The sequence below is a fragment of the Trichosurus vulpecula genome, chromosome 3, assembly GCF_011100635.1.
Source record: "Trichosurus vulpecula isolate mTriVul1 chromosome 3, mTriVul1.pri, whole genome shotgun sequence".
Taxonomy (NCBI): Eukaryota; Metazoa; Chordata; class Mammalia; order Diprotodontia; family Phalangeridae; genus Trichosurus; species Trichosurus vulpecula.
This window is the reverse complement of record NC_050575.1, coordinates 323120872-323409229: the sequence shown is the minus strand read 5'-3', so window position 1 is coordinate 323409229 and position 288358 is coordinate 323120872. Positions and strand designations below refer to the sequence as shown.

Below are 288358 nucleotides of genomic sequence, written 5' to 3'. Positions count from 1 at the left end.
AAGAAATTCTTCCTTGTTTATTGGCCTTAATTTCCACCACCAACAAAATTTGATCCTATTCCTCTTTTTCTGGAGAGAGAAAAGTTCTGATCACTTTCCATGATAATAACACTTTATTTGCTTGGAGACTGTTGGTATGCTGCCCCTCAGCTCTCACTGTTAGGTAATTTCGCCTGTTGAAAGGTGACATCCTAATTGCTCAGCTCTCTTTGGAACCTGTATGTGTTATGCTTAATGTTTAATTTTGAGCTAAAATCAGATATCCTGCACAGTGGTTTCATGTTTACTATAAACAGAAAGCAAATATACTATTATATTATCATGTTTCCAAATTATCGATTTTTTTAATTCTTCCTGATGATTGACCTTACAAATTATATTGTTCATACTTCGTGTGTGGTTTTTCTTTACACTAAATCTTACAGAGCCCCTGTAGCTAATGTCCAGGGTTAATCACCCAATGGCCAAAATTTGCTTGAATTCAAAGCCATGTCAATGAAGTAGTTGACCCTTCAATGGAGGAACCTAATGAGTACAATTTCAAAAGACCATAATCTTGCCGCTTAAAAAATAGCAAATAAGAAAATTCTTCTATAGTGTAGCCTTACTGGACTATAAGATTGAGAGACAGAGAGGACTTTAGAGGTTAGCTAGTCCAATTTCTTAATCTTACAGAAAAAAAAAACTAAAGACCAGAGTTAACAAGAAGCATTTATTAAGCACTTACTGTGTGCCAGACAGTCTTAAGTGCTAGAAATAAAAATAAAAGCAGAAAGACAGTCCTTATCTTCAAGAAACAGAAAGTAGAGCTTGAGCTGAATTTTGAAAGAAACTAGGAATTCAAAGAAGAGAGGCAGAAGGATGAATTCTAGGCCTGGGGAACAGCCGATGCAACAATGAGGAAATGAGTGTCATGAGTGAGGAAGAGCAAGAGGGTCATTTCGGCCGGTCCATAGGGGAGAGTAACACAGGAAAGTGCTGGAAAGGGAGGATGGGACCAGGTAATAAAAAGCTTTAAACGTAACAGGAAGCCATCGGAGCTTATCTGGGAGTGGAGCATAGTCATATCTACATTTGAGCAAATTCACTTTGATGATAGTGATTCGAGAGAAACTTGAGGGAAGGAGATCAATTAGAAATTTATTGAAATAATTCAGGTGAGGAATCATGAAGACTTGGAGTGTAGCTATGCGAGTAGAGTAAATGGGTCATAGTCAAGGGATGTTGTGGAGTAGAAGGGTTAATGTTTAGGAAGTAATTGCATATGTCAGGTGAATGAGAGTAAGGAGGAATTTTTGAACCTGGGAGACTGGAAGGATGGTGGTTACCCTCAATAGAAATAGGAAAGTTCACAGCTGAGGTGGTCTGAGAGGTGGGAGGGGGAAGTCAACTATCCAGTAGGCAGTAGGTGAGGCTAGAATGGAGATCAGGAGAAATTTATATGCACGTGTGAATACGTGTGTGTGTGTGTGTGTATAGATATAGACATATAGATGTGTATGTGTGTGTATCAAGATCTGGAAGTCATTTTCATAGAGACAAGAATTCAACCCAAGGGAGTGGATGAGGTCACCAAATAAGAAGGCAAAGAGAGAAAAGAGAAGGGGGCCCAGGACAGAACCTGGAGAACACCCAGAGACAGTGAGAGTCATGGATGAAGACAGGACAAAAGAGACCTAAAGTAGTCAGAAGGTAGGAAGAGAACCAATAGGCGATCCAGCATCGAGGGGATTATCTGTGTGACCATTTGCTAACCAGACTTGGGTAACTATATGTAATATTGGATTTAGAAATTATCCAGGTTACCAAATGTTTACTATGCACTTCTGTGTGAGCTGTTATAAAGACTATAGTTAGCCTATGATACATACATATTCACACACATACATATAATATATATATGTGTGTATATATACATATGTGTGGGTATACATATATAATATACATACAGGGCTATGCGTAATATGCATGTATATTAATAGGTCTTTAGGATTGATAATCCTACAAAAATATTTCACACAAAAGATAGAGCACTAGGCCTGGAGTCGAGAAAACTTGGGTTCAAATCCGGCCTCAGACCCTTACTAGCTGTGTGACCCTAAGCAGGTCACTTAACCTTTGCTCGCTTCAGTTTCCTCGTCTGTAAAATGGGTATAATAATAGCACCCACCTCCCAGGGTTGTTGTGAGGATAAAATGAGACGATAATTATCAAGGGCTTAGCACAGCTCCTGGCACATAGTAAGCACGATGTCAATGTTAGCGATCATCATTATTGTTGTTGTGGCTACTTACTAATCTTACCCCCAATAACTAGCTATGACTACACTTCTCTTTGGGCCTCAGTTTCTACATCGGTTAAATGAGGCTAATCTATGATTTCCAAGCGTCATTCTATCTCCTGGACTCCTATAGCTTCTCCTCAAAACCATTCTTTTCCATCATTACTCATCTCAGTAGGTTGAGTTCATTCATGAGGACACCGGCGTTGGGTAATTATGTTAGATCTAATCCAGAGTACAGTGAACAAAAGGATGGATCTCGAGTCAGAAGAACTTGTTTTGAATGCTGTCACTTACTTATTCCTTTGTGGCCTGGACCAAGTCCCAGCCTCTCAGATTCCTCAGCTTCTTCAAGTCGGATCGCACAGCCTCTCAGATTCCTTCTAGCTCTAAAGCTATGGTTCTCTATCTTCTTTTCGGTTGCACCTTATCTGTGATGGTTCTTCAATACTGCTCACTCAGTCTCGTGACATAGCGAAATAACACTTGTAACCATCGTTGGTTCCATTAAAGTAACAGGAAAAGATAAATAATTGTTGGCCTTCAAAAGGAGAGGAGAACCCTTGCCTACTCCTACAAGGCCTCCTCCCTAAAGAAGAAATGGGTGACTGGGGTTTTTTTAATGGTTTGTTGTTGTTGTCGTTGTTCAGATTGGGTAGAAAATGTCTGGAGAAACATTATGGAAGAAGTTGGGAGGCTAGAGAAAGACGAAAGGCTATTGGTTGAATAGAGGCGTCTGAAGGGACTGGGATAAAGTTAGGAAACCTCCGGCCTGGGGAAACTGGGATTGCAACAAACCATATTGTATTTATCTGTAGGCTGGAGCTTTTTTTGTGCTTGGTGCTAAGGGAGAGGACCTGGTTGTAAACTGATGAAGCTTTGCTGACCTCCTTGCTTTTCCTCCCACATGATCCTCCATCTCCTTTTCTCTTGTTGTTCAGTTGTGTCCGACTCTGCCTGATCCCATTTGCAGGTTTTCTTGGCAACGACACTAGAGGGGTTTGCCATTTCCTCCACTAGCTCATTTTACAGATGAAGACACTAAAGCAGACAGGGTTAAGTGACTTGCCCAGGGCCACACAGCTACTGTCCAAACCCAGATTTGAACTCAGAAAGATGAGTCTTCTTGACTCCAGGCCTGGCACTCCACCCACTGCACCACCTAGCTTCCCCTACTCCTTTTCACTGGCTAGGCTTTATTTAAAGAATACTATCCCTCCTCACCTCTACTTCCTAGCTTCCTTCTAGACTTGGCCCAAATTCCCACCCCGGTGCCTTGACTCTGAGATTACCTTCATTTGCACTGTATATATCTTGCATATACATAATTGTTTACATGTTGTCTCCTCCATTAGAAAGTGAGCTCTGGGAGGGCTGTGATAGTTTTTACTTTTCCCTGTATATTACACACAACATAGTGCCTGGAACATAGTAAGCATTTCATGAAAGTTTATTGACTCACTACATAAAACTTGAGTTTCAGATTGTACCAAGGGAAATGCCTGTGAGATGAAAAAAGGGGTGTAAATTTAATTCCTTGCTCCCCTTCTTCAACTCTTCACTCCCTTTCCTCTGCCAAAAGATGGGCATATTAATTTCTTCCCCTCCATTTGAGTGGTTTCGCCATATCAATAAAGGGGACAGAAGTTAGATAGGATCAGAAGCAAGCACAGATTGCTAGAACTCTGGTTCTTCTTTCCCAGGTATTTTCTCAAATGCATTTAAGGATCTGTGGACTCACTGGAGTGAGTAGGAGTAGATTATGAGACCTCTAAAATTTAGATGGTTTTTGAGAATTGTTATGCTCCATAATGTGCTCATGCTGCCATCAGTCAAGTGATGAGCTCAGAGAGGCTGGTACTCAGGCAGTAGACCCCTTTCCTAGCTTGAGAGGACTTGACAAACCTTGTGTACCAATAAGTAGCATCCATAGCCTTCAAGACCCCAGAATCACCTCTATGCCATGATGAGACATCACAGTAGGTATTCACTTCACAAAAATGGGGACTAGGTCTTAAGCAAAACATAACCCAAAAAACCTATACCCAACTGACAATCATAAAAAAGCTTGGCCAATTAAAATATTGCAGGTGGAGTTTTCTGCATCTTTGCAATGGAGAGCTGAATGGACAGATTCTGGTGAATTCCAACCTTCATTAGCCTCAATTAATCCTTAGGTTTTGGTGAACACCCAAGGACAGTTTCCAAAACCAACTGAGGTCATATAGGTAGACATGAAAGAAATTGGGTTTTGAACAGGGCAGATGGATATTTGGGGTTTTCTGTCTCAATTCTGTATGATCTGGAAAGAACCTTAGAGGCCAATCTCTTCATTTTCCAGGTAGGGAAACTGAGACTCACAAAGGTTAATTGACTTGCCCAGGACTGGTGCAAAGTGAACAAAACCAGAAGAACATTGTACACAGTAACAGTAATATTGTAACAATAATCAAATGCGGAAGACTTAGCTCCTCTAACCAATACAATGACCCAAGACAATTCCAAAGGATCTATGATGAAAAATGCTGTCTACCTCTAAGAGGACTGATTAACTGAGTGCAAATTAAATCATATTTTTTCCACTTTGTTCCTTGCTTTTTACCTTTTTGCAACATGGCTAATATGGAAATGTTTTGCATGCCTCCATATGTATAATTGATTTCATATTGCTTGCCTTCTCAGTGGGTTGGAGGGAGGGAGAGAATTTTGAACTCAACATTTTTTTAAATGAATGTTAAAAATAAATAAATTACAAATAAAAAATAAAGATGAGAAAGATGAGGCTCAAAAAAAACCCCACAGGACTTTTCTATGCATAAAATATTTAAAAAATGTTTGTTGACTGAAAAGAAAATTGACTTGCCTAGGGTCATACAGTCTTTCATCATGTAAATAAAGCCAGAAGTGTAAGCAAATCACAAATAATCCAAGTCAACATGTACTTTAGCCAGATAAAGGAAATTTCTACTTGAACTATTTGGACAAGGGCCTCAGACATTCATGTCACTGACTAGGAGGACATGACCGGAGTGATGCCATTTCTACAGATAACCTCATAGCCATTTTGCATATTGCCAGCCAAGAGAAGCAATTGACAAAATTTATGAACTAAAATGGAAGTTGGTCCAAAAATTGGAGGAATGATCCTGCAAAATATAAATTCAAGGAGAAGTGTGTGTGTATATACATGTTTAAATAAGTATGAAACTACCTAACCAATTGTGGCATTTTTGACAGACATCACATTTTGTGTGTCAAACCTGGGTGCCAAATTCAAATCCTTTGTGGTTTATCTTAGCTGTTACAGGCCCCTGGAAATCAAAAGTGTTTTGTTCTAGGATAATTCTTGTTCTTTGCTATTTCCCATCTAAAGCACTTTAATAATCCATGTCACTCAAGTCTGTTTTCTCTAGCAATTAAAACATGGCAATCTTTTTCTTGTGATTTTTGCTCATTAGTCAGGGTTCCCAAATGATTGCTAAATCAGAATCTTGATCTGTTTCCACCCAGTAACCCAGAGAAGTTTCCATGAAACTAAAACAACTAAGAAACACTTCATACTACTTGACAGCAATAAAATAAAAACAGACAATAAAAGGACCATAAACCAGAAAATGAGAATAGAAATGTCAAACATAACGAGCTAAGAAACTTAAGTGTAATTAGGTCTCCCAAGCACTACATAGTCCTGTTCACATTCCTTTTCAGTAAGAGGAAGCCAACAGATATACCTCCTGGAATTACCAAGAGACATGTACAAGAGGATCCAAGCATGTCAGATTTTGCACCCACACACTCCCCCCACCCCCACCTTTCTGAGCCTGTTCCATTGGCCTATTGGGAATAATTCCCAAATGTCTTCCCTTCATGCTACAAAAATTGGAAGAATTCTCTTCCCATTAGGATCTTATTAAGAGTTTCCTTCTTAAAATAACAACCCACTATTTCTCACTCAGTGTGGACTTTTGTTCATTCACAGGTCAGTGTGATTGAGGAGAAGAGAGGCAACATGGATAAAAGGTGATGAAATGAGAAGTACTTACCGAAATGTTAAAAGGTCCCCAAGGTCACAAGCATAGCATATCTTTTCAAGCTGTGAATTCTCCCTGGGAATGTGCTTGTTAATATTGTCTTATAGTGGAGATTGTTTGAAATCACACTTCCTTGCCTGAATAATTTAGTTCTAGTACTTCATATAACAAAAAAGAATAAAATGTTCAAAACTGAAGTAAAGTTGTGTCAAGCAGTTGTTGTTCACAATTAGTTTGGTATTATACTTTGTCTAATAATTGATTATGATAACCAGTGTTTTTTAAATAATTAAACTGTATCTAAAAGAACATTATTCAAATATTGATAGACTTAGTTCTTCTCAGCAATGCAAGGACTTAAAACAACTACAAAAGACTCATGATTGAAAATGCCATCCTCATTCACAGAAATATGGAGTCTAAATGGAGATCAAAGCATACTGTTGGCTCTTTTTTTTGTTTAGTTTAGTTTTGGTCTGTTTCATCTTTCTCATGGTTCCTCCCATTTGTTCTGATTCTTCTATACAACATGACTAATGTGAAAAAATGTTTAATAAGAAGGTATATGTAGAGCCTATAACAGATTGCACTGTCTTGGGGAGGGGAGGAAGAAATGGAGGCAGAGAAATTTTAAAACTTATGGAAGTGAATGTTGAAAACTAAAAATAAATAAATTTATAAAAAGAACTTCAAATAATTAATTAGTATCTAAAAGAACCTGAAAAACTTCCAATCTCCTACTTAACTGGATAAACACTGATTCCATACATTTTATTATCTGTGGATGCATACCTCATGAGTTAGAAAGCAAGCTAAGGGAAAAAAACTATATTAGAGTCCCTTGAAATTATATAACATTGTGTGTTGTATGCAGAACCATAACTAGCTATGATTATGCCTCCAGCAAGTTCAGTGAAAGGTGGGAGTGGCAGGTATAAGAAATGGGTATAGCTAGACCAGTTGGAGATGGACTCTACAGTACCTTCCAGCTTTATAGCTATGAACCAATGATCCCATCCCCCACAGCCAGACAGTATGGACCTTAATCCCACAGGATTGGCAGGGTAGGAGGCATCAATAGAACCCTGGGGATGGTATTTGGAGGGGGTGATGTTGTCATGACATTCAATTAGAAAGGATACCCACCCCAACGATAGTGAAATTAAGTCCTTTTGCTCCTTGCTTAGGGAAAGGGGTGGAGGAGATTGGTTCTAATTGTATACATGTATGCCACAATGTTCCAAATGAAAAGAATCGTACCTCTGACATCTAAGCGTAGACTTCAGATATAAACAGTATATATGTAATATAGAAATAGGATAAACCTGAAAAAGATTAACAGACACTATAGACAAATGTGTATATTGAGGGTAAAGTCCACAGTGGGGAAGACAAGTTAACACATTCATTAACCATAAGGTTTTGTGCACAGTTTTTGGTAAACTCTAAAAATGCACTTGTTTGAAATTGGAGACTTCTCCATTGTTCTCATTAATTTATGTTCATGAACAGATTTTATGTCCATCATATGCTTACATCTTAAAGGGAAAAATATAAATGTTTAAATATGCTGATACTAATAATCAAAACGTGAGTCCAGTAACCTATTTTTTCACTACAGAACTTTAGACATAAATTCACTAACTTAGGAATGTTTTTTTCCCTACTAGGGGCATTGGCCTGTTTTGGTTGAGTTGTTTCTCATAAGCTATTAGAACTATATTTTATGTAGGTCCCCTTTTCCTATGACCCATATTCAAAAATGACTCTCCTATTGACTGAATATTCAAATATTAACACACCATATTATCATGCTAGCATATTGTAATTAAATAGATTATATAATTGATTCAAATATTGACATAGTGTGTTAACATATTAACATATTCTAAGTACAGTATACTTAATATATTACGGTGCCATGCATCTTACTTTAAGCGAACCTGATATTTGAACATCCTGACTTAAATCAGAGGATTATTCTTCACTTTGAAAACAATTATTTGCTTTATAAAAAAGAACGGCCAAAAATTCTTTAAAATGATAAACCACTTAAGATCATAGGATTTAGAGCTCAAAGGTGACCATCTAGTACAACCCCCTCATTTTACAGATGAAGAAACTGAGTCCCAAAACAATTAAACTGACTTGTCCAAAGTCACACAGGTAAGTAGCTTGGTCAGAATTTGAGTTCAGGTCCAGTGTGTTCTCAATCTGCCAAGTTTATCCTAACAAAATACACATCTCTATCACAGATGACCAGCCCAGCTGAGTTTAGAAAAGCTTGTCACCAAACTGGCTGCTGGGTGATGATTTCCAGCCATGCTAACTCTTAGGAACACCTACTTAAGTTGCAGAAAGGGTGTGATTTACATTGGCGGAGGAAATGCTCACAGTAACAAAGTCACATATCCTTGAATTAAGGCGTCACTGAACTGCGATTGGTAAACCAGAAGTAAGCAGCTGGAGCAACAATTGTGCAGGTACCATAATATCCACTTTGCCTAAACCTCTAATCCAGTGTAGGTCACACAGCTGAGAATATGAATGTCATTTATAAACATTATTGTTGCTCTTCAGTCCTGTCAGAAGTGTCAAGACTCTTTGTGACCCCATTTGAGGTTTTCTTGGCAAAGATACTGGAGTTGTTTACCATTTCCTTCTTCGGCTCATTTTTACAGATGAGGAAACTGAGGCAAACAGGGTTTAAAAGTGACTTTATTTACAGGTAATTCTCCCATCCCACTTGGTTATTCTATAAGGAGAAACTAACATGGCAAAGCTGACACGAAAATACGGATGTATCCAAGGTTACTCAGGCAGTGGGCAGAGGCAAGCTGGAAAACTCTGAAGGCCGCCTTCAGTTTGTATTAGGTCACACATGCTCCCTTGGTTATTAGTGTAAAACACCCTGGTGATTCACACAGTGGAATGTTTGAGCCAAGGATGTCACCTAAAATATAGCATGGAGATATGGCTTTATCAGGGAATTACATAATCTGCCTAACGTATCAAAGTAGTAAAGGAATTTGGTGCTTAAAAAAAAGACACCACCACCTTCTGAATGGTTCCCCCTCTTGCTGAAGAGGGCTCCAGGCAGCTTCCTTAGCTCTGCAGGTGACAGATTAAACCAGCATTAGTGAAATTCTCAAATAGGTCGATACTGTGTCTGGTTCAGTTTTGTAGAAGAATGCAGCAGAGGACCCTAAATGTTAACTCTTATGATGTTGTTCCTGTCAGTTACACCACATCCCTAGCTCCATAACATCTGTGGGAAAAGGTCCAATTTGGTGCGAAAGCTGTGTATGAAAACCTCTAGCTAGATTTGCTCGTGTTCTAGGTCTGGAATGGGTGGGGTTGCGGGGTGGGGAGGGCTCGATGGGAGGAGCGGAGCCGGTGGGTTGCAAAGACTCCTCTTTCCCGACCTTTTTGACACCTTCCTTAGAAAATATGATGGCTCAGCGCCGTTCCCCCAACTTTGCAGTTTTGGAGTCCTTTATTAGGCCAATCTAAATGTGGATGGAGTCCAGAATGGGGGGAGGTCCGAATCCCTCTTTTACTTAGGTGACCTTGGCAAGTCACCTCTCTGGGGGTTTCCGCTTTTATTTAAATGAGGCAGTTGAAGTAAAAGACCTCGAAATTTCTTTCAACTCTTCAGCACCACGTGGGGTCGGCTCCTAAGGCAATCGACGTGCACAAGCATTTATTAAGTGGTTACTAAGTGCCAGTCATAGTGCTAAGCAAATGGAATAAGAAGGCAAAAAAAAGTAAGACAAAAACAAACCAACCACTAAGCCCCTGCCCTCGGGGAGCTCACATGGGGGGGGGGGGGGCGCAGGGGCTTTTTGAAACAAAAAGCTGCAGATTCCAAAGGCTTGATCTACACAAAAGGTACGTGCTCTTTATAAGTGCTAAGGCAAAGTGGGGATCAGGAGGGTACCCATTCTCTGGCAAATCCCCTTCCACTGCTTCACAGCAGCGTCCCACCCTCCGCCCCATCCCACACACATGCCCCCCTCTCGGGGGCGGGGGTCCCTAAAACACGTGCCCCTTGAACAGAGGGCATAGGGTTTTCTATGGGCCACGGGAGGTCTCCACCTCGGGTGACCAGACAGGCAGATAGCATTCAGACCTTCCAGCTCTTTCATTCCTTATCTCCTCCCCCACTCCGTCTTCCACATACACACCTACTCGCACACATACAAGCGTCTGGGAGCAGGAAAGGAGACCCACTCCCCCGCCATCCACACACGAACGCGCACACCCTCGAGGCCATCCCAGCTTCCTGCCTGCCCTCCACCGTCCAATAGCCTCGGGGCAGGGCAAGCAGAACAAGCCGCGACAGCCCTAGCCAGGGTCCCCGCCCTGTTCCCGGTTCCTTCGCCTGGGTAATCCATCGGGCCCGGGGCTGGGCCTTTATATGCCTCCCGCAGCCCGCCCGGCGCGGCGGCTTTCTTTTCCTCCTTCCGTCCTCCTGCAATAGCACCATTAGCTGCAACAGCAGCAAAAGCAGCAGCAGCAGCAGAGCAAAAGCAGCAGGAGCTGCTCCCGGGCACTGCAAAAAAAAGAAAAAAAGGGAGGGGGCGAGCCGCAGCCTGCCAGCACCGCTCCCCATCCTAGCCCTCCTCTTCCTCCCCCCTCCTTTCTATCCCTTTCCCCCGGTCCTGTCTTGCCAGGTCAGCGCCAAGTGTGTGAGTGTGTGCGAGTGTTTGTGAGTTGCGCGTGTCTGGGTGTGAGTGCGCGCGCGCGCGCCCGCTGGCCAGCGCTGCGCCCGCAGGAGCCCCAGCTGTGCGCGCCGGAGCCCGGCTCCGAACCTGGGTCTCCCCCTCCCCCAGGCCGCGGAACCCGGGTATTCCCCCTTCCCCCACCCCTCCCCTTCCCCCCGGGCCCCCCGGCTCCCGCGGCTGTGCAACAAGATGGCGGGATCGGTGGCCGAGAGAGACTCGGTGGTGGTGAGTGTGGCAGGGCGCACGGGAGGGAGGGTAAGTTGGGCCCCCTGCCCGACCCCGGACGCCCAGCTGCTGGGGCCGGAGCCGCGGGGACGGCCCCCGCTGCAGCGATTTGCTGGAGGTGGAAGGGAGGGGGTGGTGGTGGTTTAATTTGCAACTCCCCCCTGCCCCTTTTTGGAGGAAGTCCCTGGATCCCGAATACCTGTTAGCGGGAGCTGCATGCAGACAGCCCGCAGGAGCGCGGCCGGGATCGAGGGCACAGCAGGGAGGGAGCGGGGAGCCCGGGGTGGACCTGGCCTGGAAATGATCAGGCGGAGACTAGAGGTGGGGGAGACAGATGCCAGCTCCCCGCCGCCGCCGCCGCCGCCCCTGCCCCCTTGCTTCCCCTCCCAGCGGCCAGGTGCTAGGTGGGAGCCGATGGGCGTTAGGGAGAGTGTGCGCGCACGTGCACGGTGGGTTTCACCCACACGTCCGACGATTCCCCCTTTTTCTATGGGTCGGGCCACCGGGGCCTGCCTGCGGGAAGTTGAGAGTTTTTGCTCCAGGTAGAGGAGAGCCACGTCCCCAGTCTGGGCAAGGTTTGAGGTTAGACCAGGGCCTCTCCGGCTCCTCTGCAGGCGAAGGTTTCGCCCTGTCAAGTCCGGGAGCATTTGAGCTGGACTAGTGAAACCTTAGATCTGAGCTGGATCTTTGGACCTTAAAATTGAGTTGGTTCTGTGGGACTTTGGATTTGCGTTGGATCCTACTGGAAACATTCAGAGCCTGCTTCAAGGACATCCTCCTCCCTCCCCTTCTTTTTAAATCTATAAGGGATGAAAGAAGAGACAGAATCCCAAAGTCCAGCTGTAGAGGCTATGTCCAGCCCAGGATTGTAGTTCCTTGTCTGTCCCTCCCCTGATTCTCCCTTCACCTCCCACCAAAGGCTTCTGAAAGTCAATCTCTTGTGTTTCTATTTTTAGAAACTAGAGGATGGGCATTTAAACAACTCCTTGGGATCTCCGGTCCAAACAGATGTGTACTTTCCAAGACTGGTAAATAATTTTGTTTTTGTTTTTTCTTTTTTGGCCTGCTTCCTTCTTCCCATAGTTCTATATGGACCAGGTTCTTGAGCCTTAAGGAATAGGCTCTTCCTCAGATAGGCCACCAACCCTCTGTTATCTTTTTGCTGTTTCCAGATAGTACCGTTTTGTGGGCATATTAAAGGTGGGATGAGGCCAGGCAAGAAGATCTTAGTGATGGGGATTGTAGACCTCAACCCTGAGAGGTAAGGCTTAATTGCTGTCATACATAATTAGTTTGGTTTGGCTGAACTGTTTTTCTTTTTTCCTGCTTTTATAAATTTTGTTGTAAAGATAGGGGAGGGACACACCTTGTGTTCAGAAATAAAGGTGATGGTTTAAAAAAAGATCAATAAACATAAGATTTTTTAAATCATAAGAATCACTGTCCTTATCAGGGAATGTTAATGGGAGTGCCTAGCAGAGAAATAAAACTCTTCTCTCCCTTCCAACTTTGTGGTTTGGTGCTTCTCTTGCTTCTGGATACATTTCCTGGCCAAGGAAATGCCAAGAAAGTACCATGTTCCCATGAAAAGAATTTGTGTGAATCCCATCCATCATTTCTGCAGACAGCTATTTTTATCAGGAATTATAAATATAGACACACATTTTCCCTTTGACCCATAGAGGGGGTTAGGATCCTTTCATCAGTCTTTTATGTGTTATGTGAAGCCAGGACATGACTTAAAGAACCCACCACCACCAAAATCCAGCGAAAGCCAAATTCTTTGAGTTAGTGTTCCCTTGATCAATCTCTGGGGATGTTTCTGGTTACTGAGGGTTTTAGCTGTGTTGGATTAGGGTATATAGAAGAGGTCCTTTGGAGGGCTGGGGAAAGAGGGAGACACCCTCTTCAGGGGGAACAACAGTAGCATGGATAATTAATTGAAAATCTATACATCATCCAAAATCCTAACTTTAATCCCTCTTCCCTTCAGTGAATTTTTCTTTCCCTATCTTTGCTGGCAAGTAGCACAGTTGACTTAGAAAACTTAAGAACCTGAATAATCTAGAAAGGATGTCGAGTTCTTCGATTCTATATTAGATAAGGTTGATTGTGTTGGTCTTTCAGTTTTGAGATCAGTTTGACGTGTGGGGACTCCAAAGATCCTCCTGCAGATGTGGCCATTGAACTGAAAGCAGTATTTACAGATAAGCAGCTGCTCAGAAATTCATGTATATCGGGAGAAAGAGGCGAAGAACAATCAGCAATTCCTTATTTTCCTTTCATCCCAGACCAGCCGTTTAGGGTGAGTCCAAAGAACAGCGTACCACCGACTACGTGGGGGTTTGGTGGGTGGAGAAACATCCAAGCTGCGGAAATTTTCTGCACATTCAGGAAATAGGCCGTCTAAGAGTTGTAAATATTTAAAATTTTGGATATTAAATTTTAAATATTTAAAGGGTTAAGTGTTGTACATTAATGCTTACAATAGCAGTCACTATTGCTGTTTGTGGAATAAATTGTAGGTGCCCGTGAACCACAGAAATTAATGTAGAGAGTATTAAGAATAGATTCTTTTGCATACGCCCATCCCCGCTGCCCTCCTCCCCATCAGACCTAGCACTGTGCTAAGCACAGTGACCCTTTGAATTACTCCTCAAGGATTGAATATTTCAGTCAGCAAATAACAATTTACTTTCTTGTGTATTTCCACTTTTCTTCAGGAATTATGATTATCATTTAACTAGTCTATTCATTGCTGCCTTTTCCCTACTGTTTATGCCCCTGGGACTGGACAGGAGAGTGCAGGTGACACAGCCCTTCCCCCACCCACTGTTGTGGTTTAAAATATGGGAAGCGAGTGATAAAAAGTTTTGTGATGCCTCTTGTTAGCTTATGGCCCACAATTGGCAGCTGTGGTTTAAAGGCTCTGTGTCACATGTACATTAATTATACAAAACTCTCGTTGACCTGTTAGGGGCTGTCCCCTTGTATGGGCAGTGAGCTGGTGCAGTGGTTAGCACCCTGAACCTGGAGTCAGGATGTCTCGATTTCAAATCCAGCCTCAGACACTCATCGTGTGACCCTGGGCAAGTCTCTTAACTGCCGCCTGCCTCGGTCTCCTCGTCTTTAAAATGGGAATAACGACACCTACTTCCCAGTATGTGAGGATCACGTGAGATAATCTTTGCAACATGTTTTGCAAACTTTAAAATGCTATATATAAATGCTAGCTATTATGATCATTATTATAACCTCATTCTGAATAAAATGGTGGTGCCATTAATCTGCCGCTCCTCATCCTTGTCTAGAAAATGCTGTGCATGAGATTTATGAGGAAATAATTACCTCTTTTCATCTAAAAAATAGAGGCAAAAAACAGTGTAGTGGACAGAGTTGTACTTGAAATCAAGAAGGCCTGGGCTCAGATCCCACTTTTGACATTTGGCAGTGTGACCGGGTACAAGTCACTTCACCTCTCTTGAGCTCTGTTCCCTCATCTATAAAATGGAGATAATAAATCCCCGTAGTGCCCACCGTACCAGATTGTGTTGTGAGCCTCCAAATGAGATGATGTGAGAGAAGACTTTTGCGAACTTGAAACTGTAGAAATGACAGTCGTTACTATTACAAATGGAGAAAGTGAGAGATAGGCCTGCCCAGCATTGTACCCATTCACCTGCCATATGTGGGATTGTGGCTAGCATGAGGGATCCCAGAATGTGGACTCTGGATGGGAGTAACTAAAGCTCCTTGACCAACATTTTAAAATAGCTCAACAATAAATTGAACTAGAATTAGGGCCTTCTATGTTAATATGACCTCAATAATCATCTTAATTAGATGTGACTAATGTCATGTGTGGAGTCTTTCCTTACGTGGTGAACACCTATCTCTTAATAAACACATACCAAGAGACCATTAATTATACCCTGTGGTAAATTGCTTAAGGTACAGTTAAGAAAGAGAGAATGAAGGCTTATGGTTCTCAGTATGGAAGCAGGATGTTTGTTTGACAAAGGCCCTGATGATAATGTATGTAAGGTACTTTGCAAACCTTAAAAGTGTGATATAAATGTCAACTATTCTTATTATAATACTTATTATTATACGTTGGTCCAGTAGGAATTGACATGTCAACTTTTGGCAAAGTAATAGAATTGTTTTACTTCAGGAGGAAGCTCCCAATGAAATTAGTGGTAGAAGTTTGGTAGGTAATCAGTGGTGGCAGTAAATACCATGTCACCCTCCTGCCAAAGGCATCATTATTTCCTGGGTGTCAGGTATTTGGAGGCAGAAGCAATCATAAGTCTGTAAAATGTGCCTACTGCCTTCTTAGAAATTACAGTCATGTGTTAGGCCCGAAACATTGAAATTACGTACTTAATTCACCATTTTGTTTTCCCCCCAGGTGGAAATTCTTTGTGAACACCCACGATTTAGAGTATTTGTGGATGGACACCAACTTTTTGATTTTTACCATCGAATTGAAACATTGTCCTCAATTGACACAATAAAGATCAATGGAGACCTCCAGATCACTAAACTTGGCTGACCTCGGTGCCCAGATCATCATCCCTATTCCAAATAGGAGCAGATGCCACCCTCGATTGTCTGGAAGAGCATTCCTACCAGGATATGGAGACTTAACAAAAACAAAACAAACATAAACAAACAAACAAAAAGACAAGCTTTCCAGTCTCTTCTGTGTGTGCAGTTTAAACCCAAAATGAGGACTTGAACCGGGGTTTACCCTCATGAAGAAAGCTTTTGGGTAACAGACACTGAACCATTGTCCTGGAGCAAAGTAATACATTTATGCTGGGTTTTGTTCCTATCAAACTAGAATGGGTGTGGGGTCGTTTGGGGTTTGGGGCTTAATTGGCAGCAATGTGTTCATCTCTCCTTTGCAGAAAGGAGGTCTGCAAACAAAAGTGCTAAAATAACAATAATTTTAAACACGGTACACAGAAAAGTTTTCTTTTGTGCAACCAGTTTCTGCACTGAAATAGAGTCATGTAGCACAACCAATAACATTTTAGTCAGGGTATTTACCTAGAATGTAGGTGGTTCCAGTTTTTTGCACAGCATAATATTAATACAGTTTTTAAAGCTTTCTTGGTAGTTTATTTATTTATACTCAGTGTATGTATTAGAAAAATAAGCAATGTTATCGAGTACATACAGAGAACAGCAAGTCATGAAGTTTTGAATGTACAAATGACTTAGATCCATAGGATAAAGTAAACTTTTATCATTTTTGAAACACATATACAATCGTTGGAATAATTGAGTTCTGGTGGTGTCCTTTACACCCCTAAAATCAAGCTTCTTTGGATTAGTTGCTATAAATGCTTTGGGGGGGAGTAGGGAGAGCTTTGCAGTAATTTAAGTAAAATTATTTCCCATGCTATCGGTCATTACATGTAACTACATTTACACTGATTTTGCTCCTTTCTTTGAATTGACATGATACATAATATGGCTTCCCTAAGGGTAAATTCCCATGTTTTCTTGGAATTTATAACATGGTTCATGATATAATTGTTCGGTTAATTGAAAATTCTTATGAAGTGATTGCAAAGACAATATTTTTTAAAATGTACTTTACAGGGACTTTCAACTTATTATGAAGAGGGTGTTTGTGCCATGATAGATAGCAAAGTAAGAATATGAAGAGAACTTTCTGGATTTTGAAATCAGGAGAATAATGTTTATGCTGTACCATTCACAGCTGCCGAATTTCAGAATTCAGAACCTAGTCCTCCTTTCATATGTCACTCTTAGTGATTTCCCTAACCAGTGCTTCCCCTGCTTTGGCTCACTGTTACAGACTGACAAAATCGATTATCTTCTGTCTCTATTGATCCATGCAGGGAGGAAAGAGTAGCGCTGAGGCTGGATCCCAACTAAGTAATGTTATTTCAGAGGGTTAACTCTCATGTTGTTGAGCTTTTGAGTGTGGACAGTTTTAGGCTCACCAGAATTTTGATACTGCATGCTGGCTGAGCTGATAAATGGGTGCAGTTTCTCTGGGGAGATGTAGAAGGTCCTGTAACTATCCATGGGATGGAGGGTTTAAGGACTGGACTCTGAGCTCTACCCTCTGAGGCTGTGCTGGTGGCATTGTTTAGAGCTTCAGCATTAGTAAGGGTCCCACAGAGAGCGGAGCGTGGCACGGGAAGAGAGACTGAGGACTTCATTTTGACTCCCAGCTCTTCTCTCTGTGTGACCTCAGATACTTCTCTGGCCATAATGAGAGGGTGTCGGATCATATAGATGATGGTCTCTATGGTCCCTTCCAGTTCTAAAACCTAATGGTCCTAAGAGTGGCTGTGGGGGTGGGGGTAAGGGTAGGGGAGGTGTATTTATATATAGTTCAGATTTTGTTGATAGGATAATTGAGTCTTGTTATGGTCATGTTTGCTTTTTAGTTATTTTACACAACATGCAGACAAATGGAAATGACCAGGTCTTTTCCACATGTCAAAAGAAGGTAGACGGTGTTTCAGTACCAAAGTATAATCTTTTTTAAAAAAAAAAAAGGAAAGAAAACCAAAATCATGAGACTTGAAGATTCTTCCCTATCTCAGAAACTGTTTAACACAGTCTCACTGTGTTATGTAAGATTCATTATTCCCTCGGATCCACTTTGCTCCGAAGAGTTCTATGTACTAGTTTGGCTATACTGCTTTTGATCAACTTTTCTCACCTTGGAGAATTGTAAACCTCCCATATTCTGAAGAGAGTTTGTAGCTATTTATAGCATAACTGGGCTTTGCTCATCATTAAATGATAACCTTTAGAAGGTAGCCCACCAGCTACATAATTCAGCAGAAAATAGAGGGCACTTGAGTGTAACTGGCTGGAAATGACTCAATTCTGCCTACTTATCCCTGAACCAATTAATGGGTCTTTAGACGGCTTAGCAGCAAAGGTACAGTGTTAACCCTTTCATCTCAACTCAGAGAGGGCCTTGAGAGCCCATAATAAGCCTTTTCAGGAATGCATTTTAACTGAGAGAGCTTGATTCCAGTGCTGCTAAATTGTAAGGTGAATAATCCTGTGGTTTTAATCATTTTTTAGCTGCAACTTGAAAATAATTTTCACCTCTCATACTTCTGTGAGGTCTAAGGTGTGAAATGAAGATGAGAAGGTAACAATTTAAAATCACAAGAAAATGTTTTGTTATGTAGGCAGCTACTAAATACCAGAGCCCTCATTTCCCAACATGATTTAAATCATTCAAAGACATGATTTAAATCATTCCAAATATCAGAATTAGACTATTGAAAGATAAAGTAAGCTCTCCTAGGGATCCTTAGCCGCCTTTGTGTCATGGATGCCTTTGGCAGTCTAGTGAAGCCTAGGGACCCCTTCTCAGAATAATTTTTAATGGCATAAAGTAAAAAGTATTACAAAAGAGACTGGTTATATTGAAATACAGTTATCAAAGTATTTTTAAAAACAAGTTGACAAGTCACTAAGTCAAAAAACCCCTGCTTTAGACAATCTGTTGTTTCCTTCCTACAGCATTGTGTCCATAAAATGGAATCAAATTTGGTGTCCGCTCTTTGAGTTATCTAAGGAACTTATCTTTTAAGATTTTGTTTTAGAATGTATCCAGTGAAGCTGACCCTCATATACAACTCCTTATAATAAAGGTTCCCTCATAAAATTGATATAATGATTTTCATTTTGTTCAATTCCCCCCAAAAAAGAGGGAAGGAGAAATGTTGCCTTGACAGAAACAGCCTTGACATTCTTAAACATTCATATAGAGATAATATTCCAATAAGAGATTTTCAAAGAAACACTTTCTTATTTTCTGCGTGGTGTAAAATGTTGCTAAATGTGTTATCTTATGTCACTGCTGAAAATTATTTGCACTAAAATAAAAGAGCATTTTGTACAAAGTATTTTTCACATCTTCTAATTTACCTTAAGTACCAAGTATAGTAAACCGTATTCCATACTTCTCTTTCTGAAACCCCAACCCGTAGCCAGCTGATAGTGATTTAGCTGTGTCAGCAAACCAGTCAAAGGCTGGTAAGGGGAGAAAAATAGATTAAAGGGAGTTTGGTTTTGTTTTAAATTTAAATTTGTTTTGGTTTTGTTTTAAATGATGGAGGATCTCTATCACTCATGGGCATGGCCAACACTGACTAGTTACATTGGGGTGAAGAATGAGAGAGGAAATATAGAGAAAGAGATAGAGGAAATAATTGCATGCACATTGCAGATGTTTGAGAAATATTTGAGTGAATGAATGTGATCCTAGATGTGCCTATGCTGTTTTGAGATTGTATTTCTTAAATTTCTTTTCATTCTTTTTAAAGCATGCATCTGGGAATCGGGAGAGGGGCAAAAAGAAAAAAAATCCCTGGAGGGTCACATATAGACTATAAGCTTTGGCTTTTCATTGCATAGTATCTGGTAAAGCAACATTTGGTACTTAGGACTTTGACAAGCTTCAATCAACTCAACAGTGATTAAGCACCAGCTGTATATGTGCACATAATAGGGACTTAAAATGATTGCCATGCATATAGTGAATATATAAGAGGTGTGAAATAAATTAAGCCACACTGAAGCATCTGGGGCCAGGCTTATCTCTCAAGTGGTGAAATATCTCAAAGAGGTCCAAAGCCAAAGGAGCTAGCTTACTAATCCTGCTTGGTAACTTTCTGTATGAGTCAGTGCCAATTTTAAATGCAACTCGGACTCTTAATCTGGGAGAGAGTCCTGAGGGAAAAGATGCTGGGTGTCAAACACAAGTGTGCTTCTCTCCAATTAGGAAAGTTCCTTCGGACAATATTCCACTAAGACGTGACCATATTGACTTCACTTCCCAACCCCCCAAGGCTAAAATAGTAGAGGGCCATGTCCCTTCAGATGACTCTAAATACAGCCAGGGAATTGAATTGTAAAGTAATATGGGGCTGTGATACTGCTATGACTGATTTTTGTATCTGCCTATAAACATGATGTTTCAATATCCATCAAGGTGAGTCAAGGCCATTGACACGGTTGTTATCACCTTCTCGTTTGCCCCTCTAAAATATAGAACAAAAGAGAAAACAGTTGATTTACAAATATGAGTTTTATAAAATCCACAAGGCTTGGGATGTTTTTTGGAAGGTAATTTTGATTTATACCAAAAAACGAAGGCAATGAGCCACACTATTATAAAGAAAAAGTAGGTGGGGATAAGGGTGGGTGGGTAGGGGAGTGTCTGTTACAGGGTTGGCAATTATAATTACTCGTTTGAAAAAATAAGGACTAGGTTATGTTTCTAGCTACTTGCTGGAGGGATATGCATATATGTTGAGGTTTGGGAAACGTGCTGAAAAACATTTAAAAAGCAAAGGAAAACTGCATAAATTAATACATAACATATTAGTCCTAAATTTAAAACACCCTTCCATAAGAAAAATATAATTGAACTAAAATGTGCTCCTTTGTATCCTGTATGTCAAGATACAGTTGCCTCAAGTGAGATTCATTCTTAATTACTTTAATTTCATAATGTTTTACCCCTAAAATATTGTTTAAAAAAATAGAGAACTCCCATTCAAAAGAAACAATTAAAATGGGTGTATCCAAGATGCCCAACGATGCCCAACCCAAATGGAAGGGGGGGGTGATCCATAGACGCTTTCCCTTGCTTTGATACACCCTACATCTCTTAGAAAAATATGGGATTATGTGAACAAACAGCCAAGGTAAGAAGGGATCATTGTTTATTTGATGTAGTAAAAATAAGCTGTACCCACATAATAGACTCTTAGGGCTAACAGCCTTTTCCTAGACTTTTTGGATATTGTAGGATATTTTGACCTACAAGTCTTTCATGAGTAATAATGAAATATTCTAATAACCCCCGCACCTCCCTTTATGTGACAGTGTTCACGGAACACTATACATCTTATGCCATAACTAATTCTATGATGTTAAAACAAAATACAACATAGCTTACTCATTCTGATCAAATAGGAAACAATAGGAAATATAGTTGGCTAAGGAGGATGAGGAGTGGGAATCAGGAATGGGAAGGTCTGTTCCACCAATCCTATGCCAGTCATAATTTGCTGTACCTATTTGGGCAGGTCATCCAGTCTCTCTGCTCCAGTCTGTCTTCCTACCTAGAAGATGGAAGTCATAGGGTCCCATGATTCTTGTTAATGACATGAGATGACAAGGCAGTGTATGAATACAAGATAATGTTTATTAAAGGTGAATCCAGGGTCAATATAAATGTGAAATGAATTTCTATACTAATCCTCTATGATTTTTATAATGAAAACTATTAAAAGTGTGCTTCCTTAAGTCTGAATATTTTAAATTATTATAGTCTGCTTATAAGTATGCAACCCAGAATATTGAAGCATAACTAGTATGAGAAGTGTATTAGATGCCTTTCAGGAATTTTGGAAGAATATACTCAGTATTTTTTAGTCTTTTCATGAGAAGCTATAGCCTTCTCCTAATGCAATAATAATGATTTGCAGATTGAGCACAAGGGATTATTTTTTATTATTATTTTTAAAATGAACCAAGGGTGTGCATTAGAGGATTTGAGAATATGGGAATCCTAAACCATAAGTCTATTTTTCTGTGTTGTGCCACTTTGGGAAAGACCTTTAAATAAAAAATGAATGTGAAACACGTATATATATGAAGTGGTGTAATTTGTTGCCTTTTGGTTCTAAATAATCCTTCCCCAAATTTCTTTCATGTTTCAGTCAATAGGAATGGACCCCAGGATCCAGATGCTTCAGGTGAGCTTAGAACTAGCTACTCAAGTGGGTGACTCTTCCAGCCAATGACAAGCCTAATAGTGGAGTCATGTATGGTTATTACTTTCATGCTTTTATTTGTACATTCTAACATCGTTTGCATCTAGGTCCTGAGAGGCATGGAGGCCTAGTGGATCAGGAAGACCTGAGTTTATATCCTACCCTCTGTCATTTACTCCCACCCACCCACCTTCCTCATTGCAAAAAAATCCTGTGGTTAACTAGAGTTATGACTTGGCATCACCTTATAATTGACACCCTCCATCTTAGGGAGATAATAGATTGTCTCTTGGTAGAGGTTTCGAAACAAAAGCTAGATATAAAGACTAGAGGACCACTTGTTGGGGACATTATAGATGGGAATTTTGTTCAGGTATTACCTGGACCAGGTAGTGCCTGAGGTCCCTTCCAACACAGGGAGTTATATATGTCTCTAGATTATTCTGTGATAAAATCAACCTATCTGGTTGGTTATTGATTACAGGAGTAATCAGCCTGTTAGATTGAAAGGTAAAAATTCCATTGTTTACGTAATTAGGAATCATTCATTTCATGTCAATGTCAAGATGGTTTTTGTCTAGTCAACCATTAAAAAATCTGTTTACCTCTCAATCCTTCTCAATCCAGTTTGAGGCTTCCAGTCTCTAGGCCTTTGCTAGCACTGTTACCTATCATTGGAATGTCTTTTCTTCTCTTAGTTTGTTGAATTCCTACCCAAACGTTTCTTTGTTTGTTTGCTTATTTATTTTGACACTGGGTCCCCCTACCTCTCCCAGGCTGGAAATACAGTGCTGCATCACAGGCCCAACCCCACTACTGATTAGCATGAGGTCTTTGATCTGCTTTGTTTCTAACCTGGGCCTATCACCCCTGGCTGGGCAACCTAACCCTGGCCTCATGGTATTCATGCAGGACACTCGACTGGCTTCCTGATAAACTCAATGGATCCATCAGCCTCAGCATTGGCATGGGGATTACAGACCTGAGCCACCACCGCTGGCTACACCCAAACGTTAAGGCCAAATTAACAGGACACCTCCTCTATCAAGCCATCCTTGCTCATCCTACCTCCTATTGGCAATAAACTTCCCCATAAGACCTCACATCATACTTATTATTGTGACTCTCTCTGTCATATTGCACACTACAGATATTTGTATTTGCATCAGATAGCTCCATGAGATTATAAATCCAACTAAGGGCAAGGGACTATGTCTTATCTCCATTTCTATATCCCAACTAGTGTCTCTCACATATTTGTAGAATGAATTCATAAAGTCATTCTTGACTGGTAATATTAATGGGTTTCTGAGCCTCAAACAAATGGAGAGAGAGAAACAGAGAGAGAACCTACTATACACAAGGCTGTGTGCTAAGTCCTGGTGGGATACAAAAAGCTAAAAAAAAAATGTTACCTGTGCTGAAGGAGTTTACAACATAGTTAGAAAGATAAGGCAAACACGGTTTTTAAAAATTATAATATGTCTTCCTATAATGCACCTGATAAATGATATAATTCAACTTAATTGAATTATATTGAAGCATTTGTTTCTACCACACGCAAAACGCTATAGATGCTGGGAATTCAAAAATGAAAAAATAACATAGTCTATGTCCTCAAAGGTGCCCACTAGGGGGCATACTACCCTCTTTTTAATTAAATTAATTGTATTAATTTAATTTAATTAATAACATGTGAGGCAGGTAGGTATTATAGTGGATAGTGCCCCTTCCCAGGAGGCAGGGAGAACTGACTTTAAATTTTACTTCGAACAGTAGTAGCAGTTGAGTGATTAACCTGAGTAAGTCATATAACTTCTAGTTTCCTCATCTGTAAAATTAGGATAATCATAGGACCTGCCTCACAGGGTTGTTTGTTAGGATCAAATGAGATGATATTTGTAAATCAATTTGAAGCAGGGTATAAATACTAGCTGCTATTACTACTACTACTGCTGCTGCTGCTACTGCTACTCAATATTGCTTACTGTTACTACTACTACTACTACTACACAGGTCTGGGGTATACTACTACTGGGGCATATGGGGTGTTCAAGGAGGATAGGCACCTCCGGTGTGAGGGCCGCCACGCCCTTTTCAGGGCTACTCATCTACCTTTGGTATCTACCTGCTACTCACTTCTTACCTGTGGCTCCAAGAAGCTGTAGCATGAGCAGCAGCCACAACCTGGTAAATCATCTCAGCAGATGGGCTGAACCAGGTTGAGGGTAACCAACAGTCCTCAAGCCCATTGGTGAGTTAGGGGCATGTCTACCCTGGCAGGAAGGGCAGATAGGAACAATTTGTTCCAATGACCATGAAGGTGGCCGAAGCAGGTGAAGAAGCCAAGGTCATCCTGACTTTTGTCCTCCCACTGGACATGACTCTGGAGGAGATAGTGAGGCTGGTGACTTTGTGCAAATTCTGCCTCACTTAAATTCAATTCACACTGAAGTCAAGACATCACCCCATGATGTCATTCATCCTCTTGAAAAATGAAGGACCACTACTACTACTACCACCACCAACTACTACTACTCTTACTAAAACAACACGAGGTATAGTGATATTGGCCAAAGCGAGGGATCTGAAAGATTCTCTCAGAAGATTTGATGAGAGGGAGGACACGTTCAGCTGGAGACAGGGGAAGAAAGAAGATCAAGACAGACTTCATGGAGGGTATTGTTGGGTCATTGCAGGTATGTCTGACTCTTCGTGACTCCATTTGGGATTTTCTTGCCAAAAATACTGGAGTGGTTTGTCATTTCCTTCTCCAGCTCATTTTACAGGTGAGGAAACTGAGACAAAGGGGGTTAAGGGACTTGTCTAGGGTCACACAGTTAGTAAGTGTCTGAGGCTGGATTTGAACTCAGGAAGATGAATCTTCCTGACTCTAGGCCCAGTACCACCCAGCTGCCCCCCTCATGGAGGAGTCTAGAAAGGAAGGATTTCAGCAAATGTAAACGAGCTTGTACAAGATGATAGTCTATAGAAAAGAACAGAGATGGAAAACAATAAGATTGGATGAGAAAACCGATAGTAGTCACCATAGTCATAGATTTATCGCCAGAAGAGGTCTTAGAGACCTGCTCATTTTACAGACTGTAACTTGCACAAGATCATACAGAATACCCTAAGTATAGGAATCAGGATTTGAATCCAAGTACTCTAACCCTCTTTCTTTTTATTTTATTTTTTCCCAATTACATGTTAAAAACAATTTTTTAACATTTGGGGTTTTTTTTTTAAGTTTCAAGTTCCAAACTCTACCCTTCTTTCCCTTCCCTCCCCCCTCCCTGAGATGGTAAGCAATCAGATGTTAAACCATTGATTAGATTGTAGTGTTAGTGAAGGGGACCTATCTTGGCTTAATTTAAGGAAAAATTACTGAATAATTCATGCTATCCTGAAAGGGAGTAGGCTATTGTTAAAGAGGGTAGAGCGTTCTCCAGTCACTAGGGACTGTCAAGCAAAGGATACACAACCAAGGGCTTGTCAGGTATGTTGTAGAAGGAGTGCTTTTCAGAAACGTCTCAGACTAGTTGACCTCTGCTTTGTGTTCCAAAGAATGCATTATATGATTCGGGAGTCATCCAAGGCTGGAAAGGTGGTTTAGAGCTAGACTGTGTGGGGCCTTAAATGTCAGACTAAAGAATTCATATTTTATCCTTGAGAGGTTTTTGAGTGAGGAAGTGTCGAAGTCAGACCTGTTTATTAAAAGATCATTTTGGTGACTATATAAACGGATATACTGGAAAGGGAAGGAAGAAAATAGGAGCAGGGAGACCAGTTGAAAGATGATAATTCAGACAAGAGGTCATCAGGACCAGACCTAGGGTGGTGGCAGTGAGAGTCAAGAAAAGGGGACAGATAATAATAGTTAACATTTACATAGCACTTTAAGGTTTGCAGAGCACTTTCCATATACAACCTTGTGAGGTAGGTGCTATTATCATCATCCCTAATTTACAGATGAGGAAACTGAGGCAGACAGAGGTTAAGTGACTCATCCAGGGTCGCACAGCTAAGAAGTGGCTAAAGGGAGGATTTAAACTCAGGTCCAGCCTGACTCCCAGACCAGCACTTTATCTACATCACTAACCTAGCAGTTAGAGAGTGTGTAGAGGTAGAATTAACAAGACTTTGCAACTAATTTGGATATGGGGAATGAAGAAGAGGAAAGCATCAAAAACAATCCTGAGATCTTTAAACCTGGATGACTGAGAAGAAGGTGGTGCCATGAACAGAAAGAGGGAAATTTAGAGGAGGGTCAGGTTTAAGAAGGAAGAGGATAGATTCCATTTTGAACATCAATTTATCACTAAGCTCTGGTTTAGCACCTACTACATGCCAGCCACTGGGATACAGAAATAAGAAATGAGACAACCTATCCCCAGAGACCTGACATTTTATCAAGGGAAATAACAAGGACATGCATACATATTTATAGAATAGTACAAGGGAGTTAAAATACTAAGATATTAGGAAGGGAGAGCACTAGCAGCTGGGGAGGGGGAGTAAGAAAAGGGTTCATGTAGGTGGTTCTTAGGCTTGCTGCTGTTTGTCCTTAGTTCTCAAAGAGGACCATAACATCAGGGAGGTGATGCCGTGACGTGCAAGTGAATTAGATTTACATGAGGGAGGGCTGTGCAAAGTTGGCAGCCTCACTTTCTCCTCCAGCACCATCTGGGTCCTGTGGCCAGATAGGGATCAGGACAACTATAGGTGGCCCAGAATGCAATGGAGGACCTTGACCTTTTCAAGCTAAGGTCTTTAACAGGTCTCAGTTTGATTGAGGCAGTGCCCGTTCAGTGATTTAGGCTTAATAAAATGAGGCAAAGAATGGCCTCTTTAAAAAAAAATAGATCTGGGAGGGGAAGACCCCTAGAGTTTCTGGCCAAAACAGAAACAATGGTTATTTACATTGATTCTGAGCCAAGCAGGGCCCTAACAGTGACCCAGGAAGGCTTGGTCTGGGACCAGAATGATTTGGGGTTAAGGCTGGTTGTTAAGAGGAAAAAAAAAGAAAAGAGGAATTCTATGGGACAGTGGTAAGGAGGGGATGCAATGTAGGAATGAGGGGAAAGTTGATGCAAAGACACAGAGAAAGGAGTGCCATGCATGAGCCAGGGACTGGCTGGACTAGAGAAGGGGATGTGGAAGAAAAACTCAGTATTCTTCTCCTTTGGCACCAATCTGTCAGCCACAAATTTATTAGTTATCTATCTGAGCATGGTTGTTTAGGGAGAAGATGAGATCAAAAGGGACAGAGTTTCTGCTACTAACTGAAAATCTTTCTGACCAAGCTATTTATCCTTATAAATAAGAATGTTCAGAAACAAGACAAAATTCTAAGAGTACAGAATGTAATTGTAGGGGTTGATTCGCCAAGTAGAACTAAAGACAGGTTAATGCTGGGAATTCTTAGAGATGATCTATCTCCCTGGAAAACAGAAAACTTGGGTTTAATTCCTGGCTTTACAAGCTGTGTGACCTTCAGCTAAGTCATTTCAATTCTCATAGATTCATATACTGTCAGACTTGGAAGGGACCTACCTTAGAACTCATCTTGTCTCAATTCTACAAATGTCTCTGTTTCTTCATCACTAAAATGAGGGTAATTACCTACCTCTTAGGGTTGTTGTATGGATTAGATGAGACAATTTAAAGCACTACATAAAGGCCAACTATTGTTCACACATTGCTTTAGATTTCCCTTTAACTTAAAAAAAATACTTCTGAGAAAAGCCATAACAGGAACTTTCCTTATTTGTTGTCATTGTTCAGTAAAGCTTTTTTTAAGAAAGAGATTGGCATGGTAGACTTCCCTGAGGATGTACATCGCTGATTAAGGATGAGATTAAGTAGCAATATCAGGTCAAAGTGGATCCGGGCTACTGTTTATAGTGATGTTTTTAGAAGTCTAACTGGTACTTTGGATTATTGTCTCAAATTTAATGAAACCTTGTAGCTGAGTATGTTGTAGCTTGACAATAGTCACTGAGAAAGTATGTGAAACAGAAGGAGGGGGTAAAAAGAAAAACAAAAATTAAAAAAAAGAAACCAAGAAATAGAAGGAAAGGAAATATGTCCTACTGCTACATGATTGCATTATAGATGACACGACCTTATCATCAAGTTCTGCAAATAATCAACCCCCCTGCTACTATGCACAAAAAAGATCACAGAAAGAGAAAAATGATCCATATATACAAAAAATATTTATAACAGCTCTTTTTGTGGTGGCAAAGAATTGGAAACTGGGGGAATGCACATTGGTTGTGATGATGCCTTCTGGCTCTGAGCCTATTAGCTGAAAGTATATATCTATATCTATATCTATATCTATATCTATATCTATATATATATATATATATATATTCTGATATATATATATATATATATATATATATATATATATTCTGAAGTGAGATTTTGCTTTGGGGCTCACTCATGGGAAGAATGTTCACCTGATGTCTTTGTGATTTGGCCAGATGAGACTCTGTGTAGCCATTGTTAAGTATCCCGCCCACCCCCACCCCGGCACCAGCTTTATGAACCCACATGTTGGTGCTCCCTGTCTGGTGATCATGTACCTGTTACTTTGTTTAGACAGTTGGAGCTCTGTTTATTGGATCTCTGTGCTAATTTCTCTCTGCTTGTATTTTCTCCATGTTCAGGGTGCTGACCTTTCCCCTGAACTAGTCAATGACTTTTACCTTCCTTACTTACATATCTTTAATTAAAATAAGATTATGAACCCCTTTGAAGCTGTCCTTCCTTTGGAAAAACAGATCAAAGACCTTGTGCTGGCAGGCCATCCTGGGTGTGCTAAGGTGCTTGCTAATACAGAAAGTCACTGGAAGGGTGAGTAATGCCATTGGGGAGTAGAATGGCATGCTTTTCTTATAGTAATAATAGTAATTATTTGATTATGGGCAGCTAGGTGGCATAGTAGATAGAGCATCAGGCCTGGAGTCAGAAAGACCTGAGTTCAAGTCCAGCTTCAGCACTAGCTCTACAACCCTGGGCAAGTCACTTCACCCTGTTTGCCTCAGTTTCCTCATCTGTAAAATGAGCTGGAGAAGGAAATGGCAAACCACTCCAGTACCTTTGCCAAGTAAACCCCAAATGGGGTCATGAAGAGTCAGACACAACTGAAATGATTAACAACAACATTTGATTATAATTTAAGAACTGGAAAGCAGAGAATGGGGAGAGGGAAGTGGAAAGGAATCAGAAGGCACCCACCCATGAGGGGGCTAGTGAGCAAAGCAAAATATAGCTAGAACCTTGTGAGGCATTCCTTAATCAGGATCATGGGGCTCCAGGGCTGGAGACATGAAAGGAGTAAGTCTTCTAGGTGAGAACAATGATTGGCATTTTTTTTCTTTTTCTTTTCTTTTGCTGACATGGTTATATAACAAAAGCAGGAATGTTGAACAAAATTTAAGAGAATTTTTCTAACTCTAAGTCTGGTAGCGGATAGAAGAAGAAAATTCAATCTCAGCAAGAGAGAAAAAATTCAAAGAATATCCACCTGAGACATTAGCACAGTAGAAGGAGGCAGAAGACCTGAATTCAAACCCTGGGCCTTCTATTTACTGAAGATATACCCCTGGGTAAGTCACAATCTCTCTGAGCTTTGTTTTTTATCTTCTATAAAATAAGAAGTTTTGACTTTTTGTTGTTGGTGTCCAGTCACTCGGTTGTGTCCAACTCTTCATGACCCCATTTAGGGTTTTCTTGGCAAAGAGATACTAGAGTGGTTTGCCATTGCCTTCTCCAGCTCATTTACAGATGAGGAAACTGAGGCAAACAGGGTTAAGTGACTTGCCCAGGGTCACACAGCTAGTGTCTGAAGATAGATTTGAACTCAGGTCTTCCTGACTCCAGGCCTGGCCCCCTATCTACTATGCCACCAAGATTAGGTGATTTGCCCAGGATCACACAACTAGAAAGTATCTGAAGCCAGATTTGAACTCAGGACGATGAGTCTTCCTGACTCTAGCTCTGGCACTTTACCCACTGTACCACCTAGCTGTAGATAGGTAGCTCGTTGGATAGACCCCTGGTCCTGGAGTCAGGAAGACCTTGACCCTGGAAAAGTCACCTAACTTCTGCTGCCTCAGTTTACTCAACTGTAAAATGGAGATCAGGATTGCTGTGAAAATCAAATGACATAATATTTGTTAAGTGCTTAGCGCTGTGCCTAGCATGTGGTTGGTGCTATAAAAATGCTTTACTCTTCCTTCCTACAAAGCATCCTCTTCTTGCAATTCCATGACAAGCCTGTTTTACAACTTCATAGGAAACTGATTTTTAAAGATATTAGGGCCTTTAGAGATCATGTAGTCTAGCTCACCCCCAACTCTATTATAGATATTACAGATATAGATATTATTGGTGTAAATATTATTATAAATAAGAAAATGGAGGTCTAGAGAGATGAACCTGGGCATATTTTAGAAGAGCATCCAGTAGGTTACTTTACTCCTCTGGCCCAGTTCACACTTGTGTAGTTAGTGTCTCCCCAGCGTTTTACCAAATGCTTCACTACATCTGCTTTGTGACATCCGGCAAGGTCACCTCAAAGGAGTGCGGACAGCACTGAAGAAACAGCGGCTTACAAAGAGGCTGATAGATGGGGCAATAACGCAGTCGTGGGATCCTGTATTCTGGCCATGCTTAAGTCATTGCCAAGGTGAACTGAGTAGCTGGGAGCTGTCTCAGCTGTTTCTGCCGAAAAAGACTGGAGAACCAGACCAACCTACCAGGGGTTATAGAGATTAATGAGTGGTGAACAAGATGTCTCTGACAGGGCATCATTTTCCCCAATAAGACACTCTGGTGCACTTAACAACTACAGCCAGATGTGAAAATAACCATTTAGGTCTAAACAAGCTGGATCATCTGTAATTTTTGAGAGTTCTGAAAGTCACTAATTATTTCTTTTCTTTTTTGTTAGAAGATTTTCCTTGCTGGACAGGAAAACTTTCAAACTCTTGTTGATTTTAATTGGCTTTGTGTCTGCTGTTTGTCCTATTGCTTCATACACTGTGCTATTTTTGCTTTGTTTAGGTGCACATTTTAATTTATGAACCCTACAACTAACAAGATTGTCTCTTCATTCCACCTGGATTTGTGGCTCCCTTCAATTCACCTCACCCTCGAGAACTCTGGGCGGAGCCAAGATGGCAGCTGGAAAGCAGGGACTTGCATGAGCTCCCTGCCAGGTCGCTCAAAAAACCTACAAAAATGGCTCTCAACAAATTCTCAACAAATTCTAGAACCCACAAAAATAGCAGAGGAAAGCAGGGCTCCAGCCCAGGACAGCCTCGATGGTCTCTGGGTAAGGTCTATCACACTGGGAGCTGGGAGCAGAGTGGAGCAGAGTCCAGCATGGGCAATGGCAGGACCAACCAGACCGGGAGCCAGGCATAGCAGGCCCTAGTGCCCTGAATCAGTGAGCTGTGGCAGTTACCAGACTTCTCAACCACAAACACCAAAGACAACAGAGAAGGTTAGTGGGAAAAGCTGCTGGAGACAGAGTGATAGGAGTTCCCGGTTCAGCCACCACCCCAGGAGCAGCGGGGGTGGTGCAGCTACAGAACTACAGCTGCAGTTGCCTCCAGCCCCAGGCCCACGGTGGGAGGAATTAAGTGGTGGATCAGAGCAGGAGTGCAGAGCCTGCTTAAGATGTGAGTCAGGTCCAGGTTGGTGGTTCTTGGGGAAGGAAGAGTGCTGGGGTGGCAGAGCTGGCTGCACAGAAATAGCTCTGAAATCAACAGCGCATCCCCTCAAGCTTGGAACAAAGTACTCTTTACTTAACAAGCAGTCTTACCCCAACAAAAAACTCAAGTCAAGTAAGTTGGCTGGGAACATGGCCAGGTAGCGAAAATGGACTCAGATTCAGTCTCAGACTTTGGAATCTTTCTTTGGTGACAAAGAAGACCAAAACGTACAATCAGAAGAAGTCAACAAAGTCAAAGAGCCTACATCAAAAGCCTCCAAGAAAAACATGAACTGGTCTCAGGCCATGAAAGAACTCAAAAAGGATTTGGAAAAGCAAGTTAGAGAAGTAGAGGAAAAATTGGGAAGACAAATAAGAAGCATGCGAGAAAATCATGAAAAACAAGTCAATGACTTGCTAAAGGAGAACCCAAAAAATACTGAAGAAAATAGCACCTTAAAAAATAGACTAACTCAAATGGCAAAAGAGCTCCAAAAAGTCAATGAAGAGAAGGATGCCTTGAAAGGAAGAATTGGCCAAATGGGAAAGGAGGTCCAAAAGACCACTGAAGAAAACACTACCTTAAAAATTAGATTGGAGCAAGTGGAAGCTAGTGACTTTATGAGAAATCAAGATATTATAAAACAGAACCAAGGGAATGAAAAAGTGGAAAACAATGTGAAATATCTCATTGGAAAAACCACTGACCTGGAAAATAGATCCAGGAGAGATAATTTAAAAATTATTGGACTACCTGAAAGCCATGATCCAAAAAAGAGCCTAGATATCATCTTTCAAGAAATTATCAAGGAGAACTGCCCTGATATTCTAGAGCCAGAGGGTAAAATAGAAATTGAAAGAATCCACCGATCGCTTCCTCAAATAGATCCCAAAAAGAAAACTCCTGGGAATATTATCGCCAAATTCCAGATTTCCCAGATCAAGGAGAAAATACTGCAAGCAGCTAGAAAGAAACCATTTGAGTATTGTGGAAGCACAATCAGAATAACACAAGATCTACATTAAGGGATTGAAGGGCATGGAATATGATATTCTGGAGGTCAATGGAGCTAGGATTAAAACCAAGAATCACCTACCCAGCAAAACTGAGTATCATGCTCCAAGGCAAAATATGGATTTTCAATAAAATAGAGGACTTTCAAGCTTTCTCAGTGAAAAGACCAGAGCTGAATAGAAAATTTGACTTTCAAACACAAGAATCAAGAGAAGCATGAAAAGGTAAACAAGAAAGAGAAATCATAAGGGACTTACCAAAGTTGAACTGTTTTGTTTACATTCCTACATGGAAAGATGATGTGTATAATTTATGAGACCTCAGTATTAGGGTAGCTGAAGGGAATATGCATATATGTGTGTGTATGTGTGTGTGTGTATATATATATACATATGTATATGTGTGTATGTATGTATATATGTATGTGTGTATATATTATATATTATATGTGTATATATATATATATTACATATATATTAGAGAGAGACAGAGACAGAGACAGAGAGACAGGGAGACAGAGAGACAGAGGGCACAGGGTGAGTTGAATATGAAGGGATGATATCTAAAAAAATAAAATCAAATTAAGGGATGAGGATGAGAGAGGAATATATTGAGAGAGGGAGAAAGGGAGAGATAGAATGGGGTAAATTATCTCGCATAAAAGTGGCAAGAAAAAGCAGTTCTGTAGAAAGGGAAGAGGGGGCAGGTGAAGGGGAATGAGTGAATCTTGCTCTCATCAGATTTGACCTGAGGAGGGAATACCATACACACTCAATTGGGTATTTTACCCCACAGGAAAGAAGGAGGAAGAAGATAAAAAAGGGGGGATGATAGAAGGGAGGGCAGATAGGAGGAAGAGGTAATCAAAAACAAACACTTTTGAAAAGGGACAGGATCAAGGGAGAAAATTGGATAAAGTGGGTTAGATTAGGAAGGAGCAAAATATAGTTAGTCTTTCACAACATGAGTATTGTAGAAGGGTTTTACATAATCATAAGCATGTGGCCTATGTTGAATTGCTTGCCTTCTTAGGGAGGGTGTGTGGGGAGGGAAGAGGGGAGAGAATTTGGAACTCAGAGTTTTAAAAACAGTTGTTCAAAAACAAAAAATAAAAGTTTTTGCATGCAACTAGGAAATAAGATACACAGGCAATGGGGTGTAGAAATTTATCTTGCCCTACAAGAAAGGCAGGGAAAAGGGGATGGGAGGGGAGTGGGGTGACAGAAGGGAGGGCTGACTGGGGAATGGGGCAACCAGAATATACGCCATCTTGGAGTGGGTAGGAGGGTAGAAATGGGGAGAAAATTCGTAATTCAAACTCTTGTGAAAATCAATGCTGAAAACTAAATATATTAAATAAATTAAATAAATAAATTTTAAAAAAAAGAAAAAATATTCACCTCACTCTCCTCTATATTTACCCCAAAGATCACACTTCTTTTTCATTGTTGGGGACCTTAGCTCTAGAGTCAGAGCAGAAATATAATAAATATAAATTCACCTTCTTTCTAGACCTCCACTAACATCCTCCTCTGATACCTCATCATGTTGTGGAGGCCACCTTGGGTTCTCAAAAGGCAGTACCAATGGAACACAACTTCTGGAATGTTCTACCAAGTTAGAAAGTCTTTGAGCAAGGGCCAGAGAGAGGCTAACTGAGAGAGGCTCATCACCATGTTGACTACAAGACGCCTGATTTTTATCACTACAGAAACTCTCGAATGCCATGTACTAAGTCACAGAAGACTTATGAATGAAAGCAGTGTACCCATGTAGGAAATGATGAATCCTTGAAGTAATGAGGTATTCTTTTCAGAACCTGTCCCTCTGTGCTAGGACAAGGAATCTTTACTCTTTTCCAGTCCCGAGATGATTACGTAGTGCTCTATATCAGTAATTATAAGACCCCAAATGAAAATGAAATCTGATAAACATTTTATCACATGAGTGATAATAGAGCAGCCCTCTGGGGCCCCAAAACAAGGAGTGTGCCTTCGCTGCATTCACTACGAGCATGACGCTTGATTTGGGAACAAAATTTGCATCATCCTTGGTCTCTAGCACAATGTCCTCCCCTGAATAGGCTCTTTAAAAAAGAGGTTGGTTGAATTGAACTAAATTGAGTAGGCAGGGATAAGCCTACATAAAAGAGAATGGGAATTCCATTACATTTGGGTAATCTGGGGGCACTATAGAATTCCAGTCCCCATGCATCCCCTTGAGCAGCCTGCCATGGGCCTAGAACTCTCCCCTCACATCATCCAATAGACTGATCCCAATCCTTTGTATTAAACATCATCTCTAGAAAGTCCCTGTTAAAATGTAAATGTGCTGTTTGGAAAGCTGCAATGTTAGCAGAAAATAGGGCACTGCAGGAATAAAGAACAGGGTAGGAAGGCTTTGTAGTATAGCCCACCCCAACTCTGCGCCTGAGTCTCTTGACTTCTTTCTCTACCATACCCCAGCTACATTCTCACCTGGGAAGATGCCCTGTTCCTATAGCCTTCTCATTCTGAAAAATTCCTCTTCCTTGAGGCCCTTTCCTCTGATTGATCAGAATCTCCTGGAACCTCCATTTTATTAAACTACTTAGGCCAGCCATGTTTGACCCTTCACTTCTCTCCCAGCTCCACTCCTGATTCTCTGGCTTTTTTTCTTCATCCATACCCCAACGCAGGTACCTTCTCCCCTCCACCCCTGTCAACTTCACTTTATAAATTCTTATATATTCTTTTTATATATTATCTTTCCCCCTCAGAATGTAAGCTCCTTGAGAGCAGGGGCTGCTTTAGCTTCGGTGCTAGCACAGTGCCTAGCACATAGGCCGATGTAGGATCCTGAAAAACCAATGAGCATGAGATGACTAGGTAATAGGGAGGAGCAGGGGGGCATCAGAGTGGGATATAAGGGCACTGAATAAGAATGAAAGGGTCATTTTAGGGGAGAGGACTTGAGATGTGGGTCAAAGGGAGGAGGAACTAGAGATGTAAGTTGATGTTGGTTTAGAGGGAAGTCTCTAATGATGAAACTCCAGGAACCTGTCCTTGGCCCTGTGATGTTCAACATCATTATTAATGATTTGGATAAAGATTCAGAAGGTATACTTGTCAGATTTGCAGATGACACGAAGCTGGGAGGGATAGTTAACGTATCAGATGTCAGAGTCAGGATTCAAAAAGATCTTGATAGGCCAGTTATAAGATGAATCCAATTAGATGAAAATCAATAGAGACAAATGTACAGTTCTACAACTGGGTGAAAAAATGACTTACGTCTGTGAGAAACATGGTTTTGGGGAATCACTGGACTTCCTAGGCAGGGCCAAAGTCCTGAGGAAGAACCCCATGATAATCCCTAGGGAAGGCTGTGCAGACCACAGGACTCCCAGAGGAAGACCAAGTGGTAGCCCCCCTTTATCTGTGAGGATCACAGGGCTTCCTAGGGGTCAGACCCTAAGGAGGACCCAAGTGATAGCCCCTTAGAATGGTGGGGAGATCACAAGGTTCCTGAGACAGGGCCGGAAGACCCAAGTGATGGCCCCTTAAGAAGGCTGTGCAGACCGCAGGGTTCCCCAGGGAAATCCCAAGTGGTAGCCCTCTTAACACTGCAGTGGGGATCACAGGACTCCCCAAGGCAGGGTCAGGAAGTTAGCCCGAGACATGCTTCCGCAGCTCATTGCTTTCCTGGTAGCATAACCTTAGGAAGATCCATGTGATTTGCCCATTCTCACCCAAAGAACTCAAGACCAGAGCGGGCAGAGGAAGACATTTATTACACTCCTCGAGAAAGCGGGTACAATGCTCACTGGGAACACTCACACCAATACAGCAGCAGGAGTGGGGGTAACCATAACCTCCACTCCTGTTTGAGTTATGGTTAGTTTACATTCTTTACTTTTTACATAGTTTTCCTAAGTTATACAGTTTATATAGGTAGGATAATAAAGATACAGAAGCAGAAGTGAAGTTAATTAGATCTTCCTTGTCTGAGTTAGGATTAATCTACATCCTTTATTTCCCCTACCTTCCCTCTTTAACATATGCAAATTATGCAAATCAGTAGGCCTGGATCCTTGACCAAGACCAAACCCTTGAACTGACATGATAAGCTTGAACTGGTTCAACCAGTTTGGCCTCTCTAGTTTCCCTGACACCAGGATGGCCATTGACTTGACAAATAAGTGTTAACTCATCTATATGGATAGCTTCTGTGGGAGCAAAACCAAATACCATACTATGTTTTCTTACAAGACTAAGATGGGAAAGACATTGCTAGACAACAGTAGTATGAAAAAGATAGCAGTTTTACTAGGCTACAAGTTCCCAACATCAGTCAACAGTGTGACATCATGGTAGCCAATAAGGGCTGCATTAAGACTATCCAGAAGATGTGGTCCCACTTTATTCTCCCCTGATCAGAATGCATCTGGGAACCTGCTTACTTTTGAACATCTCATGTTAGGAACAACATTGGCAAACCAGAGAGCATCCACCAGAGGACAACCTCTACAGTACAGAGCCTAAGGACCATATTACACAAAGATGATAAATGGGGGAGAGAAGATGTTGGAAAAGTATAATGACTTTCTTCAAATATTTAAAAGGATGTCCTGTAGAATACAGATTAGATTTTTCAGCTTTCCTCCCCCATGCTCTTCCAGAAGGCAGAACTAGAAGCAATAGGTAGTCACTGGGGAGAGAGACAGAGACAGAGACAGAGGCAGAGATGAGGGGAGGAGAGGAGAGGGGAAGGGAGGGGAGAAAGGGGGGAAGGGGAGGGAGGAAAGGGGAAGGAAGGGGAGGGAAGGGAAGCTGTCCATTCAAGAGAGAAAGCTAATAAAAAAACAAGGAGATGAGGGATGGTATCATGTAGTAGAAACAGTAAGTATGTTTAGATTGTAGAGTGTACAGAGGGGAGAATTCAAGCAAATTTTAAAGATAAGAAGGTATCAGGTTGTGAAGAACTTCTAATGCCAAGAAGAGGAATTTATATTTGATCTTGGAGGTAATAGACAGCCAGAGGAATTTAATGAGCCAGGGTGGGGGCAGAGGAGGTCGACTTGGTCAAACCCACACTTTAGGAAAATTGCTTTGGCAGCTGAGGATGGATCGTGTGAAAGAAGAATAGGCAGGGAGACCGATGAGAAGACTATTATAACAGCCCATGTAAGACATGATAAGCATCCAACCTACAGTCATGTCCATGTAAGTGGAGAGAAGAAGAGATGCATATGAGAGATGCTGTAGGAAAAGAAATTACAAAGTTTGTTAACTATTTGGATCTGTTGGGTTATTGAAAGATGAGGCAAAAATGACACAGGTTTCAAACCAGGGTGCATGGAAGGATGGTGCCCTTGACAGTAATAAGAAAGTTCAGGAAGGAAAGGAATGGGGTGGGAATAAAGATAATGATTTCTCTTTTGAACATGTTGAGTTTAAAATATCTATAGGATACCTAGTTCTTAACGTCCAACAAGCAATTCAAGATGTGGGAGTGGAGCTCAGCAAAGAGACCAGGGCTGGACAAATAGATCTGTTAATTGTCTGCATAGAGATGAAAATTAAATTCATGGGAGCTGATGAGATCACCAAGTAAGACAGTACAGAGAGAAAAGAGGGCCCTGAATATATTCTTCAGAGGAGACCCACAATTGGTGTGTACAACATAAATAAAGATGCAACTAAAGAGACTGAGGAGTGGCTAGAGAGGTAAGAGAAGAATCAAGAGATAACATGAAAACCTAGAAAAGACAGTATATAGGGAAAGAGGGTGATTAACGGTGTCAAAGGATGAAGAAAGGTCGAGGATGGATGAGAACTAAGGAAAAACCATTGAGTATGCCAATTAAGAAATCATTAGCACTTTGGAGAGAGCAGTTCCAGTTGAATAAATTAGATCAGAAACCAGATTGCACAAGAATGAGAGGAAAGGAAGTAGAGGCATTGGGTATAGGTGGATCTCTTAAGAAGTTTAGCCTTGAAGGAAAGGAAAAATAGAGGACAATAGCTAGTGGGAATGGCAGGACATAGTGATGACATTTTAAAGAATAGGCAAGTCATGAGCATGTTGGCATGCATCATGGAGGTACCCAGTAGATAGGAAGAGATAACAAATTAGAAAGTGGGGGGCAGTCTTTTGGAGAAGTCAGGAGGAGGTGGAATCCACAGTACATGCAGAAGGATTGGCCTTGGCAATCAGGAGACTCACTTCATCACCAGAAACTAGGATGGAGGGAGATAATATAGGACAATGTCAGAGGGAGGTGACATGAGGATGGGATAAAAAGTTGCTCTCATTGCTGAATGTCCTCAACTATTTCAGAGAAGTATGTCCTCAGCAGAGAGGAATTGTGGGAAGAAATGGTATGGGATGCTTGAGGAGAGAAGAAAAACTTTGGAATAGCTGCTGTGGTTAGTGTGATAGGAAATCAATTAGAGAGAAATATCCTTGTTGTAGTGAAGGCCCAGTAAAGATTAGCCAGCATAAATTTATTATAGCTACAGTTGGTAAGTGAAAAGGAAAGAAGGGAAGAAGTGAGGAAGGAAGGAGAGAGAAAGAGAGAAGGGAAGGGAAGGGAAGGGAAGGGAAGGGAAGGGAAGGGAAGGGAAGGGAAGGGAAGGGAAGGGAAGGGAAGGGAAGGGAAGGGAAGGGAAGGCAAGGGAAGGCAAGGGAAGGCAAGGGAAGGCAAGGGAAGGCAAGGGAAGGCAAGGGAAGGGAAGGCAAGGGAAGGGAAGATAGGAGAGAAGAGGATGAGTATGTATAAACGGGTATCAAGCCAACCAGAATGATTCCATGGGGCCCTGGATACCTGGAAAGACGACACTGAAGAAGGAGGTCAACACTCAGAGCACAGAACAGACAGCATTCCAGGCATGGAAGACAGCCAGAGAAAATGCCTGGAGCCAAGAAATAGAGTGTCTTGTTGTGGGAACAGCAAGAAGGACACTGACTCTAGATCAAAGCTCTGTTCAGAAATATGAAGGTGAAGAAATAGGAATCTTGACACAAAAGAAGAGGGATCTGGGGTATGAAAAGAGATGAAATCATTTCAGTTTAGTCAGATACCCCCCCTCAAAGATAATAAGCACTTCCAAGCTGGGAAAAAGGAAGATTCAGATGAGACAGGCTGCTGTTTATCTTCAAATAATCTGCTTTAATTATGGCAGGGTTGTTTTTTTTTCAGGCAAACAGTGATGCTTCCAGCAGACACTATGTTGAAATTAAGTGGACAGATTTATCACTCAAGGTACCCAAGAGTGAAAGAGTTAGACATAGGTAATCAATAAGACTTATCTCGGCCAATAGTGGTCTACAGCAAATATAACAAACAGGAAGTTGCCCAAATGGATGATTCACTATGTGGGTCATGATTACTCTCTTCCTGGAAGACAGTAGTTTTTATGCATCTATAAGTATAAGGAGAAAATATATATACATATATATACCTGAGGTAGCTAGATGACATAGTAGACAGAACTGTGGGCCTGGTATTGGAAAACTTGAGTTCAAATCCAGCCTCAGACATTTACTAGCTATGTGACCCCAAGCAAGTCACTAAACTGCCCTAGTTTACTCAACTGTAAATGGGGACAGTAATAGTACCTACCTCACAGAATTGTTGTGAGGACACATTGAGAGAGAAAATCTGTGAAGCATCTGGCACGTAGTGAGAACTTAATAGATGCTTTTTCCTTTTCCCCCAAAGATGGGTTAAAAAATTATACTAGTCATCTAGTTTGGAATGAATTTCCAAAAGAGATTAGTAAGACATATAAAAAACTGAAATGAAAGAAAATTGGGAAAGGTACCCTGGGTTAACGAAGGAGATGTATTTAGTGCAGCATGATCTTGATGAACCCGTTCTGGCTCTGTGTTGTGACCACCTCCTTTCCAAGGTGTTCACTAACCTACAAACAGGCCCAGAGAGACCAAATGACGGCAAGTAACAATTTTTCCTCAAAAAATTAACTTGTCCCATCTTACTATCTCTACCTACCACCCTTCCCTCCCACATTGAGCAAACAGATGAGTTGGTTAAAAAAATAATAAAACAAAAGAACAAATCCAAATGTCTCAATAGAGATCTATATCTACACACTCTGGCAAAATAAATCCCCGCATTAGCTTGTTGGAATGTAATTGTCTTCCTGAATTTTAAATAAATTACCTCTCTGTGATGAGGTAAATAGCATGTTCCATTTTTGTTCTTTTAGACTAGTGGATTATTACAGTGTTGATAAGAGTTCTAGAGTCTCTCAAAGTAGTTTTCCTCTGTGATGCTATCATTATGTGAATTATTCCCTTATTCCTTCTTGCTTGGCTCTGTATCAATTCACAAAGGTCTTCCTAGGTTCCTTTAAAATTGTTCATTTCTTCATTTCTTTTTGGTTGTAGTTGTTTTTTGAGACTAGCTAATGGTATGCAGGTAGTAATAGAGCTAGGTAGTAGGTAGTAGTGGCAGCCAGGTAGGGCAGTGGATAGCGCTGGGCCTGGAGTAAAGAAGACCTGAGTTCAAATGTGGCCTCAGCTATGTGACCCTGGGCAAGTCACTTAACCCTGTTTGCCTCAGGTTCCTCATCCGTAAAATGAGCTGGAGAAGGAAATGGCAAACCCTCCAGTATCTTTGCCAAGAAAACCCCAAATGGGGTCACAAAGAGTCAGACATAACTGAAAAACAACTTAAAAAAAACAGCAAAAGTGGTACACTAATGAATATTTAACAATCAGCTCTCCTGGAAAAAAATGTATGCAGTACACACTTTTGAGTTTCATTTCCATTTTTAGCATTTTCTTCATTACTTTTTAAAGTCTAGACAACCAACAAAACAATAAATGAATCCCTGCAATGAGCAGGTACGAGCTAGCTCCAACACACTCCTGGGATTTTATTGTTGTTGACTCTTTATGACCCCATTTGGGGTTTTCTTGGCAAAGATAACTGTAGTGGTCTGCCATTTCCTTCTCCAGCACATTTTATAGATGAGGAAACTGAGGCATACAGGGTTAGGTAACTTGCCCAGGGTCACACAACTATAAAGTGTCTGAGGCTTGATTTGAACTCCAGAAGATGAGTCTTCCTGACTTCAGGACCAGCACTTTATCCCCTGTGCCACCTAGCTACCCTATAATAATAGCTAACATTTATATATTACTTATTTTGTGCTAGGCATTGTGCTTAACATTTTACTAATATCTCATTTGATCTTCACAATAACCCTGGGAATAGGGGCTACTATCATCCTCATTTTACAGATGAAGAAGCTGAGGCAAACTTTATTTGTCTGATAGTCTTACTCTACATCCCAAATAGTAAATTTTCATAAAACTACTTGCCTGGAAAAAACATGTGGCCCCACTTAAAACTGTTTCTCATTACCTGGAGGCTGAGAATCCCATAATAAGCAAAACTATTCAATTAAGGTGGTGTTCAGACTCACCCCTTGGTTTAGTTCAGACTTGTGGAATTAGATTATGTTCCTTCAGGTATAACATCATCTGAACTCCAGCTTCCAAAGCTGCTGGTTCCTGGGAAGAACATTCTGAAAACATTTTTCTCCTTTTGAAAGAGCGCTTTGACTGTGAATGCTGGGAACTTAAGCATTCCCTTTCTCGCCTACCTTTCTTGAGACACAATTCACCAGCAGCAATTGGCAAGCCGTCAGTAGAGTTACTTAGAAGACTCAGAAATGTTTCCCAACAGGCTTAAGATACACCTGCTAGTAGTTTCTTTCTAGAAGCAATAAAATGCTCGTTCCAATTATTCATGGTGGCTCATGTGGCCTTTTTCACTCAGGCACTCACTCACCCTGCGGTCTTTTTAAAAGTATCTGACAGGGTAATACAGTACACTTCTTTTTTTAATCATGCATTTGAGATTACTTAAGGTATTTCCATGTCTGAAGGAAAGGAAATGGACAAGATCAGTGGTTCTCAAATTTGTCCGGTTCAGGGAAAACTTGGTGAAGGTAAAATCCTCTCAGATCACCTGTGTTCCCATGACTTGCCATTACAAATAAAAACTTTGAGAGAACAGGTGGGAACACTGGACCTGCTGTTGCTATAACACCCGTGAGGAATGCCTGGTTTTCCTTAAATATCAAATGTTAATCATTAATTCATGCTGGAAACAAAAATATAAAGTGGAAGTGTGGTGGAAAGATCCCTGGGGCATCACGTAAAGCGATCTGGGTCTGCCACTAACTTTCCTACATGTGACTTTAAGCAAGTCTTTTAATTTCTTTGTGCCTGTAAAATATCTCACTGACCTATGTCACCAGATTGCTATTAAGCTCAAATGAGAGCATGTACACAAAAGCACTGTGGAAAAACAAAAAGGGCTAAACAAATACAGGGCAAAACTCATTAATATCTTTATGAAGAAAAGAGAGGAATTTAACTGACCAACAGAACTATGATGGGCCAGCAGATATCCCCAGAGCAGACTTTGAAACTCTTTGTTCTAGAGAATTTCTAGAGCAGAATTCTAACAGCATTCCAAGGCACACACAGGCTGTAAAATGTTACAAAGGAGAAGTTACACAGGAGATGTGGGGTAAAGGTTGTCATCAGATATCTGATCATATATGTATATGACCAAAAAGAAATGACGGACCAGTCATGTAGCAAGAGTGAGAGAGAAAAATTGGATAGGACATGTACTCTACTGATATTCCCATAAAATCAAGAGAATGCCAAGAAGGTCTCCCAGCACAGGGAATGGACTCCCTGTGACAAACTTGTGGCAGGACATGGACGAGAATCACACAGGATGGGCAACCATGGATGGATTACAATCTGCATCTTTGGATTGTAGGAAGGAGTGCCCATACTGATGAAATGATTCCTATCCATGTGAGGAATGGAGCATTAGAGATCCAGGACACAGAAGGCTGCTGGGATTCTGGCAGCAGATGGGAAAGAAATTGGGAGAGAGGGAGAAGGAGAAGGAGAGGGAGGGGAGGGGACGAGGGCAGGGGAGGGCAAGAGGGACGGGGAGAGGGAGAGAGAGAGAGAGGGAAGGAAGGAGGGAGAGAGGAAGAGGGAGAGGGAGAGGGAGAGAGAGAAAGAAGGGGGTATTTAAGGGTTTTGGTTTTTTATTTGTTTTTGAGGGTTTTTTCTAAGAATATTGGAGCTAAACATCTTATCATTCAAGATAAAAGTCTTATCATTCAAGCTAAAAGGTCCTATCATTCAATCTCTTCATTTTTACAGAGGCAGACACTGACACTTAGAAAGATGAGGCACCTTGGGCCTGAGTCACAGACCTGAGAAACTGAAGAACCAAGACTTGACCTCCTGACTTCTAGTCTAGCACCCTTCTGGAACTTATTTCACATTTTTTAATTTGTATGAAGGTCTGACACATGCTGGCTATGACAATGGAAAAAAAATGAGAACTTCTCAGTGCCCCAGACAATTCAGTTTTCTTACCAAGAGTTCCCTGTCCCAAGGAAATCAAAGACCAAACCAGAAAAGGGAACATATTATTTCTGAATATAATTTCTTTCTTTTAACTATCTCCAAATCATATGCCGGTCTTCACCCTGGGTATTGTATTGGTTCCCAAGTGAACCAAGGATACCTTCAAAACCCAAACTGCATAAATGTTATGTCAGGCAAAGAGATCAGGAAAAGTTTTAGTAAACAACAATCTTTCTCAATTGTCTGTAGCTCAAGCTTCATTCTCAACTGCCCATGCTAATTGCAGCCCTACTCAATCTACTAAAATAGTTAACTTACCTACCTTGACAGCACAGAGTTCAAATCTGGCCTGAACTTTCTAGCTGTGTGACTTAAGTGGGCAAGTCACTTAACCTCTGTTTCCACAACTGTAAAATAGGGAAAATAATACTTACTTACCCCACAGGGTCGTTGTAAGGATCAAATGAGATAGTATTTGTAAAGCATATAGCACAGTGCCTGGCACACAGTAGGTATTTAATAAACAATTATTTCCTTTCTTCCTTCCTTTCTTCCTTTCTTTTTCTTCCTTCCTTCCTTCCTTTTCTTCCCTCCTTTTCTTTCCTCTCTCCCTCCTTTCCTTCTTTCCTTACTTCTCCCTTCCTTTTTCTCTCTCCCTCCTTCCTCTCCTTCTCTTCCGCTTCCTTCTGTCTCTCTTCCCTTTCTCCCTCCCTCTCTCCTTTCCTTCTTTTCTTCCTTCCTCCCTCCCTCTCTCCCTTCCTTCCTTCTTTCCTTCCTTCCTTCCTTCTTTCCATGAACAAACTGTATGTTCTCTATGGAATCCTATGTCTCTATGGGGCACAGAAAGAAAACAGACCCCCAAGCAGGACACAGACAACATAGCCTTGTCCAACAGCACCAGTACAAGAGGCTAGTAAACAGCTGTTTAGGGTGAACATGCTGAGGGACTGTGGGGTGAGGCAGAGATGAGACATTTTTTTAATATATTTTATCAACACACACATCTTAATTCTAGAAAATTCTGTTCTTCATAGTGTATGGGTGTTTATTTTGTGGTTTCCAATTGCATGTGTTACACAGAAAAAACTCAAAGACTCTAATGTACAGTAACGTAAAGAGGTAGAGGGTGGGCTGTGTCATTTTTTTAACCTAGAGCCCCCAAGTATCTTGTCTAGGCTCTTCTGCCCAAGCCTTGGGTTTGGACCCTAAGCCACAGGCAGGACATATGACCTCATACATTAGGAAGATGCAGAGTAGGCCCCTGGCCCACTTCAAGGAAGATGGCTGGACACAGAGACTCCATGAGAGATCACTGTCAAAGGCTTGATATAAAGATACTGAGAGAACTTAACAATGTGGGGGTGAGGGGAGGCAATAACTGATTTTCTAGAACCTTCTTACTGGTTACTTCTCTTAGGAGCACAGCAGCTGTCTGAGCAGCCTGGCTGGTTCTCAGGGCCATCCAGGTTCTGGTGGCAAAGAATATAAGTTGCTTGAGAGCAGGGATAGTTTTGTTCTTTGGGCAGCTCTTATATCTTGGTTTGGAGATAAATGTGTTTGAAGATAAAAACCCAAGGGAGATTCACTCCTTTCTCTGGTCCCCACCCTCGGAATTCAGGTGTTATTGGCATGGTCTGAATCTTCCCTTCTCCCTCCCATCAGGCATGATCTACTTTTTAGTCACTGTTCTCAACTCCACCCCTGAAGAGAAATTTCTCAGTGTATGAGCAGAGGAAGGGAGAAAGCAATGGAGGAGACAGTGTTGATCTGACTACCCTGCCTTCTGCCAGACAGCAAAAACCCCTGACCCAGCTTTACCCACCTTGGGACATTTATTAAAATTTTTGTGGTTGTTACAAGTTTGTTTTGGTAGTGTCTGACTTATCATGATCTTATTTGGGATTTTCTTGGCAAAGATACTAGAGTGGTTTAACATTTCCTTCTCCAGCTCATTTTACAGATGAAAAAGCTGAGGCTACCACCATTAAGTTACTTGCCCAGGGTCACAGAGCTAGAAAGTGTCTCAAGCCAGATTTGAACTAAAGAAGATGAGTCTTCCTGATTCCAGGCCCAGCACTCTATCTACTCTGCCACCTAGCTGCCTTTATTAAAATTAATAAATCAGAATTTTTCTTTCTTTCATATTCTGCCTGAGCCCCCTAATCATTACCCAGATTTTGTCAATGATTCACTTCAGCCTGTTTATTGATTAGTCACTATTTCTTCTTTTTTGCAATTTCCTATTCACAAATAATGAAAAGAACAAATTAAAAGAAGTCATGATCAATCCTATATCATCTGGAGTAATCCAGCATTAAAGCGGTAATTAAATTAAATTAAGAATTTAAAGAACAGAAAACTTTGGATTAGACATCTGCCTTCTCAGACAAAAAGGGAGGGGGAATGGTAGAGGGAGGGGAAGGGAATAAGCATTTATTAAGTACCTACTATTTGCCAGGAAGTGTGTTGAGCACTTTATAAATATATGGAGGAAATATCACCGTACTGCATGAATTCTCAGTGTGGGAAGTTCACCACCAACCAGACATGTGCCTTCCTCTAGCTTCAACTGTCCCATCTGGCCTCAGTGAATAAAGGTGACAAGCAGCCCCAGTGGAGCCCAGTCTCATTTAACATGAGCCATGGCTGGTAGCCCTTCTTATTACTCTATATTTCCACTGTTCCATCTCCTTACTCCTTGCTCTTGCTAGAACCTCTCCCAGCCAATATCTTGACTGGCCTGTTTCCACCCAAGTTTATGAGTCTAAGCCATGGAGCTACATTGGCATTGGCAGAACCTGTGGCCAGGACAGCCTGACCCATCCAACTCCAATCTAGCATCACTCTTATGCAGTGGAGAAATCTTGTCCAAAACTCCATGCTTCTTTACTTCTGATTACATACTCAAGTAAATGCTCATTTACTTCTCATTCCTGAAGCTCCTCACCATTGTTCAATAGATCTTCTTCAGGAAAAAGCCAAATATTGTTTCTTTGAAATTCACACTCCCTCTTCCATCCATACATCATGCCAAGCCAAAAGGTTTTGTTCCTTCTATCAAGATGTGACCCTTTAATATACAATTCTCCATGCCCTAGAGGACCTACAAGGTTAACTTCAAATTTCTATCTCCAGTATAGTAGGCTCAAGAAAATGCTTGTGGATTGATTGTCACTGTCATTATCATACCAATGTCTTGAACAGTTACATGCCATTAATAGCTGGAAAATGTTTTACTTAAAAAAATAAACACACTGTGGCCAGGATAAGAAACAACATAAAAAGGAATGAGAGATACTATTAAAATCCCCATGAAGTCTATCTCCAACCTTATTATCTTAATATTTGCTTTTGGGGCAAACTAGGTGGCTCAGTGGATAGAGTGCCAGACCAGAAGTCAGGAAGACCTGAGTTCAAACCCAGCCTCAACTACTAACTGTGTGATCCTGGGCAAGTCACTTAACTCCAGTTGCCTCCAGAAACAATATTTGCTTTCTGTGATTTTTTAAAAGACATCGAACTGTTTCCTTATCCATGAAATGAGGAGTTTGGACAAAATAATCTCTAGTGATTAGCACATAGTAAATAATAAATGTTTGTTAACTTGCCTGCTGTTGACTCCAAGGCCTTGTATGACTCCTCATTCTCCCTTACCCCCCATATATGATATTTCTCAAGTCCAAACTCTTCTTTCCACACGTATAGCTAACACCTTAATTCAAATCCTCATCAGTCTCTCACCTGGATTATTGAAACAGCTTCCTCATTGGTCTCTGTCTCAAGTCTCTCATCACTCCAGTTTAGTCTACACACAGCAGCCAGAGTAATTTTCCTTAAGTGCAGATCTGACTATGCGACTTCCCTACTCAATCAATTCCACTATTTTCTTATTGCCTCAAGTATAAAATATAAATTGTTTAGCTTTTAAAGTCCCTTTCAAGCCTGCAAACCAACTTTTCAGCCTCATTGTACATCATTCCTTCTCCCACATCCTATGATCCAAACTGGCTTCCTCTTTCTCCTTCACACTCAACCTCCCATCTCTGATCCTTTGCTCTGGCCATTCCACGTTCCTGGAATGCACTTCTTCTTTACCTCAGCCGCAAAGAATCCCTCTCTTCCTTTAAGATAAATGAAGCACCATTTTCTGAATAAAGCCTTTCCTGATCTCTCCAACTGCTAGTGTACCCAAATTACTTTGTATTTAACTACTGTGATGAGAAATTTGTATATATTTGAATTTGTTCTTTCTTTATTTATGCATTACACATTAGGCACCTAGGTGGTACAGTGGATTGTGTACTGGCTTCGGAGTCAGGAAGACCTGAGTTCAAATCTAGTCTCAGATACTTCCTAGTTTAGAGACCCTGGGCAAGTCACTTAACCTCTGTTTGCCTCAGTTCTCTCGAATGGGAAATGGTGGTGATGACTTGAAAAGTGCTTAACACAGTGCCGGGCACATAGTGGGCACTACATATGTGTATTTTCTTCCCCTTCTGTATGTACATGCTGTCTGCCCCGCTAGAATGCAAACTTCTTGGGAGTGGGTATTGGTTCATTCTCTGTTCTTATAGCCCCAGGGCCTAGCACAGTGTGCAACACAGAGTAGATGACTAATAAACACTTGTGATTGATTCTCAAAGGCTAAGCCAGCAGAACACAAGCTCTAATAGGCTCTTTCAAGCTGAAAAGACTTTTGGCTGTCAATGGATGGTACATTTCAGCCTGGCTAAGTCCATAGAGACTCATCACCAGGGGAGTCCCAGAAAGATGAATCTTTCAACTGTCTCATGATGAGCAGCCTATTAAGGCACAGAGGAGATGCAATCTGCACTTGTTACCCAAATTAACCTCAAAGATCCTATGAAGGAGGATGCTGTTTGAATCCAGAAAGGAATATTGCTGTGGTGTAGGAAATGATGAGCTGGGTGATTTAGAAAAACATGGAAAGACTTGGACTTATGAAGGAAGATGCATCCCACCTTCAGAGAAATGATGATGGGAGGAAATAAGTATGGTCTTACACACATGTTTATGAGTGTATATGTGTATACATGTCCATGTTTATAGATATCTATGTATATATATCCACGCTTAATTGTATCTTTTGGGGGGGGAGATAAAGTAAAAAGTACACAGCAGAGAACAAAAGAAAACCAACAAGAAGAAAAGAAAAGCTGGGTACCTTTGAAAACAATGTGTAGTATTTATTATATAGGTTTTCTTGAAATGGAAATTTATTGTTTTATAATGAATCCTCTCTTAAGGTCTGCTGTGTACATGCAATTTTTTTTCTTTTCTCATTTTGTATTTAAGTTTAAAATTTTTTGAAATTTACCAAAAAAAAAGACACCTCAGAGAGAAAAATAATCTGCACTTGTGAAGGAATCACCCAGACCAATAAAGTCATAGATCTTGAAATACTGGTTATAAAGATGAATATTAAACCCCTTAAGGATGAAATTCTTCTCATTTAATCTTTTAATATTAACATTTTATATTTTGTAGTAAACCTTTCTCTTCTAAATGTTTACTTTGTAATTTTAGTGAAATTCCTTGAATTTTATGTATACATTTTATACATATATAAATTTTATATATAACATAAATTTTATAACTAAAATTATATATGAATTTGCCTTATTACCACTTGCCTTGGACATGTCATTTAAGCTTATCACTTCATTAGAGTTTCATGGCTTCTTCCTTCCTAACCTTTTACTTTCTCCTCTCCTTTTCATTGGTTTCATTTTTCCTTCTATATAAAGTTTACAGGAGCTGAAAAGTCTGTTTAATGTAAGCTCACAGGATTATACATTTAGAGCCAGAAGACATCTTGTCTAACACCCCCATTTTATATATTTATTTATCCATTCATTCATTTATTTCAGATGGACTTTGCTCTAAGTTTTATGTAGTTCTATGAAATTCCAAGGATGTCCCCTCAGCCATGCTATAAGGTATGAGGCAGCTAGGTGGTATAGCAGTAAGCTTGAACTCTGGGAGACCTGAGTTCAAAGTCCAACTCTGATACTTACTAGCGTATGATTCTGGGCAAATCTGCTTAAGCTCTTTCTTTCTCAGTGTTTTCAACTGTAAAATGGGTGCGATAACAGCACCTACTTCCCAAGGTTGTTGTGAGGATTATGTGAGATAATATTTGTAAAGCATTTAGCACAGTACCTGGCACACAGTAGATGCTTAATAAAGGATTGTTTCTTTACCACCCACATATATGTACATATATTTGTGTGTGCACATGTGTGTATATATGCATGCAACATGTGTTTATATACATACATGTAGTAGAAAGGGAAAAATAATTTATTATTTATATGTTACATATAATATAGACACACGCACAAACATGTAGTAGGTAGGTGTGCATATATACATATTTGTGTGTATATATTACATATATACTCCATGTTATATGGGTATGTATGTGTATCTTTTCAGACATATATATTTATACTTATACATTATATGTACATGTGTGTGTATATATATATATTGATCCTGAAAGTCTTTTTATCTATTGTGAATTTAACAAACACAAAAAATTTCAACCCAACTTGAGAATTAAAGTTTAAAAATCAACTCAAGTGAATAAATCACAAAAATGTTTCATTTTTTCATTCAACAAACATTTATTAAGTGCCTACTGTGTGTAGAGTTGGGGTGTATGGGGTGTTCAGGAAGGAGTAGAACCTCTGATGTGAGGGCTTGCCAAGCCCTTTTCAGGGCTTATCTACCTTTGGTGTCCCCAACTCTCACCTGTGGCTCCAAGAAGCTACAGCATGTACAGGGGCCAACCATCTTGGCAGATGGACAAAACCAGGTTGAGGGTAACCAACAGGCCTCAAACCTATTGGTGAGTTAGGAGGTGTCTACCGCAAGTATGTGAAGCTTCCCCGGTGGAACAGGCAGATGTGAAGAATTTGGTCCAACATCCCATGAAGCCTGCCAAAGCAGGAGCTGTGGAATGCTTGAAGGTTGGTCAGACATAGGAGATGCAAAGGTCATTCACTGCATCTGAAACCATCGCCAGTCATCTCGACTTTTGTCCTGCTACTGGATTTCAGTGATTCTGGAAGAGAGAGAGAGGCTGACAACTTTGTGCAACTCTGCCTCACTTAAGTCCAACTTACACGCAAGTCAAAAGACATTGCACATACCCTTTTATACAGACTATTTGTGCCCACCCTGTGGTAGAGCCTTCAGAGCTTGTAGCGGTCTGATGAGACACAGTTGGACACACTGTACATTGACCCCAACATTGTGCTGTCATTTTGGGCCTCTTCAAGTATGAAGGATAACAAAGCCTACTGTGTGCAGAATACTGTGATAGCCATATGGCCCTTAACTTCCTCCTCTTCTAGGATCTATCTGTCCTAGTTTGAGCTAAAGAGAGAGATTCTTATCATGGTCTACTTCCAAATAGATAAAAGATGACAAGGTGTCAGTAATTATAATATTAGGAATCTCTTTACAGGTGGTTAAATGATCTTGAAAGGTCCCTTCTAATTCTAAAATTCTACAGTTCTGTATTGCCCCAGTTGTTGTGTTTGTCCTTCACTCTCAAAGAGGACCATGACATCAGGGAAATGATGACATGACTTGGAGGTGACTTTGATTTGAGTGAGGGAGGGCTGTGCAAGGTCACCAGCCTTACTTTCTCCTCCAGAGCCAACTGGGTCCAGTGGACTGATATTCACCAGGAAGACTGGAGATGGCCCAGGATGCAATGGGAGAACCTGGCCCTTTCAGGCTAAGGTCTTTTCAGGTTCTCACTTTGAGTGAGGTAACACCCATTCAGTGAATAGGCCTCTTTAAGAAGTTAATCAAGGGATGTCCCCTTTGACTCAAACTCAAAAAAAAAAAAATCAAACTGGATGGGAAACGCCCTCAGACTTCCTGGCCAAAAGGGAAACAGTTACTGACAACTAGGTGGCACAGTGGATAGAACTGGAGTCAGGAGGACCTGAGTTCAAATCCAGCCTCAGACATTACCCCAGTACCTTTTTCTGCAACACCCTCATTTATAGGCAAAGAAACCAAAGGCCAGAGAGTCTGTCATGTTTCCAAGACCACAAGTCAGATTTCAAAGAAAGCTGATCTCCCCGCCCCACCCCCACAACCACTCCCACAAATACTAGCACACCTGGGCACCTGGGTTGGGAAAACATGCTCTTCTTACAAGCCCAGCCTGTTGGTTTTTACCTAAGTTCTTGCCCCATTCTCGCACATGCCTGAAGGGACCTTCTGGGATTTTCAGACAGGAGAAGTCCTCCAGTCTCAGGTCTCACGGCTTCTGCGGTGAGGTTCAGTATATAAATCTAAGTCAGCTTGTCAACACTTCTCTCCCCATGCTGCAATTATTTAAACAGATCCATTAAAGAGGAGGGTGTTCACTCCCAGATGAAAAGAGTTGGGCCTGGAAGGTTTGTGCTCAGATCCCCAGGGCCACACCTGAAAGGGCACTTCTGGAATCTGAAACTTGTGAAGACTTAGCTTTTAGTACCTAGTCCTTTTCTCAAATATTGTTCTTTCTTAATATTACCACCAAAAGGACTCAGCACCACTATCTTTGACATCAGAGATGGAAATGACAATCATTGGGCCAATATCCAGAACAGGTGGAAAAAGTAGTTGCTAAGTGAAATGATTCAGGGATATAGAGAAGGTCCTCCCTTTGCCACCCAAAAGAGCCTCACCCATTAACTCACAAAGCTTAACCCTTAACATAGGATAAAATCTTTCATTCTACAATAGAAATAAGGCTCCTGAGAAAGATGTGGAAGTGGTTTAGATTTACACTGGGGTATAAACAAATGACTGATAACAGATCTTTTCCTGAGAGTAGCAGGGATGATGAAATGGTTATCATTTGGTTGTTTTGAGTCACATCCCACTCTTGGGGACCTCATTTGGGGTTTTCTCTGCAAAGATACTGGAATGGTTTGCCATTTCCTTCTCCAGCTCATTTGACAGATGACGAAACTGAGGTAACCAGGGTTAAGTGACTTGCCCAGGGTCACACAGCTAGTCAGTGTCTGAGGCTGGATTTGAACTCAGGTCTTCCTGACTCCCGGTCTGGCACTCTATCCACTGTGCCACCTAGCTGCCAGTAGGGATGATAGATGAGGGAATAAGAGGATTCTGTCCATCTGAAAATGATATATAGGGAGATAGGGTAAGAAAAAGACATATCTAAAAAGGAAAACAGCAAGAAAAGGGGCTTCAAAATGTGAGGAAGACAGTAGGAGAAACTGCTTCCAAGGATTGTACCTGCTCTTCCCAAGATGTGCCAGTTCAATGACTATGCTAAAACTTCAAAGATTTTACTAATAAAATGGGTGTGAGGGAGAGTAGAAACATACAATTATTTCCCATGGTCTGATTGACTAAAGCTGCAGAATTCTGGACACAAGTTACTAAAACAAATAGGAATTTAGGCATTTAAGAAGACGCTTATCGGAATGCCTTCTATGCTTTGAAGAGAGAGACCCATCATCAAGTGGTAATTTATATAAACAAAGATTTCCCCAGAATATAATTTTCAAGCCAATTTAAATCTTTCCTGTTTACTATAGAAATCAATTCCTTCTTCTGGAAAAATAAAAACCTTGAGTTAATGAAGTAAATTTAAAAAGAAAGAATGGAACACCCAGCAGTGATTGCTGCTATGGAGACAAAAAACTCAAGAAAATGCTATCACAGAATTCATTCACCAGGTTGGTGACCTCTTTGAACTTGGCTTTGGAGGTTTGGGGAAAGAAGAAGCTGGTAGAGATAGATGTTTCCTCCATATTGAGAAACAAGAGAAAGCACGGGGGCCTTTCCCGGTGTTACAGGGCACACCCTAGCATGGGGCAACTTTCCCCCTACTTTGTGGTCCCTGTGGGCAGTCAGAGCAGGACAGAATGATCAGATTTGTGAGGTACCAGAGGAAATGTGGAGCCCTTTCCCATCTCTACTCTAGGTGAAGGAGAAGGTCTAACTCATCTGATTTCTGTCTCTTAACAGGGTGTGCCCTACTGCCATTTTCCTATCCATATAAACTGTTCCCTCTCCACGGCTCATTGCAGTTTGACTGCTATCACTTTCTTCCCCTGGATAAAGGGAAAACTTGCTGGCCACTAATCCTTGTCTGGTGTGACTAATGCCTGGCTCAAGCAGAGATTCAGCAAAAGTTGGTGATCCTTTCAGAAAGACAAGAGACACATCCCAGCTTGAGAGTGGGCTGGGGATGGGGAGCTGTGGAGGGAAGGGAGAGAGCTGATATTGATTCCATCTGAATTTTTTATATTGCTAGAGAGACACACGATGATCATATCCTTGGGCAAGCACAGATTCTCCATAAAAAGGAGAACCTATAAACAGGCATACCTTATAATAGCTAGCATTTATATAGCATTTTAAGGTTTGCAAAACAACTTACAAAGGTTATATTCTTGCAACAATCCTGGGAGGTAGATGTTACTATGATCTCCATTTACAGATGAGGAAACTGAGGCAAGAAGAGGCTAAGTGACTTGCCCAGGATCACAAAGCTACCAAGTGTCTGAGGCAGAATTTGAACTCAGGCATTTCTTTCTGCTTCTATATGTACAATGCCACCTAGCTACCTCTATGATTTTATACATATACTCCTAGACCTACCAATATAATTTACATATATGTTATATATTATATATTATATATAATATGTTTTATACATAATATATTGTCATTATTATATTATGTTGTTATATATAAAATATATAAAATTATGTTAATAGGTGCTATCATAATAATTATATTGTAATATAACATGGGCAGCGAGGTGGCACAATGGATAGAGTACCAGCCTGAAGTCAGGGAGATGAGTCTTCCTGAGTTCAAATCTGATCTCAGACACTTATTAGCTGTGACCCTGGGCATGTCACTTAACCCCTGTTCGCCTCAGTTTCCTCATTTGTAAAATGAGCTGGAAAAGGAAATGGCAAACCAGTCGTATACTTGCCAAGAAAACCCCAAATGGGTCACAAAGAGTCAGAAACGACTAAAACAACTGAACAAGTACTGATCTCTGGAACACCCTACCAGAGACCTCCTGCTGAAGTGACATTGAGTCATCAATGATTACTCTGAATACAGCCATGAGACCAATTTAGAACACATTTAATTACATTACTATCTAGTCCATCTCTTTCTTTTCCATGGGAATAGTGTGATATTTTATCAAATGTAATTTTAATTGGTATGGGAAATTCTAGGTGAGGAAATTCCTTCTACTAATGCAGGTTGGACACTTCTTTTTGACTTAGAATCTTAAGGAGTTTCCGAGGGTACTGAGACGTTAAGTGATTTCTGCCAGGGTCACACAGCCAATATGTGTCTGATGTGGGACTTGAACCCAGATGTTACCAGTTTCAGAGCTATATCTCTAGCCACCAAGCCACACGGTCTCAAATGCTTTGCTAAACCAATTTTAGTAAACCTATCCCCCCCTCAAAAAAACTGAAATTAATGTGAGAAGAGGTGTCCTGCTGAGATTTTAGCAAAAGCTGAAGGTCTGGAAAAGCCAAAAGTAAGAGACATTTAAATGTAAAGGGGGAAGGATGCAAAATAGACAGCACCCATGACAGAAATGTTCTGAGGCTTGAACAGCTCAATCACTCACCCAATCCCCACCCTCAGTGACAGACTGGATCCTCAGAGAGGCAGCTGCAACAACTATCATGGTCCCAGAGGTAATACTGTGGGTGCCTATCCTCCTAAAACTAACTAACTTGCAGGCCCCTCTGCTCTTCCAGACAGGAGTTTGGGGAGATAGTCTCTCCTAAGTCACAGCCCTTCCAGGCTCGAAGGCTCTTTTACTCAGTAAGACGCTCAATCTTCCTTACAGTGAGTGATAAATTCCAATCCAATAAGTTCTGCCTCCCATAATCCTTTGGGGATTTTAGGCCCATAAGTGGCCAGGACCAAGGTTTGAGAGGGGGCAGGTTCATTGTTTCATTGATCTTTTCAAATGCAATTGACCTATTTGAGCCAGACCTTATCCCTATTTGATAAACTAGGAAAAGAGAGAGACAGGCTAGACAATATATAGCTTAATGTATTCTAAATTGGTCCCATGGCTGGACTCAAGGAATAATTATTGATGATGACGCATTGTCAATGTAGAGTACTCCAGGGATTGTATTTATTGTTATTGTTCAACTGTGTCCGACTCTTCATGACCCCATTTGGGGTTTTCTTGGAAAAGATGCTGGAGTGGTTTGCCATTTCCTTCTCCAGCTCATTTTACAGATGAGGAAACTGAGGCAGAGTTAAGTGATTTGCCCAGAGTCACACAGCTAGTAAGTGTCTGAGGCCAAATTTGAACTCGTCTTCCTTACTCCAGGCTCTAGGATCTATCCACCCAACCACTTAGATGCCCCATTCAAGCCTTACACCTCTCCCTCCATGGGTGGGTGAGGTCTCTAGTTTTCATCTGAAGGCCTTCTATTCTGTATTTCAGTGACCCTGTCCTTTAGTCCCTCAAAACCTTCTGCTTTCGCTGGTCTCACAAGAGCACCCTCCCCACCCCGTCACTCCCCACCCCATATCAGGATAGTCTGATATGATCTGTTCTTGCTAAAGGCAGCTTGGCTCTCTGTAGTCACTGCTTCCTTTTCTGGATATTCATTAACCGTCTTTTTAATTATCTGTTCTAAAATATTCCCCAGGAATCAAAGCCAAGCTCTATGATTTGTAGCTTGAGGGCTCTATTCTCTTTTCCTTTTTGAAAACTGGGTCAACATTTGCCTTCTCCAATCCTTCAGTATGTCTCCCATCCAAGATAGCTGGGTAGTGTGAACAGCATTCACCACCAGGGGTGGCCTAGTTCCCTCACTCCTTCCCTGACCATGCCCCCATCCCAGAGCCCAACTAGGATGGTCAAGAAGAAGGAAGAGTCCCCACCACTAGAGGCACCTTCCCCTCCTGGCCTTCCCTTTGTGTCCAGACTGTTTTGCCTGTCAGAGGGTCTGAAGGAGATAGAAGTCAACAGCTCTGTTCCTTTTAGTACAGTGAGAGCCACAAGACTTTCCTTAACATCTACCCTGCCATCCGCTCCTAAAATCCTCCAGGCCATGCTGTCTGTCCTGCTTCTCCATTCTGCAGTTCTCAGCACTATAATCTTAAATTCTTAAGTAATATAAAGACCTTTCCATCTACCGCATCCCTGACCCTATAGTACTTCTAAGCCTTCATATTCGGTATGTCCTCCACTTAGAGTGTGAGCTCCTGGAGAGCAATGTCTTAATTAACATAGTGCTTAGTGTGATCAAGCACTGTCTTAATTAGCAAAAGCACTAAGAGCATATGGAAGATTATGTGTGTGCTGTTTTGCCTATGTAAGTTATGCGTGTCCACACAGGTCTCATTAGATGTGGCCTACAGAAAGGTGTGAATAGATATTTCTAAAGTGTCCTCCCTCCACCCTTCTCCAAGGGAGAATTTGATTCCTGCCAAGAAAAGAGCCAAAGATTGGGGCCAAAGACTGACCACTCTGCTCTCCTTAAAGAGAGGGAGTATCTGACTAAAATTGAATCTATCTACCCCCTTAATTATGGTTAGTCTACAGGAAGTCATTTTTAGCTTCAAACTGAGCTCCTGATCACTATTCCTTAATGGGGACACTGCCCCGCCCTGTATACAAGGCGTTCACCAAATGCCAATTCCACAATAAAGACACGTAGCAAATAGCAAATAGACCCATTTATCCAAGCTGAGAACTCACCAAATGCCAATTCCACAATAAAGACACGTAGCAAATAGCAAATAGACCCATTTATCCAAGCTGAGAACAAACAGAAATCAGAAAAAAAAATTTAGATGAGACTATCTATTAGAAAATACACAGAACAAATAGACTCTCTGTTAGAAACATATTTACATTGTCTAGGAATAAACAATACTCGTTGGGAAGCCAGGAACGTTTTAATTATAGTTTACATTTATTCCTCCTGAATAAATAGGTACATCTCCTGAACAGAGTATAGGAGAAAATACAAAGGACTCAAATGGACATCAGTCCTTTTATTGACCTTCACCTCAAATCTCCCGCCAGGCTCTTCATTGGCCAGATGCAAACCCCTGACTGTCTATGTCATACCCTCCTCAAATAGCTTGTTTAAGCATGCATCTAACCTTTCACTTGACAGACCAGAGGCCTGGTTTCTGCTAAAACTGGAGGGGGCGGGGGGGGAGGGGGGGGAAGAGGAATACTTTTAACTCTGTGGAAACAAAACTGCTCCCTGATTCTTACATCTCCCATTTGGAGCAAGAACTCTCAGCTCCACCGAGAAAGAGGGTCGCAGATCTCACTCAAGGGGAAGTAACGCAAAATCTCTGGTATAATAAGCTGAGGATAGGAATGTGGTCAAGGTGCCAGCTTCTCTATATGTTGGCTATATGAGAGTTCTCTATATGAGAGTCTTTCTCTCTCTTCTCTCCCTTTCTCCCTTTCTTCGGGGACTTGAATTAAGTCTGGAATTAAATGTCTTTTCTCTTGAAGGTGGAAGCCAGAAGAACAGGATTTCAGCTGTACCAGGTGATTTGAATTAATTAATAAAATAGGATTGAACCTAAAAGTATATCATGCATACTTTTTTATTTGTAGAGCCAGTTGCCAAACATATACCATCATGCCTCTGGATAGTAGAACCAAAGACCATGATAATAATGAAGACTAGGTTTAAGAATAGACAGAAAGACAACCAAAAGGGATAGATATGATCAAAAAGGAATTTCAGTGTTCAAGATCATGGAGGTGGCAGAGCTATAGATAATGGTGAGAGCTAAGATATGGCAACCCAGGGAATTGGTGGAGGTGGAATGAGGACACATAGGGTCATGGGAGTCATGGAGGTTGATGAACCTGGAGGCCAGAGTATTCAAAGGAACATCCATATGAAGTCTCCAAGGATGAATATAGGGGTAAAGATAGAGAAAAAGCCAAACACTGAAAAAGGAGGAATAGTAGATAGTGCAGTCACTAACCAGGTTGCAGGTGTAGGAAAGGTAGAGACAAGAACTGAAGAGATTTTAGGGTTTGCCTGGATATGGATGAAAACAGAAGAAAGGAAGTTTTCAGCTCAAGAGATGGTGACTCTGAATCAGAGGAATTAGGGAAGCAGGAGGTGGCCAAAAGCCTGGGGAAGTGTCAGTGTTTTAGATTACTTAATTGTTAGGGGGTGGGAGAAAGAGTCAATGGAAATGCTGGACTGGAATGATGTGAAGGAGGACAATAGCAATAACATCTGGGAGTAGCATATGTCATTGAAGAAGACCAAGCATCCTGCAACAGTAACAATGAGGCTTTTTAATTTCTTCATTAGGAATGACCATTACCCTCTGTAAGTATGATGAAGAACAGTGGAATAGGATTCAAATTTCTTCAGATGTTAATGGTAGCCGGAAGGACACTTCAGAAAAGGAAAGCTTTAATCATAGGCTTATTCTTTTGTGGAAGACCCTTCTCTTGTCCTGAAGATAGATCCAGTCAAGGTCACATTGATAAGATTGCAGAAGCATTTAATAATTTTAACTGAATACTTTTTAATCTGTCTTCAAAGAGCCACGAGTTTTTTCCTTTATCAATTAATCGGCAAGCATTTATTAAAGACCTACTTTGTGTCTGGTGGGGGAAGCTAGGTGGCACAGCAGATAGAACACTAGGCCTGGAGCCAGGAAGTCGTTGGTGTTTTTGTTCGGGTGTTTTTCAGTCTCATCCAAGTCCTCATGACCCCATTTAGGGTTTTCGTGGCAAAAATACTAGAGTGGTTTGCCATTTCCTTCTCCAGCTCATTTTACAGACAAAGAACCGAGGCAAATAGGGGTTAAGTGACTTTCCCAGGGTCACATAGGAGTTCAAAATCAGGAAGATGTAAGTTCAAACCTGGCCTCAGATACATACTAGCTGTGTGACCCTGGGCAAGTCACTTAACCTCTATTTGCCTCAGTTCCTCATCTATAAATGGGGATATGCTAGAGAAGGAAATGGCCAACCACTCCAGTATCTTTGCCAAGAAAATCCTATGGACAAGTCCATGGGGTCTCAAAGAGCTGGACACAACCGAACAACAACAGCAGCGACATGTGTCTGGTATGATGTTAATCCCTGGGGACACAAAGACAATGATAAAAGTCCTTTCCTATGTTGTAACAGATATCCCATTCTTTAACTTTTGGGCTTTTTTTCTTTTTTTGTCAAAGTAAAGGTGTGAAGAGATGTTACCTGAAGGGAAACTGGAGGACTATTCCCTAACCTCAAGCCCAAAGCAGGGTTCTGCAACCTAACTTATTGTCTTAGTTCCTTTCTCTCCTTATGAAATTCTCAAACATCTTCAGAGCAAAATTATTTTAATTCTCCTAAAAAGAATATATGTAATACAACACTTTTGAGGGAGGAAGGAGAGTGGAAGATGGATTAAGGAATCAAAGAAACAATGAATAATGAATGAACAGATGATTCCAAAAAAGACTGGGAAGCAGTGGCCAGAAGATAAATGAATGTATTAATTTAGCCACTGGGAAGCATTCTTGCCCAGTTACTAAGACAATGAAGTGGATAGAGCACGGGACCTCAATTCAGGAAGACCTGAGTTCAAATACAGCCTCCAACATTGCTAGCTGTATAACTCTGGGTAAATCTCTTACTATTCTCTCCTCCTCAGTTTCTTCATCAGTAAAATGAGGTTAATAATAGCACCTACCTCCCAGGGCTATTGTGAGAATAAAATGAGATAACTATTTGTGAAGCACTTTACAGACCTTAAAATTCTAGATAAATAGTAGAAAGTATTACTTGATCCTTTTCAGAGACAAGAACCCAGGTACTGATAATCCCATGCTCACCATGTTCCTCCCAACATTAGAGGGCACTCAAGGAGAAAAGCATTTTTCTTTCCTATGATTCTCAGAAAGCAGGTTCCACTAGCTTCCAGGTCCACCCTTTTCCAGGTGGCAGCTGCTCTGCTCATTAGTCTAGAAGCTATGGTCACTATTATCCTATTAGAATCTTGGATCTAGCCCCAATCCACTAGGAAACTTCATCCTCTTCACTGGTTTGCTATATTTCCATGAACCTTAGCATGGCACAAAGAAGTTGACCACTAACATAGTTTGACTATATATAGCCTTTACTCATGACCAAAGAGGTAAAAGGAATACTCACTCGCGCTCTCTCTCTCTCTCCCCTTTTCTCTCTCTCTCCCCCCTTTCTCTCTCTCTCCTTTTTTTCTCTCTCCCTCTTTCATTCTCTCTTCTCTCTTTCTCATTCTCTCTCTTCTCTCTCTCCATATGTATGTATACATATATGTATATATATACATATATATGTAATATAGATAGATATAAACAATTACCATGAGAACTAAACATGTGCCTCAGGCCATCTTCAGCCACTCAAGAGGCATGCCCCAATCCAGAAGATTCCAGGCACAATACACCTGTCTAGACCTAACTCTTCCACTCTTCCAACTCTAGACCCAACAGATCCCATACACATGCCAAATGTGGTATTTAGCAAATGTCTCTAAAACTTTCCTTTTCACAGCCTCCAAGAGGGTCACAGTCGTGGCAGTTAAGGAACTGAAGCAGATACAGAACATCTGGCACCTGGGAGATCCCAGACCATCGCCACTGCAATCCCTTTAATTCTTTGTCTGGCAAGTCTTTGACCTCACAGCTGCAGAGTAATGGGACTAGTTCTAGAAATACCAGTGTTTTCTTACAGCTGGACCTTTCCTTAAATAACTTAATTAATTCCTCTTCAGCAATCTCACCCCCAGGCAAGGAGCACAGGTGAGATTCACAGAACAGCAATTTCGATGCATACTTCCTCACCACACAACCTGGACCATCTAATCCACCCATCTAATCTTTCATTCAAAATTTTTTTATTGAATGTCTTCTATGGGCAAGGTATAGGACTAGATACAAGAAGAGATACAAACACAAATAATATGTATGCCCTTAATCTAAGGGTGCTTGCACTTAAGGGTGGGCAACTAGTAGGGATGATAAATCATGTACACATAAATATAATACAAATCAGAATATGATGAGTGAATGTGAATACAAAGCGCTATGAGAGTCATTAAAGAAGAGATCACTTCCAACTTTCAGGAGTGGCAGAACTGGAAGGAGAAGGCCTCCTAGAGAGGATGTGGGATTTAAGCCAGACTTAGAAGAATGGGTAGAATGTCATCAAGTACAGCTATAGAGGTGGGCATTTCCTCTTAGAAATGAGTGGAAGGGGTTAACTCAAGCTGACTGCTGACTCTTGCTTGTAGAAGGAATGGGGAGAGCAGCTGCTAGGCACTTCTCAAAAGCAGTGGGCAAGGGCTCCAGCAACCAAGCTAAGTACTTTCTTTGGTACCTAGGTGATAGGTTGCCAACATCTGTTTCATGAGCTACGAGTCAGTGATTTACCCTGGAGGTTGTCTTTCATAAGACTTCAGTTATTTTTCAGTCATGTCCAACTCTTCATGACCCCTTTTGGGGTTTTCTTAGCAAAGATACTGGTTTGTTACTTCCTTCTCTAGCTTATTTTACAGATGGGGAAACTAAGGGAGGTAAACAGGATTAACTGACTTACCCAGGGTCACACAGCTGGTAAGTGTCTGAGGTCAGATTTGAACTCAGGAAGATGAGTCTTCCTCACTCCAGGCCCAGCCCTCTATGCACTATGCCACCTAGCTACCCCACATTCATTAGAATATGATTTTCTATTTAGGGGCTGTCAAATATTCGAGAGGCATGATTGACAAGTAGTTCATGATTAAGCCTGGTTAAATTACTTGCCCAAGGTAACAGTAAATGGTAGACCTGGGAGCGAGGGAGGAAGGAAGGAAGGAAGGAAAGAAGGGAGGGGGGAGGGAGGGAGAGAGAGGGAGGAAAAGCATTTTCCAACACTTACTACGTGCAAAGCACTGTTCAAAGTTCTATGGATACAAACAGAAATCCAAGACTGTCCTTTCTCTCAGGGAGTTCTCATTTTGGGAGATTTCAGCTGTAAGTCAGATGGAAAAGTATAATGGTCTTTAGAATATAGGGTCAAAGCAGATGATAATGCAGATTATTTAATGGCACTTCTGTTGATAACACCATATCCATTTCTGATGTTGAACCATTTGATAGTGCCAAAGACTGTGATGATGAGAACCTTCTTTCCTGGGTCTTCAACCTGTGGCTGCTGAGGAGGTGGAGGATGCAGCACCTGCAGAGGTAGTTGATGGATCTCATCTTCCCAAGCATTGCTCCCTGGACAATGGCTTCAAGGCCACAGCTAGTAGCAGGATTGGAAGTTGAGGGGAGGGACCCTGCTGTTTCTGGGGCTCTTGGGTTTACCTTCCCATCAGTAGCAGTTGGTGGTAGTGAAAGAGAGGGCAGGCCCCTTCACCATAATAGTTGTTCCCCTCAATTATGGCGGTGGTGGCTAGACTAAGCAAGATTAGTGGGTCTGAGGATGTGAAACATTTCCCGGTTCCCCCAGCTGACTATCATAACCACCTGGCAGTCATCTTATATAGATTATGTATATATTTATCTTAAATAGAGGCTAGAGGAAACCTCTGCTGTGACTCACAGGCACTGAGGGTATTTACCCTCAGTATTTACCCTTCTCAACCCTATACCCAGCCATACGTTAATGTACTGGGTTCATTGCTAGGGAAGCTTGGTCTCTACTGAGGGAAAAGGGCTACTCTCTTTGTTACTCATTGACATCACCCCCACCCCAGGTACTCTGAAGACAATTCTATTTTTAGCCTTATCTAAGCTTTCTCCAAAGGGAGAATCCATTTTTTTAAAAAAGGTACCCAATGTACACAAAGGAATCAGCAATGAGGCAGGTAGTTATTCCTACAAAGAAAGAGGAATGCTAAACATACAAGAATCACCACACTGATAGAGTAATTTAAACAGAATTCAGAAACTCAACTTATATCCAATCTGCTGGAAGACTAGTAGTAAGACTTATCAAGATGTTGTTGTTTAGTCATTTCAGTCATGTCTGACTCTTCATGGCCACATTTGGGGTCTTCTTGGCAAAGATACTGGAGTGGTTTGCCATTTCCTTCTCCAGCTCATTTTATAAATGAGGAAACGGAAACAAACAGGGTTAAGTGACTTGCCCAGGCTCACACAGCTAGTAAGTGTCCAAGGCCGGATTTGAACTCAGGTCTTCCTCCCTCCGGGCCTGGCACTCTATCCACTGTGCCACAAGACATAATATAGTTCAGCAATTCTGCTAATTATCCATTTCACCTTTGCCCTGGCCTTTGTCCAATCAAATAGCAACCTTGGTCTTCTTTATGGTGGCTCCTTTCTGAGGCCGATTCATCCCTTGGTGCCAGTGCATTCCTGCTTAGGCACTTAGGCACTCCCTCCTTGGGCAATAATTGTACTTCCTGATCCAGGTGCTCAGCCTCCACTGCCGTTAATCGGTACAACGGCAAGCCTCAGGTCCTTGGTGTTCTCACAAGAGCCGGTGCCAAAGGTAAGAAGAAACAAGAAGGAATTGTCCCTTGTGGCCAAAGAGCAGCAGTACTGTAACAAGGCCCAGACTCAGAGTCAGCAGAGAGACGGCTTTGAATTCTAGCTCTGACATTCACTAGCTCTACAACGTGGGCAAATCGTTTTACTTTGTGGAATCTCCATTTCCTCATCTGTAAAAGAAGGAGACTAATACTTCCACTGACTCCCTCAGGAGACTATTATTATTTTTTCAAAGTACTCTGTAAGCTTTAAAGTGCTACCAAATGCAAATTGTTAATGTAATGTAAGTGATCCCTACTAAGATTATTTGCTGTTATCATAATTTAAATTTACATTTAAAGACAACAGAAAGAAGACAAAGATTGTAAAGTCTAAGACCTTTGAATCAGAGCTATACATCACTGCCCTCACATCAAGCCATTGTTGAAAACAAGAAGGATGTTATACATTAGAAATGGATTCCAAGTGGGTTTTCTTGAAGTCATGTCCCTCTAAACCAAAGCAATTAATTAAAAACTCTCATATTCCTTCTTAGGAGGACCTTTTATGGGGCAGAAACTGTGGTCTTTAAAGGATTCTTTGAAGATCAAGAAATATGGATCCCTTGACCCTCTTTGGAGCAGAAATTAATTATGAAGGAATGCCCTATAAATTCACCCTGCTAAATTTCAGTCATGACTCAGACAACCTAGAACGGTATCCCTAAGACATCACATTCCTATGATTTCTTTTGTTCATCTGGTTGTGTCTTTATGGATATTTAGCAAAGGAATCAAATAGGCAGCAGTTAGAAGTGGTCATTTCTCCCCAACTGGTATGGCTTGGCATCTTGTCACAAACAGCCCAGGCTATGGTTTTCTGAATCTGGAGAAAAAGGTCCAGGGATGCTGTCTTTGGTCCTGCTACCTCCCAATGGCATTGTTTGCCACATAAATCTTCTTTCTTATAAGAAGGCAAATAGTCCATTGTGAATAGGTGGTGCTCCACCCTTAGTTATATAAATAACGTTTGGTTTAGTATGGAAATAATGTGACTGACTGGTAGCAGAAAGAAGGAATTCCTTTCCAGATTTTATTAAGCTTATACTTGTTGGTAATCAAAATAATGAAAGAACAACAGAATAAATCACCGAAATCTTTAAAATTAAATTGGTCATTTCTCTCAGAGAAGGCAAGCCAGCTGTATTTGGATTATGACTGACTATGACACATCAATGTACTCATTTATGGAAGCTAATATTTTCATATCTGCCTTTGTCTGATGGAGCCTGAACATATACATTGTACCCTAACCCCACAATAAATTTTTCAAGGACATTGAATCAGATCTGATCCTGAGTGGGCCCAACTTTAGAGCCAGTCCCCTTGAAACTGGTAGACACCTATATTGTTGAATGAAAAGGACTACCCCTCTACTCGAGTCTTTGAAAAACAAAAGTTAGGAGGAGAGGGAGGAAGGCCAGTCTAAGACAAGAGAACAGGGAAGGAGAAGTATTATAGAAAAGAGAGAGTTTGAATTTTGATCTCTTTGGGAGCTCTTTCATAAACCAAAAACCGTGACTACTTTATCTGTCAGACGGCATATCCTTTGACTGCTTTGTAAACTATAATAACTGGTAGTTAATGTCATATGAAGGAAACACGATTCTTCCAGTTTCCCAGGTTTATATTCTCTGAGTCATTGCTCTTTCTCCTTCACCCTATTTATCAAATCAGATGCCAAATCTTGCCATTTTTTCCCTATGACAACTCTAGAATCCAACCCTTTTTCTTTATCCACACAGCCACCGCCTTAGTTCAGGTCCTCATCTCCTCATCTCCTCTTGCTTTTATTATTCAATCTCCCTGCCTCCAGTCTCTCACCACTCTGGCCCATCTTATACAATGCTGCCTAAGTCACTTTCTATAAGCACAGATGTGACCGTGTCACTCCCTTATTCAACCAACTCCACTGGTTTTGTATTGCCGCTAGGATAAAATAGTAACTCCTCGTTAGCTTTTAAAGTCTTCCATAACCCTGACCCAACTGATCTTTCCAGCCTCATTGCTTGCACATCACTGTCAAAACAACTTTGGAAGACTTAAGAACTCTGATTGACACGATGACCAACCACTATTTCAGAAAGGAAGACCTGAGTTCAAGCTCAAAGCCTTCAATCTTCATTTTTCTTTGGTGTACATTAAGAATTATGAGGCAGCTCATTAGAGGGCAGCAAAGTGGGTCAGTGGTTAGAGCACTGGGTTGGAGTCAGGAAGACTTCAAATCTGACCTCAGAACCCGGACAAGTCACTCACTTCTGTTTGCCTTAATCCACTGGAGAAGAAAATGGCAAACCTCTCCAGTATCTTTGCCAAGAAAACCCTATGGTGTATGGTCCATGGGGCCATGAAGAGTTGGACACAACTGAACAATAAGCACTATGAATTGACTCCGAATGATATCTAGATATCCTTGGGGAACGATTCTATGAGATGGAGAAGCTGTTTAATATGTTTTTCAATGGAACCCTCTAACTTAATGTCAGCCGTATACATCAAATGATTAATAGCATTTTGGAGGATGACTACTTCTTTGACTCAGGAAGCCACAGTCAATTTTATTTAGGAGCAGCAATAATGGGTTTAAAGGGGCACAAAAACATAAGAGACTGAAACTATTTCCAAAAAAAATGCCACACCTACAGTTGTTCTTGATGTTATGGCATTGGTAGAATGTTTAACATAAGGAACAATTCTCCGCATGGACATCAAACGCTCTAGGGTTATCATTCAAGTTGGGTTGTTTTATATACCTGCAAATGACAAATAAACCTTGAATGTAGAACAGGGTCAAGGACTGTGATAATCAACGAGAGCCATAAAATTGGTCCATGTTTCCTGTGTAGCTTGTTCAGTAATGACAGACCTGATAATGAGTTACTCTTTATGCCCCTAGAACTTCTAGGAAACTTTTTTTTATTCTTAGTCAGTATGTTTTCTTATAAATGTTTATGGATGTTTTATCGTCCTGCCAGTTGTAAATGCTCTGTGTGAAGTACATAAATGCACTTTTTTAAAAGTCCCTGGTATACAGTAAGTGCTTAATATATACTTATTGACTGATAAACATGCACTTGGCCTGTTTTTGGTGGGTTCACTAATGTTCTCATCTCTCAGTAGTAAATAGATAAAAGCCTTCTATTAAGAAAGGCAAGTTCACCTTTGCATCTGAGAGGAAAATAGTGAAGTGCTTTCTGAGTAATTCATGCACCAGGGTGAAGCATTTGGATCAATAATTGTGGCTCTCATTCAACCTCAATGCTTTCCTGTTTTGTAAAAAAGCTAGTTTCAGTCATCTACCTTGATGTAGCTGTCCTGTTCTTCATGATGTTAATGGTGCCCACTCTTCCTCTTTGTCATTTCATCTCCAACTTGGGTATTTATTGTGTTGGATTTGGTGCAACCATAGAGTTAATAAGCAATTTTCTAATTCCTCCATCTCCAAGGATTGTCTCTATCTCTCTCTCATGTCTTTGTTTCTCAAATCTGTCTGGTAAAGTTTTTAATTGATTTCAATTGTTTATTTTGTTTTTTGCACTAATTTGACTCCTTGTGTTGTCTTAAAGTTTTTAACTTTTGCTTCTAATTATTGATTAAGGGAATCTAGAATTTCTAATATACCTTTGTCTTCTAGATTCTGTGTCCACATTTCTTTTTGTGGTCTTCAATTGGATGATTATGGGATCAAGTTTTCTACTAGACATACTTGCTAGATATGACTATGACCTTCCAATGCCTTTCTGAAGATTTTCATTAGCTCTTTGCAAGTGGTTCTGCCACGGTGGTCTTATTCCTTGATGGCTTCATCTTTCCTCCTACAGTTTTACCATGGCAGTGGCTACCACATATACTGCTGCATACAGGCTCTGAAATGCTTATTATACTTTTTTCCAAATATCATGGGAAAATATGTTTGTTCATGATGCTGATAACTAATACCAACTTTTAAAGATTGATATAGTTGTCTTGTAAGTTAGACTGTCAAACTCAAAAGGGTCTTTCAAAATTCCCATCTAAGTAGGCCCACCTCCTCCTCAAAATCATTTGAAATGTTTCAAGGCTGTCTATGTAATTTTTTCAATGTTTTATAACATTTATGAAGTTTGCATTAAGTGAAGATTTCAACAACCTCAGGCTTTCCAACCTTTCCCTTTTTGGATTTTAATAGCTCCTAAATTTCAGCTTTCATTTCCTCTATTCAGAGATTATGGATCATTGCCTCGAATTTGTCTGTAATACAATGTTGTATGAATTGGAGTTCTGTCATGTTAAAAAAAAAAGTAATACAAAGCCCTTACTTGTAACTAGTAAGATCTATTTCTAATTCTGTAAAAACAATCATCTCTTCAGGCAATCACATGCACTCATGGTTTTCCCACTTTAGTGACATCTATACCAAAACATTTAGTGACATCTATACCAAAACATTTCTAGCAGGTAGGGTCATTGGTATTTCTCAGTTGTTCCCATGTATACTGACTTCATGTAACACAGGAACATGGACCACCACTTGCACTGGTATCCTCCTCATCAACACAATCATCACAATGGCTTCTACCATAGCTAGCTTGAAACCCTATGCTTCCTGATCTATTTCTTTGATTTTTAGAAGTCACACCACACTGACCTATTCTATTCTAATCATTCTAATTCCATTCTATCTATGCTATTCTAATCAACGATATTGCCAGAGCCCAACTGGCCAGTATTTCAGAGCTCCTACCAAGCCTGCTACAGTATCAGACTCAGAGCACACAAAGACCCTGCTGTCCACCACCCAGGCTGTCACTCTCCTCCTTTATCATTCCCTCATACTAGCTTTGTACCCATACTAGCTTTGAAGAGATTATTGAGGATTACTTTTATCTCATCTTTTTGATGAATCACAGCATCACAGATTTAGAGAGAAAAGGGACGTTTGAGGCCATTAAGCCCGGCCTCTTTATTTTACAGATAAATAAAATGAAGATCGGAAAGGAAATGTGGAAAGGTCATACAAATAGGAAACAGCACTGTTGGGATTTGAACTCAGCTCTTTGACTCCAAAGCCAGGAAGTACTCTTTCTCCTCTTTCCAAAATAGTCAAAGGATGTCACTTATGATGTTTATGATAATGATCTTATCCATCTCATCTTTTTTTTAATGAGGTTCAGATAGAAAGCTTCTGAGAAAAGTCTGTCCTTGCTAATTCTTTTATATTTAATCTTCTGTGGGCTATTGTGCAGGTGAATTAAATGGCTGTTTCATTGGAACATATGCTCATCATCTGAAGACTCATTGAACACATCCTCGGGACACATTAGAGAACTCCAGCAGGGGAAAAGATGATAGAGGTACCTTGTCTTGCTCCCCGGTAGTTTTATTGTCTTGTTTTAGGTTTATATGTTTTGAAAGCTTTTCATTCTACAAAGTCAGAATACTTGAAAGTTCCATGTAGTGACATTTATTTAAAACATTGCTCTTAAATTTTTTGGATCTATATTATGACCAAGTAATTATGGGAAAAGTTCTATTCGTAATGATGCTTTGGCTCCAGTATGGTTTGTTGGTTGAATTCTTGTGGATATTTTGGGGTTTGTATTTATAGTATGTTGTTGGCTTGTTATTATTGTTGTTCAATTGTGTCTGACTCTTCATGACCACATTTTGGGTTTTTATTGGCAGAGATACGGGAGTAGTTTGCCATTTCCTTCGCAAGCTCATTTTATAGTTGAGGAAACCGAGGCAAACAGGGTTAAGTGACTTGCCCAGGGTCACACAGCTACTAAGCGTCTGAGGCCAGATTTGTCATCTATGAGTTTATAAAGGGTAGTGAGCTTTGGGTAGATGATTTTAGCCACATGATTACTATTATTACCATGCCAAAGACAATGAGACAAAAGAAGCTGACCCTTCTCTTTGGGGGTAGCATTCCCTCAAGTTTGAACCTGGTCCACAGGTGTGAGTCCTTTGCTGAGAAAGGCCCCTTAGTGGAGAGAGAGAGGATTCAGTGCCTCAGTATAAGCTGCTAATGTTGCAAATGCAAAACAGGACATATGAGGAAATGCTCAAAGACTCAAGGGTATGTAGGCTGAGAAAAGATATCTGCAGAGAAAAGGTTGCTTAAAGGCCCATGAACATTTATGGGGATGGTGACTAGCTAACATGCATCATTCTTTTAAAAGAACACAATAAGCCATCTCTATGCCATGTTGCCTGCATTCTGGTCATCTTCCTTGTCACCCTCTCCCTGGAACCCCAGGCTCTGCCTCTGGAGGCCAGGCTCTGCTAGGTGAGCTTTCACTTCTTGTCTAGAACCAGGCCTCTATACAACTTCCCAGCCACCTCTGCAGCTCACAGCTGAGCTTATCCAATCCCCACCTCTGCTTTCTAGCTCCCTTTTGCGATTTTTGGCTTCCACATTAGAATGTTAGCTCCCTGAGAGCCAGACTTGCTTGCTTGTATTTGTGTCTCCAGAACATAATGTCTGGCATATAATAGATACTTTACCTATCTATCAATAAAACGAAATAGGTTTAAATTATAGTCTGACAGATATAGATTATCTGGGAGGAAGTGTTTTCTGACTAGGGGAGTTAAATATTAGAATGGTAAACCTCTGGAAACTGTCAAAGATCTAGAAGTCTTTGCAAACAGAGCAGATTTTCTTTAGCAGGGGAGTAATATAGGTGTGTCCCAAAGTTCCTCACTTCCATAGTTTAATGAGTCTATCATATAATGATCCATGCTCCCTCTGCTGGTTCATCCAGGCTCTATCCCTGTCCTTTTTCTCTAATTTTCCTTATGCCTTTATTTTCCTCCTTTAAGGCTTCCAGGATCCATGATTTCATCTGCATAGGTATTGCCTCTGCCAATTCTGATCAAAACCCCTCCATGCTTCCATAGACAATTTGGTGAATTGCTATGGCCAAAAATGTTTATTGCCTGGTAGCCAATCTTCTGACATAATTAGAAAATCCCTAGGTTGGGAGGGACCTCAGCAGCCAGACCAACCTCTACCAGAACAAGACTCTCCACCTACATATAGTCATTAAGCCACTGTATGAAGACCTTTGGATGGGAGAGTCGGGGGAAGAAGAGGGAATACCTCTCGAATGAGCACATTTCACTTAAGGCAATAGCTCTAATTATTCTCCTCAAACCTAAATTTGCTTCTTTACAACTTCTGACCATATCCCAAAGCACCTACTATGTGCAAAGCACTGGTACTGACAAGTTGGGGTGTGGAATACAACACCCTGACTGGAGCATGACCCCTGGCCCTTCCAAAGGGGACACTGCAGCACACCTGGCCCGTGGTCTAGTGTAGACACACCTGTTGAAATAGATATGTATGCATGATGATTTGAGAAGGTTGGAGAAAGCACTAACAACTAAGGTGATCAGAAAAGTCTGATCCTGTAAGAGATGAGCACATGAGCTGAGCCTTAAGGGAAGCTGGGGTCCTAAGAAACTGAGAAAATGTTGAAAGACAACCTATGCAAAGGGGCACAGGCAGGAGGTAGAGGGCTAAGTTTGTGGAACAGCAGATAGGTCAGGTCAGTCTTGCTGGAACACGGATTTTGTGAAGGGGAGTAATGCGCAGCAAGCCTGGAAAGTAGCCTGGAGTTAAATTATTGTTGAGTCTTTTCAGCCATGCCTGACTCATTTGGGGTTTTCCTGGCAAAGATACTGAAGTGGTTTGCCATTTCCTTCTCCAGTTCATTTTATATATAGGAAACTGGTTGAAGTGACTTGTCCAGGGACACACAGCTAGTAAGTGTCTAAAGCTGAATTTGAACTCAGGTCCTCCTGACCCCAGGGCCAGCACTCTATTGCACCACCTAGTTGCCCTCTAGAATTTGATTCTAAAGTTTCAGATGCATTGCTCTTAGCTCTGCTATCAGAGGTCCAAGTAAAATCATTCTTCCACATGACAGCCCTTCAAATATTTGAAGACCACATTCATGTACCTCTTAAGTCTTTTCTTCTCTAGGCTAAACATCTTTAGTTCTTGCAATTGATCCATAAAGCAGGAATTAGAGGCCTTTCTCCACCCTGGTTGTCCTCATCTGGTTGTTCTTCAGCTTATCCATATCCTTTCCAAAGCAGTATACTCCAGATGTCTGATCAGGGCAGAATACATCAGAATCATAACCTTCCTCGTCCTGGACACTGTGGCTTCCAAGTACAGTCTAAGACTGAACTCATCAAGTGTTTTCATAGTAATGGTTTCATTTGAGTCTCACAACAATCCTGTAACCTAGACAGAACAGGCGACATTATCCTCATTAAAATGAGGAAACTGAGTCTGAGAGGTTAAGTGATTTGTCTAAGATCACACAACTAGTAAGCAGCATCATCAGGACTCAAATCCAGGACTGCGAGTCCAGAGCACTTTCAAATCAGGACCTTCACTATCCTGCCTATGTAAAGGGGCTTTACTTCACTCATACCCAGACACCTACAGTGGAGGAACCCATGTAGGAGAAGCCATGGAAAAGACAGTTTCTGGGAAAAGACATTCTGCATTCCCCTACCATGCGGGTGGGAACAGCTCTTTCCATTGACTGTGTAGCTGGAACAGGCTGCATCTTTATAACGACCACTCTGGAACAGTTTCTCTCTTTCCTTTAATGCCCAAGGGGGTCATGGTCCTATTTGCCTGCAGCATGGGCACCATGAACTGAACTGAGACTCCTTTTCTAGTCTTGTGGCCCTGAGAAATAGGTTTGGGGTTTTACTCTGGTCTGGTTTGTTTGTTCTTTTTGGCTCTGGGTGCATGAGAGAAAGTCTCCACCAGACTCAGATGAGCCAAGGCACCTTTGGAGGCAGTATTCCAGGTTGGATGTTGCTTCCAGGCCAGCAAGGAAGCCCTGAGAAACCAAGGAGCCTGGGAACTGAGCCTAAGACTGCTCTGGACATGGAACTTGGTGGGACTGTGTTACACAGGAAATGAGCTAAGGTGTGAACCTGATCCTGATCAAGGACAGCCAGGTGGTATTGACATAGCTCTGGACCTGGAGTCAGGAAGACTTGAGTTCAAATCAGGCCTCGGTACCACATCCCTCCTGTCAGATTGGCTAACACGATAAAACAGGAAAATGATCAATTCTGGAGAGGATGTGGGAAAATTGGAACATTGTTACATTGATAGTGGAGTTGTGAACTGATCCAGCCATGCTGGAGAGCAATTTGGAACTATGCCCAAAGGGCTATATAAATGTTCACACCCTTTGACCCAGCAATACCACTTCTAGGGCTATATCCCAAAGAGGTCATGCAAGTGGGAAAGGAGCCACTAAATACAAAAATATTTATAGCAGCTCTTTTTGTGGTGGCAAAGAATTGGAAATCAAGGGGATGCCCATCAACTGGGGAATGGCTAAACAAATTGTGGTATATGAATGTAATGGAATACTATTGTGCTATAAGACATGAGGAGCAGACAGACTTCATTATAACCTGGAATGACTTATATGTCATGAGTGAGGAAAGCAGGACTGAGATCATTATACACGATTACAGACACACGGTATCTGTAAGGACTAACTTTTATAGACCTGACTCATCTCATCAATGCAGGGTTCAAAGACAGCTCCAAAAGACTCGTGACGGAAAAAAGCTATGCACATCCAGATAAAGCATTATGGAGTCTGAATGCATGTTGAAGCAAAATTTTTGTTCTCTTTTTTCCCCTTCTTTTTTGATTTCGGTTCTTCTTTCTCATGATTCATTCCATTGGTTATAACTCTTCATTACAACTGGACTATTATGTAAATAAGTTCAATGTGAAGGTATATGTAGAACTTACGTTGGATTACATGCCGTCTTGGGGGGTTGGGAGGAGTGGGAGGGAGAGAAAATGTGAAACCCAAAAACTTAGCGAACTGAGTTTTGTAAACTAAAAATAAAAAATAAATTTATTTTTTTAAAAAATCAGGCCTTGGACATATTCTATCTGGGAAAGCCATTTACCCTCTGTCTGTCCATTTCCTCAACTGTAAATTCGGGATAATAACTTACAGGTTGTTGTGAGGATCACATGAAATAATATTTGTAAAGCACTTAAGAAAATCCCTGGCACATAGCAAAAGCTTTATAAATGTTTATTTTCTCTTCCCTGATTCCCTCTCCCTTTTCTGCAGACTGAGATGGCATAGGAGAGATTATGCTTCAATGTGTTGGCAAGGAGGTAGGCTGTATATTTGTTCTTATTATACTTTGGAAATAAATATTTCTTTGTAAAAGCTAATCTGGTTAAATGGGACTGGGGCACAGTGGACCCCTTAAAATTGAGGGAACTCTATTAGTATGGGCTGGTGCCAACGGCAAAGAAACTGGATGCCCCCAAACTCCCTTAAGGTACCCGGAAACCTTGGGGGAGGGGTGAAATGTAACTTATCTGTCCTTCGGGCAGTCAGAACCAGAGTGATCACTGTTACATATAGAGTAAAAGGGCTGGAGGGATCCTTAAAGAGTAGAAGTTAAAGACAATGAGAAGTGAGTACCAGCTACACTCTTCTAGCTTCCAAAAACAGTCATCAGAGTTCCCATTTGCCCAAAACTCATTTCATCTTCTCCCTCTCTTTCTTATTGTTGTTGTCCTTCCTTCGTCCTCCAATAGGACCAATGACATCATGAGGGTGATGTCTTGAGCTGTGTGAGAATTGGATAAAAGTGAGGCAGAGCTTCTCAAAGTCATCAGCCTCACTCTCTGCTCCAGAGTCATTGACGTCCAGCGGCAAGACAAAGGTCAAGGCAACTGGTGATGGCTCAGGATGCAGTCAGTGGGTCCTCTTTTTCTTATATTATATCCTATAGCAGAACACTAGCCTTGTTCCTGTCAAGCCCTGCAGTTGTGGATATGTACCAATGGTCCAACGATTTTTTTAAAAATCCATGGAAGAACTGAATTTCAGGGGTGGTCCTCAAATCATTCTGATTCTTTTGAAATATAGATGATGTCTGGACTTCTGTCTGCCTAGCTCTGACCCTAACTTCTGAGGCTGGCCTGGCCTCTGGGGATAATAGTGAAAAGTGCTGTTTGAGGGGGGCGGCATTCCTATTTTGGTGACTTTGTTGGACTGACATTTAGAGACGGTGCTCAACTAATAGGTTGTGATCATCCCAAAGGATGATCAGTCATTTGCCTGAGAGCCTATGGGATAATCGCTACTTTTTGCTCTTGTGGATGGGAGCACTGGGCCTGGTATCAAGAAGCCCTGAGTTCAAATATGGCCTCAGACATACTAATCAGCTGTGTGACCCTGGGTAAGTCACTGGAGTTGTTTGCTTCGGTTTCTTCCAATGTAGAATGGAGATAATGAAAGCACCTACTTCCCAAGGTTGTTGGGAGGATTAAATGAGATGATATTTGTAAGACATTTAACATGCAGCCGCTATATAAATACTAATTCACCTCCCTCATTTCCCTTTGGTGGAGGCAGGGTTGGGAGTCGGGAAACAGAAGGAAATAGCAGTGGTCACCTCAGTGGGCTGCCCAAATGGTGGGCTGATGTCATGAGAATTAGCGTAGTCAGTTCTGGATTGATCATCTGAGACTGTCTCTGCTCACCTCTCCTAATCAGACCTCTCAAATTCTCTGAGGCCAGAAGAATTCATCATTTTTAGGCTCTCCAGAGCATGAACTCCTATTTGCCCATCATCCTGATATCTTCTCTTGTTTCCATATATCTTCCAGGGTAGAGAACCTTATAACATATTTGTGGATGTGGTGCTCAAGTTGCCTGTACAACCAAAGCTTTTTTCCCCCTTTTCTATCTGGGATAAATGTTATGCTCTATTCTGATTTAATCTTAATTTTTCTGCTTCCTGCTCAAAGCTCAGACCCCAAAGAAATACAGTAGCTAGAAAGAATAGCCAAGGAATGAAAGGATAAAAGCAAATTTGGGGTAATCAGTTTTGATGCCGTTTACCTCCCCCTGATATTTACAAGTAGAACTATATGACTTCAAATTTATAAGAAAAAAAGAAAAGCAGCCTTATTAATATTAATTTCCTTATGAATCAACATCAAAGGAAAGTGTTTGGGTCCCAATGGGCAGATTACGCTTTGAAGACACAGCTTTCACTCTCAAAGTATAGAAAATGATTGGCTGGGAAGAGAACATTGCTAGCATTCTGTGAAGAGAAAATGCTAATGAGTCACTAAATCTATGGCGAGTCTGTCAGTATTTCCTGGCTTATTATAGCCACTGTCATGAAACCAGCGGTACCTTTATCTCTCACCTTCAGAACATGCATACTTTATTCCATAGGCCCTCTCCTAGGGCAGTAGAATGCAGGCCAGAGTTTGCACTGGCGTTAAAATTAGGTGAGTCTAGGAAACATGAAAGGTTATGCATACTCCCTTTATAAAACTGGAGATAGTCATTAAACTGAGAGGTATTCATCAAATGCTGTGGCTAAATTTATAAAAAGAGCCCTATGGGGGAAAACCAACACTGGTAAAGGATGACCCTCATCTTCACACCTTCAAATGGAAGCTAAAGTTCCCCCAGCTTCTTGCAATGGAGAATGAATACAGGGCTGCTTCAAGGGGTATGATTCATTGCACTGTTTAATGGCTGAGTTTTTTAGGGTGGAAGAAAGAACTTGCTTTATCTCGAAGTTGTAAAAATCTGCTAAAATAACCAGATTTCAGACATGTAAATGAAGGACACAGATGGAAGCTTATGAATCTCATATTGGTGGTGTGGGTGTGAATTTCCCCTGGTTGCTAATCAGAGGGATTCAGAGACCCAGGGGTCAGGGATGAGGGAACAGAAGGGAGCACCACATTTAGGAAGGCTCTGTAGTGTTTGGGGGCTTGTTGCAACGGAGGCATTTATAATTTTTAAGCAGCAGCAGCAGAAGGATCTTACCATCTATGCAAATTGTGGGTTACCCAGCTAGGTGGCACAGTGGGTAGAGTGCTGGACCTAGAATCGGGAAGACCTAAAATCAAATCTTTCCTCAGACACTTACTAGTTGTGTGACCCTGGGCAAGTCACTTAATCTCTGTTTCCTCAACTGTAAAATGGGGGTAATGATAGCATAAACCTCACAGGGCTGTTGTGAGGATCATATTGTGAGATAATATTTGTAAATGTACTTGCCACAGCCTGGCACATAACTAAATGCTTATTCCTCCTCATGCCCCTTACCCAAGTACAATGGAGGGAAGTATGGTGGGTATACATAGGCTGCAGCATATTACTAATGACTTATTGCAAGAAGTGGCATAAAAAGATAGCATCCAACAAACACCTGAGTAAACAAGGAGGTTGGTCAGCCATGTAGTAAGAACGAAGGATAACCGATGTGCAACCCAAGTACTACACTGGTGTCCATATAATGTTAGAAAACCTAGAGACTGGCCTTCAGCACATCGAGTACACACTTATGAAGGACTTGTGGAAGAGTATGGTCAAGGATAAGAAGGCACAGATGGGTTGCCATCTGCACCAATGAAGGAAATATCCACAACAATAAAATCATGGATCTCCTTAAGAGGGTAATGATGTGGGGTAGGTAGGATCATTATAAACCTGAAGTGGTTAACAGTAGTGCGAGAGATGGAGACTACTCCTGTCAATCAGTCAATTAATCTATAAGTGCCTGCTATGTTTCAGGCACTAGGGTAGAACTAGAGATACTAGAGAGATTTTCAGTAGGAAATGAGCTTACATTGTGCTAGGAAGATAACATGTTGGGAGAGAATTAAATACAGAATAAATTTTTTAAAAGTGGATTGATGAGTACTAAAAACTGGGAGAATCAAGAAAGGCCTACTGAAGGAAGCAATAGTTGATTTGAGCCTTGAAAGGGACTAGTTGTTCCATAAGGAAGAAGGAAAACATAGGAGTCATGTATGGAGTGTATAGAGTGTCATGTATGGGGAAGAGTAAGTAGCGTAGTTTGGCTGAAGTATGAGTATAGTAATGTATAATTAGCCTGGAAAGATAGACCAGTGCTGTAAAGGGCTTGTAATGCTGAGCAGAAGACTGCATTTTCTCCTAAAGGCAATGGAGAGTCACTGAAGCTTCTCAAACTGTGACAAGGACAGGCCTTTTAAATATCAATTTTGTAGCCATGTAGGCATGCAAGGAGACCAATTAGGAGGAAACTATAATAGTCCAGGTGAGAGGTGATGGAGGCCTGGACTAAAGTGGTTCTGGTGGGGCAGCTACATGGCTCAGAGAGTAGAACACCAGCCCTGGAGTCAGGAGGACCTGAATTCAAATCCGGCCTCAGACACTTACTAGTTGTGTGACCTTGGGCAAGTCACTTAACCCCAATTGCCCTGCCTTCCCCCTCCAAAAAAAATTAAAATAAAATAAAGTGGTTATGGTGTGAGTGGAGATGCAAGAGGTGCTGAAGAAATAGAATCTACAAAACTTGACAACTAATTGAACATGGAGAATAAATGAGTGAAGAGTCGGGGATGAGTTTAGATTGTGAATCTGGGTGACTAGAAGAATGGCAGTGGCCTTGACAGAAATAAGGAAGTCAAGAGGAAAGGTGTGTTTAGGGAGAAAAGTAATCAGTTCTTGGTTGAATATGCTGAGTTCACTGGACAACAGGAAGTTGATATTCTTCATAGGAGAGCAAGTAGCTGCTCTTGATGAATTCACTTGGCCAAGATTAAATTCCATCCTTAAGTAATGAAAAAAAAAAAGTGGCAGATAGCATTAGGAAGTCAGTGATGTTTGAAAGAGTGTGGAGAATGGGAGATCTACCCAAAAAAAGTAGAGAAGGATAAAGAAGAGAGAATGTTGTTCTGGTTTTCAAAAAAAGGAGAGAGAAGAGTTTGCAAGCCATAAACCAGTAAGTTCAAATGACTTCAGTTCCTGGAGTTTTTTTTTAAGATCATTAAAGAAATGCTGCAGATGATACCATGTTGGGAGGGATAGCTAGCACACTGAATGACAAAGGTAGAATCCAAAAATATCTTCACAGGATATACTGCATTGGGTTGAATCTAGTAAGATAAAATGCAGGAAGGACAAATGTGGAGTTATATACTGGAATAAAAAATCAACGGGAGACAACAGTGACTGAAAAAGATCTGGGGGTTTTAGTGGACTATGTAGTCAATATGAGTCCACATTCTGAAATGGCAGCCAAAAAAGCTAAAGCTGCATTGTAAGAGGCACAGATCCCTGGAATAAGGAAATTATATTCCCTCTATATTCTACCATCATCATCAAGCCTCTAGAACATTGGGATCAGTTCTGGGTACCATAGTTTAAGAAGTCCTTGATAAACTAAAACACTTCCTGAAGAGGACAACCAAGATGATATAGGTCCTTGAATCCATGCCATATGGGTATGTAATGAAAGACCTGGGAAAAGGGGCAACCAAGTGGCGCACCAGTCCTGGAGTCAAGAGGACCTCAGTTCAAATCCAGCCTCAGAGGGAAAGGAAAGGGAAGGGAAGGGAAAGGAAGGGAAAGGAAGGGAAGGGAAGGGAAGGGAAGGGAAGGGAAGGGAAGGGAAGGGAAGGGAAGGGAAGGGAAGGGAAGGGAAGGGAAGGGAAGGGAAGGGAAGGGAAGGGAAGGGAAGGGAAGGGAAGGGAAGGGAAGGGAAGGGAAGGGAAGGGAAGGGAAGGGAAGGGAAGGGAAGGGAAGGGAAGGGAAGGGAAGGAAAGGCAAGGAAAGGGAAGGCAAGGAAAGGAAAGGAAAGAGAAATGGGAATGTTCAGCATGGAGAATGCAAGATTCATTAGAAACATGATACTTGTCTCCAAGTATGTGAAGGGCTGTCATGTAGACAATGGAATCGATTTATTCTGTTTGACCCAAAGGACAGAACCAGGAAAATGGGTAGAAATTATAAAGAAGCAAATTTAAGCTTGAGGTCAGGAAGCATTTCCTAGCAATGAGAATTGTCCAAAGCTGAAAGGGTTATATTAGGAAGGAGGAGTTACCCCCAAAATGTAGGCCTTCAGGCTAGATGGTCACTTATTGGGTAGGTTATGGTGGGAATTCGTTTTGAAGTATGGCAGCTTACATTCCTATCAACTCCAAAATTCTGTGATCCTGAGGAGCCTCTAGGATATTCAGATGAAGAAGTCTAACAGGCAACTGGAGATTTAGAACTGGAACTCTGAGGAGAGATGAGGACTTCATATACATGATTATTGAATCCATGGGAACTTGATGAAATCATCAAGCAAAAGAGTAAAGAGAAGAAAGACTAGGGCAGAGCCCTGGGCCATGCTCATGCATAACAACTGGTGCATGGACAAAGAACCTGCAAAGAAGACCCAGAAGAATAAGTCCAACAGGTAGAAAGACAACCTTCAAAGAGCAATGTCATGAAAAGCCAAGGAAGAGTATTCAAAAGGAGGAAGTGAACAATGTGAAACACTCAATAGAGGTCAAGAAGGATAAAGGCCAAAACAAAGGTGAGGGTTTAGCAATAGAGAAATCAGCGACCTTGGACAGAGCAATTGCTGTCATGTGCTGTGGCTAGAACTCTGGTTGCAAGAGGCTAGGAGGCGTGTGGGTGGTGTGAAAGTGCACTAAGGCTCTATTGATAGAGCTGTGAACTGCCCTGGCCATTCTGGTTGTTGATCAGTTTCAGGTGTGTCCAAACTTGAACTCCTATTTGGGATTTTCTTGGCAAAGATGCTGGAGTGCTTTGCCATTGCCTTCTCCAGCTTATTTTACAGATAAGGAAACTGAGGCAAACAGGGTTAAATGACTTGCCCAGTGACACACAGGTAGAAAGTAAGCGTCTGAGGCCAGATTTGAACTTGGGAAGATGAATCTTCCCGATTCCAGGACCTGAATTCTATCCACTGCTACCCCAGTCATTCTGGAACTATACTCAAAAAGTCACTAAACTGAGTTTACCTTTTGATCCAATGATATGCCTTTACTAGGCACAGACCCCAAAGAAGTAAAAAACAGAGGGGAAGGGATGCATATTTACAAAATTATTCACAACAAGCTTTTGAGGGGTACCAAAGCATTGGAAACAAACACCTGGAGAATGATCAAACAAATTCTGGCATATAAATATAATGGAATATTATTGCACTGAAATGGCAAATATGATGAATTCAGAGAAAAACGGGAACATTAGTATGAACTGAGCAGAACCAGGAAAACAATTTATACAATGATTGAAATAAGGTAAAGGAAAACAAATTTTAAAGGTTTCAGAACTCTGATTAATGTAGCGACTAATTAAGACTTCAGAAGACAGATAATGAAGCATCCCTCCTACCTCTTGTCAGAAAGATATTACACTAAGAGGGCAGAATAAAACATATAGTTTCACAGACAATGTGTTGATTTGTTTTGCTTGATTTATATGTATTTTGTTACAAGGAAGGATTTCTCTTTGGGGGTGGGATGAAGTTAATGGAGAATGACAAAGATGCCAAAAAAAAAGAAAGAAAATATCAACATTTTAAAATATATAGAACAGAGCAGAAGGAAGTTCAAAGGGAGACACAGACAAGCAGGACAGTTTGTTACTACAGTGTTAAATTTAACATACAATTTTAAAATCTATACATAACAGAAGTTCACAGTTTCACATAGAATTTTATTTTCTGTCCTTTTGGCTGTTTTGAGTTCTGAAGTATTATATTTCTTTGTGCACATCTTCTTTCCTTTATATAACATCCTTGAGGACAGAGACTGCATCCTTAGCAGGTGCTGCTTAATAATACATGATTTTTTAATTGAATTGCTTGGCCAGCTGCTGTCTGGACACTTCCAACTGGATGACCTGCAAATACAACCAAAGCTCATTCTCTTCTCCCCTAAGTCCACTCATCTTCCTCCAAACTTCTATATTTCCTTCACAGAAGGAAAATAGTTCATAACCTCAGAGTCCTTCTTAACACTCCTTCATACCCCATTCAATTACTTTACCAGTTTTATCCATTTTAACTCTATATCTTTCCCATATGTTTCCTCACCACTGGTACAACCATCCCCCCAGTTCAGACCCTCACCTCTTTTTCACCAGGACTATTGTAATAACTCCCTAACTGATTTTCCTGCTTCTGGTCTTGTAGTAGGAGGGCCGAGTTTATAATCTCAAAGAGGATCATAAACATGTCTGAAACGTTCGGAACCGCCGGATATAAGAAATTCTCAAAGTAGAAGGCAGAAGAATCAAAACATTTATTTAGGCTCCACAGTAACCAACCCATGAACCAGCAACCCCATTTTGATATATTGATCAAAAGCTTCCAGGCCCAATAAGTACGCCTTGAAAGAGTAACCAGGAGGCTACAGAGAAGCATGATTGCGTAAAGCAAAATCATGTTTCCCCCTCGATGGTAATAAGATTACCCACTGGCCTGAAGTCTTTGTTCAGCTTCCTCCCGTAGGTCAGCTCTGCTACTGGCAGCTCCTGCTTCAGCTGTGTCTGTGTCTGTGGCTGTAACTGACGTAACTGTCGTAACTGCCTCTGTAACTGTCGTTGTAACTGTCGCTGGCTCCAACCGGAAAAGGAAGAGAGAGCTCTTCAAGCTGTCCTCTCCCCTCTTATAGGGTTTTTGACATCATCAAGCTCCGCCTGAATGACCAGGGCTGATTGGTTCTTGAGTTGGCCCCTCCCCCTAGGGTAGAGGTTAACACCTCCCCTCAGCCAGCCCCATGACTCATCACACAGGAAGTTGTCTGCTTCCCGGCATGCTCCCCGGGCCTCCTGCCCCGGAAGAGCAAGCCACAGTGTCCAGAGGCTCAATGAGGTAAGCTGAGTCATTCAAAGAAAACAAAGGCCATTCTGGCTACACTCCACCCCTTGTTATAGGATACATAATCTAATCAGCCATGTATCCTAGAACATACATTGTGATCCAATTACAAAGGAAACTAAAACATATCATTCATTATAAAGCAAAACATATCATTTGGTGACATTCCTAAATATTGGTTTACGATTCAAATGTGATCCACCCCTAGGTCCCAGCAAGATAATCTCTTCAATCAATCATCCCCAAAATAATTATTAATAATTCAAATGTCCACCCCTAAATCCTTGTATCCATTACATAGGATCAATAATATCATAACAATAAAACAACACAGCAAGGATAACACAAAATAAGTAAACAGAACACTATCACAAAAAAGGACATCAACAGAATTTCAATTTATTTACAAAATATCAAAAGTTAATCATCTACACATTAACCTCCTTCTTGCCACTTTACACATGCACTAATTTGGAAAAAATAAAACTTTTTTTAAAAAAAGGAAAAATGTTCACTGGGTGGGAATGAGCAATGCTTTACCCTTTGTCAACAAGTCAGAGCACTGCAGCTTTTCTGAAGGAACAAGAGAGTGGAGCCTGGACACCTGGGTGCACATCGGGAAAGCTGAGCCGGGATGACGAAGGAGAAGGGGCCAGGTAGGGCCTCGTGTAGTGTTGAAAAAACCCGACCACCCAATCCAGTCAGTGGGAAGGAGGGGCAAGCATAGGGGCAGCAGGGGAGCCACTGGGCCAACTGGCCAAAATGATTTTGTACACCAGGGGAGGGGACGACAGCAGAGTCTTTCAAAGCAGAAACAGGACGGATGGAGGAGTGGCTGGTCTCAGTAGCTGAGGGTCGAGTCGTCCCATTCTAACTGCTGCTGTCTATTCACGTTCTGCTGATCCTCCTCGGGCTCCCCCTCTTCTTCCTCACTGCTTTCTGACTCTGCGCTAGTGATGTCATCTTCTTCCTCACCATCCTCACTCTCCTCCTCTTCCTCTTCCTCCTCTTCCTCTTCACTGCTGTGCTGGTCCTCATAGGTCTCCATGGGGTTCACCGTAATGGTCAAGGCAGAGTCATCCCAATCCATCTCGTTCTCCTTCCCGGTGTCCTGGTCCCGCATGGTTCGCTGGTGGGCAGCCCGGATCCGGAACACTCCCAGGATGATCATGAAGACCAGGAAGCTGACACACACCACGATCACGACAGTTGCTGTACTGGGAACAACTGAAAATGGGTGGGGACTAGCTAGATTGTGGCCGGACAGGTCGACAAACGAGTGATGCACAGGATGGACAAACTGAGGCTGGGCCGCGATGTGGTTAGCGTGTTCCACTGGGTCGGCCGTATGAATGACGCTCACCTCTACTTTAAATTCATTGCTGACATAGCGCCCGTTCAGTTCGGAGCACACCAGCTTAAACTTCCTGTCCAGCACAGACGTGGAGGCATGCCAGTTTCGGTAACGCACCAGATGCAGCACCTCCTCATAGCTGGCCATGGTGTCCACACCTGTAATGACGACGCCCAGGTTGGAGCTGCTCATCTCAATGCCCTTCTGCTGCAAGCGGGCCATATCCACCTCCAGACTTTCCTGATCTGGATTTAGCTCCTCTCCCAGCACGGTGATCTCACACGTGTCCAGATTGTGCATGATTTCCTCAGACACCAATGACTCTTGAACTGTGGGATCCTCATCTCCATCTGTGTCCTGTTCTACTTCCCGGGTGATGGTACTGATGATTCGAAGCTCTGGGAACAGGGAGACTCCCTCAGCACTTTCAAATTCTGAAGCGGCCCGAGCAAAATGGTTAATACCACTCAAGCTGATTTTGGGTTCCTCTGGCTGTAAGACCATCACATAGCCATCAACAAGAGGGATTGACATACAGGCGTCTTCATTGAAGCATTTGACAGTGCTGGTGATCTGGAGCCTTCGGATTCCTGGTGTGGGGAACTGTCGAGAATTCAGATAGGAAATGTGCTGCATGGCCTTATCAAACCTCTCTAAGTCATCTCCTTCCAAAGTCAGCACCGACTGGCTGGGGTTGGCTTGAATCTTCAGGCCTTTGCTATCAGTCACTTGCAAATCGAGTCCTTCTTTGCAGGTGTACAGACAATCAATCACCTTCTTATTTTCCAATTTCCCAGAGCGAATCATTAAGCCGGCCAGATTACCTCGGAAAAATTGAGCCATGTGTAGCTCACCGCCTTGCCAACACGCTCCAACCACCAGCTGAGTTTCTATCTTGGAAGGGTGAAGAGGATAATCTTCAGTCACTGGAAAGGGATCATAGGAAACACCATCGACATACAGAGTCACACTGGGGAACTCCACGTTGAGAACGTAATGATGCCATTCCTTATCACACACCTGGTTCAGTTTCCAGTGGAATTCAGCAGGTTTGTAACTCTTCTCCTCTGAAGGGTCTTGACGGAAGAGAAAAACCAGTCGGCAATTATGTACGTAGAGGGAATAATGGTGCCGGTTCATTTCTGTCTTATCTGAATTGCACAGAATGGTCTCCTTCTCCCTGTCCCCAGGCCCGTGCCTCATCCACACGGAGATCATAAAGGGCTCTTTCACATTGACTGACACGACCCCCTCTGGAATCTTCACTGCCTGGGTGCCGTTAAATTCAAAGACCTGGTCACTGTCATGGCCATTATCAGTGGGGAGGCCCATAGTCCAGTTCAAGGCGCTGCTTGGAGGAGGAAGAAGTTCAGCAGTCCCAGAAGATGCACCGCAGAGCCGGTGGAGGGCCTTCTCCGAGTACGTGTCCCGATCACAGCCTTTGCCTATGTGGCTGGTTTCTAGCTCCACTGTCGCTTGGATGGAGGTGATGGCTTCATCACAAGTCTCCAAATGGATGTTGGGGAAAAGGGCCAAAGACCCAGTACCAGGTTCGTACTCAATCCTCTTATTCCATCCTTGCCAGCCAGGCTTGCATGTAGGTTTAATGCTAATCTTGACCAACACATCTTCTGTAGCTCTTCTCTTTCCACAGTCATATGCAGTAACCGTCAGCTTATACTGAGGCTCTTTCCCATAGCTTAGCTTCTCAGTGTTTTTTATATACCCGTCCTTGTCAATGATGAAGGGCACATCTGGAGTTACAATTTCATAGCTGCAGATTTGGCTGAACTGAGGAGAACAGTCTGCGTCCACTGCTTCCACTTTTAAAATGTTGTCATATTTCTTCCCCTCAATAACTGTAGCTTTGTAGGATTTTTCTTTAAATATAGGGGCATACTCATTCACATCATTCACCTGAATATGTACTGTTGCTTTGTGAGATTTTTTTGTATTGGCTCCATCTGGTCCCTTCCCACAATCATAGGCCTGGATGGTGAAGGTGTAGTCTTTCTGCAGTTCACAGTCCAGCTTCTCTTTGGATCGAATTATGCCCTCACCAGTGGATTTATCAACTACCACAGCATCAAAGGGGACATTCTGCCCGTGAATTTTAAATCCACATATCTCACCTGCAAAGCGCAGAGGGGCATCTTTGTCCAGGGCAATCAAAGGAGGATCCAAGAGGACTGTGTTGTCATTTTCTGTGACTATACCGTGATATGTAGTTTCGATCCATGGCTTGTGCTTGTTAACTCGCGCCGCCCAGCCCCCGCCGCAGAGCCCGAGCAGCGCGGCGGCCGTCACGAGCCAGAGAGCTCTTCAAGCTGTCCTCTCCCCTCTTATAGGGTTTTTGACATCATCAAGCTCCGCCTGAATGACCAGGGCTGATTGGTTCTTGAGTTGGCCCCTCCCCCTAGGGTAGAGGTTAACACCTCCCCTCAGCCAGCCCCATGACTCATCACACAGGAAGTTGTCTGCTTCCCGGCATGCTCCCCGGGCCTCCTGCCCCGGAAGAGCAAGCCACAGTGTCCAGAGGCTCAATGAGGTAAGCTGAGTCATTCAAAGAAAACAAAGGCCATTCTGGCTACAGGTCTCCACCCCTCCCAATCTAACTTTCATAGTGGCCTAAATATTCATCCTAAGGCACAATCTAAGGGCTGGTATGAGAACATGGTATTTGACTTGTTCTGCTTGGTCTCAGGGGCACAAATAGGAAAGGAGTAGTGAAAGCTACAGAGAGGCAGATCTCACCCTTGTATAAGGAAAAACTTCCTAACAATTATATCTTTCCAAAAGTGCCATAGGCTGGTGTATGAGAGTGGATTCCCCATCACTGGAGGTCTTCAAGCAGAAGCTAGATGACTACTTGCCAGAGATATTATAAAGGAGATTCCTGTTTGAGTAGTCAGACTAGATGGACTCAACAACTGAACTCAACCAGTCTTTGTTAAATACCTGTTTTGTGCAAGATGATGTGCAAGGTACTAGAGATAAACAAAAATAAAAAAGAAACAGGACTTTGGGGTCCGTTGCCACTCTAAAACGCTGCCATTCATCAAGCATCTATGCGCATTGTAGGACTATGTTGAATGCTCAGACAAGGTGTGATCCTTGCCCTCACGAAGCTTAGAGCCTTATAGGAGAATATGACATACACAAATCACTATAATAGAAAGAGAAAGACCAAACAGGACAGATGGGTGGCACTGGGAATAAAATTTCCTTGGAAGAAGAAAGTACAAATGTAGGACTTTAGTTTAGTTGTGCATGATTTTCTAAGAAAGAAAAGGAGGAGAGAGGAAAAATGGAGGAGGGAAGGGGAATGGGGCCTGTCAAGAGCAAGCTTGCAACTGCAACACTTTGGAGGAGCATCTGGAATGATAAGAAGGCCAAAACCAGGACTATTAGGTCAGCTTAGTTATCAGTCTTATCTGAGGATCACTGGAGCTCAAGAAGGAAATAGCAAAACACTCCTGTATCTTTGGCAAGAAAATCCCAAATGGGGTCAGGAAGAGTTGAACACAACTGAAAAAAGACAATAATAAAGATCACTGGAGTTATCACAGGCATAAGCCCTTTCCTCTCTAAAATTGTTGTTTCTTTGGACTTTAAGGACAAACATAATGGAAAGAGCACCAGTTTTGTCATCAAAGAATCTGGCTTCAGATTTCAGTTCTGTTACTGAGTAATCTCTGTTACTTGAGTAATCTCGGGCCAGTCACCTCACCTTTCTAGGCCGCTGTTTCCTCATCTTTAAAATGAGTAGGTTGGACTAAATCTCTAGGATTCTTCCCAGCTCTAAATCTGCAAGTTTTTGAATTGAAAAATCATCCTCCAGTGCCATAGAAACTAGGAAAACACTGAGCAAAACCACAGACACATTTCCTTGACAACAAAATGACTCATGATCCAGGAAAAATAAACATGCCTACATAATGCATTGGGGATAGATTGATTAATAATAGAAAAGTCTTTACCGGCTTATGTAGATTACGGTGCTTATTGAAACATCTATCTGAATATTCTCAGATGGGTATCTTTGGGAGATTAATTCATGCCTGGGAATAACAATTAGCATGTACTCTTCAACACTTAAAGAAATGCAATTTCCCACTCACTGTAAGCTGTTAAGATCATAATTATTTCCTTGGAGTCTTGCCCTCCATATTTCAGCGAACAGCTCTTTAAGGAGGTAAGCCACACATACACACATACCATCCTCACATAGACCCCAAAACAAGATAAATGATTTCACCATCCAATGAGAAAGTCATTCTTTCGTTGTTTACTTTTTGATAACCCTATCAATAAGGATTCCAAGTGAAGTAAGATTCTACATGATTTCCAAAGACAGCAGGTGGTAGTTTTTGTCAGAGGATGCCATAACATTATTGGTGTGTATTTCCAAACACCATGAAGTATTAACCAGTTGTGAATTAGATGTCAGTTTCTTTCCTGCCTTCATCCTGTGAAGAGGCAGAGAAAATCATTTCCTGGGCAAAGAGGCCCTAGAATTCTGGACAAGTTTTGAAGCTGAAAAGGGATAATTCTTGCAAGATGGGGAGAGGAAGGGCATCTCAAGGGCCAAAAGAAAAAGCCGAATATAGTAGGCATTTAAATGTTGGATGAATTGAATTTATTGATGAAAGGCTGTGTAAATTTGTCACCATTTACTTCTGGGACGGAAAGAACTCCGTCTCTTTCAGGTCAAGGTTTAAGTACTATAGGGGCAAGATTCAGGATAGAGACTTAGTTCAGCTATTCTGAGAACACATCACAGAGCCAAGTCAACCTGGCACCTCAAGCATCACAACATACAGACATCTGAAGGTAGTTTGGACTCAGTCTGAGCTTAACACTGAGTGGAAATACTAGTAAGAGATGGCATTTGAGACAGCTGGTGATTCATTTGGTGGAGAGAGTATTGGATCTGGAGTCAGGAAGACCTGAGTTCCAATCCACCCTCAGACACACTAGCAGTGTGACCCTGGGGCACTTAACTTCAGTTTCCTTAACTGTAAAGTGGGTAGGTTGTTGTGAGAATCAAATGAGATCCTATCTGTAAAAAGCCCTTACCACAATGCCAGGCAGACAGCAGGTGCTCTCTAAATTCTTATTCCCTTGCCCTCCCCCACATGTCCTGCCCTCATCTGTTACTTTATAAAAATTGAGGGCACCTAATGGGCATTCCCTCAACTTCCCTCAAACCCTATCTTCACTTATTCTCTCCTCCAGTTTCACAGGATGAGATGCACCACTCTCCTCCTTGGCTAGACCATGCCCCGTGCCTTTAATCCTATCCCCCTTCTCAGCCTCCCATTTCCTCCTGGTTGCCCTCACTCACTTATCTGTAATCTTTCTTCTACATCCCCTGTCCAGGACCCCACCTCCACCTCTCCTCTCACTGCCTCTGACCTTCTAGAAGGAATAGCATGTACTTATTGCTTCCCTCTTCTCAACCCGCTCACATTTCAGCCCTCTTGAAAGCTCTCTAAGGTCATCAGTGACCTTGTCATTCACAAAACCAGCCGCCTCTTCCCGATTCTCATCTTTCTTGATATTTTCAAAGCATTTGCTATGACTTACCACGTCTTCTTCATTGGTGCAAGGGGAAAAGTGCTAGATTTGAAGTTTGAGGCCCTGGGTCCAAATCTCAGCTTTGTCCCTAACTACCTATGTCCTGTCGGTCGAGTCATTTAACTTTGCTGGCTTACCATTTCCTCATCAGTAAAATTAGGGGTTTGGATTAGATGACCTTTGAGGCCTCTTCCATCTTTGAATCTATGATATATGATCCCTTGACCTGCAACATTATACTCTCTTGATCCTTCTCACTAGTTCCTCTTCCTCCTGCTCCCTAAGTTGGATAACATCTGACCCTATCGACTACTTGATGATTTCATTTACCCTCCTGGCTTCATTTTGTTTTTCTCTAGATTTGGGATTTCACAAGCATAGGGAACCCTTAGTGAGGAACCCCTTCCTCCTACCCCATCTCCATCCATATGATTAGCAACTGTTCTGCAACTGAGAGTCTTAGAGAATTGCTTGGGGCCACTGAGAATGTAAGTAATTTGTCCTGAGTCATATGTTGCTCATCCTTCGTTTACAAAGAAGATCAATGATGTGAAAACACTGGAGTCAGAGTACAGTGTGTTCAGCTGTGGCTGATCAGTCCAATCGAAGTTGGAAAGACACGGACTGGGCACAAGTGGTCCATCAGAACATTTAGAGTGGAAGTGCTCTGGATTCGCGCAGCTCACATTTCCTTTGCACTTCTACAGTTCTGCCTTGATCGCACCTTCTTTGATGCCTGCATGCCACGTTGAATGGTCCTGTGCCAGCGACTGCCATGTCTCACAGTCAATATTAAAGTTCTTTAGAGACACTGTGAGGGTGTCCTTATACCACTTTTGACCACCATGTGAGTGCTTACCTTGTGCAAGTTCTCCACAAAATAGTCTTTTGGATAAGTATGTGTTGGCATTTGAACTATGTGGCCAGGCCTATCAGTATTAGATGCAATAGAGTTAGAAAGCTTGGCAGCTCAGCTCTAGAGAGGACCTCAGTGTCCGGTGCTTTATCTTGCCATGTAATCTTCAGGATCTTCCTGAGATAATTCAAGTGGATGAGGTTCAATTTTCTAGCATGGTGCTGATAGAGTATCCAGGTTTCACAGGCCTACAGCCGTGGGGTCAGCATGAGGACTCTGGAGACCTTCAGCTTGGTATGCAGCTTAATCCTTCTCTCCCACAGCTTCTTTTGGAGTCTCCCAAATGCTGAGCTAGCTGTAGCAACGCGTGTATCAACTTCATCATTTCCATAGACAGCCCTGGAGAGTGTACTGCCAATGTAAATGAACTTATTCACAGCATTCAGAATTTCTCCATTTGCTGTGACCAATAGTCCCATGTATGGATGGTGCCATGCTGCATGGTGGAGAACCTCTGAGTCACACAGACAGTATTTATCAGTGGCAGAACTTGAAAGTCTTGACATTAAGAACATGATCTCATTTCTAATATGCCATAAAATGGATGTCCTAGAGACATCTTGAACTTACCACATCTAAAACTCACATTATCTTTCCCCCTAAACCCTCCACTCTTCTAAACTTTTCTGTATCGGTTAAAGGCACCACCCATCCTGGTCTCACAAGTTTACAACCTCAGCATTTTTTCCATATTCTTCACTCTTATACCCCAAGTATATAATCATTGCCCAAATCTTTCTGTCTCTACTCTTTACAACATATCTTGAATCTGGTGAATCCTTTCCACCCACACAGCTATCACCATAGTTCAGGCCCTCAACATCCCTGCTAATTGGTCTCTCTACCTCAACTCTCTCACCACTTGAGTCCATCCTGAAAACTGTATTCCTAGTAATTTTCCTTAAGCAGAGAACTGACTTACGTGTCACTCACCTACTCAGTCGACTTTAGTGGCTTTACTTTGCCTTTAGAATAATATGTAAACTCTTTTGTTTAGCTTTTAAAGCCCTTCAGAACCTTGTCCTAATTTATCTTTCTGGCCTCATTGTATATGTCTCCCCTTCCCTCACTGTGATCCCCTCTGTTCCTCACACATGACTCATTTCCCAACCACCTTCCATTGTACTGGTCAACAGCATAGCAAGTTATCTGAGTCTGGGCATGTGCCAGAGCCCCACCACATATTTGCATGGTATAGGTTTATATATGGGCTTTTTTCCTGCATTGGAGTGTAAGTAGGGATTGTTTCATTTGCTGTGTTTGTATTCATAGTGCATGGCATATAGCACATGCGTAAAAATTACTTGTCGATTGGTTAACTAATGAATGAGTGACTTTAGTTATCACAAAGCATGAATCTCAAGTTTATATCTCTGCCCTTAACCTCTTTCCTGACCTCTAGTCCTACATTCCCAACACTTGATTAACATCTCCACCTTAATAATATTCTAATGTATGTTACAGATGATTGGGGGGAGGGGCTGGTTTTGTTTTTTGTATGACTCACCTTTATATTAGATTGTAAGTTTCTTGGGAACAAGAACCGTGCCTCTTTTCCCCCCATATTTATATCCTCAGCATCCAGAATAATCCTGATCATTTGGTGGGGTAGGGAAAGAGAGTCTGTTCTAGGCCTGTAATTCAATTGGATGGATAGAGTTAAAAGTTAAACAACAGTAATAAATTTTAATTCTTTGTAAATGCTAGAATTAGGTTCCCTAATGCAATTTAGGAGAATATATCTTATCAGACAGAATTCAGAACTTGCAGTCACTTGGTATTTGGGCTAGTGTTACATCCCATAATCCTATAAAATAAAATGTAGCATTATTATTACTGTAGCTTATGACATCTTCAGAATGTTTCTTATGGGGAAATGTCCTCTTCCCCCAAAATGATGGCTAGAGGAATATGTGTTAAAATGCAAACACGGACCCTTGAGTATTTTTAAAAGCATAGTAGCCATCAGTGGGATTTATGTCTATGTACTGTGACTCCTTGTAAGGTGACTATGTTTCCTTACCCCAAACCTAGGATACCTGATATGAAAAATGATTTTTTTCTGATTGCTATACACTTGACAATTGTGTGCCTCTTCACATAAGCTAGGTCTTAAAGATTAGCCCCCACAGCATCATGTTCTTGGGCTTAATGGCTTGGCTTTAATGACAGTGTGACGTGTTACTGTCACTAAGCCAATGCTATGCCAGCACTGGCACACAGAGTGACCAATAGTCCATCTCTCCCCTCTCCCTTTGCACAGGCTGTCTGTCCATCGTGCCCGGAATACTCTTGCTTGTCATTTTTATATCCTAGAATCTCTGGCTCTCTTCAATGCTCAGCTCAAATGCCTATTCCCAGTTATTACTGCTCCTTGCCAAATCACCAAGCCCTTTTTTTAAAATCTTGGATTTACTTATCTAGAATTTATTTCTCTTCAAGGTCTCTGATATACACTCTTTCTTCTCCTCCAACGTTATCATCACTCTAATGAAGCCCCTTTTCACCTTACACCTGGACTATTCTAATAACCTGCTTGTGGGTCTGCCTACTCAAGGCTCTCCCCACTCCAATCCATCTTCCTTTCAGACACCAGTGATTTTCTTAAAGTGCAGATCTGACTATGTCACTCTCCCACTCAGTAACTCTAGTGGCTCCCTATTGCCTCCGGGATCAAATACAAATGCTCTGCTTGGTGTTCAAAAGCCATTCATCACATAGCCCCTGCTACTTTTCCAGTCTTCTTGCACCTTACTCATCCATGGACTCATCCATCTAGGGACACTGACCTCCTGGCTTTTCCACCAACAAAATGCTCTTTCAGCCCCAGACATTTTTTTTCTGGCTGAGCCTCCATGCCTGGAATGCTCTCCCTCCTCAACACTGCCTACTGACTTCTCTGACTTCCTCTAAGTCCCAGTTAAAACCCTATCTTTCACAGGAAGCTTTTCCCAACTTCCCTTAACTCTAGTGCTTTCCCTCTGTTAATTATTTCCTATTTATCCTGTGTATAGCTTGCTTTGTACATATTTGTTTGCATCTTTTATCTTCAATGCCCAGCGTGATGCCTGACACATGGGAGGGACTTAAATGTTTATTCATTGATTTATGGATATTCCCACTTCTCTCTTTCTTTCTTTTTCTAATTAAGATTTTTTTATTTTTAGTTTACAACATTCAGTTCCGCATGATTTTGAGTTCCAGATTTTCTTCCCCGCCCCCCCCTGCCAAGATGGCATGGAATCAGATATATCATCTATATATCTGATATAACTTCACATTAAACTTATCTACACAATAGACAAGTTGTAAAGAAGAATTATGACCAACACAATGAATCATGAGAAAGAAGAAACAAAACCAAAAACAAACAAAAAAGACCCCCACTATCCTTCTAGTAAGCCAGCTTTATAACTCAAAGTCATCCTAAAGCAGAGGTTCTTGACCTGGGGTTCATGAATTTGGATGGAAAAAAAATTAAATTCTCATTTTCACTAACCTCCGGCTGAAATTCAGCTTTTCCTCCCATCAGGAATGGAGGCAATAAAACATGATTCTGAGAAAAGGGGTTCACAGGTTTTCCTAGACTGCCAAAGGAGTCTATGACACAAAAAGGGCTTAGAGTCCCACCCTGGACTCTTCCCTCTCCTTTGCTCCAGTAGACAGTTGCTACATCTTCCTGATTCTATCTCCACAACATAGTTTGTATTCACCTATTTTCTCTATCTCATGGCTACCACCTTCTTCTGGCCTTTATCATCTTTCACCAAGGCTGTTATAATAACTTCCTAATTGGCCTCCCAGATACCAGCATCTTCTTTCTCCAATTTGTCCTCTGAAGAGCTGCCCAAATAACCTTCCTACAGTTAATATCTGATCATGTCACTCCTTTCCTCAAGAAGGTTCTTCAGGAGCTCTCTAGAATAAAATGCAAACTCTTCAGCTTGTCATCCAAAGCCCCTCATGATCTAGCCAATTTTCCACTTCAAACACATTGCATTCCAGCCAAACTCACCTACCTGCTGTTCCCTTAACCTGGCATTCCACTTCTCTCCCTCCCCACCTCCTTGCCCTTGTCTTTACATAGAGCATTGCCTAGAATGTATGTTAAATCCCAAGTTAGACCCCTCCTCACTTTTGCCTCTTGGCTTCCTTTAAGGATCTGTGCCACCTCCTATGAGAAGCCTTTCCTGATTCTCCCAGTTATCAGTACTTGCATAGTTCAAATTGTCATGACTTCATTTATCTATAGATAGTAGAATATAAGTTCCTTGAGGGCTGAGACTTTTTCACTTTGTGTTTTATATCTTTAGCATCTCATACAGTGCTTTTACTTGGTGTAAACTGGACCTTAATCAATAAGGAGGTATGAAGTATTTTGATCATTGGATGAAATCAGATCACACCATACTGGAAATGTATTGAGACTAGTTAGAAGAATCAGACATACCCCCTGGCCTTATGTTTAGTAGAGCATTCCAACAGGTACATTCCAGCAGGAGATTCCAGCAACAAGCCAATGTAGAAGGAATTGTCCTTAGGTGGGGTGAAGGGGAGAAAAATGAAGTTCTCCCTTTTCTTCCCCACTTTCCACATTGATGAGAGGATAACATTGTGAACTATGAAAGGTTGGAAGATTTGAGTTTCTAAAAGCTAATTAACTTTGGCTGACTAATTGATAATCAATGGGGAGAACACCAGATGGGGTCTCATGAGTGATAGTATTTTTTTTTACTACAGGTAAAATATATTTAGAACACTTGTTCTCTCCAAGGATATGCAGGTAAATCTCATGAGCTTAACTAATTGCAAATTGTAAAATAGCTGATCTGGAAATGACTGTAGAACATAGAATGTTAGCACCATAAAGGACCTTAGAAATCATCTAGTCCATTTCCCTAATTTGACAGATGAGGAAACTGAGTTCCAAAGTACTTAGTGATAGTATTTTTTTTTAATCTCCCTGCCCCTAGAACCTTGAGGGGAGAGTAGTAATTGCCCTCTGGGGATCTAACTCACCTGGGGGAATGGGAGGTGGGAGAATGTGGGAAGGAGGGAGAAGAGAGGTATTTGTTACATTACCTTCTTGAGCCTAAGCCTTGAGTCTCAAAGGTATTATGTTGGACTCTGTGGAAAAGAGGGACTCGCTAGATTGTCCAAGAGTTTTTCTAACAGCAGTCCTAAATTCAGTTCCCTTTTAAGTTGAGCTGATGAACTATTTGAATTTTCTATTTGTTTCCGTATCTGCCATGGGTTTCTGTGAGTCTTGCATTTTCTGTGGGATGAAATAAGGGCTCTCATCCTCCATCTGCATGTGCTACCACTTATCCAGGAGTTGGAAACCCCTTTCACACCTATTTGGGGAAACCTAGACACGGGCTATACCATGAATGTATTAAGAGGTTTTCCCTGGAGTAACTCCAGGTGGGGCTAGTAAGTCAAAAAGAAAAAATACCCTTCATTGGTCAGCCCCCAGAATAAAATCCAGTCTGTGTGAGCTCAGGGTCTTGGGAACCCTTGGATATGCGTTCCAAATGAAAGGGAAAACAACAAAGGCTTCAGAACTCTGTTCAAGGCAGTGACCAATTATGATTGTAGAGGAATGATGATGAAGTATGTCTCCACCTCTCAACAAAAAAGTGGTATAGAATAGGGAGAAGTAGCATATAGTTTCATCAAGCCAATTTTTTTCATTTTTCTTTCTTAACTGTAATTAGTTGTTTCTCAGGAGAGAGAATGGAAGGGACTGGGAAGAAACAGCGATACAAAAAAAGAAAACCGTATCAGTTTTAAAAAGAAAGAAAACTTAACAATAGATATGATGGAGAAAAAAACACCATAGAAAAGGAAAGAGCGTTACTTAGACTATGTGGTAACTGTAAAAGTGGGAAGTTTTGCAGAAGTAGCATCACAAAGTTGATGACAAGGCCCTTCTGAAGAAAACTGAACTTCCCCAAATACACTCTGAAATGGGAAGTCATTCCCCTGCCCTTTCCCCCACTCCAACCTTTCCTAGTTGACACAGGCTTGTGTACTGTACCCCTTGGATAATATGAAGCTACATTGTAAGGATTGGCAGTTCTGGACCAAAACTTTGGAACCTAAACTCAGGATTAAAGTAGTTTTGAGAGAAAATAGGACTAACGTCCAACTGTCTGAGAAAATATAATAAATTGCCCCAAAACAAAGTAGTCAAAAGACCAAGTAGGAGAAGCCCCAATATGTTGTTGACCAAGAGTGGCACTATGGTAGAGTGGATGAAATTTTAGATTCTGAGTCTGGAAGATATGGGTTCAGATTCCATCTCTGACATTTCCTAGCTGTATGACCATGAGATTAACTGACCTGCCCAGGGTCATACAGTAAGTATCTGAGGCTAGATTTGAATTCAGGCCTTCCTGACTCCAGGCCCAGCACTGTATCCACTTCACCACCTCTCAGCTTCCACACAGGCTGCCTGCTATTCCTATTTTACAAAGAACTCGTGCAAAGATGATGCATGGTGGTCAGAAGAAGCACTACAAGGACATTCTCAAGGCCTCTCTGAAGAACTTTGAAATTGATTGTGTGACATAGGAGACACTAACAAAGGCCTACCCAGCATGGTGCACATGCATCAGAGAAGGTGCTGTGCTCTATGAGTAAAGCAGAATTGTAGTAGCCCAAAAGAAACGTGAGATGTGCAAAGGTAAAGACATCTCTACCCCAAATGTTCATATGGACTATTTGTGCCTGACCTGTGGTAGAGCACTCAGCCATAGTCTGGCACACTGTACACTGACTCCCAACATATTGATGTCATTTTGGTCCTCTTTGAAAATAATGAAGGACAACAACCAATGTGACCGGAAAAGCAGGGACTTGCATGAGCTCCCTGCCAGATCCCTCCAAAAAAACTATAAAAAATAACTCTGAAAAAATTCTAGAACTGCAGAACCCACAAAATAGCAGAGGGAAGCAAGGATCAACCCAGAACAGCCCAGATGGTCTATGGCGCACAGAGCAGAGGGGAGTGGAGCTCAGCGTGGGCAGCAGCAGGACCAACCAGACCAGCAGCAGGCTGGAATAGGCCCTAGTGCCCTGAATCAGTGAGCTGTGGCTGTCACCAGACTTTTTAACCCACAAACACCAAAGACAACAGAGAATCTTAGTGGGAAAAGCTGCGGGGGACAGAGTTTGAGGTTCGGCCACTGCCCCAGGGGCAGCGGGGGAGGTGCAGCTACAGAACTACAGCTGCAGTTACTTCCGGCCCCAGGCCCATGTGGTGGGAGGAATTAAGTGGCAGATCAGAGCAGGAGTGCAGAGCCTGTGTCAGGTCTGTGTTGGTGGTTCTTGAGGAAGGAGGAGTGCTGGGGTGGCAGAGCTGGCTGTACAGAAATAGCTCTGAAATCAACAGCGCATCCCCTCAAGCTTGGAACAAAGTACTCTTTGCTCTACAAGCAGTCATACCCTGACGAAAAACTCAAGGGTCAAGTAAGTTGGCTGGGAACATGGCCAGGCAGCAAAAACGCACTCAGATTCAGTCTCAGACTTTGGAGTCTTTCTTTGGTGACAAAGAAGATCAAAACATACAGCCTAAAGAAGTCAACAAAGTCAAAGAGCCTACAACAAAAGCCTCCAAGAAAAACATGAACTGGTCTCAAGCCATGGAAGAGCTCAAAAAGGATTTGGAAAAGCAAGTTAGAGAAGTAGAGGAAAAATTGGGAAGAGAAATGAGAATGATGTGAGAAAACCATGAAAAACAAGTCAATGACTTGCTAAAGGAGACCCAAAAAAATACTGAAAAAATATTGAAGAAAACAATGCTTTAAAAAATAGACTAACTCAAATGGAAAAAGAGCTCCAAAAAGCCAAGGAGGAGAAGAACGCCTTGAAAGGCAGAATTAGTCAAATGGAAAAGGAGGTCCAAAAGACCACTGAAGAAAATACTACCTTAAAAATGAGATTGGAATAAGTGGAAACCAGTGACTTTATGAGAAACCAAGATAATTATAAAACAGAACCAAAGGAATGAAAAAGTGGAAGACAATGTGAAATATCTCATTGGAAAAACCACTGACCTAGAAAATAGATCCAGGAGAGATAATTTAAAAATTATTGGACTACCTGAAAGCCATGATCAAAAAAAGAGCCTAGATGTCATCTTTCAAGAAACTATCAAGAACTGCCCTGATATTCTAGAGCCAGAGGGTAAAATAGAAATTGAAAGAATCCACTGATCGCTTCCTCAAATAGATCCCAAAAAGAAAACCCCTAGGAACATTGTCGCCAAATTCCAGAGCTCCCAGGTCAAGAAGAAAATACTGCAAGCAGCCAGAAAGAAACAATTTGAGTATTGTGGAAAAACAATCAGGATAACACAGGATCTGGCAGCTTCCACATTAAGGGACCAAAGGGCTTGGAATACAATATTCTGGAGGTCAATGGAGCTAGGATTAAAACCAAGAATCACCTACCCAGCAAAACTGAGTATCATGCTCCAAGGCAAAATATGGATTTTCAATAAAATAGAGGACTTTCAAACTTTCTCAGTGAAAAGACCAGAGCTGGATAGAAAATTTGACTTTCAAACACAAGAATCAAGAGAAGCATGAAAAGGTAAACAAGAAAGAGAAATCATAAAGGACTTACTAAAATTGAACTGTTTTGTTTACATTCCTACATGGAAAGATGATCTGTATGATTCATGAGACCTCAATATCATAGTAGCTGAAAGGAATATGCATATATATACACATATATATATGTGTGTGTATACATATATATACATATGTGTGTGTCTATGTACGTATATATGTAGGTGTGTATATATATGTGTATGTATGTATACACACACACACACAGAGGGCACAGGGTGAGTTGAATATGAAGGGATGATATCTAAAAAAATAAAATCAAATTAAGGGATAAGAGAGGAATATATTGAGAGAGGGAGAAAGGGAGAGATAGAATGGGGTAAATTATCTCGAATAAAAGTGGCAAGAAAAAGTGGTTCTCTAGGAAGGGAAGAGGGGGCAGGTGAGGAGGAATGAGTAAATCTTGCTCTCATCAGATTTGACCTGAGGAGGGAATACCATACACACTCAATTGGGTATCTTACCCCACAGGAAAGAAGGAGGAAGAAGATAAAAAAGGGGGGATGATAGAAGGGAGGGCAGATGGGGGGAGGAGGTAATCAAAAACAAACACTTTCAAAAAGGCACAGGGTCAAGGGAGAAAATTCAATAAAGGGGGATAGGTTAGGAAGGAGCAAAACATAGTTAATCTTTCACAACCTGAGTATAGTGGAAGAGTTTTACATAATGATACGCATGTGGCCTATGTTGAATTGCTTGCCTTCTTAGGGAGGGTGGGTGGGGAGGGAAGAGGGGAGAGAATTTGGAACTCAAAGTTTTAAAAACAGACGTTCAAAAACAACAAAAAAGAAAAAAGTTTTTGCATGCAACTAGGAAATAGGATACACAGGAAATGGGGCATAGAAATTTATCTTGCCCTACAAGAGAAGAAGGGAAAGGGGGATGGGAGGGGAGTGGGGTGACAGATGGAAGGGCTGACTGGGGAATGGTGCAACCAGAATATACGCCATCTTGGAGTGGGCGGGAGGGTAGAAATGGGGAGAAAATCTGTAATTCAAACTCTTGTGAAAATCAATGCTGAAAACTAAATATATTAAATAAATTAAATTAAATTAAAAAAAATAAAAACAACCAATGTGACCACAAACTGGTCATTTGCTCTGCAAATCTGTTTTCCTCATCTGTAAAATAGGAATAATATCTGTAGTACATACCTCACAGGGTTATTGTGAGGCTCAAATGAGATAATGTATATAGAAATACTCCAAAACTTTGAAATATCATATAAAGGGAGCATTAGGGATAAGAAGCACGTCTCTGTCAAGGAGTTTATAGTCAGAGGTCTCTTCCTCCACATATCTCTGATAGTGTAGTGTATTAGGAGGGCAGAGTTTATAATCTCAAAGAGGATCATAAACATGTCTGAAACGTTCGGAACCGCCGGATATAAGAAACTCTCAAAGTAGAAGGCAAAAGAATCAAAACATATATTTAGGCTCCACAGTAACCAACCCATGAACCAGCAACCCCATTTTGATATATTGATCAAAAGCTTCCAGGCCCAATAAGTACGCCTTGAAAGAGTAACCAGGAGGCTACAGAGAAGCATGATTGCGTAAAGCAAAATCATGCTTCCCCCTCTATGGTAAAAAGATTACCCACTGGCCTGAAGTCTTTGTTCAGCTTCCTCCCGTAGGTCAGCTCTGCTACTGGCAGCTCCTGCTTCGGCTGTGGCTATAGCTATAGCAGCCTCTGGCTCCAACGGGAGCTGCTTTTAACCATCCAGCTTCTGCGGGGGTGTAAGGTACGCCGGGGAAAGCACAGGTTCTTTCAATCTGCTTAAGCAAGGTGAAGGGGTTGACCGGGAAAGCACAGGTTCTTTCCATCAGCTTAAGCAAGGGAAGCAAGGTGAAGGGGCCAACAAGCTTACTCCAGTCCAACATACAAACAGTATTCAGTTCAGGGGAAAAAGCCAAACTAGTCAAGGGCACTTGTTGACTAAGTGCTAAGGAGCCCATTTTTGGTTGCCAACACACTTCTCCACCCCTTGTTATAGGATACATAATCTAATCAGCCATGTATCCTAGAACATACATTGTGATCCAATTACAAAGGAAACTAAAACATATCATTCATAATAAAGCAAAACATATCATTTGGTGACATTCCTAAATATTGGTTTATGATTCAAATGTGATCCACCCCTAGGTCCCATAATATCATAACAATAAAACAACACAGCAAGGATAACACAAAATAAGTAAACAGAACACTCTCATCATTCCCACCCCCCTTGAACGATTGGGGCTCAAAATCTTGGGGTGAGGGGTGAAGGTCTCATTTTCTATAGCTTCTTCTTGCTGAAATTGGATGTAGAGATGGCCCTGCCCCCAAAAAGTCCCATTCCAGAGGTCAGTTCTTTAACGAGCTGGCAGGAATTCCAAGAATGCTATGTGCTTAGGCAGTCACCAGAAAGTGCAGGGTGCTTAAGCCTAAAGGAAACAGAACTAGCAACAACGTTAGCCAAAACAAAGGACAAAAAGAGTAGACAAGTATGGACTATTATCCTTCAAATAAAATCATCTTAAGTTTGGTTGAGATTTCAGTTATGCAAAGATCCAACATCAGAGCCAAACTCAGGTGGGAAATGTTTCTTTTCAAAAGGAACATAATGAGGAAGCCAAGAGGATCACACCCTAGATAGAGACTAAGATTGTCCTCTCAGCCTTTCCCCAGATGTACAAGGAAACACAATGGGAAAATAAAACTAAGAGGATCCCATCCTAGATAGAGACTAGGATTGTCCTCCCAGCCTTTCCCCAGATGTACAAGTTTTCATCCGTTAATCACACAAGGTCACCTTCAGTCTGAGTGGCTTGTGGGCTTGCAGGAGCAGTTCTTATTTCCCTATTTCTCGTGTTATCAAGTCCTCTATACATTCTGTATAATTCATTGGTTGGAATTCCATCTATCATTTCAAAACCTACCCCTGCTCTCAATAGAGCAGTAAACATTTCTTTCCTTGTTACTCTCCTTTGGCGCCAAGTTTGCTGGTTATTCACCCTTCTCTCTCGAGGAGATCTATCCCTTCCCCAGTCACCTAAGTCATGTAACTGTAAAATCTTATTTATCACTGTTGTAAGACAGCTCCCTACTTCTCCAAGTAATAAATTCAAAATTAGTTGTTTATAAGCAGGGGGAGCTGTCCTAATTATTAAATTCCTATGAGGCAGTCCCATTGGATCATTGTAATATTTGTCTGCAGTTCCTATCATAATGGCAGTCTTCATTACCTCCTCCTTTAGTCTCATGATACAATCTCTAAGTGAATACCAGGGTCTGTGCTCAGTGGGCCACATAGAATCAGTAGCATATCTCTTATTGCATCCCACAGCGGCTAATGCCAACAGAGTAGTCCTGCTATCACCATCTCCTTGCTGATGATGTTCCCTAAAAGCTTGTTGAACTAGAGGATCATGGCTGATACCTATGAATCTCATACAGTCTGTCCTATCTACTGATATTCCACTGGCACCTTGATCACTGAGTCTTACCATCCAAGATATCAATGGTTCTCCTATTCTTTGGCTGAATCTACTCAAAATATCTGTGACCTCTTGCGGTGAGAAATCTTCCTGAATTTCCCTTGTAACTGAATCTTCACCTCGGGTTTCTGTCTTCCTCCTTTGTATGGGTCGAGCCCTTGTCTGATCATTTAACCATCTCCTATTCTCTGTGTGAGGGACATCCTGAACCCCAGTAGTGTTTTGTGCCTCAGCCCCTAACATTGTCTCATTCTCCCCCCACTCACTTCCTCTGCCACCATGGCTAGGACGAAGCAGGCAGTCAGGCTCTTTCTGGGCTGGGTTGAAATGCACTCTGGGCTTTTTTGGTCTCCTGTTGCTCTTAGCCACATTAATAGAAAAGTTCTCATTTGAGTCAGTTTGGTCTCCTGCTATCTGAGATTCCCCTTCTTCCTGTGGGGTAGGAGTGCCCCCATGTCTTTCACTTAATCTCAATCTTTCGTATACTAGCCGGTAGGCTGATAACACTATCCAGCTTTGCCTAGATAGTGATGCCCCTGACTGAATCCCAACTTCTCGTAAACACTTTTCCAAATCCCTAGGATCTCCTCTCCGTAGCCTTGGTTCCCAGTTTTCACAGGGTCCAGCTTTTTTAGCCAATTCTTTTGCTAGGGAGGAATAAAATGGATCCTCCCATCCTGGGATATTCATCTCTTCCTCTGGAATTGTTCTGCTTCTAAATAGAGATCTTATACCTAGCGATCCCATCCTCGTCGCCAAATGTAGTAGGAGGGCAGAGTTTATAATCTCAAAGAGGATCATAAACATGTCTGAAACGTTCGGAACCGCCGGATATAAGAAACTCTCAAAGTAGAAGGCAAAAGAATCAAAACATATATTTAGGCTCCACAGTAACCAACCCATGAACCAGCAACCCCATTTTGATATATTGATCAAAAGCTTCCAGGCCCAATAAGTACGCCTTGAAAGAGTAACCAGGAGGCTACAGAGAAGCATGATTGCGTAAAGCAAAATCATGCTTCCCCCTCTATGGTAAAAAGATTACCCACTGGCCTGAAGTCTTTGTTCAGCTTCCTCCCGTAGGTCAGCTCTGCTACTGGCAGCTCCTGCTTCGGCTGTGGCTACAGCTATAGCAGCCTCTGGCTCCAACAGGAGCTGCTTTTAACCATCCGGCTTTTGCGGGGGTGTAAGGTACGCCGGGGAAAGCACAGGTTCTTTCAATCTGCTTAAGCAAGGTGAAGGGGTTGACCGGGAAAGCACAGGTTCTTTCCATCAGCTTAAGCAAGGGAAGCAAGGTGAAGGGGCCAACAAGCTTACTCCAGTCCAACATACAAACAGTATTCAGTTCAGGGGAAAAAGCCAAACTAGTCAAGGGCACTTGTTGACTAAGTGCTAAGGAGCCCATTTTTGGTTGCCAACACATGTAGGTAGAGGTGTGCTGGAGGGGTGGAGGGGCAGAAGAAGAGCTGTTCACCCTAAACGTAGTCTCTGATTTTCAAAAACATATTCCATTCCTCCCCTCTGCACTTAATTAGAGAAGGCAGGGCTCTTGACAAGAGGCAGCTTGAGGACGTGATCACTGATGGATCTGGAATCAAAAGACACTGGATCTAACACGGACTCTGGTGCAACTGCAGGCAAGTCACTAACCTCAGCAGGCCTCAGTTTCTTCAGCTACGAAATGAGAAAGGACTAGATGATCTATAAAGTTCCTTTCAGCTCTAAATCTATCTAGATAGTATGAAACAGACCATTCACAAAGAGCTCTTCCTTCACCACCACCGCATCTCACATCTTCACTGTTTCCCCTTTATTCCAGTCTCAGATGCCATAACCCTTCTCCTTGCCAAACTCAACCTCTTTATAATGCCTCCTTGATCCCCTCCTTACTTCTCCAGCAAATTGCCTGCACTATCATTCCTACTCTGCCTCACCTTCAGTCCTTCCCTCTTTACTGGCATCTTTCCTGCTGCCTACAAATACACCCATATGTACCCCATCCTAAAACCTCACTTGATCCTACTATCCTGATAGCTATCACCCTCTATCTCTTCTACCCTTCTTAGCTCAACTCCTCTTCTCCTCTCTCACTTCTATACAGTCTGGCCTCCAACTTCATCATTCAATTAATGACAACCTTCTCCAAAGTTATCAATGATCTCTTAACAGACAAATCTAATGGCTTTTTCCTCTATCCTGGTCTTTTCTGACCTCTCTGCTGCATTTGACACTGTTAATCATTTTTTTCTCATTGAAACTCTCTTCTTTGTAGACTTTTGTGACACTGTTCTCTCCTGGTTTTCTTCCTTTTTTTTAACCGCTCACTCTTCTTTTCTGGTTCTTGTTCCATATCATGCCCACTACCCATGGGTGACCTCCCCGCCAGGCTCTGCCCTAAGAGGACCCCTTCTCTTTTCTCTCTTGGTGATTTTATCAACTTCCATGAGATCAATTATTACCTTTACACAGATGACTCTCAGATGCATGTGTCTAGTCCTAGTGTCTCTGCTGAGCTATAGCCACTCATGCCCAACTGCCTTTTAAACATTTCAAACTGTATAATCCATTCACATCTCAAACTCAACATGTCCAAAACAGAACTCTTCATCTTCTCTCTCCCACTGCCATCCCCCCAAACCTTCTTCCATTCCAAACTCCCCTATTACTATCAAAAAATCCATCATGCTCCCTGTCACTCTGGCACAAAACCTCAGGGTAATACTCAACTCTTCACTCTCACTCAATCTGTCATATCCAATCTGTTAACCAAATCTTGTCATTTCTACCTCCACATTTATCATTTACATCTTCTCTCCACCCAGTCACAGCTTTTGGTCAGGCCTTTAACAGCTCTCATCTAAGTGGTCTGCCTGCTTCAAGTCTCTCCACACTCCAATACATACTCCACTCAGTCGTCAAGGTGATTTTTCTGAAGTGTAAGTCTGACCATGTCATTTCCCTGCTCAATGAATGCCAAGGGCTCCCTATTACTTCCAAGATTAACTATGTAATACTTTATTTGGATTTTAAAGCTCATCATCTTGCCCCTTCCTACCTTTCCAGTCTTTTTCAAAATTTGAATTTTATTTTTTGAAACAAAAATCCAGCTTCTCTCCCTTCCCCCACACCTCTACTTAAGAAAGAAAAACAAAATCCTGTTACAAACATATGTAGTCAAAATTTTTAAATTCCTTCATTGGGCATGGCCTCAGAAATATGTCTCATTCTGAGTTCTGAGTCCTTCATCTCTCAATCAGGAGCTGGGTTGCATGTATCATCATGAGTCCTCTGGTACTATGATTAGTTATTACACTGATCAGTTTCTAAGTCTTACAATATTGTTTTCATTATACAAACTGTTCTCTTGATTCTGTTCACTTTGATCTGTATCAGTTCATTTAAGTCTTCTCAGGTTCCTCTGAAATTATCCCCTTCATAATTTCTTATAACACCATAATATTCCATCACATTCGTATACCATAACTTGATCAGCCATTCTCAAATTGATGGGTACTGCCTCAATTTCCAATTGTTTGCTACCACAAAAAAGCTGCTATATTTTTATATGTCCTTAATTTGTTTTGTTTCCAGGGGTGGAGAACCTGCAGCCTCCAGGTCACATGTGGTCTTCTAGGTCTTTGGGTATGGCCTTTGGACTGAGTCCAAGTTTTACGAACAAATCCTTTTATTAAGAGGCCTAATCCCTTCCTTTAACCTGGTACCTTTTCCTCTGAAACTATCCCCAATTAAATACATATATGTATACACACACATATACACACACATATATGTATATACATATGTGTATATACACACACAGAAGTGTGTGTATATATGTATATATATATATAATTTGTACATATATAGTATGTACAAATATACTATATATGTACATACATATATAGTATATTTGTATATGTATATAGTCTTGTATGTATATGTATATAGTCTTGATATACCTTGTTGTTGTTTTGTTGTTCTGTCAGTCTTGTCTGACTCGTGACCCCATGGACCATACTGTCCATGGAGTTTTTTTGGCAAAATTATTAGAGTGGTTTGCCATTTATTTCTCCAGTAGAATAATGCAAACAGAGACTTGCTCAGGGTCACAAAGCTAGGCAGTGTCTGAGGCCAAATTTGAACTCGTGTCTTCCTGACTCCAACCCTAGCACTTCATCCACTGAGCCATCTAGCTGCCCCCAATACACCTTACTCCCCTCCATATACTCTACAATTCAGTGAGACTTGCATCCTTGCTGTTCCTAGCACATGATACACTGTCTCCCAACTCTGAGCATTTTCACTGGCTGTCCCCAAAATCTAGAATGTTCTCCCCCCTCATATCTACCTCCCAGATTCTCTGGCTTCCTTCAAGTCTCGATTAAAATCTCACCTTCTACAGAAAATCTTCTCCAGTCCTTCTTTAACCTGGTACCTTTTCCTCTGAAACTATCCCCAATGAAATACATACATATATACACACACATATATGTATATACATATGTGTATATACACACACAGAAGTGTGTGTATATATGTGTATATATATATATATATTTAATTTGTACATAGTTGTTTTCATATTGTCACCCCCCCCATTAAACTGTGAGCTCCTTGAGAGGAGAGACTTGGGAGAGAGGGGGCTTCTTTGTATCTCCAACACAGCACAGTGCCTGGCATTTAGTAGGCACTTAATAAATGCTATTTGTCTGACTAGTTTTATAGTGGTGGCTGTAAATTAGGTGTAATCTTGACTGTGGTTCCTCAGTACTTGAATTTTTTCTTCCTGCATGTTTGAAGTATTTTTTCCTTGACCTGGAAGCTCTTGGATTTTGGCTATGATATTCCTGGGAGTTTTCTTTTTGAGGTTCCTTTCAGGAGGTAACCAATAGATTCTTTCTATTTCTACTTTGTCCTCTGGTTCTAAGAGATAAAAGCAGTTTTCTTTTATTAATTTTTTTGAAATGTAGTATCTAGGCTCTTTTTTTTGGTCATGACTTTTAGGTAGTCCAATGATTTTAAAATTATCTCCCCTTGATCTGTTTTCCAGATCAGTTTTGTTTTTACTTTAAGATACTTTACATTTTGATTTTTTTTTCAGTCTTCTACCTTTAATACCTCTTGTTGTTTCATGGAGTCATTGGCTTCTATTTGGTCCATTATAGTTTTTAGGAACTTTGTTGTTTGGCTAGGTTTTGTGTCTCTTGTGCCATCTGTTCATTCCCTTTCCAATCCTTTCTGCTATAATTCATTTTTTTCATTTCTTTTTTTAAATAGTATTTTTTCCAAATTACATGTCAAGACAATTTTTAGCATTCATTTTTATGAGATTTTGAGTTCCAAATTTTTCTCCTCTCCTTTTCCCCTCTTCTGAAAATGGTAGGCAATTTGATATGGGTTATACATGTGCTATCATATGAAACATATTTCCATATTAGTCACAGTTGCGAAAGAAGGAACAGATCAAAAGGGGGAAAACCATGAAAAAGAATAAAGTAAATGGGGAAAAAATGCTTCTATCTGCATTTATAGTCCACCAGTTCTTTACCTGGATGTGGATAGCATTTTCCTTCATGAGTCCTTTGTACTTGTCTTGTATCATTTTGTTGCTGAGAAGAGCTGAGTCATTCATAATTAATCATCACACAATGTTGCTGATGCTGTGTATAATGTTTTCTCGGTTCTGCTCATTTCATTTTGCACCAGTTCGTACAAATCTTTCCAGGTTTTTCTGAAATCTGCCTGTTCATCATTTCTCATAGCACAATAATATTTCATTATATCCACATATCACAGCTTGTTCAGCCATTCCCCAACTGATGGGCATCCCCTCAATTTCCAATATTTTGCCACCACAAAAAGGGCTGCTATTTTTGCACATGTAGGTCCTTTTCCCTTTTGTATGATCTCTTTGAGATATAAACCTAGTAGCAGTATTGCTGGATCAAAGGGTATGCACATTTTTATAGCCCTTTGGGCATATTTCCAAATTGCTCTCCAGAATGGTTGGATCAGTTCACAGCTCCAGCAACACTGCATTAGTGTCCCAGTTTTCCCACATCCCTTCCAATGTCCATCATTTTCCTTTTTTGTCATATTAGCCAATCTGATAGGTATGAGGTGGTACCTCAGAGTTATTTTAGTTTGCATTTTTCTAATTAAAAGAGATTTAAAGCCCTTCTTCATATACCTCTAAATAGCTTTGATTTCTTCATCTGAAAACTGCCTGTTCATATCCTTTGGCCATTTATGAATAGGGGAATGGCTTGTATTCTTATAGATTTGACTCAGTTCTCTATATACTTGAGAAAGGAAGCCTTTATCAGAGACACTTGCTGTAAAGACTTCCCCAGTTTTCTGCTTTCCTTCTAATATTGGTTGCATTGGTTTTGTTTACATAAAAGCTTTTTATTTTAATATAATCAAAATTACCTGTTTTACATTTTGTAATGTTCTCTCTTATTTGGTCATGAATTCTTCCCTTCCGCATAGTTCTGACAGGTAGGCTATTCGTTGCTTTTTAAATTTGCTTATGGTGTTACCTTTTATGTCTAAATCATGTACCCATTTGGACCTTATGGTCTATAACTAGTTTGTGTCCTTTTGTTTTCAGTTTTCCCAGAAATTTTTGTCAGATAGCAAGTTCTTATCCCAAATGCTGGAGTCTCTGGATTTATTAAACACTAGGTTACTATGGTCATTGACTATTACGTCTTGTGTACCCAATCCACTGATCTAGCACTCTATTTCTTAACGAGTACTAGAGTTTTGATGATTACTTCTTTATAATATAGTTTGAGATCTGGTATTGCTAGGCCACCTTTGTGGGTTTTTTTTTCATTGATTCCCTTGATATTATTGACCATTTGTTCTTCTAGATGAATTTTGTTGCTATTTTTTCTCACTCTATCAAAAAATGTTTTGGTAGTTTCATTGGTAAGGCACTGAATAAGTAAATTATTTTAGGCAAAATTGTCTTTTTATTATATTGTCTTGGCCTACCCATGACCAACTGATATTTTTCCAATTGTTTAGATCTGACTTTGTCTGAAAAGTATTTTTTAATTGTGTTCATATAGTTCCTGATTTGTCTTAACAGGTAGACTGCCAAGTATTTTACATTGTCTACAGTTAAATGGAATTTCTCATTCTATCTCTTGCTGTTGGGCTTTGTTGGTAATATACAGAAATTCTGATGATTTATGTGGGTTTATTTTATATCCTGCAACTTTACTAAATTATTTCAACTATTTTTTTAGTTGATTCTCTAGGATTATCTTAAGTATACCATCATGTCATTTGCAAAAAGTGGTAGCTTTGTTTTCTCATTGACTATTCTAATTCTTTCAATTTCTTTTACATCTCTTATTGTTATAGCTAATGTTTCCAGTACAATATTGAATAATGGTGTTGATAATGGGCACCCTTCTTTCATACCTCATCTTACTGGGAAGGTTTTTAGCTTATCCCCACTACGGATAATGCTTGCTAATGGCTTTAGGTACTACTCATCATTTTAAGGAAAACTCCATTTATCCTTATGCTCTCTGTATTTTTAATAGGAATAGATACTATATTTTGTCAAAAGTTTTTTGTGCATCTATTAGGATAATCATATGATTTTTGTTGGTTTTATTATTGATATGGTCAATTGTGTTGATCGTTTTCCTAATACTGAACCAACCCTGCATTGCTGGTATAAATCCCACCTGGTTATATTGTATAATCCTTGTGATATAAGGCTGTAATTATCTTGCTAGTATTTTGTTCAAAGTTTTTGCATTGATATTCATTAGGGAAATTGGTCTACAATTTTCTTTCTCTGTCTTAGCTCTTCCTGGTTTAGGTATCAGTGCCACATTTGTGTCATGAAAGGAGTTTGATAGGACTCCTTCTTTGTCTATTTCTCCAAATAGTTTATATAATATTAGAATTAATTGTTCTTTAAATGTTTGGTAGGATTCACTTGCATAACCTAGGGGATTTTTTTCTTAGGGAATTCATTAATAGCATCTTCAATTTCTTTTTCTAAGATGGGATTATTTAGGCATTCTATTTCCTGATCTGTTAATCTGAATAATTTACATTTTTGTAAACATTCATTGATTTTGCTCAGATTGATTTATTGGCATATAATTGGGCAAAACATTTCCTAGTGATTGCTTTAATTTTTTCTTCATTAGTGGTGATTTTACCCTTTTTATCTCTGATACTGGATATTTGGTTTTCTTCTTCTTTTTAATCATATTAACCAAAGGCTTATCTATCTTATTAGTCTTTCCACAAAACCAGCTCCTAGAGTTATGTATTAGCTAATAGTTATTTTGTTTTGTTTTGTTTTTTACTTCCTATCTTATTAATCTCATCTTTGATTTTCTGGATTTCCAATTTGGTGCTCAATTGGGGATTTTTAATTTGTTCTTTTTCTAGTTTTTTTAGTTGCAAGCCCAATTCATTGATCTGTTCTTTTTCCATTTTGTCCATGTATGAATTTAGAGAAATAAATTTTCCCCGAAGTATTGCTTTGGTTGCATCCCATAAATTTTGGTATGTTGTCTCATTGCTGTCATTCTCCTTAAAGAAATTATTGTTTCTCTGATTTGTTCTTTGGCCCACTTATTCCTTAGAATTAGATTAGTTTCCAATTAATTTTAATCTACCTTTCCACTGTCCTTTGTTGAATGTAATTTTTATTGCATTATGATCCAAAAAGAATACATTTTATATTTCTGCATTTCTACATTTGATTTTGAGGGTTTTATGCCTTAATACAGGGTCAATTTTGTGTAGGTGCTATATGCTGCTGAAAAAAGGTATACTCCTTTCTGTTCCCATTCAGTTTTCTCCAAAGGTCTGTCAAATCTAACTTTTCTAATATTCTATTTACCTCCTTAGTTTCTTTCTTGTTTAGTTTTTGGTTGGACTTACGGAGTTCCAAGAGGGGACAGTTGAGGTCCCCTACTAGTATAGTTTTGCTATTTCTTCCAATAACTCACTTATCTTCTCCTTTAAGAATTTAGATGCTATGCCACGTGGTGCATATGTTTAGTATTGATATTGCTTCATTGTCTATGGTACCTTTTAGCAAGATGTCATTTCTTTCCTTATCTCTTTTAATTAGGTCTATTTTTGCTTTTACTTTGAGATCAGAATTACTACCTTTGCTTTTTTTTTTTTACTTCGGCCAAAGTAAAATAGATTCTACTCCAGCTCCTTACCTTTACTCTATGTGTATCTCTCACCTGTGTTTCTTGTAAAGAATACATCTATTCTGCTATCTGCTTCTGTTTTATGGGAGAGTTCATCCCATTCACATTTATAGTTATGATTACTGTGTATTTCCTTCCCTCCTACTTTTCCTCCTGTTTGTCCTCTCTCTCCTTTCACCTTTTCCCACCTCACCAGTGTTTTGCTTCTGTCTACCACCTCCCCCAGTCTGCCCTCCCTTCTGTCAGTCCCCTCCCCTTTTACTTAATCTCCTCCCCTCCTTCTTCCTTGTCAGGTAAGAGAGTTCTATATTCAGCTGAATGTGTGTATATTATTCCTTCTTTGAGTCAATACTGATGAGAATAAGGTTCAAGCAATGCCCACCCTCCTATTTTCCCCTCCACTATAGAGGTTTTTCACTGGCCTACTTGCAGACCCTCAATCATCACACTCTATCTTCTCCTCTGTTTCCCCCACCACCACCTCTGCTTCTTAGTTCCTCTAGCTTCCTTCATGGCTGAACTCAAATCTTACCTTCTATGGGAGGCTTTCCCCAACTGATACTTTTCCTTCCCTTTTCAGATTGGGTTAAAACTGCATTAAGACTTTTGGGTCACAATATATACATATACATTTATTATGTATGTATAAACTTTAAAAGCTCTGGGGATCCTCATCCCCTCTCATACTCAAACTGATGTGTGGTCCCCAAAGCAAGGCTGGCTATATTTATTCCCCTCAAGGTTGCTAGGGGTACCACTGGGCAGGAGGGGTGGTAAAAGGCTTTTTTCTTACTATTGGCTCAAGCCCCCATTCTAGTGTACTCTCAGTATCATTTAACTAATGAGCATCAACTTACTTTTACCCAAAGATACTTAGATTTGGCAAGAACAGGATCAATCAACAAGTATTTAAGTACCTAGTAGGCTAGATAACACTTCTAGTATCTGAAAGTACTTATATAAAGAAACAATCTCTATTCAAAATGAGCTTGGTCTGTTTAGACCCTGCTCACCATGTCAAGTGATTTTTGACAGTCCTCTCGGGCCTAAAGGAGTTCCTCCTAGGAGGGCATAGGGTTACCCTATGGACCCTTGTTTTCTACAACTCCCCCAGTATAGGTAAAGCTATCAATAGGCTAAATCCTTGTCTGGGTACCAAGTTTATATCTAAGGAAAGGCCCATGGGCTAGGCAGAGACAGGGAAAATAACCCCTTCATAAGTTCGGGTGCTGAGAAGAACACGTAAAACAATGGGAGTCAGTTCAATGCAAAGCTTTATTGAAAACAGTGGGGAGGAGGGGGAAGGAAAATGAGGAAAAGGGGCCCTGACATACAAATCGGGCACACACACTAACAGAATGTAACTTGGGGAAGAGCAGAGCAGCACTGTGAAGTACAGAGATAACAGAGATGTGAATCCATTCCTCAGGAAGGCATGCTCCTGCTGCAGGGGAGGGTATGCTCCAAAGTGCCCTTCTGAGAGTAGGCTTCTTACACTTTGATTCTAAAGGGCCTCCCTGGAGCTGGCTGACTTGCATATCAGGGGTCAGGGCAAAATGTTATTTTGGGGGTTTGTTGTCCGGGAGAAAAAAAAAGCTGGTGGTAGACAAAAATATCATTTGGGAGACACAGTTGCCCTAACCTTCGAAAAATGTTATCACTATTTTTCCATGAGTATATTCTATAATATACTTAATACTATAATATACTCTCCTTATGGGGAGACTGTCATGGTAACACAGTCGAATATGGGAGACAAGTACACATAAAAATACATGTAACAAAAATACAAAAGTAATAAAATACGAATATACACAAGATTTAAATACAAAGTAGTTTCAGCAGAAAGGGCATTAGCAGTTGGGGACATCGGGATCTTCTTCATTCAGAAGATGGTAACTGAACTGCTTATTAAAAGAATCCCCCCTGCCCCAACATCTAAGGGGTACACTCTCCTCCATACCATCTTGAACCCTGGCAGAGGGGGCTCTAACTTAAAGCAGTTTCGATAAGGCATTTGCCCTAACTTCACTTTTGAATTTAGCATAACTACTGATTGAGTCAGTGTCTCAGCTACTGCTGGGTTTGGCTCCTAATCCTCGTGGGATGCACTGGAGCCTTAGCTGGTGGCAAACTCTGGCTGGCCCCCCATTACTGAACTTGCCATGGCTCATACTTCCTACCTTTTGAGGCTCACAAGGTCATAGACATTTCCAGTACTTCCTCGCTTAAAAGAAGGAAAGAGCAAACACAAAAAGGCAAACAATAGAGTCCTACATTCACTCCCATGTCTGGGCCCAGTTGGAGAGATTAAGATCTGAGGCCTCTCTGCAACCAGAGGCTTACAATATCTCTCACTCAAATGCCACTAGGAAGGAGAAAGAAAACACCTCAGCTAGTTATCCCTCTTCTTCGTGTGATAAGAGGACTACAAATAGAATACTGGTGGGAAACAGAGCCCTTCCATTACACATAGCTGTCTTTATAGAAGCAAGTCCCCTGGTCTCCTCTATGTGAGATGACAGCAGGTAGTACTTGTTGCATGTACCATGAGGATGGGGCTCCCATTGGTCAAGCCCCCATTGCATATGTACTATTTACATGTTGTTTTCACCAAATAGAATGTATACTCTGAGGGCAGAAACTATTTTTTGCCTTTCTTTGTATCCCCAGCACCTAGAACCATTCCTGACACATTAAAAAATTAATGCCTGATTGACAGACTGAAGCACACTGCCTCAATCTTGAATGATGGAAAACTCATCCTGATCATGGGATTTGTATCCTGACCTATTCTATTATTTTGTTTGGTTGAGTTTAATTTCAACCTGTTGTTAATGACAGTTTAACTATCCACTCATATATGGCTGCCTCATCACAGTGTTGAGGGATAGAATGTGAGAATATAAAAAATCCTCTGGTATAGAGGGTCTTCTCTGTGATCATGTCTAATAGGCTGTCTCCATTCTAAATACATCTCCCTTTCCTGTAACCCTCTACGAAGTAAACTAGTAAAGCCCTGGGATCTCCAGGCCTCTGACAGCAGAAGTGGGTTACTAATCAGACGTGCCTGAGTGTGACTTAGTGACTACAACCTTCCTACGAAGCCCATGTTTCTTTCCTGTTTTGTTAGTGACACAATGGTTGAGCTGTGTCATAATCTGTAGGCTCTCCTAGAATATCAGATTGTCCCACTGCTCCAGTTTTGGAAGTTAGCTCTTGGCCCCAGTGTGGAGAGTGACCATGCTGCCTCGGTAGGGAAAATGAAGACCAGGCTCTCTCCCAGTGTTCCCAGTCCCTGGGTGTTTTCTCCCTTAAGAATTAAAACATTCCAAATAAAATCCAGTTTGCCTTTTACAAAGACCTGATAAGTCCGCAAAAACACAACAGCAGCCTAGGAAACATCTTAAAGGATGATTCATCTGACGAAGATAAAACCCTTCCATGCTTTAGTAGGTGATCTTCACGAGTTGCTGTGGAAGAAAAACTCCAATACCTGGTAGCCAGCTTTTTTGGTCATAGTCTTCTCCAAGCTTAGCTAGGAGCACAATCAAAGCTTTTCAAGTTTGGGTAGGGCCAAGCTAACATTTCTGACAGCATAGCCTTTGATAATCCAGGCTTACAATGCCTCAGGTGCTTTCTCAGAAATTCCCTCAGTTCCTGCCCTCCTCACCCTGGGACATCCCTTTACCCTTCTTTCTCCCATTAGCAAACTCTTGCCAAAATCTTCATTTTGAGGAAAAGACCAGACCAGGTGTGGGGAACCTGCAGCCTCAAGGCCACATGTGGCCCTCTAGGTCCTCAAGTGTCCTTTGGCTGAATCCACAAAATAAATCCCCTTAATAAAAAGAATTGTTGTGTAAAACTTGGACTCAGTCAAAAGGCCACACACAAGGACCTAGATGGCCACATGTGACCTAGAGGCCCCAAGTTTTCCACCCCTGGACTAGACCATCCACCTTTCATTCCTCTTCCTGTTCTTCTGACGCAATGATCTAATCCCTATTCTCCGAAGTTCCCTCAGCCCCCGTAACCTTATCATCCTGGGACATCCCTCTGCACCTGTCGTCTTCTCTCCTTAGCGAGTTCCTCCCAGAACCTCCATTTTGAGGAAAGGCTCAGGCCAGTTCTCTTTTATTTCTCCTCAAGCTCTGCTTCTCTCAACGTAAGCAAGCTGAATTTTCAGCTCCCTTTTATGACCTGTCTTCCACCATTATAATGTAAGTTCCTCAAAGGCACTGGTAGTTTATTTTTGCTTGTATTTGTATTCCCAGATCTTAGCAAACTACTTTGAACATAATAGGTTCATAATAAACGCTTGTTGACTTGACAAAGTCAGTGAATATACATGGGCTCTGAAAGGTAACCTGAGCTTTCATTTATGATGATACATCAGCATCACAGGTTATACTTAGATATTTCTTGTACTTAGCTATTCAACAAATATTAAGCACCTACCACATGTACACAGTATGTATGAAAGTTCTATTTAAAAAAATACTCAAATATGCAATGACACACATGCATATTTAAACTAGGGTTAGGAAATTTTTATGTAAAGTTTTATTATTGTTTTGGTACTCTGAAGTATAATTATTTTGCAGTTTGCTACGCAGAACAGGCAAAGCAAATAAGGAGGCAAACATTAGATAGCTTCCATGTGTCACTGACCTGAGTGCTAGGGATACAAAGACAAAAGGCAAACATTTCTGCCCTCAAGGAGCTTGCTTATATTCTGATGAGGGAAACAGACACAGACACAGACACACACACACACACACACACACACACACACACGGCAGGGATTCACTGTTCATCTACCTGAGCCTTCAAGGACACAGGGCAGTGACTTCAAGTTGAGATTCTCATTTCCTTTAGGGAGAGGATTTAGAGATTTCTCTTGCAATGCAATGGGATCGGATGAAATACAAGTGAACCAAAGAATGTCAGGTGGAACCCTGAGGGTCCAGGGTCACTGCATTAACTGGGGACACTCCAGCTGCTAAAGGATGCACAGTATCACTAAATTCCTCAGCCAATGCCCTATCCAAAAGCGGAATTGGCTGTTTCAGGAAATAATTCCCCATCAACAGAGATCTTTAAGCAACACTAGATAGATAACTACTTGGGGATATTAGAGATTCAGCAGTGTTGGATAGGATGAACTCTAAGGTCCTTTTCAGCTGTAGGGGACTATGTTTCTATGATAAACAATACAATTCATAAAGGCCAGGTGGGAAGGTCACTTAATATAGTCTGACAAAGTTTCATCATCTGTAAAATAGGGATAATAGCACCTACCTCCCAGGGCTGTTGAGAGAATGAAACGAGATATTTGTAAAATGCAAACCTTAAGTGCTATGTAGTTTTTATTATTTCTGCCAACTTCAGTTTATTCTACCATTCAAATTAGGTATTCCTTATGACAATCTAATTCTTCTTGTCTTCTCTCTGGTACCACATTAGAATCTATTCTCTTCTTATTACAGTTGTTTTCCCAGGAACTATGTGCACATTAGCCTAGGTTTAAATGGATTAAAATTTGTTACACCATTTTATATATATATATATATATATGTATGTATGTATGTATGTATATGTATATACACACACATACCCCATTATATTCTATGCTATAAGAAATGATGACCTGCTTTCTTTTTAGAAAAACATGGAAAGACTTGCAGGAAATAATCAAGAGTGAAATGATCAGAACCAAGAAAACATTGTATACAGCAACAACAATATTGTTCAATGAACAACTGTGAATGCCTAAGTTATTTTGAGTATTACAAATACTCAAATCAACTACAAAAGACCTATAAAGGAACATGCTATCTACCTAGTTTTGCATTATATATACAATATATATGTATTATACACATACACACACATACATATCTGTGTTGGTGGCCTTCTCTAGGGCAGGGTGAAGAGGGAGAAAAGAAAGTAAAAAGTGAACAGTAGAGAACAAGAAAACTCAGAAGGAAGCACAGAAAAGCAGGGTGGCTTTTAAAACAATGTGTAGCATTTACTACATAGGTTTTTTTTTTTAAATTAAATTGTGAAATGGAATCATGGTTTCATATCGAATCCTCTCCTTATGTGGGGCTATGTAAATGGAATTTTTTTGTCTTTAAGTTCAAAATGAATAAAAAAATTAAAAATATATAAAAGAATTCTATAGTCTCTGTTTGCTTCTTCCAATTTTCACATTTTAAAAATTTTTTATAAAAAACTATTCTTTTCAAGATCAAATTAAGGTTAACCTTTTTTAAAAATTTGGAAATGAATGTAAGGAAGTCAAAGCCATGTATGTAAATTTGAAAAAAAAAATATATATGTGAATGTCTTAATAAGCAGTGTGATATACTGTAAAGTCTTAACTTAGGAGTCAGATTTGGATCCTGAACCTTGCCCAGGTCAGTCACTAATTTCTTGTGTGACTAACCTCTCTGAGCTTCAGTTTCTTTATATGTAAAATGAGGGGGTTGGAGTAGATCAGTGTATCAAACTCAAAGAGAACTAGGGACCACATATTTTGAAAACCTCAAATTAACAGTGTTGCATTGTATTTTTATTTTGTTAAACATTTCCCAATTACATGTTAAGTCCTACTAGGGAGATTTGCCAGCTGTTGGTAGCCTGGCAAGGCCATGGGTTTGATATTTTGGAGTGGGTGATTTCTAAGGTCTGGTCTAACTCCAAAATTCTTTGATTATTTATAAGAAAGGAAGCATGACCTAGTGGATATCAAGCTGTCCAGGAAGTCAGGAAGACCTGGGTTCAAGTACTGCCTCTGACATGTAGCGGCTGACTGAGGATAATTCACTTAATTTCTCACTGCCTCCAAGCAGATTTTGAAAACCACAGAGAGCACTTCTTCTAACGTCCCATATCTTTCCTGTCCCTTTTGTGGCTAAACTCCTAGAGAAGGCAGTCTACAATAGGTTCTTCCACTTCCTTTCCTCTTGCTTTCATAATTCTCTATAGTCTGGCTTCCAAACTCACCATTCAACAGAAACTGCTTTTTCAAAAATTATGAAGGATCTAACTGCCAGGTCTGATGAACTTTTATGCTCACCCTTATGGGGGCTCTGATTGCGGTTGATCACTCTCTTCTCCTTGATACTCCCTTCTTCCTAGGTTTTCATGATACTAGTCTTTCCTATTTTTCCTACCTGATCCAATTTTCAGTCTGTTTTCATCTGGGTCACACCTACTGACCATTGGGGCCCCACAGGGCTCTATGTTGGGCCCTCTTTTTTCCCCTCAATACTATATTTCACTTGGTCATCTCATCAACTCCCTTGGATTAAATTATCATCTCTATGCTAATGATTCTCAAAATCTACTTATCCAGTCCTAACCTCTAAAACAACCTCTAGTCTCACATCTCCACCTGCCTATTGTACATCTCTGAAAGGATGCCCTGCAGACATTTTTAACCCATTACATCCAGAACAGAACTCATCTTTCCCCCAAAACCCACCCCTCTTCCTAATTTCTCTCTGTTTACCATCCTCCCAGTCCCACTCCCAGCTCAAAACCATGACTCCTCACTCTCTCTCCCTCCCATATCCAAATCTGTTGCCAAGACCTATCAATTTTACTTTTATAGCATCTTTCACACATGCCTTCTTCGGTCTTCTGATAACTGCCATCACCCCAGTGCAGGTCCATATCAGCTCACAATAGCCTGCTATTTGGTCTCCCTTGTCTCATGTCTCTTTCCAGTTCATCCTCCACTAAGTTGTCAAAGTAATATTCCTAAAGAAAAGGTCTGACCATTTCCCTCCACTACTCAATAAACTACAGTGGCTCCCTATCACCTCCAGGTTCAAATATAAAAACCTCTATTTGGTTGTTAAGTAAATCATACCTGTGTTCTTTTCTCTTAATAGGCTACTGATATACTAGAACAAATTTGGTGTCTTGAATTGGGGGAAGGGAGTACAATGGCACTTCCCCCAGTCTTTGAGTGTGGGAACCGGGGGTGGGGCAGGTGATCTTCCACTGTTAGGGGATATATCCTATACTGAGGAAATTACAGAACTGTTTATTGTATTACTAGTTTATGGAGAAATGGCAGAAAGGATTAAGATGCAAGTCCCCTAAGAGACTACTAACAATTTAATTTTCCCCTCCAGAGAAATGCTGATTCCAGTTATACAAATATCTCTACTATGGTTTGGACATTTGAAGTAGGTTTCCCTTGATTCTAATGCTCTAATAAAATTAGCCCAAGTGTAGAGCTTCCAGTGGTGGTTCAAATATACCTTTGATAGTAAATGTGTGACCATGGACAAGTGACAGATAGGCTAAGTGTTGTTGTAAGGTTCAGATTAAATACAGTATATAAACATTTAAATATTTTTAAAGCACTATGTAAATGTCAATTACTATTATCATCAGTGTTCTAATGGCCATTTTAACTCATTAATAAAAAAAGTACAACTGGAATCAAAGTCACTGTCCTATTGCCTAGGACATATTTGTGAGTGCCTCTGACTGTACATGAACAATTTAATGAGAAGTATAAACATTTTATGACAGAATCAAGAAATTTGAATCCTTCTCTCCAGAAGCCACATCCTTAGACCTCACTTTTTCAATGTTATAAACCTTTAGAAAATTTTGTGCAGCCACCTGAAATCTTGAACATTTGCCCAGAATGCAACCTTAGACAGTAAATCTCAATATGTAAGCAATAAACTTGACACATGAATCCAATGAGACCAAAAGGCAATGACTAATAAATAGGTCTTAATTACTTGGAATAGTTTCAAAGTTTTACGATCACCCGCATAAAAGGAAGAAAAACATTCTTATTAGAAAATTGATGTTGACCAGTCAGTTGATCTTTTCCCTGAAAAAGAAAAAAAACTTTTCAAAATAATTCAATGATCCCACTTTAATGATGACATCATTTTTGCCTGCAACAGTTAATGCTTCCTCATTTTTACTTCATGGAGTCACTGAGAGCTGAGTGAAATCAGATAAGCATACAGATAGCTGGCCAAAAACAAGCTTCTTAGGATATCAAACAGGATTGGCTCATTCTGTAAGAAGAGTAAGACTGGAACCAAAGTGGGACAGTATAGTGTACTTGTAAGACACTGGTCAGGAAGTCAAGTCTTTGCTCTGCCACTCTGTGATCTGAAGCAAGTAATTTCATATTTCACCTGTACTTTCCTCATCTTTAAATGAACTGGACTAAATGGTGTCTAGCATAATAAGCCTATAAAACATATTTTTAGGATATGGCAAAAGAATATATGCATTTATTGTGTATTTAGTGAGATGTAAATCCTAGAAGATGAAAACTATTACACATAATTTGGAAAATTATGACCATGCAAGAATTTTGACTTGGCAGAAGGGATTATTAAAAGAACTTCAGTGTTGTATTAGCGTACTACCAAAACACAACAAAATAAAGTGGAAAGGGCACTGGACAGGAAATTTAGCCCAAAGGTCCAGTACGGCATTAAGAAGGTAAGACTGGGCTACTGCAGAAAATCATAGAGTCATTGCCTCTACTGGTATCTTGGAGCAGAAGACTTGGGCTGATGATACCAGTGTCCTACCTACTCAGAGAATGTGGGTAGTCCTGAAAAAGGTCTGTTCTTTTCCCAATTCCTCCTCTCAATGCCTGTCCATTCATACACACCATAATATAACTTGCCATTTGGGTTAACTAACTGCTTAATAGGTATAAATGTAAAATTTGGCAGGGAGCCCAACCTAGGCCCAAATTTGACCGGGGTGGGTAGGTGGGTCTGAATGACTGTGATTGAACTCATAAATTTTCTTTTAGAAAATGCCCTAAAGCTACATAAGAGTGAACCACTTGGACTTCAGGGCCATTTGTTGCCTTCAGGCTTAAAATGGGCAATTAAAGTGTTTGTTTATATTAGCTTAAATTTATGTAGTGCTTTGAGACTTTGCAAAGCACTTCTTTTCAATTTGACAAACATTTATTAAGCACCTACTAGTGCAAGGAAAAATGCAAAGAAAAAACCAAAAACCTATCCCTGCCTTCAAAAAATTACTTCCAATGAGATATACAACATGGACACAAATCGGTAAATATAAAGTCCACACAAAGTTATTTTTATATAAAGAGAACACTTAACTGAAAAGGAACAGAAAATAAAGATCATTCAAGCTTTGCTTTGAAGGGTATCAGGAACCTGGAAGAGGGAAAGGTGAGGTGGGAATGCCTTGCTGGCAATGGAGGCAATATGTACAAAGACATGGAGGTAGGAACTGGAGTGTCATATCTGGGACAGGAATGAGCAGTTTGTTTGACTGGAACAGCAAGTATGTGAAAGAGAATAATATAAAGTAAGACTGGAAAAGGTAAGGAGGTACAGTTAAGATAGTGGAGAGCATTAGATGCCAGTCTAAAGACTTTGAGAGAGAGGGTATAGAAAGGAAAGAGGGCCCCTGACAGTCTTAGGGGTGCCCTGACTTAAGTGGGTGGAATCAAGATAATGATCCAGCAAAGGAGACAGGAAGACAACCAGAGAAGTGTCATGGAAACCACATGAGGAAAGACTGTCTAAGAGGAAGGTATGCTTGATGACAAAAGCTTCAGAGGAGTGATGATTGACTGAGAAAAGGCCACTGGATTTGGCAGTTAAAAACCTCAATGGCACTGTATGTGGGGCAATGGATACAGAAAGATTGAAGAAAAGGGAAAGAAAAAATGCCCAAGCAGGTATGCATACCTGCTTTACCACAGTAAAATAGAGGTGAGATGGGATAGGGATCAAGAGCACAAGTCTTTTCCCCCGTGGCTGCTTTCCGGGACTTCTCATGTCCAGAAACTTAACAGTCTACAAGATGAAGTCAACTCACAAACTCCTCCTTCCTCAGACCATTTTCTACTCCAGCAGAATGATTTCATCATGCCCCCTTTTCCCTCCTCCTCTTACCCCCTTTTCTGTTTTTGTGTTGTCTCTATTAGATTGTGAGGTCCTTGAGGGCAGGGACTGTCATATACCTTTCTTTATACCCCAAGCACTTAGCATAGTGCCGGGCACATAGTAGGTGCTTAACAAATGTTTTCGGACTCTACTGAGATAGAGGGGTTGTTCCACATTTCCTAGGCAACTAAGTGGACAATGACTAGAATACCAAACTTGGAGTCAGGAAGAACTGAGTTTAAATCTAGCTTCATATACTTCCCAGCTGTGTGACCCTGGCCCTCAGTTTCCTCAACTGTAAAATGGGGATCATAATAGCACTTACCTAAATTACATGGTGGTTGTGAGGATCAAATGAGATAATATTTGCAAAGTGCAATTATTAGCACAGCACACATTAGGTGTTTAATAAATGCTTATTCCCTTCTCTTAACCAATAAATTTGTTCAGTTGTTTCCTCACTACAACCCTGTGAGATAGATGTGAAAAACTTGCAGTAAGCCTTATAGTGCTTTAGTGACTTGTTTAGGGTCACACAGCTAATAAGAGTTAGGACTCAAAAAGGATCTTCTGATTCTCTTTTCACTACACCACAGTAAAATGGGAACAGTATGTGCCTTACTGGGGTTGTATGGTCAAGTAGTCAATACATATAAAATCACTTAGAGAAGTATAAGAGCTATATGAATACAAGATTTTATTATCATTAAATAAATTAAACTAGCAGAACATTCATGGCTCACAGTTTTAACAATAATTGTTTCTGCAATAGGATTGCCTTATACGAAAAAAAAACTTATTAAATTATTATTGAGAACCTTCCTTATTTTATTTTTTTTAAAAAGCTATGAAGGCTAATTTAGTTGAATACCCTTATCTAAAAGTATACAAGACTCATGACTTTGAGTCTAATACATTTCCCACTACATGACAACTGACCCTTTTTTATTTCTTTTGTACACATGGTAAGAAACTTCTTGTTGTATGTTGGTTAGACTTGACTGCCAAAGTTTCTTCCAGTGCTAAGATTTTATATTTCTATGAAATAAATGCAATCGATTTAGTTAGGTAAATATAATATACATATTGCATTCTTTTACAGAAAATGCTTCCTAACCTCCCTTAAATCTAATGCCTTTTCTCTGTTAATTATTTCCTATTTATTCTGTATAGAGATGCTTTGTATAAACTTGTTTGCATGTTATTTCCTCCATTAAAATGTAAGCCCCTTGGGAACAGGGGCTGTCTTGCTTTTTTTGGTATCCCCAGCCCTGACCTGGGAAAGACCTTGGCTTAAAAAGGACATATCCCACTGCATCCGGGGCTCCAGTGGTGCTGATTTATATCTTGCCACTTGACCCAGATAGCTCTGGAGGAGAAAGTGAGGCTGGTGACTTTGCACAGCCCTCCCTCACTTACATCCAATTCACTTGCAATTCATGACATCACCTGCCTGATACAATGGTCCTCTTGGAGAGCAAAGGACAAACAACCACCTGTGAGTAGTATGGGCTTCCCTACTGGGGGCTCAGCTGGCCAGTTCCCATTGGGCAGTACAGCTCCTTCCTCCCTTCCTTCTTTTCTTTCCACTCCTCTCCCTCTGTCCACATAGGGTGTTATGCCCTCACCTGGGGGTGCTCTGCCCAGAGGAACAGAAATTTTGATTGTTGAAACCAAAAAAGATAGCTTGGGGTTTAAGGGCTAGATTTCTTTCTTAAGGACCGTGCCTTAAATCCAATTCACCCTGGTTCTCATTGGCCAAGGATAGGTCCCACCCCAAGCCCCACTCTGTGGTCACTGTTTGAGCCCCCATTGGCTCAGAGCAAACATAAATAGCAATTGTTTCTGTTTTGGCCAGAAATCCTGAGGGTCTTCCCCTCCCAGAATGATTTTTTTTTAAACTAGGTAAAAGGACCATTCATTGTCTCATTTCTTACCTAGCCTTAATCACTGAATGGGCACTGTCTTATTCAAACTGTGACATGGGAAAGACCTTAGCTTAAAAAGGCCAAGGTCTCCCACTTCATTCAAGGCTATCTCCAGTTGTCCTGATCTATATCTTGCCACTGGAGTCAGATGGCAGAAGATGGAGGAGAAAGTGAGGCTGGTGACTGTGCACAGCCCTTCCTCACTTAAATCCAATTTACTTGCAAGTCACAGCATCGCCTTCCTGATGCCATGGTCCTCTTCCAGGATGAAGGACAAACAACATCTCCAGCCCTAAGCATAGTGTCTGGCACACAGTAGGAATTTAATAAATGTTTACTGATAGTCTGACTGATAGGCTTGTGATTTTTACAGTATTATTAAACTATTAACTTTAACAGTATAATAAAATGTATTAACTTATTTACTTGACTTTTGAACACTTATTTTATTTTTATTAATTTTATATACTTGCAGTTACCATATATGCAGGTTATTCTGATTCTGTTTTCTTTGTTATCGCTTTACATGTCCCACAATATTTCTTTTTATTCTTCATATTTACCATTTCTTGTGACACAATAATATTCTATTATGTTCATATGACACAATTTGTTCAACCATTCCCCAAATCATGAATACATATATTTTAATCATTTAGCAAAAAAATTCGGATCACTGAAACTTTCTTTTAGACTAAGAATTTTTAACCTGGGTTCTAAGAACTTTTTTTTTCTTTAAATGCTGATACCTGTATTTCAATGTAATTCATCTCTATTGTAAGCCTATGCATTTTAAAACATTCTGAAAAGAGGTTTAATAGTCTTCAACAGACTATAAAGGTGACCACAACACAAAAAGGCAAAAAAATTCTGCTTTAGATTAACATTTTTAAAAGGATAAAAAGCCTTCACAATTAAATGCAATATTATCATTCAGTAGTGTCCATGACTCTTTTCATCTCCATTTGGCGTTTTCTTGACAGAGATACTGGGAGAGGTTTACCATTTCCTTCTCCAGCTCATTTTACAGATGAGGAAAGGAGGCAAACACAGTGAAGTGGCTTGCACAGGGTCATATAGTTAATAAGTGTCCAAGGCCAGTTTTGAACCCAGGAAAATGAGTCTTCTTGACCCCAGGCCTGGCACTGTGTCCACTGTGTGCCCTCTCTTTGAACTACTGCCTGACATAAAGAGGATTCCTGCGGGGGGGGGAGGGGGGGGGGAGGGAGGCGCTGAGATTCTAATGGTCAGAATAAACGAGTCATATAGTTAAAAAATCTTCAAGTGTAGTCATAAATAAAACACCAGAATAAACTTCTTCCCAAAGTGGAACCCTGGGTGATTGAATTCATGATCTGGCTTATTCCTTTCTCTGACTTCAAATGAAAGAGGGTAATCAGATGAGACTAATCCACAGTGGTATTTCTTTTACATATACTCTACTCAGAATCCTGCCATTTAGCACAACTTCTAACACATACATACACTTTTGTTCAAACTACTTTTTTCTTCCCGAATCTTTTTTTTTTTAAGTTTCCTTTCAGTTTGTAGTAAAATATGGGTTGGGTTACATCCAAGAATGTACACCTGCTGAACCAGCAGGGGGCAAAATACAATAGGAATAAATTAGTTCGGTATATCGATTTTTCTCACTACTCAGGAAGCAGCAGAAAAAAACCATTGGTCCACCAATTTACAGTGATGCAATCTCTCCGTGTCTTACAAGGACTGGGTTTCAAGAGACAAATATTCTATTTTAGCTCTCAAAGTCAATATGAATAGATTGCAAATGGGGGGGGGGGGGGATAAATTATGATTGGCTGCTATCCTGCTCTTTACCCTCACACCAGAGAACAGACACTTGGGTGCTGCAGTGGGACTGTTTTCTCATTGTCTCTGCCGTGTAAGTGCCCTACTTTAAAACTGCGAAAATATCATAAATTATTCAAATTGCCTAGGCGCGCTGAAGCAGATGGGATCCCGGAATGTAATGTGCACAACTGAGTGTGATTTAGACGTTAAGAAGAGGTTTATTTTGAATGATTACAATAATCCTCGTAGATATACAAGTAATTAATTTTGCCCAATGAAAGGGGTACTCAGAAGAAAAGATAAGAGTGCAGGAGTATTTCACGAACCCCGCACTGAAGGAATCCAATCTGATTTCTCACCTTTGCGTGGAGTCGTTTTCCCTCCTCACTAACGCTACGGTCAATGACCACAACAGTCTAGATCCCGAGGAGAGGTCCCTGCCTCGATTATTCTCCGAGACCCAGCGTGGCGGTCAGCTCCCCGCCGTTCTTTTAAAGTGGGTCTCCCCGAGTCCTCGTCCACCCCCCCCCCCCCCACCGTGCCTGCGGAAGCAGACGGGCGATAATGGGCTTCCCCTTTGACCCCAGGGCTCCCTAAACCCGAGCGGCAGCTCTGGAAGGGCAGCAGATGAATGGGAAAGTCGATGGGGGCGGAGGTGAAATCAGGAGAGGGGACCGGGCTTGGGCCGCCGCTTAGTGCCCCAGAGGGAAGAGAGGCACGAGGACGGGAGGGCCCCGGGATGAACGGAATTTTCTCAGGTCTTCCAGACAGCAACAAACCAGCCCAGCACCGAGGCAAGCTTTAGTCGTTACTTGTGACTACCGTCCGAACCGTTCGCTGGCCCCGGGCTCTCCTGGGGAGGGGATGAAGGAGGGACGACTTTTTCTCCACTTACCTCCGCGGTTCGCCCAGCACCAAGAAAAGGGCAATTTTGCCCGCACCCAAAATGGCGGGCCGAGCTCCGCACTCGACGACAGCGTCTGTGACACCCGTTCTCCTCCAGGGGTCCCTCCCCACATCACCCGCCCGGCCCCGACCCATCCACCTTGCGCCCGGAAATGACGTGGCCGCGGCGGCGGTTCTCCCGCTGCATGATGGGAGAATGTGTGGAGTGGGCGGGGGGAATCTCCGCGGAGGAGGAGGAGGAGGAGGCGGTGGTGGCGGCGGCGGCGGTGGCGGCGGCAGGCGGAGGGTAGTGGGATGGGGGCACCGCGGCGGCGCTGAAAGTCCGGGCGGGTATAGATGGCGCCGCTCCGCTGAGAGGGCGGCGGGAAGCTTGCCCTCCTTAGTCGCCCACTCCGCTCCGCCCCGGAGGAGCCAGTTCCTCCCCCGGCCCCGAGCCATGCCCATCGGGGCCGCTCTGGAGGAGCCAGGTAAGAAGCGGCCGCCGCACCGGGGTCTCCTCCCCTCTAAGGACGGGGCTGCCCAGACGCTGAGAACTCCCGCCGCGCCGCCTCCGAGGCCGACCCGCGGCCGGCCGGAGCAGGGGGCCAGGGTGACGGGGAGCGGGCGGCGGCTGTGAGGGGCTCCTACCCGGGGGGTGCGGGGAAGGAAGCAGCTCTGCGGGCCTGCGGGCAAGCCCGTCCTCAGGGGCCGCGGCCGGGGCTGGGGCCGGGTCCGCTTCGCACCCCGCTGCGGGGCTCCGGCCGCCGCCCTGGCAACCCTCTCCTCCCCAGCCCGGGCCGGGGGCGACCTCTTCCCTCCCCACCTGGACCCACCCCTCGCCCGTCTCCTGGTCCTGACCCCTCTACCTGCCCTGATTTCCTCCTCTTCCGCTCCCTCGGAGAAAAAAAAAAAGCAAACACACACACACACATACACACAGTTGTGAAGTTTGGAGCTTTGCTTTCTCTCCCACCCTTCGCCCCTTACTCGTGACAGGTGTAAACACGGCCCCTTTGCCCGAGGGCGCCGCCCGGGGCTGGAGCCCGGGGACCGGCCGAACCACCTGCCCCCTCCCCGTTCTTTTGTCCCCGCCACCCTCCAGACTAATCCCTTGTGCCTCCGATTACGTTTAATTTACCGAGGTCCGAGCGGACCTCCCTAGGTTGGGTGGTAGGATGGCCTCGCTTGAATAGGGGATTGGTTTAAATGCCTAGGAGGGTGGTCCTAAGTTCTAGTCGGGTTTTCCGTCGCTGGAGAGAACATCTGGCCTGTGGTTTTGTTCGGAGCTTTTTGGTCCGAGTTGAGCCTCCAATTTGGGCCGACAAAAAAAAGGGAATATAATTCACCCCCTTTCACTGAGTGGTTTGCAAACGGAAGCAGCGTTCAAGTTGCTTTCGGATTTGTTTTTTGTTTTTATTGTTTCTTCCACTCCTAGGGGGAAGTCAAGTCGAATTAAGCGTTTGAACTTCACCTAAGATGTAAGCCTACCCTTCCTGCCAGCCAACTTTCCCAACTTGTGAATCCTTTTTTAGGATAGGGTTTACCTTTGAAAATGAAACTTGTCTGTAGTTTTGAAATTGCCCTTTTAGTCATGAATATAAACTAACGAGACAACACCACTGAACTGCTGAATTGGCTAGTAGGACGTATCAACACATTGTATACTTTACCCACTGAAAATGCTGTCTTTTGTCGTAGAGGCCTTAGATTTAAAGTTAGAAGAAACTTTAGGGGCAGTTTAGTCCAACCCCTTAGTTTTACCGATGAGGAAATAAGCCCAGAGATGACTTATCCAAGGTCACATAGGCAGTAAGTGACAGAGCTGAGATTTGAACCCAGGTGCTCTGACTCCAAATCCATTGTTTTTGCCAGTACAGTAGACTATTGTGATTTAACTTTTGCTGAAGCATTCTTGGCAAACATCAGTTTCCTGAACATTGTCTAACATTTTAGCCACAGAAATATTACACGGTGTATAAACTACAAGATGGTATTTTTGAAGTAATACTTAAACCCAACCAGTACAAAACGGTATTTTAAATTTGTGGAAGAGCATCTATACTGAATTGTACATGTTCCTCCATAAAGCACATGGCTAAGTTTTCTAAAAAGTTATGTTATAAAAAAAACTGCTGGAGGTCAGACATTTTTAATAGATTTCATGAAAGATTAATTTTGAAAAAGCAACTTTGTTTTTTCTTTTAGTTCAGTTTTTAATCATAAGCACAGATGTCTATTTCAGCATTGCATTGTTCAATTTCTGATACATATGATTATTTAAATGATTATAAAGCAGTTACTTTTCTTTGGATGATGCAGAGGCAGAAGCTGTCAATAATTACACTGTGTTTTGCAGAATCAGATGAATCTTATTTGTTAAAATGAACAGTTTGGAACTTAATTCTTTGGAACTTAAAACTTTGTTTTCTTCCTTCATGTAGGAATTATTGTAAGCTAGGTTTATGTTATTAGAGAAATTTTTTTAAAATTTGAATTCATCTAGTTCCTAGCTAATTAATTAATTCAGGAAAAAATATTACTCAAGTCAATACTAAATACGTACTTTGTATAATTGCTAACACCAACCCCAGGGAAGTTGATTGGCTGCTAGCCCCATATGAAGTTTTCTGCCTCTCATCAAGAACTTTAAAAAAAATTTTCATGGTAGAATGTACCAAGTGTTTGGGTCTTTTAAAGCCTCTTATAAATTTTTTCATTTAAAACTTTATTATTCAATTATGTGTACTATAAGTAAATTATTAATCTGTTATATTAAGTGGGCCAGTGCAAAAAATGTTATCTTCCCCAGTGTAAAAATTTCCAGGCAGAACTTTGCAAAAACATGTTGTTAGTATTCAATTTATCATGCAAAGAATTTATTAGTATTCTGTACATACCCAAAACATCATACCCCTTCCATGTATTTGATTTATGCTGTAACTAGACATGAAATATTTGGTTGTTAATCTCTTCCCTCCCACCCCCATGCCCCCCAAAAAGCTTCTTAGAGACTTCACAATTTTTATGTAGTTAAAATTATCACTTTGTATTTTTTTTTAAAGCCATTACCAAGAATTCTTAAATGCCTTAAAAATTGCTTGGTTTCAAAGTTTGAGATAGTTACCTGATATTTAGCATTAAAACGTAAACAAATGTCTTTGTAAGATTTGTCTTTTACATTAAAAGATGAGTAGAGGTTAGAATTTCTTTTTCCTCTCTCCCTGCTAATAAAACCTGAATCTTTTGGGGGTTTTCCTTTCCCCACCCACCAAAGTCCCTGTCTCCATCGTTCTAAGCACTAGCTAGTACGGTTGTGAGAGGAGAGATAACCTCATTTTAGGACCATACAGTAACAAATGAAATCAATCTTATAGTTTATTTGGCCCATCCTGTCACTTTACAGGTGAGCAAACTGAGGCACACCGAGGATAAGTTACATGCCCAAGATCACATAGCTAGTAAGTGACAGATCTGAGATTTAAACGAGAGGCAGCTAGTTAGTGAAAATCAGGTCTCTCACATTTACTGGCTGTGTGACCCTGGGCAAGTCATTTAACTTCTATTTCATAAATATATTTGCATTAGTTTCCTCATCTATGAAATTGGGTTCATAATAGTACCTACCTACCAGGGTTGTTGTTAGGATAAAATGAGGTAATATTTGTAAATGCAAACCATAAAGAATTATTTATAAATGCTAGCTATTAAATTCAGGTTTTATGACTCCAAAACCAGTGTTGTTTCCACCGTACCCTGCTACCACAAGTGGTTTTCCTCACCTCTCCTCTCCCCAACCCATATTGGTCCTCTATCCTCGCCACTCCCCTTTTCTTCTCTCCTCCCTCCCCATCCCTACTGTTTATATCAGAGCCCTCACCTGCACGCTTCTCACCAGGCCTCTGTTCCAGCTCTTCCTTTGCAATCCCCTTCCTTCTCCCCAAGCTGCATTCATTTCAGGGGCTTCTCTTTATTTTCTCCAGCCCTAGGCTGAACCAACTTTCACTGCTTTTGTCCCAGTTCTGAACAACTAATTTACAGATTAACTTTTGGGAGACAACCAGTTCATAAATTGGTAGAGTGCATAAAGACCCATCCTCAAACTAGGAAGACCTGGGTAACCTGCTTCTGATAGGTGCTGTCTTGGAGACCTTATGCAAATCAGTTAACCCTCTCAGTGCCCTAGGTGACGCTCTCAGTTGCTAGGGTACTGCTCACTCTCCTCATAGAGAAACTTGTGGAGTTTTTCTTTACCTTCAAGTTTCCTGTATCAATAAAATCAAAGCTCTAGGACTCTGGGGCCTCCACCTTCCTCCCCCCCGCCCCCCACCATTGTCCTTTGAAAATGCAGTAACTACTAGCTGGGGGAGTGTCTGAGGGCTTGGGGAGTGGTAATGAAAAAGAAAGGGGCTATCTTCTGTAGAGTACAGTAATTTAAATACTGACTTTGTCATAAACAGTTTCCAATAAAATATCTATTGTATGCTTTTCAGTAGAATTTTTTTTAAAAATGTACACTTTAAAACAGTAAAGACTAAAATTTTTATCATTTTAAAAAGAGCCACTCTAGGTGAACCTTAAGAGCAGTCAAAACAGCCTTATTTTACTTTTATCTTTTGATTTCTTTGATTCTCTAAAATTAAGCACCAGAAGCCCATTCATGTGTGTTTCAGAAAGACATGTTTCTGGATTAAAGGAATGATTTGCTTCTTTCTATTTGTTTAGAAGAAGCCTCCCTTGCTTAATGTTTGAGCATACATTCATAAAAATTAGAAAAGATACAATTTTTGAGGTAGGTGTGTTATGGACAAAGAATAGAATACTTTACAATTTTTAGAAAATAAGTAGATTCTAAAATTTTATGTAGTAAATTTAAACAAATATGTGTTGTATGTTGCTGATAGTGTGCACAGCTTGCATAACCAATCATTTGGCATATTAGTGCATTCTGTACTTATTAAGTTAAATTAGCACAGAACCTGCATTTTTGACCTTGTCTTCCTTTCAGTTCTTCTTTTAATATAGCTTTCTTTTCCTAAACTGGCAAGCTCTATGATGATGAAAAGGGGTAGTAAAAACTCTCCTGCCTATTGCTAAAGTGTTTTACACAATCAACTAGTGAGTATGTCTTCAATGAACATTTGAACAGAGGATTTCACTTTTGAGCAACCTCATCTTATTTTTTTTTTGTCTTTATCGAATACGCCTGAAAGGTTGATATGCTATATAATTACATATGATGAATTTGTCCTTAATAAAAAAAAAGTAGGCATCTTATTTTTACCAGGAACAGATAATCTAATGTAACCCTAATGTTAATAAAATGTTTCACCATTATTTTAAAGTATTTTTAAAGGCATTCGTGAGAAACATTCAGGCTATTTGGAAAAACCATTTATAAAAGTGAAACTGAGAGATAAGTTAGGCCAAATGGGTTAAATGCTTACTCTTTTATGTATGTGTAGATCATCTTACACAATGCATATTTAATTCTTTGGAAACATGTTCCTTCCCCAGAGCTGAATTCATAATAAAGACTTCGCAACTATTGTAGCATGATGAAATTTAGTTAAGATAATTGTATCAATAATAATATTAGATGACTTTTATTTCCGAAAATCAAGTCCTTTTATCTTTGGCAGTGTTAAAAATTCAAAAGATTTACTGGAGAACCAGAAAGCACCTTTAATCTTGTTTTGTATCTGGAGAATAAACATGCCAGATAAAAACCTTGTTACCTTTATAAATCTGGGGGAGCAGGGGGAATTATTTGTTTGTTTTAAGCAAGAGGAGCATTAGTTATATAGGTGACATTTCTATTATTAATGTGCTGCTATTAATATTGTTTATATAATATTGGAGGTCATTCCTAAGTCTTGAATACTTTATGTATTTTTAGTTTATTTATTTATTTTTAGTTTTCAACATTCACTTCCATAAGATTTTGAGTTCCATGTTTTCTCCCCATCTCTCCCCTCCCCCCAACCCCAAGATGGCACATAATTTGATGTAGGCTCTACATATACATTCATATTGAACCTATTTTCACATTAGTCATACTGTAAAGAAGAATTAGAACCAATAGGAGAAACCATGAGAAAGAAGAAGCAAACAAAAAAAGAAAAAAGAGAGATGTGCTTCAGTCTGCATTCAGACTCCATAGTTCTTTTTCTGGATGTAGACATCATTTTCTATCATGAGTCCTTTGGAGTTGTCTTAGATCCTCACATTGCTAGGAAGAGATAAGTCTATCAAAATTAGTCATTGAACAGTGTGGCTCTTACTGTGTACAGTGTTCTCCTGGTTCTGCTCACTCGCTCAGCATCAGTTCATATAAGTCTTTCCAGGTTTTTCTGAAGTCTGCCTGTTCATCATTTCTTATGGAACAATAGTATTCCATTACATAAGACTTGTTCAGCCATTCCCCATGTGACGGACATCCCCTCAATTTCCAGTTCTTGGCCACCACAAAAAGAGCTGCTATAAGTATTTTTGTACATGTGGATCCTTTTCCCATTGTTATGATCTCTTTGGGATACAGACCTAGAAGTGATATTGCTGGGTCAAAGGGTACGCACATTTTTATAGCCCTTTGGACATAGTTCCAAATTGTTCACCAGAATGGTTAGATCAGTTCACAACTCCACCAACAGCGTATTAGTATCCCAATTTGCCCACATCCTCTCCAACATTAATTATTTTTCTGTTTGTCATGTTAGCCAATCTGATAGGTGTGTGATGTGGTATCTCAGGGTTGTTTTGATTTGCATTTCTCTAAATAATAGTGATTTAGAGCATTTTTCATACGACTAGAAATAGCTTTAATTTCTTACTCTGAAAACTGCCTGTTCATATCCTTTGACCATTTGTCAGTTGAAGAATGACTTGTATTCTTAGAAAGTTGACTCAGTTTTCTATATATTTTAGAAATGAGGCCTTTTTCAGAGACACTGGGTGTAAAAATTCCGAGTTTTCTGCTTCCCTCCTAATCTTGGTTGCATTGACTTTGTGCAAAAACTTTTCAATTTAATGTAATCAGAATTATCCATTTTTGCATTTCATAATATTCTTTATCTCTTGCTTGGTCGTAAATTCTTCTGTTCTCTGTGAATTTGAGAGGTAAACTATTCCTTGCTCTGCCAGTTTGTTTATAGTATCAGCCTTTATATCTAAATCGTGTACCCGTTTGGACTTTATTTTGGTATATGGTTTAAGATGTTGGTCTGTGCCTAGTTTCTGCCATACTATTTTCCAGTTTTCCCAGCAGTTTTTGTCAAACAGTGAGTTCTCATCCCAGAAGCTGGGATCTTTGGGTTTATCAAACAGTAGCTTACTATAGTCATTGACTACTGTGTCTTGTGTAACCTAACTTATTTCACTGATCCACTGCAATTTCTTGGCTAGTACCATTTAAGATCTTGGCTATGATACCATTTAAGATCTGATATGGCAAGGCCACCTTCCCTAGCAGTCTTGAATATTTTAAAGGTGTTCAGTAGTTACTCTTTTCGAAGACTGGCTTATAATAATGAAAATCTTTTCTGATCTAGAGGCCCAGTAAATAGAATGCTGGGCCTGCAGTTAGGAAGACCTGAGTTCAAATCAGGCCCACTTAGTAGCTGTTTGACTCTAGGCAAACCATTTAGCTTCTGTTTGCCTCAGTAAAATAGAGATAATAATAGCATCTCCCTTGCAGGGTTGTGAAAGTCTTAGCAGGGTGCCTGGCAAATAGTGGGTGCTACATAAAAGCCTATTCTCTTGCCTAATTTTTTTTTTTGTCTTTGTATCTCCTTTCCATAGTACAGCAGGTGTTTAATAAGTGCTTGTTGGTTGATAAGACTTAATTATACCTTAAAGAGGTTTTGTGTTATAAAACAAAATAATGTTTCTGTTTCTTCTAGCTTTATTGGATGTTTTTGCTTCATGCTTATTTCTAATAGATAAAATTTTCTATTTATTGTGGCATTTTAAATATTTTCCTCCTTAATCGTGCATTGTCTGCAAACAGTTGTGGGTCTGACTACATGCAGACAAGATACTCTTGTTGCAGCAATATACTCAGAATCAAAAAGCATTGATTTTTTTCCCCCCAAGGTTGTTACCGGAGACAGATTTCTGTTTCTCGTAGAACTGGAAAGAAAATTATTTTAATCACTAAAGCTGAATTAAACTGACTTTTTAAAGATGTTAGAATAATAGAATTATTAATAACTTTTCTTTTAAAATGCTAATTAAAATCTCAGGTATCAAAATTGTGGTCGTCTATCTCCAGAGAAAGTTTGAATTATTTTTTTACTTCCAGTTATAGCATCATTTTCCCTCATTCTTCTCTCTCCATTACCTCCTTTTTACCTCCCAGAGTCATAGTGGAAGTCCATGCAATGAGAATTCCTCCACTCTTGCTCTTCTCATATCACTCTTCGTTATCCTTTCCACCCTGTCTGCCGAGAAGATGTGACCCCTTTTCTTTGCCAAGACTCATTCTTCTATACACACCAGTGATCTCATCCCCTCCCTACTTCTGCAGCAAATGGCCCCTACCATCATCCCTACTCTCTCTTGTATTCAGTCTCTCCATATTTACTAGCTTCTTCCCTACTTGCCTACAAACACAATTGTGTATATCCCATCCTTAAAAAATCTCTCACTTGATCCTACTATTCCCGCCAGCCTATTATCCTATATTTCTCCTCTCCTTGGCTAAACTCCCTGAGAAAGCCTTCTGTAATAGTGCTTCAACTTCTCTCTTTTAGACTGTCAACAAGCTGGTTTCTGGCCTCATCTCAACTGAAACTGCCTTCTCTAAATTAACAGTGATCATTTAATTGCTAAATCTAGTGACCTTTTTTCACATATCATCCTCCTTGACCTCTCTGACGCTCTTGTTCATCTTCTCCTGGATACTAGCTTTCCTTTCTCTCAATTTTCTTTTGTGACACTGATCCCTTTTCTGTCTGACTCTCTCCTTTTCAATCTCTTTTGCTAGATCATTAGGTCATGTCCACTAAAGGATCTCTCCAGAACCCGCTTCTTTTCTCCCTATTCTCTGTTGTTTGGTGATTTCATCAGCTCCCACAGGTTCTATTATCACTTCTCTGCAAACGATTCCCAGATCTCTATATCCAGCCCCAATCTCTCTCCAGAGTTCCAGCCCCAGATTATTAAATTGCCTTTCAGACACCTTGAACTGGCTATTCTGTAGGCAACTCAAGCTCAATATGTCTAAAACAAATCATTCTAAGTCACATATACACCCCCTTCCCTCTTCCAAAATTTAGTGTTACTGTTGAGAGTACCCTCATTTGTACCTATGCCACATATCCAGTCTGTTGTCAGATTGTGCTTTTCTTCCTCTGTTCTCATTTTTTCATTTCTCTCCACACAGCTGTGACTGGATTATAGGATATTCATCATCTTTCACGTGGACTGTTGCAGTAGCGTTCTAGTTGGTCTCCCTTTATCAAGTCTCTTCCCTACTATAACCCATCCTGTCATCTCAGTTGCCAAAGTGATTTTCCTAAAGTGTAGAAAATAGGAAATCATTTGACATGTAAATCCTTCATGACCTGGGCCCTTCCTATCTTTCCAGTCTTCTTACATTTTACTTTACTCTATGACCCAACTGCACTGATCTGCCTACTTGATGTTCCTCACACAGGATGATCCATCTCCTCTTTCTGTACCTTGGCATAGGCTGCCCCAGTTCCTGAAATTCTCCTTACCTCCAACTCCTTTTTCCCTTGCTTCCCTTGAGACATCTTCTGCAAGAGGTCTTTCCTTATCCTGTCCCTCCTCTTCCACCCCAAGTACATTCCTTCCAAATGACCTCCCATTTACATTATATATAGCTATAGATAGATTTTATGTACATAGTTATTAGGATCCTCCCATGTTAGACTGTGACTCCCTGACAGTAGGGGTAGGACTGTATTTTTGTCTTTTTTTATATCCCCAATGCATGGCACAGTAAACACTTAATAATATATTTGTTAACTGACTGATAATGAGCTTATAGTAATATTTGGTCCATATTTTAAAAGAAGTGGTTAGTTACACTAACCAGTTTTCATTAGCCAGCTTGTAACATTATTGTGAAAAAAGAGTATTTGAACTAATTTTTAAAAAAAAAACCTTCTTAAGCCTTTGTTTTCCTCAGTTGTTTTTTTTTTTTAATTGGCCTTTTATTAGAGTGAGCCTGTGGCATATTGAGGAGAACATTGGTTTGGAAATTAAAATCACTTATTCAGCAAACCCTTATTAAGTCCCTAGGGTATATGGAGTGTTCAAGAAGGAACAGTGCCTCAGGTGTGAGGGCTTGCTCATCTACTTTTGGTGTCAACCTGGCTCCAAGAAGCTGTAGAATTTGCAGCACCCACACCCCATTAAACTTTCTTGGTAGGTGGGCTAAACAAGGTTGAGGGTAACGGGCCTCAAACCCATCAGTGAGTGAGGGTGTCTACTCCAAATATGTAAAGACTCCACCTGGGGGATGAAAACAATTTGTTCCAACGGCCATGAAAGTGGCTGAAGCAGGTGCTGTGGAATGCTTAGATCTTGGTCAGACATAAAATATGCCAAGGTCACCTTCTGCATCCTGATCCATAGTCATTTTGACTTTTGTATTGTCCTACTGGACTTCAACACCTGGAAGAGAGAGTAAGGCCAACTTTGTGCAACTAAATCCCATTCAAGACCACCCCATGATGCTATTGGTCCTCTTCTAAAATGAAGGACAAAACAGCAAAGTGCCTACTATTTGCTAGGTGTTGTGCCAACGATAAAGATACAAAGAATGGGACAATTTACTTACAAGGAACTTAACATTCTAATCAGGGAAGACACAGTAAGTGCATATGTAAGCATATGAAGTATGAACACAAAGTTCCTAGACACAAGGTAGTTTGGAAGAGAGAGCCCTAGCAATTGGAGGAGGAATCAGGAGCTGCTTCATGTAAAAGCTAGTGCTTTGTGGCTGAGCTTTGAAGAAAGAGGGATTCCATGAAGTGGCGTTGAGGAGCAGAGCATTACAGGCATGAAGACAACCTAGATACAAAGACAAGGAGAAAGGAATGTGAGGAACTGAAAGAAGAACCGTTTAGTTGGACCATACAGATTGTGGGAAAGAGGTGGTAATACATTAGGGTAAGATTATGAAGGATTTTAAAATAGAGGTATTTATATTTCATCCTAGAGGTAATAGGGAGCCGTTGGAGTTTATTGATAGATCAGATCTACACTTAAGGAAAATCCTTTTTGCAGCAATGTGTAGGGTGGACTGAATATTGAAAGACTTGAAACAGACACATGGAGAGGCTGTTGCAGCAATCTAGGCAGCAGGTAATAGAAGGGTCTTAAGTAGGTCATAGCTATATGAGTAAATAGAACAGGTAAGATTCAAGCAATATTGTTGAAGAAAAACAGCAAGATTTGGCACTCGATTGGACAGGTGGGGTTAAAATCCCAGCTCTGGAGGAGAGCGAGGGGGCAGAGCCAAGATGGTGGCTGGAAAGCAGGGACTTGCCTAAAGCTCTCCCCCAGGACCCTCCAAATACCTATCAAAAATGTCTCCGAACAAGTTTAAGAACTGCAGAACCCACAAAATAGCAGAGGGAAGCAGGGCTCCAGCCCAGGACAGCCTGGATGGTTGCTGGGTAGGGTCTATTGCATGGAGCTGGGAGTGGAGCGGAGCAGAGCCCAGCGTGGACTGTGCCTGGACCAACCGGACCAGGAGCCAGGCGGAACAGGCCCTAGCAACTTGAATCAGTGAGCTGTGGCAGTTACCAGACTTCTCAACCCACAAGCACCAAAGACAACAGAGAAGGTTAGTGGGAAAAACTGCAGGGACAGAGTGAAAGGAGTTCATGGCACCGCCCCGGGAACAGCGGAGGTGTTACAGCTACAGAACTACAGCTGCAGTTGCTTCTGGCCCCAGGCCTACCTGGTGGGAAGAATTAAGTGGCAGATCAGAGCAGGAGTGCAGAGCCTGTTCAGATCTGAGTCACAGTCCACGTTGGCGGTTCATGGGGTGGGGGTGGGGGGGTGGAGTGCTGGTGTGGCAGAGCTTGCTGTGTAGAAATAGCTCTGAAAACAGCAGCACAAGGCCCCTAAAGTTTGGGACAGAGTACTCTATACAAGCAGTCATACCGTTACAAAAAGCTTAAGGGTCAAGTAGTTGGCTGGGAACATAGCCAGGCAGCGAAAATGGACCCAAATACAAACTCAGACTTTGGAATCTTTCTTTGGTAACAAAGAAGACCAAAACCTACAGCTAGAAGAAGTCAGTAAAGTCAAAGAGCCTACATCAAAAGCCTCCAAGAAGAACATGAACTGGTCTCAGGCCATGGAAGAGCTCAAAAAGGATTTGGGAAAGCAAGTTAGAGAAGTAAAGAAAAAATTGGGAAGAGAAATGAGAGTGATGCGAGAAAACCATGAAAAACAAGTCAAGGACTTGCTAAAGGAGACCCCAAAAAATACTGAAGAAAATAACACCTTAAAAAATAGACTGACTCAAATGGCAAAAGAGCTCCAAAAAGCCAACGAGGAGAAGAATGCCTTGAAAGGCAGAATTAGCCAAATGGAAAAGGAGGTCCAAAAGACCATTGAAGAAAATACTACCTTAAAACTTAGACTGGTGCAAGTGGAAGCTAGTGACTTTACGAGAAATCAAGATATTATAAAACAGAGCCAAAGGAAGGAAAAAATGGAAGACAATGTGAAATATCTCATTGGAAAAAGCACTGACCTGGAAAATAGATCCAGGAGAGAGAATTTAAAAATTATTGGACTACCTGAAAGCCATGATCAAAAAAAGAGCCAAGATAATCATCTTTCAAGAAATTATCAAGGAGAACTGCCCTGATATTCTAGAGCCAGAGGGTAAAATAGAAATTGAAAGAATCCACCCAGTGCCTCCTGAAAAAGATCCCAAAAAGAAAACTCCTAGGAATATTGTCGCCAAATTCCAGAGCTCCCAGATCAAGGAGAAAATACTGCAAGCAGCCAGAAAGAAACCATTTGAGTATTGTGGAAACACAATCAGGATAACACAAGATCTAGCAGCTTGTACATTAAGGGATCGAAGGGCTTAGAATACGATATTCCGGAGGTTCAATGGAGCTAGGATTAAAACCAAGAATCACCCACCCATCAAAACTGAGTATCATGTTCCAAGGCAAGATATGGATTTTCAATAGAGGACTTTCAGGCTTTCTCAGTGGAAACACCAGAGCTGAATAGAAAATTTGACTTTCAAACACAAGAGTCAAGACAAGCATGAAAAGGTAAACAGGAAAGAGAAATCATAAGGGACTTACTAAAGTTGAACTGTTTTGTTTACATTCCTACATGGAAAGATGATGTGTATAATTCATGAGACCTTAGTATTAGGGTAGCTGAAGGGGGTGTGTGTGTGTGTGTGTGTGTGTGTGTGTGTGTGTGTGTGTGTAGACAGAGGGCACAGGGTGAGTTGAATGTGAAGGGATTATATCTAAAAAAATTAAGGGTTGAGAGAGGGAGAAAGGGAGAGATAGAATGGGGTAAATTATCTCTCATAAAAGTAGCAAGAGAAAAAGCAGTTCTGTAGGAAGGGAAGAGTGTGCAGGTGAGGGGGAATGAGTGAATCTTGCTCTCATCAGATTTGACCTGAGGAGGGAATGAGACACACTCAATTGGATATCTTACCCCCACAGGAAGGAAGGAGGAAGGAGATTTAAAAAAGGGGGCACAATAGAAGGAAGGGCAGATGGGGGGAGGAGGTAATCAAAAGCAAACACTTTGAAAAGGGATAGGGTCAAGGGAGAAAACTGAATAAAGGGGGAAAGGATAGGAAGGAGCAAAATATAGTTAGTCTTTCACAACATGAGTATTGTGGAAGGTTTTTGCATAAGGATACACATGTGGCCTATGTTGAATTGCTTGCCTTCTCAGGGAGGGTGGCGGAGGATTTGGAACTCAAAGTTTTAAAAGCAGATGCTCAAAAAAAAAAGTTTGTTTTTGCATGCAATGGGGAAATAAGATATACAGGCAATGGGGCATAGAAATCTGTCTTGCCCTACAAGAAAGTAAGGGAAAAGGGGATGAGTGGGAGTGGGGTGACAGAAAGGAGGGCTGATTGGGGAACAGGGCAATAAGAATATATGCCATCTTGGAGTGGGGTGGGGGGAGGATAGAAATGGGGAGAAAATTTGTGAAAATCACAAACTTGTGAAAATCAGTGCTGAAAACTAAAATATTAAGTAAATAAATAAATGAATAATAAGAAAAAGAAATCCTAGCTCTGCCACTTAGAGCCCTGTGTGACCTTGGATGAGTCAGTTATATGTGTAAGCCTCAGTTTCCTCAGCTGTAAAAAGAGGTTAAACTAGATAGTTTCTAAGGTTCTTTCTAGCTCTGTGATCTATGTTATCCTTATAATAGTGCCATTCCTGCTTGAATAATTTGTGTACTGATACCCAAAGATTTTAAGGAAATCAAGTAGTAACTATTCTGTCTTAAAACAAAGCAGCAGTTTGGTTTCTTAAATTACTTATGTATTCCAAGCTATATAATTGATCTTTAATTCTATGCTGTATAAGGAAATTGTGAGTGATTTAGTTTTTATCTTGTACAATGTTGATTTCTAGATTATAAGCTAACTTTTGAAAGTAGTCCTGTAAGATCCTCTTTTACAGTAACTGCAGTAAGTGGCCTTAAGGGAGAAGGAGAGGATAGAGAAGAAATTGAATTCTTAGAGGAGGTATAGGAGAGGACATTGTGAACTGAAACCTCTTAGCTCCCCTTTTTTCCTTTTTTGTCCAGCAAATTATATGTAACTTCTTGTATATAAACTATTCCTATCATATTCTTGATTTGTTCTGGTATCATTAACATGCTATTTTTCCAAAGGAGGCCTGAAAGGTGGTGGTGGTGTTAAACTTTCATAGACAGAAGGCACACAATATTTGTTAAATTGTGTTAACATTTCTTTCACAGCAGCTCATAGAGGGTGAAATAATTGTTTATTCTCTAAACTCTGTCAAGAAGTAGGTGGCAGCTCTTTTGAGAGTATCTAGTATAGAAATACTTTAGAAATTTAGGTTGTCTTAAGTCATTTCTCATATGGTTTAAAAGCATAAAAACTAGGAGAAACATCACAGCTCATTGTTCAAAAAAGATCTGCTGTAAACTAAAAATAATTGCTCACAACACATTGTAAGGTAATTTTTTCCCCTGACTGTTGTGCTGGGTACTTCTTACCATCATTTTATAACTTTTCAAGACCTTTTTCCATGACTTACACAATAATCTTCAAATTAGAGTCAGTGTGACATGGTGAATAGAGAGTTGTCTTGGCTTTAGAGTAAACAAGATGTGGATTTAAGTCCTTCCTCTTACCATATACTAGTTATATGATCATGGAAAGTCACTGCATCTCTCAGTCCCAGGCTAAGGACTAAGTTCAGACTGCATTTGTGGAAGTAGTTTCCATACAAGGAATTCTTTCACTAGTATATCATTGATCTAGACCTTCTTTCCAATTAAAAAAAAAGTCTCCAAAATAACTTACAAACTCCTTGGTATTATAAACATTAATAAAATAAGTTACTTATTTCTTGTGTTAGCTATTTTCCTTGCCCAGTAAGAAGCAAAATCTTAAACCAAGCAAAAAACACCATAAAAGGTCAGCCAGCTAGCTGAGTTAGTAGTACAGATAATCTTGTATTTTGGACCTACAAATAACAGCCTAATAAGCTATTACTTTTACATTTCTGCCCTATGTGCCAAAAAGATTGCTGTCTTCTAGAAGTATATAGAATTTCTTGAAGAGATATGGTCATGTGTATATATATGTATTTGTATATCTGTATGTGTATACACATATTTACATATATATAAATAAAAAGTGAATATGCAGACTTATGAGTATCAGTCTGTAATTAAGGGACTATTTCCCTTCCCCTGTTCTCCCTCCCTCCCAAGATTATTTTTTAGTTTGTAAGATCTAGAATTGGAAGAACTCCTAGAGAGAAACCAGTTCAACTTTCTTACTTTATAGATTAAAAAATGGAGATCCGAGGAGGTCATAGGTTTATAGAGTTAAAAGTGATCTACCTTAGAGGTCACCTAGTCGCACAACCTCTTTTTACTGATGAGGAAACTGATGCCCACCCCAGAGGGGTAAGTGCCTTGCCCAAGATCCCACAGATAGTAAATGGCAGGGCTAGCTAGAATTTGAACCCAGATACTCTGCTCCAGATTAGATGTTCTTTTTCTATACCACTTTCCCAGATATCTAAAAAGTAAATATAACTGTCATTTGAAGCTGTTGCAAACTTTTGGCCAAATTTTTAAAAATTTCAAGTTCTTCAATCCTTTATATACATATGAATTTATACACTACTTGAATAACGTGTAGCAATTTATAAAAACCAGTGGCTAGTTTTCCTTTGCTAACTGGAATATGACCGGCCAGAGTTTTAGGAAATGGAAGCTATTTTTGTTATTGCCTTAACAGACATGCGATAGAGAAAATAAATCTACTGTTTCCAAACTCATATAACATATGGTAAGTCAAATAAAAGCAATTATCCATGAAATTATTCATCCTCACTTAATATAGTATGGATAATTTTGAGCTGATAACATTTGTTTACTGTATTGTGACTCCTGTATAATGTTTCTATCAATGAAAGATCTGTCATGACTATTGCGGTTTAGCATGAAATACAGGTACAGTTGTATACAAAGAATATCCTTTCTTGGCAAGAACTTATTACCATCCCAATTTCTGTTATCCTTAATTTCTAATGTTTTTGATAAAGAGACAAACCCAGGCTACCGAAGCAAGAAACCGATCTTATGAAGAATTTTTAATCTCAAAAGATAAATGAACTTGGTTAAAACATATGAAGTATTGCACCAGTTGCAGAGAGACAAAAATTAGAGAGCAAAAGGAAGAAAAAAATGGTTGAATTTTAAGGAAGATGAGGAGAAGTGTAACTGTATCTGCTTCAACAGCATAACTGGGACTAGAACCCAGGTCTCCTGATTCCCAGTCCAGGGCTCTTGCTGTTGCGCCATGATACCAAAAACAATTGAAGGCAGGAAGACTGTGAAAGATCAACTTACTTTACCACCTTTTTTTTTTTTTAAATTAAGGGCACAAAGCTGAGCTAATCTCTAGGAGAAACTAATCAAAGCCTAAAATAAGGCATCTTTAGTTCTTACAAGTTAAGAAGCCTTTTGTTTATTATCTCATGGTATGACTTTTGCTATCAGAGTATCCAAAATCAGCCCTAGCATGTCTTTGATTGTAAATTTTTTGTTGCTTAAATTTTTTTTTTGTTTTTAGTAAAACTTTTAAATATATCTGGAAAGCCTTTCTCTGTGATAATTTTTAGAGTTTTTTATTTTGTTTTGTTTCACTGTTCAACTCTAATCAGGTTATTAGAAGCACTTCTGCACTTCCCTCTGAAAAATGAATGAGTTACATGATGGAAAAAGCTGTGCACATCCAGAGAAAGAATAATGGAATCTAAATGGAGATTGAGGCAAACTATTTGCTCTCCTATTTTATTCCTCCTTTTTTTTTTTTGGTTTCGTTTCTCCTCTTTCATGATTCATTCCATTGGTTATAATTCATCTTTACAACTGGACTATTATGTAAATAAGTTCAATGTGAAGGTACATGTAGAACTTACATTGGATTACATGCCCTCTTGGAGGATTGGGGGGAAGGAGAGGGAGGGAGAGAAAATTTGGAACCCAAAAACTTGTGAAACTGAATGTTGTAATCTAAAAGTAAAAAATAAATTTATAAAAGGCAAAAAAAAAGAAAAAAATGAAAGAGTTATTTGGTCACATTTGGTTGTTGATGTTATTTCAATCAACTTAAGCAGTGTCATATTTTTCATCAGTCTTTTGACACTGTGATGTATGTGTGGAAACTTTTGCTATTAAAATTAAGAAAGTTGGAAAGAATACGTGTCTGCCTGGCTTTTAAAAGTATTTTAAAACATAGGATCATAGATCCCTGTATAGCCGAAAGGAAACTTTGAGATCATCCAGGACAATGTCTTCACTTTTTTAGACACAGAAACTGAGGCCCAAAGAAGTTACTTTTTCAAGTTCACACAGGCAGTAAGGTGGGAGAATCAGGATTCAAACCTAGGCCCTGGCATTATTGAGGCTGTGCTTGAGTTAAGAAGACCTGAGTTCATGCATGCTCCTTGATCCAACAATACCACTGTTAGGTCTGTGTCTCAAAGAGATTAAAAAAAGGGCGGGGGGAGGACCTACTTGTACAAAAACATTTATAGCAGCTCTTTTTGTGGTGGCTAAGAATTGGAAATTAAGGGGATGCCCATCAACTGGGGAATGGCTGAACAAGTTGTGGTGCATAATTGTGATGGAATATTATTGTGCTATAACAAATAACAAGCAGGATGATTTCAGAAAAACCTGGAAAGACTTACAGGAACTGAAGTGAGCAGAACCAGGAGAATGTTGTGCACAGTAACAGCAATATTGTACAATGAAGAACTGAATGACTTAGCCATTCTCAGCAATATAGCGATCCAAGATTATCCCAAAGGACTCATGATGAAAACTCTCCAGAAAAAAAGACTGATATTGTCTGAATACAGATTGAAGCATACTGTTTTCCACTTTCATTCATTTTATTTTGTTCAAGTACTAAATGACTAATATGGAAACGTTTTACGTGATTTCTCATGTATAACTATATCAGATTGCCATCTCAGGGAGTGGGGAAGGGAAGGAGGAGTAGAATTTGGAACTCTAAACTTAAAAACAAATGTTAAGAATTATTGTTATTATAAGGAGCGTGTGGCCTGATAATAAAGCATAGGTCTAATGGCCCTGCCTCTGGCAAGAGACCCCACGATTAAAGCTGCAATACATTTTTATAAGCACAGATCAAAGAACAGAAGCCATGTAAATGGCCAGCATCACAGAGATGGAAGATTATTATTGGCTGCATCAAAAAAAAAAAAACCTTCATTGTTAAAGATGGGACAGGGTCAGGTTGTCCTAGCCAAGTTGCCATAGTTTCTCAGGAATACCCTACAAACCTTGTAGGAGATGCTGAGACGATTAAGGATTGTTTTAACATGTAATGGGGGGAGGGAGTGGCAGGGAATTAAATTTTATTTTTTAAAAAAGACCTCAATTCATATAACTTCTCTGACACTGTCCTCTCAAGTGGGCACAGTACTTAACATCTATATGTCTTCGAAACTCCCTAGGACTTAATAGATAAGTTGTAGACTGGTTATATTGGTGGAAGAATGATATCACAGAAATTTTTATTGTTTGAATGCAAAAGCAGCACATTTTCCTACTATACCAGGCTGCTTCAAATAGTCCATAGCTAGTTACTACTGTTTGACTATATTAATTGCCTTGCACATAAATATTGAAACAGGAAACTTTAGCTTTGCTTGCTGGGATTTATTTTGCCAGTTATTTTTTACATGAACTTGTAATCGGTTTTTTCAGGAGTATGATGAATAGTTGCATGAGCCAAATAGAATAAATAATATCTTGAGAAATAGTCTTAGGTTGTTTTAATTGTTCTGAATTTTTTTCTTTAGAGTGAGAATGTTTTTCAAAGTTGAAAGACTCTTTATGTCTAGTTATTTTTATTAATTTAAACATAACAGGAAAAAATAGGGGTGAAAGCAAATGGAAGACGAATGATTTAGCTTTTACCTTCAAAAGAAAGGCTAGCATGTTATATATATTTCATAGCCCACTATTGTGTTGTAGTATTTTGAGGGTTGTGTTTTGTTTTCTTTTTTTTCCAGAAAGTATAGTGTTAGATCATGTTAATGAAATGAAATGACTTCAAGATCCATGAGAGAGATACAGGAGAGAAATTTTAAGATAAGAAAAAAGTGAAGTTGTGTATATCTGTTCATTCAGAAAGTATTAAGCATCTGCTATGTGCCAGGCACTATGTGTGCTAGGTCTGAGAAGACAAATACAAAAACCTCAAGGAACATATATTCTATTAGAAGAAACAGCTTGTACATAGACAATCAAATACAAAATATATGCAGAGTAGTTTCCAGGGGAGGGAGGTTAGGATTAGAAACTGGGAGGATCAGGATACACATGAATTGAGCTTTTAAGGAAGCAGAGTATTCTAAGAGGAGGTGAGGAAGAAGTAAATTCCATTTTTAGTATGGACAAAGGAGCAGAAAAGCTTGTTTGGAGAACAGCAAGCAATCCAGTTTGTCTAGAATCAGTAAAAATGAGTTAGGTGTCTAATGTGTGCTTGGTGTACTATACTAGGTGCTAGAGATAGAAATACAAAAAACAGATTCCTACTCTTTAAAAAACTTTAATTTTTTTTAAAAATCAGCTGAAATCCACCTTCTGTCCTTCTCTCCCATCATCCCATCTCTTTTCTACCCTTGCCATTGAGAGTAAAAGAAAAACAAAATTCCTGTTCCAACCACATATAATCAAGCAAAATAAAGTTCACTAGTTAGTCAAAAACATTGATCATGTGTGTGTGTGTGTGTGTGTGTGTGTGAGAGAGAGAGAGAGAGAGAGAGAGTCTACAGTTTGAGTCTTTCACCTCTGTAGGTGGCTAGCATGTTTCATCATTAGTCTTGTGGAACTGTGATTGGTTTTTTCACTGATCAGTTACTGATTCTTTCAAAGCTATTTGTCCTTCTTGCTGTCAGTTTATAAATGTTCCTCTGGTTCTCTTCTCTTCCCTCTTTGTCAGTTCATACAAGTCTTCCCAGATTTCTCTGAAACCATCTCCATCATTTATTATTGCTACAAAAAATATTCCATCAGTGACATGCCATAACCTGTTCAGCCATTCCCCAGCTTATGGGTGTCCCCTTAGATTCCCATTCTTTGCCACACCAAAATTGCTGTATTTTATACATCCTTAGAGTTTATTTAGGTAGTAGACAGAGTGCCAGGCCTGAAGTCAGCAAGGTTCATTTTCCTGAGTTCAAATCCGGCCTCAGACCCCGAGCAGGTCACTTAACCCTACTTACCTTACTTTCCTCATCTCTAAAATGAGTTGGAGAAGGAAATGGCAAACCACTCCAGTATCTTTGCTAAGAAAACCCCAAACGGGGCCACAAAGAGTCAGATATAACTGAAACAGAACAAGTTTATTTTGCTAATGACTTATCCTTACCTTAAATTACCCTCTCATTTATTACCTCTTCTCTGATTTCCTGTGGAGTTGTATTTTTGTACCTAAATCTGAGTGTGTGTGCGCGCGCGCGTGTGTGCATGTGTGTGTGTGTGTGTGTGTATCTTTCCTTTCTTTGACTAGTTCAAATGAGAGTGAAGTTCATGTGTCAGCTGCTTCTCCTACCATTCCTTCCTCCGTGTTTGTTTAGATGTCTACTTGAACACCTAGATTTTGTGAGATAATTTGCCCTATCCTTCTCTTGCCCCCTCCCCCACCTCCAGTATATTCTTCTTCCTCTCTACATTCTGCTCTTAGGATTGTCAAGACATGAGAGAACCATTCTCAGGCCTTCTGTCTGCTTAGACTCCCTCTATGTCTCCTGATGAAAGGGTTCAGGGGAGATAGCTGTATCTTTTTCCTTGTATTAAAATGTAAGCAGTTTGTCTATGTTTAAGTTCTTTATCATTGTTTATTCTTGTTTACATTTTAATGATTCTCTGAATTCCTATATTCACGGCTCTGGTCTTTTTATCAGAAATGCTTAGAAATCCTCTATTTCACCTTTTTCTCCTTTACGATTATATTTGACTTTGCTGGTTGTTATTCTTGGGTGTTAGCCTATATCCTTTGCCTTCTGGAATACTGTCTTCCAAGCTTTCTAGCTCCTTTTATAGTTGTGGCTGCTAAATTGTGTGTGATCCTGACTGGAGTTCCTTGGTACTTGAATTCTTTCTGTCTGCTGGTAGTATTTTTTCTTTGACTTGGAAGCTATGGATTTGGCTGTACTGTTCCTGGGAGTTTTTATTTTGGCATTTGTTTCAAGAGGTTACCAGCAGATTCTTTCTATTTCTTCTCTCCCCTCTGGTTCTTAGAGATCTGGGCAGTTTTCTTTTAAGATTTCTTGAAATATTAGGCTTCTATTTTGGTCATGGCATTCAGGTAGTCCATTGATTCTTAAATATTTTCCTCATTCTGTTTTCCAGATGAGTTGTTTTTGCTTTTGACCTTCTTTTATTATTTCTCATTGTTGAATGGAGTCACTGACTTTTATTTTGTCTGTTCTATTTTTCAGAGTTTTTTGCTTAGGCAAGGTTTTGTACCGTCAGTGCCAAACTGTTAAGTTCCCTTTACAATTCTTCTATAACTCTCATTTCTTTTCCAGTTTTTCCCTCTAGCACTCTGATTTCATCAAGAAAATTTTTTTTAACTTTTTAAAAAATTATTGCTTCATTTCTTCCAGGAATTCTTGTTGAATTTGTGTATTTTTCTTTGAGGCTTTGCTTTTGGAATTATTTTCCTGTATCTGTGCTGTACCTCGAACATCCCTGTCACTATACTAGCTTTTTGTGGTGGAATTCTTTTTCTGTTTGCTCTTTCTTCCAGCCTACTTTCTGATTTGGATTTGATGTTAGGGCCAAGCTTTGTATGTTTCTGGAGACATCTGGGCTCATCCTGTTGCTGCTTTTTGGGGAAATAAAGAGTATTATGTTGTTCCTGATTCTTAGGGACCACTATAGTACTCCTAGCAAGACACCATCCCCAGTGCCCACAGCCTCCTTTATTTCCCCATACTGATCTGGGCTGGAAAGTAACTCACTGTGATTTTGTCTGAATTTCCCCATCAGGATTCAGGCAGGTGTGTTTTCTGGATCTGTTTGGAGGTATTCTCTGTACTGCTTCCTTCTATGCCATATTTGCTCCACTTCTGAATTCTCAGGGCATTTGCATTCTATCAGAGGAGACAACATGTACATTTTTAAGTATATATAGAAGAAATACAAAATAAATAGAAGGTGTTAAATACCAGGCAGCTAGAATGGGAGGTATTTGCAATTGGGAAGTGGATTATCTGAGGATCATCCTTATTCATGATGTGTTGATACATTAAAGGCTTGGAAATGGGAGACAGTGTGTGAGGAATAGAGGTCAGTATGCCTAAGCGAAAGAGCGTGAGAAGGAGTTATGTATATGTACAAAGTGTGTATATATGAAGGAATGTAGCAAGCAATGAGGCTAGAAAGGTAGGTTAGAGCAAGATTTTTTTGGGGGGGCAGGGCAATTGGGGTTAAGTGACTTGCCCAAGGTCACACAGCTAGTAAATGTGTCACGCGTCTGAGGCCAGATTTGAACTCAGGTCCTCCTGACTCCAGGGCCGGTGCTCTACTCACAGTGCCACCTAGCTGCCCTTAGAGCAAGATTTTGAAGGCCTCTAAGCGCTAAGCTAAAGGATTTATATTTTAATCCTAGAGGCAAGAGAAGTCACTGGAGCTTGGGGGGGGTGGGGGGTAGGAGCACTATAGTTACAAATTTGTTATGACAATAAGAATTTCAGAGTTGGAAGGAACCTCAGTGCCCAATCTAGTTAAGCCCAAGCACCAAAAGAAGCCCTACTAGCATGCCCAGCAATTGGTTGTCCATCCTTTCCTTGAAGACCTGCAATGAAGGAGAATTTACCAGCTCTTGACTCAGTCCGTTCCACTTTTTAACAACTCACATTCTTGTAGAACTTCCCTAACATCAATGCCAATTGGCTCTTTGCAGCTTCCACTCCTGTACCTAGTTCTGGCCTCGGGACAAACAGAGAAACTCTAACCCTTCCTCCGTGCAGCGGCCCTTCAGACACTTGGGCATAGCCGTCATGACCCTTCTGAGCCTTGAACTCTAGAACTGAATCCAGTGGACAGGGTATAACGAGACTATCGCTTCCTTTTTTTCTTGGTAGCTGTGTCTTCCCTTAATGCAACACAATACTGAATCAGCTTTCTTGATTTCAACATCACATTGGTGACTTACGTTGAACTTGTAGTCTACAAAACTTTCAGCACTCTTTCAGGTCAACCGATATCCCCAGCCATGCTCCCACTCCCATCTTGTAATTATTGGTGAAGCTGATTTTTTTTATATCCAAGTGTAAGACTTTACATTTATCTTTATTGAATTTATCTTAATCCAGCCCAGTGTTCTACTATCATGAGCCTTTTGGATCTTGATTCTATCCTCTACTTATGTTAGCTCTCTCTGCTAGCTTTGTGTCAGATGCAAACTTGACAAGTACGCCATCTGTGCTTTTATTCAAGTCATTGATAAAAATGTTAAATAGCAGCAGGCCAAACACAGATTCCCTTGAGAGCTCCACCGGAGACATCTTCCTATGTTTGTGTTGAACCATGAACGGCTTCTCTTGGACTCTAGCCATCCATCCAGTTCTGAATCTCTATCTTCTCCACAAGAAGAGCGTGAGATCTTTTATCAAAACTTTTTCTCAATTCTAGCTGCACTCCATCCGCAGCATTTCCCCTCACTAGTTTAGTAATCCCATCAAAATAAAAAATGAGACTGGTCTAGCCAGACCTGTTCTTGATGAAACTGTGCTGCCTGTTTGTAATCAGCACTGACATTTCTTGATATTTAGCAACTATCTCCTTAGTGATTCTTTCTAGAATTTTCCCAGGAGTCAAAGTCAGTCTCAGTGGCCTATAGTTTGCAAACTCTGTACGTTTGTCTTCTTTTGAAAATTGAGACATCTTGTGCTAACTATAGGAGTATCAGTTTGGCAGCTTCATAGCAGACAAATTGGAGAAGGTAGAGTGGAAGCAGGTCCAGATGAGAGGTCATTAGAATCTGACCTAAGGGTGATAACTATTTTAGTGGAGAGATAACTTTGGATGCATGCTATATTGTAGAAATTGAATCAATGAAACTAGGATATTGATTGGATATAAGGGGTAGAAGTAAGAGAGAGGATGACTGAGGTTTCCAACCCCCAGCAATTGGAACAATAGCGGTGCCCACAATAGAATTAGAGAAATTAGGAAGAAGGGAAGGTATTGGAGGCAAGAAGCAAGAGGAAGAATAATGAGTTCTCTTTTGGAGGTGTTGAGTTTGAAATGCCTATGAAACATCCATTTGGAGATGTAGGATAGGAGCTTAGATCCATAGATTTTTGGGGAACAGTTGTGAGGAGGGAGTTGGTAGATGGGGACTTAAGTGATGCAAAAAAAGAAAAAATAAAAGGATGTCGATGAAAAACTGAAAAAAATATACAGAAATGAGCAAAAAGGAAATCTAAACTTTCCTTAAACTGTGTATGATAGAAGTTTAGTTTCATATTTAATGCTCTTCTGTTCTTTTGGATATTGGTTTATGAGTTCATAACAAAAGAAGAAGAGAAAATACCCAAGATGAGAAAGTACAGAGAGGTCAAGAATGAAGGTAGAGGACCCAGGAACTTGTTATGATAATTAGGGTGGGACATTTTTTACTGTTTTTTCTTTTGGAATGCTAAGGTAATCAAGTACCTTTGAGTTTTGCTTTTCAAATGTAAATGGTAAGCAAAGTGGACTTTTTGTTGTCTTTGTTTTGGAGTGCTTCTCAACACTAAGGAATCTTTGATTGAATTGGGAGTCTTTGATGGCCTGCTTATTCAAGGGAAGGCCTAGTTCACGTGGGTTTGAGTCACGTGGTTGTGAGGCCCTTTGACCCTGAAGAAGTGTATATAAACTCAGAGGTTAGTGTTTTTGCTTTTGGGGGCACACTCATTGAAAGAGTGTTGGTGACTACACTCTGGGCAGCTATTGAAGCAGCCCCCCCTCCTTCCCCCCGCCCCCCGCTTTGAAAACCCAGATATTGGTTCTTCTCTCTGGTACTGTGTGTATTGTGATTCAATCAGACAGATAAAAGCTTGTCTGTTGATCTGTTTGTAATTTCTGTTTGTATTTGCTCTGAAGTTCAGGATGCTGGCTTTTCCTCCTGAACTAAGTGAATGGCATATGTATGTTTAATTAAAGTAAGATTGTTAATCCCTTAAAGTTGCTTTCCTTAGAAAAGCAGATCAAAGGACCTGTGCTAGCAGCCCTCCTCTGTGCTCGTTGTTGGTCTTTGACCTCCACTGCAGCTGCTAGCAACATTGTTATTACAGAACTATATGAACACAATTACAAAAAACTTTTTCACACAAATAAAGTCAGATTTAAATAATTGGAAAAACATCATCTGCACATGGGTAAGCTGAGCTAATATAATAAAAGTGACAATTCTACTTAAAAAACTACCAAAAATTATTTTATAGAGCTAGGAAAAATAATAACAGAATTCATCTGGAAGAACAAATGGTCCAGAATATCAAGGGAATCAATGACAAGAAATGCTAGGGAAGGTGACTTAGCCATACCAGATCTTAACTTGTATTATAAAGCACCAATCATCAAAACTACTTGGTACTGGCTAAGAAATAGAATGGTAGATCAGTGGAGTAGGTTAGGTACACAAGACACAGTAAAGTCCAAATGGATCCATGATTTAGATATAAAGGCTGATACTATAAACAAACTGGGAGAGCAAGGAATAGTTTACCTGTCAGATTTATGGAGAACAGAGGAATTTGTGACCAAAAAAGAGATAGAGAACATTATGAAATGCAAAATGGATAATTTTGATTACATTAAATTGGAAAGGTTTTGCACAGACAAAGCCAATGCAACCAAGATTAGGAGGGAAGCAGAAAATTGGGAAAGAATTTTTGCAACCAGTGACTGAAAAAGGCCTCATTTCTAAAATATGTAGAAAACTGAGTCAACTTTATAAGAATACAAGTCATTCTTCAACTGATAAATGGTCAAAGGATATGAACAGTCAGTTTTCAGAGTAAGAAATTAAAAAGATATCTCTCATCATATGAAAAAATGCTCTAAGTCACTATTATTTAGAGAAATGCAAATCAAAACAACTCTGAGATACCAAACCACACACCTATCAGATTGGCTAACATGACAAAACAGAAAAATGATAAATGCTGGAGAAAATGTGGGAAAATTGGAACATTGATTCATTGCTGGTGGAGTTGTGAACTGATCTAACCGTTCTGGAGAGCAGTTTGGAACTATGCCCAAAGGGCTATAAAAATGTGTATACCCTTTGACCCAGCAATACCACTTCAAGGTCTGTATCCCAAAGAGGTCATAAAAAATGGGAAAAGGACCCACATTTACAAAAATATTTATAGCAGCTCTTTGTGGTGGCCAAGAATTGGAAATTGAGGGGATGCCCATCACTTGGGGAATGGCTGAACAAGTCTTATGATATATGAATGTAATAAAATACTATTGTGCTATTGATCAGGCAGACTTCAGAAAAACCTGGAAAAACTTAAATGTACTGATGATGATTGAAGTCAGAACGTTATACACAATAACAGCCATACTGTGCAATGAATGACTTTGAGACTTAGCTCTTCTCAGCAGTGCAATAATCATAAAAACACAAACATTCAAAACCATATGATTACCTCAGTAAATCTCAAAGGAGAAAGACAGAGTGCAATTTGACAATACAGTTTGACAAAATACAATACTATAACCTAAAAAAATCTACAAAATATTGGCATAAAGAGACCTTTTTTTAAATACCATTAAAAAGTATCTAAAACCAAAAGCAAGCATCATATCAAATAGGCATGTACTAGAACCTTTCACAATAAATATAGGACTAAATTAAGGATGCCCACTCATAATTGATATGGTTCTGAAAATTCTAGCAATAGCAGTAAGACAGTGGAAGGAAGTTAAGGACATTGTTGTTCAATCATGTCCAATTTTTCATGACCCAATTTGGAGTTTTCTTGGCAAAAGTACTGGAATGGCTTGCCATTTTCTTTTCCAGTTTACTTTATAGATTGAGGAAACTGGGGTAAATAGGATTAAATGACTTGCCCAGGGTCACACAGCTAGTATCTGAGGCCAGATTTGAACTCATGAAGATGAGTCTTCCTGACTTTTAGGCCCAGTGCTCTGTCTACTGCACCACCTAAGGGCATAAAGATAGTTAAAGAGAAGCTAAAACTATCCTTATTTGATAAGGTGGTTTACTTTGAAAATCCTAGGAAATTGACAAAAATACTCATTGAAATGATAACTTTAGAAAAGTTGTTGGCTACAGACTAAACCCTCAAAAATCAGCATTTTTTTGGTAATGGTAACAGAATCAAAGAGGCAACAATAGAAAGGGAAATCCCATTCCAGATAACTACAAGATATCTAGGAATCAACCTGCCAGAGCCCTGAAAATATTTGCATAAACAACTTAAATAGTGAGAGGAGTATTCAGTGCTGGGATGTATCAATACAATGAAAATGACAATGCTACCAAACTTAGTTTATAGTTTTACTGTTCTATCAATGAAATTATCAAAGGGATACTCTACAGAATTTGATAAAAATAATTACAAAATCCATTTGGAAAAATAAAGGATCTAGTCTACAAGAGAAACAGTGAAAAGAGGTAAGGACAAAAGGGGAATAGCACTTCTGGATTTCAAACTATATTCTGAAATAGTTATTAAAACCATATGGCATTGGTTAAAAATAAGGAACAAACCAGATAAGTGGAAATCGGAAATAATGGAACTTGATAACCTAGTGTTTGGTAAACTGTAGCGACAATGTGGCTAGCAGCTACTGTGGCTGTGTAGAACCAACAACAACCAGCATACAGAAGGCCACTAACACAGGTTCTTTGACCTGCTTTAATAAGGAAAATAACTTTAAGGGGTTAACAGTCTTACTTTAATCCAACATACAAATATCATTCACCTGGTTCAGGAGGAAAAGCCAGCAACCTGAACTTCAGAGCAAATACAAAACATACATTACATACATACAAAACATACAAAAGCAAATTACAAATATGCATTATAAACAGACCTGGGTTAACAAAGCCGGGAGGCAGTTACAAAGGCTTGCCCAGAGTCACGCACCACTCTTCCAGTGATTGAGAGCCCCAAAAGTCAAACATCAACCTCAGATCTTATATAGGTCTCAGGGATCTGAGGCACTTGATTACCTCAGTGCTGAGAAGCACTCAAAGAAGAGTGAAAAATCCCATTTTGCTGGCCATTGCATCTGAAAGGCAAGACTCATCAAAGGTACTTAACTAAGGTACTTAACTAACTCAGCATTCCAAAAGAGAAGACAACCAAAACTCCTGTCCTGATTACCATTACATTGTCTTAGTGCTGAGAAACACTCCAAGACAAAAAGATCCCATTTTACCTGCCCCTTTCAAACAAGGGCCAGAATCCTTAAAGGCACTTAAAAAATTGTAAAGGCAAACAGTCCCACCTTGATTACTGATACATCTTCACCCTTTTTCAGGATACTTGGCTTTACATAATCTAAATAGCCATGGATCCTGGAACAGATAGAGGCATTATACATTGTGATCCAATCAGTCAGGGAACTATATATAACAAAACATATCATTCAGTATCATCCCCAAAATACTTGCTTACAATACACTATCTACCCCTAGGTCACAGCAAGTCAATCCCTTTAGTCAATACAGACTGTCCAAGTAAAGTCCTTCTTGAGAGTGGGTCCTTCACCCCACATTGCAGTTGCAGGCTTCCTCCCAGTACCTTCAGCCATGGGTGTGCTTTAAGCAGCAAAGTCCCAACTTTAAAAAGTCCAAATAAAATTCTCTTTGGGGGTCTGTTCTTTCCACACTGTTCCAGCCCCCCGCTTCCAAGTCCTGACGGGTGGCTGGGCAGCAAAGCCAATGCGGGGGAGTCTATGACACTTCCCCCCACCCACCATAAGGGAAGGCACACTCAGTGCCTTGCTGCAAAGTTTCCATCTTGCCCCAGGGCTCAATTCCAAGCTCCTGGCTTCTGCTGGAATCCCAATGTAGGCGGTTCTCCACCTTTGCGCTCACCTCACTAAAGTCGGCTCCAAGGCAGCTCATCACTCAGACCTTTCCAAAGTTCTCATGCAAGCAGTCTTCCGCTCTGTCTGGGTTAATGTGTCGGCAGCCACCGTCCGCTTCTTCTGTCCTCACCGGCCACTCCCATCAAATCTGCATGAAGGCCATTCTCCACTCCTGTTTCAAAATTCCACATACAATACAATCTCAAGACATTCACCCTTTCAACACAGCCAGGCATATCAACTCAAGCCCTCACTCCCACCATCCACACCTCCCCCAAGCCTCGTCTTGTTCTCCCACAGCCTCTCCTCTGGCCTGGCTCCTCTGCAGTGTTAGTGGGGTAGGGAGGGGGAAGGAGAGGTTGTCTCCCAAGGCCCCTGCTCTGGGCTCTTGGGAAACCAGTCTGGTCTCTGCTACTTGCCTGTTCTCCCTCAGGCCTCTGGGGCTCCACAGAACCATAGCCACCAAGAGTACGAAGAGCAGCCCAGTAACTGGGAAACATCCAACCACTATCTCAGTACCCCGAAACTCCATATTTTCCTTTTAATCTGTAGATCCTGCAGGACTCTGCCATTTTGTAGCAACAATTCGGCTAGCAGCTGCTGTTGGGGTGTAAGACCCAACAAGACTAGCAACAAGAGCTGCCAGCTCAGGTTTGTTGTTTTTTTTTTTTTAATAATAACAAAATCAAAGAGGCATTAATAGAAAGGGAAACCCCATTCCAGATAACTGCAAAATGCATAAGATACCTGGGAATCAGCCTGCCAGAGCACTCAAAATATTTGCATAAACAACTTAAATAGAGGAATAGTCAGTGCTGAGATGTATCAATACAGTAAAAATGACAATACTACGAAACTTTATTTATAGTTTTACTGTTCTATCAATGAAATTATCAAAGGGATACTCTACAGAATTTGATAAAAATAATTACAAAATCCATTTGGAAAAATAAAAGATTTAGTCTACAAGAGAAACAGTGAAAAGAGGTAAGGACAAAAGGGGAATAGCACTTCTGGATTTCAAACCATATTCTAAAATAGCAGTTATTAAAACCATATGGCATTGGTTAAAAATAGATTGAACAATGGAACAAACCAGACAAGGGGAAATCAAAAATAATGGAACTTAATAACCTAGTGTTTGGTAAACAAAAAAAACATAAGTTATTTAGGAAAGAGCTTCCTATTTTGATAAAAATCGCTGGGAAAATGGAAAGCAGTCTGCCAAAAATTAGACTTAGACTAACACCTTCTTAATAGACTGACTTAGACTAACACCATATTCCACAATACCTTCTAAATTTTGATATGTGAACTTAAAGATCATACTACAAAAAAAACTTCCACAGAAAGAGGTAACATACCTTTCACAACTATGGGTAAGAGAAGTATTCTTACCCAAATAAGAGAGGTAATTATAGACAGTAAAATAGATTAATTTGATTTACATGAGATTGAAAAGCTACCGCACAAATAAAATTAATCCACCTAGGATAAGTGAAGCAGTTGAATGGGGGGGAAAATATCCTGGTGAGATAAATATAGAAGACCAAAAGCCATTCCCCAGTACATAAATGGTCAAAGGGTAGGAAGAAACAGTTCTTAAAAGAACTATAAAAAACCATTTTAAAGAAATACAAATGAAAATAACCCTGAGGTTTCATCTCTTAACCTGCAAGTTGGCAAAAATATGGGAATAGTCAATGTTAGAGGGATTTGTGGGAATTGCATTGTTGATGGTGCTATGAATCAATACAACCATTTTGGAAAGCAGCTCAGAGTCATGCAAATAAAGTGACTAAAATGTCCATACCCTTTGATTCAAAAATTCCCTTGCTAGGTTTATACCCCAAGGAGGCCATGGATAAGAAAGTCCCCAGTAAATACCAAAATATAGCAGCACTTTTTGTGTTAGCAAAGAATTTAAACAAAGTAGATGTCCATCATCTGGGAAATGACTAAATAAATTGTGGTACACGAATGTAATGCAGTATTGTTGTGCTGTGAGAAATGATGCATGTGATAAATACAGAAAAACAGGGAAAGATTTACATGAATTGATGCAGAGTGAAGTAAGCAGAGCCAAAAACCAAAAAAACCCGAAACAATTTACCAGTGACCACAACAAGAAAAAGTGAACGAATAACCACAAAAAAATGAATATTGCAAAATTATGAAGAACAAGCATGGCTTGAAAGAAAGGATATGAGAAGATAGCTCCCTCCCACCCCTTTACAGAGGTGGAGGTCCACAAGTGTTGTACATTACACATTTTCAGACTTTTTTGATACATTAATAAGACATACAAATTTCTTCCCTCCCCCCCCTTTTTTTGGTCTATAAAAAATATTTGTAATATGGGATGGTTTTTTGGAAGGGGGAGAGAGGGCTGATGGAAATTATGATGATGAAAAAAAGACAATTATTTTTAAAAGAATAAAATAGTACAGATTATTTAAAAAGTGATACAATCAACCTTATTTTGAATTTGCTTTATAGCTAGGGCTTATTTGATATTTTCTTATAGTCTTATGATGGAACTAATTTTCCATTTTAAAAATATATCCTTACATTTAATGATAAAGTCATTTACACATTTCCATATCATCAGACTGAATTTTTCTAAAGGGCTGAGATCTTTGTTCAATTACAAGGTATATGAAAAAATATGTTCTTGAAAATTACAATGTAACAAGATTTTCTTTTTATAACTGGGAAGTAAAATAATTATACATACATATGTTTATGACATAAGTAATCCATTTATAACCCTCTCAAAAACTTTCTTCTGAGAAATAATTTTTAAATGGCATGATACATTGTTAATAACAACATATCCCACACAGACACCAAAGCACAAAACCATACATTTACAATTTTTAAAAGCCTTTGAGGTCATTTAGTTTATGCCCCTCAGTTTGACAGATGAGAAAACTTACCTGAAGAGAACAGATTTCTTGCACGAGACACTGGAAGTAACAAGTGGCAGAATCAAGACTGGAATCTAAGTCCTTTGATTCCAATCTATTGTATTTTTCCCACTGTACCACATTGTCTGTTGCTTCTGCTGGGTATAGAGAAGGTTAAGACAGTTGGATGGAAGAACCTTGTCATTTGGAATAAGTAACAAGAAACTGCTTTTTTCCTCTTCACTTAGTGTTTTATAATTTCTAGGGTGAATTCATGTATACTAAGAATTGGGGGCAGATCTTTGTTACAAAGATAAACTCTTTGTAATCAGGGACTTGTCTTGCATTTGCATTTTAGTCTCTAGTTCCTAGCATATTGAAGGTGTTTCAGGATGCTTGTTTGTGGTCAGGTTAAAAATTTCTACATACAAATTCAGTTACACGATGATAATCTAGATTAATAACATTTTTTGGAGGACAAGGTCTCTTCTAAAACAGTTGGCTTGAGATGGAAAAGATTATACAATGTTGGTTTGATGGCAGCAGTGATTGAAAAGGAGGAAGTGACACTGTCTTTCTCAAGGGCCAGGGTCTTGAATCTACCTGACAGGCAGGAAGTACTCCTATGGCTAACAAAAAAGTAAGGGAGGTGGTGCCAAGGCTGATATTGACTAGACCAGAAGATCTTAACTTTTTTAAAATTTTGTCATGGACCCCTTATCTCAGAGCCATATTTTTAAAGGCATGAAATAAAATACATAGGATTACAAAGAAAACCATCTACAGTTTTCCCTTCCACATCATGGGGGTTAGGGGTGTGGCACCCTCATGATCTGGAAAATCCGTGTAAATTTTTTTGGTCCTTCCTTTGAACCAGAGAAGAGGTCTGAATTATTATGGTGTTAAAAGATAAAGTATGTTGATGTTATACAACACTACACATTTTATGCATTTCTGAGTTTCTAAACTTTTTCTGTGTCATCTGCTGGCCTTCATGGGTCATCTGCAGCTTCTGCAGAAGTCCCCCAAAATTCCCATTTCATTTCTCATGCCAACCTGCAATATATTGAAACTATGATAGAGAAAATTACAATGTGAAAGTGATAACCAGATACTGGAATATAGCTCATAAAATGTTTTTGTTTTTAAATTCATGGACCTCAGGTGAAGAACATCTTTATTAAACTCTGCCTTATGGTCAAGGACCTTGTCCAGCTAATTTAACACCATAATGCTTGTTGTCACCACCTCCTCCTCCTCCCAGTGGACTAAGATCAGGGATCTCCTACACAAGGTTTTCATAAATTATTGCTCCCCCACCTACCATAATTATTAATGACCTTCCCCCATAACATATACTTTTCATTAACTTAATGTTTTCCTTTAGTAGGAGGTAAGCTTTTTGTGGACTAGGGTTCTTTTGTTTTTCTCTATTTTTCCAGTACTTACACATAATAGGCATTTAAAAAATATTTGCCAAATAAATGAAAGTCAGGGTATTGGCATATAGTAGAGATCCTTGAATGTTAGGCTAAAGAGTTTGAATTTGACACAGTAGACAATATAGGACCTTTGAAGGCTCTCAAACAGAAAAATAATGTGACTAGATCCATCCAGAAGGATGAGTAGGCTAGGTAAAATTGAAATAATAATACTACTTTCCTTTCTTTCTGATTGTGGTGATGAATTATATGCCTGTGAAAGCTCTTTATAAACCAGATAAACATGTTAGGTGCTAAACTGTATGAATTCCTAAGTCCTGCAGGAGTTCTGAACAGATCTTTGGGTAGGCAAGACAGAAAGCTTCATGAATGAAATGGATCTTGAACTAGATTTGATGAATAAAAGCTGACTAGATAGAGAAAGGGGGGAAAATCAGGTGATAGGGTAACATCATGAGTGAAACCATGGTTTCGTAGGGAAAAGCATTACACTTTCTCATAGTGAGAAGCTCATCTAGAGTGAAGTAAATATGGGCTATAGTATGGAGAGCCATGAAAAATAGAGAAATTTACATTTGATAAGGCAAGAAATTGAGAATTATTGAAAATTTTTGATTAGGATGGTGATGTGATGAAAATGCTCAAAAAAATTATGCTGCTGTTGGTTTGCAGGATAGATTGGAAAGGGGAATGCCCAGTGATACCACCTAGAGGGTTGCTTAAGTATTCAAGTAATGACATGACTAATAGAGTCCAGAATGGTGTAGTTGCAATGGGAGCAGGAAAGGACAAATTGTATGAAAAAAATGATGAAATAACTTGAAGAAAGACGAGGTAGGGGAAACGGAAATGAGTCAGAGAATAACTTCTTGCATGTGAGCCTGGTTAAATGATGAAATGATGTCATTGGCAAAAAAAGGATTCATGAAGAGGAAGCTCGTTTTGGGGAGGAGGTAAGGAGTTTTGCCCCATATCTATTTAGTTTGACATGAAATCAACAAATCAGATGGAGATGTCTAACTGAAAATAAGTAACTAGGTCTTAGTTGAGGATAGGAGTAGAATATAAACTTGGATGTCATTTGCATGGAGATGATAGTTGAAGCCAGGGAAGTTAATGAGAAAGGGAGAGCACAGCATTAAACCTTGAAAAACCACTTATTAGGAACAGAACTTAAGGGGTGGGGAGTGTGTGTGTGTGTGTGTGTGTGTGCATATGCATGTATGTATGTAAGAGAGAGAGATCCCAGAGAGTTAAAGAAATCAGAATAGCATTGTGTCACAGAGACCATGGTTGGAGAGACGTTCAAGAAACCGGGATGGCACCAATGCTAAATGCAAAAAGAGAGGTCTAGGCAAAAGACCCTGTAATTGAGTCAGTGGTGATTTTTGAGAAAAGCTTGAGTAGATTGGAAATGAAGCCAGACTTAGTATCTGTGGAGGTAAGGAGATGAAGGAGAACAGAGACAACTTATATGAGAAGTAGCATCTAAAGGAAAGAAATAGGATCATAGTTAATTAAGCAGTAATGCCAAGCCAAGGTGGTATCTCTTTCTCCTTCCTGCCTCCAGGATAAATAATGGAGATCTGTTTGTTTTAAGATGGAGGAAAGGAGCCCAGCATACTTGGAAAGTCTGAAGAGGATAATTATGGGAGCAAGATCCTGCAGGGGAGAACTGTGTTCTTGGACATAATTAGATGGTTTAGTTTTAAGAGAATAGGTGCCTTTTCTCTGAGCCTGGAAGAAAGGATTAGAGAACTTACATAGAGAAAGATAGGTTGTAATGAAGAGGGTAAATATGTGGGTACCTACTTAATAACCTTAATTGATTTAATGAAGAAGGAGGCATTAGGTAAAAGATAAAGATAATTGAAGTTTGAAGCAAATTGAATGGATAATTTTTAGCTTGTGAGAATCTTTGTCATACATGATGTATATTGGTAACATAATAAAATGTTATGTGAAGGCATTGTTACAATTTACAAAATGCTTTGCCCTCGCAACAACCAGGTGAGGTAGGTAATGCAAGTATTTTTATTTAACAGATAAGGAAATTGAGGTATAGTCAGATAGTGATTTGCCCAGGGTCCAACAACTAATAAGAACAACAGAGACCTAAACCCAAGCCTTTTGACCCTGCAGTGCTCTGTTGCCTTTCTTAAGAAGTGATATTACCTATAGTTAGTCTTTCACAAAATGACCATTATGGAAGTGTTTTAGTTGACTACACAACTATATCGAATTGCTTGCCTTCTCAGTGAGGGTGGCTGGGGAAGGAGGAAGGGAGAGAATTTGGAACTCAGAGTTTTAAAAACAAATGTTAAAAATTATTTTTACGTGCAGCTGGGAAATAAGATACACAGGTATTGGGATATAGAAATCTATCTTCCCCTACAGAAAAATAGAAGGGGAAGGGAATAAGGGGCAGGTGGGGGGGGTGGGAATAGAAGAGAAGGCAAATTGGGGGAAGGGGTCATCAGAATGCATGCAGTCTTGGGGTAATGTGAGGGGAGAGATGGGGAGAAAATTTAGAACTCAAAATCTTGTGGAAATGAATGCTGAAAAATAAACAAACAAATTTTTAAAAACAATGACAACAGCAAAAGAATTGATATTACTGAGCTTTTAAATATCATGTGGTCTTGCTGTTGTCAGGAACAAAAGGTGTAACTTTTTTCTCCATGTTAGTTATTCTGAATAACTGAAACAGTTTAGGAGTTAAGTGCAAACCCTGAATCTTAATGCCAGAGATTAAAAATTAAGCTTTATTTCTCATTGCAAAAAAGGGGGTTTTATAATTCAGTGATGCTAAGAAGCACTTTACATAGTTTTTTCATTTTTCTCCATTTGATATTATTCAAGTTTTAATGATAATATGTAACATTTGTAGAGTCCATAATTGTCCACCCTACAATAAGAGACAAGCAGAGCTTTGAGCCAATGACACTTTATCAAAGGGTCCATGGCCCCCTCTAATGAAGTGGACCTCAGATCTTCCTCAGAATCTGAGATGGCCCCTTTCTCCAATGCCTTAGTTTTATAGCCCTGGATACCCAGACAATACAGATGAAGCAAACTAAAAATACAGGATCTCATTGGTTGACAAATGGGCTAATAAATAGACCTTGACAGACCTATCTTGACCTTTCAGGATGTCCTACCAAGCAGACCTGTGAGTTGGGCTGATAAACAGATGTCAGAACATCTAAATGGGTTTATAGGCCAGTAGAAAGGCAGATTACAGGTGGGCAGACAAGGCCACTTGTTGGTCAAGTGCTCATGGTCATCTCATGTTGGGCAATAGATGACAGGGGACAGAGGGTCAACAAAAGTAGCTGAGGGACTTTACATGTAATTGATCCAAGCTGGGCATGGTCACCGTAACAAGGAAAAACAAGAGTGGAGGTCCTCTAGTTAGCTTCTTGTTACTAAGGAGGTGAATTTTCAATCCATAGTTAACAGCTCTGGTGCCTAATATACATAACTTATTATCACTATCCCTATGGAATCATATCAAACTGATTAATATTGATTGGAATAAAATATGGGTCCAGTTAATCATCTACCACACATTTACATAGCACCTTACATAATTCTCATTTGATTTTCACAGCACTGAGGTAACCATATTTTATGGATTAGGACATAGACTCAGAGATTAAATGACTTACCTGGGACCACAGTTAGGAAATGTCAGCTAGTATTCAAAGTCACATCCTAATGACTCCATTTCCTGCACTTACAGAGTTGTCAGAGGAACATCAAATCATGTTATCTAAGATGGTATCAGTAATACTACTTTGCGAATACAGTAATTTGTAGACTTTCAATTCCCAAAACATTGGTCTAGTGAATAAAGTTTAACTGGGAGACTTTTTTTTACATGTGAAACAACTAAAATAATTCTTACAATCTCAGATCTTTAGCTATCTCTAATACTTTTTTTCAATTTTAAAAACTTAGATCACCAAAAAAGGTCTCCTTAATATAATACTAGGAAATTTTCTAAGCCCTAGGAACCATGCATGCTGCTTTTTTTAGGAGCCCAATTGTATACTCTCTGCCTCATTTGTTTAAAAAAAAATTAGTATTGTAGACTTAAAATGAAAATTCACATTAGTTGGATTGACTTTATCTTTTTCTATTTCTTTGTAGGACATGCTGAACCCTTTATCTTTATGCTTTTACTTTAAACTTCCATTCTAATGCTTTTTAGTAGCCTGAAGATAGAGCTGATCTGACTGTCCCAAAATATCCTCTGAGTTCAAGTTGAATGGCGTATTTTTGAATTGGAAATAAATTTACTTCTTTGTGATTAGAGGAAGGAGGAGTGGCAAAATGTCATTGGCTGGCATGAGAAATTTGAATATATATCTGATATCGTGTATTTCAGTGCTCTATGTTTTTAACACACCTCAGAGATAAACAACTGCTTAAAAATCAACATTTAGCATTTTTCAAGTTTAAATATTGAATTTTATGAACTGTGAAATATTACTATTAAAAAGCCTGTGTAATTTTTCATTAAAAGTTTTTTCATTTTAAAAAAATCATGATTTTTTTGGCAGCTCATATAATGATTCTTATTTGGTATTAATATGCAAGATCGAAACTCCAAATACAACCAAGTACATTTAATAATTTTCTTATCTAAAATTTTATGTCATCTTATTACACATTTCCTTCCCCAAAGTAGCTTTCCCCGAATTGAATAATCAATTAAGTAATAATAGAAAGTATTAATATAATTGGTTTTGAGACATTTTAGAAGAAAGCTTTAAGTGTAACTGAAGGCTATACCAAGGAATCTGCATCATTTTGTCATTTATGCTTTTGCTGAATTAAAATGCTTTTCTTTTTTTTCAGTGGAAAAGTTATTGTTAGTTTTTAAGAACTAATAGAAGCACTAAATATGTCATGATTTTTAAAAATTCATAGACAATTGAAATAAAATTTAAGTAACCCATTTATTCCCACTTTCCTCAAAATTTATACTCCTCTTTCATTCCCAGTGTCAACTAAGTGTTAGGTTAGGTTAGAAGAAGGATTAAGGAATGTCAATGACTTTTCTTTTTCTATGACTCAAAGGCTATAAATCTGAGCTATTAAAGGTACTAAAATTCCTGTCATTGGTTGCTTTTAAGAACCATGGCCAAAAGAAATTTTGACCAATACATTATAAAAATTTTAACTGTATTCTAATATATAAGTATACATATCATTCTAATGAAATCCTGTGTTTTTGAACATAATAATTAAACCCTTCCTCCCAAAACTCTAGAATTTAGAGCTATTTCTTGTCTATGTGATACAGCTTTTTAAACAGTTAACCCTTAAAGAAACAAAACAAGTCCAACATAATTTTACATCATCTTTTAAAGTTTTGAGAGTTTTAAAATATAGTCAGACCAAAAAAAAAAACCACCTTTTTCTTTTTTTTCTTTGGCAGGTATAAATTAACCTTCTAAAATCAGTTGAACAATGGAACCAGATATCATTCGAATGTACTCTTCATCTCCACCACCATTAGACAATGGAGCTGATGATGATGATGAAGATGAATTTGGAGAATTTGGTGGGTTTTCTGAAGTCAGCCCTTCTGGTGTAGGATTTGTTGATTTTGATGCACCAGAGTTTACTAATTCCAAGGAAGAATTTATGCCTTCAAATCATTTTATGCCGATTCATAGTTTCTCAGAAAATGTAGATAGCTTTACAAGCTTTAAGCCCATTAAAAATGGTAGTGGTAAAGACAGCATTGCTGAACTTCCTAGTCTCGTGAAAGAACAGTCTGATGTTTTGCCTTCTACCACCAGCAAAGAAATAATTCAGTCCAGAACTTCAGATACTTTAATTGATGGTATAGGAAGTTCAAGAGATTTAAATGAAGTAGTAGGGCAGAGAGAAAATGTTGGAACATCTGAAAGCTTCTCTTCTGACAGCTTTAGAATTGATATGAAAATGGTTAGTCATGACAAGCAAATAGATAGCTGTAATGGTGAGAAACCCACATGTATAGAGATTCTAACAAATGGGTTTACAGCACTGGACACTGTAAATCCTCAGGAAAAGGAAAACGTAGACATCATTGATTCAAAGAGACTAAAAAGTCACAGCACTGAGCTTCATTTAGATCCCATGCCTAGTCCTGCTGAGGAATTTGCAGATTTTGCCACATTTTCCAAAAAGGAAAGGATACAACTGGAAGAAATAAGATGTGAAGTTTTAAATGTCAGAGAAGCACTAACTATTCAGGAAAACAATAAAATAAATAGAATCCATGAAGGAAGTTCTGTAAAACAAGCATCTTTGGATAGAAGCTGTGAAAATGAAGAAAATACTCTTGGTCAAGAGAATCAGGTTTGCATTTCAGAAATCAGTGTAGTAACTAATGAAAAATATGACCCTTCAACACTGGAACAAATTGAATCAAATACTAGCACACAATCGGCCTTTAATTCAGTAGACACAACTGATAATGCAGAAACACTCACCAGGAGAGAACAGTGTGAAACTGATGAGAAACTTGATTTCTTAACTTTTAAATGTGCAGCCCTGTGTGTGGACAGTATTCAAACTTCTGAAACCAATGACAACATTAGTTATCATCCCAAAGAAGAAACTACTAAATTTACAAACATCCAAAACACCAGCATAGATCTGACGGAAGAAAATGTTTTGGATGAGTCTGCAGATTTGAAAAATGGGGATAGTAGTAATGATTTTGTATCTTGCAGTGATACGAACGAAGATGATTTTGGTGATTTTGGGACAGTCAGTGGTGCAACTCCACCTTTTGTTAGTGGTACTCAAGATTCGATGAGTGACATAACGTTTGAAGAGTCCTCAGAACAGTTTCTACATTTTAGTGAACCAGGTGATGACTTTGGTGACTTTGGGGATACAGATGCTGCTACTTGCCAAGAGGAAATAACATATTCTCAATTAGAGCTGAAACAGACTTCTAATAGTGTATCAGAAGGGTATGAAGTTGCAAGAAAGTCTTCTGTGTCAGGAATTGAGCCTCCTTCAAAAAAAAAGAATGGTGGTTATAGTCAATATGAGAATCTTGATTTGGGGCCAAAAATTCAAGATGAGTGCAGTGCTTTTCAAGACCCTGATGATTTTGCAGATTTTAGTTCTGCTGGTCCTAACCAAACTGCAGATTGGAATGCCTTTGAAGAAGAACAAAAGGAGAGTTGCTCTTGGGCTGCATTTGGAGATGAGCAGACTGTGGAGTCTTCCCTTAGAAAAGAGGCCTGCCAGTCACATAGGACAGGTGAAAGCATTGTTAGTCCATTGACCCAAAAGACTCACACTGTCCCTCTGGCAACTTCTCAAGGAGGTGACCATTCACATGAATCAGCATCTTCAATTCAGGTAATTTATTATTTTTTTCCCTTGTTTTGTGGCACATAAATTGCTTTGGAAGCATGCAGTTCAGATGTTTAAAAGATGATTTTATACGTTAAAGGTAGTCTTTTATATGTTAAAGGTAGTCTTTTGACAAATATCTTTTGATAGATTTGTAGATTCATTACATTTTCCACTAAACTTCTTGTTAGATTGAAAATTGTATTTGAAGGTTTTCTCTTAAAGGACTCATTGAATTTCCATGATTACAGAAAATGTTGTTTATTTTAGTTTGTAGTGTTAGGCGACTATTCCTGTAGAAATGCATTTAAAACTTTCTAAAAGTATAATATGAGATGGCCCAGTCTTTACCCGGAGACCTCTAATTCTTAACTCTGACCCTTAAAAACACACACACACATACACACATACATACATACATACATACATACATACATACATACATACATACATTTAAATTAGGCTTTTGAAGTTTGGTGAGATTCAGAAGCCAGAAGTAATAATTGTTTAAAGTTTCTTAGGTAAAGCATAAAAGTAGTAGATGATTTTTTTTCCTTTTTTCTTTTTCTTTTCTTTCCTTTTCTCTATTCTCTTCTCTTTTCCTTTGCTTTTCTTAAAAAAAAAATTTTTTTTGAAGGATAGGGTAGAAGGAGGTTAGAACTACAAGTGCTTGTTGAACTAGACAGAGAAAAGTAGAACCAGTGATGGTTTTTCCTCAGATTTTCTTGTAATACTTGGTCTGACTTTTTTTTTTCCCCTTACCACATTTTGCTTTGTATTATATTTTTTTTGTATACACATAGTATCGTCCCATGTAGGTCCTCCCTAAGGCCATCATGGACCTCAGCCACTCATCCTCAGAGGTCAGAGAGCGCTTGCTCTGAGGTTTTTCTGCCATCTCATAGCTTAGCCTCTAGACACCTAGGAAGTCAAAGAAACTTCTGAAAGACATTCAAGCTACCCTGATCCCCAGCCTCATTGTACCTAAGATACTATGATGGCCCTTGCTCTTAAGACTCATGAATGGGAGCTAAATGTCTGTGTGACATGAAATGGGTTGAATCCCACCATTTTTGAGGCTATAGAATCAAGCATTTTTTAAGTGCTTACTACGTAGCAGGCGTTAGGGATACACATAAAAGCAAAAAGACAGTCTCTGTCCTCAAGGAGCTTAAATTCTCATAGAGGAAGATGACATCCAAAAAAGAGCTGAAGAGTAGTGGTTGGAGAGCTTGGAATAAAAAGTTTGTGGGAGAAAGGGGCTGCAAGGGCAGAGCGGAGGTGGGACAGCCTGAAAGTTCAGCCTCGCCTCCAAGGACAGAATCGCCAACTTGTTTTTTCCTCCACCATGAAGGTCTCAGAGCTTGAGGGCCCACTCTAACTAACTTAGATATCACAGGACACTAGATAGTGCGGGTTGTACCATATCACCTGGTCATTCACCTTTCTGTAATAGACAGATTCCCAGCTGGTATTCCATTCATCCCCATGCTGAAGTGAAGATTCTCTCCCTCTGTATCTCCCCATACACTATCACTATCTACCTCAGTCTTATGTCTCCACAGTCCGTATCATCCTCTTCCCTTCTGTTCTTTACTGCCTTCTAGAATTCTTCCACTGATAAACAAGCTCCCTTTTATCCTAGATAAAAGATAAAGAGGTTTACATTCTTTTCATCTTTTTAAGCTAGCTCTCCCCAGAAGACAGTGCATCCCTGGCTACCCTGTCCAATACTGGGTACCCCTGTAAGCACTGAGCAAGAGGAGTAGGAGACTGTCAGCAAGTACTTAGTAAGCACTTAATATGTTTGAGGCACTCTGCTAAGTGCCGAGGTTATAAAGACAGGCAAAGGAGTAGGAACATTCCTTGCTCCTCACTTCCAATTCCAGATTCTACTTTTGTACCAACACTTAGGAACTTCGCTAAGAGGTTCACTCCTATTTTTCAAACTGAGTAAGTAAACTGCTTGTCTCATCCTGTCAAATTCCAGGAGATTTTCCCTTCCTGAGAAGTTCAGTCTCTAAGTCACAGTCTTCCTTTCCAGCTCAGCCCCTCTTCTCATCCCTGCAAATTTTAACAACTATATTGATGTCCCCTTAAACCCCCTGATTTCCAAGTTTATCAGTCTCCTAATCTCAGATGACCCCATCTTGATTCTGCCTCAGCCACACACAGTTGTTTCACCTCCATTGCCCAGAACGTTGACATTTCTCTATGTGACTCTAATCTCCTATCCTTATATCTTCTGTTGTGCCTTACTCTTCCTCACCAAGGGAGACCTCCAGCTTCTTTATTCCTTCCTCCCTGTTCTCCCAGAGCCTCACGCCTTCAGTCTTGAACCTATTATCATCTATTTCACTTATACACCAGCAGGTACCTTTAAATCATTCATTCTCATGTCTTAGTCCCCATGAATTGCTTTTCCGTTCCTACCTCCCTGCCACTGAGCATTGTGGAGGAATGTCCTATACCTGCCAACTGGGTTCCCTCCTGGTTATGTTCTCATCACCTGGGCCCTCACCACTGGGTGAAGTGTTTATTTTTTGCTGTTTAATTCTCTGATCACATTCTCCACACAGCTATTCTACACCAGGCTCACTCTCTTTAGTTTTCCTATGCCATCTCTTTCTCCTTCCTTCCTTTTCAGCATAGGATCTCACATGCCATTTTACTGAGAAATGAGACGATTCACCTAAAGCTCCTCTCCCTCACTCCATACCTCAAAACCCCACTTTTCATCATTCTCCCATTCTCTCCCTCTATTTGCTATTGAAGAAGTAAGACTTCTTTTCAAATGTTCCACTTACACTCTTAATCTTATTCCCTCTTGTCTCCTCTGGGAGCCTTTCTTCTCCATCATCTTCAACCTTTCCATAGCTACTGACTTCTTCCCTGTCACCTTCGAATGTTCTCAGATGCTCCCTAACTCCTAAAAAAAAACCCCTTCAAAATGTGAGAAAAACAGACCCTTTCACTTGACCCTCCCATGCCCTCATGCCATCACCCTGTATTTATTCTCTCTTTCACAGCCAGACTACTAAAATGGTATGTCTACACATGGCTTCATTTCCTCATCTCCCTTTTGCAACCAAACTTCCAACCCACCACTGGAATAAAGTTACTTCTTCCAAGATTGGTAGCAAACTTAATTGTTAAGAAAAGCCTTCCCCCGCCCCAGTCCTAATCCTTTTTGACCTCTTTATAGCATTTGACACTTGACCACCCCATACCTCGCACTCCACCCCTACCCAGACTTTCTCTCCTTACTTTCTTATAACATTACTCACTTGTGGTTCTTTCCCTGTCCATCTGTTTACTCCTTCCTGGTATCCATTGCTGGGTTATCATGCTCTTCCTCCCGATTATTAAGTGTAGGGAATCTTATAAGGTGCTTTGTCCAGCTCTCTTCTCTCTCCACATACTCTCTCTTACTGCTGTCTTTAGCTCCCTTCAGTTGAATTATTTCTGTGTAGATGACTCCAAAGTCTATACATCTAGCTTTAATTTCTTTTAAACTCCACATCCATGTTATCAGCTGCCTGCTATCCATCTCAACCCAGATGTCCTATAGGCATCTGAAACTTGATGTATCCAAAATGAAATTCATAGTTCCCGTAAAAGCCATCTCTCTTTCAAACTTCATGCTTTCTGTTGAAAGCGTTGCCATCTTTCCACTTAGCAGGTTCACAGCCTTGGAATTATCCTTGATTCTTCTTCCTCAACCCTCGTATCCTATAATTTGGCAAATCTATTTCCATAATGTCTCTCTCACCTGTCCCTTTCTCTACACAGCTATCACCTTAGGTCCTTGCTACCACTTGTCTAGCCTAACCTTTAAAATAATTTATTTCTTTTATTTTTCAAGAAACAAGTATTTTTATTACTCTGTCCTTCCTACCACTATCCCCATTGAACAGATTTTTTAAAAACAAGAAAAATAAATCCCTCAATACATAGTACATAGTTCAGAAAAACAAATCACCACATTAGCCATGTCCAAAATTGTACATCTCTTTCTACATTCCATGCTCACTTTCCTCTTGCCAGAAGGTGAGTAGTATGTTTCATCTTCATTTTTTTAATTCATGGTTTATGATTGCGTTGATCAGATTTCTAAGGTCTGCCAAAATCTTTCTTTTCCTCTGTAATATACACTGGTCTGCTAATTGATCTCCAAACCAGCTTCCAAATTAATATTCTTAAACTACAGAGTTGACCATCTGTCTCTAACTCTGTCCCCCTCCCTGTCCCTTCCCCCCTTCTCTCTCTCTCTTTCCTTCCCTCCTCCTCCCTCCCCCCCCTCTCTGTCTTTATCACACACGCACACACACTTTCCCATTGCTCAGAATCTTGAATAGACTCTCTGTGGCCTCTAGGATTAAACAAGATCTTCTCTGCCATTTGAAGCACTCTGCTGTGTTTCCCACCTGCTTTTCCAATCTTAGTTATTTTATCTTATTCCCCTTGACAAAATCTCTGTTCTAGTCTAGTTGAACTTCAGGTACGTCCCTGTACATATCATTCCATGCATTTACATACTTGTCACTACCCAGGTTAATTTTTCATATTAACAATCCTCCACTGTCCTTTCAAGCTGTCCCTAATTATTCTCACACATTCTTACTGTCAGGCTTCTATTGTTGTGACTATTCTGATATGTGTATAATACATTTTTAAATTGCCAAATCCATGTGAACTGGCAGTGGCAAGCCACTTGAATTTAAGTGTTCTAAGGTGCTGAAATAATTGTCTCCTCTTTTTGCTTCCGTGTAATACATAGACTCTAGTGTTACTTAAAGTTAACTTCTATTGTAATTGCTTTTTTTGACTGATGTGTTTTACTTAAAATGTCCTTAACTTTGTACTTTGTCTTATGTTATAATTTAATATTCGGTACACACTTTACTATTTTGATGTATTTGTTGAAGTAAGAGTACATTTTCATTATCTCAAAGACTTTACAACTTAATGTTTAAAACCTCACCTTCATTTGAAGGAGAGTAATTGTTTTGCCAGAATAAAGCCAGATGGAAAGGAGCAGCATTGCCTTTTGTGAACTTGGTGCTTAAAAAGATCTGTGCTTTAATAAAGCTTTGGCATATGCCCATTGTTAAATGTAAACTTGTACTTTTCAGCTATGAAATCTTGATCTTAAATCAACATATTTCCATTTTAAGTTCCAGCAGTGTAAGGAGCATTATATTGAACATTAAACATGATTAACATTAACATGATTAACCTCCTGATAGCATTTTTCAACTTTTAAGACAGGAAAGTTGTAGCATATCCGGGAAAATCCTTAATTTACAAATAACTGCTGTCTAAATGCATGTTTGGAAGGCCAGTTCTTTGGAAATAAGAATTTTTCTCAAAGAAATAATATTCTAAATGTCAGCTAAGTTCCTAAACCAGTTCACAAAAGCTAAGTAAACTATAATATAACTGAAATTCTATGGCGAAAATATATTCCAACCCAGAGATAATTTCTCCTTCCTGGAAAAAAAAATGGTATCTCTCTCACCCAGTCAAGCAAATCTTGGTAGCAAGAGCTTCCTCTCTGGGACTCTTAAGGAAAGAGACTTCCTAGGCCCAGTGTGGGTCACATGCTAATAGGAACAGACAGGCAAACCTTGTATTAATATTTTTAAAAAGTTGAAATTTTTATGTGATTCTCAGCACTGGAAATAACTGAATGCACAGTGTTCTGAAACCAACCACTGACCCCAATTTCTGCCTATGAGACTCTTCCCTTAAATGCTTAACTCAGATTCCACTTCATTCATAAAGCTTTCCTTGATTTTTCCCTTCCCCAGCTATGTGAATATATATGATGTGTATGTGCATACGTAAGTACATTTGGATGTGTGTGTATGTATCTAAATGTATATGTGTATATATGCACAAGAATGTATATGGAACTCTGATTTCGTCAACATAGGGAGCTTTCTTGGTAAGGGAATCCCTTCTACAAATGCAGATGAGGAACTGGGGAGAGGAGCCTACATAAAAGAGATGGCATTTTAGTTGGGTTTTAAAGGGTGGTTAAGAATTCAGCAGGTAAAGCTGGGAAGGAGGAGATCATAATAGATACACAAATGTCCTTAATTGTAAAATGACCATATGAGACTGGATCACCTCTAGGATCACTTCCAGTTCTAAATCTATGATCCTGTGAAGTAGATATGGTTTTCCTAATATTCCAGCCACCCAAGAACTGAGTAAAATTTAGGGTTTAAACCTGTAGCAAGAAAGTATCATCAGTAGATTTCTACTGGTTGTATTTAGCATGTATAGAATGAGGGAGTTAGGTAAGTCATTTTCTCTTCAGCAGTAAGTATATCCAACAGTCTGTCTCTACTTCTTTATCTGGATTCCAGGCGTGTTTTTGTACAGGTTTATGTGAGAAAGGCCTGAGAGGACTTGAATAGTTCTAGGGTTAACCTAGTTATCTAATCTGTTACCCAGGTCATCTATTTTGAGTCCAAAATATCTTGCCTACGTAAGATGACCATAGGATATATGGGTGTCATTCTTGGCATGCTTGATGCCAAGTTTGTCAGGTTATGGAAGCTTACTGAAGTGGAAAGACCAATTGACTGAGAGTTAAGTGACTTGGAGCCTAATCCTGACTCTGCTTCTAACTAATGATGTCTTAGGCAAATGCCTTACCCATCTTAGAGTTGGACTTCTAGTCTTTCAGATGTTTATCATTATCTGTGTACATTTTAAGGAAACTAAATTTAAAGTTGTATTGTTTCTGTTAGGAACTAGTTTAGGTCATTTACAAGTTGCTCACCCTTAAGCTACTTAATACATAACTATTGAATTATTTCATTTAATAACAAATTTCAATGAATTGTAAATTGTAAGCTATAGTATAGGTTATATGAAAAAGAATTTGAAGTTTAAAAGGTCAGTTTCTTTGGAGAAAAAACAGCATTGCCTGCTGTAGCAGATAAATAAGCCTTAGATCAGTTCTTAACCTAGGGTCCACAAATTCCTTGGGATTGATTTCAGGGGGTCCATGAACTATATCACAAATTTGCGGGGGGGGGGGGAGTTATTGATAACTGATTTTTATATAATTGGTTTCTAAGATTATATATTTTATTTTTGCACATAGAGACATTCTGAGAAGAGATCCATAGGCTTCACCTGACTACCAAAGAGGAGGGGGTGAATGATAGAGGGGAAATAAGTTTTAAGAACACTTCCTTTAAATTAAGCAGTCAGAATTTCTTCCCCTCCTCTCTCCACTACCTGTTTTATAGTTGCCTATTACCATCTGGAATTTAGGATAGGAGAGGGAAGACTTCATTACATTATCGGAGCCAGTCTCTAGTGTTAGTGATTCTTTTGATGTTTTATAAGGGTTGAGTTATTGATAAGGATGGTTCCCTTCCTCTCCTCCATTCAATATACTTTTTTTTTTCTCTGATATCTTCACAGTTATTCCTGATTGCCTTTAAAATTGTCACCTCCAGGATAGACTCAGGGTGCATGTTGATACATACATTTTTGGACATGGCCAACACAGAAATTTGTTTTATTAAACTATGCATATTTGTTACAAGGGTTTTCTTTTTCTTTTTCAATTGGGGGAGGGGAAAAGGAAAGTGGGAAGGAGAAAAGGTAATTTTTCACTGAGAAAAAAATTGAATGAAAATTTTTTAAAGAGTGTTTAAAAAAAAACTTTGAAAGACAAGATGAGCACAGAATGAGATATTTTTGGACATGGCCAATTTGGGAATTTGTTTTGCTTTTTTCTCTTCTCAATGAGGAGAGGGGAATAAAAGGAGAAAATCAATGCTTGTTAATTGTAAAAAAAAAAAAAAAACTTTATTTTAAATAGAGTATAAAAATTTCACCTATATAATGGATTTCTTTTGAATATATTTTGCCGTGGCCTGCTGTTCTTCCTTACTCAATCCTAACAACTATTAGTAACATTCATTCACAGAGCACAGTCACATGCTGAATTAGGTACAAAATGTCATTGCACTAGCGGTTTTGATGAGAATATATTACTTTAATAATGTTGGCAGATCTGTTCTATTTTACCTCTATTTGTGTCTTCTGTTTTCCATCTTCAAATATAGTCATTTGACTTAGCTAGATTTCATGCCAAGTTTTTGCAGATTCATTTTCCCCCCAGATGCTTTTTGTTGTTTTGTGAGGCAGAACTATTTATAAACTTTCATCTTCCTCCTCCAATAATATTTTATAAATGTGTTCATACTCTAAATTGGTGTTATCCTTGGCTACCATACCATTCCATGTGACAAGGGATTGAAGTGTGTGCATCAATTGAACTTTGTTCAAAATCAGTGTTATTGAAAATGATGAAATCCTTGCTTTTGTCCACCTCTTCTCCCTCTCACTACCCCCTTAAATTGCCCTGTTTTACATAGAGTTTGATTAAATAGGAGCTGCTCCATGTAACTGATTGGAGATGGGTATAACGTCATCCTCTTTGTCTTTTCTTCCAAGTTGGCATTTTCTTTGACTTTTTCTCTAACCAGTCAATAATTTGAGTGTACTCAAACTAAAATGATTGCTAAGTCAGTTCCTACCTGTTAAGGTATAGTCAGTTTCATTTTTTTTCCCATATTTTGCATTGCTTGCCAGCTATGTATAGTACCTTCTATTTTTGAAAAGAAAAAATTTGTGATATATAGATACAAGGTTTCTGAGTAGTAAACAAGCCCATAGTGTCCAACAAAGTTTTCACTGTCCTTCTCTAGGCCCACATTTGTATCGAAGGCTAGTATCAAGGTTTAGGGGCTGAGACTAGATTAAATTTTATTGGTATGGGAAAATCCTGCACATTCTCTGTCAATGCAGGTCAGCTACTTCTCTTTAACTTAAAGCACCATGAAGTTAGAGTGATTGACCCAGAGTCACATAACCAGTGTGTCAGTTGAGGGTCTTGAGCCCTAGTCCTTCTGGCTTTGAGGCCATCTCTGTCCACCACACCATGCAGCCTCTCAAATCGAGGTGTAAATTGACTGACTTTGGAGTATCTGCTCAAATTTTACATGTACTTTTTATACTTCTTCCTCTGCATGAAGTATTGGTGAACAGTCAGTAGAAGTTATCTTTATGACGGTCTGTTCATCTTAGGCCATCTTGGAAGACTGTAGTGACCAAATGTCTCATAAAATGGTTCTTGTTTCCTTCAGATGCAAGATGAAACCAACTCCGCAACTTGTTTATCTCACTGAGGAGAACTTGGGTCATTTCCTCCAGTATTGTATCAATTTGTTGGCCATTAGATAAATATTAGATGATGATGTTAGTGTAACATTTTTACACATGATGTCCCAAAAATGGTAGTGCAGTTTTTTTTTAGCTTTAATAGCTTAAGCACTTTGCCATTTGCAGCATGCTTTTCATGTATTACCTCATTTAATCTATGAAATTATGCACAGAGCCCCAGCAGTTAAATAGTTAAGAGGCAGTTAGATAGTGAGGTCTATAGAGTACTAGGCTTGGAATCATGAACTCCTAAGTTCAGATTTGGCCTCAGACCCTTATCAGCTGTATGATACCAAACAATTCTCTATCTTCTCTCTCCAGATAAATTGAGGTAATATTTGTGAAGTTCTTTGAAACTTTAAAGCATTATATAAAAATGCTAGCTATTATAATTAAGAGTTGCAGACTGAGAAATGTGAATTTTAGCATCCTTTACTCCATTTCTGTTACTCTACCATAATCTCTCTAGAAAGGAAAGACATGTTTTATAATTTTGTCCTTATGGATTCCAATGGTCAAAAAAGAAATTAATCACTTTGTAGCCATCCAGGATTGTCCTCAGGCTACACAAACAGTCTGTTGCTTGGCCTATGTTCACCTGGAAAGATTTACTTGAATAAATTAATTCCCATTTATTCTCATTTGAATACAACTAGTATAATGATAATAGTCCTCAAATGATTGTTTTGAAAAGTGAGTATCTCAGAATTCAAAACTCATCCACCTTTTTGACCATACCCCTTGAGAATATAATTTGGAAAACAAGTGTGTTTGTGAAACATAGCTGTCATTTCTACTTTCTAAAAATTTACTTGTAGTTACATTGTTATGTTTCAGTGTTTTAAACAGGCAGCATATCATACATTTTCTCTAGATTCCTGTTCTTCAGCACCCTTATTTTTTAGTGTAACCAAAGAACTTTGGTACAAGGTACTTGACAACTGCCTTCACTTCTAATGACACCTTTTAAGCATTATCGGGCTTGTAATTATGTAGATCACTGGTCTATAAATTTTTTTGATAGTAAAAATTTTTAGAATCCCCCAATATGTTTATTTCTTACAAATGTACTGCTCTACTAATAACTATGCATTTTAACATTTATACAAGATGAAAAATTTAAAAGAGTTTGAAAATCATTTTAAATAGGAAGCCACTAGAATTTGAGTGATATGGTTAAACTTGCACTTTTAAGAATATCACGTCAGCAGCTGAATGGAAGATGAACTAGAGAAAGAAAAGACTTGAGGCCGACCAATTAGGAGGCTATTATAATAGTCCAGGAAAAGAGAGGTGAGAGCCTGAACTAATGTGGTGGCTCTATAAGTAAAGAGGGGATTATGATTGCAAGAGATATTATAGGAATAGAGAAACAGGTTTTGGCAACTAATTAGAATGGTAGGATGAGTGAATTGTTGAGGATTATACTGAGGTTGCAAGCATGGTGATACCCTCAAAATCAAGTTCAGAAGAGGGGTGAATTTGCAGGAAAAGGTAACATAAGGAGAATTGTAACGTGGATCCCAATTCATCCTGGACCAGCGAGAATGGAAAAAGAGAGCAGTCTTTTTCATTGACCACTGGCCCAGAACACAGAGCCTATCCTCTGAAGGTCATTTACTGCATCCCAAGGTGATGGGGGAGTGGGGATGGAATAGGGATAGGGATAGGGATTGGGATGCTAGAAGGGTAGGAAATTTTGCCTTCATAGTTGCAGCAAGTACCTAGGAACTAGCAAACTTATTAACATTCTGAGGAACCAATGCCTGGACCATCCGTGAAATACCATTGGTCAGAGTAGGAAAGCTTTTAGGGAAGAAAGATAAAAGTGTGTCATATAGTTATGTAGGAGACAATCCTACCGATAGCCTGTATTGAGGGTAGAATGCGTCCCATATTCCCATCCTCTGGTAGATCAGACATACATTGTAGTCATGATGTGGTCCTCACTTTTAAAACACCGATTTGAAAAACCTATTTGAATGGAGAAAAAAATCTTGTCTAAGAAGAAAACTTTCAAATTTATATTATAACTTTTATGAAGTAAAACTGACTTGTGTGTTTTAAGTATATGTAGACTTTAAAATTTCCTTGAAAAATTGGTATCCCTAATTTTGAAATCAGAGGAACACAGATTTTATGTCCTGAGGTCCCAGAAGGTCACCTGCAATCGAAAACTTAGCATTCTTTCCATTGTTTAGTTGAAGCATAGGAGGAAAACTGGGCAGAAGATAAAAACCAGCTTTCTTAACACTTGGAAGACAGGACAGGCTCCTTTGTCCCTGACTTGGGAGACTTGGTTCTCAGTTATTTGTTCTGCCGCTAAACAACACACTAGACAGCTTTTCTGCCCATTTTAGGTATTTGCAGGCCATTTATGGATGACAAATAGCTTTTGAAGTATATTTTCAGAATTTGAGTGTGATAGCTTTTATTATATTTCAAGTAGTATAGTAGCATTTTTTTTTAGATTTGCATCAGAGAATTTGCAGAAGGATCAAACACATTCTTCAAAAGAATAGTCAATATATAAGTGGCTCTTTTTACTTTAAACGAGTTAGCTATACTTCAGTATCAGTCGAGGGCTGATAAAGGTACAACTGTAGATTTTTACCTGAAACCCTATTCAATATTTAATGGTGTTGAGGTGTATGGTATCGTCTTAAATGAAAGATTAAATGACAGTTGCTTTTAGATTGCTTTTTAGACTTCCACTTACGTGTTGGACCTTGTAGTATCAACAAAGGCCAGTAAGAGTTATTCATTTTGTACTTAAGTATGGATAAATAGCTTGAAGCCTGTCAAAGGATTTTTAAGGGTCTCTTTAAGACAATGTAAGTAATAGGAGAGACAGTAACACAAGTTTAAGAATCAGGAGACCTGGGTATGATTTATTCCCATGCCTACCTATAAAGATGTGTCACACTAAAGAGTGTCACACTAAACCTCTCCTTAAATGGTAATCGTCTATGAAATGGAAATCCCACTTGTACATATAGGCCTTACAGAATTTCTGTAACAGTAAACAGCAGGTTTAATTGTCAGTTATAGAAGTTGGTATGTGAGATGAACTACTCACAGAGCTGGTTCATCAGCACATAGTATCTTGGACAGACATGCTATTGAATGTTAAACTGGTCCCAGAAATTACTAGAGCAGAAAGAATAAACTGGATTACATTTGGGAAATCCTGTCATTCTTTTAATAACCCTAAGCTTCTCCCTAAAACAAAAATCCCATCTTCTAAATATGAATATTCCTCCACTGATGCTATGTGACTGTGAATCATAGAATACCTCATTCTGTAAGGAATCAAAATCATATGTCTCATAAAGGGAAATGGAGAAATGCATTGTGGGTGTAAATAGGTGCAGCATATTACTAATGATGAATTGGGCACATGAAGAAGTATAAAAGATAACAGATAGGTGACTAGAAAAGAAAGGGTAGGCTGGTCATGTAGAAATGGAGAGGGATATGAGATGACAGCCTATATGCTGAATTGAGCACACCTGTAATGTCAGGCAATCTAGAGTAAGGCCTTCTGCACGTTGTGTGGAGGATTTGGGGGCGGAAATGGACAAGAGTTACACAGTCTGATGTGGCTTAGCTTAGGGTGCTAAACTTGGAGTCAGGCAGACTGTTATTGAAGGCAGTATCTACATGGATGAGATCGCATTGAAGTGTTATTGATGGAGGGAAAGATGAGATAATATGAAACAATAGGGACTTCTCTCACTGAGCCTTAGACCTGACAAAGATCAAATACTGAGAGAGATAGGGAGCTGGTAAAATTTAAGAGCCTTGGACCAGGACTGGTGAATTTAAGCACTAAGTACTCTTTTGCATTTGCAGGCAGTTTTTGCAACAAGAGGCAACAATAAAATCTGAAGAAGTTAGAATCAATATAATTTGACAAATAAAAAATCAGCAGTCAGCCCAATTTAAAAGAAGACACTGTGAAAGGAAAGGAGACAATAGGAGAGAAAATAGTGAATCTGTTATTAAAATAGTGCACTTTTTATCCGTAGACTGTATCGAGTAAACAAGCATTTATTAAGTTTTACTGTGTGCCCAGACACTGTGCTAAGAAGTAGGATTACCCACCCACTTATACATTAATATAAGCAGACAGTCCTTGCCCTCAAAGAGCTTAACATTTAATGAAGAAAGCCAACACATAAAAGAAAACTGAAAAGGGGAGGAGGAAGAGAGAGAAGGTCCCCACACGGGGGCTTGGTGAGGCTAGAGAGAAGGTTTTAGGAAGAGCCAGCCGGTTAAGAGGAAGGGGCCACAAGGGCAGAGTGAATTTCCAGAGTAAGAACGTTGCTGTGGTGTGGTAGAGAAGTCCAAAGAGTCAGGAGTGGAACCTGGCCGGGAAAATGCCACAGTTGTTGTTCAGTCATTTCATGTTTGATTCTTCTTTAACTCATTTGGGGTTCTCTTGGCAAAGATACTGGAATGGTTTCCCATTTCCTTCTCCAGATCATTTTACAGATGAGGAAACTGAGGCAAACAGGGTTAAGTGACTTTCCCAGAGTCACACAGCTAGGAAGTGTCTGAGGCCAGATTTAAATTCTGAAAGAGGAATCTTCCTGACTCCTGGCCCAGCACACTATATACCTAGCAGCCCACAATACTGCAGAGCACCTGTCTTACACCACGTAGAAGTATAGTGTAAATTCTTGGAAAGGGTTCCTTGTCCGTAAAATCTGCCCTTCATATTAGAGCAAAATAGTCCAAACTCTTACCATTGGCATTCCAAACCCTTTATAACCTGGAACCTCTTTGCCTTTCTCAACTCCCTTACACATGTGGCATTATTCATAACATTTTTCTATACCTGAAGGGGGCAGCTAGAGGATTCAGTGAATAGAGCACTGAGCCGGGAGGTGGGAAGACCCAAGTTCAAATGCGGCCTCGAACAATGATTGTGTGAACCCTTCACAAGTCTCTTAGTATCTTTTTGCCTTAATTCACTGAAAAAGGAAATGGCAAACCTCTCCAGTATCTTTGTCAAGAAAACCTTATGGGTAGTATGGTTCATGGTATCACAAAGAATCATACAACAACTGAATGACAGCAGTAACATACCTGAAAGGATCAGTCTCACTGATCCTTCAAGACCCAGATCAAATAGTCCTTCTACTTGTACAATCTTCCCTTATGTTTTCCTCCCCAATCAGAACTTATCTCTTTCCCTTCTGACCTCATTTAGCACTTGGTACACTTTCAACCGTCTCTTTTTGTTCTGTTCCATTGGTGTTGTGTGTGTGTGTTCTGTCCCTCTACGAGGCACTAAGTTCTATGAAGGCAAACAGTGACCCTGGCCTAGTTATCTGTATCTACCCAACACCTTGCATAGTACTTTGCTACTTAATAAATGATGAACAAATGAAGATAGTCCTCAAAATCTTAAAGGAAACAAGATACCAGCCAGATTTCTTGGTAGCTATTGAAAGATAATGAGGTAACTGGTCAACACATGTGGAATTGTACTTTGAGCTGCCTCTCGGCAATATACTCACCTGACAAGCTATTCTCAGAACAAAAACAACCACTTTAGGTAGTTCCCATTCTCAGAATGGTTTGACAAGTGAGAACTATTGAGAACCAACATATTTCTGTGGAAGCACCAAACCATCCACTTTGGCTTCATAGGCATCTGATACTGACAGAGAAAAAAGAGAGTCTGGCACTTACAGAGGACTGTACTTGGCTCTTTTACTCAGTGTTACCTTGCTTAGAAAACCTGGTAGTCACGTGTTCCGAGCCTGTAACACAGCTAGGCCATATAGTCTTTCTGTTCATTAGTCTACTAAGGTCTGGATGAGAGTGAATGAACCCCATGAAATTGACCACACTATTCAGAGTTACCATTATATAAAATGTGATCATTGGCTCCAGCCTAATGGAAACTTGCAGTGAAAAAATGTTAAAGTAAGTTTTAAAATAATGATTAAAATCTATTACAAACTAAGAGTCAGCATAGAAAGCAGAATTTAAAAACATTACTGAATATCATCCCTAAAGATAAGCCTGCATTGACAATATGACAAAAATATCATTGTTGAAAATTTTTAATAGTGTAGACTGAACTGTTTTTTTCTTTAAATCTTCATGCGTATGTGCTGGTAGGTGCAGAGTTTTATCCACATCTTGGCAGATTTGATGCTTGCTTTCTCATACAGTGAACCAAGTGTAGTTGAATAAATTGGGCATTATCTTAAAAATCACTAATGCATTAAATGGGCAATTGTTGTCCTTGCAGTATTTCTCAACAGCTGAACTAAAATAATTGAACATCAGTCTTTGAAAGTGGCTTTAGACACCCATGCTTTCTTATTTGATCACCAAAGAACTACAAGTAATCAATTGATGGTTGGAAGACCTCAGACAACTAGGACTTCAAGATTGATAAATAAGTATTGGTTTTAATTTAAACTCACCTTCTGTATTAACCACCAATAAAAGGGTTAAGCAATCCTTAGACACTAAATCCAGGTTGAAATGCAAATTAGAGGAAATATAAGTTCTAGAAGGTATCTTTTTCCAGAATAAGCCTGTTTTATCCACACTAAAAATGTGTTGATCAGTGTGTCTATTCAACTATTTTCTTCAGAACATCAGAATATTTTGTGCCACATCCTCATCTGCACTAGGCACATCTCTGGTAATTTTAACATTACCCAATTGAACTCAATTTTTAAAGCAACAGAACCAACCAATGCTCACAAAAAAATTGTTTCAGGGGGCAGCTAGGTGGCGCAGTGAGTAGAGCACTGATCCTGGAGTCAGGACCACCTGAGTTCAAATCCGGCCCCAGACACTTGACACATGTACTAGCTGTGTGACCTTGGGCAAGTCACTTAGCCCCAATTGTCCTGCCCCAAAAAATAACAACAAAAAAAATTTGTTTCACTATCCGCTTCATTTCCATGTTCTTTGACTGCCCTAAATAAACTTGAAACTTTTGTCTAAATAGCTGCTTTGCTAAAAGGGATACATTTTTTTTTATTGCAGTCTCTTATATATGTAGCTAAAAGATATTTCATTTCTATCTTTGTTATGCTTCTTTTCCTTGTAATTGTTTTTGACCACAAAAAGCTGGTGCAACTTGCCTTTTTCTTTTATTTTGCCTGCACGTTTTATAATAATATTACTTACTGTAGATCGAGGCATTACGACATCTCATCCTATTTTAGACTTATAGCTCATGCTGTTCAGTTACATCACATTTTTCTTCTATTGCAATAACAAACCTCTTGTCTTATTTTTGTGTTGGCAGTTTTTCCATCTGAAGTATTCTTCCTTTTGTCCATTTTGTTAAAGGCTCTTTTTAAGGAAAACCAATACAACTGTTAGCTATGACATTTCTGAGACTTTTCCATCTGGAGTTTCTTTCAGGAGGTGATCTGTAGATTTTTTTTCCTATCTTCATTTTGCTCTTTGGTTCTAACAGATCTTGAAATGATAGTATCAGGCTTTTTTTTTTTAATCAGTTTTTAGGAAGTCTGATTCTTAAATGATCTCTTCTTGGCCTGTTTTTCAAGTGAGTTATTTTTTGATATCAAAAATCTTACATTTTCTTATTATTAAAAATCTTCTGATTTTGTACTAATATTTCTTGCTGTCTCATTGTAGTAACAATCTTGCTAGCAGTTGCTCTGGGGGGGTAAGATCCACCAACAACCAGCACCCAGAAAGCTGCCAGCACAGGTTCTTTGATCAGCTTTACCAAGGAAAGTAACTTTAAGGGGTTAACAATCTCAGTTTAATCAAACATACAAATATCATTCACAGTTTGGGGGAAAAGATCAGCCCCCTGAATTTCACGGCAAATATAAACAGAAATTACAAACATCAACAGACAGACTTTGTCTGATTCAAATCAAAATACATAGTTACCAGTGCCAACATCTGGGTTGCAAAGCTTGGGGGCAGTTTGCAGCTTGCCCAGAGTCTCAACGCTCCTTCCATGAGTGTGCCCCAAAAATCGAGTGCCAAGCCCTCCTCAGTTATATCCAGTTTGGAGTCCTGAGGGCTCTGACCTCACCCTGGCTAGGTTTGGGAAAGTTCTCCATCCCCAGGATCACATCATACACAAATCAATGACTCCCAATTGTCTCAGTGCTGAGAAATACTCCAAGACAAAAAGATCCCACTTTATCTGCCCCATTCAAACAAAGGCCAGAATCCTTAAAGGCACTTAAGAGAAGAAAAGCCAAAAGTCCCATCTTAATTACTATTACACTCATGAGGTCATTAATTTCTTTTTTATCTGCCCTAATTTTCAGAGAATCTAGTATTTGTGTGAGGCTTACCACTTTATGTTCTAAATGATTTATTCTTCCAGTCCTTTCCTATGATGTTTATATTTCAGCTTTTAATCTCTTGCATCATTTCTTCTAGGTATTCATGTCTTTGTGGAAAATATTTTTTCTTTTGAGTCTCCGTACTCTTATAAAGTTACTCTCCTAGGTTGGATTTTTTTTTTTTTATTTAAAAAATTTTTATACTGGTTGCCATCTTCTGTTCATTTCTCCAGACATAGTTCTTGAATTGCAGCTTTGTGCCAGGGCCAAGCTAAAGTCACTACTGTCTTTTGATTAAGATGTTTGATCTTGACCTGAGTTACCTGGGGTCCTGTGTTGACCTCTACATCTTGTGGTTAGCTCCCCCTGGATATTTGAGGTTGAGAATACTGATCTTCAGAGTAATCTATCGGTATCCCAAAACAAAATGTTAGGGGCCTTGGGACCCCTGGAGTTATTAATATGTTGCTGCTCCTGGTAGTTTCCAAGGTTTTAGGCTGTGGGTTTTTTGACCCCACTGGAACTTTCTCTCTAGGGAGCCCTTCACTCTTGCTGCCTCAGGCTACAAGTATCTCTCACTATCTCTGTTCACACTAGGAGGCTGCCATATTGTTTGCCTTCTTTCTAATGGCTTTTCTGGCAACTCTCCTTTCTTCTTGTCTCTGGACTTCTGGCTGGTTTTTGTGCATTTTGGAGGTGGAAAAAGTTACACTAGTTTTTCAATCAATTTCTTGATCAGTATTTGTTCAGTGCTATTTTTTGGTTTTTGTTGGGAGTAGGTATGTGGCAGTTAAGCTGCCTTCCTCTATTCAAGTAACTATCTTGGAAAAAGGTTACAAATTACTGGGGTATGTGAGGTGTTCAGGGAGGACCAGCTCCTCTGGTGGGCATGCTTGCCAAGCCCTTTTCCGGGCTACTCATTTACCTTTGGTATCTACCTGTCACCCAGCACTCATCTCTGGCTCCAAGAAGTTGCAGCATGTACAGTGACCACATCCCAGTTAAACTGTCTCAGCAGGCAGGCTAAAACAAGTTGAGGGCAAACAGTAGGCCTCAAACCCATCAGTGAGTTAGGGGGATGTCTACCCCAAGCATGTGAAGACTTCTCAAGCAGAATGGGCAGATGAGAATAATTTGTTCAAATGTCCATGAAGGTGGCAGAAGCAGACACTGTGGAGAACTTAAAGCTTGGTAAGACATTGAAGACGTCAAGGTCATCCACTGCATCCTGGGCCATCACCAGTCATCTTGACTTTTGTTCTGCCACTGAACTTTGATGACTCTGGAAGAGAGAGTGAGGCTGATTACTTTGTGCAACTCTGCCTTTGTTAAATCCAGTTCATGTGCAAGTCAAGACATCACCCATCACTTTACCCCAACATCATGATATCATTGGTCCCCTTCAAAAACAAAAGATGAACAACGTATGCACAAAATGGCATAACATCCAAATTTGTAAAGAAAAAATTAAGCAAATTATAGGAGGAAATATACAGTAAAATTATACTGGTAGGGGACCTCAACTTTCCCCTTTAAGAGCTAGATAAATTTAACCATCAAATAAATAAGAAAGAAGTCAAGGAGATGGAATAGAACCTTAGGAAAGTTAAATATGATAGACCTCTGGAAAAAACTAAATGGCAATAAAAAGGAGTATACTTTTTTACTCTGCTGTATGTGGCACCTTCATAAAAGTTGACCCTGTATTGAAGCATAAAAATTTCACAATAGATTCTGCAGAAAAGCAGAAATATTAATCCATCCTTTTCAGACCGTAATGCAATAAAAATTTAATTTAATAAGGGCCGTGGAAACATAGATGGAAAATTAATTGGAAACTAAGTACTCTAATCCTAAAGAATGAGGGGATCAAAAAACGAATCATAGAAACAATTGATAATTTCATTGAAAAGAATGACAACATTCCAAAATTTGTGGTGTGCTACAAAAGCAGTAGTACTTAGGGGAATTTTATATCTCTAACATATCAATAAGGGAGAAATAAAGCCATTATCAGAGGAACTCAGTCAAATTAATAAAAATTAGAGCCGTTCCCCAGTTGATAATCAAGGGATATGAACAGGTAGTTTTCAGAAGAAGAAATCAAGAAGAAAAAAGTTTAAAATCACTTCAAGTTAGAGAAATGCAAATTTAAAAACTCTTAGATACCACTTCACGCCTATCAGGCTAATTATTATTATTATTATTATTATTATTATCAGGCTAATAATTATTGATCAGTTGGATTCATTCAAAGGGATGAATTTGAGGACCTAGAGGGCCTGCATATGTGTCTTGAGGCCGCAGGTTCCCCACCCCTGGGCTAACATGACAGAAAAGGAAAATGATAAATTCCCGGGGGGGGGTGTTATGGAAAAATTATGACACTGATATACTGTTAGTTGGAGTTGTGAACTGACCCAGCCATTCTAGAGAACAATTTAGAACTATGCCCAAAGGGCTATAAAACTCTGCATACCCTTTGACCTGACAATGCCACTACTTAGGTCTATATCCCAAAGAGATCAAAGAAAAAGGAAAAGGACCTATTTATATAAAAATATTACAACAGCTCTTTTTGTAGTGGCAAAGAATTGGTCATCAGGGGAGTGCCCATCAATTGGAAGATGACTGAACAAGTTGTGATATATGATTGTTATGGAATGATTGTGTTTTAAAAAAAGATGAGCAGGATAGTTTCAGAAAAACCTAAGAAGACTTACATGAACTCATGCAAAATGAAGTGAGCAAAACCAGGAAAACATTTTGCACAGTAACAGCAACATTGTAAGGATAATTAGCTGTGAAAGACTTGGCTACTCTGTTTAAGACTTCAATATCAAATTGTTTGCCTTATCAAGGAAGAGGGAGGAAGAGAAATTTAAAAATTTTACATGTAATTGGGAAATATTTAACAAAAGAAATATATTTTTTTTAAAAAGATCAAGTAATGTCTCTATGGTATAGAGAAAGTAAATATCATGTTCTGGATTTGAACCCAGATCATCTGACTGCAAATCCAGGGCTTTTTCTACAATTCTCTGCACTGTAGGAACAACAAGTAGACTGGTTTAGGACGTGGTTTTTTGGTTTTTTTTTTACCATATTCTGCACATATTCTAAAATGCTTCAAAACAAATTGTAATAGCTTCTTTCAAATTAAAGTGACCTGAAAATGCATCCAATTTGAGTGAAATATGGACATTGGTATTTACCTTATGTTTTAGAGTTCCAAGAAAGATTCTTCGGCTAATGTTTAAGCAGCATTAATTGGGCATTCTGGGGTCCTGGATTCTGGACTGGAAGAATCAGAAAAATTCAGCTTTGCTTAGGAGCTCTTACTGGTTGTTGCCCTACATGCTTGAAAGAATTTTCATCGAGTTAAACTTAATTTAATACACAAATAGGTCAGTGATCCAAATTGCATATACTTCATATTCAAATGGATCTGTGATATCATTGATTTGCATCTTAACTCCAGTGGTACAAATTGCAAACAGTTGATGCCTGCTCATCTTGTGTAATTTTTGTCCATATCCTTTCATCGTTTAGCCACAGGAGGACTACCCAACATGCTAGAGGTCTTCCTTAGTTTTTCCTGACATTATGAGAATAGCTTTGGAGTGCTTGGGCTGTCTACATGTCATCCCTGGAACATACCACATCTAACTTCTCTTTTCTCCCTCCTATCATCCCATGTGCCTCTGATGTCATCCTCTATTTTTCTTTACTATTATATTAAATGAAGAGCTGGCTTTTCTCCATTCCAAGCCAACTCTTCAACATGCACTCTTGATCTCCTCATGTCTTTTTCAGCAGGTTGCCCCCATCATCATCCTCTTTAAACTTCAGTCTCTCCCTATCTACTGGCTCCGCACTCTTAGAATACCAAGAGCCAAGTTAAACTTTACAGACAGTATATGATTCTTAGCCTCATATCCTGCCCCTTTTCTACCCATTCTTCTACCAGCACTGTAGAAAGGGACCTCATAGAACTGAGAGTGATTTTGTAGTTTTTCTTTATTTCCCACATTATTAAAGAATTCATCACCAAATGGGCAGCATCTGGTGATGAGCTTCTCAGTACTTAGTTGTACTAGTCCTTGGAAAGCAGGCTTTGTCTATTGCTAGGACAATACTTAAAGCCTCATCACCATGGTAGAACCTGCCAGGGCTTATCCAATGCTTGCATAGCATTTGAGATCCCAGCATCATTCCACCCCATGATGGGACATTGAAATAGGACTTGTGTATATAATAAATATATGTGCATATGTGTGTGTGCACATATATAATGAAATATCATAATATGCTATAATCAAATAATGGCTTAATCCTAATTCCATGTCTTTGATGCACCTTAATGTGGTGGGTTTTGCTCAGAATTAGTCTTTTAGTAATTGTATCCCAGCTCTTATAATTCATTTCCTTACTGAAAGCAAAAACTGAAATGGTGCACATAGTTCTCTAAGGTCTCAGAATTGAAACAAAATTGAGAGGTAATTCTCTATTGTATACAGTTTGGTTCACTGAATAATAATTCCTATCTTGAGAGCCCATTGAATGAAGAGAAGTAAGATAGATGACCACAGTTGTTTTTTCCTCACATTTTCTACCCCCTAGTTTTATTGGGTGCTGCCAGACATAACAGCAACACTTTTTCTGTAGCTTGACTCAGATTCAATCAGTTGTAGTTTTCAGAACTCAGAATTCCATGCAGAGGATAAAAAAGAATAGTAAATGATGAATAAGAAAAAGAATGGTAAATCAGAGGCGGGGGGGGGGGCATCTTTTCATATGGAAAATATTATTCTAAGGCCCTTATATTTAGCTTTTCCCTCCCCCAGTTTTAGATTAGAGGCTTTTGGTAGGCTTCATAGAGGAGAAAGGCCTGCTAATGGTAATCAACATTCTAAAAAACCTATTTGGTTGTTAATTTGGTTATGTGTCATAAACAAATGTTATAATACAAATAGTGTTATTTAGTAAACTCTTCAACCTACTTATGATATTACTTGCATTGGGTACTCCCTCCAGTGCTGATCACAACGCATTCACATATTTTTTGGGTTCAGTTACTGTCTCCAGTAAATGTCACCAAGAGAATCTACCTGCTGTGCTAAAGGTCTTTGTCTAGTTCTTTTAACATACTGTGGCTCCCACTGCTCTTCTCCTGTGTTTAACTAGCTACCTTTTTTTTAATCATACATTTCCTGGATGTAATTTTTTTTCTTTTTAAAATTTATTTATTTATTTTTAGTTTACAACATTCAGTTCCACAAGCTTTTGAGTTTTACATTTTCTCCACATTCCTCCCCTCCCCCTTCCCCAAGGTGGTGTGCAATCTGATATAGGCTGTACATATACATTCATATTAAACATATTTTCACATTAGTCGTGTTGTAAAGAAGAATTATAATAAATGGAATGAACCATGAGAAAGAAGAAACAAAACCAAAAAGAGAGCGAGCGAATAGTCTGCTTTGATCTGCATTCAGACTCCGTAATTCTTTCTCTGGATGTGGACAGCATTTTCCATCATGAGCCTTTTGTAGTTGTCTTAGAACCTTGCATTGCTGAGAAGAGCCAAGTCTATCAAAGTTAGTCATCTCACAGTGTGGCTAAAACTGTGTACAGTGTTCTCCTGGTTGTGCTTCCCTCCCTCTGCACCAGTTCATACAAGTGTTTCCAGGTTTTTCTGAAGTCCACGTACTCATCATTTCTTATAGCACAATACTATTCCATTACATTCATATACCATAAATTATTCAGCCTTTCCTCAATTGATGAGCATCCCCTCAATTTCCAAATCTTTGCCACCACAAAAAGGGCTGTCCTAAATATTTTTGTGCATGTGGGCCTTTTCCCATTTGTATGATCTCTTCAGGATACAGACTTAGAAGTGATATTGCGGGGTCAAAGGGCATGCACATTTTTGTAGCCCTTTGGGCATAGTCTGGATGTAATTTTTTAATGCTGCTTCTTAACACACAAAATCATTCTTGACAATGTAGTGTAGCCTGCTTTAAAGTCCAGCTTGCTTCCCTCTATTACTCTTTGAAACACCTCTGTCTATAAAGATAGGAGTAAGAGTCCCAGTTTATTTTCCCCTAGCCACTAGAATAGGGAATGTTGAATTTTAGGGAGGGCACTGGTTTTTTTTTTTTAAAGTATCGAGGATGGTAAAGGCCATAGGAACTACGTACGTTAGACAATCAGTTGAAGGAGCAAGATGTGTTTAACCTGGAAAAGAGAAGATTTAAGGGCCTCATAATTATTGCCTTCAAATATATGAAGAGCTGATGTGTAAGTGATGGATTATATTTGTTCTGTTTGGCACCGAAGGGCAGCATTAGGAGCAATAGATTGAAGTTGCCGCTAGGCGGATTTCAGCTCAATGTGACAAAAAGCCTTCTTAATAATTAGACCTGTTCTCAAAAGTGGAATGGAGTGTCTTGGGAGGTAAGGACTTCCACCCTTACTAGAAGTTTTTAGCGAAAGTTGAATTATTACTTGTTGGGAATGTTTCAGTGCTTTCAAAATTGCTGGCTCCGACAGATGTCATTTCCATATGCTTGGTCCAATCCAACTGCTCTTCCCTACTTCATTTTTTAAAGTCATTTCCATTTTTTTCAGATAGAACATTAAGGATCGAGGTATTAAGTTTTCAAGTGTAGTAACTCCGCTGTTACAGATAATGAAAAAAAGTTCATAAAAAATTACAATTTTCATCTTTTGTTCTTTTATTTATAAATGCACTTAGGATGATTTGGCTTAGTTGAGATTTCTCCAGGTTTTCTCGCAAGCTACCTTGTGTTTGAACACTTTGTATATGGTTTTGTTTATTAATTTTGTATGCATGCTATATGTTTTTTATATGTACCTATCTCCTCCATTAGAACATAACCTTGTTGTAAGAGGGATTGTTTGATTCTTTATACTTGTATCCAAATTGCCTAGCACTATAACTGGCACATAGTAGGCACTTACTGAATACTTGATTGATTGGAAGAAAGTATTCATGATGTACTGGCATAAGGCCTCTGAGTTAGCTATAAGCTTTCAGACTTTTCTGTTTCTTAATCTTGAACTATATATTCCAACATTTTTTCTTCTACTCGTGCCCAACTTTTCATTCTACTTGTTTTGAAGAGGGAACTATAATATTGGAATACTAGAAAGATCTAGTTCTAATATACAAAAATAAAATTTGGAGAGTCATATATGTGTGGTTTTGTTTATTTTGCCCAGGAGAAGCAAAGGCTGCATTATATTTTCAGTTAGACAAGTTATCTAATCCCTTTAGAGCTAACTTCGTGTCCCTCTGTTGAAGAGAGTAAATGCCTAACTCTCTTGACATACTCAAGTCGCACAAGTCCAGGGATCTTAAGTCCAGTTTTCCCCATTTGTAGGAAGATTATTTCCCCATATTGAAGGTACTCTTAAAGGATAAAGCAGATAAAAAAAAGCCCGTCTTAATAGAATTCTTGTAGACTAATAATAATGTAAGGTAGTACTCAGATTCGTTATAATGTAGTATTACGTAGTATTTCATTTTCAGACAAAATATTCTCATTTGGAGCTGAGTGTAATATTTACAATTGAAATCAAAACAATCACATGTAAAGTAAAACTAATAGCATTAAAATAATCTGAGGTAATTATCTAAACTTAAATAGATATTTAAATTGACTAATAAACATAGGCAAGAAGCCAGGAAATTTACCCCTTTAATCTTGGTTAAATGAGTACTAGGAAGCATGCATTAGTTTTGTTAGGGAAAAAATAATAGCTGTCAACCTAGGAACTTGCCAAGGCATAAGAATAGTATTATTAGTTGACATTTACATGGCTCTTTATGGTTCACAAAGCCCTCTTTTCTTTTCTTTTTTTTTTTTTTTTAGAGTGGGGAAGAAAGGGCAATTGGGGTTAAGTGACTTGCCCAAGGTCACACAGCTAGTAAGTGTGTCAAATGTCTGAGATCAAATTTGAACTCAGGTCCTCCTGACTCCAAGGACAGTGCTGTATTCACTGTGCCACCTAGCTGCCCCACAAAGCACTCTTTATACATTATTTCCTCAAAATAACCTTAAACATAGGTGATACAGAAGTATTGTTCCCGTTTTATAGATGAAGACTCTAAGGCAGAGATAAAAATGAACTTGCATGAGGTCACCCATTAATACATAACATATCTTAAACTATATATAATTCAGATTTTCTGATATCAGATCTTTATTCTCTCTACTCCATTACAGCTGTGCAACTTACTGCACAGTTTGTCTTAACAAATAATATTAAAAGAGAATATAAACAATTAGAATAATACATGAGTCTTTTGTTTTTAAGAGCTCATGAGAGTAAAAGATTTAGAGATATAAGGGACCTTAGACATGATTTAATAGATTGTATTACAGGAGCTATCATATGACTAGTCTGTGCTGGAGCAGCAGTATTAAATCGAAATGGATCTTATGGGCTACATATCAACTTAGAAAACTATAAATTAAAATTATCTGTATCTGTGTTGTACTGTATTTTTATTTATTTTGTCAAACATTTACCAATTATATTTTAATCTGGTTCAGAATGCACTCAGTTTTATACTATGGACAGAGATGCCTTTGTGTTGGAGGATTAAGACATCTTTGTTTACTATTAATAATAATTAATATTAGTAGTTAATACTATTACTAGTATTGATTGTATCTTTAACATGATTCCAGATTTCAAATGCATATGAGTGAGTAAGCAAAAAAAGCACCTATTAAAAGTGCTTACTATCCCATTCCATCCCACCTTCAGTGGTCCCCTCTGTCATCCGTACTCTCTCACTTATCTTCAACTTCTCCCTGTCTCCTGACTGCTTGCCCAGTGATATACTTGCCCATGTCTCCCTTATCCTCAAAAAAAATTTCCACTTGATTCATCCATCCCTGCTATTTGTTTTCCCATATCTCTGCTCCTTTTTGTGTTAAACTCCTTGAGAAAACCATCTTCTTGTCCTCTCACTCTCTTCTTAATTTTCTACAGTCTGGCTTCCGAACTCATCATTCAATTAAAACTGCCCTCTCCAAAGTTACGAAGTCCCTCTTAAATGTGCTTTTCTTTAAAAACAACTAATTTCCTTCTCTCAGTCCTCATTCTTCTTGACCTCTGCAGCTTTTGACAGTGTAGATTATGCTCATTTCTTTCCTCTTTCTAGGTTTTCAGGATACTACTCTCTTCCTATTCTCCTCCTGCCTGTCTGACCACTCTTTAGTCTCCTTTGCTGGATCTTCATTCAGGTTATTCCCAATAACCCTGAGTGACTCACAGACAGGGCTCTGTCCTGGACCTCTTTTTTTTCCCCACTATACTACTGTGCTTGGTAATATCATCAGGTCTCATGGATTCAGTTAGCAACTCTGTACTGATGAGATTCTCAAATTGACTTATCCATCCTTCCCCCTCTGCTAACCTCCAGTTGCACATTTCCAAATGCATATTAGACATTCAAAATGGATGTCCTGAAGAGACCTTAAATTCATTATGTCCAAAACTAAACTCATTTATCTTTCCCTGCTAACTCTCCCTTCTTCCTAATTTCCTGTTAATGTTAAGGGTGACACCCTTCTTCCAGTCACCCATGTGACTGGACACTCAGTGTTACCTATGTGTCATCCATGATTCTTCGTTCTCTTGCTTCCACCTCCTCATCCCATATCCAATCTGTTGCCGAGGCCTCTAAATTTTACCTTGTTACGTCTCTCACATATACCCTCTGAACCATCTTGGTACAGGCCCTTATCATCTCATGCCTGGACTATTGTAATAGCCTGCCACAAGTCTCTCTCCACCTAGCTGTCAGAGTGATCTTCCTAAAGGGTAGATCTGACCGTGCCACTCCCACTCATTAAACTCCAGTGGCATTCAAAGCTTCACGACCTGGTTTTCCCCTTGTACAAGACACTTCTGACAGCATTTTCACTCGCCATTCCCCCATTCCTGGAATGCTCTCCCTCCTCATCTTTACTACCTGACTTTCCGGCTTCCTTCATATTCCACCTAAAATCCCATCTTCTACAAAAAGCCTTTCCCTCTCTCCCTTAATTCTAGTGTTTTCCTTCTGCTGATTATCTCCTATTTAACCTTTATAGATCTTACATACATAGGTATTTACATGTTATCTCACTCATTAGACTGTGAGCTCCATGAGAGCAGAGACTACTGTGTTTACTTTTTTTTTTTTTTGAATCCTTGGCACTCAGCAGCACAGGGGTTGCTTGGAAACTAGGAGGTGCTTAATCAATATTTATTAGCAGACTACCGATACAAATACAAGCAAGCAAGACAATCCTTGACCTTGAGCTCACATTCTAATATGTAAAAAGAGCAGATATAGAACAGTGGTGGACATCCAGGAGTGTTTTGAAAAAGGACATCCTGAATGGTGATTAGAACCATAGGATGGATGATTGACACATCCTTTCCAGGAGTTGTACTGTTGAGTTGACTGCTGTCCTCAGACCTGGGGTTGAGAGGAGGGAAGTTGGGAAGGGGCTTTATGGCCCTGAGACCAATCAAGGAAGACAGGGTGAATGCTCACCAATCAGCCCAGCATCGCAGGGTGGGAAGCCCAAATTCTAGTAGAGGTTGGAAATCAGGCAGCATTTCCTGAAGCTGACTGTAAAAGGGCATATGTTAGATGAAAAGGTTCTGAAGTATTCCCATATTATTAGCGGGCTCTGGAATATCATCTGATTCAACCCCCTCATTTTACTCATGAAGAAACTGAGTTCCAGAGAATGTAAGTTACTTTCTAAAGGTCATATAGCTAATAAACAGTCAGGACTGAAACTGTCATCAAACTTGAAATTGAAGATTCCTAATACTAAAGCATACTATCTCTTATTTCCACTACAAAAATCTCCATTGCTTTTCAAAGTACAAGATAGAGGAAAAGAGCCCTCCCTGGATTTAAAGTCAGAGAACCTGAGTTCAAATCCCAGCTCTGCTGTCTGTATAACTTTGGATGACTCACTTTACATCTGGACCTCAGTTTCCTTGTTGGTATAACAAAGGGATTGGACCAAGTGACCCAAGGTCCGTTTTAGCCAATCCTAAATCTTACGAAAAGCATTCACAAATTCTGCCACTGTTTTTTTTTGTTTTGTTTTGTCTTGTTTTTTAATCAGCCTAGGGTGCTTTAAGATGTAGCCTTAAAACAATAAGCATGATTGGGGATCATGCTCTTATAATTTGAAATTTCTCACACTGAGTATTGCTTCTTTTTGAAATTGAGATAATTACATTTAGAAAAATGAAAATAATTTTTCTGGGGGGTTGTTTTGATGCAGATAGCATTGCTAAACCGCCTTGAACGAATATTTGAAGCCTGTTTTCCTTCCTTACCTGTCCCTGAAGCAAAAGAAGGAGTTACTTCCCTGGAGCACTTGCTAGAAGCCAGTAGTACACAGATCAGAACAGGAGAGGCTTTGGGTGAAAATTGGTGAGTAACTGACAATTTCAATTCAATTCAGCAAGTATTTATTAAATGCCTGCTATGGGCAAGGCACTGTGCTAGGCATACAAGAAAGACAAACAGAAATAGTCCCTGCCCTCAAAGAGCATATGTTCTCCAAAGGTCATACAATGTGTGCACATATAAGTAAATATAAACTGTATAGGCCTTCTGGAGGAGGTGACAGCTCCACTTGAGTTCTGAAGGATGCTTGGGATTCTGAGAGGCAGAAATGAGGAAGTACATTCCAGGCTTGGGGCATAGGAACAATAGGCGAAGTGTCGTAGATCGGGAAGAACAGGTGCTTGGTTTGGTTGGAGTGCATGAGGAGTAATGTGAAATAAGTATGAGAAATAGGTTGGACCTAGTCTTAAATAATAAGAGTTCGAATTTTATCCTAAAGGTAATATAGGGAGTTTAAGGAAATTCTTGAGCAGAGAATAAGCACTGTCAGACCCATGCTTTAGGAAGGTGATTCTTTTAGCTGGCTGGAGGATGAATTGAAAAGGGGAGGGACAGGGACCAGAGATGCCAATCAAGAAGCTGTTGGCAAAAGTCCAAGAAAAAGTCAGTTAGGATTTGAACTGGGATAGAGTCTGAAAATGAAAAAAGGGAAGGGAAGAGAGTAAGCATTTATACATACATACGTACATACATACATATACATATGTATGTATATAAATTTTTATGTATTTATATAAAGTGCCTATGATGTGCCAGGCACCTTGCTAAGCAGTTTTACAAATATTTTCTCATTTGACTGTCACAACAACCCTGAAAGGTAGGTGCTGTTATAATCTTCATTTTACAGTTGAGGAAACCAAAGCAAACAGAATGACTTTCCCAGGGTCACACAACTAGTAAATGTCTGAGTTCAGATTTGAACTCAGGATTTCCTGACTCCAGGCTCAGAGCTCTATCCACTGTAACCACCAGCTGCCTCTAGGGAATAGATGGGAAAGTTGTGGAGGCAGGATATGAAAGACTTGGCATCTGAATGGGTGTGGGGAGTAAGAGAGAGTGAAAGAATAAGGGTAACCCAGATTATGACTGTAGATTCACTAGAAAAATGATGATGCCTAGGAAAAAATAGGGAAATTAGGAGGAGGAGGTTTAAGATGCCTGTGGGACTTCCCAAGTGTGGATGTTTAGCAGGTATTTGGAGATATAGGACTGAAGCACAGTAGAAAGAGAATTGGTTATCTGTATAGAAATAATGAAACCCATAGGAACCGATAAGAGATTACCAGGGGAGAGAGAAGGCCTAAGATAGTAACCTTGGATATGCACACAATTAGGGGACATGCAAAAAATGCATATTATATATTGCAAAGGAATCATCAGACAGGTAAGGGGTTAATCAGGAAAGAGCCACAAAAGCAGAAGGGGAGAAGAAGAGATAGAGAATCCTTGAGGAGAAGGCGATCGGGGTGTCAAAGCTGAATATTGGCAAAAGGCCATTGAATTTAGCCATTAGCAGATTGTTGGTAACTTGGAGAGAAGAATTTCAGTCAAGATAAGGTTAGAAGTCAGATTGTAAGGGTGTCATAATTTTAAAAAATGTAACTTTCCTAAATTAAATTCCTATCACTTATGTTACAGATTCTCTTATCTGGACTTATAGTTTCATTAGGGTAGAAAATTCCCTGTGTGGAAACTCTACCTCTAGCAAGGCAGATTTGAAGCTTTTCTATAACTTACAGTCTTAAAGGGTACTCAAAGTAAGTCAAGTGACTTTCCCATGACCCCATAGTTGTGTATCAGAAGCTGGATTTGAACCCAGGTCTTTCTGACTCCAAGACTTGTCCTCTAACGCTATACATATAAATCAGATCAAGTTAATGATGACTATATATGTTACTAATCACCTTATACAGATGATGGTTTATTATTTTGAATATTTTATAACTTACACTTTCTATAAATTGCTATATTCATACGTTGATGACGTTTAAGTGGATTGTATTCTCTCTGCTGTGGGCACTATTTCCCGATTTTAAGTCTGATTCATGTACAGGTACAAGTTTGAAGGATATTTATAATCTATCGGTCACGTTATAACTGCAGTAGACAGTAAAAGTTGCTGAGTCAACTAGTCTTCATCCTAATGACTAATTGGTCGTGGTTGTTATAGGGAATTACTGGATGTGTGGACGGAGCTACAGGATATCCATGATGCGTATGGCCTGAGATACCAGTGGGGAGGCTCACATAGCAACAAGAAACTTTTGTGCTCCTTGGGAATCGACACACGAAATATTGTGAGTCTGATAATCATATTAAAAATGCCTTAACTGGTTAATGTATTTTTAAACCCTACTAAGCTGTAAGGAATTAGTTTCTCAAGAAAATACATTAATATATAATAAACATCTTTATAATTTATATGTGACTGTCTATTATTTCCTTTTTTTTCCTAAAGAGCTTTGTTGCCCTTCTTTTTGATTGGCCATTAGCACATCAAAATTCTGTTATTTAAAAGTTTGTTGGTTTTTAAAAAAATAACTAAAGGTCATTTTAAAATTTCTTAATATAATTCAAAATATACAACATAAGTGACAGTTGAACATTTTGGAAAATAAAATGTTGGGTTTTTTTTTTTTAAAGAGTATGGTAAAGTTTTCTTTAAATGTGTATTCTTTCTTTTTCACATGTAGCTCTTTACAGGCAATAAGAAGCAACCTGTTATAGTGCCCATGTATGCAGCAGGACTGGTAAGTATAGGAATACCCTTATAAATCTTCAGTCCTTGATGTCTCCAATTTGAAAAATCACATAGATGCTTTTAAAGTATAGCAGAAATTAGGAAATATGAAAAAAATCTTTTCTGTTCACTTCAGAAGTACCTTTTTAACATTTGCTTCCTTTCTCTCATAAAGCAAATGGTAGACATCCCTTTAGTCGTAAACTAAAGCTCATTCATCCCTCTTTATTAAGGTGGTCCTTGTGATATCTTTTTTTGTTGTCTAAATAAATGTATTTTAAAGGAGTGAATTAATAAAGTTTGCTTGAAGGCTTCAAGAAAAACATTGGGTTTAATCTTACTATAAAATACTACATTTGGTTAATTCACCATTGAAACTCTATAGTAACATTGAAGCCTAGCATTAAGAAAGTAGTGTTCTTATGGAAATTATATAAAGGAACCACCGCTGTTTTGTATTAAGATTATAGTTATGAGGGATTCCTATTGAACACATTTATAAATTGATCAGTCACTTAAAATTGGTTGAATTTTCTTATGTTGTTGTGTTTTCCAGATATGCCAGGTAGTCTGGAATAATTCATAAGGGATTACTATTCTTTTTTATGAAGGACTAAATAGTACTTTTTGGTTTGCTGTGTTTTTTGATGTATCTACGAATTGTTGGTGACCAAAACAGTTATGTGTGTAAAACAAAAAAAAAATTTTAAACCCTATCACCAATAACTTTTAAGCTAGAGGAAAAATCCTGTGGCCCACTTAAGGAAAGGGTAGGGGAATAACCTTAGGATAAAGAACTGAACTTATTTGTAGAATTATGAAACTTAAATGACAGTCCTTAACTATGAGCGTGTGAAACTGGATTTACAAAGGAAGTTGAATGTATATGTGTATGTCGAGATGTGTATGTGTGTGTGTGTACATGCACATACATATATAATTTTACTAATCAATAAAACTAAGGTACTAAATGTATCTCTTTATAGACACTACACTTTAAAGATCTTTCTCAAATGAATTATATAGTCATTAGAGGAAAGGACAATCTGATATTTTTACATTTTTGGGTCACTGTTAATATATGGATTTTATACTTGAGTCTTTTCTGCTTGTCTGAAGGAAGAACATATTGTTTTATGAGGGGATCGAGTAATTTAGTGAAAAGTGTTCTACCTAGTGAACTTTACTTTCTTGTTCTTATTTTCAGTTGTTGGCATAGATGCTCATGATCCAAAATATTATTTAAATTTATTCTTTCTAAGAATACTGGATCTCTCATTGTTCTGATTTTAACAATCTCATGTAGGAACTGAGAATTTCATGTGTGGAAATTAGTCATTTGTGAAAGCATATGCATAGCTTTATTGTGATTTTTTTTCATGTGTTTTGTTTTGAGTAGAGGGAGGGATAGAGGAGTAGAGATATTAGTAAGATTTGCCTGTTTCTCTTTCCTCCCAGGAATTAATAGAAAACTTTTAATAGTGTAGACTGTGCAATGGCTTGTACCATTTACACTTAATGACAGAGTACAAAGTGTAACTCTTTAACAGGATGCAGTATGAAAGTTTCTTTGTGCTCCCTCTCCTCTTCCCCCTCTTCCCATTCCCATATGAGGTCCTGAAACTGAAAAGAGGGCTTAGATTTCTGAATTTCTGTTTCAAAGCACTTCACAGGGTGCCTTAAATACAATAGAGCACTTCCCTAAATATTTATTGATCTCTGGGAGTATTAACCAAATGGGAAAATAGAACTTAAATGTTATTTAATAAATGAAAATTGGGTTTTTAAGACTGCAATAATTCTTTGGAAAATGTAATTCGTAATTTAAAGCCTACTCAAAAACAAGTAGCACGTAATCACATAAGGCATAAACTTTTTTAAAAATTGTTCCTGACTGTTAAAGGCTTCCATTTAGATTAAACATCTAAGTATTGTCAATAACCTTTCTTTATGCTACACCTAAGGGACAAACTCCCCTGACAGCTTATGTGCAAATGAACAGCTATCTCTTATCAGTGGTTCAGCAGCTTGAGATTTTTGTCATTTTAGAGACAGTTTGAACAGTTATTCTCCTAAATTAATAATTCTTTTTGCCTCTGTGATGTGGAAAGGGCCCTGGGCTCTGGAAGGCTATATATACCATTAGAACAAAAGGTCTGGTGGATCTTCTAAGCTTTAAACATGGGCCAGAAAATGAACCATATGTCTGTCTTGGGACTGTTCTAGCCAGTTGAAAAGAGGTTCATCACCTCTCAGAGAGTAGGTTGGCTGCCTAGTACTTGAACTTTGCTTAACCTCCAGAATATACAGCTAGATCTGGATTAGTATGAATAATGCATCTCATGAAGTGGTCACGTATTCAAATTTACACTGTTTGAAGTTATATGTAAAATAATGGCAGTTGGTTCCAACCCATTGGAAACATGTAGTATGAATCTGAATAATGTGGCCATTCCATGGGATTCATTATTTGCATTAATCGCGACCTGGCTGTATTCTATTACCTAGCGTAAAATTTTTTGAAGTAAATTTTTGGTGGTGGTGTGTAGATGCTTGTACAAATACTGTTTGGACATCAATCTTTTATGTGTCCTTTGCTTTTCTCACGGGGATGTAAGAGAATTTCTAAGGTCCCTAGTAGCACATTCACTAAATCAACCAACAAGCATTTATTAATGCCTGCTCCGTGCCAGGCCTTCTGGATACAGAGACAAAAGTGAAACAATCCTTGCCCTCAAGGAGTTTACATTGTAATGAAGGAGATGTGTACCTGTATAAGTATAGCACATAAAATAAATATGCAGAGTGGTGAAAGGAGAATCAGGAAAAGTCTTATGTAGAATATGGCACTTGAGCTGAGCTTTGAAGGAAGCTCTAGGGATTTGAGGAATTGGAGGTAAGGAAGGGAATACGTTCTAGGTGTGAGGAACAGCCTTGCAAAGGTAGTGATAGAAGTTGGAGCAGACCAGCAAGAAGGCCAGTCTGACCGGACCATAGAGTATGCATGAAGAGGTTTAACATATAAGTCTGGAAAGGCCAGTTACAGCCTGGTTGAAGGGATTTAAAATTGAAGAGAAGTAACTTGTGTTACGAACGGGTAACCTCTGTTGACGCTGAAATCCATATGATGCCGGTACAAGATAAGAACCTAAGTAAAACTAGGCCAATCCAAAAATGACATAGACTAAGTTCAGAAACAACTCCAAACTTCGGCATGAAGATGTTTGAACTGAATTCTTTCCTGCTTGCAAGCTACAGTTGAATGCAAGAAAAAGAATAACCAGAGACCATATCAGTTCATTTGAAATGTTAAGTTTAAGTGTTTATTTGATTAGTTCACCCTTGTAAATTTTATTCAAAATAATAAATATTTTTTGTTGAAAAGCTTATTCTAAGAACATTGGGGGAAATCATTATATCCTAAAAGAACTTTAAAGTGTAGAATCATTTGAGGGTATTGGTGAATTCCTGCAAGCATGAAGAGAATATGTTGTGAGCCCTCCCACTCCAGTTTTGTATGTTTTCAGGCTGCAATGAAACTTTTTTATTATATTATTATTTCTTGTAGATAGTAACAGAAGGGAAAAATATTAAGTGCCTGTGAGAAGTTTTGCTTTAATTGGTGATGAAAGTTTAAAAATAGATTTTGTGTGACATCAAAAGTCTTAAAATTATTTTAAAATCTGTGGATATAGTTGCTAAAATGGATTTCTAGAAGCAAATTTATTAATACAATTTCATTTTTTCTGGAAGTATTCTCCAACTGATCTATTTTCCCTTCTGTAGTTTATTCCTTAATCCTGTATTTAGCATCTTCCAGCCCTTTGTATAGGTTTTGCTGATGGCTACCATAACTTTTTTAGGGTATGTTAGAACCCACAAAGGAACCATTGAAACCACTATCTGCTGCAGAGAAAATAGCTTCAATTGGTCAAACTCCCCTTATATCACCAGAGATGAGTGCATGTACATCTGATCAATTACAGGTAAAAAAAAAAGTGTGTGTGTGTGTGTGTTGGTTGATCTTTTTTCTCCTTTAATATTTATATAGCTAAGTTTCTTTTTCTTAAAGCCTTTATTTGATAATATTTGGAATTTTATTCTGTAGTTCAGTGGAAAACTAAGTTGGGAGGGTTGTTTTTCTAAAGGAAAGTTTTAATTGAAAACTAGTGGTGTGAGCTCCTGACCTCATTCCTTATCTGTATAGTGAAAGGGATGGTCCTTTTTTCTATAGAGTGTGTTTAACTAAAATTCTGTGATCCTGAATCCTGACATATGCTCCAGTAAATCCTTTTTTAAAAAAATAATGTGTGAAATATTATATTTGTAGGAAGTCTTAAAAGTTTTGGAAATAATCAGTTAAAGCTGGTTTTACATGTGTTTAAATTTAAACTTACATGTACAAAAAAGCCATGGCATTGGTACTCTTTTTGAATTAAAAGCCCTTTTAAATGTTAGTCTCTTTGGGGTAAGCTTATTTTCCAAACTAAGCCAAAAAGTTTATTAAAATAATTATTTTATGTGTGCAAAGTTTCATAGTAAAATTTAATCGGGCTTGTTTTAACTGTTCTTTGCATCAGCACACCGAAATTTACTTTCCATATAGTAAGTAACAGAGTAGAGTATCCCATTGGAGGGAAGTAAGCTTTTCTGTTCACATTGATTTCTCCATGTATCCAGATTGACTCAATATTTTTTTTATTCCTGTTATAGTTTCCAGAAGATTCTCATTATGTTCCCAGTTTTCACTTCCTGGTTTGCAGACCAGGCCTTTGCTATCTCTTGACCTCATGGGCACTGTGAGCTGCAAAGGCTAAAGTGGTTTTAGACATGTGGGTAGGATTCCTGGGGATGCTTGGGCATGCAGCTCAGGGCATCTGCTACAAAGGAGCCACAGCTCCTGGTTGGTAGCACAGGAAATGGTTTAAGTGAAACCATTTAGTTATCTTCTGTGCTGGGCTTCACCTTCTCCCTTGTCTCAGCACTTAGGCAGCAAGGCAAAGGTGGGGCCTCACTTTGGGTAGAACTTGAAAGCAGGCCCAGTTTGTCTGTGATGCCTTCCTTTTTTTTCTCCCCAGGGGTCAGTGCTGCTTTGTGGCCCTCTGGCTCTCTGCCACCCCGATCTTATTTTCCTAGGGTGAAAATATACCCCACTACTTATTCCTTCTCCAAAAATCTCTGGAAGCTTTTCCTTTACGGAGCATCTAAAATCAGCTCTTCAATACTGTTAATTTTCTTTTCTTCCCAGAGAATTGAATTGAAGGCATGCAGCCCAGAAAAGACTCTGGCAGTTGACGAGTCTTTGGAAATGAGACAGTGCAGGCTTGGCTTAAGGCAGGGCAGGACCCATCCCTCATAAAACAAATACTAGGGAAGAGGGAAGCAAAACTGATTCACCTTTCGGCAGGAAGGGACTCTAGGGGCACACATTCTTCCTTCTCACAACCACTTCTTCTGCCAGCTGACCCTTGAAGTGCTTGTTTTGTTGACGTATTTTGTTGCATGATATAAATGCTTAATTATCATGAACCATAATAACTACCATGCATATGATTTCAGGTTAATTTTGTTACATAATTAATTTTTAACTCTAAATGTGAGCAATATGCAGTGTGCTGTGCTAGGTACCAGGGATAAAAAGAAAATTATCTCTGTCCACATGGAGTGATTTATACCTTCTACTGCATTATAATTATCTATATATGTATCATGTTTTAGCTATTTGTTCATCAACCTCAAAATACAATGTGTTGAGGGCCTGGATCATACCTAACAGAACATTCTGACTTCCAGCACCTAGCACACAGATAGTGAGCAAATATTTATTAAAGATATGCTTCTGCCCTCGAGTTGTATAAAATCTAGTTTGTTTATATATGTGGTGTCTGTACCACTTTATTCAAATAGTGTGAATAACTGCTCTCGACCTAAAAAGCTGGAAGGAGGGCACATTGATCCTGGCATTGTATCATCAATGTGAAAGCTCCCTCCAAGAGTGCAGATTGAAACCCATCCATGCTTTCTCATCATGTGTGACTCATGTTCACTTCCTTCACAGGGGATCCACCCACTATACTGAATTCTTTTTATCTAGATCTTTTCACATTTCAAGGCTATCATTTGGACTATGCAGCCTCTCCATCAGTTATCCCCATGCTCACTATATGACAAACATCTCTTTTTCATGTTATTCGTATTTCTGATATGTTTTATACCATTCCTCCCGTGCAGCTTTGTATTGGTAACATTGCCATCTACTGACACCTACCATGTATCAATATTACCTATCAATATTGCCCTTTAGGGAGCCTGCAACTTTAATCTTTCAGACCAGTATTCTATAATTTATAGTGGTAGAGTATTATTGGAAGGCTATTGAGATTAAAAAGCTTAGGGAGCAGCTAGGTGGCGCAGTGAGTAGAGCACCAGCCCTGGAGTCAGGAGGACCTGAATTCAAATGCAGCCTCAGACACTTGACACGCTTAGTAGCTGCGTGACCTTGGGCAAGTCACTTAACCCCATTTGCCCTGCCTTCCCTCTTCCAAAAAAAGAAAAAAAAAAAGCTTAGGGACATTAAGAGTACTGTGCATTTCCCCAAAGTAGTCTAGCTCTCTCAATTCTAGTCCTGGTTCATTGTCCATGTGTAATATCTCTCCAAGGTATTTTATTGATGGGTTCCCTCATTGGGTTTTCTATACAACTGTATATCATATATCATATTCTGGACAATAGACATTGTTTTTGCTTTTCCTATGTGGATAGTTAAATTGAACCTTTTCTAATGGAATGGGTAGATTTTTTTTATATGGCTTTTATTTTTAAATAAGTTTAATTTTTAAAATATATATCATAGTCATTTCTGGGTATAGCATTCCCCACATTAATTGAACCCTCCTTTGTAACAAAGAAGGGTTAAGCAAAAATAACAAATACAGTGACTGAATCAAATATGAATGCAGCATTCTGTCTCTGGCTGGAGTCTTCTTTACCAGGGAAAAGAATGTATGCATCATGCGCAGTAGCCAAGATTGTTAGAGCAACTCCAAGCTTGGCTGGCTTTAACTTGTACCTTTATTGTAGGCATTGTGTATATTCTTTTAGTTCTGCTTATTTCATCCTGCTTCATTTCATACAGTTCTTACTATGTTTCTCTGAATGCCTCATATTTCTCATTCTTACTGCACAATAATATTACATGACAATCACATGCCACAGTTGGTCATTTGACAGGAACCAACTTTGTTTCTAGTTCTTTACTAACACACACACAAAAAAAATTACTACTGTGAATATTTTGGTATGTACTAGAACTTTCTTTTGATTACTGTCCTCTTTGGGGGATACAGGCCTAGTAGGATTACCAGGTCAGAGGATATGAGGATTTTAGTTACTTTACTCACATAATTCTGAGTTGTTTTGCAGAGCAGTTAGACCAGTTTACAGCGCCACTGTGTTAGTGAGCCTCTCAATCCACAGCCCTCCATCACACACTTGTTGCCATTTTTTGTCACCTTTGCAAATTCTTGGCAAAGTTAGTTTAATTTGCATTTCTTTTGTTATTGGTGATTTGGAGCATGTTTTCACATGGTTATTGACAGTTCTTCTTTACATATCCTTTAACTACTTATCTAAGAGGACTGGCACTTGTTCTTACATACACAGTGTCCCAAAAGTCTTAGCATGTTCACTGACCCAAATAAACCTAATTTATCTGAAATTGACCTCCAGTTTTCTTAGTAGTTCTTATCAAATAGGGAATCTTTTCCCTAATCCTTTTTCTTCTTGGCTTTACCGAACCCTGGGCTACTATTGTTGTTTTTTTAATTATTACTATTTCTAGTTATTCCTTCTAGTTTGTTCCACAGGAAAGATCTGCTTGTCTGTTTTTTTAAACAGTATCAAAGAGTTTTGACGATTTCTGTTTTGTAATATAATTTAAAGTCTGGTGATGCTCTGCCCATTCCATTTGTACTTTTTTCATTATTTTCCTTGAGATTCTAGACCTTTTGTTGTTCTTAAATAATTTTATTGTTATTTTTTTCTTGTTGGATAGAATTTTGACTGATAGAGTATGAATCTCTAATTTTAATTTAAAATTTTTACATTGGCATGACTCAACCATGAGCATTGAATATCTTTGCAATTATATGTTTTCCTGTATTTTGGTAAAGAATGTTTTATAACTGTATTTATATTTGTACTTCTATACATACCTTTGTAGGCTACTTCATAGATAATTTATGCATTTTCATAGTTATTTTAGATGAAATTTCTCTTTTTCTCTTGTTATTTGTTAGTACTGTATAGAAGTGCTGAGTATTTTTTTTAGATTTATTTTCTATCCTACTGTTTTATTGAAGTTATTAATCATATCAATCTCTTCACTAATTTTTTTGAGCTATCTAAACAACTATATTATTTATAGATAGGCATAATTTTTGTCTTATTATTGTCAATATTTAAACCTGGTTTTTTTTTTCCTCTTGTGTTTTTTCCCCTATATAGTATTTCAAGAACTTTGTCAAATAATATGGGATGGGGGAACTTTGCTTTACCAAACTGTTTTAAGTTGTTTTGAGGAGATTCTTGAATGGTTTTAGCTATGAAAACATCATATAATTATTCATTTTCATCACCTAAATATCTTGTCTACAGCCTGTTTTGAGAAATCACACAGTGTAAAAACCTTTTTCATCAACCTAACACCATATCCAGTATTTCACTAGTAACTTACCAACTGGACTTGGAAACAGCTCTGGATTTTTTTTTTATGTGTAACCTTGAACAAGCTATTTAATTTCTTTAAGCCTCAGTTTCTTTATCTATAACATGAACAAAATATTATCTATTATTACCTACCTCGCAGGGTGATTATAAGGAATAAAGAAGGTAATGTATGTAAAGGTGCTAAATAAATTACAAAGTACTGTATAAATATAAGTTATAAAAGGATTCTTAATCCTATCAAATTAATATATGTTTATTTTAGAGCAAATTAAGCTGAAATAAATAAGATAAAACTTAGGAATCTGTATAGGTAGAAAGATTACATAACGATAGATAATGCGTTCTTAAGCTGATTTAACAAATGTATAGTGCTTTATGGATTTTTAAAGACTTTTTTATATAGTATTACCTGATTATCACAGCAGCCTTGTTAAAGATGGAGATCTGTTTTTGCACAGATGAGAGTGTGGACTCAAAAAAATTAAATGGCTTATCCAAAGGCACAGAAGTAGTAAGTAGTGAAGCAAGGGCAACAAATTATAAATTATAGTAATAATGTCTTTTATGGCTACAAAGCATTCTACATAACGTTTGATTCTCACAGGCATCCTGTAAGAGAGGTTTTATGAGTAATATTAGAGCTAGAAAGATCAGGTGCCTTGCCACAGCCACAAAGTTACTAAGTATGTGGCAGAATCAGATATTGCCTAGAATGCAGGTCTTGTGACAGACTGTTCAGTGCTTATCTATGATGGAAAAAGATCTGGAACTAGTATGGATCAAAAGCATTAAATGATAAGAGTTATAAAAGTGTTGATGCTTTATACTTGATATCAACTTAAGAGATGTAAAGAAGAAAAATAAAAAGGATTAAAGAATTAGCAAACAATTCCTACAAAGAAAAGCTAAAATAATGAGGCTTGTTAAAGAGAAAGCTGCGGTATTTAATCATACTTTCCAGGTTCACAAGAAATGAACAATTAGATATCAACTTCCTCGACAGGGCCTTTAAAAACAGTAAAACAAACTCCAAAAGAAATGGTGGCTTTTCATGGCTGGAGATCTTTAAGATACAGGGTGTGACTATAAAGTAATGAGACTGGTGTTTGTGTGCAGGATCAGTCTCATTACTTTATAGTCATGCCTTGTATATGCTCATCCTTCACTCTGATGCAACTGTGTTCTAACTGGAGGTGGGAATGTGGAGTAAATGACATAGAGATACTCAACGTTCATTCAGTAACTGTTCTTTTGAGGTAATTTCTAATTCTAAGATATAAGTATTCATCTAATGCTTTCATAATTAAGAGTACCATTATTTTCTTCAGGTTTCGAGGCCCTTTTTAGCACTTATTGCCTGTGTCTACAGTAAATGCTACATAATCTTCCCTGTTTATTTTGGGCCTATACCTGAATTTTTTTTGTTCTTTTTATTCCTGGTTCATCTTGAGAGTCTGGGTCAAATTTGGTATTTAGGAAAGGAACTATTTTTTTAAATCAATGTGCTTTGTAAAAAAACCTTGAGAAAAATTTTCTTTCTACTTGTCCTAAAGTTGTTTCACTAATGCCTAGATGTTATTCTAAGTCATACAATGTTTTTTCTTTTGTTAAATACTTTGATATGCAAGTACAGAATTAGCAAATTTGTTAAAAAGGGACTTTGGGTACTATTGTGGACTGTGATCATTTGTTGGAGTAAGAGTTTTGAACTTCAAACTATTTTTGTGTGTAAAAGATCAAGATTTGTAGAAAATATAAAGATGTATAATTCATATTTATCTGAGAAATTCAAATATTTATAATCAGAAGTGAATATTATAAACTAAGAATATCACAATTTAAACAAGTTGCAATGATTGACCAGCATTAATATGATCCTAAATGATGTGCCTGCTAAAAGGATTTCTTGCATACGAACATTAGTCCATGTGGTCTTCAGTCTGACACAAATACCACACTAGAGCTGGAAAACCTTAAGGAAGGAACTGCCTTTCCACACACATAATGAGATACATCTATGATCTACAGAGGCCAGACCTCGTTCATGTTTTCGTGTCCGTCAGCATTAATTCATCGGTGACTTTTGAGAGGCAGTATGGTATAGTGAAGAGAGTGCTGGACACTGAGTCAAGAAGACATTGGTTTGAATACTACCTTAGTGTGCCCAAGGTCACACTTAAAAGCTGTGTCCTCTGTGGGATGACCTGTCTGGGCCTCAGGTTCTTAGTATAAAATGAAGAGGTTGGATTCAGTGAACTTCAGGTCTTTTCAGCTCTAAATCTACAGTCCTCTGATTGAGTAACTTTCAGACTTGACTGAGTTTAATCATGTAACTATGGTTTATGTTCTGAGATTAAAGATCTTTTCCCATTCAGATTTGGGTAACTTCTTTATTTCTTCCACTGAGACATTCCACATTGACTTAAACTCCTAAAACTCATGGCCACTCTCTTTGACTGAATCTGATAAAAATCAACAACAGTTTGTCAGTCATTTTTTTTCCTAAGACATAACTTTCTGGTGCTTCCAGCAATTTCATTTGAGAAGACAGTGTATGGACACAAGCAGGGAACAACCTCTTACTAGAAATGTCTGCCGATCGTGGTGAAGCCCGTATTTCAGACAGTAGTAGTGAATGTACAGTGTAGTGTAAGTAGGCTGTACACGCTACCCCTTCTTTACAGAACCCCCTGCTAATGGTAGCTGTCTTTGCCTTTTAGCCTGCATCATCACATCGTTACCCAAATTCACAGGAGAATGTACAGATTGTTAGTGATAAAACCATGGCTGAAATCCATGTCTCCCAACCACCATCCTGTGATTACTTTTACTATAAACAAATGCATCTTTCTTAGAATACACTCAGAGCATTAACTGTGTCACATTCCTTAAATTTCTGTTGTAATGTTGTAATTCTCTTTTTGCTTTACCTGTACCTGTACTTAACTATCAAAGCAATTGCTAAGGAGTCCCTTTGTTCATCTTGTTCATGACTCTTATGTAGATGCATTTTTTGGTGCTTACATCATACCATTGTTATTGGCAACTTTGGCTGTGTCTACATGAGAGCAAAAATCTGGATGAAAAACTAAAAAATTTAGCCAGTCATTCATTGCTTTCTAATATCTAGATGTTTAGCATAATATAGCTAAGGCAATTAGATGACTGAAGTTTTTTTTTAACCTTTCATCTGGATGGTAACACATTTCCGTTACTTTAAGCAGAATGCTTTCCTTTCAACAGCTCTGTGAAATTAGTATAAGTATTTATATCCCCATTTTGTAGGTGAGGAAACAGAGGCTCAGGGCAATTTTAAAATTTACCTATATTCATATAGCTAATAAGTGTCAGAATCAGGGTCCACACCTAGGCCTTCTGCCAAATCCAGTGTTCTTTGTACTACACTTACCAACACTGGATGAGGTGGCATCCCTTATACACAGTTTTTGACTTGTCATAAGATACTGAATGTGACTTAATGATTTTTAAAACTAATTTTTAAATTGAATGGGATGCATGCATACAGTCTAAATTACGTGTCCGAATAATAGGAGGTTCATTGAATGCTTTGGTTTTGTTTTTAGATGACTTAAAGACTTTATAAAACTGATAACGTGAGACAAGTAGGCTTTTTTAAAAATTACAGAATTTTCAGTGGTAGTGCTTTTTTCATTTCTGTTAACATTGCTGCCTGACTAAGCACTGTTGATTGGCATACATAATAATATTATGAATTATCCAGGGAATTGCATAATAATACCTGGGACCACAGATTTGATGTTAGTTAACGAGACTTTATGAGTAAGCACTTAATAAATTATATACATATGTGCATAAGTATATATATATATATATATGCACAATATATATACATATAATGATATTGGTATATACTGAGATGTATTAATATAAAACATGTATATGTATAAAAATAAAACATTGCAAGTGTGAAAAAGAATTACAATGCCTGGTCCCTGTCATGGAAGAATTTGTAGTCTTGATATCTATTCTATGAGGCAGCTAGGTGACGTAGTAGAGAGAGTGCTAGACCTGGAGTCAGGAGTTCAGTTGCAGCCTCAAACACTTAATAGCTACATGACCCTGGGTAAGTCATTTAACCTCTGCCTCAGGTTTCTCATCTGTCAAATGGGGATAATAATAGTACCCCTCTCCCTGCCCCAGGTTGTTGTGATGATCGAGTGGAATATTTGTAAAGTGCTTTTGCAAACCTGAAAGTACTGTATAAAGGATAGCTATTGTTGTTATATTATTATTAAAACATTTATAGGAAATTTTCTGTCTAGGAATTTTCTTTCACTAAAGTGAGAAACAAAGCTCATTCTACCAGTTCACATGAACTTCAGATTGTCAACTTCTCTCCTAATTTTTTATTCCAGCTATACTTATATAGCATCTTTTTGTTGTTCCTTGACACCCATTTTATGTCTCATTTCTGCTTGTATTTCACCCTGCTATCTTGTTGTAATATTTCTGCAATTTAGTTAGGGATGTTTTAAGGAAGTTAAGAAATTCAAAATTAGAGGTTGTTCAGGAAATTTGGAGAAATACTTTCATTTCTAAATGTTGTCTTTGATATACATCACTTAAAAGTATAGGTGCTAAAATCTGATATGTAACTTTTTCTATTTTTAGAACAGAATCCTTGATTAATTTTTATAAAATCAGAGAATGTTCTAAATTCACAAAATAGATTTAGCTTCCTTAAAATTATAGATTAGTACAAGTTCTGTTGAGGTACCACATTTTTGAAAAGGAAAGATTATTGTACAATTAGTAACTCTATTTTGAGGTTTCTTTTTCTCCCACTAGGAAGTATAATAAAAGGTAAATATTGGAAGTTAAGCACTCTAAAAAATTTTAAGTTCCTGTGTATAATTGCATAATTTTGCACCTTTGTCTTAAAAACCTTCCTTAAGGGAAAAGTAAAAATGTGAAATTTGAAGTAGAAAAATTATCTTTCAACCAATTCATTGTATATAGATGAGGAAACAAAGGATCATAGAGGATGAATGACTTGCCCGAGGTCATATAGCAACTGATTATTGGACTATGTTTTAATGTTTTACAGTATACATTTACTAGGCATAATTCATGGGTACCGATTAAATTTAACCTTTAATGAAAAGAAGTCCTTCACTAGAAATTTTTATCCATTTATCGCCATTTAACAAGAAATTTAAAGCTTGGTTTAGAACATTATTATCTGACTTAAGATCAATCCAAAATTATTCATCTAGTAAAATGAAGTTTTGTGGGAAATTCTAACCTTTTTATGCTATTTTGATAAAACAAACTTTATTTTAAGTATCTTACACTGCTGTAATCTGGATTGACAAATTTTTATTTTTTTTTTTTTGGTTTCCAACTCTAGGAATCTCTACCACCTGTCCAGTTTGACTGGAGTAGCAGTGGCCTTACTAACCCTTTAGATGGTACGTCTCTCCGTAGAGCCTCTAGCACAAGAGCTAGAGTTAAGAAAGCTACAAAGTTCAGACAAACTTCTCTCTGCTGATTTTTTTAAAGACATATTTTTTTATTCTTATCTTTGGAAATTCAGGCTTTCCTTCTGATTGGTAGTTCCCCCCCAGAAAAGCAGCCATTAATATTCATGATATAATATCACAATGTACTTAGTGAGAACTAGATGAAATTTTATTTTAATTACTATAAGTAGAACGTTAAAAGCTTAGGTAATTCTGATCATTCTCTAAGTAGCTATAAGTAGTATTTTAGCTTGAAATATTTAACTTGGGAAAAGTATTTTCCTGAAGAACTTCATTTTATGGGGGTTTTATGGATACAAAATATAGTGAATAAAGGTGTTTCAAAGCACAATTGTTTAACCAAAAGCAGTTTGCAAATGATGCATATTTTTTGACTCAACAGTTTTCAGATATATTTTATAGAACACCAGTATTAAAATGGAAAATGTGATTTGATGGTTGTTTTCTAAATTCAGTTCATTTCAGTGTTCAAAATTATTAATAGGTAATGAATGCCAGCAATTCTAATTTTGCCCATGTAACTGGTATCACTTATGGTTTTTAAAAATTCTGGCAAGGGACACAAGTTATCCCTATAATTTAGAGGGTTGAAAGATAAAAAACATAGAAAGTTAAAGGAGATTTTCTTTTTTCTTAGCAAAACAGGTTACAATAAAAATAATGACTCTTTATTATAGTTGTTTAAACATTGGCCAAAACTTTTCACTCTTTCATGGTCCCTTATGATAGGACAGTAGTGGTGCAAGGATACCTAGACTATAGCAGATTGGATACTTTAGTGATGAAGGAAAGCCTGGATGGACCTTTTTGCTGTTGTCCAGTGTCTTATTACTTCAGTCAAATCATCATGCTTTCTTTTAACAAACAACTTCTTTAAAAATGTACCTCCTTTCTGATCACTGTTTCAGAGTTAAAGGGGAACAGTACAACTTGAAGTTGCACATAATAGGGTAGGGCAATTGTGGCATCCAGGACCACATAGAATATTCTAAACTGAGTCACCATGTTGCTCTGTAGCCTGAAACTGACAGATAAATTTGTCAAATTTTTAAGTCACTAATTATGAACCAGCATTACTGACTTGGAAGACTGGTTTGGGAATGTACAATGATGAATTTTTGATGGACTGAAATTACAGTATTGTTTCCCTTTAACAGGCAGATTTACCTGGATCTTTCTGATATGGCTCCAGGTTTTTATTGAAATAAATCTCTTCTTTTCTAACTATGAAGTTACTAGTGTTTAATTACTTGCATTGTACATGAGAAAATGTACATTGATTTAAGTTGTTATTGTCTTTAGATATAACAAACTAATTCTGTAAGCGTTGTTTTCATGTTGATTTTTAAATTGTATAATGAGTACTAATTATAACTTGCATGTTCAAGTGTGTGTCTTACCCCTTTTTACACATAACCCCTCCTCCCTTGGCTTACCTTCTGTATGGCTGCCTACCACCACGGTCACTGAATTCCAAGCTAGTGGAGGTTCCACTCTCCTGAACCTTGATTTCTTTGGGCCCGTGGATGACAGTGGCTCTAGCAGCACCACCACCATCCCAGGTCAGCAGAGTGTTAAAACCACAACTATGATCTAACTTGTTACTAATAGCATGGTCATGGCGCTTGACTTTCCTATAAGCAAGGAATATAATTTGATCGTATTCTTCTATAATGTCTTTCTAATGCTTTTTTTTCTTTCATCTGTCTTCTGTTATTTTGCAGTACACCAAGCTACAAATAACATAATTTGAAATATTTTTAAGGGCAAAGTGTAATGTTATAAGGCTGAAGGTAGCTTTTAGGAATGAAAATTTTAATCATCTTAGTGACTCAGTATGTTAAAGATTTCCCACATTCCATGTATGAAAGATGTGAGACTTTGTATACTGATTTTTAAAGCACATTCTATAAAGCCATTTAAAAAAATCTAAGTACAATCGCATATGCAACTTTTACATTGTAGTGCGTGATTACAGTGTTATTGCAAATTCCGGCATTCAGATAATTACATGTACTTTGGTGCTGCTAATGTAGAATTAGGTTCCAAAATATTGGAGCCTGTTGTTTAGTTATATAATTGACACACAGATCTCTATTCTAGTTTTTATGTAGTTTTTTCTTAAATGGCAGGTATGTTGTTACCTCCAAAGAAAAGTGTTATCTCAAAATAGTAGAAAGACAGTTGCCTATGGGACATGAAAAGCTAAAAACCAAGAAAATACATTGGAAAATGCCTGTAAAAGGAATGTTCAGCCCTGCTGAAGTTCAGTCCATTGACCAAAAGGACTAATGTATTTTGTCATTTTCTAACTAAATAAAAGATGAACATTGTAACGATGTTTTTATGGTTACATTTTCTTTAAGATAGTTTTCACTGAGTTTCTGTTACCTCAACTTGTGGTCTGGTTGTTCTACCAACTGGTCACAGGGCAGCATTGGTGACCCAGGCCTATGGTAGAGGGTTACCCTTGACCCCTTTTGATACCCCTCTCCTAGCCACCCCAGCCCTTAGACATATTTTAATTTTGTCCTGCCCCAAAAGCAATGCTTAAGAACTGACACCACTACCACTCCACTTCCCCAATCAAGAGGAAGTTCTAGGAAATAGGTGGCTGAGGTGAGAGCCCATGTTTTTCCTGGCCCCCAAGATCTGCTCATTCATTAGTGGAACCTTATTGCTGCCAATTGGTACAATGACCATACTGTGGAATCCAGGTGATTGATTACTGTTTTCATTTGCTTTTAAGATTTTGCAAGCTTGTGAAAACCAACACAGTATTTGTTTCAAAATGATTTATCTTTCATTTGAATTACTTCTAAATGCATTGCTTCCGTGGACTTGCCAGGATGTATAAGTGAGCCATTGGAGGACACCCGATGAACCAACAATCATGCGTTTAGTTTCATTGATTACCAGGGAAAGCTGCAACAACTCATACAGCTTCCTTGGGATGAAATGAGCTCACTATTTTTTTCTTTTGAATTCCTAACAGTCTTTTTTAAAATTTAATTATAATCCAAACTCTTATTTAAAAGAAATCCAGTCATCCATAGGAGCACATATAACAGGAATTCATAAAGAGATGCAGAAGTGACCTGATAATCCAGCTTAATGTCCAGTGCTGAGAACCAAAAGAACATCCTGGAGGGCAGGCTTAACAGTCTCATAGCTGTAATAAGAGAAGTGCATTTTAGCACAATTAACATAGCATACATTACTTTTTACCTATTTTTATACTTCTTTCAGTATTCTCATAAATACGCTAGCTGCTCTATGAATTTGATTACTCTAAATCCTGTTTTGGCTTATTTTATTGCTGTTTGGGTTTTTGTTCAAAAGTTATCATCAAGCAACAGTTATAAATAAGCACCTTCCTTGGTAGGTCATTTCACCACTTGCTTGCATTTTTTTCCTACTTGTTTCTGGGAAAGTCATATTGTCTTAGCTTGCAATTATTATTTGTATGTAAGACTTATTTAGGAGGTTGGCATAGAATTTGGTGGGCTAACTTGAGTTATTTACAGACCTCATTAAGGTTCTGTCAAAGTTATTCTCCATTTATATCTATATTGTAGTTCTACTGTGTTTGGAGAAATAATAATACTATTTTTTAAAAATCTCCTGTTTTACTAACTGTTTGACAGTAAAGCAGCCGGTGTTTTATTAAACCTGTCAAACTCAGCCAAGCTCTCTCTCACACCTTTGTGTTTCCAGTCAGAATCTGTTTTTTCCATAGAACAGCAGCATGCTGCATTGAACATTAACTTAGATTCCAAAGTAACCTCAGAATTCAGCCTTTAAAAAGAAAATTTTCTTTTTCTAACTTGTCTCTTAAATCCATAATTTTAACATTCTAACTGTAACCCTAGATAAATACAGAAGTCTATGAGAATAGATCTACAATGTATTTTGAAATAATATGCCATATACCTTAATGGCATCCCAAGAACTAGTGAGAGTTCTTGCATTTTCTATAGCCTTCCTCCCTTATTAGAAGTGGAAACTGTGGGGCTTGCTGCTTTTGCTTGTTTGGGTTCTGTGAACATCTGAGATCTGTTTTTAAAACTCTGCTGAGCTATAGTAAAAAGTAGACTTAATACAATGTAATTCCTGGTTTTCAGTTACCTTGTTCAGTAAAAAGGGACTGGCTTATAATTTGGGAATGCAAAATGCATGTGATATTAACACAGTGATTTATGAATGAGTAAGAAAGACAAAGACATTTTCAGATTGTCCCAAGGAAAAAATATCTTTTAATTATTATCATTTAATCATAGTTTCAAAAATTATTGCCACGACTTACAACCAAGACAAATTAAATGCACTAGCAGCAGTTACTAAAGCAGAGGGTATTTCTGTGGAGATTATTTCACCTTTGCCTGTTGTTAACTAAAGAGCAATTCTGAATGCTACCAACATTAGCTAGCAATTGTTTTTTCTCAATAACCCCTTTTTAGGGATCATTATTTACTGTCAGACCATAATATTCAGTATCTCTTTTAATCAAATTTATCAGTAAGCAGTTATTAAGCACCTTCTGTGTTCCAGGACACTATGCTAAGTGCACAAAAATATCTACTTTCCCATCAGTGAGGTCACATTCTAATGTAAACAACTAAAATTATTTCCCTGAACATGAGTTCAGCTTACTTAGATCTAAATAAACATTATAGTTTCTAAATCTGATGCTGTAAGTTGAGGTTTGAGTTCTGTCCATTCTTCCCCACCTCCTGAAGAAAAGATTTAAGAAAATATTAGCTTTATATTGTGTATTATAAATCATATCTAGGGTATTAAAAATTTGGGGACATCTCTTTTATAATTCCAAATCAGAATTGGCCTACCAATCAGTAATTTTTAAACTACTCTAATAAAAATCTTTTGTACCCAAATCTGCACAAAAGTATAATTTCTTGCATTAAGAATAAAAGTTATAATGAGAAATGTAATAGTATATTATTCTGAAAATAATTTGTGGTGATTGTAAATTACTCAGATGTTTACAGAATTAATCCTTTTGCATCTTGAATTGTGGCTGATTGGCACATTTGCATCCTACCATCGCTGACTGTCATTTTATACTATAAGGTGTGGATCCAGAGTTGTATGAGTTGACAACTTCAAAATTGGAAACCACCAGCTCAAGCATAAAAGTGACTGATGCATTTGCGAGACTCATGTCCACAGTAGAGAAGACAAGTACATCTACCAGGTAAGTTGCAATAACCAACTAAACCTCTTGAAGATAAGGATTGTTTATTGCAAATCATAAGTATTAACCAGTTATTTAGGTTCCATGTTAAGCAAAGGAAACCTGAGATGAAAAGACATGTGAAGTGTCCATTGTTTTAAAAAACCTAATTACTATTTTAAGATACAGCTTGTATGAAAATTAGTAGGTGACAATATAATAAATTCTATGGGTTAGGAATATTAAATAAATCTCTTCAAGAAGTCACTTATAATCTAGTCAAATGATAATAATCTCTTTTTATAAGGGAATGAAAGAGATTATAATCAGGTCATTTGACTAATATTTGTGGACTTCTTTGAAACTTGTCAGTACTGACTTCTCCAAATTTGGAAATTAGTTGCTCTCCCAGCTCCCTAAACCCACCCAGCTAAATGCTATGTGTTAAACTAGACATGGAAATGCTATTTTCCATACCTGTTTGTGTGCCCCCAAATTCACCTGGATTTTGCCCTTGTATCCCTTCTACCTGACTGAAACAAGTAAAATGACAACCAGCTTTAATAGCTACTTGCAGAATATGCTGTTTTGAAACCCAGTGGATTTTGGCAAGGGGAAATTTTTTCCCTTGACTTCATGGAAACTCTGAGGGTCATGGATTTTAGAAAAAGCAGGACACTGGAAGAGTATCTACTAAAGTCACTTTAAAGCACTTTGTGGGTCCTTTAAACCATACATTGAGGTTTCTATGGCAGCTCAAAAACTTCTTCAACAAGGTAGCAATCATTTTATATTAGTACTTAAACCAATATTAAGGAAGTTATCTGTCAATGAAAGGAAGTACTACTGCAAGAATAATTATTTTTAATTCTTATACCAACTGCTACAAAAGATTAGTGATTCATCAACGTTATTCAAAGAGAAATATTTACCTACTATCTTTTGTGCACCCTTCTTATCAAGAATTGGTGCTACTGTTCTTGAATGAATACATTCTACCTACATATCAAATCCCAATCTACATATTGTTTTCCCCCAGATTCTCTGTTAAACTAATAACCATTTTTTATTGTGCTCTTTGGCAGAATGTTTAAGGGGAGTATGTAGAATTAATAAAACTCTGTATGAAATGAAACTGGATTTTTTGAGGCTTGTAGAATATCTTTTAATTGTTCATTTTTCCCAAATAATTCCTTCCTTATTATAATTTTAGTTTGATACTCTTTTCCTAATTATTTTGGAAAATTTTGAAGTTGCCAGCAATGAAAGTTTATTCTTTGAACCATTAGGAGGAGCTCTAAACCTCATGATTGACTTGCCTTATTTTAGCTCTTCAAAATAGCTGCAGAACAGTTCTGTATACTAGAAAACTTTCCAAACCTTATCACTTTAAGAACTTCCTTTCATATTTTCCCATTCTATAGGATATTTTCGGATTGAGTTGGCAAAAAGTTTTAGGGTGTTTCCTATGGTCGTTTTTATAGCTGTATTGAGTTCTTTAGCATATAATGAACTTCTTACCTAAACAAACAAAAAACCCCAAAATTTTGATAGCCCAATATTTCCATGTCTGAGAAATTAAATTATTGGTTGCAAACCACATAAGTAAATTAAAGTTGGAAATTTAAATGGTCAAATGAGGTTACCCCAAGCCACCACAACCGGATCACAATGGGAACCCAGGCAGGAAAATATAGATGGTTCAGGATAAATTCAAGCCCACTATAGAAACACAGTACAAAATGACGGTGTCCAGCTCCCTCATTTATTTGCCAGAAGTAGGTTAAGTGAATAATGATATCTGACATTTTTATGGCATTTTAAGTTTTGCAAAACAGTCTAATAAATTAATTTCTTCTCATTTGAGCCTCAGGACAACCCTATGAGATAGGTACTACAGGTATTATTAACCCTGTTTTACAGTTTAGGAAACAATTATAGACTCAAGATTTAGAGTTGAAATTGACCTTAGAGTCCATCAGATTCATTCCCTTCATTTTATAGTTGAGGAAGCTGAGGGAGAGAGGTTATGTGACTTGCCCAGGGTCACCTAGCTCAGAAGTGCCTAAGGTGAGAAGAGTAAGCACTGTGTCTCTCATACAGGGAAGACAGTCTAGCTGAAATAGACCAGTAGTTTATATGTTGACTGGAACAAATGATGCCTGAAAGAAAATATTTTTATTTTAAATCAATGATAAAAAAAAAATGTAGCCTGTTTGGTCCATAGCCAAGCAAGTTTAAGGAAAGGTGCTTGGGTAATTTTACACCTTAAGTTTTCACTTATCCCCAAACTCTATTCTGGTTATTAATCATCCTTGAAATTAAAGGACAGAGGAAAAAATAACCTTAATCAAATAGCGTTAGAAACTTTATTTATGTAAATATAACCATTTTTTGTTAAAGAATCAAGTGGAGAATTTCACATTTTCTTTACAACCTCCCACAGACCTCTACTATTAAATCCTACAATTAAGTGTAGGATTTAATTAAGTATGGCTAAAGGACTTACCTCAGCAAGCAGGGTAGATTGGGAAAGAGGCAGAAAGATTAATGGGAGATGCATTGACAGTAAGCTTAGAGATTTGAAAGGTTTCATTAGCCTCAATGAAAGTAATTTATTTAGAAATTTCATATGAATATTAGAGACATTATCCCTAAAGAGGCATTAGCTACATGAGTCAAAGATCAATATGCTAACTTTTTTTCTACATAGAACTAGTTATCATATAAAATTAGAAATGTCTACGCCTAGCTGAGGTTTTTGGAAGGAATAACCTAAGCCTTTTAACTCTAAAGTAGGCAGTGATTATAAGTATACTCCTGAATATGGTCCATTTTGTACATAAACAGGTTAGTACTTTTTTTATATCTAATGGAAAAGAAGGCTGAGAGTACAGATGTTCACTTATTCAAGTGTTCTCTGTTATGAAAAAGTTGACCAAAATTCTCAAACATTAACCTTCATCAAAGATACTCCTATTTTTCTATAATTTTTTTAAAAATTGCCCATGATCTTCATATTGGTTCAGCACCTGCATTCACTGAAACATTTTTTGAAGAGAGAAAAGGAAGAAAACAATATTGATGCTAGTGTAATAGGTTATTTTAGTCTGATATTATCCAAGATTTAAGTGGACTCTGCTATACAATTACAACCCTCAATCATACTATGTAATTCTGTAATGTCCCTACCTCAATCACAGAAATAATCTCAAAGTTATTTACTTACAAACCTAGGAATCTATCTGTCTTAGGACTGCTAGAGTTTGGTGCCACGCACCCTGGGGGATCTCAAATAATACCACTTATTAATTTTCATATATACTCTTGGATATGTGGACATGGTCATTTATCGTAACTGAGAATGCTCTGATGATAGTGGTTGGTGGCCACATAGGATCAGGTAGCAGTCATTTCCACAGTGTCCATGTGGGAGGGGGTTGTTTGATTTCCAGAACTGGTTTTTACAGAATTTTATTTTCAAGCTCTGCCTTAGACTTAAAGTTGGCTGAAAGCTTTTACCTTAAAATATCTGTCTTTCTGATTGCTGCATTGCCTGCCCAGAACAGGTCTGTGACATGTTTTTTAAAGTCATTCTTACGTGCCCGCTTGACATGTGTGCTCCTACTTGCTACCTTTCAACTCACTCTAAAAATGTTTGGGTGTTTTACTGTCATCTTCACCAATCCAATGAATTGAATTACGAGAAGTACTGTTTCAAACCTTTTTACTCATACCTGTAATGAAATTATTACATTGTTAAGGTTCTATACACATATGTCCACATTGAGTAAGTTCCATAAACAAATAAGCTTAAAACCTGCCATCAATAAATAGAGTGAACATAAGGTCAAGTCAGCAAGCATTTGTTAGCATATCTGATGTCCCAGAGATGGCTCCTATTTTTCCTACAATTTTAAAACTATTCATGCTCTTTATTTTGACCCCAAGCTGTGTTCAATGGGTTTATAAATAATAACTACAATAATAATAATAATAATAAAACAAGGTTGCTTATAAGGGGCAAATTAGAGTGTGTGTGTGTGTGAGAGAGAGAGAGAGAGAGAGAGAGAGAGAGAGTAGTTTGCCAGCCTTTAAAAGAACTATGTGAATATTGTCTCATTATTACTGACTCAGATAAAGGCATAGATGAAGTGCTTATCACATTTGCAGATAAGACATCGCTGGGAAGGTTAGCATTACACTGGATGATGAGCCCAAACCAAAAATGCAGGCTGGCTAGGTTGTTAGATGGACCAAATCTAATAAGATAAAATTTAATCTGAATACACAATCTCCTATACTTGTGAGGTTGATTTTTGGAAACTAAGTACAATGCGGAAGAGGCGTGGCTAGACAGCAGTTTGTCCAGAAAAGCTGGGGGAGTAGCATAGACTACAAGTCGCATGGGAGCCAGCAGTGCGAACACATCAAGGAGCATAGGATCCAGACCCAGGGAGACACTGAGACCCCATCTAAGGACGGACATTGATGGGTAGGAGAGCATCCCAGAGAGAGGGACCAAAATGATGTCTGAAGAACTGCTGCATGGGAGAGAAGTGAGACCTGCTCTGCGTGCTGTCCAGAACCAGCAACTGCATTCAAACCCCTGCGTTCCCAGCCAGGCTCCTGCAGGCGTCCTCCCTGTTTCCATAGCTTGGCATCCCATCCCCTACATCTGTGCCTTTGCACAAACTCTGTCACCTTCCTGGAGTATATGGCTTTCTCACCTTCACCTCATTTGGAATCTGCTACAGGAAGTCCATGCCAATCCCCATGACTGTGAGTGCTCCCTCTGACCTCAAATTATGGTGCATGTATTTATCTGCCAATATCTCATAGTCAGTGCACCCAGCATTGTACCTAACACATAACAGGCACTAAATGTTTGTTGGATTGGATTGAAAGTTATAGATAGGCAATTTTAGGTTTGATCTTAGGACAAAATTGCCTAACAATTAGAATTATGCGAAAGTAGAATGAGCTGACAATAAGATTCTCCCTACACACCTTTCCCTCCCCAGGAGGTCTTCCTGTAAAGGTTGAATGTCAACATTTTTGATGTGTTATAGGAGAAATTTAAATAAAGATTGGTTGGACTAATGACCTCTTAGGTAGGTCCTTTACAACTCAGGGATTCTGTGATTATAGCTTTTTTTTTTCCTGTGAATCTGTCTTTCAGGATGCTAAGAATACATCTCTCCCCACACTCCTCCGCCATCATTTCAGCAAGAAGCCCTTTTTTCCTCCTCCTCCCTTTCCCTAGTCCTAAAATCATACACCTGCAAAAGGGACTCAACTTCCCAGATTGTTTAGGAGATGAGTTTCTTTTTTTTTTTTTTGCATGTTTTTATTCTGTACTTAATAAGAAACATATAAAATTAGCATTTTCATATACCTTTTGAAACAGAAGAAAAGGATTGTATATGAAACTCCCTATCTCTCTTATGTCAACTTTGCATTTCCTTTTAAGTATTTAATAAATTCATCATTTAACTTTCAAAGCTATCCTTGTCTGTGATTGTTTATGGTCTTCCTTCTGTTCTCTTTGCATTTTAAAAATTTGTTTGCTTATCCCTAACTTCCTTTTCCCTCTCACCTCCCCAGTTAACCAGAAAGCAAGGAAAACAAAACCCATGTAACAAATTTGAATTGTCAAACACAACAAATATTCACATGCATTTTGGGTCCATCCTCTCTCTCCCCAGAGGTGGCACGTACTTCATCCTCAGTTCGTGGAAATCACAGTTGGTCTCTATGATCTGAGTTCATAGGTCATTCAGAGTTGTTTATCTGTACAGTGTTGATAGTTTTTAAATTATTTTCCTGCTTCTGCTCACTTCACTCTACATCAAGTTCATACAGGTCTTTATAAGTTTCTCAGAAAGTGTCTCATCATTTCTTACAGAGCAATACTATTCCATTTTAGGTTGGTCTACTACTATAATTCGTCCAGTCATTTGGGGAAGTAGGTCTTAACAAACAAGACCACGTACGGGGTGCATAGTGTTCATAGAGTATTGAGAGCATTGTTTCTTTTAGAATACAATAGAAACATCTCCAAAGCTCTCTTGGCAGTGGAAACATTGTGGCAGGTGCTACTTGTGAGTATGGGACTTCTATCAAGTCAGAAACGTATAAATATAGAATCCTCTATATATTTGAAGTACAATATTACAGATCCAGGATTGTTGACAGGTGCATTTAAATGTGAGATTGCCTAATTGAAAATCTTTTTTTTTTTAAAGTAAGGTAAAATTTAGGTAAGGTAAATAAATTCTTACTATCTTGGGCAGCTCTTGCATTCTAGCTGAGTGGAAGCTTGAGAAGATGCCACATCTTCTCCAGACTTAGAGCTACTGATTTCAAATGAAGTGCCCTTTCTCTTTTCTCTTGGTATGTCTTTATTTAATTTCATGAAGTACCTATTGTTCTCCTTTCATCCCTTAATGTGTTACTTACTGTCTGTGGTCATTGTCTTTTTCCTGCTTTGCAGAGGTATGTCTAGTCCTTTTGTCTGCCTGTGGTCATTACCAGTCCTCGAACATGTTGCTGCAATAAAAAAAAAAGCATTTGCTACTTTGAATTTGTTATGCTCTTATTTTTTCTCTTCTTTTTATCACTTTTCATTGCCCAAAATCACCCTGTCCATCTCCCCCCAAATAGTCATCCCTCATAGTAAAGGACAAAAAGGAAAAAAGGTGGGATGGGGGGGAGATAGTTTCTCAGCAGAACTGACCAACGCATCAACAAATCTGATAATGCATGCAGTATTCCACAACAGTAGATCCCCCCCCACCTTCACAAGGAAGAGAGGGAAATGAATTGTCACATTTCTTCTTTGGGACCCAGCTTGGTTGTTATAATTTCACATTTAATTTTAATTGTTCTATTGTTGTAATCATGTCTATATATTTTTTAACTTTGTACCTGTCATAAGTCTTCCTCTGCTTCTCTGTATTCATAGTCATTTTTTCCTAATAGTACAGGGTACTAGCAAGGCAGTAATCACAAGGTAGATGATAATTGTAAACATGCCTGTGTAGTTCTGTATCGCAAAATATGAGACTCTCCATATAGAAGGTAGCAGAAGTAAACCATTTATTCAGACAGCAGAGAACCAGATCCCAAAACCAGTAAGTCCAATCCATCATAGCAGCAAAGAAATTAATACACATCATCACAGCAGAGAATGACTCCATCTCAAAACCGTTCCCTCCCCCCAGCTGGGGCCTTCCCATAAACACACTCACAGCACAGCTAGTACATGTCTGCTCTCTCCCTCAGCTCTAACTGACCTGAGCATTTCATGCTCCACCCTTTCCTGTTCCTCCCACCACCTGTGACTTGGGCTTCCTGTGACATAAGCAGGTCACGTGGGCCTATTAATGGGTGGGAAAGATCTTCAAATTTAAATTACCATTACATACAGCAATATTTCATTTCATTCATTATTTAGCCATTCCTCTGTGGGCATCTACTTTATTTCAGCAGGATCAATTTCTGAAATATGGCATTGATCAAAATACTTGAAATTCTGAATTTTTATCACATGGAAGCCTTATAAGAAAATACTTCTTTTGAATGGAGTGTTTCTTACAGACTGTTCTCATGTCATTCAAAAAGCTCTATAATCTCATGGTGCTGATCAAGAAACAGTTGTTTAATGTTCAAATCAGTTAAATGCCCTTTTTTGGGGAGGAGGGGGGTTCCCACAGCATAGAGATCTTACTGTGTAGTGTTGGTTCACTTTGAATTTGTTTCTTTTCACTTGAGAGCCAGGTTTGTTGAGCAGCAATGACCATACAAGGAATTCTACTGGCCTGGAGGATGTAGAATACCACCCTGTCTTTTTTATTTGAGGGAGCAGGTCCTGACATCCCCAAACCTTTCTTCCCCTATTTGTATTGGTAGAATGCTGGCAATTAGTCAGTAACTTAAAGAGGTTAATTGGTTAAAGCTTGTTCATTATAGATTTCTTGCCCACATCATTAGAATTTTTCTCTCCCACCCCCACTTTAACTAGACTTTTAAATTAAATGATGCATTTGTTGTAGAGGTTGATTTAAATTTGGAGAGATTTTCCACTTTGAGTCAACTTGCTTTTTCTTTTAAATGTCTAAAAATTAAAGTTTTTTTATACTCTCAGTTTTGGTTTTAGTAAAAGATCATTTGTTTGTGCTGTAATTTAGCTGTTGAATTATATATACATATGTGTGTGTGCACACATACACATACTTCTTATCTATGTTTTGAATCAGTTGTTGAAGAAGAGATATAATGGCTTTAGAGTCATTAACAGTAGTAGCATAACTATCATTGGCAGCTGTCATTTATTAAACATTGACTCCTTACAATGAGAATTAAGCATATGTGGTATTAACTTTAGATGAGAAGATTTTTTACATTGATCTATAAAGAATTTATGTGATGTTTGTTATATACATAAATACCTTGTTTTCCTCACTTTGGGAGCAACAAAATATGTGTTAATTTATATTTTTGCTGGCATAATGATCTTCCATTTATAGTTTTCTATAAGAGTACTCTTAAATATAAAAACGGTATTTCAAAACCCAAGAGTTTATAATAAAATCACTTTATAATAAAATAAATTTAAGTATTTTATTTAAAATAAAATACTTAAAATTTTTTGTTATTAAGAAAAGTTAAAAGTTCAAATGGCAAAAAAGACCTCTGTTCTCAAAAAGAATAACCAAAAAAAAAATCCAAACAAAATAAAACCTGAGGATAGGTCTTAGCTAGAGATTTTGGAAGTGCCATACCTGGAGAACCTGAGTTAATAGACCCAAAATTAGGTCACTACCTGCCCAGTGCCAAAGACTTTGAAAAAAGACAACAATGCAACTTTGTTTCCAATTCTCAAGGGTTCTTTTCTTTCACTAGTCTCTCTAAATAGCCTTGTATCGTGTCAGTATATAAAATGATTGCAGGTTAAACACATACAATATAAACCATATGCTTTTAGTTAGTATCTTAAAATATAATACTTCCAGTCACCCCCAAGTAATTGTTAAAAGTGAGGGCTTTGAGAAAAAATGGTAGGTTGGATAAGTTTCATCCTTTTCACACTGCAATGGAAGCTCAGTTCAGTAGTTTATCTACTGATATAGTTCCCAGTGTCTCTGATGGCAGTTCTAATAGACACGCTGCACTTTTGTTTCACCTTTTGGCCCTAATAATCTGGTGTTGACTTTTCTAGTCACCCTACAAAGCCTTTTGATTTCATCTTGGATTAAGGAGACATGAAGTGATATAGAAAGATCAAGTTTAGGTGTGAAGCGGTGGCCTGTAATACTTTTGTTTTATGTATACTTTTCCTGCCCTCATCTCTCCCTCCTCCCAGATTCAAGGAGGAAATAATAAAAGAAACTACTTGCCAGAAAGAAATTGATTAGCCATTAGCTAATTAGTTGGCTCCCAATTTTCTTTTTCAACCAAAGGAAGATTATCGTTCATTTAAAATCAGAAACTTAAAAAAAAAGAGGATCTCTTTGCAAATATTCTTTAATACAGTTAGTATCTTGAAATACCCTGCAGATCGGATTACAATAATATGCTTTTACTGAACTACTTTTGAAGATCATTTAGAATTTACAGTGGTGCTGGCAGCCTCAGCTCACCGGCTTGGAAAGCACTGGTCCTTTGTCTATATGCTTCCACTACTACCTCCTGGTCTCCTGTTGATCATAACCTGTAAAACCCTGTATGGTTTCTTCCCTGGTTACCTTAGAGACTGCCTCTCTCCCTCTGCTCTTTGAGCATCCTCAACAGGAGAAATCATCCTCGGTGCTGCTGCTAATGGGCTCTCTCTCTGAATCCCAGAGGGGCAAAGTCTGGGTGTTTTTACATAGAGGACTTTCTCTTTTTCTGGAATTCCCTGATGAAAACCAGCAAAGCCCAAGGTTGAAATTTCTAGCAAGGATTCGGGCCAGACACATTTTATTCTATGTTATTTTAATTTTTATATTCTCATAGAGAATAAAGAAAGCCCTGTTAGACAAAGTGAATCTGTGACCTCAGGTTTATTGACCTCCTTTAGTAATATTTGCAAATTGTAGAGACTTTGAGTAACTAAGCAAAGTTGTAAGCTGTTTTCAAAAATGAAAAATGTGTGCTACTTAGGCAGAAACAAAGTAGCATTTGACAAAGGAAGAATCTTGAAAAAGCTGCCATGTGTTGAGCAAATACAAGTCAGAACTGGGGATGGACAGAAAATATCCATGACTAGTAGGAGTAACACAACTGAAGTTTTTTGTAGGCTGCTGGTTCATACCATGGAGCAGTTCTTCCCCATTGACAACAAAGTGATTAACATGCTTTTCTTTTTCTTCTGTAAACAGGAAGCCTAAGAGAGAAGAGCGTCTTAGCGAAGAGGCCGCCAAGGTGATTGCTAGCCTTCCCGACTTAACCTTCATGCACGCCAAGGTGTTGATGTTCCCAGCTACACTGACACCTTCAACAAGCTGCCATGAGAAGGCAGACTGATAAGTGATGAGAATTGGACAGTTTCTATTGATTTTTCCTTCCTTCCTTTCCCTTCCCACCACCAAGAGCATACTTGCTTTAATTTTAAGAAAAATAAAAACAAAAAACAAATTTCAAGTTCAGCTGATTTGTTGGTAAGCAGCACTAGAAAGATATACATAGTAATGTATATTTATTTACATACTGAAGTCCTAAATTTATATTAGAAAAATGTAAATAGTCGGGGGTGAACATTTTTGAAGATTTATTCTTTTTGTGTTGCTGGGGTGTATACATTTATGTCTTTGTGAAATACACTGGTGGTGTCCTTCTTACAAAACTTTTAAAATTTAAAAAAAAAGAAAATTAAAAACTCAGATCTTCACTGTCTGTGAAATCCCCTTCAGGTGTTTTTCAGATTGCATTGAATATCCTCTTAATTTTGTCTAACCCATTGAATTAGTTTTGCTATTACAAGTGAGCTCCAAAGGTCACTTTATTTCATTTTATTTTATTTTATTTTATTGTATGTTGTGGGTTTGGTTCAGATCTTTAAAAAAAAAAAAGGCTGTTGCTGAAGATTTGGGACTATTTTTTAATCTTTTCAATCTGACATATCGTTGTACGGCCTTTTTATAAGGTACTTTCATCAGTTGCTATTCTGTTAATAGGGATGGATCATTGTCAGAACTTGATTGGGAGGGGTTGTATTAGAAAAAGATTGTGTTTGCTTTAATCAATTTGATTTGGAGAAGGACCAAAATTATATGAATGTCTTGCAATGAAACTTACCTGTTACTGATTTTTTTTTGTTCTATTATACCACTATTTTGTTTGAGGATTTTGCACAGTGTAAAATGACATAATCATAGATTGCTATGGTTTAGGCTGTATATACAGTAAAAGACTATGGGTTGTAAATGTTTGGGGAAATTCCTATGGAAAAAAAGAGAGATGTAGAAGAACCTCTAACAAGGTTAATATGCATGCCCCAGGTCTTTTGAGATTTAAGTGTGTAAATTTCCTTTTAGCTTATACAGAAATAAAATAATTTAAAAGATATGTAGTCCGGCGTGTCTTTGTAGAGGAAAAAAAAGGCTGCTCTCAGTTCCATTTTGTGGTTGAAAGCAAAATTAAGGAACTTTGGGGGGTGCTTTGATAAAGTTCTGTTTAGTTTCTGTACCAAACAGCCCTACAGAAATGGTGAGGCCTCTGCTGTCTAAAACCTAGGAAAGAATTTGATTCTGGCCCATGAGAATTGGATCACAGCTGAACTGTGCTGACGTGACCTTATGATATAAAACTAATAATCACAGTGGTTTCCTGCAATGTAGTTTCACCTGAGTACATTAACAGTGCCACAGTGAAGTGCTAAGGGATCAGTTGTTAGTTCTCATTTTGGTTTTTCCCAAGCAAAGCAAAGTATAAAGTCAAGTGGGGTAACAAAGTCCTCCAAAGTAATTTTTAAATCCTAGTTAAAATATTTTGATTCAGTAGTTTGTTAATCAAAGCCTGTTCATGTTGTAGCTATGTATTTGGGAGCTATTCTTAACTATTTATAAAAGTAACATTTTAAATTTAATTTGTAAAAATGCCACACTGAGCTGTAGCAAAACTTGAAAAGTCTTATGAAATGGCACTTCTCTGGAAGAAGCAGCCAAGTAGTCCTCCATCTTATTACCAGGTCCTATAGGTCCTATATTCACATCTCATGATACACTAGCATCAGAAAATTTGTATTCCTAATTATTTGGTTATGATGACCTGTTGGCTCTGTTGTAGGCTCTGTTACCTACTTCTGCTCTTCCTACATTGGAGCAAAGTTATAATTCATCTTAGGTCTTTTTGTGACATCACTGCTCCATTTTACAGACCTCCTCCACGAAAAGGGACCACAGAGTAGACCTCCATACAATTTCTTTGTGTTGCTAAGTTCCACTTGACAAGTAGCATCCTTTCAGATGTAGGATCTATCCTACCCAGGCTGACAATGACCAGGCCTAACAAAACCCTGGACTCTTTGGAGAACATTATGAAAAGCAGCATCATCGGTAAAAACCTTTTGGTAATGGTGAATCTCTTTTGGCTCTAAAGTTCTGTGATTCTGTTCTGTGAACTGACATTTACTTTGTTATGTTACATACTACCACCCTTCATCCTCAGAAGAACCTTGTGAGGTAAGTGGTATAAACATTGTTAGCCTCATTCGATAAAGAGTTTGGGCTCCAGGAGGTGGTGACATTGAGGAGTGGGTTACTTAGTGAGAAGGGGAGCCTGTGAGACTTGATTCTGGGTCTTATGGGTTTGAAGCCAAAGCCATAGAGTGTAATAGAGAGTGTTGAACTGAAGCTTAGATCTCTAAGTAAGGCACTAACTATATGACTATAGGAAAGTCATTGAGTCCCTCCTGGCCTCAGTTTCTTCTCCTATAAACTAGGCATAATAATTTTACTACCTAAGAATAATTAACATCTATGCGGCACTTAGGTAAGTATGCTGTTTATGTAAAGCAAAATGCCTTACAGACATGATCATTTGAATCTCATGACAGCTGTGTGATACAGGTAGGTATCTACTATAGATACTCCAGGTGGTCTTACGCCAGTTTTACAGATGAACCTAGCCCACGGAGGTATAAGTGACTTGTCCATGGTTCAACAGCCAGTAAGTGACCAAGGCAGAGTTTGAACCCAAGACCTTTCTAATACCCAAGTCTACTGCCTCCCTCTCTACCTCACAGGTTGTGCTGGATAAGATGCTTTCTAACCGTTAAAAGTACCATACTTCTGTTTATTGTGACTTCCTCCACATTCCATTGCTTCTCGCAGTTAGAAATAGGTTAACTGTGCCTTTGATGTGAAATTAACACCACTATGATGGTTCCTATAATGCATACTTTATATCTCGGGGCTTGTTCTGGACAGGCTGGTATTTCCCTTTCTGCCTATGTCTGTTTTTTCTTTCCTTTTTAAATGAAGCACGTTAACATTTAGTTGTTAGGTTAAAATCAGTGCTTCAGTTTGTACAACTAAAAATTTGTAGCCTCGAGCCAGACCAGTGATAGAATTGTATCAAGGAGCACTGTCTGTTCTCTAGGAAAGTATGTTTGGAGTCTTGACATAGTAGGCTCTTCATCGCTCCTGGCACGTTAGTGAAGTTTGTGGGGAGGGGAGCGGAGGGAGAGGCTGCCAGCTGCAAGCTGATCTCCATACCCAGCCTCACAACTGCCCATAGTGGCAGCTGCCCATTTGCTTCCTAAGCACAGCCAGAGGACCAAGCAGTGGGGGAAGGGAAAGAATCCATTGAGACTTGAAGTAGCTGGTTGGTGCCCAGAGCTGTCAAAACTGGCAATATGGACTGGATTCAGTACCATAGAAACAGTAAATCAACTACCCAGAATCTCACCCCTTTACCACTGGTGCTCCACAGTTAAGATGCTGCAGGGCAATTCAGGTCAGAATGAGAATTTGGGGTTCAAACTACCCAAGTCATTGCATCCTATTCTTTGGCTCTATGTCTGATATGTAATCATAATGATAAAAGGCAACATTTATAGATGGTTTAATGTTCATGACACATTTTATATTCATCTTTACTGGCTCTTCATAGCTGTGTGAGATAAGTACCACAGATTGTATCTCCGTTTTACAGATCCTTAAGCGACTTGTCCAGGGACACGTAGGTATGATTCAAGCCTGGGTCTCACTCCTGAGTCCAAAGCCAGTACTTTTTCAACCATAGTACGCTGCCTTCCAAGTCTGGAAACCCGTCATTCTCTTTCCCTTGACATTTCTACTACATGAGTTCTATATGCTGTTCTTCATAACTGCATAATTATTGTATTTGATATAACAAATTGGTACCTTCAGTGTCCCACATTCATTCTTAAGACCCTGCCTGGAATAATTCCTTATACAATATAGTGAAAATAAACGTAAGTGGCAGGATCATTGTGATAAATTGAGTAGGCTTCAGTGGTCCAAGTTAGAATTCTCACTCTCCTAGTATATTTTTTTATGAGCTATTTTGTGGAATTTTCTGTAGAATTTCATAACCTAACACCACCCACCCTGCAAAAAAAAAAATACTGAAGTTTTTTCTGAGGCTTTAGGAGCGCATTACACCAAGTGTTCTCCATTCACATAAGTACCTCAGTCCACCACGCTTTCATCACCTTTCCTAAACGTAATGTTACAACAGCCCCCTCATTGCTCTCCCTACCAGTCTCTTCCCACTCCAGTCCATCCTCCACCCTATTGCCAACTTAAATTTCCTTACAAACAAATCTAACCTTGTAACTCCCCTCTCAGTCAATTCTAGTGGCTTCCTGTTGCCTTTAGGATAAAACACAAACTCATCCATATAGCTTTTAAAACCCTATACGACCTGGCCCCAACTTTGGTTTTCAGCTTTATTGGATATCACTCCCCCTCCCATACTCTGCACTCTAGCCATTCTTCGGTTGCTCACACTTCATCTCCCATCTCCCGTGTTCATGGAATGCACCTCCATTTGCTCATCATCTCTCCCTTTAAGATGCAATTCAGGGGCTCGGTGTCCTGGGGACATGACGGTGGCGGCCGGGGGTCTGCTGCGGGCACTCGTGGGGGCAGCCGGGCCCGAGCGCCCTTGCGGAGGGAGAGCGGCCCGGGAACTCGAGACGACGCTGGGGCGGCAGTGCCCAAAGCCAGCAGCCTACAGTTAAACAGTGGAATGAAGCAACCCATAAGCAACTCTGCTCTTGGCGAATATGTGGCTGAGATCCTACCCAAATACGTCCAACAAGTTCAGGTATCATGCTTCAATGTACTAGAGATCTGCATCCATCCTGATGGAGTCAAAGATCACACCGATGCCCAATTCAAGTCCTTGGCTGCCTTGGGAGCAGTTGATGTCCCAACCCGACAGAACCGTTTTGAGATTGTATAACCCGCTTCCTCTGCACGTCAATACTCGGATCCAAGTGAAGACATATGCAGATGAGTTGACTCCTGTTGATGCATCAGTCTCGGTGCACAAAGCTGCAAATTGGTATGAAAGGGAGATCTGGGACATGTTTGGAGTCTTCTTTGCCAATCACCCCGATCTCAGGCGGATCCTGACAGACTATGGGTTTGAGGGACATCCTTGCCGGATTTCCCCCTCTCTGGATATGTAGAGGTCCGCTATGATAATGAGGTGAAGCACGTTGTGGCAGAGCCGGTGGAGCTGGCCCGGGAGTTCTGAAAGTTTGGTCTGAACTGCCCATGGGAGGCTTTCCCTGCCTTTCGCCAACCTCCAGAGAGCCCTAGACTTGAGGCTGGATTTAAGAAACCGGAAGCAAAGTAGCTTCTGGTGAGATCAGACTCTGCCTTGTTACTGAATATTTATGTAAATAAAATCTCATGCTGGACTTGCAAAAAAAAAAAAAATGCAATTCAGGTGCCATCTTGGACGTGAAGTCTTTCCTAATCTCCCCATGTGTCAGACTACTATTTATTTAACTACAGTTGGTCTGTGTGTGTATATACTTGTCTCTTCCATTAGGATGAAAGCAAGAAAGGGTCATTTCATTCTTTTTCCTTGTATCCCTAGTACTTAATACATAGTGTTGCTGTTTAGTCGCTTTTCAGTCACGTCTGATTCCTCGTGACCTCATTTGGGGTTTTCTTGGCAAAGATTCTGGAGTAGTTTGTCATTTCCTTCTCCGGCTCATTTTACAGATGAGGAAACTGAGGCAGACAGCGTTAAGTGACTTGCCCAGGGTCACACAGCTACTAAGTGTCTGAAGTTGGATTTGAACTCATTAAAGTGAGTCTTCTGACTCCAGGCCTTGGCGCTCTATGCACTTTGCCACCTAGCTGCCCCAACATAGGAGATACTTAATAAATGCTGATTGATTGAAACATCATCACTTGGAGAAAGACCATTAGAAAAGTTAAAGACAGGGTGGTGGGTGGGTGGGGGTGTGTGTGTGTGTGTGTGTGTGTGTGTGTAGTGCAGGGCAATAGGTATTCATTCAATTTGGAGTAAGGTGCTGCCACCAACATGGGTAAATCCACTTCTACTTTCCTGGGCTTCCACCATCTATGAAATTGAGGGATATAGGTGGGAAAGTGGATTGAACACTGGGTCTATGGGTCAGGAAGACCTCAGTTCAAGTCTGCCTTCAGATGTTTACTAGCAGTACAACTCTGGATAAGTCACATAATCTCTGCCTCAGTTTCCTGAACTGTAAAATGGATTAATAATTGCACCTACCTCCCAAAACTGTTGTGAAGATCAAACGAGATGATATTTGTAAAGCATTTAGGACAGTGCTTTGGCACATAGTAGACACTTAATTTTTTTTTCTTTTCCTACTGAGGGTTTAGACTAAATAGAATCATAGAAGCTCAGCTTTGGAAGGAACCTTAGTCTTTACCTAGTACAGACTTCCACTCAGTACAAAAACTTTTTCCACCTGGCATCTGATCATTAAGCCACTTCTTAAATGCATGCCAGGTAGTGCAGAGCTCAATACCCCGTAAAGCAATCTATTTCATTTTTAAGCAGCTCTTAATTTTTAGACAGTTCCTATGTTGAGAAGCAAAATCTGCAACTTCTAACCGTTGGTCCTTGGCCTTTTTTGTATCCACACAGGATAATTAATCTTATCCTTACTTCACGATAGTACTTCCCTTTAATTATTTGAAGACTAAAATCCTCTCCCTACTATTCTCTTCTGACTAAAATCACTACATATATATCCTCATATATGTGTGTGTGTGTGTGTGTGTGTGTATGGATGTATGGATGTTTTCCAGGTTGCTCACTGTCTGCCCTTTACTTTCTGTTTGTATCTCTCAAAATATCTTTTAAAGAGCTATGCATAGTATTCCAAGTCTAGCCTTTATATTAATAGGATTATGGATTTAGCCATCTAGACCAAACTGCTCATTTTAAAGCCCTGAGAGGTTGTGATCTGCCGGTAGTCACATAGCTAATACGGGATATTCAAGCCCAGGTCATCTGACTCCAGATTCAGGCATACCGTAGCACAACTTTTCAAGGATCCTGGGATATGATAAGAATATTGCTTCTCTCACACTGGAGATGTATTAATGTAGCATAATATGTCATTTGCTTGTTTGACAACAACATCACACTGTTGATTCATTAAGCCTGCTACCAGGTTTGAACCCCTGAGTCTTTTTCACATTTAACTGCTGGTAAGTCACATCTTTTCCCCCCACGTCCCATATCCTACCCTGTGCAGTTTTTTTTTTACTCTAAAGGTCTTTACATTTATCTCAATTTAAATTTCGTGTTTTTAGTTTAATCCCACTATTTATAAAGCTAGGCAAAATATTTTTAGTTTTTGACTTGTCCCTCCCAGCTTTGTTATTCGTATTTGATAAGTGTGACAGCACCAGTAAAGACCTTCCAGGTTGACTGTGGGTCTTTTGATTAACTGCTTGGTAAAGATTCAACCAGGTACATACTTACCTGTTTTCATTTTCTTACATTTCTCCACTTTATCTACAAGGATATTGTAAAAGATTTAAATAATTTGTTGCATTGAAGATACAATGTCTCTGGTATCCCATAGATGATCTTTCTAGATAAACTCAAATTAGAACTTGTAGTTCTAACAAGTCAGTGATCCGGTACCCAAGCATACTTTGAGGGACAATATTTACTAAAAGAAGAACAGAAGATTTCTGACTCTATTCATTTGCCTCTTCTATTGCTCTTGCTTACAGGCTCCTGAAGATCTCAGAACCGTGCTAACTGGGTATATTACAAATTCATGTTATGCTACAAATCCATGGACCCACACTGCAGCAAAGTTCTCTTATTCTTCCCTTTTGATGCCCTGTCTTACTCCCATAGAAGCTATTTCAAACCTTTTCTCTGCTTAACCCTCCCACACACATGAACATACTTCCTCTTTCTCAACAGAAGATTTGAAAAAATTGAGGCCACTCAACATGAGCTCCCTCTTCCATTTTTTTCATCTTAAAATCCCTTGACATTATTTTCTCACTTTCCTGCTCTCCCCCAGTCTCTTGACAAAGAAATGGCTCTTTTTGCCAAGACCAACCCCTCTACACATGTGCTCAATTACATCCCCTCCCATAGTAGATTGCATCCTCAATCAGCCTTCAACCAGTAGGTTGCATCTTCAACCTCTCCACTTATTCCATCTCTAATGATATAAAGCATGCCCAAGTCTCCCCCTTTCTCGGGAAAAAAAATTCATTCCCTCACAAGCTATCTCCTATGTCTCTCTTCCCTTTCTCAGCCAAATTCCTCAAAAAACACTGCTTCCATTTCCTTTCCTTTCACTACTCAACCCTTTGCAATTTGGCTTCCGACCTCATCACTCAACTGAAACTGCTGTCTCCAAAGTTACCTTTGATCTTCTAGTTGCCAAATCTGATTGTCTTCTCTGTCTTAATCCATCATGGTCTATCTCCTGCATTTGTCACTATTAACGCTGCTCTCCTGGACACCCTACTCTCAACTTTTGTGATACCACTCTCTCCTTGTTCATCTCCTACCTGTCTGACCACTCCTCAGTCTCCTTTGCTAATGCATCCACATCACTCCCCTTAAAGTGGTTATTCACCAAAGTTCTGTCTTGGGCCATTTTTCCCTCTATAGCCTTGGTAACCTCATCAGATTTCATAGATTTGCCCCTGTATCTTCATATCCAGTCCATTTCTCCCTTGAGTTTTAATATCACATTGCCAATCTCCCATTGGACATTTCAAACTTGATGTCCTGGAGCCTCTTTTTAAAGGAAAATATTTAGCATTTTAAAATTATATATAAATTATACATACATACACACACACACACACACACATATTGCTCAGTAAAAAAACCTGTCCAACCCCTCCACCACCACCATCCCCCAATTTAGAACAAAAGAAAAACAAAACCCCTGTTACAATTCTGTGTAGTCTAGCTAAACATTTCCACGTTGGCCATGTCCAAAAAGTTATGTCTCATTTTGCAGTTTGAGTCCTTCGCCTCTCTATCTGAAGGGGTAACATGTTTCATCATTATTCCACTGGAATTGTGATTGGTCATTACACTAAAGTTGTTATCTTTACCACATTGTTGTCATGTATGAATTGTCCTTATGGTTCTATTCACTTCACTCTGCATCAGTTCGTAGAGGTCTTCGCAGGTTTCTCTGGAACCATCCCTTCATTTCTTACAACACAATAGTTTTCCATCACATTTATATACCATAACTTGTTCAGCCATTCCCTAATTTATGAGCACCCTCTCAAATTTCCATTCTTTGCCACCTCACAAAGACTATAAATATTTTTGTACATTCTTAGAATTTATTTTGCTTAAGACCAATCCCTCCCTTAGTCTGTCCTCCCTCTAATTCCCCCCTTCCTCTTTCTCCTCTTTTCCTCTTATTTCCCTGTTAAGTGAAATGTATTTCTATACAAAACTGTGTATTTGTGTATATTATTTCTCCTCTGACAAGTTCAGATGAGAGTGAAATAAAACTGTCAGCCAATTCCTTCCCAGCCCCTCCTGCTTGTTTATATAGATATCTACTTGTCACCCTGATTATTTTATTTGAGAAATTCTTCCCTATCCTTCCTTTCCTCCCACCCTGATAGTACAAGGTGTTGCTAAAGTCTGGAAATATAGGCAAAAATGCATATTTTCAAGAAATGAAATGAATGAAATTTTCAACATTTTATTGGAATATTAACAAATAACATCTTCAATATGATTTCCATAATTTGTGATGCAAACGTTGATGCGCTTTGCAAGATTCATGTGAACTCCATGCAATAACTCCACATTGCCTTCAACTTTAGCACATTCATTCTTTATGCGTTCAATCAAGTGTGTTGCATCTGTAATTTTCATTGAGTACACTTTCTCCTTTAACATACTCCAGAAAAAGAAATCAAGGGGACTAAGGGTCTGTTAATATTCCATATCTTGAAAATACACATTTTTGCCTATATGTCCAGACTTTAGGGACACTCTGTATATTCCTCTTTCTTCTCATTATCTTAAGATCATCAAGACACTATAGAACCATGTAATACATATGTACATATAACTGCTTGTCCAATTAGACTCCCTCTTTTATCCCTGATGGTGCTAGAGTTCAGAGGGAGCACAGGTATCATCTCACATTAGAGTGTAAGCAGTTAATCCTTATTTAGTCACGATTGCTCATTCGTGTTTCTCATTTTATATTTCTTTCAACTCCTGTGTTTGAACTTTAACATTTCTATGCAGCTCCAGTATTTTCATCAGGAATACTTGCAAATCCTCTATTTCATTAAATGTCCATTTTTTCCTCCTATAGCATTATACTAAGTTTTTCTGAATAAGTTGTTCTTAGCTGTAAGCCTATGTCTTTTGCCTTCTGGAATATTATATTCCAAGCTCTTCACTCCTTCATTGGGGAGGCTGCCAAATCATGTCTGATTCTGACTGTAGCTTCTCAGTCCCTGAATTCATTCTTCCTGAATGCTTGCAGTATTTTTTTTTCATTCAGCCTGGAAGCTGCTGGTTTTTGCTATGATGTTCCTAGGAGTTTTCATCTTGAGGTTTCTTTCAGGAGGTAACCAGTGAATTCTTTCTACTTCCACTTTGCTCAGTCGTTCTATGAGATCTGGGCAGTTTTCTTTTAGAATTTCTTGAAATATGATTCTAGGCCCTCTTTTTGGTCAGAGCATTCAGGTAGTCCAATAATTCTTCATTTTTTTCTTGATATATTTTCTAGGTCAGTTGTTTTCATTTGAGATGACTTACCTTTTCTTCTATTTTTTTTGCAGTCTTTTGACTTTGTTTTAATATTTATTGTTGCCTCATGGAGTCACTGGCTTCTATTTATTTGGTCCATTCTAATTTTCAGAGAGCTTATTGCTTGGGCAAGGTTTTGTACCGCTTGTGTTAATTCCTTTTCCATAACTCATGTCTTTTCCAATTTTTCAAGTGCCCTCATTTTACTTACAAAAACATTTTTAATTCTTTTCTTTAACTCTTGCTTTATTGCTTCCAGGAATTCTAGTTGAATATGTGCCCATGCTGTATTTTTCTCTTTACTTATAGATGTTTTTGAGTCATTTTTTTCTTCTGGGTTTGTATTTCAAGTGTCATTGTCACTATAATAGCCCTTTATGGTGGGATTATTTTTGTTTATTTGTTTGCTTATTCTCCCAGCCTACTTCCTGACTTTAGACTTGATGTTAGGGCTAGGCTAGTCCTCTTGCTGCTTTCTTGAGGTACTGAGTGTTATATTACTCCATGGTCATAGGGACAGCTCAGGCAGTGTTCCCAAAGTGGTCTAATTCAGGGCAAAATCTGGTTGTTGCCCCCTGATCTGGGCTCTGCAAGTTACCTACCTGGGTTTAGGTCTGAGCATCAGCAGACTGCTGCTGGACTCCACCCCAGTCAGCCAGCTCAAAAGCTCTGTTGGTCCGGAGTGGCCAAATTGTGGGCTCCCCCTTGGTCTGTGATTCCTGCAGGCCTCAGACTGGGCTGGCAAGTGAACACCTTCTGCCTGCTTCTGAGCTGCCTACAACTGCTCCCTTCCACAGAATGTCACCCCTGTGTGCAGCGCCCTTCTCAGTCTGCCCTGGATCTGTGACCCAGAACTGGGGAGTGAGGGACAAAGATGCCAGCTGGCACCTCTTTCTCACCCTGCACGAAGTTGCCCTGTGTGGGTCTGAGACTCCCTTGTGCCCTGGTGCACACCTCTCCCTGGTGCTAGAATGCTTCGCTCAATGTGCTTCTGGCCAAACTCATTCCCCAGTGTCCAAAGATCTCTTTGGCCCTGTGCTGTCCTGGGCTGGGCAGATGGCTCACTGTTACTTTGTGGGGATTTCTCCAGCAGGATTTAATCTGATACGATTTTTAGATCTAGTTGGGGAGTTTGGGGGGAAGAGGACACTCACAGTACTTTTTTCTGTTACTGTGTTCTCCTTGAGACTTCTTGAAGTCTATGTTTCTAATAGTGAACTCATCTTTCCCCAAAACCCTCCTTCTTCCAAAATTCCTTATTTCTATCAAAGGCATCAACCATCCTTCCAGGGCCTCAGATTAGTCATCTCAGTATCATTCGGGATTCCTCACTCTCCATCACCCCCACATATCCAATCAGTTACCAGATCTTGCCACTTCTATAATCACAACATCACTCACATTCTACTCCTTCTTTCCAAAGCAACTCACCTCTGTTACTGCAATAACCTTCTAACTGGCCTCCCTACCACCAGTTTCTTATCACTGGTTTATCCTACACACTCTTGCCAAAGTAATTCTCCTTCAGCAAAAATCTGACCATGTGACTTTCCTACACAGTCAACTCCAAGGCTTTCCCTTTTCTCCAGGACAAGGGTTCTTAACTTTTGTGGATCGTGGATCCCTTTGGCAGTCTAATGAAACCTACAGACTCCTCAGAATAATGTGTTAAAATGCATAAGATGAGACACACAGGATTACAAATTGGAATGCAGATGTAATTTTTTCCCATCTGAGATCACAGACTCCTTGAAATCTATCCATAGATCCCAGGTTGATCACTCCTCCTCTAGGATAAAATGCAAACTCCTCTGTTTTACTTTTAAAACCTTTCATAACATGACCCCAACCCATCTCTCCAGCCTCATCAGATATATTACTCCCCTTCTGACACTCTGCTCCAGCCAAACTGGCCTTTCCCTCTGTTCCTCACACACAACACTCATCTTCCATTTCCTTGCTTTTGCGAATGCCTGGAATGCACTCCTGCCACCTCAGTCTCCCTCTCCCTCTCCCTCCCTCCCTCCCCCTCCCTCCCTCCCTCCCTCCCTCCCTCCCCCTCTCTCTCCCTCTCCCTCTCCCAGTCCCTCTCTGTCTCCCTCTCTCTCTCCCACTCCCTCTCTCTCTCTCTCCCTCTCTCTCTCCCTCTCCCTCTCTTTCCCTCTCCCTCTCCCTCCCTCCCTTCCTCTCCCCCCCGCCCCGTCTCTCTGTCTCTCTCTGTCTCTATCTCTCCCTCTCTTCCATTAAGGCAAAGCTCAAACATCATCTTATTCATGAAGCCAGCCCTTCCTGATCCCTCCCAAACTATCTTATATTGAATTGTTGTATGTATTCATGCTATATACATTCTTTTGCATACTTGTCTCCCTTACTCCTTCCATGTAAGAAGCTGTTCCATCATGTCTACTTTAATCCTCAGTGCCTGGCATAGACCTTGGTACACAGGAGCCATTCGATAAATACTTGTTGATTAATTGGTATTCTCTAGTGGTAGAATCTAGAAAAATTTCAGTTAAAGGGGAATATGCCTTTCTTTCTCAAACCAGAAATTACCTGAATGGATCAGTTTGTCTTCCACAAATTTATCTAAACTTTTTTGGAATCTATAAATAATCTGTACCACCAATAAGGATGATGAATTCCATGAGCTAACTTACCTATGTATAAAACTTTGTTTTCTTTTATTCTTAAGTTAACCTTTAAAAAAAAATTAAGACTCAGGGGCCACCTATTAGTGAGAAGAATGGTATTTCAAAAAATATTTTTGCAAATCTCTTTGATATCTGGCTTACTAGAAGACAGCTGGATTCTCCTATCTGCTTCTGCATCCAATCTGTTGTGATCCGTTGTTTCAGTTGAAGTATGTGAAGAAAATCCAGCCTTACCCAGAAATGTAGTTGGAAAAGGGAGTCATATTTTAATAGGCAAATAAGTATTATTATGAAAATAATTTTGACCTCACAGATCCCCTGAAGGGGTCCTTGGGGATTCTCAAGGGTCCTCGAGGACCACACTTTGAGAACCACTAGACTAAATGGTCCCTGAGGTCTCATCCAGTTTCAGACCCTCAAGGAGCTTAAATAAAGCTGTGGATTATCTCACTCTCTTTTTTTTTTCCCCACTGAGATTTCCCATCCAATCATTGAACACGACAGATTCAGTTATCCCTTTAAAGAAATCCTAAAACACCATACTCTCTACTGGTTTCCCTTTCACTGAACCACATTTCTCAAGGTGTTAACTATTGATTTTTCCCGTCCCTACTGGAAATATTTATCTATTCCTTTTAAAATAACAACAAACCCATAACGTGACATGTTTTCGTGAAAAATAGCTATTTTCCAAAACAGTTTGTCACAGAAGAACTCTCTGCCTCAACTTTGGTTCAGTTCTGAAGTAGTATGGTATCAGAGAGCCAAGATCTCCATTTTTGGGCAGGGGGAGAAACATAGGGGGGGAGACTCTGTCTCTGTCTCCCTATTTCACCCAGATTGGAAGTACAGCAGCCACTGACTGGCACGGAAGATTTAAAGTGCTCTGTTTTTCCAACCAGGGCCTGTTTGCTCCTTCTTAGGGATCTGGTAGCCCTCTGCTCCTGGAGGCTCACCATATTGGGACCCAAATTAGTATAGACATTACTCAACTGGCTTTAGCCATACTTGGGCTCAGACCTCCAGAACTCAATTGATCCATCATCCTCATCCCCTCCAGCAAGAGAGACAACAGGCCACAGGTATAGGCTACCACATCTGGCTTTCCCCTGAAGCACTTTTGAGAATGATCCCCTTCGTACTAGACCCACAAGTTTAAGATGTGTCATAACCAACCACCACCACCACCCCCAGCTCCTCAGATGCTTCTTGGTATGTCGGTTTGCAGGTTCTGGACCCCTCAGCTTCTCCTAGAATGGCTTGGACAGCCATTATATAGTCAAAGAATGTTAAGACTGTAGCTGCAGAGGCCCTGTGAGCTCCAAGTTTATGGTGTTATCATTTATCATTTAAACAGATGAGAAGGGGTTAGATGACCACATGTTCTGTAGAATGGCCACAGATGCAGTAAAGCTGACTTGCTGATGCCCCCCAAAAGGTGTTGTCAGATTGATTGTCCCCAGTTTCAGGTGATATGAAGGAAGGTAACTGGAGGGTGTATTCTGGGGGAAAAGCTGCCCAGCTAGGGATCAGCTTTCATCCTGGCCACTTACTTGCTTTTTTCAGAGCAGCATTTCTTTGCTTTTACCCTTTTTTGCATGTCAAAAGATGTGTATTTCTTAATTCCCCTCAGTCTGTGTTGGGGTAGTGTTTCTCCAAGCATTGAAATCTTGGCGAAATTTTTTATGTCTGTGGCCAAACTCCCCTTCCTGGGCCCAGGACCATAAATCTGGTCAATTTACTGAGCAAGTATGCCGCCCAAAGCCTGCAAAGGCACTGCCTGCTAGTTATTTACTGAAAATTTTAAGCAACAACAGAATCCAGCTCCCTGGCCAGGCAGCTTTTGCTGTAATGGATATTTTTGCTTAGTTGGGAGGAGGAAGGAGAGCCATCTCACCCACTGGTTAAGCATTCCGTCACAGAAACCATCCATTCGAACCATTACGATTTGTTTCGTTGCAATTTTCCCGAGTTTCCCTAGCAACTGGCGCATTGATATGGGTGGGAATTGTTAATTAATTTGTTCAAAAGAACATCAAAGACCGGTGTTTAGTAACTTTTCAAAATAAAATCTTTAAAAAAAAACACACCTAAAACATTTCCCCATCAACCTAAGATTGGCAAAAGGAGCCCTCCCTTTTCCTTGTTTGCTTCATCCCCCACAACATTTAATCACATTTTTTGGTGTCAGTGTGGGACAAAGACTTGGTTTCAATTCCAGCTGTTTCTTACTACCACTGTGACTGTGGACAAGTCAGTTCACCACCAGAGATTCCGTTTCCCATGTGTGTAAATTGAGCGGGTTAGAATAGATGATTTTTCCAAGGCCCTTCCAGCCATCCTTCCACAGTGCCTTCAGGTTTCTTTGATAAATGTCATAAATGTGCTTTCAGGAAAACTTACAAAACTACAGTTGCCTTTCCCCAGGAATATGGGAGTGGCTGTTTCCCCTAAGCCACTATCTTGCTGATCCCTCTTTATTTCATTATCTGTTTGCTGTTTCAGATGTTTGGAAAGAAAAATCTTTAGTCAGATGATCCAGAAAGCTCCATTTTCAGTGAAACCAAAATATCTTCCTATCCTGTGTTCTCTCTGTTCACTCTGTGACTTAAACTGAGCTACATTTTGTTTTGTTTTGTTTTAGCAAATCTTAGTCAAGTGAATCTTGCTTCACCCAAACACCTTTTAAAAGGACGAAATCCTGAGATCATACAAATGGGAAAAGGACCCACATGTACAAAAGTATTTAGAGCAGCTCTTTTTGTGGTGGCAAAGAACTAGAAATCGAGGGGATGTCCATCAATTGGGGAATGGCTGAACAAGTTGTGGTATATGAATGCAATATGAATGTACTATTGTGCTATAAGAAATGATGAGCAGGATAACTTCAGAAAAACCTGGAAAGACTTATATGAACAGATGCTGAGTGAGGAAAGCAGAACCAGGAGAACATAGTAGACAGTTACAGAACACATTGTGTGATAGACTTGGCTCTTCTCAGCAATACAAGGTTCTAAGACAACTCCAAAAGACTCATGATGGAAAATACTATCCACATACAGAGAATGAATTACAGAGTCTGAATTCAGGTTGAAGCAAACTATTTGCTCTCTCTCTGTTTTGTTTCTTCTTTCTCATGGTTCATTCCATTGGTTATAATTCTTCTTTGCAACATGACTAATGTGAAAATGTTTAATATGAATGTATATGTAGAGCTTATATCAGATTGCATGCTGTCTTGGGTGGGGAAGGGAGAGAGGGAGGGGAAGAAAATTTGGAACTCAGAAGCTTGTGGAACTGAATGTTGTAAACTAAAAATAAATAAAAGAAAAAAAAAAAAAGGACAAAATCCTTGCAACTCCACCTGTGGCAAAAAGTGTAAAAGCAAAGGAACATCAGCAGGCTGGCCCCATCACAGAACATCCAGGAAAGAGAAGAAAACGTGATCAGAAATGTGAATCTTTGCAATGAGTTTCTGTGATGAAGGTCTGATATCCATGACGGGTAGGGAACTCATTCCCACATATAAGAACATGAGTTATTCCCCAGCAAATACATGATCCAAGGATTCAAACAGACAGTTCTCGAAAAGGAAAAAATCCAAGCTATCGGCAACTAGATGAACAAATGCTCCAAAATCCTAATTAGAGAGATGAAAATTCTAACAAATCTGCAGAAATGACAGTTTCTTAGAGAGGCTATATCATCATCATCATCGTCGACATTTATATGGAACTTACTACGTGCCAGGCACTGTGCTAAGTAAGCACTTTTACAGATATTATCACATGTGATCCTCTCAACAACCCTGGGACATGGGTGCTATTATTATCCCTGGTTTATAGGTGAGAAAACTGAGATATACAGAGGTTAAGTGACTTGCCCAGAGTCACACAGTTAATAAGTCTCTGAGACCAGATTTGTACTCAGGTCTTCCTGACTGCAGGTCAAGGTATCTATCCACTGGGCCACCTGGCTTCCCCAAAAGGAGACACACTTGATATCCCATTGGAGCTATGAAGTAGCCTAGCCACTCTGAAAAGCAGTTTGGAACAATACCCAAAAAGTCAATGAACTGAGCCATTAGTTCTACTATTAGGCCTATGCCCAGGGGTATGCTGGTTAAGTGTTTAAACAGACTCTCCAGAAGAAAAAAAAAGCATACACACTTTTAAGTTTGATTATTATTAACATGTTCTTATTGGTAACAATGGGCATCCTCGTTTCACACCTAATCTTCGTGGAATGGTTTCTAGCTTATCCCCATTACAAATAATGCTTGCTGATGGTTTTAGAACAATGCTTTTTAACAATTTAAGGAAAAATCCATTTATACCTATACTTTTAAATTTGGGGTCTTTTTTTAAAAAAAAAATAGATGTTCTTAATTCTAGACAATCAACCAAACATTAAATCAATGAAGCCTTGATTTGTAGTATTTTCTGATTATGGAGGCATAAATGCTCACACTGAAAATTTAACAATCAGGTGTGAGCTGGCTCTAGCACGCCCCCCTGCTTACATCCCCAAAGAGATCAAAGAAAAAAAAAAGAAAAGGTTTCACAAGTACAAAAATATTTAAAACAGCATTTTGTAGGGACAAAGCTAGAAGCTAAGGGAATGCTCATCAGTGGAGAAAGGGCCTGCCAAATTATGGTATAGGAAGGTACAAGAAATGACAAACAGGACAATTTCAGTCAGACCTGGGAAGATTTCTATGAACTAATGCAAAGCGAAGTAGAACCCAAAGAACAGTTTATTCAATAACAATCACATTTTTAAAAGAAACTATTTTAAAAGACTTAAGAACTCTAATCAATGCAATAGCCAGCCATGATTCTGGAGGACCAGTGGCAGTTACCCAGTTCCTGACAGTGAGCACATGGTGTGTAGAACCAGAGTGGATATTTTCAGACGCAGACTTTGTGGGGATCAGATTTGCTTGACTAATAGTACCTGGTTACCAGGATTTCATTTTTCTTTATCTCAATGAGGCTGGGAGGAGAGGAAGGCTAGCAATACTAGGGGTCACCCCCCTAAAAAAAAGTTTTAAAATAGCTGAAACATTTTTTTAAATGCCTAAAAGAGAACAGGAAAGTTAGTAAGAAACACAGATAAGCTGGACAGATTTGAAACTAATATATTGTATTTGTTGTATACTTAGAGGGAAAAGTAAACTATACCCAGTGCAGATTAGTGGCTGTATGTTCAATCCCGACTTTCTGTTCTGCTTTGTATATGGAAATGTTCATTTGGTATTTATTAAGTTCAGGATTTTTTTAAAAAGTTGTCTTTTTTTAAAAATTATTTCTGAACACTACAGTAAACCTTTGGAAATGCCTTTCGCTTATGGTCTGAGAGTGGAGGAGAGGGTGGGCTGGAAGAGAAGGCTATTGAAGGAATGGGTTTCGGAGCTTCTGTGTTTTGGGGAAATCCTATGAGAAATCCTTATTCCAGGCTTTTCCATAAACAGGTCCCTTCATCTGCCCATGGCTTTAATTGTCATGTGATTTACTTTTGAAAGATTGTGAAAGAGTAGGCAAGAGCTGGTTATTTCAGATAATCATTTCAACATGGGACCTGGTGTCAGGCCAAAGAACAAAAGAAGTCCCTCGGTTCTATGTCTCCTGCAAATAAGCCCTCGATGGCTCTTCACAGCTCGTTGGGTTCATAAGGTGGATGCCCAGCAGCACCCAAGTTGAACTGTGATTTTCAACACTGGAGCGCACAATCTGAAGTACAAAGCTCTATGCCCAAGCAAGTGTCCTAGACTCCCATCCAATAACTCCATCTTTTTAATACCAGTGATCCATATATGGCTGTAAGTCATGGAACACATTGATCTCAGAAGAATGGAAGTTCCAGGTGACCCTTTGGTGGATAGAAGTGGGCAGCAGCACATCACAAAATGATGGCTTGTGTCGCACTCAGGTGTGACGTTAAAATAATAGCTAGCAAAGGGTGCCTGCAAATGGGAACTCATTTGATCCTCACAAAAATCCCTTGAAGCAGATGCTAGGATTATCCCTATTTTACAGATGAGGAAACTGAGGCTGAGAGAGTAAAATGGCTCGCCTGGTGCCGCAGAGCTAAGAAGTATCTAAGAGTCAGATTTACCTGACTCCTAGTCCAGTGTTCTATCTATGGCACCACCACCATTTTTTTTAAAGTCAACTTCAAAAGTCATCATCATCAAAGACACAATTTGGTCAGAAAAGAAGGGATGATGGTCACAGAATATTAGCAAGAGAAAGCCAATGGACGGCCTGAGTGGAAGTATTTAAAAATGTAAGACTCGGGCTTTAGTGAACTCGGAAATTGTTTGGGGAGATAATACATGTTTATGTGAAACACTTAGAAAACAATACAATATGAAGATATATGAGAAAAAAAAACCCTCCCCCCCATTGGCAGAGTTGGGGGGAGGGGTCCACAGGGGTATAACATTGTATATGATGTTAGGGTTTTTTAATATATTGATTGGTTTTACTAAAAAAAAAAATTTCTACCTCTTTATTTTTTAAAAAATTATTTGTTGGGGCAGCTAGGTGGCGCAGTGAATAGAGCACCAGCCCTGGAGTCAGGGGGACCTGAGTTCAAATATGACCTTAGACACTTGACTCACTTACTAGCTGTGTGACCTTGGGCAAGCCACTTAACCCCATTTGCCCTGCCTTCCCCCCTCCAAAAAAAAATTGTTATAAGGGATGGCTATCTCTGGGAGGAGGTAGAAGGAAAGATATAGGGAAAATCTAAGTGATACAAAAACAAAAAATACCAATAAAAATCCTTTTAAAAATATTTTTTAAGTTCAACTGAGAATGCAAATAGGGAAATGCCTCAGACACTTGACACACTTACTAGCTGTGTGACCTTGGGCAAGTCACTTAACCCCAATTGCCCCGCCTTCCCCCCTGCAAAAAAAAAAAATTTTTTTTTCAAACATTTTTTTGAAAAAAGAAAATAATGCAAGGCAACAATATGATCAAGTATTTTTGGACCGGCCTCCTGAGGGTAAGAAAGAGCCTGATACGTGTGTGTGTGTGTGTGTGTGTGGAGAAGGAAGAAATAAGAAAGGAAAAGATCAGTGTTGCTGGAGTCAGTACTTTAAAGCACTGTATAAACAGGAACCACATTATGATCAGCGAAGGAAGGAAGGAAGGAAGGAAGGAAGGAAGGAAGGAATGAAGGAAGGAAGTAATTAAGTAAGGAAGGAAGGAAGCAAGGAATGAAGGAATGAAGGAAGGAAAGAAGGAAGGAAGGAAGGAAGGAAGGAAGGAAGGAAGGAAGGAAGAAGGAAGGAAGGAAGGAAGGAAGGAAGGAAGGAAGGAAGGAAGGAAGGAAGGAAGGAAGGGAGGGAAGGGAAGGAAAGGAAAGGAAGGAAAGAAGAAGGGAGTGAGGGAGGAAAGAAAACTAATTTTATGTTGATAGTTTTGTTTAACTGATTTCCAACAAGCAGTAAGCCATTCTAAGCCATCCTCTCCTCCCCCCACACACACCTTGGTCTTTTGTAGTTTAAAAAAAAAAGCAACATGCATTTCTTAAGAGCCTGTTGTATACCAGGCACTAAGTGCTAAGGAAAGAAAGAAGAAAGAAAGAAAGAAAGAAAGAAAGAAAGAAAGAAAGAAAGAAAGAAAGAAAGAAAGAAAGAAAGAAGAAAGAAAGAAAGAAGAAAGAAAGAAAGAAAGAAGGAAAGAAGGAAGGAAGGAAAGAAGGAAGGAAAGAAGGAAGGAAGGAAGGAAGGAAGGAAGGAAGGAAGGAAGGAAGGAAGGAAGGAAGGAAGGAAGGAAGGAAAGAAGGAAGGAAAGAAGGAAGGAAGGAAAGAAGGAAGGAAGGAAGGAAGGAAGGAAGGAAGGAAGGAAGGAAGGAAGGAAGGAAGGAAGGAAGGAAAGAAGGAAGGAAAGAAGGAAGGAAAGAAGGAAGGAAGGAAGGAAGAGTCTCTGTTCAATAATTCAACCCAGTCTAAACTCACAAGCTTCTCATCCCTCTTTGAGGCACATGTTCCCACCTCTTTCTTGTCCTTCGGCCATCATTTTATTTATCTCCTGTGCGGTTTCCAACACCGCATCACCCCACCTAATGCAATAAACCAGTACTACTCCTCATTCAGCCAATGGCCTGACCATTAACTATGACTTTGATACCCATTGGCTGGGTGTGACCCATTACATACCTCACTTGATTAAGGGTCAGTTTTATAAACCTATAAAATCTCTAGCACTCAGATTCTCCAGTTATCTAATTAAACATCATAGTTTATCTAATGGTCTTATCTTTATATTAATCAGTCAAGGTGCATTTATTAAGTACCTACTAGAAACCAAGCATTGTAATAAGAAGCTCTGAGGATACGAAGGAAAAACAAACAAACAAAAAAAAAAACAGTCCCTTCTCTCAAGGATCTCAGAAACTAGTGGGGAAAAGCATCTGAAAACAACTATGCACAAAATCTATACAGGATAAAAGTTAAACAAAACCCTCTAATAGAAAGCATCTGTGAAATTTCATTAGATAATCTCTGAAGCCTCTTCTAAGTCTAAATCCTATGATTTGTGTGATTTTGAGATCGGGAGGATTTAGATCACAGAATTATTCTCTTTAGAGCTGGAAGAGACCAAGTCCAATTCCCCCATTGTAGGAAGGAGGAAACTCAGGGCCAGAAACTGGCCCAAGGTCATGCAAGCAGGAGTAAGTGGCAGAGTCAGGATCCAAATGCACTTCAATAGACGTTTTTCAAGCACCTACTTTATGCTATGTCCTGGAGGAAAATGACATAAATATAAAGACGTATAAAGTGAATGCAAGCCAGTTTCAGGAGAGAGAGAACACAGGATACATGACCTGAGCCTCGGAGGGCTTCAGGGACTCCTAGAGGCAGGGTGGAGGGGGGAGAGCTGGCCAGGTGAGTGGGACAGAGATGGGAGTGGGAATGTCATCCATGTGGAACAAAGTTCATCAAAGGCCATAAAGGGAAATTAGTCTGAATATATAGGATGGAACCGGGGGTGAAAGGGTTAAATGACAAACAGATATTTCTATATTAGAAGCAATGGGAGATCCTGGGAAGTTTCTGGAGCAGGGGAGTAACATGGTCAGATGTTGTCACTTAGGAATATTAATTTGGCAGCTACATAGATGATGGACTACTACAAGGGCCTCCTCACTGACCTCACTGCCTCAGCTCCCTCCATCCAAACTCTCTAAACCAGGAGCCGCCCTTTAGGTCCTCAAGTGAGGACTTGTTCTGTGAGGTTTGGATTCAGTCAAAGGGCCGAACTACAGGACCTAGAGGACCACGTGTGGCCTTGAAGCTAAAGGTTCTCCACCCCTGCTCTGAACCATCCTGCACAAAGCCACCAAAGAGATTTTTCTAAAGTTCAGCTCTCTCTGTCTCTGTCTCTTTCTCTTTCTCTTTCCCTGTCTCTGTCTCTGTCTCTTTCTCTCTCTCTGTCTCTCTCTCTTTTTCTGTCTCTCTGTGTCTCTCTCTCTTTGTCTGTCTTTCTTTGTCTTTCTTTGGCTCTCTCTGTCTCTCTGTCTTTCTCTGTCTGTCTCTATCTCTCTTTCTTTCTGTCTGTCTCTGTCTTTCTCTGTCTCTCTTTCTCTGTCTCTTGTCTCTGTCTCTTTCTCTTGCTCTCTTTTTCTCTTTGTCTCTCTCTGTCTCTCTCTGTCTCTGTCTCTCTCCCTCCCTCCCTCCTTCACACACTCTTCAGTTCCCATCTCTGCCTTTCCATTCACTGTCTCCCCACACCTGGAATGTGCTCCCTCACCTCAGTCTCTTTTAATTCTCTTGTATCTATATTTTATTTATTTGGTCCATATTTCTATGTCACTGTGGCTGTGTGACCCTAGGCAAGTCATTTAACATCTTAGTACCCCTAGACAATTCTCTAATACTACGAATTACAAGAAAAGGTGATGATCTGCCCAAAAAAGCCAAGATACATCTGCTATCTTCCCCGAAAGAATGCTAGCAGCACACCACCCCCAGCCCACTCCTGTGTATCCACTCTATGACACGGTTTGTATATACTTACATATGTCTAGATCTGTGCATGTGGTTCTCCCATTAGAACATAAGCTGCCTGAGGACAAGGTCTGTTTCATTTTCATCACTGTATCCCCAGTGCCTAGCACTGTGCCTAAACTTTAGCAGGCACTTAATAAGTGCTTACTGATTGGTTGATTGAGGGGAGAGGATAGAGACCAGCCCAATGGAGCAGATTATTGCAGTAGTACAGGTGAAGGAACGAGGGTGTAAATGAAGGTAGAGGCCATGTGAGTGGACAAAAGGGGATGCTAGGGACACGGTAAGTGACTCGGTAACTGACCGGATGTACGAGAGGAGGAAGAATGAAGGGGCAAAGACGATTCAGCCTGGGGAGAGGGGTGACTAAAGGGGATGGTGAGAAAGAGGAGGACAGAGAGAGAGACGAGTTAGAGGAAAAGCTAACGAGTGTCCCTTCAGTCATGCTGAGCTTGAGACGCCCGACGGGACATCGATCAATCAAACAAGCATTTTCTCGGTGCCTACTACGCGCCGGTTTGTAGCATTTGCTGATTTCTGAGCAGGAAACGTTCCCGATGAAAACCTGGGCCCTCCAGCACACCCTGGATGAGAGCGAAGGAGTCCTCATGTAAACAGTTTAAAGAAGAGACGGAGGAGAGAAAGGGAGGGAACAGGGGTTACCCGTGTCAACCCAACCCCAGCTGAGGAGAGAGCTCAGTACCGGGCATTACAGCTACCTGTCCAGTGTATCCTGGCATGCCTAAAATTGTTCTGCAGGTGATCCAGAGGGACTAGGGGAATGAATAACATTTGGGGGGAAAAAACAACAAAAGTGTCTATGGAGGAAGAGGTGAAATGGTTAAAAAAATAAGCCATTCTGGCTTATAGCCCAACATCCTGGGTCCTGTACACAGCTGCCCCACAGAGCACCACCTTCATCATGCTGTCCGCTTAGGGGCCTTCAACAACTGCCTTTGCCTCCTATCTCAAATCCAAATTCTTCTGCCGGGCTTGGAAGGCCTTCCAGGGTACTACTGGGTGGGCCAGCTCTCCCTCCAGCTGTTCCCCACATAGGTCTTATCTGCCAAACAAAGTTGTAAACTTCTGGGGAGTCTTCGACCTTATCATCTCCTGTGTCTTTAGTACTCCCAATCTGCCTCACACGCTGCAGAGTGAGCTCCGTGCTCACAGTAGGTGCTCACATAGTACCTTGCACATAGTAGGTGCTTAGTAAACTCATTAATTGAGATAGTCACCCCAGGTGCATACAATCCTAACTATGCTCCTGAAACTGAACCTAGCTTTTGTTTATTTGTTTGATCCATGTTTATGGTTTATTCCTGGTGAGAAAACAACCTCTCCCATTGCTGGTTGGCACCAGCTTCACTACTTATAGTTTCTGATAGCTATCTGGGGACACAGAGAAATAAGGAGACTTGTCCAGGGTCAAACAGCCCAGGATGTATCAGAGGCAGGACTTTTGACACCAAGACCAGCTCTCTATCCTCTGGTGTCATGTTTCCTGTATTAGGAGAATAAATTAGTCATCGAAGAAAGTGGCATCTGAAAATTTGTGCCTAGTGATGCTTGAGTCTTCTCCCTCCCTGCTGGGATGGAAGCCAGTGCCTGGTGCTTACCTGCCTCACTGTCTATCACTTGCTTAGCCTTTGTGAGAGAGTCCAGAGGCTGTTGGACACAAATACAGGTTAGGGCCATTGAGCAAATAACAATGGTGTGGACAACGGTCCCTAACTTGGGGAGCATACTTCTTTTTTTTTTAGTAGAGAGCTTTAATTTTTAAACCTTTTAATTAAGCCATCAGACCCTCAAGAGGTGCAGCATTCAACTCCCAGGAAGAATGGAGGTCTTCGGCAGACTAGGTTGTGATGCTTAAGGAGGTAACATCAGGTGGAAGAGAGGCGATCATTGACAACCTCCACAACCAAAGACTTTTTTTCTTGAAATAGGGGTCTGATGTGGTCCTGCTGATGTCAGGGGAGAAGTAGAGTCCTTTGGGCAATTGCTTGACAGGGATGCTTAGCAATAAATGGATGTGTGCATTTTTTAAAAAGGATGCCCAGGAAGAGCAGTGGGGAGCGGAGATGGGGGTCTTGGATATCATTTAAAGGGGCACTGCCCACCTCTGGAGTAAAATCAATTTACAAATATTCACTGAGCAATCTGCTGTATACAGTCAGTCAGTCAATAAGCATTTATTAAGCACCTCAGCCAGGCACTATGCTGAGGGACCATCATTGGAAGGACAAGTATGATGGAAAAAACAACAGGCAGAGTCAAAAGACCTAGTTCTCCTCCTAGCTGTGTGTGACCTTGGACTTTCCTCCTCTGTGCCTCAGTTTTCCTCATCTGTAAAATAAGAGGGTAGGATTAGACAATTTCTCTAAGGTCCCTTCCAGCTCTCCATCCAGAATTAATAAAAAACATGACCTGGAGGCACCAGGTGGCAAAGCAGGAGGCTTGTGGGCCTTTCAGTCAAGACCTGAGTTCAAATCCTATCTCAGACACTCACTAGCTATGTGTGACTCTGGGCAAGTCACTTCACCCCTCTCAGCCTCAGTTTTCTCATCTGTAAAAGGGGACAATAACAGCACCTACCTACCAGGATGGTTGGTTGTGAGGATCAGACGAGAAATCCACACACAAAAAGCACTTGGCAAACCTGAAAGCACTCTATGAATGCTGAAACTCACTCTCTAGTCAGGTAGCTGAGACAGACACACATGAAAAATAACTCATAATACAAAGAGGCCAATGCTAAGGGTCATGTGAGGGGCACATTTAACAGGTGCTGTGAAGTTTAGGGGTGGGAGAGACCACTGAGCTTCACCGAGGAAGTGGGTTGTGGGCTAGCCCTTGGAGCTTGAGGTCAACCCAACCCAACCCGGGGCTCTGGTCCATACAATTTACTCTGACTCCTTCTCATCTCGTACCTGGAGTCCCTCCATGCCTGGGTAAAATCATCACGGACCCTGGAAAGGGGAAATGTGGGACATGTTGTGTTCATGTAAGAGAGGGCATAGGTCTGATACAAGGGTTCTTAGGCTGGGACCCCTGAACCCAGGCTCGCTGGGGTTTTACGTTTTGATAACTGTATCTCAATATGACTGGTTTCCTTTGTTATCTATTTTTTGCACTTAGAAACATTATTCTGCAAATCACTTCAATGGACCGCCAGAGGGGTCAATTACCCAAGAAATCCTCAGAACCCTTAGTCTGAAAGTTTTAAGAGGAGAAGGGTATGTCCTGAACTCTGGATCTAAGCTGCTCGGACAGAGGCAGAGAGACAGAGAGAGACAGAGGAGAGACAGAGACAGAAACAGAGAGACAGAGATACAGAGATAGAGACACAGGGAGACCCAGAGAGACAGAGACAAAGAGAGAGAAAGACAAAGAGGGACAGAAACAGAGAGAGACAGACAGAAAGACAGAAACAGAGAGATAGAAAGAAGAAAGACAGACAGAGACAGAGACAGAGGGAAAGAGAGAAACAGTGAGACAGAGAGAGGAGAGACAGAGACAAAGAAAGACAGAAAGAGAACCAGAGAGAAAGAGAGAGACAAAGAGAGACAGAGAGACAAAGAGAAGCAGAAAGACAGAGGGACAGAGACAGAGAGAGGAGAGACAGAGACAGACAGAGACAAAGAAAGAGACAGAGAGAGACAGAGGAGAGACAGAAACAGAGAGACAGAGATAGAGACACAGGGAGACCCAGAGAGACAGAGACCAAAGAGAGAAAGACAAAGAGGGACAGAAACAGAGAGAGACAGAAACAGAGAGACAGATACAGACACAGACACAGAGACACAGACAGAAAGAGAGAAACAGAGAGACAGAGGAGAAACTTTTCAGAGAGGAGAGACAGAGACAAAGAGAGACAGAAAGAGAACCAGAGAGAGACAAAGAGAGACAGAGAGACAAAGAGAGGCAGCAAGACAGAGGGACAGAGACAGAGAGAGGAGAGACAGAGACAGACAGAGACAAAGAAAGAGACAGAGAGACAGAAACAGAGACAGAGACAGACAGACAGAAAGAGAGAAACAGAGAGACAAAGAGAGAGAGACAGAGAGAGGAAAGACAGAGACAGAAAGAGAAACAGTGAGACAGAGAGAGAAGAGACAGAGACAAAGAGAGACAGAAAGAAATAGAGAGACAGAGAGAGAGAGAAAGGGGGCAGAAAGACAGGGACAGAGACAGAGAGAGGAGAGACAGAGACAGAGACAGAAACAGACAGAAACAGAGAGAGAGAGAGAGAGAGAATGAGAGAGGGAGGGAGGGGAAAGAGAGAGAGAGAGAGAGAGAGAGAGAGAGAGAGAGAGAGAGAGAGAGAGAGGTCTTTGAGTAACTTCTTGTTGTCCTTTTCCCACTACCAAGACATCGTTATACATGTCATTAAAAAAGCCCGTCCAGAGACCCTGGAGACTGGTGAACACATTCTAGAGTTACCTACAAATACCTTGCTTTACCTGTGCTAAGTGAAGAAACACACTCAATTAGGGAGCCAGGCACAAGGTGTTAAGCGAAGGGATTAGCACCTACTAGAGGATTTCTCCCTCATGTCACTTGAACTGAAATTAGCACCTACTCCACAGACTGCTCTTTCTCTAGTGAAATCAAGTCACTCAAAGGGCCCCTTCAGGATATGGTCGGAGGCGGATTACGGGGAGAAGGCAGGGGAAGACAGCCCTGGCTGCCACAACACCCAGCTCTGAATATCCAAAATCACAAATGGGGAATCCACACACAGCGGGTCTGTTTGCAAAGGGGCCACCCTTAGAAGTCACCTAGTCCTATCTCTTTATTATACACATGAGGAAAACAGGTTCAGAGTGACTTGTCCAAGGTCACACAGCTAGAACCCAGGTCTTTCGATTCACTCAGGGGTGCTTTCCTTTATACTTGTCCTTGTTATGGTTCCATACATAGCAATTCTAGATATAAGACTGAGACTATGAATATTTATAAAGTGACTGATTTTACTAAGCCTTAGGAATGTCCCCACTTTAAATGATACCCATAGCATTTCCATGAGCGCTTGGGTTTTAAGGGTAGCTAGTATAAGAGCTCACCCTAAGCCAAGGTTCAAGGTTCTCACTCCCCAGAATCAACTCCTTTTAATCTCTCGGGAACTAAAATGAGAGAAGCCTGATCTTGGCCCAGGACTTCCTCTTACCTCACTTTGATGAGCTCAACCCCCTGCCACCTCTGGTTCATTGTCCTACGTACCTGGCTCCTAAGCCAGTTTGGTTCCCTGGGCCCATCAAGGCAATAGGAATTTTTTTCCAGGGTTGGTTCACAAAGGAAAAGAGAATATAAATTAAAAAATAATGCACCAATTAATCAGAATTATATGTAAAATCATATCACAAGGTGACAAATAGTGAAAATAGTCACTGTTGGAGAGGCTGTAGAGAGTCAGACACAGATATGTTGCTGGTGAAGCTATGAATCAGTAATTTCCAACCATTCTGGAATTATAAAAAAGTGACTAAAATACCCATTGTATTTGTCCCAGAAATCCCATTGCTTAGGTGTGTACCCCAAAGGAGGGCAAAGATATAAAGAAAAGCCCCACATTTGCCAAAATATTCATGGCTACACTTTTTGTAGAAGCAAAAAACTGGAAATAGACTAGATCGGAGGTGGGGAACCTACAGGCTTGAGGCCACCTGTAGCCCTCTAGGTCCTCAAGTGCAGCCTTGTGACTTAATCCAAACTTCACAAAACAAATCCCCTTAATAAAAGGATTTGCTCTGTAAAACTTGTCCTCAGTCAAAGGGCTGTACCCAAGGACCTAGAAGGCCACATGTAGCCTCGAAACTGCTGGTTCCCCACCACTGAACTAGATGGTCATTTTTCAGGGAAGGTCTAAACAAATTGTGGTCCGTGAATATAATCAAACAGTACTGAAACACCAAAAAATGACGAATATGACGACTACAGAAAAGAGTAAGAAGTTCAATTAATCACAAGCATTTACTAATGGACTACCACATGCCAGCAGGCACTGAACTAGGTGCTGGGGATGCAAAAATGATGGAGGAACCAATCTGTCCTTGAAAAGATCTTGAGTTCTAATGGGAAAGACAACAGGGACATATAAAAGTAATGTAAAGTGACCTAAGCAGAACCAGAACACTAACAGACGGAGGGAAAAAATGCCTACCACGATGGAAAGGGCAAGAGAATGACAACAAAAAACTAAAACCAAAAACCTAATTATAATGACCAAGCTGGGTCCTGAAGAAGAGATGAGAAGATGCAGCTCCCCTCCCTCATTTGCAGAGGTGGGGGTGGGCTGTTTATTACATGTACTGTCAGACCTGGCAGATGTGTTGATCAGCTTTGCTAAATTGCCTTTTTTCGGGGGGAGAGAGGGCAGGTTTTGCCTTTCTTATTCTTTGTTACAGGGGACAGCCCTCTGGGGAGGGGAGGGGAAGGATATCCATAAACAGGGTGTCCCAAAAAATTTAGTGCGGTTTTAAGCTTTAATAGTTTAAAACTACACTCGGGACATCCTGTTTATGGATATAGATATAGGTGATGTGAAAACAAACCCAAAAAAATCAGTAAAACTCTTTTAAAAATAGTTTTAAAATAATGTAACAGTATACCGGGTGGTGCCTAAGTATACTAATTATTCCAGCTAGCTAACATTCTCCAGGCCTGTAATCATTCCCTAGGCTCCATGGCATCCTATTCCCTCCTGATCCAAAATGAGAATTCCCTCTTTCTTCCCAGAGCACTCCCCTCCCTCCCCCTGCCCATTTGGGATCTGCACAGCCAATTGTTCCAGTCTGAACTCATTTATCCATCCTAAAGAGTCAGGCTCACTCTTGGCCAATCAGAAAGCCTCCTGGTCTCTCTGGAGGGCTCCAAACACGCGTTGCTACCAATTAACCTTCTCAGTGAGCCCCTCCTCCAACCAAGAGGGAAATAAGGGGGACTTCCTAATCGAAGAAATACAAACAGGCAAACACAGTTTTCCCAAACTACCTTTATGGTAGCTACGTGGGCGACTTCAGAGCAAGCTGGATGGTCTACGCAGAACGGGCCAGGGAACCGTATATACAACGCAGTCGGTCTCTGCACCCTTTCCAGGAATGGCCAGGCCCCAGCCGGTCCTCTGGCCTCAGTCTTAGATCTAGAGCTGAAAAGGCCACACACGCCCCATTTTGCAGATGGGGAAACTAAGTCTTAGAGAGTTTAAGTGATTTATCCAAGCTCACACTGACAATAAGCATCAGAGGCAGAGTTTGAACCTGGGTCCTCCACCTCCAGAGTGAGCAATTTTGTTAGCAGCTTTTGTCGTTTTGTTCCCTTTCGTTTCCTCCTTCCTCACACTGTTAGAAAAGTTCTTGCCCGCCTCTCTTCTGGAGCACTGTCATCCTATAACAGATCCAGAAGACCTGACTACTGGCTTAGGAGCATGAGAAGGGAATCAGGGCGGGGCTGCGGGAGACACGTTGGGTTTGAAGTCGGAGGGTACAAAGTTTCAATCCTGGCTCAACTGCCACACTCCCAGTGTGAGCTGGCGCCAGCCACCTCTCTCTGGGCTTGTTTGCTTATCTGTAAAGTGAAGGAGGCGGCCTAGACCGGCCATGTGAAACTCAGATAGAAATGGGGCCATTAAATCATATATAAGCATACCTGGTCTGGGCATATTGACTTGTTCAGTCGTTTTCCGTTCTTATCTGACTCTGTGGCCATATCTGGGGTTTTCACAGCAGAGATACTGGAGTGGTTTGCCATTTCCTTCTCCGGTTCATTTTACAGATGAGGAAACTGAGGCAAAAAGGGTTAAGTGACTTGTCCCAGGTCATACACCTAATAAGTGTCTGAGGCTGGATTTGAACTCAGAAAGAGCCAGGCACTCTCTCCACTGTGCCACCTAGCTGCCTTAGAAAGCTAGAGCACCACATGTTAGCATTCAGCAAATTGACTTAGAAAACCATAAATTAACATTGTCTATATTTCACTGTATTTTTATTTTGTTAAATATTTCCCAATTACATTTTAATCTTATTTATGAATGTTGCATTACCTCTGCCTAGATCCCCTCTGGAGCCCCATCCTGGCACCCTTGCTTTTTAGTCATTTATTTTAGAATAAGAAGAAACCTTGTTGTTGCTGTTCAATCACGTCAGACTCTATATAGCAAAGATACTGGAGTGGGGTTTGCCATTTATTTCTCCAGAGTGTCTCCATTTCACAGATGAGAAACTGAGGCAAACAGGTTCTTGCCCAGCTAAGTGCCTGAGGTCGCATTTGAACTCAGATCTTCCTGACTCCAGGCCCAGTGCTCCATCTGTTACACCACCTAGCTGCCCCTAGGAAGGGACCTTAGCCACCAATGATTCAAAGCCCCTCATCTGACTGATGAGAAAAAGCAAGGCTGCCATTGCTAGTGAGGAAATGGACATAATTAAGAGTAAGACCCACCCATGGCTCCACTAGAGTGAGCCTTTCATTCACCAGCTGAGCTTCCTCTTCCTCTTCCCCTTCCTCTTCTCCCAAGCACTGGGGAGACTTTTTTGTTTCACAGAGGACAGAAGAAGGGAGGGGAGAGAGGACAGGGAGGCTGGACACCCTATAGGCTTCCTGGCTTCTTCCAAGTCTCAGCTAAAATCCCACTTTCTACAAGAAGACTTTCCCCAAGCCCCCTTCATGCTGGCACTTCCCCCAGCTATCCTGTATATACCTTGTTTGTACTGCATCGCCTCCTCCCTTAGATAGTGCACTCCTTGAGAGCAGGGCCTGTCTTTGGCCTTTCTACATATGCCTGGTGCTCAGTGCAGTGGCCAGCAAGTAGTAGGTGCTTAATAAATGCTGACAGCAGTGAGAATCTCGACTAGTTCTTTCCCCACTCCAGGACAGCTATAAAGCAGTGCCTGAGGAGAAATCCCAAGGTCTCTCCTTGCGAGGACAACCAGTAATTGACTGCAATCCATGGGTTTCCTTTGCTCCCCTCAAATCTTGTCATTTGGAAAGCAGTGTGTGGGACTGTGCTTGAGTCTGTCACTCTGATAGTGATTCATGGCATTAAACAAATGCTCTTTCCTTTACAAAAAGGGGACAAGAGTAACTTACATATATGCGGTGCCTTTCAATGAACAGAGCACTTTCCTTACCCGTCTGCTGTGTGGAACGATACAAAGGGCCAGATAGAAGTGACTTACCCGAGGTCATACATACAGCTATTAAGCATCGGGGTCGGAGCTCAAATAAAGACCTCCTACATTTAAGTCTTGTACTTTCCATTACAGACCACCTCTCAAAAGAGAGGGTAGGGAAAGCCGGTACTTTGGAAACAGCCCTGGATTTGCCCTCAAATGACCAAAACTCATCCCCTAGCTCTGCTTGCAGAGGGGTCACCCGTGTGACCAATCACCCTCTCTACGTCTCAATCTCTTTTATCTGTAAAATGAGGGGGTTTAAAACTTTCTTGGCCTTAGTTTTTATACTTATCAGAACTTTAACTTCACTGGCATAGTAGATAGAACTCTGGACCTGGAATCTGGCTCAGACACTTACTAGCTGTGTGACCCTGGGTAAGTCACTTAACCTGTATCTCGCCTTAGTTTCTTCATCTATAAAATGCAGATAATAATAGAGAGAGTGCTGGGCTTGGAATCCAGAAGACTCATCTTCATGAGTTCAAATCTGGCCTCAGACACTTACTAGCAGTGTGACCCTGGGCAAGTCACTTCACCCTGTTTGCCTCAGTTTCCTCATCTGTAAAATCAGCTGGAGAAGGAAATGGAAAACCACTCCAGTATCTTTGACAAGAAAACCCCAGATGGGGTCAGGAAGAGTCAGATATGACTAACAGCAACAATCATTTCATTATTACTAGGGGACCCTAGTCCAACCTAGTTCAACCGCTTCCAACTCTAAATCCCAAATGAGGATCTTTAAATAATTGCCTTCTTTATCTGTGCTCACTTACAGGAAAGAGTAACTTAAACTCATATAATGTTTTAAAGCTTATTGAAGATTTTTTGTCACAATAACCTCAGGAGGTAGATAGTGAGAATATTATGATCCCCACTTTTTATGGGAAGGAAACAAGTATTTATTGAGCACCTGCTATGTGCCAGGCACTGTGCTAAGCATCTTACAGATATCTCATTAGACTCTCACAACAATCCTGAGAGGCAAGTACTGTTATCTCCATTTTACAGATGAGGATACTGAGGCAGACAGTTTAGCTGCCCGGGGTCACACAGCAGGGAAGCTTGTGAGGCCATACTGAATTCAGGTCTTCTGGACTCCTGGCCCAGCTCTGTCCACTGTACCATCGAGCTGCCTCTTTGCAGATAAAGAAACTGAGGCCCAGAGCAACAAAATGACCTGCTCATATCACACTGGTAGAAAATATAAAAGCTAGAATTTGAATCCAGGTCCCGGACTCTTCTGACTCCACCCTCCTCCTAACTGTAGGGCCAGGAACCCCTGACACTAGAGGGGTGGCTGAAATGGAAGCTAGGTGGTACAGTGGATAGAATCAGGAAGACTTGAGTTCAAATCTGGCCTCAGATATTTACTAGCTGTGTGACCCTGGGCAAGTCACTTAACCCTGTTTTTCTCAGTTTCCCCATCCGTAAAATGAGTTGGAAAAAGAAATGGCAAACCATACCAGTGTCTTTCCCAAAAACAAACAAACAAAAAAAACAAATGAGATCACAAATAATGTACATGACTGAACGGTAACAAATCCCTGAACCTGTCACGTGAGAAGCAATTAAGATTCATCTTTTCAAAATTACATCTACCTGTGACTTTGGGGGGAGCAGATATTCTATGGCACAAGAACCTAGAATTTTCTCCTTCTGGGGCCTCTTCTTCTCCAAAGTCACTTCCAAAGTCACAAAGTGTCTGCCCTTTCTCTGAAAAGAGTCTCTGATTTCACTGGGACCTCTCAGGACCCTGAGGGCCCCATCATAAACCAGGGCCCTGGCAAGACCTTCCTAACCGACTGTGCCTCACTAAGCAAAACCCCAGAGCTGGCTCCCAGGCCCAGGAGGGAAACTACCCCAGCTTGGGCTGAGAGTCTTAACAAGAAAGAAGTCCTGGTCCTCTTCTCCCCAGGCTGGATTTTCCGGTCTTTCCCATGCGTGTTCATTCCTGCTCCCTCCCTAGATCCTTAGCACGCAATGTCAGCACACCTACACAGGAGGTGTTAGGGGATTCCCAAGGTTTGCTCAGCCGACTTAGAGCTTCCTCTTATTGGTGCAGAGAAAAGGGAAGGACTCCACCGGCCTCGACCTTCATTGGTCAAGACAGGGCCAACGGCAGGCAAAATTGGGAAGTAATCAACATTCGTTTTACACCCTGCCCCCCAAGTCAGTCTGTCCCCCAAATCAGTCTGCCTCCGAAATCAGTCTGCCTCCAAAACCAGTCTGTCCCCCAAATCATTCTGTCCCACCTAAATCAGTCTGTCCTGCCTAAATCAGCCTATTCTCCAAATCAGTCTGCCTGCAAAATCAGTGTCTTCCAAAATCAGTCTGCTCCAAAATCAGTCTGTCCCCAAAATCATTCTGTTCTCCCAATCAGTCTGCCCCGCCAAATCTTCTGCCTCCAAAATCAGTCTGTCTCCCCAAATTCAGTCTACTTCCTCTCTATCCCAAACTTTAGGGGCTCCCTATCTTTCTTTATTCTAGTAAAGCCAGCTCTCAAGGAAAGGCTTAGGAGAGAGCTTGGATCCAGAACCAGAGAACCCGGCCTCCAATCTGACTATCCTGTGTGACTCTGACTAAAAACAACAGCCATACCGATAAGGTCCTGCATGTGGCTTGCTCTGTATACAGGTGTTTGTATGCGGTCTCCCTCATTAGATTGTAAACTCCTTGAAAACAGGGACTGTCTTTTCCCTCTTTTTGTATTTCCAGTGCTTAGCACAGTCCCTGGCATACAGCAGGCACTTAATAAATGTTTACTGAATGAAACTGAATTAATAATAATAATAGCTAGCATTTACATAGCACTGGAAGGTTTGCAAAGTGCTTTACAATTACTGATTGGACCCTGTGAAGGAGATGCTATCAGTGTCTCCATTTTACAGATGAAGAAACTGAGGCCGGGAACCCTTAAATGACTTGCCCAGGGTCACAGATACAGGATTGGGGTTCAGTTCTTTCTGGCTCAATGTCCAGTGCTGGGGCCACTGTGCTACCCAGATGCCTTGGGCCTGTTTCCTCACTTATAAAACCAGGGAGCTGGAGCAAACAAGCTCTCCCATCTCTTCCAGCTCCTTCTGTGACACCAAGCAGCCCCAAGCCCTCCTAGCCCAGGTCCCTGGCACACCTCTACGATGCCCTCCTGCTCTTACAGGATCTGGGGCAGTACCAGGGCTTCTGGAGCTCCACGGCCCCATTTTCCAGCTGAGGAAGGTGAGGTGCACTGGCCCTGCCTCCCAGAATGGATCTGCAGCTGGTGCCCGGGCCTTGGCCATCTGCTTCTCCCCAGAGAGTGCCCGGGTGGCCTCAGAACCCGGGCCGAGCTGGTGCCGCTCCTTCCCCGCCCCCACCCCTCCCCAGACGGGAGCCAGGAAGTCCATTAGTTCTCGGGCAGGCTGGGAGGGGCAGCCCAGAGCTGTCAGGGACAGAACAATCAAACAGGCTCAGGGAGCCAGGCGGGAGTAACTTGATTCTGGGCTGCTCTCCTCACCGAGTTGTGTAAGCCACCCTGGACCCAGGGCTGTTGTTCTGGATCTTCGTCTCCCCTGGAGCAGGGTCTGGTCCGGGGAGAGGCCATTTTGTGGACTTTTCCCGTGTCCCTAAGCACAAGTCCACTCTCCTCAGCTCTGGCACCTCTCCCCGGGAGGACGATAGATACAAGGCACAGAGTAGACGGGAGTTAATCTGAGAGGGGAAAGCATTGGCAGCTGGAGGAAAGGCCTCCTGCAGATGGCACAGCCTGTGCAGGGGCAGAGAACACGGCCTATGAGCTGCATGGGGCCAACCCTCTCTATTCATGGCAGCAGTGAGCTAAGGCCCAAAGAGTCAGGAACCTACTTGACCGTGGCCCACAGTCCGGAGGTCACAGATTCAGGACTAGACCTCTATTTCAGGTTCTAGTCTAATGCCTCTCTGAGCCAGTCAGTCAATAAATATTCATTAAGCCCCTAGAGGGGCAGCTAAGTGGGAATTGGATAGAGTACTGGGCCTAGAGGGGCAGCTAAGTGGGGAATTGGATAGAGTACTGGGCCTAGAGTCAGGAAAACTCACCTTAATGAGTTCAAATCTAGCCTCAGACACTTCCTAGTTGTGTGACCCTGGTCAAGTCATTTAACTCTGTTTGCCTCAGTTTCCCCATCCATAAAATGAGTTGGAGAAGGAAATGGCAAACCCCTCCAGTATCTTTGCAAGAAAACCCCAAATGAGGTCACGAAGAGTGGGACATGACTGAACAACCACAACAAGCACCTATCGTGTGCCAGGCACTGGAAGGTGGGGGCAGAAGATGGGGATCAGAATTCTAGCCCTGCTCCTCATCATTTTATATGCACATAGCTCCTCTCCCCAGCTAGATTATAAAATCCTCGAGGGCAGGGGCCTTATCAAACACCTTTTTCTGTCCTCAATTAGCACAATGCCCTGTAGAATAAGTAAACAGGCCTTGCTACCAGGTAGGGAAAAAACACTGACTGAGAGGCCAAAGTGCTCTCCATGACCTCCTATGTGCCTTTAGGCAAAAAAAATCCAACCATCCTGGACCTCAGTTTTTTCAAATATAAAATAGGGAGATTGGACAAGACGGTTTCTACATCCCTTTCAGTTTTAGTCTTCTATGATTCAGTATCTGTTGGTTGGTCGATTAAATTCAACACACTTTTTTTTTGCTAGGCACTAAGATTGTGGTCGTTCAGTTGCGTCTAATTCTTCCTGACCCCATGTGGGGTTTTCTTGGCAGAGATACTGGAATGGTTTGCCATTTCCTTCTCCAGCTCATTTTACAGGTGAGGAAACTAAGGCAGACAGGGTTAACTGACTTGCCCAGAGTCACACAGATAATAAGTGTCTGAGGCTGGATTTGAACTCAGGAAGATGAGTCTTCTTGACTCCAGACCTGGCATTCTATCCACTGCACCACCTACCTGCCCAGGCATTAAAGATTCAGGGACAAAAACGAAATAGTCCCTGCCTCAAGGAGAGGATTTTCTACTGGAACTATGCAACCTGTACACAGATAAGAGAATATTAGGAAAAGAAGGGGGCAGGGGAAGGATCACTCCAAGTAATGGAGGAAATGATGGAAAGGGAGAAGTCATAACCAGGGAGGGTATCAGGAGTGCTTCACAGACAAGGTGACCTCTAATCCGAGCCTTCTAAGAAGATACAGATTCTCAGAGGCTGTGATACCAAAGAAGGGCATTCTGGGCCTGGGGGATGGTTTGTGCAAATGCTTGGTCACCTGGAAGAGTGCATGAAGGGAAGTCTTGAGAAATAAATCTGGGAGTGTAGATTAGCGCTAGACTGCATAGATCCTTAAAAAGCAGGCCGAGGACTTTGTATTTTATTCTAGGAGAGATGAGCTGGTAAATGTTTACCAACTGACTCTCCAAGGGGAGGGGAAGGGGGGAGGGGTAATGTATACCTGACACACTAAATCTGCATTTTTAACATTTTCTCTATCACTGTCCTTAAGTCTGTTGTTGTGGTTCAGTCATGTCTGACTCTCCATGACCTCAGTTGGGGTTTTCTTGGCAAAGGTGCTGGAGAGGTTTGCCATTTCCTTCTCCAGCTCATTTTATGGATGGGGAAACTGAGGCAAACAGAGTTAAATGACTTGACCAGGGTCACACAACTAGGAAGTGTCTGAGGTTGGATTTGAATTCAGGAAGAGTTCAAGACCTGGCATTCCAACCACTGGGCCACTTGCCTCTTTAACAGGACAAATGAAGCTTTTTTAGACTTAAAGTCTAGCCGATTCAACAAAACAAGAAAGCAATCTCTGATGGGTTCCAAAGTGTGAATGCTCACACTGAAGATTTAACAACAGGCTCTCACAAGCCAATCTGAGCTGGCTCCAGCACGCCTCCACGGAGAAGCAATAGGAAACAAGATTTTTAAGGAGAGGAGTGATGTGATCAGGCCAGTGCATTAGAAAGATAGCCAGCCAGCTAGGTAGAGAATGGCGTGGAGAAGGAAGACACTGGAGACAGGGAGATACAGACCATTCCATAGGCCAGGTGAGAGTGCTGAGCTCCTAACCTCCTCAGTCCAGTCCTCAGTCTGTAACAGGCACTGGAGCTCTCCTTGGAAGTGGAGACTAGTGTAGACACCTAGATAGATAACAGGATTCATGCAAAGTAGATGGGAAGAAAACCAAGAGAGGGCCGCAGCAGCTGGTGGGGACCAGGAAAGGCCTGCAGATGGCAGGATTTGAAATGATTCTTGAAGGAAGCCTGGGGCAGCGACAAGGGGCAGTGGATAGAGAGCTGGGACTGGAGTCAGGAAGACTCTCTTCCCGAGTTAAATCCTGCCTCAGACACTTACTAGCGGTAAGTCACTTTACCCTGTTTGCCTCAGTTTCCTCATCTGTAAAATGAGCTAGAGAAAGAAATGGCGAACCACTTCAGTATCTCTGCCAAGAAAACCCCAAATGGGGTCAGGAAGAATAAGAAACAACAAACAACAATATGGGGAACGATGATGATATGTTTATAGCACCTACTATGTGCCAAGTACTGTGCTAAATAAACCCTTTGTAAATGTCATCTCACTTCATCCTCACAGCAACCGTGGCATGGAGGTGCTATTATTATCCCCCTTTTACAACTAGGGAAACTGAGGCAAACAGAAGTTGTGGCTTGCTCAGGGAAACACCGACGAGTATCTGAGTCTGGATTTGAACCCTGGTCTTCCTGACCCCAGTGTTCTCTCCACTGCGTTGCCCAAGTGCTTCTAGCACCAGGTTGTGACAAGCTTTACATGCTAAACAGAACACATTTAATCCTGAAGGTAATGAGGGGACACTGGAGTTTACTGAATAATGGAGACACGGTGAGGCCTATGCTTTCGGAGAGTCACTTTGCTGGCTGTGAGGAATTTGGATTGGAGTGGGAAGAGACAGGAAGGGGAGGAACCAATTAGAAGGATTAAGACAAGAGGTGATGAGGGCCTGAACTATGATGGCGGCTGGGCGAGTGCCCAGAAGAGGACAAGTACCAAAGATGTCAGGGAGGTAGACATGACGAGGTTTAGCAATAACACCAAGGATGGGAGCCTGGGTGACTGGAAGGATGGCAGTACACTTGACAGGAATAGGGAAATTCAGAAGAGGGGAGAGTTGGGGAAAAAAATAACCCATTCTATATTGGACACATTGAGTTTGAGATGTCTAAGAGAAATCCCATTCAAGATGTCCAAAAGGCAATTGGTGATGTGGGGCTGGGGGTCACTGGAGACACTGATATTCAGATCTGGGAATCATCTGTATAGAGATAATTGTATCCATGGGAGCTGTTGAGGTTACCGAGTGAGTGAGTATGTTCAGAAAGGAAAAAAAGGGCCCATGATTAGTGGAAATGCCAAGGATGAAGATCCAGCAAAGAAGACTGAGAAGGAATGATCGGATAGGTAAGAGGGGAACCAGCATATTAAAACCTAGAAAGGGGAGATACCCAGAGGATAAGGTGATGCCCAGCATCGAATGCCACAGAGACATGGATGAGTATTGAGAACAGACCATTTGATCTGGCAGTTGGGAGGGTACAAGATAACTTTGGAAAGGATATTTTCAGTTGGATGATGAAGTCAGAAGCCAGATTGCAGAGGGTTAAGAAGAGGGTGAAAGGAGAAGTAAGGACATCTAGAGTAGACGGATTTATCAAGTAGTTTTGCCAAGAAGAGGAGGAGATAGTTAATAGAGACTGTCAGCTCAAGTGGGGGGGGGTTTTAAAGGACAGGGGAAACATGGAGATATTTGTAGACAGCAGAGAAGGCATCAATAAACAGAGAGAGAGATTGAAAACTAGAAAGAGCGAGTATGATAGTGGGAGCAATCTGCTGAATTAAGGGTTCAAGTAGAAAGGTTTGCCTTGAAAAGGAGAAGGGCCACCTGTTCTTTAAAGACAGGTAAATGAGGAGATAGTGGGAGAGGTGGGGAGATGTATGAGCCATGTGAGAGGAGGGGGAGAGGAAACCAAAAGGAGCTCTCAGCCAATGGCCCCAATATTTTTAGCTATGGATGAGCTGAGATCCTTAGCCAAAAGCACAGGGGCAGGGATATCACAGGAGAGAAGCCTGAGGAAAGACAAGAGGGTTTAAAACAGCCAAAGTGAAGAGTAGGTTGTTGGATCAATTAGGTAAAAGTAGAATGAAGTAGAATTAGGTAGAAGTGCCTTACAGCATTGAGGGTCCAGGTGAGAATAGATAACATAAATTTGTAGTGAACCCAATCGGTATTTTTAAAAAAATTTCCTCCAGAAATAAGAGGGGAAAAGATGGGTGGGAGAGTAACCCAGGGTTAGGGTTTGGCAAACCATAGTTGGTGGTAGGACAAGAAGACAATGGATTCAGGAGGAGAGGTCAAGATAGGGAAGGGAGTAGAGTGTAGCCAGTGTAGGGATGATGGCCTGGAAAAAAAGATATGGATATGAAGGATGTGGAGGTCGTGGTGAGCATGAATAACAGAATTAGGGCCTAGAAGGTAGAGGGAAAAATGGAGAGATGAATGAGCATGAACAGATAAAAGGAATTTTAGAATTTACAACATGGAAGCAGGACCCTGGGGGACAACGGCCAAAATCAAAGGTGTGGCCATCTCTGGGTATAAGCTAAAGAAGGGTGTAGGGTGTGTTCAAGGAAGACTAGTACCTCCGGTGTGATGTCAGAGAGAGGAATAGCATCCAGAATGAGGGAGGCGATGGTCCTACTCTTTCATTCAGTTCAGCACTGAAGCGCCAAGATGTGTCAAGCAACCTTCTAGGTGCCAGGGATACCAAGACAACTGCCCCAGTGCCCCAAGGGACTTACGGTTTTCTTTGGGGGAAGGGGGTTGGGCAAAGAGCTTTACATACATTATCTCACTAGAGCTGCTCTATTCTGCCCCCGTCAGGCCCCATCCTGTATACTGTTTTCAAAATAGTGACCATGTCAGTGGAGAGAACAGAAGAGATATAGGCAGGTGGGTGGTCTGCATTGTACCTGGAGTCAGGTTCAGAACAGATCTCAGGGGCAGCTAGGTGGCTAGGTGAGTAGAGCCCCGGCCCCGGAGTCAGGAGGACCTGAGTTCAAATATGACCTCAGACACTTGACACCCTTACTAGCTGTGTGACCTTGGGCAAGTCACTTCACCCCAACTGCCCTGCCTTCCCCCCTCCAAAAAAATTTTTAAAAAATTAAAAACCTGATCTCAGATACTAGCCATGCGCCCCTTGCCCATCAGTTAACTGCTGTGTCCCCCACTTTTCTCATCTGCAGGGTTGTTATGAGGATCGAATGAGGTGATATTTGTAAAGCGCTTTACAAACTTTAAAGCGTGGTGTAAAAGCTAGCAATTATCTTTATTATTATGTTGTGAAAGTAAAATCGGACGTGCCTTGGGAACTATCTGAATGTGGGAGTAAGAGATAAACGTAGATGTCTGGGAGGATGTTAAGGCTGTCAGCTGGAATGGGGAAGTTGGGGGGAGGGCAGCTTTTAGGAAGAAGATCATGACTTCTTTTTTGGACCTAGTGACTCTGACAGGCAGATAGGACCACCAGGTGGGTTGGAGATGTCTACCAGGAAGCTAGGAATGAGGGACGGGAGTTTAGGGAAGAGATTAAGGCTGGGCACAGAGAGTTAGGAGTCATCTGCATAGAGGTGATAATTAAACCCAGAAGAGCTGATAAGATCTCTGAGGGAGAGAGCGTAGAGGCCTGTGCATAGTGTAAACCTTTCTCCTGGGCCCACCTCACAGCAATGAGCATAGAGGTTAATGGAATTTTTATTTAGGGGGTCGCTGTTGCCCGGATGACGATCAAGAGTCATTTAAAACTAGACTCAGAGGTTCTCTAAAGTTTTGTACATTTACCATATTCATAGGTTAAGTTGAGCACTTCTAAAAAATTAACAAAAATCTATTTTCTCTCCCTCTTCCCTCCCTCCTTCCCACTCTCCCCACCTACTCCTTCCCACCCCCCACCACCCTGTCCCACTTCTATCATAGTATTTATCTCATATATACTTTGTATTTGGGGTCAGCTAGGTGGACAGTGGATAGAGCGCTGGGCCTAGAGTCAGGGAGACTCTCCCTCCTAACTTCAAATCTGGTCTCAGACATTCACCAGCTGTGTGACCCTGGGCAAGGCACTTAACCGTGTATGCCTCAGTTTCCTCATCTGTAAAATGAGCTGTAGAAGGAAATGGCAAAACCCTCCAGCATCTTTGCCAAGAAAACCCCAAAAGGGATCACGAAGAGCCTGACATGACTGGAAACTGAACGACAACAAAGTGCTCTAGCAATACCGGCCTACTTACCTGTGCTTTACACTGTGTCTATCCCTGGTTCTTAGCAGTGCCCAGAACATAGAACAGGCCCAATCAATGTTTGTTGATTGACTGACCAGACCCGAGGTTTTCTTTTGCTGAGGAAGGACTTAATCTTTCCACCTTGCCCCAGGAGGGGACCGGGTATTTAATCTCCCTCCGGCTCAATCTAATCTCTTGTAATTCCGTGGCCTCTGGGGTCCCTTCCTTAGTCTAGATCCTAAGGGTTCCCGGGCCTGAACTTTCGCCCTTCCTTCCCCCCCCAGCCTGGTTTGTGACAAGTGTGGATTGTAGCCCAAACTTGAAGCCTGGGGAGGTGTGGGGGGCCCAGAGTTAGCCCCAGGCAAAACTGGGATACCCTCCAGTCTCACACTTTGGTTTCCTTTCGCTCTCTGGATACCCACTCTCCTTTGTCCTTTCTGAAGTCTTCCTGCTGGCCCCTAGCTACCCAGAGTCGGTCTTTAGCCTTAGCTGCCCCACTGGGGTCCTCTGCTAACCACCTCCCCCACATCAGTGTGAGTCCTCTGCCCCACCTTCTGGCCCTGGCTTTGTACTGGGTGATTTGGGTTGAAATGACTCTTCCTGGAACTTGAGATCCTGGCAATCTATAGGAGCCTCTGGGGCTCTGTCATACAAGCAGATTTCATAGTCAGGCTCCCTCTGGCTGGGGTTTGCCCACACTCAGTGACGTTGCTCTGGATCACAAGGCCCAAGGGCTTTTCTTCTCTGGGGAAGAAGGGTGGGCCCCACTCTCCTCCCTCCGCTCCAAGCCTGAGGGGATTTCAGGAGACAAGAGGTCTCTGATTTAATCTCCCTTTATCTTCCAGGACGACTTCAGATAGCCGAGTAAAAATCCTAAATTAAGGTCCGGGTTTTTATCTCTCTCCCTCTCCTTTCCAGCCTGAGATTAGGCCAAGGGTACTACTAGGTAGGTAAAACAGAAAACAGAAGTCCCCTAAAGCACGGCCTGCAGCTTTCCTCCTCCCTCCCCATGACCCTCTATCTTCCCACATGGACAGACTTAGACCTTTTGGGAAAGTCTAGGTATTGCTGTAACACTTTTAATTAACCAATTGATTTTTTTTTTAAGAGTAGAGGTGGGTAGATTGCTGCCTTCAAAGCTAGGAAGACTTGAGTTCTAATTCTTACTCTGACTTAGTGGCTGTGTTAATTAACTTCTCAGTGCTCTAGGCAAAAAAAGTGCTGCCAACCTGTATTGGTGGAGAGAGTTTCCTTACCTGGGAGTTCACTATACCTAAGTAAATAAAATCACAGATCCTCGGAATAAAGAAGGTTGTTGTCCATTTGTTTTTTTCAGTTGTGTCTGATTCTTTGTGACCCCTTTTGGTGTTTTCTTGGCAAAGATATTGGAGTGGTTTGCCAATTTCCTTCTCTAGCTCATTTTACAGATAAGGAAACTGAGGTAAACAGGGTTAAGTGCCTTGCCCAGGGTCACACAGCTAGTAAGTGTCTGAAGCCATATTTGAACTTGGGAAGATGAGTCTTCCAGGTCCAGCACTCTGTCCACTGAGCCACCTAGCTGCCCTGAAATCAGGGAGACCTGAGTTTGAATCTTGCATCTGATACTTACTAGCTCCCCGGGTGGTTTCGAGGATTAAATGAGATAATATCTATAAAGCATTGAGCACAGCTGATGAGGTGTGGGGTTGCTGGGAACCCGAAAAGTCAGGGTCGGGGCAGGGTCTGCTTGTAAAGAATTTATGAACTCAAATTTTCTTCTAGTCAAAGTGGCAAGGTTTGTCCTAGCCAACAGAAGTGACTAGATTCCTAGTGAATCTGCAGCTTAATGAGGGTAAGACTGATACTTATATACAAAAAAAAAAAAAAAAAGACCATGAGAAGATCTAGATGGGATTAAGGAATGGTAAATAGCCTGGGGTGGGCCAGGTGTAACAGTGAAAGGAGTAAAGTAGTCTGGGGTGGGTCATGAGCAACTGTGAAAGGACCATCAAGTGTCTGGGCTGGGCCAGATACCTTGGAGGAGATGCCCGGTGATTTGGGCTGCTGAAGTGTGTGTGTGAAAATTCAGCGACTGGATTGCTTTCAAAGACCTGGTCTTTTCCTTATAGGGATCCAGGTCCCATCACCCCATCACAGTGACTGGCGCATAGTAGGTACTATGTAAATATTAGTTATTATTGTTCAGTCATGTTCAACTCTTCATGATTCCATTTGGGGTTTTCTTGGCAGAGATACTGCGGTGGTTTGCCATTTCCTTCTCCAGCTCATTTTACAGATGAGGAAACTGAGGCAGATGGGGGTGGAGTGACTTGGCCAGGGTAACACAGCTAGTAAGTGTCCAAGACCAGATTTGAACTCAGGAAGGTGAGTCTTCCTGACTGCAGGCCTGGCGCTCTGTGCAGTATGGTACCACCTTAAGTGTCCAGCTTACCGGTTATGCCTCTTCCGAGCCTAAGTAGAAGGGTGCCTGGAAAGCAGAGATAGTCTGTGGTCAAATTCATACCCAAAGCCTTTATAGCACGGTAGAAATGGCTGGAGGTTGGCTTTCATTCCTGGGACTTCTAAGAACACGGGATCACATCTGTGGCACCATGAGACATTGGAATAGAACTTTGTGGAGGACAGAATGAGCTCTTCCAGCCTCTCATTTTACAATTCAAGTGAATTCAACAATCACATCTTAAGTGCTTACCATTTTGCCAGGTGTTGTGCCAAGCGCTGGAGGTACAAAGACAAGAACAAAACCCCCAAGGGGCTCTGGAGCTACTGGAAAGGACCCCACCTGTAAATGAAAGACAGCTTGAGGCATATAAGAGCCCCAGACACAAATAACGGGGAGAAGATGACTCTTATTAAAGAAAGGAAACAGAGGGGACTGCTTGAGAGAAAATGGCCTCATGGGATAACTGAATCCAGCAATGTTCAGAGCTAATTAAAGGCAGAGCCAGAACCATATTCTGGCCAATCGATCGATCAATCAACAAGCATTTATTGAGCACTGAATATGTGGCAGGCGCTGTTCTAGATCCTGGAGATACAAACACAATAAATAAAACAATAAATCAACATATAAATAAATAAATGCCAAAAATTAGGCAGCCTAATTCTTAATTTAGGGTCCTTTCTTGTGAATGAATCAACAAAATGACTGATACCAGCCCTTTCCTGGGAGCAAGTTTTTCTTGGGAGGCAGTGAACAAGGATGTATTAAGTACCTACTATGTGTCAGGCACTGTGGTGAGTGTGGGGGATACAAAGAAAGTCAAAAGACAGCCCCAGCCTCCAGGAACTCACAATCTAATAGGGGAGACAATGTGCAAACAGCTATGTACAAACAAGAGATATACAGGATAAACTGGAGATAATCAGTGGAGGGAAGGGACTTAGGTTAAGGAGGGCTGGGAAAGGATTCTTTCAGAAGGTGGAAATTTAACTGAGACTTGTAGGAGACCAGAAGGTGGAGATAAGAAGGGAGAGAGTTCCAGGTATAGGGGGCAGCGGGTGAAAATACCTAGAGCCTGGAGACCGTGCGAGGATCAGCTAGGACGCCAGTGTCACTGGAAGCCAGAGAACCTGGAAGATCGGGGAGGTAGAAAGGGGCTAAGGTTATGAAAGGTAATAAAAGCAGAACAGAACATTTTATAATTGTCCCAGGAAGTAATGGGGAGCCACTGGAGTTTACTGAATGGGCCAAGGAGTGATGACACGGTCACACTTGCACTTCAAGAAAGTCAATTTGGCATCTGAGTGGAAGATGGACTGGAGTGGGGAGAGGCCTGAGTTAGAAGGCAACTCTGGTGGTCACAAGGTTAGAGAAAGGGGCATATATGAGAGATGTGGAGATGGTAGAAATGACGGGTCATGGTAAGTGATGGAATGAAGATGATAGAGAGTCAGGATTCAAAGATGACGCCTAGATGTGGATGTTGGTACTCTTGACAGGTCAAGTTACAACGTTCAGAGTGTTTTCAAGAACAAGATATTGGGTTCAGCTTTGGGCATGTTGAGTTTAAAATGCCTATGGGGCATCTGATTCTAGACATCTAATAGGCAGCTGGAGATGAGAGACTGGAGGTCAGAAGAGAAGTTAAGGCTGAACAAACGGACCCAAGAATCACCCACGTAGAAATTAGAGTTGAAGCCAAGGAAGCTGAAGAAATCACTTAGTGAAATAGTATAGAGGGAGAAGAAAACAAGAACCAGGACAGAACCTTAAGGGACACCCATGATGACCTCCTGGATGAAGAGCCAGCAAAGGAGACAGAGAAGGAGCAGTTAGACACAGAGGAGGAGATTCAGGGGAGAGGTGTGTGTGTGTGTGTGTGTGTGTGTGTGAATGAGTGTTCAGACACCCTGGGCATAGGACGGAGTGGGGAAAGGGGAGCAAATAGGATGCAGAGACTAACTTCTCTGACTTCATCAATTTGCCTAGATCTAGGATTTCTGCCTTTCCCCTTTTGAGCATATTGTGGGAGAAGGTTAGGGATACTGCAGAAATGGGACCCAAAACTAGAGGGAAGTAGAATTCTAGGCTTGGGATTTAGGAAGGCCTGAGTTCAAATTCTGCCTCAATACTTACTAGCTTAAATATAGCTCTCCAAACAGATAATAGTGTTTTGTTTTTCTTTTTTTGGACTTCTAATATTACATAGCAAAGCTGTAATTCTATTGAATTCTGTATATATTATAGACTTTAAATGGATTAAAATTGATTAAGTAGCTGGAGTCCCTTTTTGCATCTGAATTTCTATATATTTAAGACCATTTTAAAATCAGTGCTTTATGAGACCAAGTTAGGGTCAGGAGATTTTTATTTAGACTATTTTGGAAATGAATGTAAGGAACTCAGGTCTGAAGCACACTCATCAAGTCTTTTGGCCAGCAGTCAGTCACTGGCCTTTGTGGAGCCTGGCCTTATCCCCCGCCCCCACCCCCACCCCTCCATCCCACACTGATTTCATCTGCAGATAGGCAAATTGGAGCCTGTCTGAGAAACACTGCCCATTTTGCAGTTTTATGAGGGAGATGGAGCCAGACATCTACTCTTCCTAAGCTGGGCACAGGAACCAGGGGAGAGAGAGTAGCATTTCCCTACCTCCAAGTTATGTTCTCCAGAAACAGGGACCTTCCCTTTAGGGGGATGGGAGAAGGTCTTCCTCCCACACGTAGTGAGATCTAGACCAGGCAACTGCGAAGTGCAGGACAGTCATGAGCAATCACTCCATTGGCATGGTTAGGGAGCTACAAAAGCTCTCACATCCTCCCTTCTATAAATAGTCTACCCTTTTCACTACCTAAGCCTCTTGCTGGGAGTTTCCAGACCTTTGAAACTCTCTGCCTAGGACTGGGACTTACTTACCTGGGGGATGGTGGTGATGGAGGTAAGACAGATGAGAAGAGGAGGGTGACAGACAAACCCTCCACATCTACTCCAACATCACAGACCCTGGGCCAGTCTGGAAAAACCTAATTAGTAAGAATAATTGGTTAAAATAGGAATCTATCTTCCTGTGTCCTTCCTCCCTTTCATAGCCTAATTCCTTTAATAGAAAAAAAAAATTATCTGTACTCTCACTCCCCTTCCCTTAAAATCTGGCTTCCACCCCCATCACTCCAATGAAACAGCTATTTCCAAACTTGCCAAGATCTTTTATTTATTAAACCCAATGGTCCTTTCTTAGTCATTATCCTTCTTCACCTCTGTTCAAAGTACTTGAGACAATTCCTTCCTGGATACTCTCTCCACTCTCGGCTTTCAAGGTCTCCCCTGGTCCCTTTCCTACCTCTCCATGATACTGTGAGCTCCTTGAGGGCATGGACTTTCTTTTGCCTTTTTTTGTATCCCCAGCACTTAGCCCATTTCATGGCACATAACATTTAGTAAATGTTTATTAGCTGGCTGGATGACCTGATAGACCTATCCTCCTTGGTCTTCTATGTTGGATCATTAACATTGTCCTGCCCCTTAAGTCTGGCTAAATAGATCTCACATCCTAGGTCTCCTCTTCTCTCTCTATGTCCTTTCTCACTGGCATCCACTATTATGGCTTCCACTATTATCTTTTTGCAGATGACCCCCAGATCTATATCTCTAGTCCTGGTCTTTCTTCTAAGATCCAATCACAGATCATATATCAGACTTTGTACCTGGTTATCCCATAGAAAGGCATTCTAGACTAAGCATGGTTCAAAACTGAGTTCAGTACCTTTCTGTCAAATCCACCACTCCTCCAAAATTCCCTGTTTCTGCTGAGGGCATCACCATCCTTCCAAAGGCTCCCAAGTTCAAAAACTTTCAGTCATCCTTTACTCACCCTCACCCTCTATGACTAATCAGTTACCAAACCTTATTGATTCTCCCTCCAGAACACGTCTCACATCTGTCGCCTTTTCTCCATCCACCTGAGCTCACTTTTACCACTTCTCCTTTGGTTATTACAACGCCATCTTAATTGGTCTTCCAGCTCCTCATCTCTCCCTTTGGCAACACATCTTCCACTCAAAGTAATCTTCCTGAACACTCAGTCTGGCCATGTTACTCCTCTGACTAAAGACCTTTAATAGCCTCCCACAATATCTCTAGAAGAAGAAGCCAAAGCCTCGGCCTGCCATCAGAAGCCCTTGGCCATCTGGCTGTAGCCTACCTTCCCAGTGATTATTGCTGTGATTAATAAAACTCTTAACTACCAATCAATCAATAACCAATTTCCCAGATTACTCCTGTTCACGAACATATTCTAGCCAAACTGCCTACTTACTGTTCTTCAACCACACACTCAATCTCCCATCTCCATGACTATGTTATCCCATGCCTGGACTGCACTCTTTCCTCTCCCTCTTAGAACCCCTAGTACCTTTCAAGGCCCAGCTTGTGTGCCACCTCCTACAGAAAGCTTTTCCTGATGGCCTTAGCTAGTAGTGTTCTCTCCCTTCCCAAATAATCATGCACATACTTATCTGGGTACCTGTTGCTTCCCCAATAGAATGTAAACTCCTTGAGGGTAGGCACTATTTTTCATTCTGTCTTTATATTCCCCAGCACCTAGCATGGTGCACTGAACAAAACAGGCAAATTAATCAATGCTCCTTAGATTGGATTGGAAGCCATCCTGAGACCTGCAGGAGTCAGGATTTAGACCCTTCCCTTGAGCTGCTGTGCCTACTCTCTCGTCCTCTCTTCTTCCCCCAGTTTTGGGTACCTTTCTTGAATTTTTGTTCATGATGCGAAAATTCCTAGATAAATACGGAAATATGTCTTATATGACTGCACGTGTATAACCCATCTCAAAGTGCCTGCTTTCTCCATGATGGGGTGGGGGGAGGGGGAAAGAATTTGGAACTCAAAATGAAAAAAAAAACATTAAAAATTATTTTTACATGTAATTGGAAATAATTTTTAAAAAGAATTTGAAAAGACTCATGATGGAAAATGCTCTCCATATCCAGAGAAAGAACTGTGGAGTCTGAATGCAGACTGAAGCACAATATTTTCTTTTTTGGTTTTTTCTTCCCCATGGTTTTTCCCTTTTGTCCTGATTCTTCTTTCACAACATGACTAATATGGAAATGTTTAATATGATTGTACATGTACAGCCTATATCAGATTTCATGCTGTCTTGAGGGGGAGGGGAGGGGAGGGGAGGGAGAAGGAAAAAATTTAGAACTCAAAATCTTATAAAAGTGAATGCTGGAAACTAAAAATAAATAAATAAATAACTTTTAAAAAAAAAAAGATTGAGCAAGAAAATAAAACAAAAAACCCAATTCCCAGATATAGCTCAGGACAGCATGGTGTATAGTAGGAATATTTTAATAAGGCTGGGTAGGTAGCTCAGTGGCACAGACACCCTTCTAGGAACCGAGGTCTGTCATCTATGTATGGCTTTTTTAAACCAAGCATTTATTAAGTGCCTACTGTGTGCCACATACTGTGCACTTTGCAAATATCATCTCACTTGATCCTCGTAACAACCCTCAAAGTAGGTGCTGTTACCATCTCCATTTTATAGACGAGGAAGGAATATGACTCTAACAGAGGTTAAGTGACTTGTTCTGAGTCATCCAGCTGGTAAATGTCTGAGGGTGGATTTGAATTCAGGTCTCCAGGCCCAGCACTCTCTCCACTGAGCCAACAATCTGCAGCTAGCTGCCTCTTAGTGCGTTACTCCTCTGGTACTCATTGTCTGTAGCACTCTTTGAGATTTTACCTCTTCTTGTCACCAGATGTATGTGTTAGTCTAGTTTCACCAGCAGACTGTAAGCTCTGGAGGGCAGGGATCATGTCTCCTTAGACTTCGTTTGCCTCCTGGGCTCCCTACAGGACATGTAGCATATTCGATTCAACAAGTTCAATTTGATTCAACAGATATTTATTAAGCCTTCTTCTGGGTGCTAGATATGAAAAGAAAAAAAACAACAGTCCCTACCTTCAAGAAGGTACAGAATCAAAGAATCATCAAATTTTAGAACTAGAAAGACCTTAGAGATCATAAGCCCAACCTCTATATTTTAGGGATAAGGAAACCAAGGCTCCTTGTTGGAAAACACCAGAGGGTAGCTGAGCATTGCTCCAATCACCTGTGGGGGGACCTCCACTTTGTGCTCATCCAGAGTGAGGACAAGAACGGAGGGGCAGGGGTGACCTGACTTCACAGGAACTTCCCAATCTTGCTGTCTTGAGATCCTGCCATGATGCAAAGAGCCACTGAATGGTTTAGCCACACCACCTAGAAGACAGCAAGAAGAAACTTGGGGCTATCTTTTCTAATTAACCATGTCATTTGAGGCTGCTTAAACCTCAATCTAAACACCACCTTCCCTGGGCAGCCCTACTAAGATTCTTCCTTTACCCAGTTTCTTCTGAGCATATACACATATACATGTGCACACATATATATTATAATATGGTATATATTATTAAGCACCTACTGTATGTAAAGCACTGGCCAGAAGAGATCCAATGTTTAGATTAGACACAACCCCCTGCCCTCATGAAGTGAACAGGTTAGTTACCTTTAGCCCAATGTGTGTACACTATTTACACATATACATACACACACACACACACACACACACACACACACACACCTGACCCTTCTTTGCATGACCAGAGGATGCAATTAAGCTCTTAAGCTATATACCCAGAGTTTTAGGTTCTTGCTAAAAGAAAATGAAAAGAAATGGAATGCAGCAGATTTCAGGTCTACATCTCTTTGTTCCTACAGCAGTTTCAGGTAGGTGGATCTGGTAAAAACTCAATGGGTCCGCAATGCTTATCACATACATTCCGCTGTTTGATCAATGAGGAATCCCATCCGAACATTGGCCCCCCTCTCCCTCCCCCACAAATAGGCTTGACAGCAGTACCTCAACCAAGGGAAGCATAGCATGACTGGTGTTAACAAATGAGGAAAACACAATGCTCAAGAGGACCAATCTGAAGTGTCACAGCCACTAGAATTGTAAAAATTCAGCTGCACAGTTGAAGATTTTCAGCCAGCAGTGGCTAACTGGTATGAAACCATTAGCCTGGACATGGGAAAACCTCACCTTGCAACATCATCTGAGCAAGATCCTTATTGTATTAATAATCTTCCAGTAATGCACAAGTGATTTTCATACACAAGCAATACGTATGCATATATTTACACATATTTATACACGCATGCATACATATACCCATATGCACATTTCAAAACATTTCCTTTTTTAAAATTTATTTATTTTTAGTTTTCACATTCATTTCTGATGAGGTTAGGCAACCATATGATGAGGTTTAAGGGTACTCAGGACCCCAAAATACCGATGCACCAAGTCCTACTTGGATGAATTCGACTCAAGCCTTCTTACAGCCAAAGAAAAACAAAGCTTATTAAAGATTCACCATATTGGGTAGTGTCTTAAGAAATCTCACCATTTTTGACAAGTGGGCCAGCATCCTCATGGAGGCAAGATGGATCTTAAATACAGAAAGATTGTGGGAGGGATCTAGTGTGGTCCTGATAAGGGTAAAAGATTTGGCTATAGATATTTTGATAGGATCAAGGGTGGGAAGTAGCTGGACAATAGAGAGCTAGGCTAGGTAGAGTAACTAGAGATTTGAGCCTAGCAATAATGAAAGGCTTATGGTCTTAGGGGAAGGCCAGATCAAGTGGGAAGATTCAAGGAGAGTTCAAGGGGGTTCCCAGAGAGTGTAACCCATCATTTCCACAAGATTTTGAGTTCCAAATTTTCTCCCCATCTCTTCCCTACCCCACACCCCAAAATGGCATGCATTCTGATTACCCCTTCCCCCAGTCTGCCCTCCCTTCTATCACCCTCCATCCTCTTCTTGCCCCCACCCCACTTTCTTTAAGGGCAAGATAAATTTCTATACCCCATTACCTGTATATCTTATTTCCCAGTTGCATGTAAAAACAATTTTTAACATTTGTTTTTAAAACTTTGAATTCTAAACATTTTCTAATAAATGCTTATGGAATAAGAAGCTTCTTTTTGATATCAGAAACCAAAATAAGGGTTAAACTAAAGATCAGTAATTAGAGCCTTGCTGATTATTAATCGACAAGTATTTTTGTTGTTTAGTTGTTTCAGTTATAACTGACTCTTTCTGACCCCATTTGTGGTTTTCCTGGCAAAGACATTGGAGTGGTTTGCTATTTCCTCCTCCAGCTCATTTTACAGATGAGGAAACTGAGGTAAATAGGGTTAAGTGAATTGCCCAGGGTCACATAGCTAGTAAGTGTTGGAGGTCACATTTGAACTAAGGTCTTCCTGATTACATGCCTAATGCTCTATCCACATTGTCACCTAGCTGCCCCCAACTATTGGTGCCAGGTACTCTACTAGGTGCTGATGAGACAATGACATAAAAGAAAGAGTTCCCATCAAGAAGTTTACATACTAGATGGAGCAACATTAACCCCATATGAAAAATGTATATAAAAACAAATACAAGGTAATTTTGGAGGGCATTGGGGTAAAGGCCAATATAAACAAAAAAAGAGGTGATTGTATCAATGGAGTATACATACTACAGACCACCTGGACAGACAGAAGAGGTGGAGACGTTTTGAAATGGATCACAAGTTTGGAACAAAGTCATGACGGTAGTGATGGGGGCCTTCGGTTATCAAAGCATCTGCTAGAACCCACAGAGCCACTCACAACCTCTCGATTAATCTTCATGATAATTTCATCCTTCAAAAGGCAGAGGAACCCCCAGTGGGAAATTCTACATCAGATTTAATTCTCAGTGTAGGGAGGAACTCATTGCTGCAGTGGAAATAATAGGAATACCAGTAGAGAATGACCACTCCCTCCTAGAGTTGGTGGTAGAGGAGAGGAAAGCCAGGTAAAGTCCTACATGCAGAAAGAGCTCAATTTTGGGGAAGCACATTTCAAAAGGCTTAGAGTAGGATGGGTATGGTGTCATGAACTAAAACTCCACAATGAAAGGCAGTCTAGGAAGTATAGGAAATGCTAGAGAATAAAGTTCTGAAGACTCAGAGGAAATGGATTACAGTGAGGAAGACAAATGGGAGTTGTCTGAAGAGACTGATGTGGACGCACAGGGAACTCACCAGCCAATATACATTTTCATTTTTTTCTTAATATATGTAAAAACAATATTTAACATTCTTTTTTAAAAAATTTAAATTCCAAAATTTTCTCCCTCCCTCTTCACCCCACCCCCCCCATGGTAAGCAATTTGATATAGGTTATACATATGCAATCATGCAAAACATATTTCCATATTAGTCACCAAAATAGATTATATATACATATACATACATCTATGTGCATATACACATATACACACATACAGAAGAGAAAGAGAGAGAGAGAGAGAGAGAGAGAGAGAGAGGGAATGGAAGCAAAGACAAGTAATAGAAAATGATGATTACAGTGTGGTCCTATCCTTTCAAAATATCATCCAGATCATTAGAACTCATAATGAGCTGAGGTTGGCAAGGGAATCTAAGGACAGTAACAAGGGGTTGGGTTTGCTTTGGTTTTTAGCAATATTGAAAGAAAAGGAGGCTCAAAGAGACCACTGCTTGAGTGGATGGGAGGGACAATGATAATCTATGGCAGAGAAGGCAAAACTGAAGACAGAAGGACAATGAATTTGAATTGGAAATGACAGAACAAAAATGGTCAAAAGGGAATTGATATGTGATGAAGAAAAGAGCATTAATACTAATACTGTACTCTGCAATTTAGGCTCAAGCCTGCCAGAAAAAAAAATTTTTTTAAATTTAATTTAACATTAATCTAACTTGGAGACAGAAATGTCCAGACTAGCACACTCCTCCAACATGACATCTTGCCAAGAGGCAAAGTCAGGTAGCATTTACAGGAACCTTGAACATGGAAAAGATCACAGTGTGTAAAAATGCAGCTTGGATAATATTCCAGAATTATTGAGAAACCAAGTCTCTTTCCCATTCCCTCTGGGACCATTTGCCTCACTCTGAGAGTTCAGCCAAGGGCCCTTCTCCCTTCTGTGGATACCTCAATTCTTTTTCAAGGGAGAAGGGTGAGTCCTAGATGGGTGGGGGAGGATAAAGAGTTAAGTTTAGTTATTACTCTTAATCCATTTTCCGAAGAAAAGCCATTTTATCCTTGACCTATTACCCATTTTTCCAGGGGGCTTTTCCAAAGATTTTGGAAAGGAATTTTTAGAGCAGAGAAATAATATTTAATATTTCTAGACAAACTTAAAAAGAGGTTTTTCAAAGGGATTAGACAATACCCAAGATAAGTAAGGTGATAGATAACATAAGAGCATTTGGCTGCTGGCAGTAAATTCAAGTCACCAGGACGAGCTAATTCCTCGGGCCCCAAAAGAATCGGCAGATGTGATTATTGGGCCAATTCGATGATATTTGAAAAGCAACGGAGAACAGGAAAGATACTGCAAGATTGTAAAATGTCAAATGACCCAATTTGAAAGCAAAAAAAAGGAAGCAAGAAAACAGTCTGCAAAGTCTAGGACGGTGAGTTTGACGAAAATTTCTTGAAAGTTCTAGAACACCCTATTAAGAGAAGGTTGGTGAGCATTAAGAAGGAGGAGGAGGAGGAGGAGGAGGAGGAGGATGGTGACATCTTTGTTAAGCTTACTTACTTTGTTGAGTGTTGAGGCACTGTGCTAAACACTTTATAAATATCTGACTTGATCCTCACAACAACCCTGGGGAGTAGGTGCTGTTATTACATGATGTTTTATAGATGAGGAAACTGAGAAAAACAGGGTTAAGTGACTTGCCCAAGGTCACACAGCTAGGAAGTGTCTGAGGATGATTTCCTCCAGCCCCCGCACTCTATCCACTGAGTTGCTTAGCTGCTCTAGAAAGCAGTGATTAAGAGAAGCCAGCATGGTGGCTTCATCAAGAACGTGTCATATCCAGTGAAACTTATTTCCTTTTTTTTTTGGCAGGGTTACTAAGCTGGTAGACCAAGCGAATACTAGAGATACAATTTGCCTAGATTTTAGCAAAGCATTTGGGGGCAGCTGGGTGGCACAGTGGATAGAGCACTGGGCGCCGAGTCAGAAAGACCTGAATTCAAATGCGGCCTCAGACGCTAGCTGTGTGACCCCGGGCAAGTCTCTTACCCTCTGTTTGCCTTAATCTACTGGAGAAGGAAATGGCAAACCACTCGGGTGTCTTTGGCAAGAAAACCCCATGGACAGTATGTTCTACCCACCAGGCTACCCATCACAGGAGAGAGGAGGCTAAGGAAGGGGAGAAGGTTTTGAGTATCCAAGGCAGATGGAGATGAGATTGGAAGCCATCAGTTTATCCTGGGAGGGGCATCTTGTTCTGTGGATCCGAAACCCAACAGACTTGCAGATTCAATGACTGGAATAAAGGCAGTATGCTGGAGCCAATTGTCTGGAGAGCTG

General features: G+C 40.1%; 3 protein-coding genes and 1 pseudogene across 5 annotated transcripts; 3 read left to right on the top strand and 1 right to left on the bottom strand.

The window, feature by feature from the left end:
- Positions 1-10519: 10519 nt before the first annotated feature.
- Positions 10520-18946, top strand: LGALSL (galectin like). 2 transcript variants are annotated; one of them, XM_036752550.1, is made up of 5 exons: positions 10520-11264; positions 12221-12292; positions 12437-12525; positions 13392-13569; positions 15676-18946. In XM_036752550.1, exons 1-5 carry the CDS (start codon positions 11229-11231, stop codon positions 15817-15819), a joined length of 519 nt encoding a protein of 172 aa, XP_036608445.1. In that variant the 5' UTR covers positions 10520-11228; the 3' UTR covers positions 15820-18946. The 2 variants fall into 2 exon arrangements, with proteins under 2 accessions (XP_036608445.1, XP_036608446.1); XM_036752551.1 differs by lacking the exon at positions 15676-18946 and adding an exon at positions 14242-14326 and having other exon boundaries at positions 11182-11264.
- A 64945-nt stretch (positions 18947-83891) lies between these two features.
- On the bottom strand, positions 83892-91782 carry LOC118842546 (calsyntenin-1-like). The gene is made up of 2 exons (XM_036750011.1): positions 91556-91782; positions 83892-87187 (listed from the first exon to the last, which is right to left on the bottom strand). Exons 1-2 carry the CDS (start codon positions 91780-91782, stop codon positions 84355-84357), a joined length of 3060 nt encoding a protein of 1019 aa, XP_036605906.1. The 3' UTR covers positions 83892-84354.
- A 36654-nt stretch (positions 91783-128436) lies between these two features.
- Positions 128437-232613, top strand: AFTPH (aftiphilin). 2 transcript variants are annotated; one of them, XM_036749577.1, is made up of 10 exons: positions 128437-128740; positions 167915-169845; positions 198752-198903; positions 201050-201176; positions 201573-201629; positions 205483-205605; positions 215739-215799; positions 217350-217433; positions 220963-221086; positions 231430-232613. In XM_036749577.1, exons 2-10 carry the CDS (start codon positions 167947-167949, stop codon positions 231572-231574), a joined length of 2772 nt encoding a protein of 923 aa, XP_036605472.1. In that variant the 5' UTR covers positions 128437-128740; positions 167915-167946; the 3' UTR covers positions 231575-232613. The 2 variants fall into 2 exon arrangements, with proteins under 2 accessions (XP_036605472.1, XP_036605473.1); XM_036749578.1 differs by lacking the exon at positions 217350-217433 and having other exon boundaries at positions 128457-128740; positions 231430-232607.
- A 3476-nt stretch (positions 232614-236089) lies between these two features.
- Positions 236090-236881, top strand: LOC118842545 (annotated as a pseudogene).
- Positions 236882-288358: the final 51477 nt, after the last annotated feature.

Bases quoted from the DNA above. Each gene is read 5' to 3' on its own strand.
- LGALSL (XM_036752550.1), top strand. From the start codon at position 11,229: ATGGCGGGATCGGTGGCCGAGAGAGACTCGGTGGTG. The intron at 11,265-12,220 runs GTGAGTGTGGCA...TTCTATTTTTAG, and splicing joins CCGAGAGAGACTCGGTGGTG to AAACTAGAGGATGGGCATTT. The intron at 12,526-13,391 runs GTAAGGCTTAAT...TTGGTCTTTCAG, and splicing joins GTAGACCTCAACCCTGAGAG to TTTTGAGATCAGTTTGACGT.
- AFTPH (XM_036749577.1), top strand. From the start codon at position 167,947: ATGGAACCAGATATCATTCGAATGTACTCTTCATCTCCACCACCATTA. The intron at 217,434-220,962 runs GTCAGCAGAGTG...TTATACTATAAG, and splicing joins CAGCACCACCACCATCCCAG to GTGTGGATCCAGAGTTGTAT. The intron at 221,087-231,429 runs GTAAGTTGCAAT...TTCTGTAAACAG, and splicing joins AAGACAAGTACATCTACCAG to GAAGCCTAAGAGAGAAGAGC.
- LOC118842546 (XM_036750011.1), bottom strand. From the start codon at position 91,782: ATGGGACTATTGGTCACAGCAAATGGAGAAATTCTGAATGCTGTGAAT. The intron at 87,188-91,555 runs GTAGGCCTGTGA...GACAGCTTGAAG, and splicing joins CTCATGCTGACCCCACGGCT to AGCTCTCTGGCTCGTGACGG.